Raw genomic sequence first — 260,870 nt, 5'->3', positions numbered from 1 at the left:
GTTCCTGAGGGTTCTCCCGGCTTTCAGGAAGCCTCTGAGCTGCTTTACACTCTTCCCACTGTTGGGAATGTCCTTCTCCTTTATTTCTCAACCTGAAGACGTCTGGTTGTGTCTTCAGCTTGGCTCTGGTCTCCATGCATGAGGCATACATTGTGCCTCTCCTCGGAGGGGCTGCTGAACTCTGAGCCTCTCAGCAGGCTCATCCACCTGTCCCTCCACAGGGCCTGTTCATCAGCTACTGTGTGCAGACTGACCTTCAGAATCTGCCTTCATCATGGGCTTTGGAGCTGCAATTTGAAGGAGTAGCTGGCCTGGCCCCCAAACTCCTATTTTCTCTGGGTGTGAGCCAGAGCCGCTTTGGCCCTATGAACTTGTAGGGCATCAGCATGGAAAGCTCCCTGAGAGGCGAACCTATTGGATCTCACTGAAGGTAGGAAACTGAGATCATGTCGTGGGTCCATGGCAAGGTGTGTCTAGAATCCAGTCCTCCCGACTGTGTGACACATACATCATGCTCACAGCAGATGTTTGCTTCTGTCAAGGGCCAAATGTTGGTGGTCCTTTTATCATACCGGGTGAACATCTTTCTCCCACATTCTCCCCCAATCTTCCCACCAGGTAATGAACGTAAGTCAACTTTTCCTTAGTGTTTTGGGCACCTGGCATTGATGTCAATAAACCCATGGGACACGCTGCGCACAGCTGGGTCTGGAGGGAACCCCAATTCTTGTGAGCACCTCACTTGCATGAGATAGTTCCCTTTTATTCGTCCTGTGTTTATCCGTTCCAGAATGAAGAAGAGATTGAGTTCCTATGACACACCAGGCGCCGTGCTAGGCATTAGGGGAATGAATGAGGACATACGTGCTCCCAGACCCCTAAATTCAAACTATTCCTAGGGAGAAATCCTCTCCAGTTTCCATGCCTAGCCTCATCCTGCTTCTGTCTGTGGGCCCTTAGTGATAAGAAGCCTGTTTCTCCCATGGACATACCTTTCTTCTCCCCCCCGCCCCTTTTTTTCTCTTTCTGTCAAGCCATGCTAAGGGTCACAAAAATCCTTCCTGATATGGAGTCTTTGGGCGTTACTGGGCCTACACCATCCAGCAGGGTGCAGGCTGAGTGGCCCCTGTGGACACTTCCCTCTCACACAGAACAAACACAGGGTGCTGGATGCTGGGCCCAGCACAGGGATGAAGGGCCCTTTCTGCAGCAGGGAGAGTTCTGCCCTAGCCTTGGGTCCTCAGGTAGAAGGTCTTGCCTCTGCTTGACTGTGTCTAGAGACATTGTGGGGTCAGGGGAGCATGCTCTGCAAGCTCCCTCCAAGATGCTGCTGGGAAACCTGAGACTGGGCTCCTGGAGGGACACCTCTATTTAACTGAGTGTCAGTAGCAGTAGATGTTGTGCCAGGGGCGTGGATGGCAGAAAGGTGGCATTGTGTGCAGCCGCAGTAGTCGGGTCTTGCATAGCTTCCTCTTTGCACGGTTACACATACTATAATCTATCCCCTAAAGTCACTAGCAAACATGGGCGGCCATTGGCTCTCTGTTGCAATATACACACAGCTACATCATGTCCCCACATATGGCTCCCAACTACAAGTGTATGCACAAACAACTGTTTGAGCCCCACGTACTCACAGATGCGCCTGTGTGAATACGTGCTGCACATCGGCTCATGTGTGTCCCTGTATGGTCATTCATGTGAAGGTGTGCACATGTGTGGCAGGCACTCTCACTTTCTTGTGCACTAGCTCTCTCTCTCTCTCACACATACACACACACACTCACACACGCAGACACCAGTAGTGCAGACATTCGGACTTGTGGCCAGGGCTTCAGAGGACCAAGCAGGATGACTAGGATGAGTGGAGACCAAGCAGGGGCCCTGGAATTGCCAGGAGAGAAGGAGCAGCCCTTGGGGTGGGGAGCATACTTTGGGTTGAACCAGGAGGAGAAAGAAACATCAGAGCAGGGATATGGTTACGGAATCAGCTCAATGTCTTGTCTGCTTTCTAGCCTGAGTGCTGAGTTGCTGGGTTTCCCTGCTCTGCTGTCTCTCCTTCAGCTGGGGGATGGGGGCCTATAGGAAGAGGGGCCAAGAAGGGATGTGGCTGGCTGCTGGGGAACTCTGGTTCCTAGAGCAGGGCTAGGAAGCTTTGTCTGCAGAGACCACAGTGTCCTTTCTGCCTTCGCCTCACTCCTGGACATAGGCTACTTAAAAACCAATTCAGATGCCACCTCTCCCAGGAAGCCTTCTTTTATTTCTCCCAGGCCAGCTCGAACCCTCTCTCCTTTGTGCACCATGGCCCTGTGTTGGCATTTCCAAGGTGGTGCTCACCTCTCTCACTCACTCTTTGCCTCTTGCCTACCCTGCCAGCCCATAGGGATGCCACCTCCTTCCCCTCCTCACCCAGGTTCTGAAGGCCAAGTTGAAGTCCCCAGCCTGACCACAGCCAACTTCTTCCTGTCTTGCTGTGACTTCATGGGGCTAAGACAAATTGGGAGTGAGCAGCTGGGTGACAATCATGAACTGTTCCCAATCTGGAAGACAGCCTGGCAGAGCCTGGAGGGTCTTGCAGCTCATGGAGACCACCCTCTTTTTACATATGGAGACTGAGACCCAGAGAGGAGAAGGGGCTTGCCCAGCATCATCACATACTGAGTTGGGGGGGAAGCCAAGGCTCCAGTAATTCCTTGGGGCTCTTGACTCCCAGCCAAGGCCCCTTCCCCTGTGGGGAAGTCCACTTTTTTACTTACCTTGAGGCTCTTTCAGACCCATGTTTCCTGTTTCCCAGAAGATAATTCAGAGACCAGGAGCCTTCTTTAGCTGCAGCTCGGAGAACACAGTTGAAAGAAATGGGTACACAGGGAACCCTGGTGGGCAGGACACAGGGTTTCACACTGACCCAGCTTCCCAAACTAAGAACACATGCCTATATTTGTGCAGAATTCAGGGAAGTGTTTGCAACTTGATAGAATTAAGTGGAACTTTTAGAACTGGGTGGAATTAGGCAAAGTACTCAGAATTCAGTGGAGGTTCTCTAAAGGGTGTCAGGTTTGGTGGAATTAGGAAATGCTGACGTGCTCAAGGCTGCACAGGGTCCTCAGTAGCTTACTGTGGGCAGCCAGGGTCTCCCCGACCTGGGCAGCTCCCAGCTCCATCGTGACTGACAGCCTCCCAGGGAGCAGGCAGCCCGAATGGAGTAGACACCTTTCAAAGCTCCCTATGTGCCAAGGGACTGTGCAATCCCTAAGGCAATTTAGAGGGAGAAGGGGAAATGCGCCCAGCTTAGAAACTTTGGGGTGCTTCAGGGATGATGTCCCAAAGACCCAATTACACAGAGTCTAGTTGGAAATCTTAATTGGTGTGAAAAAGTTGGAGAAAGTGACTCAGGGTCAGGATCCACACTCATAGGTCAGCCTCCAGCCAGTGTGGCTTGTGCATGTGTACAGAATGAGTAAATGAGTGGATGGATGAATAATTGAATAAATGCATAAACACTTCTTGGTGAATAAATTTAAAAAAATTAATGAACGGGTGAGCACACAAATGGGAGGCAGAGGCACTTTCCCGAAGTTAGAGGTCCTGCCAACTTTCATAGGGATCTCAAGAAAATGCAAAATTTGGAAAGAGTATAACAGGGAGGGACTGGGTGAAGAGAGACAGAATTAAAGAATATCAGAGCATGGGAGTCTGCATCTACCATCCTGGCACACCCTCATTGGATGGATAGGAAAACTGCTCTAGGGAGGTGGAGCGGCTGGCTCAGGGTCCTGGGTTTGCTCTGTGACGCTGATGTGTCCGCTCCTGAATGCATCACCCTCGGTCAATGCCAAGCAGGTCTGCCCAGGTCAGGTAGTGACTGGGGGCCTCTCACTGCACCTGGCTCCTCCTCTCCACGCTCAGCACAAGTTCTGATGGTGGCTCCTTGAGGTTCCTTGCAGTTCTCAAAGTCCATGCTTCTGTGGGCTTGAGGGCCTCGTTATCAAATATGGTCATATCTATATCTAGATAGATATGCATATCTACACAGAAAGATTGATTTTGTAATCATATGTAAGTATGGCTTTTAAGCATGCCTTCTTGTTGCAGTCTTATTGACAATAAGTGATGAACAGTTGCATATATTTAAATCATATAATTTGATGAATTTTAACATAAGTGTACAGTCGTGAAACCATCAACACAATCAAGACTGAGAATTTATCTGTCATCCCCAAAGTTTCCTCATGCCCCGGTGTAATCCAGTCCTCCCTTCCCCAACCAGGCCACCTCGGATGTGTTTTCTGTGTTTTCCCTGAATTCCAGGGCTCAGGCCTAGGGAGATTACTCTGGCAGCAGGATGACAGATCGAGGACTCTGGGGGACATAAAATCTGTGTGCCCCAGTTACGTGGCTGTGTATTCTCTACTAGCTTCTAACTGCTAGGAGACCCTGAGGGAAGAGATTAAATCTGTATTCAAAGAATCTATTCTCTCAGAATCTAGCAGTTGATTCACTAACATGTCCTTTCTCTAAGATTTATAATTATCTTTATGTCATTTCCAATGAGGCCAAAACCTCAAATATACTTTCACTTTTATGAATCTGGATGGCCTTTCATATCAATAAATTTACAAATCAGAAAACTGTATTTCATCTTTGGTCCAGAAAGTAAGATCTTGAGTCCTTGGCACCAGCCAAGTTTGGAGACTCAATACGTGTGTGGAGGTCTTACCAAAAAGTTGTAGAAGATAGAACTTGTACATGTTTAAATAAAAATAAATTCTTAACAGCCCTGAAAAATCAGGGAGAGTGCTACCAGCAGACCAGAAACACTGAGAATTGCTGAGAAATGATAAGCAAATGAGATTGGATTGTTAGAAGAAACCACAGAAAACAAAGTAAGGAAGGGATTACTGCAATAAGGACAGTGGTTTTGGGGGTTCTCGGCTCACAGGCAGTGGTTACAAGGAGCAGGAGGAAGAGCCTGAGGGAACCCATCAGGATGACTGGTAAGGGACTGTATCAGCAAGCAGGCAGGTCCAGGTAGTGGGCACGGAAATACTTGCCCTCAAACTGAGTCAGTAATTGTCAATGCTTGAACCAGAGACACACAGAGAAGTCCTGGGAGGAATGGGGAGCCACCAAGCCCAACTGACATCCTCTCAGTAACTTCTTCAGCCCTTCAATCATCATTCCTGGAGGTGGTAAATGGAAACTGAGTTCATAGACAAGGCAATAGGGAATTGTAAATAAGAAGATGAGCCTACCAAAATTAACAAGTCAGGAAACCACAGATGTTGGTGGGGATGCGGAGAAAGGGGAACCCTCCTACACTGTTGGTGGGAATGCAAGCTGGTGCAACCCCTCTGGAAAACAGTGTGGAGGTTCCTCAAACAGTTGAAAATAGAGCTACCATACGATCCAGCAATTGCACTACTGGGTATTTACCACAAAGATACAAATGTAGGGATCCGAAGGGGTACGTGCACCCCAATGTTTATAGCAGCAATGTCCACAATAGCCAAACTGTGAAAGGAGCTGAGATGTCCATCAACAGATGAATGGATAAAGAAGATGTGGTATATATACACAATGGAATATTATGCAGCCATAAAAAGGAATGAGATCTTGCCATTTGCAACAACGTGGATGGAACTGGAGGGTGTTATGCTGAGTGAAATAAGTCAATCAGAGAAAGACATGTATCATATGACCTCACTGATATGAGGAATTCTTAATCTCAGGAAACAAACTGAGTGTTGCTGGAGTGGTGGGGGGTGGGAGGGATGGGGTGGCTGGGTGATAGACATTGGGTAGGGTATGTGCTATGGTGAGCGCTGTGAATTGTGCAGGACTGTTGAATCACAGATCTGTACTTTTGAAACAAATAATGCAACATATGTTAAGAAAAAAGAAAAAGAAGAAGATAGCAGGAGGGGAAGAATGAAGGGGAGTAAGTCGGAGGGGGAGACAAACCATGAGAGACGATGGACTCTGAAAAACAAACTGAGGGTTCTAGAGGGGAGGAGGGTGGGGGGATGGGTTAGCCTGGTGATGGGTATTAAAGAGTGCACAGTCTGCGTGGAGCACTGGGTGTTATGCACAAACAATGAATCATGGAACACTACACCAAAAACTAATGATGTATGGTGATTAACATAACAATAACAAATTTAAAAAAAGAAGACGAGCCTACCATGTGGCATTATACGGTATTTATCTTTTTTGTGACTGGCTTATTTCAATTAGCATAATGCCTTCAAGGTTCATCCATGTTGTTGCCATTGTATTCCATTGTAAGGATATACCACTTTTTGCTTATACATTCACCAGCTGATGGAAACTTGGGTTGCTCCCACGTTTTAGCTGCTGTGAACAATGCTGTTATACTAACGTTAACCCTACTTTCAATTTTTTGGGGGTATATACCCAAAGTGGAGTTGCTGGCTGGTATCGCATTTCTTTTTTAAATTTTTGAGGAACCTCCAAAATTTTGAGGAACCTCGACTATTTTCTATAATGGCAGTACTATTTTTTTTTTTTAAAGATTTTATTCATTTGAGAGAGAGAGAATGAGAGATAGCACGAGAGGGAAGAGGGTCAGAGGGAGAAGCAGACTCCCTGCTGAGCAGGGAGCCCGATATGGGACTCGATCCTGGGACTTCAGGATCATGACCTGAGCCAAAGGCAGTCGCTTAACCAACTGAGCCACCCAGGCGCCCCCGGCAGTACTATTATTTTACACTCCCATCAACAATATGCAAGAGTTCCAATTTCTCCACATGCTTGCCAACACTTGTTAATTTCCATTTTTTCCTTAATAGTAGCCATCATAATGGGTGCGAGGTGGTATCTCATTGTGGTTTTGGTTTACATTTCCCTAATGATTTGTGATATTGAGCATCTTTTCATGTGCTTATTGGCCATTCATATATCATCTTGTAGAAATGTCGGAACAAGTCCTATGCCCATTTTTATTTTTTAATTTTATTTATTTATTATTATTTTTTGAGGAATAGCTTTTTTTATTTTGTTCAGTTAGCCAACATATAGTACATCATTAGTTTTTGATATAGTGTTCAACGATTCATTAGTTGTGTATAACACCCAATGCTCATCACAACATGTGCCCTCCTTAATACCCATCACCCGGCTCCCCCAACCTCCCACCCCCCCTTCCTTCTGTAACCCTCAGTTTGTTTTCCAGAGTCCAGAGTCTCTCATGGTTTGTCTCTCTCTCTCTGATTTCTTCCCATTCAGTTTTCCCTTCCTTCCCCTATGGTCCTCCACGCTATCTCTTATGTTCCACATATGAGTGAAACCATATGATAATTGTCTTTCTCTGCTTGACTTATTTCACTTAGCATAATCCCCTCCAGTTCCATCCATGTCGATGCAAATGGTAGGTATTCATCCTTTCTGATGCCTATGCCCATTTTTAAATTAAATTGTTTGTTTTTTGTTGTTGTTGTTGAGTTTTAGAAGATCTCTAGAGATTCTAGATATTAATCCCTTATCAGTTATATGATTTGCAAGTATTTCCTCCCATTTTGTAGGCTGCCTTTATACTCTGTAGATAGTGTTTTTTCAGTACACAAAGTTTTAAAATTCTCATGGGGTCCACTTTGTCTAATGTTATTTTTGTTACCTATGTCCTTGGTGTCCTCTCTAAGAAATCATTGCCACATACAATGTCATGAAACTTCTGTCCTATGTTTTCTTTTAAGAGTTTTATTGTTTCAGGTCTTACATTTAGGTCTTTGATCCATTTTTAGTTAATTTTTGTATGTGGTTTTAGGTAAGGGTTTAACTTCATTCTTTTCATGTAGATACCCAGTTTTTCCAGTACTATTTGTTGAAAAGACTATCCTTTCCCCATTGAATGGTCTTGGCACCCTTGTCAATAGTCATTTGATCATATGTGTGGGGGTTTATTTCTGCACTCTCTATTTTATTCTATTCATCTATAGATCTCTTCTTTTACCAGTGCCATACTGTTTTGATTGCTGTAACTTTTTTTTTTAAGATTTTATTTATTTATTTGACAGAGAGACAGAGAGAGTGCACAAGTAGGCAGAGTGGCAGGCAGAGGGAGAGGGAGAAGCAGGCTCTCGCTGAGCAGGGAGCCCAATGCAGGGCTCAATCCTGGGACCTTGGGATCATGACCTGAGCCAAAGGCAGCCACTTAACCGACTGAGCCACCCAGGCACCCCGGATTGCTGTAGCTTTGTAGTGAGTTTTGGAATCAGGAAGTGTGTGTCTTCCAGTTTTGTTCTTTTTTTTTTCAGGATTGTTTTGGTTGCTTGCCATTCCTTGAGATTCCATTGAATTTTAGGATGAATTCTTCTATTTCTGTGAAACATGTCATTGGGATTTTCTTAGGGATTGCATTGAATCTGTAGGGCAGTTTGGGCAGTTTTTTTTTTTTTTAAAGATTTTATTATTTACTTGTCAGAGAGAGAGAACACAAGCAGGGGGAGTGGTAGGCAGAGCAGGCAGAACAGGCAGAGGGAGAAGCAGGCTCCTTGTGGGGCAAGGAGCCCAATGTGGGACTCGATCCCAGAACCCTTGGGATCATGACCTGAGCCAAAGGCAGACGCTTAAATGACTGAGCCACCCAGGCGTCCCTGGGTAGTTTTGATATTTAAAGTATGTTAAATTTTCCAATCCAGGAACATGGGAAGTGTTTCTATTTATTTATGTCTGTTTGAATTTCTTTCAGCAATTTTTGTAGATTTTATTGTACAAGTCTTTCACTTCCTTAGTTAATTCCTACGTATTCTTTTTTTTTTAAAAGATTTTATTTATTTATTTGAGAGAGAGAGAGAGAGAGAGAGAGAGAGCACATGAGGGGGGAGGGTCAGAGGGAGAAGCAGACTTCCTGCTGAGCAAGGAGCCTGATATGGGACTCGATCCTGGGACTCCAGGATCATGACCTGAGCCGAAGGCAGCTGCTTAACCAACTGAACCACCCAGGTGCCCCTAAGTATTTTATTCTTTATGATGCTATTGTAAATGGACTTGTTTTTGTGATTTCCTTTCAGATTGTTCATGTATAGAAATGCAACTGATTTTTGTGTGTTGACTTTTGTGTGTAGTATCCTGCTATGTTGCTGAGTTCATTTATAGTGCTAATGGCTTTTTTTGTGGAGTCTTTAGGGTTTCCTAAATATAAGATTATATCTGCCAATAGAGATAATTTAACTTCTTGCTTTCCAATTAAGATGCCTTTATTTCTGGGGCACCTGGGTGGCTCAGTAGTTAAGCGTCTGCCTTCGGCTCAGGTCATGATCCCAGGGTCCTGGGATCGAGCCCCACATTGGGCTCCCTGCTCTATGGGAAACATGCTTCTCTCTCTCCCGCTCCCCCTGCTTGTTTTCCCTCTCTTGCTGTGTCTCTTTATATCAAATAAATAAATAAAATCTTAAAAAAAAGATGCCTTTATTTCTTTTATTTCCTAATTGCTCTGGCTGGAACTTTCAGTACTATGCTGAAAGGGGGTCATCCTTGCCTTGTTTCTGATCTTAGAGGAAAGGCTTTCAGTCTTTCACAACTGAGTATGATGTTTGCTGTGGCTTTTTCATATATGAGTTTTATTATGTTGAAGTAGTTTCCTTCTGTTTTTATTTTGTTGAGAGTTTTTACAATGAAAGGGTGTTGAATTTTGTCAAATGCTTCTCCTATATCAAAGGAGATGATCATGTTTTTTTGTCTTTTATTTTGTTGATGTAGTGTATTACATTTATTGATTTTTTTTATGTTGAACTATCCTTGCATTCCAGGAATAAATCTGCCTTGTCACAGTATATAATCCTTTTAATGTGATGTTGAATTCAGTTTTTTAGAATTTTTATTGAGGATTTTTGCATCTATGTTCATCAGGATTATTGGCTTGTAGTTTTTGTTTTTTTCTCATGGCGGCTTTATTTGGATTTTGTATCAGGGTGATGCTAGCCTCATAAAATGAATTTGCAAGTGTTCCCTCTTGTTCTATTTTTTGGGAGAGTTTAAGGATTGGTTTTAATTCTTTGGGTGTTTGGTAAAATTCACCTGTGAAGCCACCTGGTCCTAGTCTGTCTTTGATGGGAGGTTTTTGGTTACTGATTCAATTTCTTTATTTGTTATTGGTCTGTTCAGGCTTTTTATTTTTTCTTGATTCAGTTTGGCTAGGTTGTGGGTTTCTAAGAATTTATCCATTTCTCCTAAGAATTTAGAAGAAATTTCTTCCTTCTAATTTATCCATTCTTCTAAGAATCTATCCATTTCTAGATTATGCAATTTGTTGGTGTGTAATTGTTTATAGTAATTCTTACATTCTTTTTAATTTCTTAATTAAAAAAAAAATCATTTGTTGTAGTGTCTGCTCTTTCTGATTCTATTTATTTGAGTCTTTGCTCTTTTTTCTATTAGTCTAGCTCAGGATTTGCCAATTGTATTTTTTTTTAAAACCTCTTGATTTTGTTGAGTTTTTTCAATTGTTTCTCTATTCCTTATTTGATTTATATCTGGTCTAATCTTTATTATTTTCTCTTTTTCTGCTAACCTTGGCTTTCTTTTTCTCAATTTTTAAGCTCATTAAATTTCAGACTTTATTTTTTCTAATAAAAATGCTTTTTTAACTTCACTCCACATATTTTTTTATTTTTATTTTTTTAGATTTTATTTATTTATTTGACAGAGAGAGAGAGAGCACAAGTAGGCAGAGTGGCAGGCAGAGGGAGAGGGAGAAGCAGGCTCTCCACTGAACAGGGAGCCGGACATGGGGCTACATCCCAGGACCCCAGGATCATGGCCATGAGCCGAAGGCAGCCGCTTAACCGACTGAGCCACCCAGGCACCCCTCATTCCACATATTTTAATATGTACTATTTCTAAATCTGTCTTGTTCTAAATAATTTGTAATTTCTACTATTATTCCTTTTAGTTATTATAGAAGTATATTTCTTAATTCCCAAACAAATGGAAGTTGTTGGATAAACCTTTAAAATTATCTCAGCTTGATTTCTAATTTAACTTCATTGTAGTCAGAGACTGTGGTCTGTATGATACCCATCTTTTAAATTTGTTGAGACTTGCTTTATGACCTATTTTCTGGCAATTTTTCATCAATAGTATCTGTGTGCTTGAAAACAATGTCTTCTCTGCTGAGGGCATTGATTCTATATATGTCCATTTTATCAAGCTTCACAGTTAACTTTGTTCAAATCTAAATTCTTACTGATTGTTTTGTCTGACCTCTCAATAATGTAAAGATATGTGTTAGAATCATTTTCTTTATTGTGAATTTGTCAGTTTTTCCTTATAGTTCTAGAAATTTTTGCTTTATATACTTTCATACTATGTTATTAGGAGCATACAGCACTATAATTGGTATATCCTGCTGGTGAAAAATGATCTTTTATGTTTATATATGGATCCTCTTTATCTCTAGAAAATTTTTTTGCCCTAAAATTTACTTTGTTTATCATTATACCAGCTTTCTTTTGCTAGTATTTGCTTGACATATATATCTTTTCTATCTTTCTGCTTTCAATTTCTCTATCACCTTTTTTAAAACTTTTGTAGTAAATAGCATATAGCTCAATTTTTTAAAAAACTGAGCAGGAAGGAAAAGGAATGAGGCCCAAGGAGGTCACTTCAAGTATCTAGTTGGCTGGAGACTCATGGTACCAGGAACTGAAACAGGGAGTCAGTCTCAAAATATCCCACTCCACCCCTATTCCTGACCCTAAATCCTCTCTCCTCCACAGGAATATCATTCCATGAGTCACTCCCCTCCCTTGGGGATTCCCATGGAATATAAGGCTCTATCTTCTTACATCTTTAAAATAAAACCTTCTTTGATATAATTTCCTCTTGTAGCTGCTGCCTCATCTCTCTTCTACCCTTCACTGACAAGTTTCCCGAGAAGTTATTCCTGCCTATTCTATCATTTAGTTGTTCATTCCAGATCCCTTAATTCTCCTTATCAAATGTGTCAGAAAGTCCTCTTAATGCCATCTCAACAATATATTTTAAGTCTGTGCCACCTGCTTTTCTCCCAGATACTGTTGTGATGCAGGCACTTACCATGTCTTGCCTGCACCTTGTTCTAGGAAGGGATTGCTGATCCTTTCACAGGCTAGCAGTGATACTCACCTATCAGATTCCTTACATCTTACCTGGTGCTCACCTAAGGCCTTCTGGGGATCTGTGGAGTTTGAGGACTTGTCCTTTAGCTGAAGTTATGTAGGACACCCATCCACACTCCTCATCTCCCATAGCTCCAGCCCCTGAGATCAGAGCAAAGGGATGGCTCGTTTTCACTGGTCACCACCTCCAGAAGTCGGTGTCCCTGTGGCATTTTGGAGCCTGATGCTGGAGAATGGTCCCTGAACTCTGGGTATAGGCTCCCAGATGGTTAATTAGGCTGGGCTAATTGAATGCTGCCTTTGGCAGTCTTCATAATCAGACAGGTTTCCTGCTGGGAGCCAAACCCTTGGGTGTCCTTAACTGTCCCAGGGTAGTTTTCCTACCTTTAAGGACATATAGAATTGGGTTATGTGATTCAGTACCCCAGGAACCTCCTTGTTCTTGCCTGCATGGGAATATTGGTGCTACCTCTGTGTGGGTTAGTGAACAGGCCTCAGAGTCCTTATCCAGCGGGTAGAAACAGGTGTGTCATTCTTCCTGTACTAGGTTCCTCAACAGGTACACTATTGCAGTTTTGGACAAGATAATTCTTAATTATGTAGGACTGTCTTTAATGTGGGATACTTACCTTCCCTGGCTCTTGCATGTGAAATGCTGGCCCCCAGTTCTGACCTCTTCAAACACCCCCACATATGTCTCAGTGTGGTCTAAAAAAGTTCGGCCCTCAGTCTAATCAGAAAGGCACCACATGGACACTCACAGGCAAGGAAGTCACTGAGGTTACCTAGATACTGAAATCTTATCATGTTTTCAGGTCTGTCTTGGCTTGTCTCCCAGACCTAGACCTTCAGCTGTCTGAGGCTGTGACTGAGCAGACACAGGACTTGGTCCAGAGCAGGTATGAATGAGCAAAGGAATAGGATCTGTGGTGACTGGATGCTGTAGGTGACACTGTTCAGTAGAAATGCTCTATAGGGTGTGCATGTAAGTTACATGTGTAGCCACTTTAAAAAAGTAAAAAGAAGCAGGTGAAATTAATTTAAATAATGTATTTTATTTAATCTAAAAACCAAAAAAATATCATTTCAACCTGGGTAAAAATTATTAATGAGATATTTCCCATTCTTTGTGTACAAGTTTTTGAAATCTGGAGTCTCTATTACATATACAGAACCCCTCAACTCAGATTAGCCACATTTCAAGTGCTCAATCGCCATGTGGCTAATGCTACCATATGGGACAGCACTAGAGAACTCTATTCTCTTACTTCCCTGCCCAACTATTGCTTATTTCCCCCTGCCTACAACATTGTGCGTGTGTGTGGGTGGTGGTGGTGGTGGGTGTGTATGTGAAAATTTTCAAACATATAGGAAGGCTGGAAAAATTGTAGTGTGAATAGCCACATACTTAAAATCTAATTTCGACAATTGTTAACCATTTGCTATTTGCATTATCACATATGAATTCATCTATACCGTCTTATTTTTTGATTATTTTCTACTTTAAGAAGACTTTTCTTGGGGCGCCTGGGTGGCTCAGTCATTAAGCATCTGCCTTCGGCTCAGGTCATGATCCCAGGGTCCTGGGATCAAGCCCCGAATTGGGCTCCTTGCTCAGCGGGGAGCCTGCTTCTCCCTCTGCCTCTCCCCCTGCTTGTGTTTCCTCTCTTGCTGTGTCTCTTTCTGCCAAATAAATAAATAAATAAAAATCTTTAAATAAAAAAAAATAAGAAGACTTTTCTCTTTGTTGGAGGATGGGTTGGAAAGACACTCAGGAAACTGTTATCTCTTTGAACATTGTTCTACAGTCTAATCAGAGTTTTTCAAATTTTCAGGGCAGAAGTCTTGAAAGACTCCTCTCTTTTTCTCTCCATTATCCTCCCATAATCTTTTTCCTCTCTGTGGATTCCCAGAGACACAGCTTCTCTTTCCAAGGGGGCGGTGGGGGCTCTTGCCTCATTCAGTTCCCTCTCTCAGTCTACCACTAGGTTAGAGGTAGGCTTTGGGGCCAGGAAGGCCCGGGCTCCATTCTGGCCCTGCCACTCCCTAGCTGTGCCTCATATGTAACACGAGGATAATGGAGTTGTGGGAGGTTTAAGTGAGATCAATTTGTGAAGTGTAATTATTCTAGCAATTATTAAAATAGTAGGTTGGGGAGAAAAGGGAGAGAAGTTTATTGCTTATGAATGACCCTCTCTTTTGTACTTTGCTGGGGCCTTGTGAACATTTAGGTCCCAGAATTTACCTGGTACATTGTAATCATTTCTATTTCTGTCTCCTATCCAAGGTAAAAAGCTCCTGGAGGGCAAAGACTGTGTCTTTCTTCTCCCTAGCCTTAGCACCAAATGCAGGGCCTGGTTAAATAAATATTAGTTAAATAAATGAATAGAGTTCTAAGTATCACAGTTATCTTTTAATGGTACTTTCAGAAAGTTATAGAAACTTGAAAAGTCAGAAAGGAAGGCAACTTAGACTGTACAGATTCAATCTGTCATCAGTCTTTCCCTCATTGTGCATAAGGGCAAAGTGAGGCTCAAGAAAATTTACTATGTTTACCTGAATATGTGTGGCTAAATGCCCATGGACACACCATCCAGGAGGGTTGGGGAAGAGCAGTCCTCTTGGATTAATCAGCTCCCTCACATTCCTGAGGACAGCCAATCTGTGGTATACTTCTTACATTTTTTGGCTTCTTTAAGCTGACACCAATTGAGTTTATGATTCTGGAGTCTGGCTGTTCTTACGTTTGGTGAATGAGGTGGATGGCTTGGCTGGGATTCAGGGCTATTCTATTTGGGTGGGCATGGTTTCTGAATATTTATTTATTTAATTAAGGGAGAGAGGGAGCGCGAGGGAGCGCTAGAGAGCATGGGGGGAGGGGCAACGGAAGAGGAAACTCAAGACAACTCCACGCAGAACCTGATACGGGTCAATACCCTGAGATCACGACTTGAGCGGAAACCAAGAGTTGGTCACTTAACTGATCGTACCACCCAGGTGACCCCTGAATATCTTTTCTAAAGCTGCTATAACTTTTGTTGCATTCATTAATATACAAATAAGGTGTTTGTTGTCAAATGTTAAAAATATAGATTGCCAAAATAAAATTCAATCACTGGTAACCCCACCACTCAGTGAGAAGCACTGTTAATATCACATGGTATAGCTCTCCAGCTCCCATCTGTGCATACGTTTAAGGTTACAACTAGAACATTCCCAGCCCTAACTGCCCTGTATGCCCAAATGAGGTCACATTTTTATGAATTCCCAGATTTTGTAGACTGTATTTTTTATCCACATGTCAGTGTCTACCCCCATCTTCCCGGTCTCGCCACTTATTTTTGGAATTCCCTAGGGCCTGCCTCATGGAGTTTATACTTCACGTCTCTTTCTTCTGTCTCTTTTCTCTTTTCCATCATCATCACTTGGGGCCAGAAGAGACTAGGCTTCCCCTGGCCCTGGCTATCATGGCCCCCTCTACCTTAGAGCTTCAAACCTCTGCTACTTGGCGGTCACAGGTGAAAGTGGGGAACTTTCTGCACTATGGGCATTATGGGGGAGCTCTGGGGGCTGGGTCCTCAGCTTGGTTCTTGATTCAGTGTGCTGAAAGGCAACTTCGAAAAACTGCTCTCAGGACAATGGCTTGACTTATAAGGAAGAGGCCTGCTCTGAATGTCAAAGATTGCATATTCATTCCTTCTCTTTGTATTCTTTCTATAATAATTCAAATCTTCCCCCAGACAGATGCTCTGGGCCCCCAAGGAAGAAGCTCACATATTTCCTTCCTGAGCAAAATGTTGTCTCCCCCACCCCTGCTAGCCCCCACCATTAGTATTCTTGCTTAATTTATTCCTAGAGATTTTATATTTTTGGCTGCCAATTTCAATATTTTTGCTCTGTTGTGTTTTTAAATTAATTATTACCATTATGTAGGAAAAGTCACTACTTTTTGTATTTTTTTAAAAATAATCTTCTTTATTGAACTCTTATTAGTGTGGATAGTTTTTAGCATAATCTCTTAAGCTTTCTAGATATGTAATTACATAATACATTATTTTTACCTTTTATGCTCTTTTTAAACTGTGCTAAGTTAAGTGAAAGTGGTAAGAGTGAGCATTCTCACTTATCCCTGGTTTTCATGGGAACATCTGTTTTCTTACCATCAGTCATGATGTTGGCTACTGGTTTGAAATATTTTTCTTTTTAATCACGTGAAGAGAGTACCCTTCTAATACTGCACTTCCGGTTTTTTTTTGGTTCATTTGTGTATTTATCAGGAATGAATAATGAATTTTATCAAATGCCTTTCTGCCCCTCATGGAGGTGATTATATGGTTTTATTCTTTTTACCTATGTATATAACTAATTACAACAATATATTTCTAAAAATATCAAACCACCTTCAGATTCCTAGAATAAGCTATATTTGTTTATGGAGCATTGGTCTTTCAATATTCTGCTAGGGATATAAATATGTTATTTATTTTTTAGAATTTTGATATCTGTTGTGTTTTTATGCGATAGTTGTCAGGGTTAGTATCAGGGTTATGCTAGTTTTAGAAAATAAATTTTGTAAATTAAAAAATAAAGGAAAGTTCCTACCTTTCTCTATTCTTTGAGATAGTTTGAACAGCTCCAGTTGTTTGTAGGATCATTTCTTAATCCTTTTACTTTTTTGGAGTAGACTATTTTTTTAGAGCAGTTTTAGTTTCGCAGCAAAATTGAGTGGAATGTACAGGGATTTCCCATGTACGTCCTGCCCCCGCTATCATCTGGCACCACGATGGTACATTTGTTATAATCCATGAACCTCCATTGATACATCAGAGTCAACCAAAGTACATAGTTTACATTAGGGTTAACTCTTGTGTTGTACACTGTAAAGGCTTTGACAAATGTATAATGACATGTATCCAACATGATAGTGTCCTGGGAAATAGTTTCACTGCCCTAAAAATCCTCTGTGCCCACCTGTTCATGCTTCTTTCGTCTCTGGCCCCTGGCAACCACTGATTCTTTTGTCTCCATAGTTTTGCCTTTTCCAGAATGTCATATGGTTGGAATCATACAGTATGTAGCTTTTTCAGATTGTATTCTTTCTCTTACTAAGATGCATTTAAGATTCCTCCATGTTTTTTAATGGCTTGATAGCTCATTTCTTCTCAGTGCTGAGTAATATTCCATTGTCTTAATGTACTTTGGTTTATTTATTCATTCACCTATGGAAGGGCATCTTGGTTGCTTCAAAGTTTTGGCAATTAAGAATAAAACTGCTGTAAACATCTATGTGCAGGTTTTGTGTGAACATAAGTTTTAAACTACTTGTGTTAATACCAAGAAGTGTGATTCCTGGATAATAGAGTAGAATGTGTTTAGTTTTGTAAGAAACTGCCAGACTGTTTCTATATAGCTGTACCATTTGAGTTCCTTTCTATATTTTTTTACATAATATTTTAATGTTAAAATTTCACCTGGATATACCTAGATGGTCTGCCCTGGCCTCTCTAGATAGTTTGCCTAGTACTCAGTGTGACTTTTCATCTAAACACTCAATTCTTCAGCTCAGGAAATTTACTTTATTTCTTTAATTATTATTTCTCCATGGGCTCTGCTCTCTACTTCTAGAATGTCTATTATATAAGCGTATTTGAGTTCCTGGGCATTTCCCCTCTCTCTCTCTATTCTTTTTTTCCTCCAGACGTGTGAGATAGGTTCTCGAAGTGGTCTTTCCTGATTTGATTTTTAATCTGAAAGTAAATTTCCTGCTTTGCATAATTTCCCCAAATTCATGTATGGATTGACTTTTGAATATTATTTAAATAGAATATAAATTTGGGGATTTTACTATTTTTCCATTTTTTAGATTCTAGTAACCCTGGTAATAAGGTACAATACTTGATATCTTTTTTCATATGTCTAGCAATTTTCTTCTATTTGTTCACTTTAAAGAGGGACCTAGATCTATGTTTGTTTGGTATTGTAATTGAAATGGTTGTAGGGGTGCCTGGGTGGCTTCATCGTTAAGCATCTGCCTTCCGCTCAGGTCATGATCCCAGGGTCCTGGGATTGAGCCCCGCATCAGGGAGCCTGCTTCTCCCTCTCGCACTGCCCCTGCTTGTGTTCCCTCTCTCGCTGTGTCTCTCTCTCTCTCTGTCAAATAAATAAATAAATAAATAAAAATCTTAAAAAAAAGAAATGGTTCTATAAAAATTATGTAGCTTAGTTTCAAGCATGTTGGCTTCAGACAGTGGAGAAAGAAGAGGAAAACCTGGTTGTTTATGGTTTAGTGGAGTGGGTGTAGGGTGGTGCTCTACTCGGCCATGATTAGAGCAGGAAGAACTCCTGAGAAGACGAGAGAAGTTTGCTGCTGTTCTGGGCAACTTCTTTTCAATATTTACTGAGGCAGCCTAAGGTTAGGCAAAGGACTATCTCCCTTCTCTAACTGGAATGAGCACCCAGGTTAGGAACCTGCTGATCATTATCCCTACTTTTCTGTGCAAAACAAAAGATGGGCTGAGTCTTGGCCTTTCCTCTGAGAGCAGACAGTTGTGTTCCTAAAGTGACTCAACTTGTTTCCTGCCTGTGCCCACCTCACCCTTATTCCTAGTCCTCGCTGTCTATCATAGGGCTTAGGGAGGCTCTGGGGGACATACCCTCCACTACCTCCCGGAGATGCCCTTCCTTAGTCAATGCATCCATCAATATGGTTTAATTTGCACTCTATCTTGTAGAAATCCCTTAAATTTTCTGGACCAGAATTTGTAACAGAGAGGGGTTAAGTGCATGGGTTCAAATTATGATCTATAAACGAAGATCTGGAGACTAGCTTTTGGCAGGTTAGAATACGAAACTGATTTTTACAGTTTCACCACTAGGTGGTGCCACCAATTACTGAAAACAATGGTTGGATCGTGGGACAACCAAGAACCACTTGTATCCGGAACAAGCACAATTTTGTGAGCTTGTATGGAAGTTGTATGCACTTGTGCGTATGTGCACGAGTGTGTGCACACACAATTCTCGGTGCATGAGTTTACCCACAGAGCAGTTTACAAGGGCCCACAGGCATGTTAAGTGCATGCATAGGTCTGTGCCCTGGAAAGTATGGGCATGAAGCTAAATGATAGGAACTCCAAAAGGCTGACCTATCAGCTGTGTGGTCTGAAACTCCAGTCCCTCAGCTAGGAAGGCAGCCTGTGGAGTGTGCAGAAGACCAAACCCTATGGGAGAAATACAGTCACAGTGCTACAGAACAGCTTTTCTGACACAACCACACATTCCTCTAAAGTCATCAGTCCTGCAAACCCTTCTGGACAGTCAGGACTACAAGAAGGTCTCAGTCACTTCTGCAGTCCCAGAGGACTGTGGTCTCTATACCTTCCCCCAGGTGCTCAAAGCATCTTATCAAATACCCACCCTGGGATCCTATCTTCTGTCCAGACGGGAAGTGACTCTGTACTTAAGAAAACAAATGTCACGTGTATGTGTGTGTGAGAGGGGTGGAGCGTTTAGTGTCCACATCTGTCTATCGATGTCCCTGTTATCTCTGTAGAAGGTCCCCAGCTGATCTCAGACTCTCACTCTGGATTGCCCCCCTCACTCCAGGAATAGTGCTGTCTTCATTACCTGCTGTACAGAATAGCCCACAAAGCTGGGAAAACTTAAGCAAGTTGCTTCCCTTCTCTGGCCTCAGTTTCTCTAACTCTTCAGTGACGGCTGGGTCTGGGTGATTCCAAGAGGTCCTTTGTGCTGACTGAAGCCCTGCATGTCTGCAGTTTGCAGGGTCCTGCCCCCATCCCGTGGCTGGTGTGGAGTGGGAGTCTCCTTAGAGAAGAAGGAGAAAGTTCTGTTTGCTTTTTTCCTCTTCTTTCCAGCAGACTTCCCTCCTTAACAGGCCCTGAGAGAAGGCAACTGGGTTCCCAGGGCCCCAGAGGCCATAGGAGGAAGTTCTCACTCCGGCATCATTAAAAGTTTAAGTGGCTTTCCCTCTGAGGGTGAAAGCCCCTGGATTCATTAGAGCTGCTGCCCCCTGAGTCCAATTTGGTTGAAGGGATCGTTTGGCGTTTTCATCCAGAGAAGGTTTTCACTAAGGGTTTGGGGCCTCCCTGAGAGAGCTCATCTCATTGAGGTCTGAGAGGAAAAGTCCCCAGAGGTCACTTCTTGCCCTGGCACTTTTCCAGAGGAGGAACCTGGCTGGGTCAGGGGAGGGGCTTGCCTAAGGACACATGGAGGCTGGCTGCTGAAAACATTCCTCCAGGGGGCAGGGCAATGAGCGGTACCAGGGAAGGGTAGGGAGGGAGGGTGGGGGGCCTCATTGTGGAGGGCCCCTGGGCATCTGCAGCTTATGGAGTGAGATGGAGAGCTGCATGTGCAGAGGAGCTTTGAGGATGGCCTGACAAGCCCACAGCAGAAAGGATTCCCCGGGGAGATAGTGGGTGCCTGGCCCTGAGGCATGTGAGCTGGATGGACAGTGCTTGTTTAGGATGCACAGAGCGGATTCGGGACTAGGAGGGGCAGGGGAGTCTGACTACTCAGGTTCTGCCTGCTTTGTAAGTTCTTCACCAGGAAGGAATAGCATGTCACTCCTGCTGTGCAGAAGGTGTGGGATGGGGCCAAAAGCCTGCCATTTATGGCCAGTTGAGACTGTTGAACGGGGAACCAGGAGGCTGGGACGGGGTCTGGCCTCTCTGAGCTCAGCAGCCTCCTTCCTGCCTCCTGAGCATGGGCTAACACCCAGACCGGGTGGGACCGAGGACCTAGAGACAGGGTTCAGCTTCCCTAATGATGAAAATCTGCCCGCAGTACCTCACTGAGCTCCTGAAGCACGAGACAATTCATTCCATAGGGCCTGTCCCTGTGCTGGAGGACTCGGGTGGCAGGACAGGGAGCCAGAGACTCAAATGCTGAGGTCTCTCTGGTCCACACTCCACTGCAATAATATTGATGGCAAATGTGTGTCAGGGACTAGTTTAAGTGCTTTATAAATCTTAACTCCTTGAATCCTTAGAAAACCCTATGTATGGGGGAAAGTACTCTTATTGGCCATTTTGCAGATGAGGAAATTGAGGCACAGAGAAGTTAAGTAACTTGTGCACAGTCACAGAGCTAGTGAGTTGTGTTGTTCCAGAATCCACATTATTATTGGCTAAGTTTTACTGTCTAAGAGTGGAGGGAGCTGAGGCCAGGGAGGGGAAGGGACCGGCCTGGTCACTTGGCCAGGTGGCAGAGATGGGGGGGGCTGGGCCTCTTGTCCCCAACCTCAGGGCTCTTCCTTCCACAGCCCTGGCTGTCCCCACCCAGCCTCCCCATGGACCTCCCCAGAGTTAACAGTCCCCTGGCCTGGCGCTTGGCAGGCAGCTCCAGCCCAAAGAGGCTGCGCCCACATTCCCTGGCTGCTCTCCAGCCCGCAGGAGCTGAGACAACAAGGTCCAGGGACTGTGAGGGCTGAGCAGAGGTGGCCGAAGGGGAGGAAGCAGCAAGGAGCCGCCGAGTGGGAGGACTGTCCAGCTCCCGGATGCTAGGCCTCGTGGGCTTGATCACTGGCGCTGCTGCGGCCGTTCTGCTGCTGCTGCTGCTGGCCGCCTGCCTGTGCCGTGGCCGGCAGTACCCCGGTGTGGAGAGGAACCGCCCGGCTGCGAGGACAGACCGGGTCCGGTGGGCCCAGCCTTGCTTCTTCCCGCGCCGGGGCCACCTGGGCCGCCCTCACTGTCTCCATCATCCTGGCCACGTGGCTCGCATGCACCATGCGGGCCTCCAGCACCACCACGGCCCCCGAGGCCGCCGCTGACACCTGTGAATGGCAGCCACTGCCTGCCCTTCCATCGCAGGGACTCGTGGACACCCGTGCTCCCGTGCAGAGGGGCGCCTCTGGGTGGTAAACGCTGGGTACTGTACCCGGTCCTGCTGGGCTGCTTCTGCATACTATGCCCCAGAGAACCGAGGGGCACCAGGTGTGGCCCTGCGCACATCGAAGGGTGACGGGGTGAGAGCAAGCGGGGCCCTTTGGGGATGGAGCCGCCTTGTGACTGTCACTCCCAGCGGACGCCGGTGCACGTGGACGCCCAGAAGACGTGCCGCGCTTCTGGAAGTGCTGTCTTCTGACGTACTGTATGTACTGTCCGCAGGCCCCTGGCCCGGGGGCTAGCTGGGAGGGGCCGGCAATGCCCTCGTATTTGGAGAAGGCAGTACGAGGCTGCAAGGTCCATTCACTTGTGCCTTGATGCAAGAAAATAAAAACCACTAAGAAGCTTTTGTGAAGAGGCTCTTGATTGTAACTCAGGTGGGAGAGGGAGCAACCAGGCGTGTGTCCGCACTGCCCTGGGACCTTCCTCTCGGACAAGGAGTGAATGTCTGGCACAGGCGCCCTCTGCCTGTGGGCTGGAGGGCACTGTGGCCGGCCCTGTGGTGCTCTGAGGGCAGTGGGGAGGGAACGCTCGGGACCCAGGCTTTGAGGGAGGATTTAGGGTTTGCACGCAGCCCTGCCCAGAGAGGGCTGTCCGTGTACCAGGGGGGCTCTGGGCCTCTGTGGGACAGTCCAGGGGCTCAGGGAGAAGAGGGATGAGGCCACGCAGGCTGGCCCCCAAGGCCTCTACCTCCAGCGCTTTTCCCAGCCCATCTCCAGGGCAGACTGAGCTCTGGGACCTGCAGAAGCCCCACTCTGTGGGCTGTGTTGAATTCAGTATTTCCTTGGTAACTGGGTCAGGGTTTCTTATCCAAGCCTTGAGTCTTCAGCTCCCCGTGCTCACGGGTGTCTGTGTATACCAGAGGGGTGGAGAGGTTCTTTAAACTGCAGGAGGTGGTGCTGGGTGGCCTTTGGAGAGTGCTTGCCTCCTCGGGATCTCAGTTTCCTCTTCCCTAAAATGGGATAGATAGCGGAGACTCCTTCTTGCCAAAGCCTGGAGACATGTTCCAAATATCCCATGAATAGCTGGCAGAATTCCACAGGGAGGAAGGAAATCTTGTTCTGAGGTCTTTAGCCTGTGCTTGGGTGGGAAATGGAGGGAGGAGATCCTTGGGGGCCAGGAGAGGTGGTGGTGGTAGTGGGGGCTGACTCGAGAATAAGCCAGAAAGTCAGGGGCCTGGTGACTCATTGGAACAGAACATCCTGTTTCTTTTCTATTTCCCAGTGGATTCTCCATGAGGCCTGGGGGGTGTGATGGGGAGGGTGAGGCGAATTCACACTGACAACCACACTAGATTTCTGGGCTGGGAAAGTAGGCCATGGGTCAGTATGTATTGCTGATTTTATCTCTGCTGTGTCCTTCAAATCCTCCTCCGGTCCCGCATCCCCATGTTTGCCCTAGCTTGTCCCCCCAGCCTGGATTCCTGCCCACCTCCAACCCTGCCCTTTCTGAAGCATCTCTGCGTGGCCTGAGGGATCTGCCGAAATGCCTCATCACCCTAGGGGGAAAGTCTCTGCCTCTCGGTTGGCTATTCAAGGCCCCCTGATCTGGTTCCTGCCCCTTGCCCCTTTTCTCCTGTCCATACTGCTTTGTCGTCATTGGCCCCAGAAAACACCTCATACCTTCCCCTCTCTGGGTCTTTGCTCAAGAAGAATTTTTTGCTCCCTCCTATAGGTTTCCAATTTGTTACAAGATTTATTTTTGTATTTATGTTGGAACACAATTACATTGTCTCCTTCCCCCGAGATTTATGGCAGGATTCAGGGACCCCTACCCTCCTAGGTCTGAGAACCTTTGAGGGCTCCCTGCCCCCAGTGCAAAACCAGCCAAAACAACAGATGCTCAGGAAAAATTCTCAGAACCTCATGCTCTCTGGAAAAGTAAATATGATTGGAATAACCCCTGCCAGAAATTTGGGGCTTGTGGGATACCAAGTATAGCAGTAGGGCCCCGAGAGGATTAGGCCTCTGAGTTCCTGGGGCCTTGCTGAGGGGGCTCGGGTTCCCACTCCGTCCCTGGTGTTGGGGATCTGAGAACTGGGAAACATTTAACAGATGGACGTGTGTGGCCTGCTGTCTTGGACGTCTCCTCTCCCTCATCTCTCTGCGGAGCCCCATGTCAAACTCGGATGGCCTGCCTGTCCTCGGTGTGGCCTGGAGTCTCTAGGAGAGCGCTATTCTCTCTGTTCTAGGATGTCTGCCACCATCTTTGCCTTTCCTAATGTAAGGAAAAGTGTGGGATGTGGTCTTTTTCTGATCAGTTGAGGATGGTGGATCTGGGAGGACACATACATATCTAAGTGATAGTTATCTTGGGGAGTCCCATGGCATCTGGTGTCCATGGGCAGGGGCTGTATATCACAGGATGACAATAATCACAAGAAGAAGAGAAGATACCCAGAAAAAACCCTTAGTACAAATGTCTCTGAGCTGTGGGCAAACAGGTATGGCTGTCTTGATCTTTTCAACTTGCGTGATCCCGCTGCTGCCACTTGTTACAGGACAGGGCTGTGGGGGGAATGGTCGAGGGCGAGGATCCTGGACTGAACGTGCACTGTGGCGAAGCCATCTGCACTTCGTCCATCTTTATCAGACATTGCTCCTTTTGCCCTGGGCTTGAGATGCTGTGTTGGCCATTCCATGTGGCAGACTGCCCATGTGATGTGAAACCCCGCGGGGCCTTCAGAGCAGACTGCACCTGTCCTCACAACATAAGCCAGGTCCCTCACATTGTGCCATGCAGCATCCATTCAGATACTGAATGCCTTTTGTGAGAATGGACCAGAAGGCCTATTTTACTGATGAATCAAGGAAGGGCCCCCAAATCTCAGAATCAGATAAGGAAACCGATACAAGGCAGAAGGTAAGAGGGCTGAGCAGTCGCCTTTGTTCCAGTTTAAAACTGCTGAAAATTGCACGTCTACCATAAGTGGCCTCCAACTCTATGCATCCACAGAGAACAGGCAAACCAGAAGTCAGAGAACAAATAACTCAGCTTGAAACCCGGTTCTTCTGGTGTCTTCTACCTCCTGAATTGGCTCATCATGTTTCCTTCGCTCTGCTCTGGTTGCCCCGGTTAATACTAGTAATTCGAGGTGTCCAGCTTCCTGCCATGGGCTCAGCTTGCCCGGAGCTGCTCATGCGGAGGAAGAGCCCTGAGCTCATGCTGGAAAAGGGAAGAGTGAGAATTTGACAGGCTTCATGTAGTCCAAATAGTCACTCATTCTGTGCTTAAGCAGCCTCCTAAAACTGGTACTAAAGAAAATTCACTGGGTCCTTGGAGAGCTTGCAAAGGACCCAGGCTGTGTGACCTCAGGCTGGCCCTTTGCCCTCTCTGGGCCTTTGCACTCCGATCAGTAAAACTGTGGAAAGAGGTGATTGCTCTGTGGCCCCGTGGTACCCGGGAAGAGCACTGAGCTAGGAGGGAAAGGAGGGAAGCCCCCCTACCCCTTCAGCCATTTGGTGCTCTTGTTATCACTATGACTAATTAGCAGTAGGCTACAGGCAGGTCATTTAACTTCTGACTATATGCATTTTGTCTGTAAAATGGAGACAATATCACTTCCCAGGGTTGCTGGAGCCATTATATGAGATAATGCCTGGCTGTGTCTGGTACCTGGGAGCATTGTTTCTCTCCACTCCATTCCTCATAGTTTGGGTAAAGCCTCCTTTCTGGAAGTGGGGTGGTGTCAGGGGGTGGAAGAGCCGCGACTGAGTGAGAGGATGCAGCCCTTCTGGCGGACTTACTCAGCGGCCTGGCCTGGCTCAGCCCTCACCCGGAGCGGCCAAGTGGAGAACCCGACTGCGCAGGGCTGGAACGGCGCGGGTGTGCGTGGGTGTGGGGTAAGTGCAGTCACCAAGGGGGCAGGCAGCTGTGCAGGTCCTGGGCCCACACTCACAATTGGAGGAAGGAATTCAGGAAGTGCTCACGGCTACTCAGACATCTCGGAGCCTTGTCCCAAGCAGGACAAAGGCTGCAGCACCCAGGGATGAGTGGGCCATGGCCTGGCCTGTGGGGTGGCCCCCATGTCAGGAGGCCACGGCACCGCGTACAGCCAGCGCTGTCACTTGGGGAAGCCCGGGGTAAGTTGTCATAGCACCTGAGCGTGGGCGGCAGGTGTGAGGGCTGGGGGGAGGCCATGCCAAAGAGGGCTTCTCGGGAACGGGAACCACACGGCAAAGGAGCCCCGTCGGAAGTCACTGAAGGGGTTCAGGTCCTGGTGGGAGCATACCCTGACTTCTCTAAACAGCACTCTCCCAGCCCCATGTAGAAAAGGAGGCCGAGTCAAAGGGACCGCAGCCCCTGCCGAAGGCCCCATGGCCCTCGTGGTGCCCCTGCAGTGCCCCCAGCCCGACCTTGCCCAGGGTGGAAGAGCCGCGACTGAGTGAGAGGATGCAGCCCTTCTGGCGGACTTACTCAGCGGCCTGGCCTGGCTCAGCCCTCACCCGGAGCGGCCAAGTGGAGAACCCGACTGCGCAGGGCTGGAACGGCGCGGGTGTGCGTGGGTGTGGGGTAAGTGCAGTCACCAAGGGGGCAGGCAGCCTTCCTGCCCACCTGCGTTCCTGCCCACCTGCGTTCCTGCCCCCTGCCGGCGGCCAGGAGCTCAGGAGGCAGCAGATAGGCTGACTCAAGGACTGGCCCAAGGTTCTTCCAGGGGAGGAGACCAGGCTCATCCTGGATCCCCAGGAGGGGGAGTATTTTGTCTTTTGTCCAAGCAGACAAACTCTCTCGAAGTGGGTAGGCGGCACCAGAGGGCCGGGTTGGCAAGGTTCCCTCTGAGCAAAGTCTTCTGCTCCCTCTTCCTCAGCCCCTCCGTGTCCGGGGAGTCTTGAGCTCACATCTTTCAGGACAGCTCTTCTTCCAGAAGCTGCCAGTGGAGTTGACCACGGCTCTTGGGATCCTGGCCAGAGGCTTAGAAAACAGTAACAGACAGCAGCTGAGGTCTGATGGCGCAATGCGGAGTGCCCGCCGGCCTGGTGGGGCCGTGACCCGGGGCCTCAGACCGGCATCTGCTAGGAGCCCACAAGGAGTGCGGCTGGAAGAGCAGGGCGCCTGCTACCCCCCAGAGCCCCCTGTTTCGGGTGGGGAGCTGAGGCTCTAAGACTCGGCCCTGGTTGCTCAGCAGGTCACCTGCCACACGGGGCCATGGAAACAGCAGTGATTGGCGTGGTGGTGGTGCTGTTTGTGGTCACCGTAGCCATCACCTGCCTCCTCTGCTGCTTCAGCTGTGACTCGAGGACCCAGGATCCTCAGGGGGGCCCTGGCCGCAGCTTCACAGTGGCCACGTTTCACCAGGAGGCTTCTCTCTTCACGGGGCCGGGTCATCATGCCCAGCCGCCGGTGGCGGGTGCCCGGGACTTCTGGACCTTCATGTGAGGCCTCACAGTCCCCAGGATTTGTTCTGCTGGTGGGTCAGACCCACTCACCCCCCAGTAAGCCTTCCCTGGTGTCCCACTCCTCCAAGGCTGTATTGGGCGAACTCCCCGTCCCAGCCCAGCCCAGATTGCTGTGCCCGCCAGCCTGGGAGATCTGCAGGGCTGGGACCATGTGGAATTCAGCTCCGAGCCCTGAGAGTTCAGCTGGACCCTGCCCACAGGCTGGGGCCTAGGAGAGGCCTGAAGAGTGAGTGACTGACTGGGTAAAGTCGGATGGAACTGAGGCCAGCTCTTCTGATTTACCGGGGACTGCAATATCACTGGAGCTGACTGGGCACAGAGCGCTAGTTCGCTCAGGTTACCCCAGCGTGCCCGTACAACTGGTTCTATTGCCACCAGAAGAAACAGTGCCCCCAAGTGGACATTTTTACATTTTTATCTGCCCCTTTGATCGAGTCGTTCGGTTCCTTGCAAGGGCACATTGCACAGAATCCAACCCTGAGACCTGTCCCCTGCCGGTTGCCTGAAATCAGACCTGCAATTCTGCAACCAAAGGGCTGCTTCCTTGGGAACAAGTGATTTATTTTATAATTGAAAATGTATATCCTTAGGGCGCCTGGGTGGCTCAGTTGGTTAAGCAACTGCCTTCGGCTCAGGTCATGATCCCGGGGTCCTGGGATCGAGCCCCGCATCAGGCTCCCTGCTCAGCTGGAAGCCTGCTTCTCCCTCTCCCACTCCCCCTGCTTGTGTTCCCTCTCATGCTCTCTCTCTCTCTGTCAATTAAATAAATAAAATCTTAAAAAAAAAGAAGAAAATGTATATCCTTATATAGGTCTCTCAAGAACCAGGGCTAAAAACTACAAAAGGAAACAGAAGAGGAAAAAAAAAGTCACAGAAAGTACAAGCTGTTTGATTAACAGGAAAGCCAGAAAGAAGACTTTGAAACATATTTTGAATGAGACTTTATTACTATATTCTTAGAGGTCACTTCTGTTCTTAGAGAATGTGAGTGACTTGCGTCACTTGGGAATGATAGAAAAATCATGAACTGAAAGATAATTCCAAATAAATTAAAATGTTATGTTACATCGAGAGCATGTAACAAAGCTCTTGTTTTTGTCACAAAAAAAGAGATGCTCAGTTTTTATTAATAGAAAATCTGTTTTTTTTTTTTGTACCAGGAAATAAATCCTGTGCCATATTTAGAATATAGTTTGAAGGGTGCAAACTTCTGGGTCTCCTGGCTCATATGTCTCCATTCAGCCCTGAATGGAGAGCCCTCTGCCTATTGAAGGGGGCAAAACTGACCCTTCCAGGGGTCTGGCCTCTACGGGTACCCAGACAGGCCATCTTAGCCACAGGAAGGACTCTCAGAGAGAGGCTTGTGGCTGCAGAGGTGCAGAGGGGGGAAGGGGCCAGAGAGAGTGTCAGGCTGGCAGAGAGGGATGGAGTAGGGGAGCATGGGGAAGGGAGAGGCATGGCCCAGGGACAGGAGTTCCTGGGAGCTTGTTGTGGTCACTCTGGACCCAAAAGCCCCCAAACGGGGCCTTCCTAGATGTACGTGGAAGGGAACGGTTGCAGGTTGCATTCTCCACAAATGAACACTGAGACAAAGTTCGGGGTGCAAGATGTTTATAGGGGTCAACATCTGTGAGGGGAATGAGGAGAAAGCAGGATTAGATGAGGAACAAATCAGATTATGATGCAGGCCCTTAATACCCGCCTCCTACCTTTGCTCAGTCTCTGAGTGCGGCCCACCCCTGTTCCCTGTCCCCCAAGGTCTGACCTCTGGCAAAGCAGCTCTGCAGCTGAGGCTGCCCCTGAAGTCCTTCCTTGAAGCGGTCCTGGGTGGTGCCTTTCTCAGAACTCAGCAGGGACCTGTTCTCAGGGGTGCCCAGACATCAGAGGTAGGGGAGCATGTCTAGACACAAAGAAATACCTGGGCATGGAAGCTCCAGATGGGCAGAGACAGAAGTGCAAGGTCTGGGAGGAGAGAGCAAAGTCAGCTCTGGTCCAGGTCAGGTGCCTTTCAGCCAAACCCAAGTATCAGGACCCCAGGCCTAGAGCCCTTTCCCTGTGCTGCGTGGTCACAACCTCCTTGGGTCCATGGAAGCAGAGTCTGCAGGCTGGAATCACATGACTCTGGAAACAAAGCGATGGCAAGGAGCCTGACCTCACACTGTAGGTGATGGGCAGTCTGTCAAGTTTCCTCATTTGTTCACTTGCTAATCCACCCACTTATCTGCCCATCCATCCATTCATTCATCCACTCACCCACCCATTCACCCGCTCATCCATCCATCCATCCATCCACCAGTTCACCCGCTCATCCATCCATCCATCCATCCATCCATCCATCCATCCATCCATCTATCCATCCATCTACTCACCGAGTCTTCCTTCCTTCCTTCCTCAGGCATTTGTTCATTCATTCTGTCACCTGTTCTCTTATTTAGTCATTCACTCCTCTATCAATACACACTGGCTGAGCACCAACTGTGTACCAGGCTATGCCCAAGGAACATGGGAGTCAACCAGACATGGTCCCAGCACTTGGTGAACTCCCAATTTAGTGACCTAGACATGGCTGCACATAACACACTCAGGTGCTCAGGGGAGGGAGAGCTGGGAGACCCAAGGAAACCTGGGAGGAGGTGGCCCTTGAGCTAGACCTGAAGAAAAGAGGGCACTTCAACAGGAAGAGTTTGAGAGAGGGTGTTCCAGAGGGAGCAGCACGGGTGGTGATTCAGAGAACATGTGGGGGCAGGGAGTAGGCAATTCAGTGAGAGGAGATGAGGCTGGACCACAGCCAGCTCCCGAGGGAAGCACTTCTTGCTTCCACATCTGGAATGCTTCCAGATGCTTCCACATCTGGCCAGCACGTTTCTGGGCAATAGATGATGAAGGCAACAAAGAGGCAGCCTTGCTTGTTGGGTCGGATAAGTAGTCTTTCCAAGCACACACACACACAACACACACCAGCATTGCAATCTGCTATTGCTACAAAGGAGCTCGAGAGGTCTTTGGAGACTCTGGACAAGGCCAGCCTCGAGTGGAGCTGGGCTCAAGGATGTGGGAGAAGCTGTCCCAGAGATCAGGGAGTTTGAGAAGGGAAGGTAGGCAAGGCCAGCACCCCGGAGCAGGCCGACAGAAGGAGGAGGCTGAGGAGGAGCAGCTGAAGAAGAGACAGGAAGGTGGGGAGCACATGGGACAGAGAAGCAGGGAGTAGGGTTGCTAGATTTAGCAAATAAAAATGCAGGACATCTAGTTATTTTAACTTCAGATAGACCAAAAAAAAAAAAAAGTATTTAGTATAAGTATGTCCCATGCACTCTTTGGGACAGACTTATACTAAAACATTATTTGTTGTCTATCTGAGAGTCTATTTTAACTGGTGCCCTATATTTTATCTGGCAACCTTGCAAGGGAGAAAGTGGCTCTCAGAGAGGACAAGTCAGCTGGTTGAAAGCATCAGGGGGGCTGGCGACGGTGAGCACAGAGCAGAGACCTTGGATTTTGCAACATGAGGGTTGACAATGACCTTGGTGAGAAGAGTTTGAGTGGAGTGAAGGGAGTGGCCCTACGGTGGTGTGTGTGGGGTGCATGCCTGTGTGGGGGTGTGTGTGTGAAAGGGCAGTTGAATCAGCGGGAACTGAGGAAGGGGAGGTTGCAGTTGAAGATAATTTGAAGGGAAGAAGAGCCATGTATTTTGACCAGAACAGCACCATGCTGAGGGAGAGAGAGGTGACTATTATTTTTAGGAATGGGAGGGAGGTTGAGCCTGTGTTGAGCAAGGAGGATTGGGGAGGAGACACTAACAGTACATTAGCAAGGAAGAGACCCACAGAGGGGTCCCCAGGATGGGCCTGGGAGTCAGAGCTCAGGAAGGGGGTCGGGGGGTCAGGCCCAGATTGTGGCATGCAGTGCAGCAATGCTGCTGGGAAGGATGTTCGGGGGTGCAGGTAAAGCCTGTGTGCTTGCCTGTTGGGGGGAGAAGAGAGAGGAGCATGTCACATTGGATGGTCCGTTTTCTCAGCGAAGCAGGAGCATCTGCTGGAAGCTGGGCGTGGGGTAGCTGGGATTAAGGAATTTTGGAGGGATGACCCAGAGAAGGGACGAGCAGCTCCTACAATTCTACTTTCCTTATGTATGTGGAGTGTGTGGGTGCAAGAGTATGCGTGGGGTCTGTGGCGTGAGGGTGGAGTGTGTGTGTGATGTGTGTGGTGTGAGTGCGTACGTGCGTGAGGTGTGTGTCGTGTGAGTGGTGTGGTGTGTGGTGGCCCAGATGCTCCTGCCCTGCGGCCCAGCGCGGCTCATTGCGTAAGAAGAGGGAGGGGCTCTGGAACAGGCCGGCCGCAAGCGCCTCTGCCTCGCCAGCAGAGCCAGGAGTGTTTATCTGGGGGCAGCAAGGGAAGGGGCTGCTCAAGGTCACCTAAGAGATCTGGGGCGGAGCCTCCCTTGAACCCGGTTTCCAAATCCAGCCTTCTCTCTGGTCCTCCTGCTGTTACCAGTTCCTATTCATTGGACTTCTCCTGTGCATGGAGCTCCATGCTTTCTACAGATCTTCTCCTCAGAGCTCACGGCCACCCCATCCCCTCTATTTTGTAGCTGAGGAACCTCGCTGCTCACTGTGAGGCACTTTGGACCAATTCCTTACAGCCCTGCTGTGGTAGGAACCCACAGGCGCAAAGCTCAACTGTCCTTTCATCCATAAATGGGGTCTGCCTCCCGCCACCTCTCAGCAGACCGTTTCCTATCTTCAGAATGAAGGGAAGGCCAGAGTACCTGGGATCTGATTTGCCCTGCGTTTCCCTGGACAGGAGCTTTGTGCCATGTCCTAAGGAGAGTGGGGGCCTGGCAAGGCACAATGACCCTTTTCTACTCCTTGGAACGAGTGTTTTTCTTTAAGGAAGGTACTTTTCCGGAAAACATGTTATTTCATGGCCTACTGACTCCAGAATCCAGCCTGTCCCAGAGAGAAACAACTCCCTGGTTGCAGAGCCAAGAATGTGGAGGAGAAGCAGGGCAGGGGTGAGCCCCTCCTGACAGCTGGGTTTAGAGGATCTTCCCGCTCTCAGACATCGTCTAGACAGAACAGGACAGAATCCTGTTCCTCAGCAGGTGCGAAGCTTCAGGGAGGCTGTGGTGGGCTGACTCAGGGCTGAGGTCCCGCTCTTGACAGATGTTTATCAGGGTGAGGCTTCATGGGCTGCTCATTAGGACTGGATATGGCAAAGACCCCTTTTTTCCTCAAAGTCAGAGATCCAGGGAAATCCACATGTGAACAAAGCTTCCCTGTTGCTGTCCCTGCATGAGCTTTACCACTGTAATCTCCTCTGACTGACCTCCCTGTCCTTACCCCACCACTGCCCGCCTGGCCCCAGGAAGAATCTTTCTCAGACATACATCTAAACTCCTTAGAAGTCTCCTATGTGGGCTCTGTTCTCAACTTCAGGCTCTTGGTATCTGCGCTAGGCATAATAATGGTCTCCCAAAGACGTCCACATCCTAATCCCCGGGGCCTGTGAATATGTCATATTATATCCAGAGGGGAATTACTCTTGCAGGTGGAATCACAGTCGAAAACCAAATGACCCCAAAATAAGGTTAGCCTGGATCATCCAGGTGGGCCCAGTACAATCAAAATGTTCTTAAATGTGGAAGAGGGAAGCAGAGAAAGACTTGGAGAGAGAAGGGGCCACCAGCCAAGGAATGTTGGCAGCCTCTAGAAGCTGGAGACGGAAAAGCCAGGAAACAGATTCTCCCCAAGAGCTTGCAGATAGGAACCCAGCCCTGCCTTCACCTTAACTCGAGCCCACTGAGTCCCAGTTTGGACTCTGACCTCCAGAACGGTTAAGACAATACATTTGTTATCTATAACAAATTTGTTATAATACATGTGTTGTTTTAAGTCACTGAGTTTATGGTTACAACAGCAAAGTATCCTTGGCTTAACCATCATTGCTCACCAAGACTTAGGCTAGAATTTGCTCCTCGAGCTAATCCCAGTCCTGGCTGAGTAGGTGGCATCTGAAGAGCTGAAGAAAGCTGTCGGGCTCAGGGGATTGCAGTACCCTACAGAGAGGGACGTGGAGGTAGAAATCACACTTTACAGATGCTGCTGGGAACAGGCTAAGAGTGGCACTGTGGGTGTTGGCAATGTGCTTCTCCAGCAATCTCAATACACAGAAATACCCGCACACGTGTGCAAACATCTATGTCCAGGGCTGTTCTTACAGGATTACTATTTTTTAGAGGATTGTTTTGAATAGCAAAAACGTTGTAAAGACCAAAGTATCCAATAATAGGTAAATGTATGTGTCCCTATTGGAATTATTAAGTAAATCCAAAATGGAATAATAACCACTACAAAAATGTACTGACTTGGAAACTGCCCACTGTAAATAGAGAAAAAACAGCAAGTTACAGAATGGTCCCATGAAACGGGGTGAGGGTGGGGGAGCAAATAAACAGTACCTCTCCCTAAGAAAACAAAGCAAAACCAAAAAACTCCTAAATTACTCATATGCGTATATGTATACATATACACCTGGAAAGTCTGGAAGGATATGATTACCACTGGGGGATAGGCTTGCAGGGAAGAGGAAACTTACTTTTGACTTTGTGTACTTCTGCATTGTTTGACTTTATTTTAACAAGCATGTGTTGCTTTTCAGTACACGTAATAATATTTTTTTTAAAGATGGTGCAAAGGTTAAGAAAAGCGAACTTTACTGCTACTGTTCAGAAAATAGCTGTTATTTGCAAAAAGCTCTCCGGGCTGAGGAATGCCAGAGCTCCACTTAGCAAGAACATTCCGGATGCAAATGAACAAAACTGATTCCTGTTTCTGGGTGAGCTCAGCTGGGGAATGCGGCAGCATGAATCCTTGTGGAAATGTGGAGTCATCCAGGCCCCCCTGGCCTTTTATAGATGTAATAGTTCTGAAGATCTGAAGTTCGGGCAGGGGAAATGACGTATTCCTCTACATTCTATAGCAGTTCCAGACTGAAATGCAACTTCCTGACTCCCATTTCGGTGAACTTGCAACTTGCACACAATTCATACTTCCCTTTCTATAACCCATCACTTTGTGTGAGGAGTACAATTTTCTGTGTTCCACTGCCTGATCCCAACTAGGTGTAGAATGATTCCACTTTATACTCAAGGTCTTGTTTATAGCTTGAAGCTCCCCCTCTTAAAAGGGACAGACATTGGCAGAGAGTCTAGAAAAGTGGCCAGGATGGGTGGTGTCTTGGGTTCCAGTCTGCTCTCCCCATTGGGCTCACAGTACAACAGTTGTATCAGGTGTGTGGACGTCCGTTATCTATCTGGCACCTAACCCTGTATGAGGCGTCCCGAGTTTGCAAAGCCCTTCTGAGCAACGTCTCAGCTGCCTCCCACAACAAGCCAGGGTCCCGGTAGGAGCAGCGTCAGTTGCAATTTACAAGTGAGGAAACCAAGACAGAGACACTTAAGTGCCGGGCCCCAAGTCACTCAGCAATTTGGTTGCAACACTGGGGACAGAATCCCAGCTCCTAAATCTGTCTCCTTCAGCCAGAGCTTCCTTTTATATCTTTTGTGTCCTCTGTTTCCAAGGTGAACTTTGATGCTAATGGTTGGCTGCTTTAAAAAGTTTGAAAATCAGTGATCCAGAGTAGTGTTTCCAAATTTCCAACTGATACTAATATCAACAGCCGGGAATGACAAGTTGGAATTTCTGGGAATTCTCAAGCTTCCTGACATTGTGAATCATTCCGCATCTTTCATAATACTTATTTACATGCTTTTAAATGAGAGACCATAATAATAAACTGAATAATTTTCTGATCATACGATACTAAAGATTTCAGCAAATAATACGGTTTTATATTATTATTAGCCTCATGAGCCAATATACTGTGACAAGGTTATTTAAAGAGCATGTAAAACTGATCTCTACCTGGTGCAGATTCTGGATATAGAAAATGATAAAAGGAAGGGAATGGTAACACAAAATAAATGCCAAATAAAAAAATCACTTAAAATGGAAAGAGAACAGTGCAAATATTTGATATTTAAAAGTTATGATTTACAAAATGAACTTAAAAAATGTGAATTAGTCCATCTGATAGTTTTGATATTTGCTTTGCAACAAGCATTCCAGATGTAGAACACTTTCTTTCATTTTGCACTAATGTTGGTTGAATTGAGAGTGTGTCCCAAACATCTTCAAGCTGGGCATTAGGGGGGTGCCTGGGTGGCTCAGTCGTTAAGCGTCTGCCTTCGGCTCAGGTCATGATCTCAGGGTCCTGGGATTGAGCCCCACGTCGGGCTCCCTGCTCCGCGGGAAGCCTGCTTCTCCCTCTCCCACTCCCCCTGCTTGTGTTCCCTCCCTGCTGTGTCTCTCTCTGTCAAATAAATAAATAAATCTTTAAAAAAAGTTGGGCATTAGGGTACATGTTGCTTCAGAGAAGTTCGTTTCTTTTTTTTTTTAAGATTTTATTTATTTATTTGAGAGAGAGAGAGAATGAGAGATAGAGAGCATGAGAGGGAAGAGGGTCAGAGGGAGAAGCAGACTCCCTGCCGAGCAGGGAGTCCGATGTGGGACTCGATCCCGGGACTCCAGGATCATGACCTGAGCCGAAGGCAGTCGCTTAACCAACTGAGCCACCCAGGCGCCCCGTTTCTTTTTTTTTTTTTTTTAAGACTTATTTATTTATTTTAGAGAGAGAGCCCGAGGGGGAGGGGCAGAGGGAGAGAGAAACCCAAGCAGATTCTGCACTGAGCATGGAGGCTGATGCGGGGCTCGATCCCATGACCCTGAGATCATGACCTGAGTCGAAATTGAGTAAGATGCTTAACCGACTGCACCACGCAGGCACCCTTCATTTCCTTTTTTAATTACAATTTTGTCTGCTTGCCTTAATCTTGATTTTGCTGTTGAATTCAATATTGTTCTTGCCAATTCAGATTTTCTTGCAGTCTCTGATTTCATGTTGGGGTGTTCTACAAAAACGATCACCTCGTACTCTTTTTGCATCTCTTTTACTGAATATTAACAAAGAACTGTAGCCTGTAGTGAATACTTGAACACCTGGAAATGCCAGCAATCATTATTGGGAAGTTTTCAAATAATATTAACATTCAGACCCACTGAGAAGTTTAGTAACACTACACAGAATCACTTGTTGAAATTGCCAATAGAAGGACTTATTTTGCCTCAAAATTGGTTATTTTTTCTAACACTACTCATAGGACTTGTATAAGTATCCTAATTTCCCTAGGTTTCTAGATTTCTCAACTTATTTAAGTTAGGATTTGGGCTTTGGAAAAACAGAACATTTCTGAGAAATGCCAGGAAGGAATTCTTGCATGGCAACACTAATCGAGAAGATTGGAGTTAAAAAATCCATTTGCTTGAATGATCACGATTTCACTGAATACGTTTTTGTGGGTCCTCATTTTGCCCACTGGTCATTGATCTTATTTTAGGGGATTTTAATTGTGGAGTCCTATACAATTTGATGTCAAGTTTAGTGATTTTCCAGAGAGGCTGGCCACCAGGGTTGGATCAGTAATCACTTGACCTTGTGTCTGATCCTGAGCACATGTCATACAAGTTGTTGTCAGCACAGCTAGTTGTCCCCCAATCTTAGTGTCCCCCTTCTTCCTTATTATCAGAAAAGTGACAACAACAACACAGCCTCCGCTGGATCTAGGAATGACCAATGGAAGTGGTGTGCAACTTCTGGGGAACGTCTTGAGGTAGAGAGAGCGTCGTGTACTTTGCCTTTCTGATTTCCCTCTGGCCAGAGAGTGGCTGTAATGGCTGGAGCTACCCAAGTCACATTAGACCATAAACTGAACTTGGAATGGAACAGCAAGGTAGAAGGGGCCTAGGTTTCTGATATTGTGGGGGCACCATACCTCACCCGCTTCTAGGCTTGTACACCAAAGGGAAATAAACCATCTTATCTAAACCGCTGTTGAGAATGAGCTTTCTATCACTCGCAGCTGGAACAAATGAAACAGCAGACTCACCCATTTGTTTCCTATGGAAAGCACAGCCCACTAGCAAGAGACTAAGAAAGGTCAGTAATGGAGGGCGGTCGATGAAAGACCTCAGCCTTACTCAGTGACTCAGGGGGTGTCTGCGAGGAGATTGGACCTAACCGTATGGATGACGGAATTTGTAATGTAAGAGACCGTGGCTCCCCCCGGGTGCTTGCTGTGGGTTTGTCAAGAGGTTGATATCTAAGAAAACTTCTGTACTGCTCTGAGCTGTAGGCCTGGGAAAAGAAGTTTTCAGACTTCTGATTCTTCACAGGATCTGTTCACAAATGTCTATGATCTTAACTTTGTAGCAACTGGAGCCCTGGAAGGCATAGAATGTACTTTATTGCCCTGCCGGCTGGGAGTGTAAGTACGGGCTGAAGAACTAGGGGGTTTAGACCAGGGATGAGATTAGGGGAGGTGGGGATCTGAGAGCCGCTTTCACACATCAGAATAAAGAAGGGTTTAGGTGTCTTCTGGGAGACTCCCAGGCCCAAACCAGGACCCTTGGGTAGAGGGTGCCGAATCTGCCCTAAGTTACAGGGAAGCCCGTCTCAGGGCTGGAAGGAGGTGGTCGAGGGGAGCGCCTCTCCTGGTGGAGAGGATTTAAGCAGAGGCCTTTGCAGGAAAGATTCATCAGCTGAGCAGAATTCCCAAATACCAGTCTCCACATTGGTACCTGTCTGTAAAGCTTTCCAGGTCTCATTTTCCTATTGAGGAAAGAAAAGATTGCATGGTACATTTTTTATAAAGCTAAATATTTGCAACTTGAAGTATATTTCCTTTATTCTGAGATTATGTTCTTTCTATTTTGGAGGGTGTTAAAATGTTTTTTTTTTTGTTGTTTTTAGATAGAAGGTGGTATTTGTTATTGTTATTTAACATCCTAAATCAACAAAATGAGATCTTGACAACCCCTTTTAAGTCTCCATAAAAAAACCCACAAAAATCCTTATATGTCTGTGAATCTGGAAATCTGGTAACCACTGGCAAGTTGGACCATAGTTTATGGTTATCTCTGACTTGACCTTTCAAGGAGATGTAGTTCACAAAAGTGGCCACTAGATGACACTCTTGTCTACTTCCATCAGCTGGATAATTTCATGGCGCAAATACAGAAATCAGAAATGGGATCCCCTTGCTTTAAGGTGGATTAACCTTCGCTGATGAAGTATTCACTTTTCCCACACATAACTACTTTGGGATAAACACTAATTTTTTATTAGCATTTGAAAACAAAACTAATTTTCAAGGTTCTTTTCTTAAAATTGAAGTGATTACTTTCCTAAATGCTCTCTTTAACTCCCCAGTATTCTCAGAAATTTAGTGTCCTTACAACAGACTTTCTCTTGGTCGAGAGCCTTTTGTGAGCATCTCAACCAGCTGCTGTCTTTATTCGTGTGGCAGTATGTTGTGTCCCTTTTTGCAGAGCACGCAGCATCTAGCACGATGCCACACTGATATAATGATAATAATCTTCGTTTGTCTAGTGGTTTGTGCTTTAGAGGCTTGCTCTTCCAAGTGGGAGCTCAAGTTGCAGAGAATGACCTTTCCTTTGTCCTTCTTTGTCATAAGCTCAAGTGAGTCTAATGCACATTCTTCATAGTGAAAACCTTCTACCTCATTCATTTATTCAACAAATATTTATTTGAGCACGTTAATGACTGTACTGTGCCTTGTGCTGGGCACTGTGTGTTAGCAATAACCACAGCGGAGGAAGTGCATTCCCCCATGGAGTGGACAGTCCAGTGGAGAGATAGTCGGTAAACAAACGAATGATGAGATTGTTTGTCAGGGGGTAGTGAGTGCTGTGGGGAAGAATAAAGGTGTAGGGGGATGGGAGGGCGTCCATCTTTGGCATGCAGAAAGATGCCCTTTATGCCGAGACCTGAGTGATGTGAAGGGCAACACAGGGTGATGATGTGGGCGAAGCACGTGCCAAGTCTCGTAGCAAAAAGGGACTGGGAAGTTTGTCAGCGAGAAAGGGGCTTGGAAAGATGTCAGCTGGAGGGGAGGCCGAAGGGTGGACAGGACACAGATTGTGTGGGAATTGGGATTTTATGCCCAAGGGCGACAGGACACCATTGGAGGGTTTTGAGCTGGGAAGGAACATGCTTTGAAACATCAGGAATGGCTTGCAGGGCAGCATGTGTACCAACAGAATGGGCTCAATTTCAATATATTTTGAAGGAGATGAATAGGATTCCCTGATGCATTGGATGTAGGGGATGAGGAAGGGAGTAAATGAAGATGATCCATAGGTTCTCGGCCTGAGTAATTGGGTAGGTGGTGGTGTCCCCATTTACTTAGATGGGAAAAATGGGGAAGGAAAAAATTGGAAGAAGGACACTGAGAAACTGAGAGTTCTATTTTGGGCTTATTTGATTTGAGGATTTATTATACATCCGAGTACAGATGTCAAATACGCAGGTGGTTATTCAAGTCTGGACTTGGGAGGACGGTTCGGGGCTGGCGAAGTTGCTATGAGATCCGTTCTTGTGGACCTCTGCTATTTGGCAGCTTAGGTAACAACAGGGTCTGTTCAACTTAGTCTAATGGCACTTAGAAATTTGGCATGATCTCGTAATATCTTTACTGCATTTCAAATGGAATATTTAGTAAATTCTATATCTACTGAAGCTGTCAGACACGAGACCAATATGTTTCAAAACATACAAAGCATATTTTGGAAAGTTAAAGATTACAGTTTTCTATTAAATTTACTTAATGAAGTTAGAAGTTACTTTGCTTCTGAATGACAGTTGTATCAACTTGAGAGAGCCTTCCTTGAGCTGCTGCTGACAGCATCATGGTCCAGACACCTGAAAAACCAGCAATCCTCTTCAGGGACTTAGTCCTGAGGAAGTAATCAAAGAAGTAGATCAAGTTTTCTCAACAAAGATGTTCATCTCATCCTTAGTTATAAGAAAAATATCGGAAAAATAATTGTCCATCAATTAGTGGCATAGTCAAGAACTGTGGCATCTTCATAAAATGGAAGATTATTCACACTAAAAGGATGTCAACAGAGGGTTTTTAGTAACACGGTAGGGATAGCCAAGGTATAAAATTAAGTGAATCCTAAGATTTAAATGTGCACATACAATATAATCTCAATCACATGGAAGTATTTATGTATAAAAATGAACAGAGGGAAATTATTTCCAAATTTTAGAGTGGTTAACCATAGGGGATGGAATTCCTTCTTATACTGCTTTGATTTTGTTCAAGCTTCCTACAATGGGCATGTGTTAATTTGTACTCTGAAAAAAAAATATCATCATTTGGATTGAAAACAATGAAAAAGAAATGGGAAAATGGAAAGAACTAGCATTGGCCTGGGAATCAGAAGATAAGAATTTGGGTCCAGAGTCCTGGCTTACCCTTTGAGCAGGGAAAAATTTATTTTTTCTTTGAGCCTTAGGTTTCTTACCTGTAAAACGTGACTAGGAACCCAGCTGTCTTCCTTTTGGAGTCGAAGTGAAGATTCAGCAATTATGTCAGTGCAGGGCTTGATCCCAGAAGCAATTCAAAGTTTGAGATGTGAAGTGGTTACACCAAGGCTCTAGGGACAATGTCCTGCCTTCCCCACTCTTGCAGAGTTAGTGGGAGAAGGTAACTGAAGAGGAAGGAAAGTCCACAGGCACAGTAACTCCTCTGAGCACCCTGTCCTGGCCCCAAGGAAGTGGGTCTTCCAGTGTTCACTGGATGTGGGACCAATCTTGACTCATTCATGCCTCAGAACTGTGGTGGTACGATAGGAGAGACCTCAGTGATCATCCGATAATAATGCTTATTTCATGGTTGCATTTATTGAAAATTTACAATGCGTCAGGCACTGTGATTGGTGCCTTTTACTAATTTTGTTCATCTGTTGCACCCAGGATAGATTTATTGTGCACACCTAACTCCATTTTTATGGCAGCGTTTCCCCACTCCTTACCCCTTTTGTAGGGCCCATCACATACCCACTCCTCTTTTGGCATGAGTGAGACTCACACCAAGCTGGGTGACAGGAATTTACCTTTTGTGACACAAGTTGAAGCAAAGAAAAAGACTGTGACTTTTGTGGCGTAATAATGTATACATGATATACTAAGGGACAACCTGGGCTGTGGTAAAAGCCTGAATGTCTCATGGGTGCTTGACCTTGAGGCTGTACTTCAGGGCTTTTCCCCTTCATCTCCTTCATGTTCATGCATTTTCAAATTGTCTCTGGCTCCATCCAAGAGAAAACAAGATGGTACCCAGTGATCAATAACCAGGGCCAAATGCAGGGGACGAGGGAAGGCTCCAGTGGGAGGGAGCAGGGAGGTTGAAGGACCACAGAGCTTGGGGGTTGGCAAAGGGGGTGGAAGTCTCCAGGGAAGAGGCTCCCAGGCAGACTGAGAGAGGGGTACCTACCTGGGCAGCAGCAAGGGTTGAGAACAAAGGTCGCCATGACCTTTGTGGCACAGAGGAGAGGAAACCTGAATGGGGCAGAGGATCTGTTCCTGATCTCTCCTCTACAGTGGATGCTGTGGACATGGCAACGGGTGATTTGAACCCAAGGAAAAGAACTGTATAAATCCTGAGCAATAACTACTTGACTAATCCTCAGACCGCTGCTTTTGTTCAGTTATGATCTTTGTTGCCTTGCCTTTCTGAAATTCAGGCATAATGAGGGGGTCACAGATGAAGAAACTGAGACTTAAAGAGGCAAAGCATAATGTGAGGATTGTTTAGATCCTTATTCAAAGAAACTAAGAAAAAAAGAAATGAAAGAAAAGATTAGGACATTAGGAGAGGGTTGGAAATTCCAAATTTGGAAAGGAGTAGATATGTAACTATATTAAGAAATTACTGATAAAATTTTACACATGGTAATGGTATTGCACGTTATGTTAAAATGTCATTACCTTTGAGAGATGGACTGTATTTTTTTACAGGTGTAATGATAACAGTGTCTGGAAAATAAAAAACTAGCTGAGCAATTCCTGTGACAGAATATCAGCAATAATCATTCCCTGGGGGAAGGGACATGATATTTTTAGTATATGTGCTGCCAAAGCCAGCACGGAAGGGACATCATAAAAGAGACACAGGGCAGGATTTTTAGCAGCAATCCAAAGTAAAACTTTCCCCCCTCTCTCTCTCTCTTTTTTTTAAGATTTTATTTATTTATTTGAGAGAGCGAGAGAGCAGGGAGAGAGAGAGAGCACAAGTTGTGGGGAGGGGTAGAGGGAGAAACAGACTCCCCGCTGAGCGGGGCTCGATCCCGGGACCCCGGCATCATGACCTGAGCCGAAGGCAGATGCTTAACCGACTGAGCCACCCAGGCGCCCAAAACTTTCCTCTCTTGTTGTTCTTATTTTTTATATTAAATTAGAGCTGCCAGATAAAACACAGTTTGCCCAGTAAAATTTCAATTTCAGATAATCAATGGAAACTCTTTTTAGTAAAAGTATATGTACTTATACTAAAAATATATACCTTTTAAATGTATGTATTTTATGTGTGTGTGTATATATATATATTTATGAAAATATTCATGGTTTATCTGAAATTTGAATTGAATTGGGCATCTGTATATTGATTTGCTAAATTTGGCACCTCCCCAGGAAGGCATGGGGACACCATTTGTGAAACAGGACTTTGGACTTGTAGGCCCCTTAGTTTTCTTTCTTGGAAGATGGTTGAATTTTCTTTTTTTAATTCAATCTCCTTGTTCCGTATGTCTACCTGATATTATAGCATTATATTTTAAATAATCTCTATATCCGGTGTGGGGCTTGAACTCACGACCCAGAGATCAAGAGTTGCATGTTCTACCGAATGAGTCAGTCAGATGTCCTTTTATGGCATTATATTTAAAAAAAATTGACCTGCTTTACATTAACACTAACAGAATATAAGAGTATTTATTTCTCTCTGTTCTCATCAACGTCAGATATCATCCATCTTTTAAGTTTTGCTAATCTTCAGGACAAAAAGTTTGAGAATTGCCAGTCTAGAACACTTTTTAAGTGAGACAAACTTTTCTTTTGTGATGCCTAGCACCAAGGTTTTGTTTAAAATAATTTTAAATATTGTTATACACTGTAAAACTTTGTACCATGAAATGTCATGACTTCTAACACATTAGCTGCTTTTTAAATTCCACCAGTGGATTTCCTAGCTTTTTCCAACAAAACTGAGCTTTTCTGTGCATACCCAAGTCAACGCTCAAGAATTTCAAATTAGCTTTAGCAAAAGCAAATATTTATATTCAAAAAGAAAATATTTGAACCCAGAACTCATTAAGATAAAAAATTTAATAAACTGAAGATGTCTTGTTTTTTGATGCCCCTAAAGGCCACATCTAGGTCAGATAACTTATATTGATTTCAACAGTATTCCCATTAGCTTCATGTAACCGTATTTGTGATTATTGCAATAAGGGATTAAAAAAAAAACTGGTCTCCTTAATCTATGTTTCCACAGAAAGCTGTTGAAAGAACACACATTTCTGCTCAGTTGTTTTTTTCCTTTGCTTAAAAAAATAAAAGTGCCAGGAATCCCACCCCACCGTGCTGCTGGGTAACAGTCAATCATTTATTATTCCTGGATCAAACATAAGCCATTCATGCCTATGAAAACATGTCGCAATGAATGGGATCTTGGTCTGTACTAAAAACAAAAAATGGCTAAAAAGAGACTTCAGTTTATTTTCAAATTCTATGGCTAAATTCCTGTAATTCCTCACCGGTAAAAACACTGGCAAGCCACTACATTTTACTTTGGATTGGATTTACTTCTTTGGTGTCTGCCCAGAGGTGCTATTGAGAGCTATTTGTGGCTAGCTTTTTAAGAGACCAGATGGGCCTCAAACGGAGTGAATACTGACACTGATGTACAATGCACAAGGAAAGGCTGCAGAGAGAGTCGAATATTTTAATTTCTTTTAAATAACTAAGCACAGCCCATTTTGACTTGAGAGTTTTAATATTCGGCAAACCAAAAAGGTTACTTCTCCAAAATGACCAAACTTATAGCTGAAACCTTTCCTTTTATTTTGTTATTAAAGCAGGAGTTATACATCTTATCAAAATTCTTATCTAATCAATTCAATCAACCTCAAAAATACGATCGCCGTCGATCCAGACATACTCAGTGGTCTTCCTTTCCTCAAGCCCCATCAGCCCTTCACCTAATTAAGCCTCTAGAAACTAATACATCCCCCCAAAGTAATCAATTCCCCCCCAAGGTGATTGAACCCCTTCTCCCAAGCATTCTTTGTCATCCAGTCAACCACTAACTATGGTCCAGCAATCACCCATGAAACAAATGTCATTCTGGCAGAGACCAACAATATTTCAAAGTTTATACATTCTGATTATTTTCATCTGGGGGAGGGGATAGACTCCTATATTGTATGGTACCATAGCAATAATTTTGAGAAAGACTGATGACCTGGGTCAAAGAACAGTTTTCCTCCGTCTTCTGTCATCTCGTTTCTGTTGATGCATCTTGTGCTTTTTGAAAGCATGGACCAGGAGACAGGTGCCTGACTTGGAAATACAAGGAATGTGAGATGGGAGGTCAGGAGTAGAAGTAGCCATTGTTCCTAGAGAAAACAATTTATGTGATTTTTACCTTAACAATTACATTAGGATTAGGTCATCCATAATATAAAATGATAATGGTTGCCATTACTCAGAGGAAAAGCAAGGGAGCAGAGGATGGCCTAACAAGAAGGTGGGCTTGTTCAAAAGTGGTTCTCTATACCAGTCTTATTTCAGTTATCCTGGGGAAATAGAGTTAGCTTAGCAGCATCATTATTATTCCCAAGGTATTTTCAGAGCTATCATACTCTTTCCATTGTTGATGATGCTCTAGACACATTTGGGTAAAATCGGGTGATTTTGGCATCCGAGGAAGGACTGGGACTGTTTGAGCTGGAGGGGAACTATCTAGAAGAACTATCTTCATATACCAGAAGAAAAGAGATTGGGTGCATCTCATGTAGAGGCACTAAACCCAATTAGGAGTGAAGGTAGAAGTTACTGGAGGATATAGTTTAGCATAATTTGAGGAGGAATTTACTAGGGCTGAACAAAAAAGCTAGATTCTGGAAGTATTGAATTATTTGTCACTGCAGGTGTCCCAGCAAATGCCGGTTGATTGGCGTCAGGGACATTGGAGAGGAACTGCATGCTAGCTGTACATAGGGTTGAAGAAGAAAACTCCTTGTAGCCTCTTCTAACAATAGTATTGCATGGCTCCACTAAGTATCTGAAGTTTGCTTAAATGGCCACTAGATGTCATTTGTGTGTTTGCAGTAGCAAGATTATCCCCTCCTGGTGCAAAGTAGAAATCAGCAACAGGACTAACATAAGGATGGGAAATTTTATTAACAAAATATGTATCCTTATGCAGCTCATTTTTTAAAAAAGATTTTGTTTATTTATTTGAGATAGAGAGAGTGAGAGCCCATGAGTGGCAGGGGCAGAGGGAAAGGGAGAAGCAGGCTCTCCACTGAGCAGGGAGCCGGACTCGGGGCTCAATCCTAGGACCATGGGATCATGACCTGAGCCAAAGGCAGACACTTAAATGACTGGGCCACCCAGGTGCCCCGCAACTCATTTAAAATAAATATAAGAAAATGTAAATATCATTTGAAGCAAAACCTTCCAACTTCCAAGATCTATTCTCAAAATTGGACTCACTTTCTAAATTCTCTTTTTAAATAAGTCTGCCATACTCAAAGAATTTCAAAGAACTTGCCATAAAAATGCTTCTATTCATCTGCTAACATCTCTGAGTCTCCCATTCACCTTGTGTGTCTATTATTCTGTGTAGGGACCATGTCTTACTCTGTTCCACACGGCACACAGCACTGTGCAGCTTTCATGATACGACCACAACTAGTATCTAATAGTTCCATTGTGCTTACTTACCATTTATCAAGTACTTATCTACGATAACTAATTCACGTAAAATCAAGTGGTTAGGTGTAACATATGAAGAAATAGACTGGAAAAGGTTAAGCAACCCACCCAAGGTCATAGGTAAGAAAATGCTGCCCAATTTTTATCCTGCTGAGCTCTGGAGGCTCAGGAAATGGACATCTCTTGGACACCTGCAGTGTACCGCAGCATATTAAAGACTTTGAGAAGTCCTGGAACAAAGAAACGCGTCAAATGTTAGCCCCCAAAGTCTTCAAAGTCTTCAAATATATTTAGCCTCTTTCTGTCTATCTGTACATCTATCTATATCTCTATCATCTTTCTTTCGTCCAGAATGTGAGTTATTATCTAACTGAATACTAACTTTTCTGGGGGGAATTGCTATAAGTGATGAAAATCAAATTCGAACTCTATACTCCTTCTTGCCATTAACTTACTAGAGTGTTTCATAATGTGAAGTGCACGGGGAAAAATAGCCTCAATGTTCTCATAGCTAAAAAGAAATTCAGTGTATCGGAATAGATTCTTCCCACCCAAAAGCTCTCTACGTGGAGAGAGCTTGTCTTTGTCTCTTCTTAGTAATTCAGGCAAACTGAGTCACATCACAAAAACAAAACAAAACAAAAAAACAGTCCAAAATGAAAATTCCCACTTCCTCCTTGTTCCTGTGACTCTCGTGGGGAATCCAAGAGGGATGGCAACAGTGCTGGGAGCGCCCTCTCCCCTCTGTGTACTGACTGTGTAGCTTAGACAGAGTACAGGCCATTCAGTTTGCTCTCGTGGTTCCTCTCTCCTCAGTTTTAGCATGTGCTCAGAATGTCTTTGTGTATTCAGTTAGAGATTTATTGTCTGGTGTCTGTCAAAACTCTCAGATATATGGCCAAAACTCAGTAGATATGCTCTGAAAAGATAAGCATTCTCTGAAAAAGGACTGAAGAGCAAGAGAGCATTCTGGATAACTAGACTTGTCTTTTGAATGCAGCTATAATGATGGAAAGTCTTTCTCGCGTAGGGTGAGAACCACAGAGGAGCCCTCCATCACTGGGTGAAGCATTTCTGAGCCGTCAAGTTCCTCACAGCAGCCTTCACATCCTTGTTCCTGAGGCTGTAGATGATGGGGTTGAGCATGGGAATCACCACCCCGTAGAAGAGGGGGATGAGCTTGACTGAAAGGTCTACTTTGTTGTCCCCCAGGAGATCCTTAGACTTGGGTTTCCTATACATGAAAAGTAAGGTCCCATAGAAGACGACTACCACAGTGAAGTGGGCAGAGCAGGTGGAGAAGGCCTTCTTCCTCCCCTCAGCCGAGGGGATCCTCAGGATGGTAGCGATGATGAAGACATAAGAGATAGAGATGAACAGAACTGGGACCCCCAGGAAGATCACATTGGTCACCCCCATGCTGATCACATTGATGGAGATGTCAGTACAGGCCAACTTCAAGACAGCCAGGATCTCACACGCAAGGTGGTTGATGACGTTGTTCCCACAGAAAGGCAGCTGAATTGTCAAGGATGTGTGTACCACAGAAGCAGTACCACCAATGGCCCAGGAGCTGACAGCCATGGGCACGTAGGCAGCCTTGCTCATGACCACAGGATATCTAAGGGGGTTACAGATGGCCACATAGCGATCAAATGCCATCATGCCCAGAAGCACACACTCTGTGGCTCCCATGGCAAAGGAGAGAAACATTTGCACAGCACAGGCAGAGAAGGAGATGGTTTTCCTGGGAGTGAGGAAGCCATCCAGGACTAGAGGGACTGAGGAGGTTGTGTAGCAGATGTCCAGGAAGGAGAGGTTCCCCAGGAAGAAGTACATGGGCGTGTGCAGGCGCGAGTCAGGGAGGGTCACCACGATGAGGAGCCCGTTGCCCAGCAGGATCACCAGGTACATCAGGAGGATGAGCACAAAGAACGTTTTCTCCAGCCTTGGGTGGGCTGAGAGTCCCAGGATAATGAACTCTGCCACAGGGGAGGACCAGTTGGCTTTTTGCATGTGCTATCCCTTCTGTCGTCAGCCAAGTACAAAAGTAGCACAGGAAGCTTTCTTGAGAAGAGTCTCAGGCATCTGGTACACCATCACTCCGTGCTACATGATAGGAGAGCATATGTGTATGAGAGATAAATGACTGAAAGAGACAGTAAGTAGGAGTGTGCTTAGCTCTTAGATGAGAGAAGGTGAGGCTGGAAGAGAGCTTACAAATATTGCAGCCAGCTGTTTGAGAGGGGTTTTCTCTCATTGCCCATAAAAGCAACTGAGGCCCAAAGAGGGGAAGTGACCTGTCCGAGTCTTCAGAGCAAGGTGTTGATAGAGATAGAACCTGAGCCCAGCAGAGCTAATCCCAGTCAAGGAGGGCTTTTCCTCTGTTTTATGATGAACATTGGAAAATGCTGTAAATTGTTTCATTTTGATGCAAATGCATTGAAATTTCATTTAATCTGGGCTTTCTTAGATTCTCAGAGAGGGGAATCCCCAAGCTGATCCAATTCTTACAACTACCAAAGTTTCAAGCTCCTTTAAACTGTGATTACATTTGGAAGGAACTTGTTGAAAAGCCTTAATCCACATCCAGACAGAATAAAGCCTAGGTAAAGATTCAACCATGTGAGGGATACTTCCTTAGTCTGCCCACCCTCAGCAACACAGACTTGACTGTTGTCAGAATTGGGATCTGCCTACTTTAATACATATTAAAGGCAATATGTGGGGGAGGTTCCCTCATGGGGAAGAACTTTATGAAGTCCACAGAAGGAGTAATTGGAGTGAGTGAACCCACACTATGGGATGACAGCCATGCAGCTTACTGACCAGTTAACTCAATTCTTAACAACCAGGCTGACCATAGTTATCAGATAGCAGGATACATGGCATTAACATCTAATCCCAGCTCATTAGAATATTGGTGAAGTCTTAGCCAGGGTGACTAGGGAATGTTTTCTCTTTGTTCTTTTGTGTTTATACTTTATTCTTGTGTAATATTCTGGCTCTCTGCCTCCATTATTGTGTTCCACACAAGCAGCTAGCTTACGGGAAGACTTGCATGCCTTTGTGTAGAGGATTTCCAGACTCTTAGCTACAATTGCCAGACTCTGTATTCAGAATCCTCATTTGTAATATTTCTATAGCTCTTTCTTATTCCAGTGGTGTGTGTACATACGTGAGTGTGTGTGTGTGTGTGTGTGTAGGATAGATGATGAGTGGGTAATATTGATGAGCATCTATTCTCTGCCATATTCTTTGAAACACCCCACGGAGAAGATATTATCATTCAAGTTGTATAAGTAAAAGTAACCAAATCTCAGAGGAGCCAAAGATTTGGTTCTTAAGACTGAATGACAGAGGTGGGGTTGGATCACAGCCTCCAAATCTGAGTTCTTTCCACCAAATAGCAGACTCACTCTCTCGCACAGATGTTTAAGAGAGTCTGTCTCTCCAGTACCAACTCTGTGTGTTCGCTGATCTGTCTCATTGTCCAGCATGCTCTTGCTTCAGTCATGGTAGGAGTTTATGTCAGATACATTGTCAGGCAGAGTAGCTTCCGCCCTACATTGAACCCAGACTTTGTCAGCCTTGGCACCAGTGACATTTGGGGCTGGAGAATTCTTTGTTGTTTGGAGCTGTCCTGTGCATGATAGGATGTTTAGCGTCATCCCTGACCTCTGCCCACCTGCTGCCAGTCGCACCTGCTCCTTGAGTTGTAACCACCAAAGATGTCTCCAGACGTTACCAAATGTTTCTGGGAGGAGAAGGGGGTACAAATTGTGCCAGCAAAGAAGCATTGATCTAAGCCAGGGGAGGCCTCTCCCATTATGCAACCAGGGGTTCCATTGTGTTTTCTGTGCAAGGCCATGACCCTTCCCCCGTCCCTCAATTCAGCACACGGGGGTGTTCCCCTTTGCTCAGTGCAGGCCCACGCTGGGTGCTTCACCAAGACATTCTGCCCCAACTTATCTCCCATTCTTCCCAGTGGCTCTCCCAGCCCCTCCCTTTTCCCAGAAAAGCCAAAGTAAACATGGCAGTGTCACAAGCAGGATTCAACAGTGACAAAGTTATGCTGTGGTTGGAGAGGCCAAGGAGAGTGGCTTCTGTTAGAGAAGCCATCCTTTCCACTCCCATGAGACAGAGCCGTGCACACAGAAGCTTCTTCCCATGAACAGTGTGTTATGGGCATGAGTGATACACAGGATTTGACCCACGTGAGAGCTGCAGCTGAGGAAGACCTTAGTGCCCGCCGTGGCAAAGTTGCTGAATGAAAGTTGGTTCAACTGGAATGAACTGAATGGCTAGGAAGATCTTGGGCACTGAGCCCAGAGCTGTGGGACCTGCCCCTGCCCATGACGTGGATATTCTGTATAGCTTGAGCAAGTCCCCAGGCCTCAGTTTCCTCATGTGCATCATGAAAAGGCAGAACAGGTGCTTCCCAGGGAATCTCAACTCTGTCGTGGACTGCCCAGCACTGTCCTCACTAGACAGGAGCAGTTGGGTGAAGGTGACAGCCCCCTCCTGTGTTGTGTGTGTGTGTGTGTGTGTGTGTGTGTGTGAGAGAGAGAGAGAGAGAGAGAGAGAGAGAGAGTGTGTGTGTGTGTGTGTGTGTGTGTGTGTGAAGGGGAGATCTGAATGCTTGGTTTCTCATCAAGATATGCCAGCCGGAAATAGTGCTGTGTCAGGCTTTGGAGGAGACTCGGGATGGAAGGAAACATGAGTTCTGACCACCTATAGCCTCAGGTGGACAGAAGTCAGCCTGTGAGAGCTATGTAAGAAGGGAAATTTTTACCTTTGTGGCTACATGCTGCAAGTGTGAAACCTCAGCTTGTCCCAGGGTTAGGGCCTTGCTTGTGGCCTGATCACTACTTATCCATGGAGCCAACAGGCAGCTGAGAAAAGGAATGTAGTCCAGAGCCCATGCATTGTCATATGGCCTCTCTGGAGAACAGCTTGTGTAGCAAAAGGAAATACTTGGAAAATGCACATAACTCAGCATTTCAACCTCTGGAAGAAAATTCTAAATGATCAATGAGAGTTGATGGTCAGTATCTCTCAATAAAAGCCTGCATCACAACAGTATTGGTGAATGAATATAGGAAACAAAATAACTGTCTATCAATAAATGCCTAATGGTGCCCTTTCATATAATGGAATATTAGACATTTAAATTACATTTATAATTTTTACACTAGCAGATCATTACACTTCAATGATAAAAGTGAGAACACAAAATTGTACACACTGTCTGATTTCAGTCAGGTAAACAATATATTTGGATAAGAGTGACTGAAAAGACATTTTAGGGAAATCAGTAGGGGAAGGGATTCCGCTTTGTGCCTCTTCAATATTATCAAATTTTCTAATACAATGGGCAGAATTTACTTTGTGTTCAGGGAAAAAAATTCTCATACAGTAATTCCCCTTACCAACATTTTGCTTTCCAAAATTTCAGTTCTGGCCCTGCCAGCACCCCAACTGTGGTTTGGAGCAGAAGTTGGCCTTTCTGACATATGGTCACAAGGTCAAGGGTAGCCTTATGTTGCATCTCAATGCCAAGATCACTTACCTCAGTTCAGCTCATCGTGTGACCATTTTATCATCTTGCATCGCCACAGGAAGAAGGGGAAGTCCAGTACAGTAAGATTCCTTGAGAGAGAGACCACATTCACATAACTTTATTATGTTATATTGTTATACTTGTTCAATTTTATTATTGGTTACTGTTAACCTTTCACTGTGTCAGATTTACAAATTATACTTTATCATAAGTACATGTGTATAGGAAGAAACAGGATACATAGAGTTCAGTACTATCTGTGGTTTCTGGCATCTACTGGGGGTCTTGGGAGGTATCCCCAGTGAATAAGGGAGGGTCTACATATTGTAGAAAGAAAGTGAGGAAAGCAGAAAGAACTAGCCACAGACGGGGAATCACAGACAGGGATGGGTCCCAGCTTGCCTGTCTGCTCACCCTCTGACCCTGAGGAAGGCTCAGTCTTCTGGGAAATCTCAGCAGGATGGGGGTGGGAATGGGGCTGCCTTCTTCCCAGGGCTCTGGGCTCCTCCCGGGAAGGATGGAACAGCAATGTCAGGGCAGGGGCTTGGTGACTGGTGAGCTGTGTAGAGCAGGAGGGACTGCCTGGGCTTAGCCTCAGCTGTTCCTCCCTGCTCCAGCATCAGCTCCTCACAGTCGGTTGCAGCTGGAAGGTGCTTGGAGCAGAGGCAGGATGAGGAGGAAAGTCCATCTTTGGAAAATGCTCTGCAAAAGTCATGGCCACCACCCCTGTCCCCACCACAGCCCAGCGCTCCCCACCTGCATCCTGCTTGCAGCCACTTCTCCGAGTCTCCTGATGCCAGACACAATTCTCAGCTCCTCACTGTGTCCTGGGCCAGACCCTGGATGCCAGAGAAAGACCCCGGACACTCCCCTGCTGGGCTCCCTTTACCTCTGAGACCCTCTTTCCTCTTCTTTCCCGTACATCCCTGTGGGAACTTTAGCCTCAGGTGGCGTCTCTCTCACATCCTTCCTCCTAGACGTGCAGGCTGACTGGGTGTCTCAGCTACAGAGTCTTCATGGAGAGGACCTGTCATCCTGGTCTGAGGCCCAGAAATCCCAAGGGTACATTTTCTCCAGCAGCTGTGAACTCCTACAGGGACCCTGTTAGTCCCAGAAGCAATTTAAAGTTTGGAATGTCAAATGTGCACAGGGTACAGGCCCTAGGCATACCTGGGGCCTCCAGGGACCATCTCCCTGTCCCAATTAGAGGTAACGGCTGGGACACGGTCAATTGGAGATGGAGAAGAGTGTATAGCAGATGCTGGCTTCCTCCTGAGCTTTCCCTGGGGTCCCAGAGAAGCCAGTGCTCGATTCAGGGCCAGACTACATTGTCCCCATGCTGAGTCCTAGACATCCAGAATGGGGAGGCAGGACAAATGTCTAATAACAGCAGCAGCAGAGTTGGCTACATTCAGTGAGGTGCTCCCATGTGCCAGTCACTGAGACAAACATTTCACAAGCCCTCATTTTAATATTTGCTCCACTTCCTCATGAGCACACGTTATTTCTTGTCATTTTGCTTCTCGGCATTCTGACTAGTGTGAAGTGATATCTCATTGTGGGTTTAATTTGCCTTTCCCTGATGAACAGTGATGTTGAGCATCGTTTCATGTTTCTGTTAACCACCTGCAGGTCATCTTTGGAGAAAAGTCTATTCAGGTCCTCTGCCCATTTTTATGTTTTTTTAAAAGATTTTATTTATTTATTTGAGAGGGAGACAATGAGAGAGAGAGCATTAGAAGGGGGAGGGTCAGAGGGAGAAGCAGACTCCGCCCGGAGCAGGGAGCCTGATGCAGGACTCCTTCCTGGTTTCCAGGATCATGACCTGAGTCAAAGGCAGTTGCTTAACCAACTGAGCCACCCTGGTGCCCCTCTGCCCATTTTTAATCAAATTATTTCTTTTCTTGGTGTTGAGTTATGCATTCTTAATATATTTTGGATAGTATCCAAATAGATTATCAAATATATTGTTTGCAAATATCTTCTCCCATTCAGTAGGTTGCCTTTTCATTTAGCTGATGGTTTCCTTCACTGTGCAAAAGCTTTTCAGTTCAAAGAAGTCCAGGAGTTGACTTTTGCCTTTGTTTTCCTTGTCTGAGGTCTTGGAGAACTTTTACCAGATTCGCCCCTGCGTGATGATATTAATATTTAATACGAATATATTAAAATTTTATCTTTACGCATATGAATATGCATGCTTATATTCAAATATGTAAATGTGTATGTTTATATTTCTTGGTATGTTTTCAAATATTTCATAACCTATTGCTAGAGTACAGAAATGCAACAGCTTTTTTTGTACAGTGATTTAGTGTTGAGGAACACTCTTTTAAATATTTAAAATATATCTCTAAGTCATTTTAGATTTTGTTTATAGTAGGCAATAATAACACCAGTAAATAATGACAACTTTAGTTGTCCTTCAAAATTGATAGACTTGTCTCTTTTCTTTCCCTTCTGCACTGGCTGGGACCTCCAGTTCAATGCTGAAAGGTTTTTGTTTTGTTTTGTTTTGTTTCATTTTATCATGAATGGGTATTGTTTTTTCAAACGCTTTTCCTCCTTCACTTGATGTGATCATGTGGTTTTTCTTAGTTAGCCTGTTAATAGGATAGATTGCATTGGCTGATCTTTGGCTATTGAACCAGCCTGTCATTCCTGAATGGAGGAGAGCCTCGTTGCTGCTAGAGAGCAGGAGTTTCAGCTCCCCACTAGGGCTCTGCTGATTCCCTCCTGGCTGGCAAGGGCAGGGGTACATTTTTACTACTGCCATGTCCTCCGCTGACATCATGGGAAGGGTGGCCTCCCTGCCACAGGCACAAGTCCTGACTCTCCTCTAGACCCTCTCTGATACCACCCAAGTGGGAAGGAGAAGGGGCACCCCGTTACACAAGGTAGGGGGTGAAAGTGCAGGCTTCCCACATGGTCTCCACCGACACCTGGAGTGGGGATTTGTTACTGTCTGGTGGAGATAAAAGTTCCACCTCTCTGTTCAGCCTCCTCTGATGCCACATTAGGTTTAGGATTTTTGCATCAGTGTTCATGGACAGTGTAGGCCTGAGAAGAGTTTCTTGGTTTTCTTTTATTTGAAAAAGAGCCTGGCATTTGAGCAAGACTGGTTTGCAGTTTCTTGTATCTCAACTGAGTATGATCTACCATGTAAGATAAATGTAGAATTGCAGGTGGAGAATGCAGTGGTCAGCAAGAGAGGGAGACCAGATAAAGATGCTTTTACTTTGGCTTTGTCATTGTCAGGATTCCCTAGGCTGCTAGATAGAGAACTTACTCCAACCAGCTTAATCCCACAATGAACTGTAATGTTCATGCAGCTGAGAAGTTCAAGGGTGGATTCAGTCCCAGGCCCAGCTGGATTTAGGGACTCAACATGTCATTAGGACCTTGGGTCCCTTCATCTGTTCTTTATCTCTATTTGTCTTTTCCTGGCTTCATTTTACACTCTGGTGCACAGACTTCCTCACATGGGAGGGAAGAGAGTTGTCAGCAGCCTGATTCAGGTTCTTCTATTGGAGTCTCCAGATGAGAATGAGCCCTGGCCAACACCTAGCCTGCAGCCTTGTGGAGGACTTGGTAGAACTCCTGACTTAGAGAAACTGCAAGATTATAAGTGTGTGCTGTCTGAAGCTAATAAGTTGGTAGGGATCTGGGACCTTTTCTCTGCTTGCTCCAATTACAAGTATCCTAGTTAGTTTGACTTAGATTATATGCCTTCCATTAGGCTGATTGCTGTGCCAAGAGTTGGTGTACTATGATTGGTAGCTACATTCAATGACATAAGAGTGAGAGGGAGCAGTTCCCCTCCCCAACCCCAAAACAGTAGGTGTACTGTGCAGGATATAGCTGACTTCTGTGATGGCATTCTTAGGGAGTCCAGCTGTGACTTTTGAGTGCTAATAGCAGACGTTGCAAATTGGCAACCTCTAGCCAAATCTGGCTATGGAACAAATTTTGTTTGGCCCTCATAATACTTATCTTGATATCATGAAAGAATCTACAGAGAACAGTCAGCTCAGCTCTGCAAGCACCAGAGGTAAACATGGAACCTGCAGCTGGGACAGTGCTCTGCATCCCCTCCCCCATTCCTACATCCCTTCCTTGTAGCAGCTGACTGGGGTCCAGGAAGGTTATCTGCTGGAAGAGGCAGCCAGCTCCTGCTTCACACCTGGTTCTTTCCCACAGTCCAGCATTTGAAATACTCTGACTTAACCTATTTGGGTGATTACATTCTTGACCTGTTGTCTGTGACCATCTGGGATGTTTGATTTGGTCATGTTAGTAAAAACTTTCATTGGAAACTGTAATCTCTGGAAGATGTTAGGGATCATCCTAACCTGAGATAAATGGTCACTAGTTGTAATGAGGTGGAAAGTAATCAGCACATAAGAAGAGCTCTGAAAGTCCCCATTTGTCAGTGGTCTGTTCTAGACCCTTGGTTACCACCGTAGCGTGGACTGAGTTGAAGGCTGGTTTTCTTTGCTTCTGAGACCTTTAGGTCAGGGAGCCTTCATGTTTGCCTCCAAACCCTTGGACCTTCCTTCCCAACTAATAGATGGGCCTGCTCTAAGGATGGGAAAGTGGGTGGAGCATGGCTCATCCCCAACCTGTTGGCAAGAGGGAGAAAGGCTTTGAATGAGGGCACCTGGATAGTTAAATGTCCCAAGGCTTACATTCAGGGCTTCTCCTTCTTCAAAAGGAAAATATCTTATTATTTTTCCTGTTACTATATGATCATTGTAAATATATGATATTCATATAGGCCTCTCATGCTTCTTAAATACTTTCCATAGGTATTGTAAAGTTTTTGTGACTGATGTGAATTATATACAACTACTCTACTGTAGTTTCTTACTACTTCTTGTAGTTTTGGCATTTGAGTAAAATTTTTTCTAGTTAAATGACATTTGTGAATAGTTTTCTTTTTTCCCCTTCTTTTCAGTATTTATGTTCTTTATTTTCTTCATCTCATCTACTTAGCTAGACTGCAAAATGATATAGACATTGAAAGCTGGTGACCTAATCCAAGTTGTAGGCATGCTGCTTGCTGGTGTTCTGATACTTTCTTTCATGTCAAGGGTAGTTTCCTCTATTGAAGTGTGCTACTTTTAAAAAAGGCAGAAACTACTCAGCCATCAGAAAGTATGAATACCCAGCTTTTACATCAACATGGATGGGATTGGAGGAGATGATGCTAAGTGAAATAAGTCAAGCAGAGAAAGTCAATTATCATATGATTTCACTTATTTGTGGAACATAAGGAATGGCATGGAGGACATTAGGAGAAGGAAGGGAAAAATGGAGGGGGGGAGTCGGAGGGAGAGATGAACCATGAGAGACTATGGACTCTGAGAAACAAACTGAGGGTTCTAGAGGGGAGGGGGTGGGGGGATGGGTTAGCCTGGTGATGGGTATTAAGGAGGGCACGTACTGCATGGAGCACTGGGTGTTATACGAAAACAATGAATCATGGATCACCACATCAAAAATTAATGATGTATTGTATGGTGACTAACATAATGTAATCAAATAAAATTTAAAAAAGAAATGAAAATATAAAATATAAAAAATAAATAAAAAGGCAGAAATCAATGTGAAATTTTATCAAGTGACTTGTCACCATCTGTTGATGAGACTACATTTTCTTCTTGAATCTATTAGTAATATGGTTTCAATAGATCTCCTAATCTTTCCTAATGTTAGAAACCGTGAAGCCCCTTAAAAAACTAGGTACTATGTATCATGTATTTAATATACAATGATTTAAATCTACTCAGGTTCAGTAAATGACTTTTTTCATTTGACCAACTTTCTTTGCTCATTCGTCATCCTCTTATTCTTTCAAAAGTCTTCATCCTAATACTTGTCTACTGGCATTTTGTCTTAAAATATCTACAAGCCTATATATATATTTTTTTATTATGTTATGTTAATCACCATACATTACATCATTAGTTTTTGATGTAGTGTTCCATGATTCACCGCCCGCGTATAACACTCAGTGCTCCATGAAGAATGTGCCCTCTTTAATACCCATCACCAGGCTAACCCATCCACTCACCCCCCCGCCTCCAGAACCCTCAGTTTGCTTTTCAGAGTCCACTGTCTGTCATGGTTCATCTCCCCCTCCGATTTCCCCCCCTTCCTTCTTCCCCTCCTGCTATCTTCTTCTTCTTCTTCTTCTTCTTCTTCTTCTTCTTCTTCTTCTTCTTCTTCTTCTTCTTCTTCTTCTTTCTTCTTTCTTCTTTCTTCTTTCTTCTTTCTTCTTTCTTCTTTCTTCTTTCTTCTTTCTTCTTCTTCTTCTTTCTTCTTTCTTCTTTCTTCTTTCTTCTTTCTTCTTCTTCTTCTTCTTCTTCTTCTTCTTCTTCTTCTTCTTCTTCTTCTTCTTCTTCTTCTTCTCCTTCTTCTTCTTCTTCTTCTTCTTCTTCTTCAACATATAATGTATTATTTGTTTCAGAGGTACAGGTCTGTGATTCATCAGTCTTGCACAATCCACAGCACTCACCATAGCACATACCCTCCCCAATGTCTATCACCCAGCCACTCCATCCTTCCCACACCCCACCACTCCAGCAACCCTCAGTTTGTTTCCTGAGATTAAGAATTCCTCATATCAGTAAGGTCATATGATACATGTCTTTCTCTGTTTGACTTATTTCGCTCAGCATAACACCCTCCAGTTCCATCCACGTCGTTGCAAATGGCAAGATTTCATTCCTTTTGATGGCTGCATAATATTCCATTGTATATATATATCACCCCTTCTTTATTCATTCATCTGTCGATGGACATCTTGGCTCTTTCCATAGTTTGGCTATTGTGGACATTGCTGCTATAAACATTGGGGTGCATGTACCCCTTCGGATCACTACATTTGTATCTTTGGGGTAAATACCCAGTAGTGCAATTCCTGGGTCGTAGGGTAGCTCTCCTTTCAACTTTTTGAGGAACCTCCATACTGTTTTCCAGAGTGGCTGCACCAGCTTGCATTCCCACCAACAGTGTAGGAGGGTTCCCCTTTCTCCGCATCCCCGCCAACATCTGTCGTTTCCTGACTTAATTTTAGCCATTCTGACTGGTGTGAGGTGATATCTCATTGAGGTTTTGATTTGGATTACCCTGATGCTGAGTGATGTTGAGCACTTTTTCATGTGTCTGTTTACAAGCCTATATATTTTTAAAGATTTTATTTAGAGAGAGAGAGAGAGAGAAAGGGAGGGAGAGAGAACAAGTGGTGCAGGGCTGAGGGAGAGGGAGAAGACTCCACATTGAGCAGTTGAGCTGGGAGCCTGATGCTTGGCACCTTCCCAGGACCATGGGATCATGACCTGAGCCTAAGGCAGCTGCTAACTGACTGAGCCACCCAGGTGCCCCTCAACAAACATATGAATACTTTTGTTATTTCAGTATCAGTGCAATGAATTATAAGATTCCCCTTCCAGCCACATCCTTCAAAGATGAGACCTTTAGTGTGTTGTAGCTATACTTCTTTTTCTAAATTTCTCAGCTTAATGAAGTCATCTAGAATTGTAACTGAAGTTACACCATTGCTTTGTTGTCACTGTTTGCCTTGATACATTTCCTAATAATTCCTTCATATATTTGTCTTTGCACATTTGGTATCAAGTGATCATTAGACTTTACTGGTCTTGAGCATTTGACCATTCTCCACTGTGTCTTACATACGATATCTGTCCCAGTCCTTCCATTGTTTATTTTTAACTATTTGTTGGGAGAACTTTATAAATAAAATTTCTTTTTGAGAAAGGGATTATAGGGGTATGTGCTGTCTGTGTTTGCACATGCCAACAATGTCTTTTCAACTCTCATATTTGTGCAATGGTCAGGGTAGTAAAATTCAGGACTCGCAGCCCCTATGGACTAGAGCTCTTTGTAGGTTAAAAATAAAACTTGAAGAGTTATTTTTCCTGGACACCAGTTAGTTCAGTAGGCATTCCAAGGATGGGCAACTATAAGGCTTGACCAATGGTATACATTTTTGTAGAAGTGCTTATAGAATGGGGCAGAAACATCCCATTAAATGCTTCCTGCTCACTTAAAGCCTTCTGTGTAATCAGATTTGCCTATACACCTTTGAGGAAATTGGCCCCTTATCTTATCCTCCCCAGGTGAGAGAAACTAGGGAATAGAGATCTGTCAGGACCCCTCCACCATCACTGGACGAGGTGTTTGGGAAGTACCAGTTTCCTCACAGCAGCCTTCATGGCCTTGTTCCTCAGGCTGTAGATGATGGGGTTGAGCACGGGGGTCACCACCCCATAGAAGAGGGAGGTGAGCTTGTCTGAAACATCCTGCTTGTCTGCCCCCAGGGGGTCCTTGGATTTCAGCTTCCCATACATGAGGATTGTTCCATAGAAGAAGACCATGACTGTGAATTGGGCAGAGCAGGCAGAGAAGGCCTTTTCCTCCCCTCAGCTGAGGGGATCTTCAGGATGGTAGCAATGATGAACACATAGGAGACAAAAATGTAGTCACCTGGAATGCCCAGGAAGATGACATTGGCCACTGCCATACTGATCACATTGATGAAGATGTCAGGGCAACTTCAGGACAGCCAGGATCTCACAGGTAAAGTGGCTGCTGACATTGTCCTCACAGGAGGGTAATCATGTCACTAAGATGTTGCACCATGGCAGTCATGCTTCCAGTTGCCCAGGAGCTGACAGCCATGGGCACATAGGCAGCCTTGCTCATGACCACAGGGTATCTAAAGGGGTTACAGATGGCCACATAGCGATCAAATGCCGACATGCCCAGAAGTACACACTCCGTGGCTCCCATGGAAAGGAGAGAAGCATCTGCTCGGCACAGGCTGAGAAGGGTATGGTTTTCTTGGGGCTTAGGAAGATGTCAAGAATCTGGGGGACTGAGCAGGTTGTTTAGCAGATGTCCAGGATTGAGGGGTTCCCCAGGAAAAAGTACATGGGCATGTGCCGGTAGACATAGTCACCAGGATGAGAACACCAGTGCCCAGCAGGAACACTACCTACATCGAGAGAATGAGCACAAAGAACATTTGGCATAGGAGGAAGTACTGGGTCTGCTGGCCGGAGGGGACTCAGTGACCAGAAGAACTCTCTTCATATAGCAGAAAGAAGGGATTGGGTGCATCTTCTGCTGAATTTGGCACTAAGCAGAATTTGGAGTGAAGGTAGATACTGGAAGGTAAAGTTAAGCATAATGCAGGGAAGAATTTGCTAGGGCTGAGTGAGAAATCTAGAATCTGAAGGATTGAATTCTTTGTCACTGAAGGTGTTCAAGGAAATGCACGTTGACTGGGGTGAGGGGCATTGGAGAGGAACTGCATGCATCCTGTACATAGGGTTGCACAAGAAAACCCCCTGAAACCTCTTCTAAGGATGGTATTGCATGGCTCCACTAAGTATCTGATGTTTGCTTAAATGGCCACTAGATGTCATTTGTGCATTTCAGTAGCAAGATTATCCCCTCCTGGTGCAAAGTAGAAATCAGGAACAGGACTAACATAAGGATGTGAAATTCTATTAACAAAATATGCATCCTTAGGCAATTCATTCCTTTTTTTAAAGATCTTATTTATTTATTTGACAGAGAGACACAGCGAGAGAGGGAACACAAGCAGGGGGAGTGGGAGAGGGGAAGCAGGCTTCCCGCTGAGCAGGGAGCCCGATGCGGGGCTCCATCCCAGGACCCTGGGATCATGACCTGAGCCTAAGGCAGACGCTTAATGACTGAGCCACCCAGGCACCCCAGGCAATTCATTCTTAATAAATAAAAGAAAATGTAAATATCACTTGAAGCAAAACCTTTCAACTTCCAAGATCTATTCTCAAAATTGGACTCACTTTCTAAATTCTCTTTTTAAATAAGTCTGCCATACTCAAAGAATTTCAAAGAACTTGCCATAAAAATGCTTCTATTCATCTGCTAACATCTCTGAGTCTCCCATTCACCTTGTGTGTCTATTATTCTATGTAGGGACCATGTCTTACTCTGTTCCACACGGCACACAGCACTGTGCAGCTTTCATGATACGACCACAACTAGTATCTAATAGTTCCATTGTGCTTACCATTTATCAAGTACTTATCTACAATAACTAATTCACGTAAAATCAAGTGGTTAGGTGTAACATATGAAGAAATAGACTGGAAAAGGTTAAGCAACCCACCCAAGGTCATAGGTAAGAAAATGCTGCCCAATTTTTATCCTGCTGAGCTCTGGAGGCTCAGGAAATGGACATCTCTTGGACACCTGCAGTGTACCGTAGCATATTAAAGACTTTGAGAAGTCCTGGAACAAAGAAACGCGTCAAATGTTAGCCCCCAAAGTCTTCAAAGTCTTCAAATATATTTAGCCTCTTTCTGTCTATCTGTACATCTATCTATATCTCTATCATCTTTCTTTCGTCCAGAATGTGAGTCATTATCTAACTGAATACTAACTTTTCTGGGGGGAATTGCTATAAGTGATGAAAATCAAATTCAAACTCTATACTCCTTCTTGCCATTAACTTACTAGAGTGTTTCATAATGTGAAGTGCACGGGGAAAAATAGCCTCAATGTTCTCATAGCTAAAAAGAAATTCAGTGTATCGGAATAGATTCTTCCCACCCAAAAGCTCTCTACGTGGAGAGAGCTTGTCTTTGTCTCTTCTTAGTAATTCAGGCAAACTGAGTCACATCACAAAAACAAAACAAAACAAAAAAACAGTCCAAAATGAAAATTCCCACTTCCTCCTTGTTCCTGTGACTCTCGTGGGGAATCCAAGAGGGATGGCAACAGTGCTGGGAGCGCCCTCTCCCCTCTGTGTACTGACTGTGTAGCTTAGACAGAGTACAGGCCATTCAGCTTGCTCTCGTGGTTCCTCTCTCCTCAGTTTTAGCATGTGCTCAGAATGTCTTTGTGTATTCAGTTAGAGATTTATTGTCTGGTGTCTGTCAAAACTCTCAGATATATGGCCAAAACTCAGTAGATACGCTCTGAAAAGATAAGCATTCTCTGAAAAAGGACTGAAGAGCAAGAGAGCATTCTGGATAACTAGACTTGTCTTTTGAATGCAGCTATAATGATGGAAAGTCTTTCTCGCGTAGGGTGAGAACCACAGAGGAGCCCTCCATCACTGGGTGAAGCATTTCTGAGCCGTCAAGTTCCTCACAGCAGCCTTCACATCCTTGTTCCTGAGGCTGTAGATGATGGGGTTGAGCATGGGAATCACCACCCCGTAGAAGAGGGGGATGAGCTTGACTGAAAGGTCTACTTTGTTGTCCCCCAGGAGATCCTTAGACTTGGGTTTCCTATACATGAAAAGTAAGGTCCCATAGAAGACGACCACCACAGTGAAGTGGGCAGAGCAGGTGGAGAAGGCCTTCTTCCTCCCCTCAGCCGAGGGGATCCTCAGGATGGTAGCGATGATGAAGACATAAGAGATAGAGATGAACAGAACTGGGACCCCCAGGAAGATCACATTGGTCACCCCCATGCTGATCACATTGATGGAGATGTCAGTACAGGCCAACTTCAAGACAGCCAGGATCTCACACGCAAGGTGGTTGATGACGTTGTTCCCACAGAAAGGCAGCTGAATTGTCAAGGATGTGTGTACCACAGAAGCAGTACCACCAATGGCCCAGGAGCTGACAGCCATGGGCACGTAGGCAGCCTTGCTCATGACCACAGGATATCTAAGGGGGTTACAGATGGCCACATAGCGATCAAATGCCATCATGCCCAGAAGCACACACTCTGTGGCTCCCATGGCAAAGGAGAGAAACATTTGCACAGCACAGGCAGAGAAGGAGATGGTTTTCCTGGGAGTGAGGAAGCCATCCAGGACTAGAGGGACTGAGGAGGTTGTGTAGCAGATGTCCAGGAAGGAGAGGTTCCCCAGGAAGAAGTACATGGGCGTGTGCAGGCGCGAGTCAGGGAGGGTCACCACGATGAGGAGCCCGTTGCCCAGCAGGATCACCAGGTACATCAGGAGGATGAGCACAAAGAACGTTTTCTCCAGCCTTGGGTGGGCTGAGAGTCCCAGGATAATGAACTCTGCCACAGGGGAGGACCAGTTGGCTTTTTGCATGTGCTATCCCTTCTGTCGTCAGCCAAGTACAAAAGTAGCACAGGAAGCTTTCTTGAGAAGAGTCTCAGGCATCTGGTACACCATCACTCCGTGCTACATGATAGGAGAGCATATGTGTATGAGAGATAAATGACTGAAAGAGACAGTAAGTAGGAGTGTGCTTAGCTCTTAGATGAGAGAAGGTGAGGCTGGAAGAGAGCTTACAAATATTGCAGCCAGCTGTTTGAGAGGGGTTTTCTCTCATTGCCCATAAAAGCAACTGAGGCCCAAAGAGGGGAAGTGACCTGTCCGAGTCTTCAGAGCAAGGTGTTGATAGAGATAGAACCTGAGCCCAGCAGAGCTAATCCCAGTCAAGGAGGGCTTTTCCTCTGTTTTATGATGAACATTGGAAAATGCTGTAAATTGTTTCATTTTGATGCAAATGCATTGAAATTTCATTTAATCTGGGCTTTCTTAGATTCTCAGAGAGGGGAATCCCCAAGCTGATCCAATTCTTACAACTACCAAAGTTTCAAGCTCCTTTAAACTGTGATTACATTTGGAAGGAACTTGTTGAAAAGCCTTAATCCACATCCAGACAGAATAAAGCCTAGGTAAAGATTCAACCATGTGAGGGATACTTCCTTAGTCTGCCCACCCTCAGCAACACAGACTTGACTGTTGTCAGAATTGGGATCTGCCTACTTTAATACATATTAAAGGCAATATGTGGGGGAGGTTCCCTCATGGGGAAGAACTTTATGAAGTCCACAGAAGGAGTAATTGGAGTGAGTGAACCCACACTATGGGATGACAGCCATGCAGCTTACTGACCAGTTAACTCAATTCTTAACAACCAGGCTGACCATAGTTATCAGATAGCAGGATACATGGCATTAACATCTAATCCCAGCTCATTAGAATATTGGTGAAGTCTTAGCCAGGGTGACTAGGGAATGTTTTCTCTTTGTTCTTTTGTGTTTATACTTTATTCTTGTGTAATATTCTGGCTCTCTGCCTCCATTATTGTGTTCCACACAAGCAGCTAGCTTACGGGAAGACTTGCATGCCTTTGTGTAGAGGATTTCCAGACTCTTAGCTACAATTGCCAGACTCTGTATTCAGAATCCTCATTTGTAATATTTCTATAGCTCTTTCTTATTCCAGTGGTGTGTGTACATACGTGAGTGTGTGTGTGTGTGTGTGTGTAGGATAGATGATGAGTGGGTAATATTGATGAGCATCTATTCTCTGCCATATTCTTTGAAACACCCCACGGAGAAGATATTATCATTCAAGTTGTATAAGTAAAAGTAACCAAATCTCAGAGGAGCCAAAGATTTGGTTCTTAAGACTGAATGACAGAGGTGGGGTTGGATCACAGCCTCCAAATCTGAGTTCTTTCCACCAAATAGCAGACTCACTCTCTCGCACAGATGTTTAAGAGAGTCTGTCTCTCCAGTACCAACTCTGTGTGTTCGCTGATCTGTCTCATTGTCCAGCATGCTCTTGCTTCAGTCATGGTAGGAGTTTATGTCAGATACATTGTCAGGCAGAGTAGCTTCCGCCCTACATTGAACCCAGACTTTGTCAGCCTTGGCACCAGTGACATTTGGGGCTGGAGAATTCTTTGTTGTTTGGAGCTGTCCTGTGCATGATAGGATGTTTAGCGTCATCCCTGACCTCTGCCCACCTGCTGCCAGTCGCACCTGCTCCTTGAGTTGTAACCACCAAAGATGTCTCCAGACGTTACCAAATGTTTCTGGGAGGAGAAGGGGGTACAAATTGTGCCAGCAAAGAAGCATTGATCTAAGCCAGGGGAGGCCTCTCCCATTATGCAACCAGGGGTTCCATTGTGTTTTCTGTGCAAGGCCATGACCCTTCCCCCGTCCCTCAATTCAGCACACGGGGGTGTTCCCCTTTGCTCAGTGCAGGCCCACGCTGGGTGCTTCACCAAGACATTCTGCCCCAACTTATCTCCCATTCTTCCCAGTGGCTCTCCCAGCCCCTCCCTTTTCCCAGAAAAGCCAAAGTAAACATGGCAGTGTCACAAGCAGGATTCAACAGTGACAAAGTTATGCTGTGGTTGGAGAGGCCAAGGAGAGTGGCTTCTGTTAGAGAAGCCATCCTTTCCACTCCCATGAGACAGAGCCGTGCACACAGAAGCTTCTTCCCATGAACAGTGTGTTATGGGCATGAGTGATACACAGGATTTGACCCACGTGAGAGCTGCAGCTGAGGAAGACCTTAGTGCCCGCCGTGGCAAAGTTGCTGAATGAAAGTTGGTTCAACTGGAATGAACTGAATGGCTAGGAAGATCTTGGGCACTGAGCCCAGAGCTGTGGGACCTGCCCCTGCCCATGACGTGGATATTCTGTATAGCTTGAGCAAGTCCCCAGGCCTCAGTTTCCTCATGTGCATCATGAAAAGGCAGAACAGGTGCTTCCCAGGGAATCTCAACTCTGTCGTGGACTGCCCAGCACTGTCCTCACTAGACAGGAGCAGTTGGGTGAAGGTGACAGCCCCCTCCTGTGTTGTGTGTGTGTGTGTGTGTGTGTGTGTGAGAGAGAGAGAGAGAGAGAGAGAGAGAGAGAGAGAGTGTGTGTGTGTGTGTGTGTGTGTGTGTGTGAAGGGGAGATCTGAATGCTTGGTTTCTCATCAAGATATGCCAGCCGGAAATAGTGCTGTGTCAGGCTTTGGAGGAGACTCGGGATGGAAGGAAACATGAGTTCTGACCACCTATAGCCTCAGGTGGACAGAAGTCAGCCTGTGAGAGCTATGTAAGAAGGGAAATTTTTACCTTTGTGGCTACATGCTGCAAGTGTGAAACCTCAGCTTGTCCCAGGGTTAGGGCCTTGCTTGTGGCCTGATCACTACTTATCCATGGAGCCAACAGGCAGCTGAGAAAAGGAATGTAGTCCAGAGCCCATGCATTGTCATATGGCCTCTCTGGAGAACAGCTTGTGTAGCAAAAGGAAATACTTGGAAAATGCACATAACTCAGCATTTCAACCTCTGGAAGAAAATTCTAAATGATCAATGAGAGTTGATGGTCAGTATCTCTCAATAAAAGCCTGCATCACAACAGTATTGGTGAATGAATATAGGAAACAAAATAACTGTCTATCAATAAATGCCTAATGGTGCCCTTTCATATAATGGAATATTAGACATTTAAATTACATTTATAATTTTTACACTAGCAGATCATTACACTTCAATGATAAAAGTGAGAACACAAAATTGTACACACTGTCTGATTTCAGTCAGGTAAACAATATATTTGGATAAGAGTGACTGAAAAGACATTTTAGGGAAATCAGTAGGGGAAGGGATTCCGCTTTGTGCCTCTTCAATATTATCAAATTTTCTAATACAATGGGCAGAATTTACTTTGTGTTCAGGGAAAAAAATTCTCATACAGTAATTCCCCTTACCAACATTTTGCTTTCCAAAATTTCAGTTCTGGCCCTGCCAGCACCCCAACTGTGGTTTGGAGCAGAAGTTGGCCTTTCTGACATATGGTCACAAGGTCAAGGGTAGCCTTATGTTGCATCTCAATGCCAAGATCACTTACCTCAGTTCAGCTCATCGTGTGACCATTTTATCATCTTGCATCGCCACAGGAAGAAGGGGAAGTCCAGTACAGTAAGATTCCTTGAGAGAGAGACCACATTCACATAACTTTATTATGTTATATTGTTATACTTGTTCAATTTTATTATTGGTTACTGTTAACCTTTCACTGTGTCAGATTTACAAATTATACTTTATCATAAGTACATGTGTATAGGAAGAAACAGGATACATAGAGTTCAGTACTATCTGTGGTTTCTGGCATCTACTGGGGGTCTTGGGAGGTATCCCCAGTGAATAAGGGAGGGTCTACATATTGTAGAAAGAAAGTGAGGAAAGCAGAAAGAACTAGCCACAGACGGGGAATCACAGACAGGGATGGGTCCCAGCTTGCCTGTCTGCTCACCCTCTGACCCTGAGGAAGGCTCAGTCTTCTGGGAAATCTCAGCAGGATGGGGGTGGGAATGGGGCTGCCTTCTTCCCAGGGCTCTGGGCTCCTCCCGGGAAGGATGGAACAGCAATGTCAGGGCAGGGGCTTGGTGACTGGTGAGCTGTGTAGAGCAGGAGGGACTGCCTGGGCTTAGCCTCAGCTGTTCCTCCCTGCTCCAGCATCAGCTCCTCACAGTCGGTTGCAGCTGGAAGGTGCTTGGAGCAGAGGCAGGATGAGGAGGAAAGTCCATCTTTGGAAAATGCTCTGCAAAAGTCATGGCCACCACCCCTGTCCCCACCACAGCCCAGCGCTCCCCACCTGCATCCTGCTTGCAGCCACTTCTCCGAGTCTCCTGATGCCAGACACAATTCTCAGCTCCTCACTGTGTCCTGGGCCAGACCCTGGATGCCAGAGAAAGACCCCGGACACTCCCCTGCTGGGCTCCCTTTACCTCTGAGACCCTCTTTCCTCTTCTTTCCCGTACATCCCTGTGGGAACTTTAGCCTCAGGTGGCGTCTCTCTCACATCCTTCCTCCTAGACGTGCAGGCTGACTGGGTGTCTCAGCTACAGAGTCTTCATGGAGAGGACCTGTCATCCTGGTCTGAGGCCCAGAAATCCCAAGGGTACATTTTCTCCAGCAGCTGTGAACTCCTACAGGGACCCTGTTAGTCCCAGAAGCAATTTAAAGTTTGGAATGTCAAATGTGCACAGGGTACAGGCCCTAGGCATACCTGGGGCCTCCAGGGACCATCTCCCTGTCCCAATTAGAGGTAACGGCTGGGACACGGTCAATTGGAGATGGAGAAGAGTGTATAGCAGATGCTGGCTTCCTCCTGAGCTTTCCCTGGGGTCCCAGAGAAGCCAGTGCTCGATTCAGGGCCAGACTACATTGTCCCCATGCTGAGTCCTAGACATCCAGAATGGGGAGGCAGGACAAATGTCTAATAACAGCAGCAGCAGAGTTGGCTACATTCAGTGAGGTGCTCCCATGTGCCAGTCACTGAGACAAACATTTCACAAGCCCTCATTTTAATATTTGCTCCACTTCCTCATGAGCACACGTTATTTCTTGTCATTTTGCTTCTCGGCATTCTGACTAGTGTGAAGTGATATCTCATTGTGGGTTTAATTTGCCTTTCCCTGATGAACAGTGATGTTGAGCATCGTTTCATGTTTCTGTTAACCACCTGCAGGTCATCTTTGGAGAAAAGTCTATTCAGGTCCTCTGCCCATTTTTATGTTTTTTTAAAAGATTTTATTTATTTATTTGAGAGGGAGACAATGAGAGAGAGAGCATTAGAAGGGGGAGGGTCAGAGGGAGAAGCAGACTCCGCCCGGAGCAGGGAGCCTGATGCAGGACTCCTTCCTGGTTTCCAGGATCATGACCTGAGTCAAAGGCAGTTGCTTAACCAACTGAGCCACCCTGGTGCCCCTCTGCCCATTTTTAATCAAATTATTTCTTTTCTTGGTGTTGAGTTATGCATTCTTAATATATTTTGGATAGTATCCAAATAGATTATCAAATATATTGTTTGCAAATATCTTCTCCCATTCAGTAGGTTGCCTTTTCATTTAGCTGATGGTTTCCTTCACTGTGCAAAAGCTTTTCAGTTCAAAGAAGTCCAGGAGTTGACTTTTGCCTTTGTTTTCCTTGTCTGAGGTCTTGGAGAACTTTTACCAGATTCGCCCCTGCGTGATTATATTAATATTTAATACGAATATATTAAAATTTTATCTTTACGCATATGAATATGCATGCTTATATTCAAATATGTAAATGTGTATGTTTATATTTCTTGGTATGTTTTCAAATATTTCATAACCTATTGCTAGAGTACAGAAATGCAACAGCTTTTTTTGTACAGTGATTTAGTGTTGAGGAACACTCTTAAATATTTAAAATATATCTCTAAGTCATTTTAGATTTTGTTTATAGTAGGCAATAATAACACCAGTAAATAATGACAACTTTAGTTGTCCTTCAAAATTGATAGACTTGTCTCTTTTCTTTCCCTTCTGCACTGGCTGGGACCTCCAGTTCAATGCTGAAAGGTTTTTGTTTTGTTTTGTTTTGTTTCATTTTATCATGAATGGGTATTGTTTTTTCAAACGCTTTTCCTCCTTCACTTGATGTGATCATGTGGTTTTTCTTAGTTAGCCTGTTAATAGGATAGATTGCATTGGCTGATCTTTGGCTATTGAACCAGCCTGTCATTCCTGAATGGAGGAGAGCCTCGTTGCTGCTAGAGAGCAGGAGTTTCAGCTCCCCACTAGGGCTCTGCTGATTCCCTCCTGGCTGGCAAGGGCAGGGGTACATTTTTACTACTGCCATGTCCTCCGCTGACATCATGGGAAGGGTGGCCTCCCTGCCACAGGCACAAGTCCTGACTCTCCTCTAGACCCTCTCTGATACCACCCAAGTGGGAAGGAGAAGGGGCACCCCGTTACACAAGGTAGGGGGTGAAAGTGCAGGCTTCCCACATGGTCTCCACCGACACCTGGAGTGGGGATTTGTTACTGTCTGGTGGAGATAAAAGTTCCACCTCTCTGTTCAGCCTCCTCTGATGCCACATTAGGTTTAGGATTTTTGCATCAGTGTTCATGGACAGTGTAGGCCTGAGAAGAGTTTCTTGGTTTTCTTTTATTTGAAAAAGAGCCTGGCATTTGAGCAAGACTGGTTTGCAGTTTCTTGTATCTCAACTGAGTATGATCTACCATGTAAGATAAATGTAGAATTGCAGGTGGAGAATGCAGTGGTCAGCAAGAGAGGGAGACCAGATAAAGATGCTTTTACTTTGGCTTTGTCATTGTCAGGATTCCCTAGGCTGCTAGATAGAGAACTTACTCCAACCAGCTTAATCCCACAATGAACTGTAATGTTCATGCAGCTGAGAAGTTCAAGGGTGGATTCAGTCCCAGGCCCAGCTGGATTTAGGGACTCAACATGTCATTAGGACCTTGGGTCCCTTCATCTGTTCTTTATCTCTATTTGTCTTTTCCTGGCTTCATTTTACACTCTGGTGCACAGACTTCCTCACATGGGAGGGAAGAGAGTTGTCAGCAGCCTGATTCAGGTTCTTCTATTGGAGTCTCCAGATGAGAATGAGCCCTGGCCAACACCTAGCCTGCAGCCTTGTGGAGGACTTGGTAGAACTCCTGACTTAGAGAAACTGCAAGATTATAAGTGTGTGCTGTCTGAAGCTAATAAGTTGGTAGGGATCTGGGACCTTTTCTCTGCTTGCTCCAATTACAAGTATCCTAGTTAGTTTGACTTAGATTATATGCCTTCCATTAGGCTGATTGCTGTGCCAAGAGTTGGTGTACTATGATTGGTAGCTACATTCAATGACATAAGAGTGAGAGGGAGCAGTTCCCCTCCCCAACCCCAAAACAGTAGGTGTACTGTGCAGGATATAGCTGACTTCTGTGATGGCATTCTTAGGGAGTCCAGCTGTGACTTTTGAGTGCTAATAGCAGACGTTGCAAATTGGCAACCTCTAGCCAAATCTGGCTATGGAACAAATTTTGTTTGGCCCTCATAATACTTATCTTGATATCATGAAAGAATCTACAGAGAACAGTCAGCTCAGCTCTGCAAGCACCAGAGGTAAACATGGAACCTGCAGCTGGGACAGTGCTCTGCATCCCCTCCCCCATTCCTACATCCCTTCCTTGTAGCAGCTGACTGGGGTCCAGGAAGGTTATCTGCTGGAAGAGGCAGCCAGCTCCTGCTTCACACCTGGTTCTTTCCCACAGTCCAGCATTTGAAATACTCTGACTTAACCTATTTGGGTGATTACATTCTTGACCTGTTGTCTGTGACCATCTGGGATGTTTGATTTGGTCATGTTAGTAAAAACTTTCATTGGAAACTGTAATCTCTGGAAGATGTTAGGGATCATCCTAACCTGAGATAAATGGTCACTAGTTGTAATGAGGTGGAAAGTAATCAGCACATAAGAAGAGCTCTGAAAGTCCCCATTTGTCAGTGGTCTGTTCTAGACCCTTGGTTACCACCGTAGCGTGGACTGAGTTGAAGGCTGGTTTTCTTTGCTTCTGAGACCTTTAGGTCAGGGAGCCTTCATGTTTGCCTCCAAACCCTTGGACCTTCCTTCCCAACTAATAGATGGGCCTGCTCTAAGGATGGGAAAGTGGGTGGAGCATGGCTCATCCCCAACCTGTTGGCAAGAGGGAGAAAGGCTTTGAATGAGGGCACCTGGATAGTTAAATGTCCCAAGGCTTACATTCAGGGCTTCTCCTTCTTCAAAAGGAAAATATCTTATTATTTTTCCTGTTACTATATGATCATTGTAAATATATGATATTCATATAGGCCTCTCATGCTTCTTAAATACTTTCCATAGGTATTGTAAAGTTTTTGTGACTGATGTGAATTATATACAACTACTCTACTGTAGTTTCTTACTACTTCTTGTAGTTTTGGCATTTGAGTAAAATTTTTTCTAGTTAAATGACATTTGTGAATAGTTTTCTTTTTTCCCCTTCTTTTCAGTATTTATGTTCTTTATTTTCTTCATCTCATCTACTTAGCTAGACTGCAAAATGATATAGACATTGAAAGCTGGTGACCTAATCCAAGTTGTAGGCATGCTGCTTGCTGGTGTTCTGATACTTTCTTTCATGTCAAGGGTAGTTTCCTCTATTGAAGTGTGCTACTTTTAAAAAAGGCAGAAACTACTCAGCCATCAGAAAGTATGAATACCCAGCTTTTACATCAACATGGATGGGATTGGAGGAGATGATGCTAAGTGAAATAAGTCAAGCAGAGAAAGTCAATTATCATATGATTTCACTTATTTGTGGAACATAAGGAATGGCATGGAGGACATTAGGAGAAGGAAGGGAAAAATGGAGGGGGGGAGTCGGAGGGAGAGATGAACCATGAGAGACTATGGACTCTGAGAAACAAACTGAGGGTTCTAGAGGGGAGGGGGTGGGGGGATGGGTTAGCCTGGTGATGGGTATTAAGGAGGGCACGTACTGCATGGAGCACTGGGTGTTATACGAAAACAATGAATCATGGATCACCACATCAAAAATTAATGATGTATTGTATGGTGACTAACATAATGTAATCAAATAAAATTTAAAAAAGAAATGAAAATATAAAATATAAAAAATAAATAAAAAGGCAGAAATCAATGTGAAATTTTATCAAGTGACTTGTCACCATCTGTTGATGAGACTACATTTTCTTCTTGAATCTATTAGTAATATGGTTTCAATAGATCTCCTAATCTTTCCTAATGTTAGAAACCGTGAAGCCCCTTAAAAAACTAGGTACTATGTATCATGTATTTAATATACAATGATTTAAATCTACTCAGGTTCAGTAAATGACTTTTTTCATTTGACCAACTTTCTTTGCTCATTCGTCATCCTCTTATTCTTTCAAAAGTCTTCATCCTAATACTTGTCTACTGGCATTTTGTCTTAAAATATCTACAAGCCTATATATATATTTTTTTATTATGTTATGTTAATCACCATACATTACATCATTAGTTTTTGATGTAGTGTTCCATGATTCACCGCCCGCGTATAACACTCAGTGCTCCATGAAGAATGTGCCCTCTTTAATACCCATCACCAGGCTAACCCATCCACTCACCCCCCCGCCTCCAGAACCCTCAGTTTGCTTTTCAGAGTCCACTGTCTGTCATGGTTCATCTCCCCCTCCGATTTCCCCCCCTTCCTTCTTCCCCTCCTGCTATCTTCTTCTTCTTCTTCTTCTTCTTCTTCTTCTTCTTCTTCTTCTTCTTCTTCTTCTTCTTCTTCTTCTTCTTCTTCTTCTTCTTTCTTCTTTCTTCTTTCTTCTTTCTTCTTTCTTCTTTCTTCTTTCTTCTTTCTTCTTTCTTCTTCTTTCTTCTTTCTTCTTTCTTCTTTCTTCTTTCTTCTTCTTCTTCTTCTTCTTCTTCTTCTTCTTCTTCTTCTTCTTCTTCTTCTTCTTCTTCTTCTTCTCCTTCTTCTTCTTCTTCTTCTTCTTCAACATATAATGTATTATTTGTTTCAGAGGTACAGGTCTGTGATTCATCAGTCTTGCACAATCCACAGCACTCACCATAGCACATACCCTCCCCAATGTCTATCACCCAGCCACTCCATCCTTCCCACACCCCACCACTCCAGCAACCCTCAGTTTGTTTCCTGAGATTAAGAATTCCTCATATCAGTAAGGTCATATGATACATGTCTTTCTCTGTTTGACTTATTTCGCTCAGCATAACACCCTCCAGTTCCATCCACGTCGTTGCAAATGGCAAGATTTCATTCCTTTTGATGGCTGCATAATATTCCATTGTATATATATATCACCCCTTCTTTATTCATTCATCTGTCGATGGACATCTTGGCTCTTTCCATAGTTTGGCTATTGTGGACATTGCTGCTATAAACATTGGGGTGCATGTACCCCTTCGGATCACTACATTTGTATCTTTGGGGTAAATACCCAGTAGTGCAATTCCTGGGTCGTAGGGTAGCTCTCCTTTCAACTTTTTGAGGAACCTCCATACTGTTTTCCAGAGTGGCTGCACCAGCTTGCATTCCCACCAACAGTGTAGGAGGGTTCCCCTTTCTCCGCATCCCCGCCAACATCTGTCGTTTCCTGACTTAATTTTAGCCATTCTGACTGGTGTGAGGTGATATCTCATTGAGGTTTTGATTTGGATTACCCTGATGCTGAGTGATGTTGAGCACTTTTTCATGTGTCTGTTTACAAGCCTATATATTTTTAAAGATTTTATTTAGAGAGAGAGAGAGAGAGAAAGGGAGGGAGAGAGAACAAGTGGTGCAGGGCTGAGGGAGAGGGAGAAGACTCCACATTGAGCAGTTGAGCTGGGAGCCTGATGCTTGGCACCTTCCCAGGACCATGGGATCATGACCTGAGCCTAAGGCAGCTGCTAACTGACTGAGCCACCCAGGTGCCCCTCAACAAACATATGAATACTTTTGTTATTTCAGTATCAGTGCAATGAATTATAAGATTCCCCTTCCAGCCACATCCTTCAAAGATGAGACCTTTAGTGTGTTGTAGCTATACTTCTTTTTCTAAATTTCTCAGCTTAATGAAGTCATCTAGAATTGTAACTGAAGTTACACCATTGCTTTGTTGTCACTGTTTGCCTTGATACATTTCCTAATAATTCCTTCATATATTTGTCTTTGCACATTTGGTATCAAGTGATCATTAGACTTTACTGGTCTTGAGCATTTGACCATTCTCCACTGTGTCTTACATACGATATCTGTCCCAGTCCTTCCATTGTTTATTTTTAACTATTTGTTGGGAGAACTTTATAAATAAAATTTCTTTTTGAGAAAGGGATTATAGGGGTATGTGCTGTCTGTGTTTGCACATGCCAACAATGTCTTTTCAACTCTCATATTTGTGCAATGGTCAGGGTAGTAAAATTCAGGACTCGCAGCCCCTATGGACTAGAGCTCTTTGTAGGTTAAAAATAAAACTTGAAGAGTTATTTTTCCTGGACACCAGTTAGTTCAGTAGGCATTCCAAGGATGGGCAACTATAAGGCTTGACCAATGGTATACATTTTTGTAGAAGTGCTTATAGAATGGGGCAGAAACATCCCATTAAATGCTTCCTGCTCACTTAAAGCCTTCTGTGTAATCAGATTTGCCTATACACCTTTGAGGAAATTGGCCCCTTATCTTATCCTCCCCAGGTGAGAGAAACTAGGGAATAGAGATCTGTCAGGACCCCTCCACCATCACTGGACGAGGTGTTTGGGAAGTACCAGTTTCCTCACAGCAGCCTTCATGGCCTTGTTCCTCAGGCTGTAGATGATGGGGTTGAGCACGGGGGTCACCACCCCATAGAAGAGGGAGGTGAGCTTGTCTGAAACATCCTGCTTGTCTGCCCCCAGGGGGTCCTTGGATTTCAGCTTCCCATACATGAGGATTGTTCCATAGAAGAAGACCATGACTGTGAATTGGGCAGAGCAGGCAGAGAAGGCCTTTTCCTCCCCTCAGCTGAGGGGATCTTCAGGATGGTAGCAATGATGAACACATAGGAGACAAAAATGTAGTCACCTGAAATGCCCAGGAAGATGACATTGGCCACTGCCATACTGATCACATTGATGAAGATGTCAGGGCAACTTCAGGACAGCCAGGATCTCACAGGTAAAGTGGCTGCTGACATTGTCCTCACAGGAGGGTAATCATGTCACTAAGATGTTGCACCATGGCAGTCATGCTTCCAGTTGCCCAGGAGCTGACAGCCATGGGCACATAGGCAGCCTTGCTCATGACCACAGGGAATCTAAAGGGGTTACAGATGGCCACATAGCGATCAAATGCCGACATGCCCAGAAGTACACACTCCGTGGCTCCCATGGAAAGGAGAGAAGCATCTGCTCGGCACAGGCTGAGAAGGGTATGGTTTTCTTGGGGCTTAGGAAGATGTCAAGAATCTGGGGGACTGAGCAGGTTGTTTAGCAGATGTCCAGGATTGAGGGGTTCCCCAGGAAAAAGTACATGGGCATGTGCCGGTAGACATAGTCACCAGGATGAGAACACCAGTGCCCAGCAGGAACACTACCTACATCGAGAGAATGAGCACAAAGAACATTTGGCATAGGAGGAAGTACTGGGTCTGCTGGCCGGAGGGGACTCAGTGACCAGAAGAACTCTCTTCATATAGCAGAAAGAAGGGATTGGGTGCATCTTCTCCTGAATTTGGCACTAAGCAGAATTTGGAGTGAAGGTAGATACTGGAAGGTAAAGTTAAGCATAATGCAGGGAAGAATTTGCTAGGGCTGAGTGAGAAATCTAGAATCTGAAGGATTGAATTCTTTGTCACTGAAGGTGTTCAAGGAAATGCACGTTGACTGGGGTGAGGGGCATTGGAGAGGAACTGCATGCATCCTGTACATAGGGTTGCACAAGAAAACCCCCTGAAACCTCTTCTAAGGATGGTATTGCATGGCTCCACTAAGTATCTGATGTTTGCTTAAATGGCCACTAGATGTCATTTGTGCATTTCAGTAGCAAGATTATCCCCTCCTGGTGCAAAGTAGAAATCAGGAACAGGACTAACATAAGGATGTGAAATTCTATTAACAAAATATGCATCCTTAGGCAATTCATTCCTTTTTTTAAAGATCTTATTTATTTATTTGACAGAGAGACACAGCGAGAGAGGGAACACAAGCAGGGGGAGTGGGAGAGGGGAAGCAGGCTTCCCGCTGAGCAGGGAGCCCGATGCGGGGCTCCATCCCAGGACCCTGGGATCATGACCTGAGCCTAAGGCAGACGCTTAATGACTGAGCCACCCAGGCACCCCAGGCAATTCATTCTTAATAAATAAAAGAAAATGTAAATATCACTTGAAGCAAAACCTTTCAACTTCCAAGATCTATTCTCAAAATTGGACTCACTTTCTAAATTCTCTTTTTAAATAAGTCTGCCATACTCAAAGAATTTCAAAGAACTTGCCATAAAAATGCTTCTATTCATCTGCTAACATCTCTGAGTCTCCCATTCACCTTGTGTGTCTATTATTCTATGTAGGGACCATGTCTTACTCTGTTCCACACGGCACACAGCACTGTGCAGCTTTCATGATACGACCACAACTAGTATCTAATAGTTCCATTGTGCTTACCATTTATCAAGTACTTATCTACAATAACTAATTCACGTAAAATCAAGTGGTTAGGTGTAACATATGAAGAAATAGACTGGAAAAGGTTAAGCAACCCACCCAAGGTCATAGGTAAGAAAATGCTGCCCAATTTTTATCCTGCTGAGCTCTGGAGGCTCAGGAAATGGACATCTCTTGGACACCTGCAGTGTACCGTAGCATATTAAAGACTTTGAGAAGTCCTGGAACAAAGAAACGCGTCAAATGTTAGCCCCCAAAGTCTTCAAAGTCTTCAAATATATTTAGCCTCTTTCTGTCTATCTGTACATCTATCTATATCTCTATCATCTTTCTTTCGTCCAGAATGTGAGTCATTATCTAACTGAATACTAACTTTTCTGGGGGGAATTGCTATAAGTGATGAAAATCAAATTCAAACTCTATACTCCTTCTTGCCATTAACTTACTAGAGTGTTTCATAATGTGAAGTGCACGGGGAAAAATAGCCTCAATGTTCTCATAGCTAAAAAGAAATTCAGTGTATCGGAATAGATTCTTCCCACCCAAAAGCTCTCTACGTGGAGAGAGCTTGTCTTTGTCTCTTCTTAGTAATTCAGGCAAACTGAGTCACATCACAAAAACAAAACAAAACAAAAAAAACAGTCCAAAATGAAAATTCCCACTTCCTCCTTGTTCCTGTGACTCTCGTGGGGAATCCAAGAGGGATGGCAACAGTGCTGGGAGCGCCCTCTCCCCTCTGTGTACTGACTGTGTAGCTTAGACAGAGTACAGGCCATTCAGCTTGCTCTCGTGGTTCCTCTCTCCTCAGTTTTAGCATGTGCTCAGAATGTCTTTGTGTATTCAGTTAGAGATTTATTGTCTGGTGTCTGTCAAAACTCTCAGATATATGGCCAAAACTCAGTAGATACGCTCTGAAAAGATAAGCATTCTCTGAAAAAGGACTGAAGAGCAAGAGAGCATTCTGGATAACTAGACTTGTCTTTTGAATGCAGCTATAATGATGGAAAGTCTTTCTCGCGTAGGGTGAGAACCACAGAGGAGCCCTCCATCACTGGGTGAAGCATTTCTGAGCCGTCAAGTTCCTCACAGCAGCCTTCACATCCTTGTTCCTGAGGCTGTAGATGATGGGGTTGAGCATGGGAATCACCACCCCGTAGAAGAGGGGGATGAGCTTGACTGAAAGGTCTACTTTGTTGTCCCCCAGGAGATCCTTAGACTTGGGTTTCCTATACATGAAAAGTAAGGTCCCATAGAAGACGACCACCACAGTGAAGTGGGCAGAGCAGGTGGAGAAGGCCTTCTTCCTCCCCTCAGCCGAGGGGATCCTCAGGATGGTAGCGATGATGAAGACATAAGAGATAGAGATGAACAGAACTGGGACCCCCAGGAAGATCACATTGGTCACCCCCATGCTGATCACATTGATGGAGATGTCAGTACAGGCCAACTTCAAGACAGCCAGGATCTCACACGCAAGGTGGTTGATGACGTTGTTCCCACAGAAAGGCAGCTGAATTGTCAAGGATGTGTGTACCACAGAAGCAGTACCACCAATGGCCCAGGAGCTGACAGCCATGGGCACGTAGGCAGCCTTGCTCATGACCACAGGATATCTAAGGGGGTTACAGATGGCCACATAGCGATCAAATGCCATCATGCCCAGAAGCACACACTCTGTGGCTCCCATGGCAAAGGAGAGAAACATTTGCACAGCACAGGCAGAGAAGGAGATGGTTTTCCTGGGAGTGAGGAAGCCATCCAGGACTAGAGGGACTGAGGAGGTTGTGTAGCAGATGTCCAGGAAGGAGAGGTTCCCCAGGAAGAAGTACATGGGCGTGTGCAGGCGCGAGTCAGGGAGGGTCACCACGATGAGGAGCCCGTTGCCCAGCAGGATCACCAGGTACATCAGGAGGATGAGCACAAAGAACGTTTTCTCCAGCCTTGGGTGGGCTGAGAGTCCCAGGATAATGAACTCTGCCACAGGGGAGGACCAGTTGGCTTTTTGCATGTGCTATCCCTTCTGTCGTCAGCCAAGTACAAAAGTAGCACAGGAAGCTTTCTTGAGAAGAGTCTCAGGCATCTGGTACACCATCACTCCGTGCTACATGATAGGAGAGCATATGTGTATGAGAGATAAATGACTGAAAGAGACAGTAAGTAGGAGTGTGCTTAGCTCTTAGATGAGAGAAGGTGAGGCTGGAAGAGAGCTTACAAATATTGCAGCCAGCTGTTTGAGAGGGGTTTTCTCTCATTGCCCATAAAAGCAACTGAGGCCCAAAGAGGGGAAGTGACCTGTCCGAGTCTTCAGAGCAAGGTGTTGATAGAGATAGAACCTGAGCCCAGCAGAGCTAATCCCAGTCAAGGAGGGCTTTTCCTCTGTTTTATGATGAACATTGGAAAATGCTGTAAATTGTTTCATTTTGATGCAAATGCATTGAAATTTCATTTAATCTGGGCTTTCTTAGATTCTCAGAGAGGGGAATCCCCAAGCTGATCCAATTCTTACAACTACCAAAGTTTCAAGCTCCTTTAAACTGTGATTACATTTGGAAGGAACTTGTTGAAAAGCCTTAATCCACATCCAGACAGAATAAAGCCTAGGTAAAGATTCAACCATGTGAGGGATACTTCCTTAGTCTGCCCACCCTCAGCAACACAGACTTGACTGTTGTCAGAATTGGGATCTGCCTACTTTAAGACATATTAAAGGCAATATGTGGGGGAGGTTCCCTCATGGGGAAGAACTTTATGAAGTCCACAGAAGGAGTAATTGGAGTGAGTGAACCCACACTATGGGATGACAGCCATGCAGCTTTACTGACCAGTTAACTCAATTCTTAACAACCAGGCTGACCATAGTTATCAGATAGCAGGATACATGGCATTAACATCTAATCCCAGCTCATTAGAATATTGGTGAAGTCTTAGCCAGGGTGACTAGGGAATGTTTTCTCTTTGTTCTTTTGTGTTTATACTTTATTCTTGTGTAATATTCTGGCTCTCTGCCTCCATTATTGTGTTCCACACAAGCAGCTAGCTTACAGGAAGACTTGCATGCCTTTGTGTAGAGGATTTCCAGACTCTTAGCTACAATTGCCAGACTCTGTATTCAGAATCCTCATTTGTAATATTTCTATAGCTCTTTCTTATTCCAGTGGTGTGTGTACATACGTGAGTGTGTGTGTGTGTGTGTGTGTGTAGGATAGATGATGAGTGGGTAATATTGATGAGCATCTATTCTCTGCCATATTCTTTGAAACACCCCACGGAGAAGATATTATCATTCAAGTTGTATAAGTAAAAGTAACCAAATCTCAGAGGAGCCAAAGATTTGGTTCTTAAGACTGAATGACAGAGGTGGGGTTGGATCACAGCCTCCAAATCTGAGTTCTTTCCACCAAATAGCAGACTCACTCTCTCGCACAGATGTTTAAGAGAGTCTGTCTCTCCAGTACCAACTCTGTGTGTTCGCTGATCTGTCTCATTGTCCAGCATGCTCTTGCTTCAGTCATGGTAGGAGTTTATGTCAGATACATTGTCAGGCAGAGTAGCTTCCGCCCTACATTGAACCCAGACTTTGTCAGCCTTGGCACCAGTGACATTTGGGGCTGGAGAATTCTTTGTTGTTTGGAGCTGTCCTGTGCATGATAGGATGTTTAGCGTCATCCCTGACCTCTGCCCACCTGGTGCCAGTCGCACCTGCTCCTTGAGTTGTAACCACCAAAAATGTCTCCAGACGTTACCAAATGTTTCTGGGAGGAGAAGGGGGTACAAATTGTGCCAGCAAAGAAGCATTGATCTGAGCTAGGGGAGGCCTCTCCCATTATGCAACCAGGGGTTCCATTGTGTTTTCTGTGCAAGGCCATGACCCTTCCCCCGTCCCTCAATTCAGCACATGGGGGTGTTCCCCTTTGCTCAGTGCAGGCCCACGCTGGGTGCTTCACCAAGACATTCTGCCCCAACTTATCTCCCATTCTTCCCAGTGGCTCTCCCAGCCCCTCCCTTTTCCCAGAAAAGCCAAAGTAAACATGGCAGTGTCACAAGCAGGATTCAACAGTGACAAAGTTATGCTGTAGTTGGAGAGGCCAAGGAGAGTGGCTTCTGTTAGAGAAGCCATCCTTTCCACTCCCATGAGACAGAGCCGTGCACACAGAAGCTTCTTCCCATGAACAGTGTGCTGTGGGCATGAGTGATACACAGGATTTGACCCACGTGAGAGCTGCAGCTGAGGAAGACCTTAGTGCCCGCCGTGGCAAAGTTGCTGAATGAAAGTTGGTTCAACTGGAATGAACTGAATGGCTAGGAAGATCTTGGGCACTGAGCCCAGAGCTGTGGGACCTGCCCCTGCCCATGACGTGGATATTCTGTATAGCTTGAGCAAGTCCCCAGGCCTCAGTTTCCTCATGTGCATCATGAAAAGGCAGAACAGGTGCTTCCCAGGGAATCTCAACTCTGTCGTGGACTGCCCAGCACTGTCCTCACTAGACAGGAGCAGTTGGGTGAAGGTGACAGCCCCCTCCTGTGTTGTGTGTGTGTGTGTGTGTGTGTGTGAGAGAGAGAGAGAGAGAGAGAGAGAGAGTGTGTGTGTGTGTGTGTGTGTGTGTGTGTGAAGGGGAGATCTGAATGCTTGGTTTCTCATCAAGATATGCCAGCCGGAAATAGTGCTGTGTCAGGCTTTGGAGGAGACTCGGGATGGAAGAAAACATGAGTTCTGACCACCTATAGCCTCAGGTGGACAGAAGTCAGCCTGTGAGAGCTATGTAAGAAGGGAAATTTTTACCTTTGTGGCTACATGCTGCAAGTGTGAAACCTCAGCTTGTCCCAGGGTTAGGGCCTTGCTTGTGGCCTGATCACTACTTATCCATGGAGCCAACAGGCAGCTGAGAAAAGGAATGTAGTCCAGAGCCCATGCATTGTCATATGGCCTCTCTGGAGAACAGCTTGTGTAGCAAAAGGAAATACTTGGAAAATGCACATAACTCAGCATTTCAACCTCTGGAAGAAAATTCTAAATGATCAATGAGAGTTGATGGTCAGTATCTCTCAATAAAAGCCTGCATCACAACAGTATTGGTGAATGAATATAGGAAACAAAATAACTGTCTACCAATAAATGCCTAATGGTGCCCTTTCATATAATGGAATATTAGACATTTAAATTACATTTATGATTTTTACACTAGCAGATCATTACACTTCAATGATAAAAGTGAGAATACAAAATTGTACACACTGTCTGATTTCAGTCAGGTAAACAATATATTTGGATAAGAGTGACTGAAAAGACATTTTAGGGAAATCAGTAGGGGAAGGGATTCCGCTTTGTGCCTCTTCAATATTATCAAATTTTCTAATACAATGGGCAGAATTTACTTTGTGTTCAGGGAAAAAATTCTCATACAGTAATTCCCCTTACCAACATTTTGCTTTCCAAAATTTCAGTTCTGGCCCTGCCAGCACCCCAACTGTGGTTTGGAGCAGAAGTTGGCCTTTCTGACATATGGTCACAAGGTCAAGGGTAGCCTTATGTTGCATCTCAATGCCAAGATCACTTACCTCAGTTCAGCTCATCGTGTGACCATTTTATCATCTTGCATCGCCATAGGAAGAAGGGGAAGTCCAGTACAGTAAGATTCCTTGAGAGAGAGACCACATTCACATAACTTTATTATGTTATATTGTTATACTTGTTCAATTTTATTATTGGTTACTGTTAACCTTTCACTGTGTCAGATTTACAAATTATACTTTATCATAGGTACATGTGTATAGGAAGAAACAGGATACATAGAGTTCAGTACTATCTGTGGTTTCTGGCATCTACTGGGGGTCTTGGGAGGTATCCCCAGTGAATAAGGGAGGGTCTACATATTGTAGAAAGAAAGTGAGGAAAGCAGAAAGAACTAGCCACAGACGGGGAATCACAGACAGGGATGGGTCCCAGCTTGCCTGTCTGCTCACCCTCTGACCCTGAGGAAGGCTCAGTCTTCTGGGAAATCTCAGCAGGATGGGGGTGGGAATGGGGCTGCCTTCTTCCCAGGGCTCTGGGCTCCTCCCGGGAAGGATGGAACAGCAATGTCAGGGCAGGGGCTTGGTGACTGGTGAGCTGTGTAGAGCAGGAGGGACTGCCTGGGCTTAGCCTCAGCTGTTCCTCCCTGCTCCAGCATCAGCTGCTCACAGTCGGTTGCAGCTGGAAGGTGCTTGGAGCAGAGGCAGGATGAGGAGGAAAGTCCATCTTTGGAAAATGCTCTGCAAAAGTCATGGCCACCACCCCTGTCCCCACCACAGCCCAGCGCTCCCCACCTGCATCCTGCTTGCAGCCACTTCTCCGAGTCTCCTGATGTCAGACACAATTCTCAGCTCCTCACTGTGTCCTGGGCCAGACCCTGGATGCCAGAGAAAGACCCCGGACACTCCCCTGCTGGACTCCCTTTACCTCTGAGACCCTCTTTCTTCTTCTTTCCCGTACATCCCTGTGGGAACTTTAGCCTCAGGTGGCGTCTCTCTCACATCCTTCCTCCTAGACGTGCAGGCTGACTGGGTGTCTCAGCTACAGAGTCTTCATGGAGAGGACCTGTCATCCTGGTCTGAGGCCCAGAAATCCCAAGGGTACATTTTCTCCAGCAGCTGTGAACTCCTACAGGGACCCTGTTAGTCCCAGAAGCAATTTAAAGTTTGGAATGTCAAATGTGCACAGGGTACAGGCCCTAGGCATACCTGGGGCCTCCAGGGACCATCTCCCTGTCCCAATTAGAGGTAACGGCTGGGACACGGTCAATTGGAGATGGAGAAGAGTGTATAGCAGATGCTGGCTTCCTCCTGAGCTTTCCCTGGGGTCCCAGAGAAGCCAGTGCTCGATTCAGAGCCAGACTACATTGTCCCCATGCTGAGTCCTAGACATCCAGAATGGGGAGGCAGGACAAATGTCTAATAACAGCAGCAGCAGAGTTGGCTACATTCAGTGAGGTGCTCCCATGTGCCAGTCACTGAGACAAACATTTCACAAGCCCTCATGTTAATATTTGCTCCACATCCTCATGAGCACACGTTATTTCTTGTCATTTTGCTTCTCGGCATTCTGACTAGTGTGAAGTGATATCTCATTGTGGGTTTAATTTGCCTTTCCCTGATGAACAGTGATGTTGAGCATCGTTTCATGTTTCTGTTAACCACCTGCAGGTCATCTTTGGAGAAAAGTCTATTCAGGTCCTCTGCCCATTTTTATGTTTTTTTAAAAGATTTTATTTATTTATTTGAGAGGGAGACAATGAGAGAGAGAGCATTAGAAGGGGGAGGGTCAGAGGGAGAAGCAGACTCCGCCCTGAGCAGGGAGCCTGATGCAGGACTCCTTCCTGGATTCCAGGATCATGACCTGAGTCAAAGGCAGTTGCTTAACCAACTGAGCCACCCTGGTGCCCCTCTGCCCATTTTTAATCAAATTATTTCTTTTCTTGGTGTTGAGTTATGCATTCTTAATATATTTTGGATAGTATCCAAATAGATTATCAAATATATTGTTTGCAAATATCTTCTCCCATTCAGTAGGTTGCCTTTTCATTTAGCTGATGGTTTCCTTCACTGTGCAAAAGCTTTTCAGTTCAAAGAAGTCCAGGAGTTGACTTTTGCCTTTGTTTTCCTTGTCTGAGGTCTTGGAGAACTTTTACCAGATTCGCCCCTGCATGATGATATTAATATTTAATACGAATATATTAAAATTTTATCTTTACGCATATGAATATGCATGCTTATATTCAAATATGTAAATGTTTATGTTTATATTTCTTGGTATGTTTTCAAATATTTCATAACCTATTGCTAGAGTACAGAAATGCAATAGCTTTTTTTGTACAGTGATTTAGTGTTGAGGAACACTCTTTTAAATATTTAAAATATATCTCTAAGACATTTTAGATTTTGTTTATAGTAGGCAATAGTAACACCAGTAAATAATGACAACTTTAGTTGTCCTTCAAAACTGATAGACTTGTCTCTTTTCTTTCCCTTCTGCACTGGCTGGGACCTCCAGTTCAATGCTGAAAGGTTTTTGTTTTGTTTTGTTTTGTTTCATTTTATCATGAATGGGTATTGTTTTTTCAAACGCTTTTCCTCCTTCACTTGATGTGATCATGTGGTTTTTCTTAGTTAGCCTGTTATTTTGATAGATTGCATTGGCTGATCTTTGGCTATTGAACCAGCCTGTCATTCCTGAATGGAGGAGAGCCTCGTTGCTGCTAGAGAGCAGGAGTTTCAGCTCCCCACTAGGGCTCTGCTGATTCCCTCCTGGCTGGCAAGGGCAGGGGTACATTTTTACTACTGCCATGTCCTCCGCTGACATCATGGGAAGGGTGGCCTCCCTGCCACAGGCACAAGTCCTGACTCTCCTCTAGACCCTCTCTGATACCACCCAAGTGGGAAGGAGAAGGGGCACCCCGTTACACAAGGTAGGGGGTGAAAGTGCAGGCTTCCCACATGGTCTCCACCGACACCTGGAGTGGGGATTTGTTACTGTCTGGTGGAGATAAAAGTTCCACCTCTCTGTTCAGCCTCCTCTGATGCCACATTAGGTTTAGGATTTTTGCATCAGTGTTCATGGACAGTGTAGGCCTGAGAAGAGTTTCTTGGTTTTCTTTTATTTGAAAAAGAGCCTGGCATTTGAGCAAGACTGGTTTGCAGTTTCTTGTATCTCAACTGAGTATGATCTACCATGTAAGATAAATGTAGAATTGCAGGTGGAGAATGCAGTGGTCAGCAAGAGAGGGAGACCAGATAAAGATGCTTTTACTTTGGCTTTGTCATTGTCAGGATTCCCTAGGCTGCTAGATAGAGAACTTACTCCAACCAGCTTAATCCCACAATGAACTGTAATGTTCATGCAGCTGAGAAGTTCAAGGGTAGATTCAGTCCCAGGCCCAGCTGGATTTAGGGACTCAACATGTCATTAGGACCTTGGGTCCCTTCATCTGTTCTTTATCTCTATTTGTCTTTTCCTGGCTTCATTTTACACTCTGGTGCACAGACTTCCTCACATGGGAGGGAAGAGAGTTGTCAGCAGCCTGATTCAGGTTCTTCTATTGGAGTCTCCAGATGAGAATGAGCCCTGGCCAACACCTAGCCTGCAGCCTTGTGGAGGACTTGGTAGAACTCCTGACTTAGAGAAACTGCAAGATTATAAGTGTGTGCTGTCTGAAGCTAATAAGTTGGTAGGGATCTGGGACCTTTTCTCTGCTTGCTCCAATTACAAGTATCCTAGTTAGTTTGACTTAGATTATATGCCTTCCATTAGGCTGATTGCTGTGCCAAGAGTTGGTGTACTATGATTGGTAGCTACATTCAATGACATAAGAGTGAGAGGGAGCAGTTCCCCTCCCCAACCCCAAAACAGTAGGTGTACTGTGCAGGATATAGCTGACTTCTGTGATGGCATTCTTAGGGAGTCCAGCTGTGACTTTTGAGTGCTAATAGCAGACGTTGCAAATTGGCAACCTCTAGCCAAATCTGGCTATGGAACAAATTTTGTTTGGCCCTCATAATACTTATCTTGATATCATGAAAGAATCTACAGAGAACAGTCAGCTCAGCTCTGCAAGCACCAGAGGTAAACATGGAACCTGCAGCTGGGACAGTGCTCTGCGTCCCCTCCCCCATTCCTACATCCCTTCCTTGTAGCAGCTGACTGGGGTCCAGGAAGGTTATCTGCTGGAAGAGGCAGTCAGCTCCTGCTTCACACCTGGTTCTTTCCCACAGTCCAGCATCTGAAATACTCTGATTTAACCTATTTGGGTGATTGCATTCTTGACCTGTCTGTGACCATCTGGGATGTTTGATTTGGTCATGTTAGTTAAAAATTGCATTGGAGACTGTAATCTCTGGAAGATGTTAGGGATCATCCTAACCTGAGATAAAGGTTAAACTGAGTCACTAGTTGTAATGAGGTGGAAAGTAATCAGCACATAAGCAGAGCTCAGGAAGCCCCCATTTGTCAGTGGTCTATTCTAGACTCTTTGGTTACCTCCAAAAGCGTGGACTGAGTTGAAGTTTTGTTTTCTTTGCTTCTGAGACCTTTAGATCAGGGAGCCTTCATGTTTGCCTCCAAGCCCTGGGTTTGGACCTTCCTTCCCAACTAAGAGGATGGGCCTGCTCTAAGGTTGGGAAAGTGGGTGGAGCATGGCTCATCCCAATCTATTGGCAAGAGGAAGAAAGGCTTTGAATGAGGGCATCTGGAGGATAGTTAAATGTCCCGAGGCTTACTTTCAAGGTTTTTCCTTCTTCAAATGAAAATATCTTATTATTTCTCCTGTTACTATATGATCATTGTAAATATATGATATTCATATAGGTCTCTCATATTTCTTAAGTATTTTTCCATAGGTATTGTAAAGTTTTTGTGACTGATGTGAATTGTATACAACTACTCTACTGTACTTTCTTACTACTTCTTATAGTTTTGGCATTTGAGTAAAATTTTTTCTAGTTAAATGACATTTGTGAATAGTTTTCTTTTTTTCCCTTCTTTTCAGTATTTATGTTCTTTATTTTCTTCATCTCATCTACTTAGCTAGACTGCAAAATGATATAGACATTGAAAGCTGGTGACCTAATCCAAGTTGTAGGCATGCTGCTTGCTGGTGTTCTGATACTTTCTTTCATGTCAAGGGTAGTTTCCTCTATTGAAGTGTGCTACTTTTAAAAAGGCAGAAATCAATGTTAAATTTTATCAAGTGACTTGTCACCATCTGTTGATGAGATCACTTTTTCTTCTTGAATCTATTAGTAAAATGGTTTCAATAGATCTCCTAATCCTTCCTAATGTTCGAAACCTTGACGCTTGTTAAAAAACTGGGTACTGTGTATCATGTATTTAATATGCAATGATTTAAATCTACTCAGGTTCAGCAAATGACGTTTTTCATTTGATCAACTTTCTTTGCTCATTCATCATCCTCTTATTCTTTCAAATCTTCATCCTAATACTTGTCTACTGGTATTTTGTCTTAAATTTCCACAAGCATGTATTTTTTTAAAGATTTTATTTATCTGAGAGAGAGTGAGAGGGAGAGAGAGAGAGAGAGAGAGAGAGAGAGAGAGAGAGAGAGAGAGAGAGAACAAGCAGGGGAGGGGGCTGATGGGGAGGGAGAAGCAGACTTCAAGGTGAGCTGTTGAGCAGGGGGCCCGACACTTGGCTCCATCCCAGGACCAGGGGATTATGACCTGAGCCAAGGCAACCATTAACTGACTGAGCCCCCCAGGTGCCCCTCAACAAGCATATTAATACTTTTGTTATTTCAGTATCAATGCATTATACTCATGTATTATATTCACAAGATTCCCCTTCCTGCCACATCCTTGGTAAGACGAGACCTTCAATGGGATCTAACTATACTTCTTTTTCTAAATTTCTCAGCTTAATGAAGCCGTCTAGAATTGTAACTGGAGTTACACACTTGCTTTGTTGTCACTGTTTACCTCGATGCATTTCCTAATAATTCCTTCATGTATTTGTCTTTGCACATTTGATATCAAGCATTCATTAGACTTTACTGGTCCTTGGACATCTGACCATTCTCCACTGTGTCTTACATACGATATCGGTCCCAGTCCTTCCATTGTTTATTTTTAACTATTTGTTGGGAGAACTTTATAAATAAAATTTCTTTTTGAGAAAGGGATTATAGGGGTATGTGCTGTCTGTGTTTGCATGTGCCAACAATGTCTTTTCAACTCTCATATTAGTGCAATGATCAGGATGTGTAGCATTTGGACTCGCAGCCCCTTTCCCTCAGAACTCTGTCACGCTTGTTCTGCTGGCACCTACATTTAGGGAGGCAGAGCAGCAGGCCAACAGCAGCCAGATTCTTGTGCCTTGTTGGGAAATATGCTTTTATGCTGTGGAAATGTCTATAGAATTATTTTGGCATATATGAGAATTACAACTTATCCTTGGATCGACTGTACATGGGTATGTCTTTTGCTACAATTCTTACCTGGTGACTGATGAGCATTTATGGATAAAATATGCAGAATTTCTGTTCAGTGAAATGTTTTTCTCCTCCTTTATTATTTGTCTTTCATCTGTTCTGTTTTCTCCTCCTGAATTACATAATGGATCCCCCTGGTCTACCTTTTATGTCGCTCACCTGTTCTCAAATAACCGAATTCTCTCTCTCTCTCTCTTTTTCCCCTCTAAGCCTAGGAGAGAAACTTAAGTTCTTTTTAATTTAAAAATTCATTTTTAAGCATTGTTTTATCTACTTTTAAATACTTTCTACTGGATTTTATTTGATCAACAATGTTGATTTTTTTCCTCTAAGACAAGTTTTTAGCTCCGAGTTACCTTTTCCCCTAGCTTCTCTTTGATAGACTGCTTTTGCTTTATCGATTCAATAGCCTCCAGAATTCCACAGAGAATACCACTGAGGCTTTTCTTTACTGTCTCATCATCTTCCTGCAATAACTCTTTTTCAGGAAAGCCTGTTTGTTTGGAGGGTTAGTTTATTTCCTCCCTGTTGGGTTAAAAGTTCATGTCAGCTCTCAGAGGCTTTCTATTCCACTCATTCTTTTAACTGGACTTCTAGATTGCTAACTACCGGGAGCTGACTTGGAATTCCTCACCAGTCGTGGGGGTGATTCTTGGATGTCTGCTGGTGAACATCACCTTCTTCTCCCTCTGACTGCCATGTAGGGTTGGGTATTCTTAGGTAAATAAGCGACTGATGTCACCACTTGGAGGCATGCTTGGTCAAGCCAGGTCAGGAAGTTAAAAAATTCATTTGATTCTTTTTTTTTTTTTATGTTATGTTAATCACCATACATTACATCATTAGTTTTTGATGTAGTGTTCCAAAATTCATTTGATTCTCCTAAATACATCTCAGTTTCCACATCACTCTGATGACCTATGGGAGGCCTCAGCTATCCAGGGACAGAAGCCAGGGGTGAAAAACATCTTCAAAAAGGGGAAAGAAAAAAGGCCTGAGTCTTTGACCCTTGCATCAGTTTTGCCACAACCTACTCACTCTCCTCTCTGCTCCAAAGGTGTGAATGATTTTCTGGTGGGGACCATGATTGAGGACAGGAAATGAGGTTAATTATGGAGACATAGGAAGAGAACAATTCAAGAAACAGTTTTAGGAATGAATGTGAAAATAAGGAGAAAGAAACAATGAGCGTAAAGATAAAATATTACTATTATTTAATATGGAGTAGGGCATGTTGAAAGGTAACATGAATCAAGGACCCATCCAATTATGTTCAAAGAAAGAGGCCAAGGAGCAATTGAATTACAGATCTATAGACTAGAGCTTTTTGTAAGTTAAAAATAAAACTTGAAGAGTAATTTTTCTTGGACGTCAATTAGTTTAGTAGGTATCCCAAAGATGGGCAACTATAAGGCTTGACCAATGATATACATTTTTGTAGAAGTGCTTATAGAATGGGGCAGAAACATCCCATTAAATGCTTCCTACTCACATAAAGCCTTCTGTGTAATCAGATTTGCCTGTGCACCTCTCATGAAATTGTCCCCTTATCTTATCGTCTCAGACCCTCAGGTGAGAGAAACTAGGGAGTAGAGATCTATCAGGACCGCTTCACCATCACTGGGCAAAGTGTTTGTGAAATGCCAGGTTCTTCACAGCAGCCTTCACATCCTTGTTCCTGAGGCTATAGATGATGGGGTTGAGCATGGGGGTCACAACCCCATAGAAGAGGGAGGTGAGCTTGTCTGAAACATCCTGCTTGTCTGCTCCCAGGGGGTCCTTGGATTTCGGCTTCCCATACATGAAGAGGATTGTTCCATAGAAGATGACCACGACTGTGAAGTGGGCAGAGCAAGTGGAGAAGGCCTTTTTCCTCCCCTCAGCTGAGGGGATCTTCAGGATGGTAGCAATGATGAACACATAGGAGACAAAAATGAACAGAACTGGAACGCCCAGGAAGATGACATTGGCCACTGCCATACTGATCACATTGATGGAGATGTCAGCACAGGCCAACTTCAGGACAGCGAGGATCTCACAGGTGAAGTGGTTGATGACATTGTCCCCACAGAAGGGCAGTCGCATTGCTAAGGATGTTTGCACCATGGCAGTCATGCTTCCAGCTGCCCAGGAGGTGAGAGCCATGGGCACATAGGCAGCCTTGTTCATGACCATAGGGTACCTAAGGGGGTTACAGATGGCCACATAGCGATCAAATGCCATCATGCCCAGAAGCACACACTCTGTGGCTCCCATAGCAAAGGAGAGAAACATCTGCATGGCACAGGCAGAGAAAGGTATGGTTTTCTTTGGGGTTAGGAAGCTGTCGAGAATGAGGGGGACTGAGGAGGTTGTGTAGCAGATGTCCAGGAAGGAGAGGTTCCCCAGGAAGAAGTACATGGGCGTGTGCAGGCGGGAGTCAAGGAGGGTCACCACGATGAGGAGCCCGTTGCCCAGCAGGATCACCAGGTACATCAGGAGGATGAGCACAAAGAACATTTTCTCCAGCCTTGGGTGGGCTGAGAGTCCCAGGAGGATGAACCCCACCACAGGAGAAGTCCAATTGGACCTGTCCATGGTATATCTCCCCTGTCACCTGCAGGAACTCAGAAAGTCAATTTCACGATGCTCTGATACCTAAAGTGGCCAGAAAGCCATTGAGGATACTTTCTTTGCTAAGCAGCTGGAGAACAGCCCTGGCAATCTGGGGGGCTCTTTACATTGCTCTAATTAGATGCAGAGAAATTGGTCAAAATCTACTTTGCGATATTTGGCCAACCATAGAGGCATTTGACATTTCACAAAATTGTATTTACTTTTCCTAATCACATTTAAGATTAACATCACACATTTACCTCAGCTTATATCATGCGTGGCTGATTCATTTTAATCAATTTTGTGAGAATTGTTATACTCCATTTGTATGAATATTTTTTCTTTTTTTTTTTAAAGATTTTATTCATTTATTTGAGAGAGAGAGAGTGTGTGTGTGGGTGTGGGTGTAAGAGAGCACAAGTGGTGGAGAGGGAGAAGCAGGCTGCCTATCGAGCAGGGAGCCTGATGCGGGGCTCGATCCCAGGACCCTGGGATCATGACCTGAGCCAAAGGCAGACGCTTAATGACTGAGCCACCCAGGAGCCCCTGAATTTTTTTCTTTGGGGACATAAGACTGGTGGAAATAACTGATCTTCATTCTCAGTTCCTGATCATTCCCCTCTCCAAGTAATTTTGCATATGACTTCCCTCCTCTTTTAGAGTTCTCTCCTACTGTCCATAGACCCTTGGGATATTCATTAATTCATTCCTTCACTCACCTTCCAAACTCCTTGGAGCACTTACCAAAAGAACTGATTTTCACCAATCATTCAATGTATGGGGTTATCAAGTCCCTTTTCCTCTCTGGGCTCTGTTTCCCTAATACTCATTTTGGAATGGATTATATTTAGAAATATTCTATCCAGGGACTAGATGATCTCATGAATTTCTCATTCTTGGACTTTCTGTCCTACCACTGAGAAGTCCTTCTCTCTTTCCTTCCAGTTCACCCCATGCCACTAGTCACAAGGAATGGAACAAGGAACTGGGCTGGGCCCACAGAATTTACATATTCTTTTACAAGTTCTGTCTTACCTTTTCTGTAAATAGAGCAATGAAGAAAACCACTTGTCTGAGGTCCGGGAATAGTCCAGAGGCTGAAATTAGTCAATCTGATCTGTAAGTAGCAGCCAGAGGAATTAGCCCCTAAAATGGATGAGAGCTGAGTTTTCTGGTCTTTGTTCTATGTTTGGGTAAAATCCACAAAGGACCATGCATTGTGTATGAAGCCAGTTAAATTCCACCCAGCTATTGGGATTATCCTAGTCCCTGAAGTGATTTGAAGTTTTGAAAGGGAAGTGACGAAGTTTAGAAAATTTAGACATCTGGGATTATGTCCCCAAGATCCAATTATTTTGGAGTCCTTCCAGTAATACTTTGTTCCCCCTCCCCTCCCTTTATACCCATCCTGTTGAGCTACTGGAAAGATTAGGAGGAAGGGTCATTCTGGTCCTGCCAGAATTAACATAAACCCCAAGTCAATGAGAACTCTCAGTAGAGTCCATGATAGGTCTAGGAGAGTGTGCAACTCACTGCACAGGACAAATCCTTATAGCTCAGTATCCCTGGCATTTCCAAATTCAGGATGTTGGGGTTGGAAAGAGGCAAGTGACCTGGAAAGTTCCTTCTTGTCTGTGTCCCACCATATAGATTGTGAGCTCCTACCATAGACCAGGCCTTTATAAGGCATTGGGAGATTCATAAATGAATCTGGTTCTAGCTCTTGCCATGAGAGTTCCACAGGCATAGCAGCTGTGGGCTTGAAAAAAGCCAGTTGATTGCAGAAGTGATGTCCTGTTGTTTGAAGTCTTTCTTATGCTCATTTGTTTTATCCTTTCCAGAGAATAAACTTTTTGTTGGGATGGCTAAGAGACAGGTGGCCAATGTCATGGGTTGAGCGAGGGGGTGTGGGGGACTCTGTTTCTTATACATTTTTTGCCTAATCCCCCTTGTTTTAGCAGCACCCCTTCACCCCTGGACCTAGAAGGACCTGGCACAGTGGCTGCTCAGTGCTGGAGATCTGGTTATAGCACAGCACTCTCCCCATTTGTGGCTCAGGATTTGGCTCTGTCAGATCTGCCTTAGAAACGACCACTAGTCCATCTACTTCCCAGCCTTCAAAACATTATCACTCTGATGCCCTCCTTCTTCTTAACCTTGTGGTTTGTCACTTAAAAGCAAATGAAACAAAACAAAAAAGCTGTAGTTTTTGTGTGTTTCAGGAGGGAGAAAAATTAGGTGCATGGGTTCAGTCCTCCTGTATGCCTCAGTCCTGATTCTGTGCAGTTTCTAACATCCTCTGTTATTTTCTTATGTGCATTAGTAATTGTTTCTTGTCTGTTTCCATCTGCTAGAATGCAAGTTTCATAGAGGCAAGGACTTTTTTCTACATTGTTTATAAATGTATCCTAAGTATAAAAACTGGACCTGGTTGCACTCAATGAAGAGTTGCTGAATAAATTAATAAACGAATTTGTGACCTACCCTTGTTTTCTTCTTTCTCCATGGTAGCTCTTCTTTTTATATTTTTACTTTTATCCCATCTTTTTAAATTTTTATTTTGTAAACAATTTATAATGTATATAACATATTGGTACAGTAGAACATTTATGCATTTTATAAATAACTAACCAGATGGTATAAACTGTAAGGATGCATGGCTTTAAAACCTAGGGGACCATTGACCAGATACATAGCTTCTGGCTATGGTTCCAGCCTTTCAGATATGTAACAAACCTCTCTTTTCTAAGTGGCTCTTAATTACTGGAAACATCTATCTTGAGCAGAACAAGCTCGCAGAACTCAGGACTTTTGGCCCTATTCAAAGATAATCTGCCATCTTACTTGTCTGCACCATGTACCTTTCTCGGTTGGAGGCCATCCATGGTGAACAGGGGTGGGTGACTGCCCCTGTTTTGGAAAGTCATCTCTGAGCTTTGAGATGCCTTGAGGGTCTGGTTTGGAGTCTCTGTCTCTCTCTCCCCACCTTGGGTTTCTCCTGCAACTCTTCCACAGCCTGTCACCCCTCAGTACTCCACTCATGGGCTTGGGTCTCCTGTGGAAAGCTCAGGAACAAGTGGGAGGGCCCACACCATTGCCTCAGCTGTTATGATTTGCCCCAATACTGCCAGGTACACAGGCATTGGGACACATATCACAGTGACAACCTGACTCACTTCTGCTCTTTACAGGAGCTGTGCCCACATTAGCTCTTAACATCTTATTATGTTGGTATATCTTTGTTGCTGGGTGGACTGGGGTTACCTTGGGTTCCACGGCCTTGACACAGCCCATCCAAAAGATATTGCTGGGGGCTTAGTCTTATGAGAAAGAATTCAAGGACAGACACAACACAGGAGATGAGCAGCACAAACCGGAGAGTTTATTAACTATTATTACTCACTCTCTAGACGTGAGAGCGGGTGAGCTCAAGGGAGTGCTGCACCCACCGGGGTTTGGATTTCTATCTTTAATAGACAGTGGTTAACAAAGGGGTGGAATATTCATTACTCTAAGGTGGAAATTTTCTTCAAAACAGGTGGTCTCCTCCAGGAATGTGGGTCATGTGCCTTTTCTTCCTTAGTTGGTCAGGGATTTTCTGTCATGGCACCCTTAGGGAGGAGACTTTGTTAGCCATCTTGGGCCTGTCTGGGTTAATCTGGTTTCCTGTGTTTTTGTTTTGGAGTGCTGCCAGGATAGACCCCTGACTTTAGCTGTGACTTCCTCTTTGCTAGCTTCCAGGCATCCTGTCAGAACCTCACTAACTGCCTCTAACAACTTTAAGCCCTCTCCATACTTTTCTGCAATGAGATTGTGCATGGGAAGAAATAACCTTAATCAGTAGGTTAAGTAAAAATTCTGTAGAAATTGTAGGTATGAATTTTATATATTTATAAATATTTTATTTTTACATATATTTCCTCTTTCCACTGAAAGGCCTAGAAACTATGATAAACTCATTAGCACCCTTGGCACCCAGATTGTGGTTTTTTTCTTTTTTTAAAGATTTTATTTATTTATTTGACAGAGAGAGACAGTGAGAGAGGGAACACAAGCAGGCGGAGTGGGAGAGGGAGAAGCAGGCTCCCTGCTGAGCAGGGAGCCCGATGCGGCGGGGCTCAATCCCAGGACCCTGGGATCATGACCTGAGCTGAAGGCAGACGCTTAACGACTGAGCCACCCAGGCGCCCCCAGATTGTGGTTTCTAAATACCAGTCCCCACTAAAGGAAACAAGACCTCCTTGGAGAAAATGATTATTTCCATATCTGGAAAGGAACTGCAAATGTTGAGCCTATATCTTGACATACTATAAAGCAAGGAAGCCATTAAAGATACTCGGGTCTTATTAGAAGATCTCAGGTGCCATGAGCTCATAACCACACTAGAACTTACTAAAACCTCTCAAATATCTAGACCTAATCATCAATTTATAGGAAATACAGGGATACACACTATAGAACTGTAATCAGTAGATTGTAGTAATGTGATATTGTAACAGATAAGAGGTATATATTTGTTCATTCAGATGACCAAAATATATTTCTCACGTATATTTGGTCTTTGTCAAAGATTCCTGGTTCAGGAATCTGCTCCCAAAGCCCTTGGAATTTCCTGAACAAGAGCAATGGGAGCACCTCTGTTATAATGTCTGGTCTCTTGTCCTCAGTTCCTGAGAAACACTTCAGAGCTATAAAGGTGAAATGGTGTCTTATTATTCATGACAAGCCCATCTCAACCATACCAGGGTTTATGTTAATGAGGTGACTTTTAGAACATAAATAAGAATGGAAGCTGTTTGCCAGGGGGACCAACCTTGAATAGAATTTTGGAACTTTCATTCCCACCACTTCCATCCCCATCCCTAGTTTCCAGGGCAGGGAAAGGAACTGGAGATCAAAACAACCACTAATGGCCAATGATTTAGTCAATTGTGCCTATGTAGTGAATCTTCCAAAGAGACCAAAAAGGTCAGGGTTCAGAGAACCTCCGGGTTGGTGAACAGTGAACATAGGGGAGAGTGGAGAGGGCATGGAAGCTCTGCACCCTCACCAATACCTTGCCCTATGCATCTCTTCCATCTGACTATTCTTGAATTATATCTTTTTATAATAAACCAGTGGTCTAGTAAGTAAAATGTGTCTCTGAGTTCTGGAAGCTGCTCTAGCAAATTAAGAGGAAATTAAGGAGTTGGGGGAGGGGGACAGACGGGGAATAGGAGAGGGGAAAGGGAACTGCAGAAAGAATACACTAATCATAATGTATAGTCTTATTTGGATTTTGACTCAAATAAACAAATTGAAATAATTACAGCATTTATAAGACATTTGGGGAAATAGGAAATGCTGGATAATTGATGATTTTAAGGAATTAGTGTGAGTTTTAGGTATGAAAATGGTAATTTATTTATATTTTACAAGAGTACTAATTATGTTAAGAGGTAAATACAGAAATATTTAAGGATGATATGCTATGAATATCTGGGATTTGTTTCAAAATAATTCAGGAGAGGGAGAAATAATCCTTGGAGTTATAGGTGAACAAGATTGGTCATGAATGGCTCATTGTTGGATCTGGGACATGAATACCTAAGGATTCATTTTATTATCTTCTTTACTTTTCTGTAGATTTAAATTTTTCCAGAAAACGAAAGAGAAATTCTCCATGTCTTGGGTCATGTATTGTATGGTTCTCATTTGATTTATCATTTCTCTGCAGACCAGTTTTCTCTTTCTTGCAAGGCACATGGCCAATTAGTCCTGCATTTATGTGGTCTCTCAGCTCAAGAGCCCTATGCCAACTAACAAGGGTCTCTATATCCACATTCATATTCCTTGGAGAGAAAATATAATTAGCTCTGTTTTGGTCAATAGTCCAATCATCTGTGCCCAGGGGAAGGGGCACTACTGTCCTCTTATCAGGTACTAAGGAGGAAACAGCTTGCCTCTGGCAGAACTTTCTAGTTAGTTTTCTACAGGGTCCAGATATGCCAAGGTTAGAGTCCCCTTGGGGTCATTAAGCAGGACATGTTGTGACCTAATCCCCCAGGTGAATTGCCTTTACCGTCTACCTATCCCAGGGTGTCATACAGATCCCATTATTTTCTTTGTGGTTCATGGCAAAAAATGGGAATGGAAAACACTGAACTAAGGCGGTGGTAGGCAGATTTCAGAGACGTTAACTACAGTATAAAACAAACTTCAAGATAAGTTGATAAATAGAGGACCTGGCACCTAACCCAGGTCTGGTTTCAAAGCTTCTGATGCTAACACAACTATTGTACATGATTTTTGTGAGGATTGCCAGTGTCCACGGATTCTGAAAAGAGAATATATGCATTATATGAGCAATGGAGCTTGCATGATGTCACAGTTTGAGTTTGCCAGGAAGCAGACTCTGGTATGGAGATTGCAGGGCATAATATTTATTAGGGAGTGCTCTTGGGATCAACACTGGTGGGAGGGAGGATGAGAAAGCAGGATTGGGCAGAGGGAGGAGTTGCCCCGTGATGTAGTCTCAACAAAGGCCGCAGTCAACCCCATGGGGAGCTCTAGCAGTAGGATCACCCTTCAGAAGTATCCTGTGTAGGGGCAAGATGTTCATATCTCTTCATCAGTGAATCACTGGATATGGGCTGCCCTAAGGAAGGGGGCATGATCTTGGGGGAGTCAGCTCTCTTCAGCTAAGGGCACTCTTTAGCTGATTCCTGAAGGAGAGTGACATCTGAAGGCTTTCTGAGGGTGGCACTTTCATCAGCTGAAGGAGTCCTGTAGAGAGTCCAGTAGAAAGATCTGGGTGGAAACTAGTTATGGTTCTCTGAGTCAAAACTAGTAAAATGAAGTTCGTTGAAAAGGAATTTTGCTCTGCAAGTATGTTTCATTTCTAAGTCAATTCTTGACTTACAAAGGATGGAATTGATCCCGAATTGATGTCATCCTCCCTGTAGTGAGCTAAGAAGGACATAGATGGGCTCTGTGCTCAACAGGGAAAGGCAAATTCACACCAGAGTGGGACAGATAATACTGGGTTTGAAATGGTGAGAAAGGACTAGCCAGAGAGACTGTTTAAGGGCCCACACAGGTATGGACCAGCAACCACGCTTCTGCCCAGTATGGACAGGAGAGTGCTGTAGGGCTGAAGGGGGTGGCTGGCCACATCTCAGATAGGACAAGCCCAGGACACCCAAGCAAGGCAAGCAGGGAGCATTTGTTTTCATCAGGAAATTTTGATTCTCAGGAAAAAAATAGGCATCCAGATACCTCAAGGAAAAAGAGACATTCAGAGTTCACTCCCTCACAGAATCTTTGTCCCTTTTTGTGTCTCTAGTGACTGAGATCCTCACACATTACACCTCTGGACCCCTTCTCAGGTGCTTGGTGAACTGGTTCTGCCTTTCAGTTTTATCATTCCACTTCTCCTCAGTCAGCCACCTTGCCGCATCTTCTGCTGGTCCCGTGGTGCTCCTGCTCTACTCTCCCCCATAGGTCCATCCTCTAACTCTCCAGACTATCGGGCCAGACTGTGTACTTAAATATGTAAGACTTACCGAGGGCAGGAAAATGAAGCTTAAAACCAGATACCAGCTATGAGTGCTCCTGGGCTAAGATCTTCCACATGCGTTTGTAGGATCCGGCTTACTTGCCCTCAAAGGAAATACTCTACATGATTCCAAGTCCTCGGAGTCTCAGGGGAAGGAAAGAGCCAACTTAATTCTCATCTCCTGTCTCAGCCCTGCTGCTAAGAAAAACAACATTGAAAGATGTGCCATTTCATCTCCAATGCAGACAATTTTTTGTACTGTTTTGTCATGAAGTTTTGCCCCACACTGTCTTCCATGCCTTCTTTGCACAGAAGGATCTTAGATCTTTATGTAACTCAAAAGAACACTAAGCTGTTTTTCCCAAAACAATGAAGCGACTGCTTACAAGGGTGAATTCAGATGTGCCCAGAAGGGAACCAGAAAATCACTACTTGTTTTTTTTACCAGCACCCATTCCATCCCCTCAAGTCTCACCCCATCAGGTTTTAGATTTCATCATTTTTAGAACTTGGGTCCAGTAATAGCTAAAGTTCTCCATTAGGTATGTAATTCTATTTTCTGGTAATCACTCTTCACATATCTCTTCTTTGGGGACACATTCTTCTGAGATTCCTGGGTGCGAGAGCCAAGAGCACAGAACTATAGGGACATTTGTCCTCCAGAGATCACTGGGTAAAGCATTTCTGACTCACCAGGGTCTTCACAGCAGCCTTCACATCCTTGTTCCTGAGGCTGTAGATGATGGGGTTGAGCATGGGGGTCACCACCCCATAGAAGAGGGAGGTGAGCTTGTCTGAAACATCCTGTTTGTCTGCCCCCAGGGGGTCCTTGGATTTGGGCTTCCCATACATGAAGAGGATGGTCCCATAGAAGACGACCACCACCACAAGGTGGGCAGAGCAGGTGGAGAAAGCCTTTTTCCTCCCCTCAGCAGAGGGGATCCTCAGGATGGTGGCAAGGATGAAGATGTAGGAGACAAAGATGAACAGAACTGGGACCCCCAGAAAAATCACATTTGTCACTCCCATACTGATCACATTGATGGAGATGTCAGCACAGGCCAACTTCAGGACAGCCAGGATCTCACAGGTGAAGTGGTTAATGATGTTGTTCCCACAGAAGGGAAGCCTCATTGCAAGGGATGTTTGAACCATGGAAGCAGCACTTCCAGCTGCCCAGGAGCTGACAGCCATGAGCACGTAGGCAGCCTTGCTCATGACCACAGGATACCTAAGGGGGTTACAGATGGCCACATAGCGATCAAATGCCATCATGCCCAGAAGCACACACTCTGTGGCTCCCATGGCAAAGGAGAGAAACATCTGCACGGCACAGGCAGAGAAGGAGATGGTTTTCCTGGGGGTCAGGAAGCTGTCGAGAATGAGGGGGACTGAGGAGGTTGTGTAGCAGATGTCCAGGAAGGAGAGGTTCCCCAGGAAGTAGTACATGGGCGTGTGCAGACGGGAGACAGACACAGTCACCAGGATGAGGAGCCCATTGCCCAGCAGGATCACTATATACATCAGGAGGATGAGCACAAAGAACGTTTTCTCTAGCTTTGGGTGGGCTGAGAGGCCCAGGAGAATGAACTCTGTCACAGAGATGGTCTGGTTGGCACTTTCCATGGTATGTCTCCTCTTTCAACAGAGGAAAACACTCAGAGATCCAAACTCAATATTCTTTGCCTTGCTTAGGTCCAGGGCATCTGGTCTGGAGTTCCAACTAGGCTGAGTGGTTAGAAAATAGTCTTGAAAGCCCACAGTCTCTATTTCTTCCAAGAAAAAGAAGCAATAAAATCAGAAATTACTTTGGGCCATAGGACATCAAATTCACAATATGTAAAATGGTGATTCTGATTAAATTTAATGCATTTGATCAGAGAGAAGACATATAACACATTCTTTTTCTTTTTTCTTTTTTTAGATTTTTATTTATTTATTTGACAGAGAGAAACACAGCGAGAGAGGGAACACAAGCAAGGGGAGTGGGAGAGGGGTAGGCGGGCTTCCCGCAGAGCGGGGAGCCCGATGTGGGGCTTGATCCCAGGACCCTGGGATCATGACCTGAGCTGAAGGCAGACACTTGATCACTGAGCCACCCGGGCGCCCCATAACACATTCATTTTTATGGTTCTATGTCCATATGGCATTTCATCTCATTCAACTTCAATCAGGAAAGTGACTTTAAGTCTGCTTCATGTTCTCCAACTTTGTGCCAGTTACTAGTGAAATGATTAGTTGTGACCACATACTTTCTTTCTTCTCTCTAGATCATTTTCACAGAAAACATACTCCTGTTGTTCCCAGGATTTCCTTTCTCATAGGCCCCACCTGCTCCAGGGCTTTCCATCCATCTGTATTTCCATCCATCCACCCACCCACCCATCCATCCACCCACCCATCCATCCATCCGTTAATGTCTGAACATCCTTCCACTAAAATATTTGTTGATCAACTAGTATGTGGGTATGACAGTTCTTATGAGAAGCAGGGGTGCCCCATAGTCCAGACTTAAGTATGCTTACAACTTAGCAGGAAAGGGAAGCAGAAGGATTCTGGAGAGGCTAGAGTATCTGAAAGGGTATCTAGGGTATTGGTGGGAATAGAGTTATGGAAGGCTCCTTTAGTGATACAGAATCCAGCTGGGTTTTCAAGGACAAAAAGAGACTGGACATGCAGAGATGGAAAGGGAAGTTGTGTGTGTTTGGTTGGGGGGTGGTCTCCAAAATAACTTCATGCTCTGGAAATGCTGGTGTGTCCCAGATAGTATTAATCTGATATTCCATGAAGATAGAGGACTGGATCTAAAAATGCATAGTGGATCACCGCTTCTGGAAGTCTAGTTCTCTCAGATAACTAAAGCAGTCCTTTTTTTCTTATTCTACTGGGTCACCCTTCCTCTGGATGAGCATCCTTATAGGAATCACTGGAATGAGTAGTCTTTGAGCCTTTTGACTCAGCTCCTAGATATGTCACCCAGACTAATATTCTGTCACCGATTATGGTCCCCAAGTAATCTAGTCCAATCCTCTCTCCCACTCTAGATCATTTTCTGCACTGCACTGATGCATGGCTTTCAGTTTCGTTTGACATATTTTCATAACGAAGAGCATGACGAAGAGCTCACTATATTCCCCCACAGCATACTGCATTATTTGCAGGCTCTAGAGTATTAGAAAATGTTTCTTCATATTGAATCAAGCAGGAAACTTCCTAAGAGTTCCCTATTCATATGATGGTAGTCAGCTTCCTTCTGGAACTGCAGTGAATCTGTGGAAAGTCATCGGGTCTGTAAAGCAGTGATTTGGACTGTATTCTTCTTAACCTTCTAATCTGCTATGTAGGCTTCAGTACTTCCTTTCCTCTCTTACATCCTCAGTTTACCCTATTCTGTATTGGGATTATAAGAGATCAAGGATGTTCAAACTATTTAGGAAAGAGAATTATTATTTTTTTAGGAAGGAGAAATTCTGTTTTCTTAAATTTAGAACCCTCAAATATAAAGCAGAGCTGCTCTTGTTGAAGTGGGGAAGGAGGGCTGGGAAAGTCTGAGCTACTCAGCCAGTGAGGCTCCTTCAAGGCATTGCAAGCAATTTAAATGGTGCCCTCTGGAGCCTAACTCTGGAACAACTCCAGCCTTTCCATGGCTATTATGTGAATGATGCTCCCTGGAGTTATACAAGAAGGGGCTCTGAAACCATGGGCCCATCTCATTTCTGAGGGTACCTCTAAAGTTAGATGAGTCCATTAAATGAGACTGAAAAGTTTCATAGGTTTCTTGCCATCTAGGTTTTTCTAATCCAGGAAGAAGGGGTTTGTGTTGCCCTCGGTCTTTGTGAGACCACTGAAATTGCTTCATCTCTTCCTTTTTCAAGCCCCAACCCCTTTGAAAAATCAAGTCAAAGGCTGGAAATGTTACTGTGCTAACAAAAGGTTGAGGATTACTCTGATAAGAACTCTCACTTACCTTTATTAGGAACCTACTGAGAAAGGTTCCCTACAGTTTGGGAATAGTGCATGGGCCAAAAATAGCAACACTAGTTTGAAAGGCCCAGGCTGAGATGTCCACCTCTGATTTGAAGAGGGGTGAGAACAAGTTCTTCCCATCTGTCTTGATTGTGTATTGTGGGCAAAATCTCCAAAGGAACAACCAGTACATGCAGAAGGCAATTTGAAATCAGTGTAGTAATTGGGACTGTTGTGTTCCCTGAAGTGATTAAAAGTTTGGAAATGGAATCATACAAAGTAAGAAAACTTTTTATACTTCTGGGACAATGTCCCCAGGATCTAATCATGCTGAAAACACTCTAAGAAGACTTCTTTTTCTCTTTCCTTCATTCCTGCTAGAACTTTCCACTCTTAGGCCACTGAAGGACATCAAGGGAAACATCTCCATGTCCTGCTTAAATTTCTACAAACTTCAAATTGCTTAAAATTCTTGAAAAGAGCAGCCAGAGAGATATGAATTATTTACAAACATTCTGTGTTCATGGCATTATGGGACCAGCAGCTGTGGGCACAGTGCTTCTAAGCCAATGCTCAAGGCATGACTATGGACACTTGGAGGGACCTTCCACCTAGAACCCTGAGGAGACTTCAAGGAGCAGGAGATTTCTGGCCAGGACTTGAACAATGGGGGAGAAGTTACACACGAAGAGATAGGAAAGAGGTGGGGGAAAGGGAAAACTGTCTTCGAGACAGAGCTTGGCAGGTCTTGGGCTTGAGTATTTCTTCCATAGCCTCAACAAGTCATTTGTTTGAAAAGCATTGTGGAACAGGAGGTATAGAACAAAGTCCAGGGGAGATATTCTACGCTGGTGGAATCTGGAATATGGTTGCAGTCTCTAGGATTCCCCTTGCTGATTCTTGCCTACTGTTACTTATGACCTTGTGTAATTCCCTTGCCTTTAGTGGCTTGCTTCTGACCAAAAGGCTACACTGCCTTTCTGGGTTTGATGACGCAAACTGTCATATTGGAGAGGCCTGTGTGGCAAGGAACTGAGGGAAGTCTCTGACCAACAGAGAACTAAGGTCCTCAGACCAACTACCAAATCAACTACCCTCAAGTTACATGGCCAACAACTGTGTAAATGAACTTGGAAATAAAGCTCGTCTCTCATCCCCAGTGAAACCTCCAGAAGAGATCCCAGCCCTAGTCAACATCTTGATTGCAGTCTTGTGAAAGACCCTGAAGCAGAAGACCCTGCTAATCTGTGCTCAGATTTTTGACCTACGGAAACTACGAAACAATACTCATATGCTCTTCTAAGCTACTATGTTTTGAAGTAATTTGTTTTGCAACAATAAATAACTGATTCATAGAGTATGGTTATGAGCTGTGAGGAAGAAGCTAGGAAAAGAAAGAGGTGACATGTTTGGGAAAAAGTTGTTGAGTGAATGGGACCCTTCTACTTTCCCAAAAGTCTGTCTCACTGCCAGAGGACGTTGGTGATCAGAAGGATTGTCCTCATTCTAGACCACAGCCTGCTTATCTCCCTGCAGCTCTACCTGGGTCCTTGCTTAGCTCTTGGGTGACACACAGGACATGGTTGCTTCCTCTTGTGAATCAGCCTTTAAAAAACAAGACAATAAGTCATTGTAGACATGCTCAGTTACACTGAAGATGTGAGCCTGAACTAAGCACAACATTCCTTCCACAATAATTTCACAAGTAACTAACAGTAACTAAACAGTAACTCAATAAATATATAATGAAATCCTGACTAAGACCCATCCTGGGAAACCAGCCCCTAGCATCAGACCACATGGCAGAAGTAATCTTGGGCCTTCGAATGACCGGCCTTTGAGAGGGACTTTTCACTATGATTTAGAGCAAAGAAATGGTAACAAATACATATACAAGCTCCCAACAGAATACACCTTCCTCTTGTGTTGAGTCTACTAGGAAGTCCATTAGACAAATTTGTGCCTTGCCCATAGCAGTCATTATAGCAAGTCCATACATTTAGGCAGACTGATAGAAAGTTGTTTGCTTTTTTTTTTTTTTTGATAAAATTTACTTACAGTGAAATGTATACACCTTAAGCGGATTCATCCAGTGAGTTTTGACAGATGTGCACACCCATGCAACCCAAATCCGGTCAAGTTAGAGAATATTTCCAACACTGCAGTGAGCTTCTTATGCCCTTTCCTAGTCGGTCTCCCATACTACCCTGCCCAGAGCAATCTCCATTGTTCTGATATTTTTCACCTTTTTAGAAACATCATATTAATAGAAACATGCAGTAAGTATTCTTTTGTCTAAGTCTTTATTCAGAATGATGTTTTTGAGATTCATCCATGTTGTTAAATGATTTAGCGGTTTGTCCTTTTTTATAACTAATATTCCATTATAGGACCATCCCAGTTTGTTTATCCATTCTCCTTGTTGATGAACATCTGGGCTGTTTCCAGGTTGGGCTGTTATACATAAAGTCATTATTAACATTCTCATATAATGGGGTGCCCTGGGTGACTCAGTCATTTAAGCATCTAACTCTTGATCTCAGCTCAGATCTTGATCTCAGGGTTGTAAGTTTGAGCCCCACACTGGGCTCCACACTGGGAGTGGAGCCGCTTAAAAAAACAAACAAAAAAACCTTCTCATACGAGTCTTTTTTTTTAAATTTAAATTCAAGTGAGTTAACGCATAGTGTAGTATTGGTTTCAGGAGTAGAATTTAGAGATTCATCACTTATGTATAATACTCAGTGTTCATCCCAACAAGTGCCCTCTTTATTTTATTATTTTTTTATTATATTCAGTTAGCCAACATATAGTACATCATTAGTTTTTGATATAGTGTTCAGTGATTCATTAGGTGCACATAACACCCAGTGCTCATCACAACACATGCCCTCCTTAATACCCATCACCCGGCTCCCCCGACCCCCCACCCCCCCTCCCTTCTGTAACCCTCAGTTTGTTTCCTGGAGTCCAGAGTCTCTCATGGTTTGTCTCTCTCTCTGATTTCTTCCCATTCAGTTTTCCCTTCCTTCCCCTATGGTCCTCCACGCTATCTCTTATGTTCCACATATAAGTGAAACCATATGATAATTGTCTTTCTCTGCTTGACTTATTTCACTTAGCATAATCCCCTCCAGTTCCATCCATGTCGATGCAAATGGTAGGTGTTCATCCTTTCTGATGGCTGAGTAATATTCCATTGTATATATGGACCACATCTTCTTTATCCATTCATCTATTGAAGGACATCAAGGCTCTTTCCACAGTGTGGCTATTGTGGACACTGCTGCTATGAAAATTGGGGTGCATGTACCCCTTCCTTTCACTACCTCTGTATCTTTGGGATAAATACCTAGTAGTGCAATTGCTGGGTCATTGGGTAGCTCTATGTTTAACATATTAACGAACCTCCATACTATTTTCCAGAGTGACAAGTGCCCTCTTTAATACCCATCACCCATTTAGCCCATCCCCCCACCCACCTCCAGCAACCCTCAATTTGTTCTCTTAACTGTAGAGTCTCTTATGGTTTACCTCTCTCTCTGTTTTTATCTTATTTTATTTTTCCTTCCCTTCCCCTAAGTTCATCTGTTTTGTTTCTTAAATTCCACTTATGAATGAAATCATATATTTGTCTTTCTCTGACTATTTCACTTAGCATAATGCACTCTAGTTCCATCCATGTTGTTGCAAATGGCAAGATTTCATTCTTTTTGATGGCTGAGTAATATTCCATTATTTATAATTATATATTATCCATTATATATATACATTATATCCATACATATATACATATATTTCCATTATATATCCATTTTATATATTTATTTATTTACATATTTTATACACACACACACACACACACACACACACACCACATCTTCTTTATCAATTCATCAGTTGATGGACATTTGGGCCCTTTCCATAGTTTGGCTGTTGTTGATAGTGCTACTATAAACATTGGGGGGCATGTGCCCCTTTAAATCAGCACTTTTGTATCCTTTTATACAAGTCTTTTTGTAGACATGTATTTCAACTTCTTTTAGCTAAATACCTGAGAATGTGATTGCTGGGTCATAACATAGGTATACACATAGTTTTATAAGAAACAGACAGATCCTTTGCCAAAGCACACCATTTTACATTCCTGTCAATAATGCACAAGAGTTCTCATTGGGGGCACCTGGGTGGCTCAGTCGTTAAGTGTCTGCCTTTGGCTCAGGTCATGATCCCAGGGTCCTGGGATCAAGCCCCGCGTCGGGCTCTCTGCTCCACGGGAAGCCTGCTTCTCCCTCTCCCACTCCCCCTGCTTGTGTTCCTTCTCTCGCTATGCCTCTCTCTGTCAAATAAAATAAATAAATAATCTTAGAAAAAAAAACAGTTCTCATTGCATCACATTCTTGTCAGTGGTATTTAGCCTACCTGATAGATGTGTAGTGGTCTCATTATGTTTTTTATTTGAATTTTCCTGATAACTAATGATATCAAGTACTTCTTCATGTGCCCATTGGTCATTCATAAATCTTTGTCAATTATCTGTTCAAGTATTTTGTCCATTAATTTTTTCCATTTTTTTATTAGTTTCAGAGGTAGAATTTAGTGATTCATCAGTTGCATATAATACCCAGTGCTCATTACATCAAGTGCCCTCCGTAATGCCCTTCACCCAATTATCACTTCCCCTCACCCACGTCCCCTCCAGCAACCCTCAGTTTGTTTCCTAGAATTCAGCATCTCTTATGGTTTGCCTCCCTCTCAATTTTCATCTTATTTTCTTTTTCCTTCCCTTCCCCTATGTTCATCTATTTTGTTTCTTAAATTTCACATATGAGTGAAATCATATGGTATTTTTCTTTCTCTGACTGATTTATTTCACTTAGCATAATACCCCCTAGTCCTATCCACATCATTGCAAATGGCTAGACTTCATTCTTTTTGATAGCTGAGTAATATTCCGTTATATATATATATACCACATCTTCCATTCATCTGTTGATGGACATCTGGGCTCTTCCCATATTTTGGCTATTGTGGACATTGCTGCTGTAAACACTAGGGTGCATGTGCCCCTTTGAATCACTATGTTTGTATCCTTTGGATAAATTCCTAGTAGTGCAATTACTGGGTCATAGGGTAGTTCTATTCTTAACTTTTCGAGGAAGCTCCATACTGTTTTCCACAGTGGCTATGCCAGCTTGCATTCCCACCAACAATGTAAGAGTGTTCCCCTTTCTCTGCATCCTTGCCAGCATCTGTTGTTTCCTGAGTTGTTAATTTTAGCCATTCTGACTGGTGTGAGGTGGTATCTCATTGTGGTTTTGATCTGTATTTCCCTGATGCTGAGTGAGGTTGAGCAGTTTTTCATGTGTCTGTTGGCCATTTGTATGTCTTGTTTGAAGAAATGTCTGTTTATGTCATCATCTCATTTCTTGACTGGATTTTTTGTTTTTTGGGTCTTGAGTTTGATAAATTCTTTATAGATTTCGGATACTATCCCTTTATCTGATAAGACATTTGCAAATACCTTCTCCCATTCCTAGGTTGCCTTTTAGTTTTGTTGACTGTTTCCTTTGCTGTGCAAAAGCTTTTTAATTTGACGAAGTCCCAATAGTTCATTTTTGCTTTTGTTTCCCTTGCCTTTGGAGATGTCTCTAGCAAGAAGTTGCTGCAGCCGAGGTCAAAGAGGTTGCTGCCTGTGTTCTCCTCTAGGATTTTGATGGATTCTTGTCTCACAGTTAGGTCTCTCATCCATTTTGAGTTTATTTTTGTTGCCCAGGCTGATAGTCTCTGTATTTTAATTAGCATGTTTAATCTATTTCTATTTAATGTAATCATTGATTAGTTAGGTTTAGATTTACTATTTTCTTATTGTTTTCCATTTATCTCATCTATTTTTTTTGTTCCTCTGTTCTTCCTTTCCTGCACTCTCTTGGTTTAATTGAATAGTTCTTAGAACTAATTCCATTTTAATTTATCTATTGGCTTTTTGCCTGTATCTCTTTGCCTTATTTTTCTAGTGATTGCTCTAGAGATTACTATATACATCTGAATCTTTTAGCTGTCTCAAAATTATTACTCAAACAAGAATATATAAATCAGGAAAACAATTTAATAAATCAATCTCAGTGACAGACTACTTCTGCCAGAATATTCTAGGTACTTGCTGTTCAAAGTGTAGTCTAAGACCAGTAGTGACATCACTTGAGATCGTGTTAGAACTGCAGAATCTCTAGTCCCACTCCAGATTTACTGAACTATAATCTGCATTTTGACAAAATCCCCACATGACTCATACGCACATTAAAGTTTAGGAAGCACTGTCCTCAGTAATTAACTGACATCCTGTAGTAATACAGTGCAAATATTAGACATATGAGGATCCCTATTTGATGATGTCCATCACTTCTTGTAATCCACCATACCATGATCGTCTTCAGTCAACTTGCATAGTTTTGTTTGCTCCTATTGTGAGTACTATCCCCAACTGGCCACAACCACACAACCAATCTTCTGTTGTACTATCAGTTGCTTGGCTTTCTGCATTATTCTTAAACCTGATGCTTCCCTAGACCCTCTAAATGGAAAATATACAATGCTTTTGCTCCATGCAATGCCACATTTATTTTATTTTATTTTTCTGTGAAATTTTGTCTTTTATCTCCACAGCTGTGTTGTGCTTACAATGGAATAACTTCTGGACTGAAATGATAGCTCTCTTGAAAGCAGGACAACCTGATTCTGAATCTCTGAAATATGACCCTACTGTTGGATAGATAGTAGTGATAGGTTGAGTTTCCCAAGTAATAGACTCTGAGGAATTCAACATATGAATTTTAGCGGGGCACAGACATTTAGTACATAGCAGCCCTCATTGTGTAAAAGCAGCCCTATCTCCTCCTGATGACTAGGATCAGTTATACATAATTAGGATAGTAACTCCTTCCTTTGCCTCCTGGTCTCTTGGCATAAGAAGTTCAACATGTCTGAGGCATAGCCACAGCTTTAAGTTTAGTAGATATAACAAAATAGAAAGTCCTTACAGAAATAAGTCCTTACATTTATGGTCAATTGCCTCTCAACAAAGGTGCCAAGGCAATCCAATGGCGGGGGTGGGTGGGGAGATAGTCTTTTCAGCAAATTGTCTGAAACAATTGAATATTCATATGTAAAAAATAAATAAGACACTTATTTCACACCATACAAAAAGTTAAATCTAAATGGATCACAGACCTAAATGTAAAACTTAAAACTATACAACTTCTAGAAGAAAACATGAGTGAAAATCTTTGTGACCTTGGGTTAAGTAAAGATTTCTTAAATAAGACATGAAAATTTATTTTTAAAAATTGATTTTTGTACTACAAAATTAAAAACTTTTGTTTTTTAAATGACACCATAAAAATGAAAAGACAAAAAAGATTGAAAATATTTGCAAATTATATATATGATAAAGGACTTATGTCCAGGTTACATAAAAAACTCATACATATGACTAGAGGTGCCTGGGTGGCTCAGCTGGTTAAATGCCCAATCCTGATTTCAGCTCAGGTCATGATCTCAGGGTCCTGGGATTGAGCCCCGTGTCAGGCTCCATGCTAAGTGGGGAGTCTGCTTGAGGATTCTCTCTCTCCCTCTCCCTCTCCCCCTCCCCCCACCCATGCTCTCTCTCTTTCCCAAACAAATCTTTAAAAAAAATAAAACTCCTACATATGACTCAATAATAAAAAGACAAACAGCACAGTTTAAAATATCTTCACCAAAAAGGTGTGAATGACTAATAAGCACACGAAAAGATGCTCAGCATTAGCAGCCATCAGGGAAATGCAAATTAAAACTACACTGAGATACTACTACGCATCCACTACAAGAGCTACATTGAAGAGACTTTTAACACCAAGTGTTGGTAAGGATGTAGAGAAACTGGAGATGTCATACAGTGTTTGTGGAAATTTAAAATGATACAGCCACTTTGGAAAATAGTTTAGCAGTTTCTTAGAGTTAAACACATTTATACCATATGACCCACGATTCCAAACAAAGTTGTGTTACTTGAATGTTCACAGTAGCATTGTTCAAGATAGCCTAAAACTGGAAAAATCCAAACGTCCATCAATGAATAGATAAACATGATGTGGTAGATCCATATACTTGTTTGTAACAAAAAGGAGAGTACTGAGGCATCTTATAACTGGATGAGTCTCAAAAACATGCTAAATGAAAGATGCCAGACACAAAAGTCTACATATTGTATGGTTCCACTTATCTAAATTTCTAGAGAAGGCAAATCTTTCTAGAAATGGGTTGATTAGTCGGTACCTGGGGCTGGAGTTGGGGATTGACTGCAGATGGGCATGAGGGAACTTTGTGAAATGATATAAATGTTCTAAAATTGGTTTGTAGTGATAATTGCACAACTGTATAGATTTATCAGAAAAATCATTGAACTGTACCTTACAATAAGTGAATGTTATGGATATAAATTATAGCTCTATTAAGTGCTACAAATGTTTAATGAGGCTCTTTCTGTGTCCCCTGGCGGAAGCAACCCTCCTTTAGGAACTAGGATCCATAGACCAGTAAAGCCTAGAGTTACAGTGACTGAAAGCACAAATTCTCCCAGTAGGTAACTGGAGGTGATGGAACCAGGGCTATTCTTGCTACCATCCTTGATTCCTGGACCATGTATTTTGCCTGTTAGGAACACAGTACCATAAAACAGTCACTGATTTAGGGTTCATACTGCGTTCTGGAGGGTGGTCCCCCATTCTTGAAGGGCATTTTCTTTAAGCTGGTGCCTTAGCTGTGCTTTCAAAAGGCCATGACGTCACTCTCTTGGGCTAGCTACTTCTGGATGGTGCAGTATATGGAAGGATCAGTGGATCCCATAATCATGATCTCACAGCTATATGAACTTTGCTAAGTGAGTCTTGGCCCAAAGAGATATTATGCAAGATCCCTAGTCATTAAATCAAATCCTCTGAGTTTTCAGATGGTGAAAACCCCACTCTCTACCAGAGAATGGAACCATAGATCCAAGGAAATTCACAGGTGGGCGTCACCTGAAATTTAGTACTCCCACTTCATTGTGTGGAAGAATATACTGGAAATTCTTCAAGAGCAGAGAATACACTCTTGGTCTCTCAGCTCTATGTGGGAGGGCAGGGATTTGAACCCAGACCATGTTCCAAATTTACAGGTGATAGGATCCATAGAGGGAAAAGCCACTGTAGCAGAAAGGGAGTAATTGATTACAAGAAGCATTAGCATTACATATTGAGCTAACAGCAGTTGTTTTAAAACTGAGTTCTGTAAGATTTCTGCTATGCATTATAGCCTGGCACTCTTTTTGCACAAGGCACACTATAGAGAATATCTACTTTATACAAGTTGGTAATTATATTTGATATAACTTTTGTTCTCTCCTTCAAAGAAAGTAACTTAATCTAGATTCATGAAAAATAGAATCTAATATAAAGATAGAGGAGTGTCTTTTAGAAGCAAAAGTGCAGGAATATGGGCCAGGCCTAGGGAAAATTGGAAACCAAGAACTGGGGACATGTGAGGATACCCTCATCATCTTTGCTCTTTGGCTGTTTTTTCTTTTCTCTTTGCAGACTTGGTTTCTCTTTACCGCTCCAGTACACATGGGCAAACGCAATTACCCCAAAACTCCCAAGTTTGTCTGTTATTGATCCAGGGACTCACTCCCTGGCTATTAACAACAATCCCCAAAACCTTGCAGAAAGAATCTGATTGGTTTAGGCAGGGTCAGTGTCACACAGCACAGACGTGAGTACCTTACCTATGTGGTTAAGGAAGAGGGGTGACTGGGAAAAATGCCCAAAGAAACGTGATTGTTGGCTCATAAACTAGAAAGCCAAACAAAAATGTGCTATGATAATAAATTAGAATTGATTCGGTTAAGTGTGGAATTGAATTCTGTCTTCAAATGTCATAAGGCTTCCACAGAGGAGTTATTTAATATAGTTCAATAATAATAATAATAATAATGTTCACTTATCAATTTGGAAGATATTCTTTGCTAGCCATTGTGCATTTTATGTGTGTGTGTGTGTGTGTGTGTGTATGCTTTATTTTAATTTAATCCTCACAACAACTCCATGGGGTTGGCTTAATTATCTCCATTTTGCAAATTAGAAAACTCAGAGTCTACAAGATTAAGCAGCTTTTTTATTTTTAATGTACCTGAACTTACACAGGCAGAGGCACCTCCACATCAGTCAGGCTCCAAAGTCCATGCTCTTAACCACAAGGGTATTTGCAAGTAGATTTTTAGCAATTGGTGCCAGTGTCAAGTCCAAATCCTGAAGAGAGAGAGGAAAATGAGTTTGACCATTAGGGTCTGGCTGGTTGCAAACATGAATTCCAGCGAATAGATGTGCTTTATGTACAGTAAAAGAAGATGGAGTTTCCCAAAATTGTTTCTAGGATATTAAGCAGGAAATAATTAAACAGGAAACACTTTGGGCCTTGCAGAGTGAAATGTCTTGGTGTTGGTGATTTTCCCAAATGGTAGGTTGCTTTTCAGTTTGGACACCAATTAAGAAGTGACTCTTCCTCACTGCCACCCTCCCTTTCTATTGCACAGTAGAGCAGAAAACAACATAATGGCACATACAAACTGCAGCTGGTCTGTACATGAACAAGGAAAGTATGTTTTTCTTTCAAAGTTTTAATTTTTACTTATTTTTTCATAATAAAAATAAAATTTAATAGTCACTTATCCTCGTTTCTAGGTGATTTAGCACAACCCCCTTTTCATTAGAAAGACTTGATGTTCCATTGTCAGTCATTCAGGAAAGCCCCATACTGATGTGCATTGTTTGGGCACTTTTGTGATGAAACTGCTGTGTAGGACCATTGAACAAGTCTATGCTTATGAAGTAGCCATTTCCTAGGGGATCTGTGTGCACAGAACCACAAGATAGGCTGCTTCCTCCTACTCTCACTGGGCAAAGTATTTCTGACTCACCAGGGTCTTCACAGCAGTCTTCACAGCCTTGTTCCTGAGGCTGTAGATGATGGGGTTGAGCATGGGGGTCAGCACTCCGTAGAAGAGGGAGGTGAGCTTGTCTGAAACGTCCTGCTTGTCTGCCGCCAGGGGGTCCTTAGATTTGGGCTTCCCATACATGACAAGAATAGTCCCGTAGAAGATGACCACTACAGTAAGGTGGGCAGAGCAGGTGGAGAAGGCCTTCTTCCTCCCCTCAGCTGAGGGGATCTTCAGGATGGCGGTGAGGATGAAGATGTAGGAGACAAAGATGGACAGAACTGGGGCCCCCAGGAAGATCACATTGGCCACCCCCATGCTGATCACATTGATGGAGATGTCAGCACAGGCCAACTTCAGGACAGCCAGGATCTCACAGGTGAAGTGGTTGATGACATTGTCCCCACAGAAGGGTAATTGTACTGCAAGAGAGATCTGCACCAGGGAGTTAACTCCACCAGCCGCCCAGGAGCTGACAGCCATGGGCACGCAGGCAGCCTTGCTCATGACCACAGGATATCTAAGGGGGTTACAGATGGCCACATAGCGATCAAATGCCATCATGCCCAGAAGCACACACTCTGTGGCTCCCATAGCAAAGGAGAGAAACATCTGCACGGCACAACCTGTGAAGGAGATGGTTTTCCTGGGAGTGAGGAAGCCATCCAGGACTAGAGGGACTGAGGAGGTTGTGTAGCAGATGTCCAGGAAGGAGAGGTTCCCCAGGAAGAAGTACATGGGCGTGTGCAGGCGGGAGTCAAGGAGGGTCACCAGGATGAGGAGCCCGTTGCCCAGCAGGATCACCAGGTACATCAGGAGGATGAGCACAAAGAACGTTTTCTCTAGTTTTGGATGGGCAGAGAGGCCAAGCAAAACAAATCCTGTCATGGCAGATTGGTTGGATGCTTCCATTTCAAACACTCTCCTTTATCCCTAAAAATACTGAAGGCAGAAATACATGTTGGTTTTTTGATGGCTTGCTTGAGTCAATACGTGGGGATCACAATATGATGTCCCTAAAATTGTAAATAAACTTAACCTGTGGGATTCAACTAAAAGACCAAGTTATCTAAAGTTAGCCTGTGTATCAGTCAAAAGCATGAAATGCAGAACCTGAAAATCTAAAGAAACTTTATAAAATAAAAGACATTTCTGTCTAGTCAATGATATTAATATACCTAAGGCAAAAATTTTATGTCTGCCTATGCTGTGTGTCTTCCGCATTTTACAGGGAAGCAGGGGCCTCTGAGTAACTCAGTCTCTGTCATATAACTGGGACCTCAGGCTAGCACAGCTCAGTGACACTGCCCATTGATGTCATGTGGCCCATTCCTATGGATCTAGTTCCTCCTTGCCCAGCAAGTTTCTATTATAATTGGACAGAGAGTCTTATAGGAAGAGAATGTACTGGTGTGAAAACATAAAGTTACTTATATCTTTAATAGTTTTATTTCTTATACAGTATCTGGTTTACACTTCAGTATTTTGTGAGTTTAGTGAGTGTAAATCAGTTTATCTGATCTTGGCTCTCTTCTCTGAAAAATCTGACCAAATTGAATTTCTGGAGCCTACCACATGGAGCTCCCACCAAAGTCTCCGGAAACCTGATCTGCAGCGCAGGCCTTATGTGTTGCATCCTGTAACCACAGCTGATCTGTCTGCACCTCTGCTTCTCTGGAACTCAGGCCCAAGGAATAAAATCATACCTGATGGTCAGGACCCATTCATAATTCACATCCTCGGGGTAGGTTGAGTGGGGCCTTGAGTCACATGCCATCCAGTGCCACTTAGATGCTTTGCAGACCTTGTCACATGTAAATCTACTCAGCTTTCCAGAACATCCAACGCCACACTGTAGATCATCACAATTTTACCGCCAACTATATTAGCGGTCATCAGGGCCCTGTAGCAGGAGGCCCAAAATAGCATGACTGACAGTTAAAAATACAGATTGCTGAGTCCTACATTTGTAGATGATCATAGAGATTAGTTTTTTGTTTGCTTGGTTGTTAAAGAAATGCTCCTCCTCATGTACTTCTGATCCACACCAGTCTTGGGAATCATTGACCTCTTAGTTTAAAGGTGGAGGAACTGAAGTCTGGAGAGAGGTTTGTGAATGGCATGTGGCCCCGAAGAAGGGGTACTTTTTTCTAATTGGTAATGATACAATGCTAAAAGACCTTCTCTAGAGATATGTGGAATTAAGGGATAGAAATCATTTTTAGAGAAAGGCTCCCTTAATACCAGGGAGTACAGAATTTGAGTCTTGGCTGAATCTTCAGATATTAAAGCAGTCCAGTCCCCTTCTCTAACCCACCTGTTACAGTGATCCTCTCTTCAGGAAGTGATTTCTCTGCCTCTGCTTCAACATTTGAACAACTTGAGGGCTCACAGCCTCCAATATTGTCAGGAAGCTGGGCTGTTGATATCTGCCCTTTTCCTAACTTCTCCCTTCCTCCGCTGGCCCTAAGGACTGTCTGGGCTCGTGCAAACAGACCTGCTCCCTGGCCACAGCTGTAGCCTTCAGAGCTTTGGAAATAGTTGTCTTGTCCCCCAGCCCAGTTCTGCCCCCACAGCCCGACCACCACCATGCACAACACTCTGCATCCCCCTCTCTCCTTCCCTCCCAACTGGTGAAGAGCTGGCCACAGACATCACCTGGCACTTACCCAGCATGGGGAGACATCTAGGCTGGGTCTGTGGCTCACAGGAAGGGAGGCCCCTGGAGTGGGGAGGCTGTGAGCAAGGAGAGCAAGTTGACAGGAGCAAGGAGAAATGACTGTCTCTGGTCTCACCTGCCCGTCTGGGTGCTACCAAGCCATAACCAAGCGGGCCCTACAGACCTTATCTCTCAGAGCTGCTCAAGCAACATATGAATACACCTTCTTAACATGGGCACATTGTTAACTATTGTCTGACTTCCTGGTGTCTCCAAATGACCCTGGGTATAGAGGGGTCCAAAATGCAGCCACAAGTCACAGCCCGTAGAAGCTACAGCTACTCACAGTGCCTTTGCCTCACCTTGGGGCTCAGTGAGACAAGGAGGCAAAAGCTGACTCTCAAGGCTGAGACTCAGCCAGGAGCCTCAGCCCAGAGGAGGCTGTACCCCCGGGTGGGCTGGCAAGCCATGCCTAGATACTGCGCCCAGCACCCTCTTCTCTCTGCTCCACACTTTCTCCAGAGGGCCCCTTAATTCCCCCCTCTCAGGAATTAAGGCTGGGTACTTTGGGGCCGGGCCTTATCCCAGAAGCAATTTAAAGTTTGGTGAGAGGCTCAGAATTTAAGACTTCACTCCCATAGACCCAATTAGACAATGTTGTGAAGTCTACCCAATGCCGCCCTCTCACTACAAGGAAATCTCAGCTTAGAACATCCTCTGGCCAGCTAATCAGAGTTCCCCTGGGTTTTGATCACAATAATGGGTCCAAGATGGCTCTGTCATTGCCCTCAGAGAACCTGGGAGGAAGAAGAGCTGGGCCTCAGTGATTCAAGTATTCCCAGGAACTTTGAGCCAGACAGATTCCCTGCCAGCCAGGCACCTCCTCCCCTCCACTCAGTGACCTGGCGTTCGTTCTCTCGCTCTCTGTCTCTCTCACCAACCTGCCCACCACTCTGAACAACTGCTATGAACATGTCATAGTTTGTGCCAAGTACCAAAGAGTAGAGTTGGGGGACATGATGTCCAGAAATGGGTCTTTGTCTTCAGAGAATGCCAGCACAGCAGAAATATCTAGAGAGCAGGCATCACTGAGAGGGCCACAAAGATGTCCAGGAGGCTGTGCACAGGAGGAATGTACAGAACTGGCCCCAGGATGAAAATAACAGGGACGGGGGAGATGGGGGCCCAGGGAGACATTCGGGAGGAAGAAATGATAGGATTTAGAGGTAGATCTGGGAGAGATGCTGGAGAGAGAAGAATCAACAGTGGCTAAAATCCCAGATCTTGGGAACCAGCCGGTGACATTCCAGCAAGCCTCACTCACTGGATATACACATGAGCCTATCTGGACTGGTAGGGATAGGGTGTCTGCAGCGTTCTTTCTGACATTTCAGTATACAGTTTTTGTACCTCTTTTGTGCCCAGCTCATTGGTTACTAGTAATAAAGATATGACTAAGAAGTAGTTTCTATGGTTGAGGAGGTTATAGCCTATTGGATTTGTTATATTTGAGATAATGGTGAGATGTTGATATTAATAAGAGTTGCCATTAATTTCTAACTATTTCCTAAATCTTGTCTTACCTAATGCTCCTCAAGATCCCTTGAGGTAAATATGAGGGATACTTGGAAGTGAGCAGGTGGAGGGACCCTCCATCATTGGGCTCCAGCCTTGGATTCATGATGTCTAACATCTTTGACCTCTGCCCTCAAACTGCTGGGAGCCTGTCCCTCCTTCACTCTTGGTTTCCTCAGGCCAAGGGACGTTTTGGGGTTCGTGGGGTCACAGCAGTGCAGGTGGGCCTTGTGGTTGGACAGGCACTGCAATGTCAATCTGAGGGGCTCCTGCTGGCCCCTCTGTGGCAAAGCTCTGTGTCCCCCACCTCTAGGGCTCTACCACATGGGAGACTCAACCACTCTGGTCTTACTCCGGCTGAGACTAATCGCCCCCTACTTTCTTCCCTGTGACTCGACTTCAGCTTACCTTGTCTCTGGCTTCTTCTCAGGCCTAACTGCCTGTGTTACTGTGGTTTCTCCTTCCTCCCCTTCCTTCCTTCCACCAGCTGCTGACTACATCCTGGTGTTTGAGTTCAAGCTCCTGAGAGACAGATCTAAGGGTTTGGTTAGTCATCATCTAGTATAGGCCACCAGAGAGCTCACACGTTAACTTCCCCTGGAACAAGAGTCCACTGATCTAGTCAGCTGAGTCCTATGGCCCGAGTGCTTCATGGTATAAAGCATGGAAATAATTTGAGGGGAAGGAGAACATGTGTATATCCAGTGAGTGAGGCTTGCTAGAATGAAGCAGCGAATCAGGCAAATATTGTTTAGATAATCCAGCATTCAGACTTCAGAAATTACACACTTGTGTCTCCACTGAGCGCTTGCCACATAAGTGGTTGGCCAATTTCAAGCAACCAATAAAGTCACTGAATGGGAGTTGGGAAGAAATGTACACAATGGTAAGTCAGCTCCAGCACATGATGGACTTTGGGTCATCTCCCCGGGGAAGTCTGACCCCTGCCTCCCTCTGGGCTCTCCCAAAACCTGGGCATTCTCTTTCTTCGCCTGCTGCCCTTCCTCCCTTGGTCATTTCTTTTCATGTTCCTCTCCTGCCACTAGAGGGCGCAATCCAGAAGGAGGAGACCCTAGTTCCTCTGCACATCTCCGCCTTAGGTGCAGTACCCACTCAGTGATTGTTGGCGGAATAAAGGAATGTACCCATTCTCTGGACCCACCCCTGTTCTTGGCCACATTCTATCAGTGACTTCCAAGAGGTTTCAGAGCACATGCACAGATGACAGGAAGCTGAAAAGACAGTGATTTAAATGAATGCTAGGTGAGGATTGGGGAAGAACGCAGCAGGTTGCTTCCAAGGGGCCTAATCCAATGAGTTGAAAATTTAGAGGGAATGTGTAAGTCTTCAACTCAGGGGGAACCTGGGTGGCTCAGTCAGTTAAGTGTCTGTCTTTGGCTCAGGTCATGGTCTCAGGGTCCTGGGACTGAGCCCCACATCAGGGGCTCTCTCCTCAGGGGGAGCCTGCTTCTCCCTCTGCCCCTCCTCACTGCTCACGTGCTCTCCCTCACTCTCTTTGTCTCTCTCTAATAAATAAATAAGATCTTAAAAAAAAAAAGTCTTCCATTCAGGGTCCTAAAACCACTGCATAAGCGCAGACTTAGGGTGATGGGGCTTGGCCACAGCACAGGAGAAAAGACTTGGGAGTCAGGCTGAGTGCTGGGATCACTGCCCAGCAGGCTGTTGGACTCTCTTAACAGGATTATGACGGTCAGAGGGAAGAAGGGAGACAGGGAAGAAGGAAGGAGGGTTGGGAGGGAGAAAGCAAGCAGGCAGCAAACTTCCTCCAGTGCCTTCAGCATAATTGGATCTTGGGGATGTTATCCCAGAAGGATACAAAGTTTCTAAACTGAGTACCACTCACTTTCCAAACTTTAAATGACTTCAGGGACTAAATTGGTCCCGAAGAACACACTAGAATTTAAATTATCTTCTAAAGGTGATGGCCAGTCCTTTGGAAATTGTGCCCTGAGCACAGGATAATGGTGAGACGTTGATATTAATAAGAGTAGCCATTAATTTATAACTGTTTCCTAAATCTTGCTTACCTAATGCTGGTGGAGGGTAGAGGACCGGCTGGACCCTTCACCTCCCTTGTCACATGTTCTGAGCTCTCACCCTGGCACTTCAGACCCAGTGTTGCTATTTCTGACATTTGGCCTCTTCCCAACCCTTAGGAAACAAATGGATCGCTTGTGTTCACGATGTTTCTGATCCAGGTAAGTCCAGATTTTGATCATATCAAAGTTTTCGTTAGCAAGTTACATTTCAGTCATCAGACTTGATTGTAATGGAGTAGAGGCTCAGGAAAGGGAGGAGCCCCTTCATTGGTATGGTGTCATTCTCACAGAGTCATATAGACCCAGCAAACTGCAAATGTCTCTGAGAGAGATCATCTGGCCTCAACCCACCTCGTACAGAAGGGACAGGGCTTGCCCAGGACCACACAGCTCATAGTCATTTGCATACATGCAGTTGTCCCTTCTTGATTAAAACCGGGAAGGGGGGTGGGAGGCTCTTTCTTTTTTTGTAGTTAAGAATCCAAAGTTCAGTAATAATAATGAGCCATGTTTCTGGATCTAGTGATGATGGCATAAAGGGAACATTTTCTTGGGAGAGGACTGGCCAACTCAGTTTAGTTAGAGGCCCTTCACAGTGAGCGTTGCACTTCAAAACCTGCCCCCCACCTTCAGGAGGCTGTGTGTAGTACTTCTTAGCCTCTCAGTAGCTACCTCCAGAGGCTGCAAATGCCTCAGTTGACTCAGCCTCAAATGCCGGACTTCTCTGAATTCCAGATTCCCAGAATCATGATCCTATGATTCTTTACTGTCTTATAACCTCACCAATGCTTTATGCAGACATTTTATGTCATTGTCTAGTTTTTTAAATTGCCATATGCAGGAGAGTTAGTCCAATTTAATTCTTCGTTCTTACTAGAAGCAGAAGTTAAATATTATTCCCTACTACATTTTTCCTAGAATCCTATAGAGATGACCAAATTGTCAGAGCTATTCTCCAGTTGCTCAGCAGGGTGGGGATTTTTGCCCTGTTGCCCAGGCCCTTTTGGAGTCAGAGTATGCTGAAATGGATTGCAGAGAGTTCCTGCAGGTGACAGAGCAGATGCACCATGGACAGGTCCAATCAGACCTCCCCTGTGGTGGGGTTCATTCTCCTGGGACTCTCAGCCCACCCAAGGCTGGAGAAAACGTTCTTTGTGCTCATCCTCCAGATGTACCTGGTGATCCTGCTGGGCAACGGGCTCCTCATCGTGGTGACCCTCCTTAACTCCCGCCTGCACACGCCCATGTACTTCTTCCTGGGGAACCTCTCCTTCCTGGACATCTGCTACACAACCTCCTCAGTCCCCCTCATTCTTGACAGCTTCCTGACCCCTAGAAAAACTATACCCTTTTCTGCCTGTGCCGTGCAGATGTTTCTCTCCTTTGCCATGGGAGCCACAGAGTGTGTGCTTCTGGGCATGATGGCATTCGATCGCTATGTGGCCATCTCTAACCCCCTTAGATATCCTGTGGTCATGAGCAAGGCTGTGTACATACCCCTGGCTGCTGGCTCCTGGGCAGCTGGTATCACCAACTCTGTAGTTCAGACATCCCAGGCTATGAGACTGCCCTTCTGTGGGGACAATGTCATCAATCACTTCACCTGTGAGATCCTGGCTGTCCTGAAGTTGGCCTGTGCTGACATCTCCATCAATGTGATCAGCATGGTCGTGGCTAATGTGATCTTCCTGGGGGCCCCAGTTCTGTTCATTTTTGTCTCCTATGTGTTCATCATTGCTGCCATCCTGAGGATGCCCTCAACTGAGGGGAGGAAGAAGGCCTTCTCCACCTGCTCTGCCCACCTCACAGTCGTGGTCGTCTTCTATGGGACCATCCTCTTCATGTATGGGAAGCCCAAATCCAAGGACCCCCTGGGAGAGGACAAGCAGGACCTTTCAGACAAGCTCACCTCCCTCTTCTATGGGGTGGTGACCCCCATGCTCAACCCCATCATCTACAGCCTCAGGAACAAGGATGTGAAGGCTGCTATGAAGAACCTGGTACGTCAATAACACCTAACTGAGTGACTATCAGTGATTTCCAGGCTGCCAGAATGCAAGACCTCCAAACTCCTCATTGTATTCATGGGGAAATGGTAGCCCAAAGTAGAGAAGGGAATTTTCTAAGGTCCATGCTGTAGACCACGGGACTAACACTAAAAAGTAAACTGTTTCTCTATCTATTCACCCACCCATTGTTCCATAGTTAATGGAAGCTTCTATGACCCTGGAAGGGAAGAGCCTTCACATTTCTAGAAATGTTGGCTAGTTGTTGGCTTTGTGCACAACCACAGTGACATTGTATCATAGCAATTTTATGCTGACGAAATCTTAGATTCTCTGCCACCAGAAGCTGGTACATGTCCATGAAGCCTCATCGGTGTGTGCAAAATTAAGAGACAAACACAGAATCAGGTTTTAGTAGAACTGGGCTCTTGGAATATACTGTGAGGCCCCATATAGAACTGCTAATCACTATACAAGCTTCAGGATTTTCCTAGAGGCCTGTGTTCAGTAAGAATAACATGAAAAATATCATCTATACCATCACAGCATGTTGGCCGATAGCACCATGGCAAGAATTCACCTTAAGTCTTAGCCCCAGGAAAAGAGGGCTCTTACCTTGAGTGTGGAACACTCTGAGGAAGCACAGAGAGATGTTTGTACTCTCCTCCCCATACTCCAGCTCCAATCATGCACTAATACAGTACTGCAGGGCTGGAAGGCAGCAACTCTCCATCTTTTGTTCCCCACACAAGCTACATGACTCAGCATCAAACACTCCCATGTGGGTGCCCAGACAATAAGGAAATCCAGAAAATATTTTGGGGAAATCAAAGGGTTATAATAATCCTCAGTTGCACAGCTATCACCAGCCGTTAGTAAGAGTTGGTTATGGCACAGGTGTGATGCGTGATGGGCTGGGGGGGGGGCTGCAGGTTTGGACTCTTGGATAGCAGCCACAACAGCTTGGAGGTTGGAGGTCATATTGGGTGAGAGACCTTTGCACAAAAGAGAGAATTCTACTCAACCTGGTTTAAGAATAATATGGATTTATCCAAAAGTAGGACCAACCTCAGGCAAAGTTAATCAGACTCTAGCTCCTTTGCCCTGAGATTCTCTTGACTCTTCACTCTTCCAAGTGTCAGGTTTGTTCTCAAGCTGACTCTTCTCACGGTCACAAGATGGCTGCCAGGGTCCCAGACCTGCAGTTTCCCCATTCACTTATGGAATAGAAACCACTGGTTCCTACAACCAGAGAACAAGTGTCCTGAGGTTTGCTCTGACTGGACCCATCAATGCAAACAGCAAACCAATCACAGTGGCAGGTGAGATAAGGGTATGCAGATTGACTTAGACCAGCAGGACCCTCCTCTGAAACAGAAGATGGGGTCAGTCTAACCTAAGTCCACAGCTGCTATCCAGAGGAAAATCTGGAGTTGGGAGTAAGAAAGTGGTAGAGGGGCAATGGACCCCGGAGGGGCAGCCAACAAATGTCTACCATTTTCTGGACCCTACATGAGGCTTCCTGCCTCTGGGAAATCCCTAGGAGGGTAAAGTGCCTCTTTTTTTTTTTTTAAGATCTTACTGTTTTTTATTAGAGAGAGTGCACGAGTGGGAGGAGGGGCAGAGGGAAAGGGAGAGGGGAAGCAGACTCCCCGCTGAGCTCAGAGCCCCAGGAGAAGCTGCATCTCACAACCCCTGAGATCACCACCTGAGCCCAAACCAAGAGTGGGACACTTAACCGACTGAGCCACCCCTGCGCCCCTAGAATGTCTCTTATTGAATACGGAGGCAGAATATTCCCAGCCTGGTCAGAGGCGGCTCAATGCCAGACTTAATTCGATTAAAGAAAACAAATACAAGAATATTCCTCATACATCTGAATTTTTGTCCTAGATTCAAACCTGTTCCTGGGTTGTTTGTATCATGTCTCAACTCTGCAACTGAGAAATCCTCTTGATGGTTTGCCTTCTGAGGTGAATCTTACTCCTCCTTGGCTTTGTAATTTTATAATTTTTCTACTTTTAGGTTTCCTTTGCCCCATTTTCTCACCTATTTTCAACTTTTTGGCCTTGGATGTCATCTTGGGTTATGTCAGTCCTTTGTGGGATCATGCCAGGCATATATTATGAGACCAACAAGTGAACAAAGCAACAAGCAAGCAAACGAATAAACAAACAAAGCCCAAATGAACTAATGACAAAACACGGCAGTGGGGCTGTTGGAGACGTAGCCCCTCCCAGCTCCTTCTCTGGACCTTGCTGTCTCTCCCTTGCTCTACCTAAGTTTGGGACTGGATGCCCGCGAGGTCCTTTCCAGGCTGACTTTCCAAGGTGGTGATTCTAACCCCAGGCCATAGGCATGAGACTAGGATGGTGAAATGAGACTTTGTAAAAGCCACCTTCCAGTATCACGGTCCCGAGGGCATCCTTGTCCTGTGCTGCTTCCTCAACTCCCAGTCCCCTGATGATACAGGAGATGGTGATTATAATTATTTCCACGTATGTACTTAGATTTGCCGGAATACAAGGCTCTATGAGCAGATCTCAGGTCCTTTGTCATGGATACCCCCAAAGGTATATCTGTGCTACCTGGTGATTGTACTTGAAAGATTCTGCTCACTCCCAGATTCTGGGTGGTGGTAGAGGTTCCTTTCATGTATGATTGCATATGAAATACCAAAACTACCTGCAAAGATTAGGACTTCTTGTGGGCTTTCTAGCAGGAGAGAGGAAAGAGTACACCAATCTCTACTGAACTTCTCTTTGGGCCTGGGCACAGTGAGCGGGGGTCAGAGCATCTCTCCTTGGAAAGCTGTAAAATGAGGATCCTACTCTTGTTGAATTGACCACAATGCGACCCTCCTCACCACCAGAGGTGAGCGGGGCTATGGGCAAATAGAGGAAAGTGGGTTACCCAGGAGAAGTTGGGCAAGGGGACACAGGGAGGGGGCTGGGGCTACCTGTTGCTGTCTCTGCATTTTCCTTTGTTTCATTGTGTTAACATCGTGCTTAGAGCAAGTCTTACTAATAGTGACTAAGAGGGGTGGAGTTGAGCTTTCTTATAGCACTTTGCTCCCCCACCCCATTTAAAAAATTTTCTTTAGAGTCTGGAAACACCAGTGTTCTGGCTCCATCAGCCTCAGCTCTACTAAAACTTGTGCTCATGAATTCTAGGTGATTTTCCTAGTCAACCCAAATGAATTCTTAGGGGGAAAAAAAGGAGAAAACATTTACTCGAGCCTACGCAAGTAAATCTTTGTTCTTCTAACTAAAAGAGCAAAACTAAACAGATTGAGATGAAAGTTCACTGAAGAATCACTGGCTCACGGCTGGTACTGGCCACAGACTCAGGAACCATTAAGATTCCCAGGGGGTCCTTTGAGGACCAGGGCTGGTTCTGTTTGCTCCCAATTAAGGCTGATGCTCAGTTCCCCTGGGAGTCAAGTCCAGGAACCTGAGTACTGTGGAAAGTCCATTAGTATTCCAGACTGAATGATTACAACAGCTGCTTCTTGCACTCCCCAAGAAAACAAGAGAGCAGTTCAAAGAGCAACTGGGTAAGGGGAGAATGGGGAGGGAGACATGCGGGCTGCTCCGGTCAGCACAGACTGGGGCTTGAGCCATCCTGCCACGTCCCTCCAGAAGTACTGTGAGCCCAGGCTGGGGAGCCAGAGACCTGCCTTCCAGTAGCTGTTTGCTACTGTTGAGTTTCTTTCCCTCTCTGAGCCTCAATTTCTTTGTCTGTGAAATGGGAGCATATCCCCCCATACCTGTCAATAAACAACGCATGGGAAGACACCTAGGGAGAGCCCAGAAGGGAGGGATTCATGGCTCACACCCCACAGCCTATCACTCATTGGTTAGGGGTCCCCTCTGGGTTCTCCTCCTCCACAGTTCATGAGCTATGGCTCCAAATTGCTAAGTGCCACTTGGGGCACAGATTTGAAGGAGCCTCTGGTGGCCCATCTGTGACCCTGGCCACCTGCGCCTGCTGCACACCCGCCACCTGGTGGCCATTTCCGCCAGCCTCGGAGATCCGTCCTTCTTGAATCTCAGTGTGCTCCAGTCACCTGGGGATGTTGTGGAAATGCCGATTTGGATTCAGTGAACCTGAGGTGGGACCCGAGACCCTGCGTCTCTGATGAGTTCCTAGGGGATGCCTATGTTGCTCTGCAGGCCACACTGAGCAGCAAGCGCTAGAAGACTTGGGAGCAGGACTGAGGGACCGAAGGAAGAGGCAGGGAAGCAACTCCCGCATGGAAGTCTCCTGCCATGTGCCAGGTCCGTTGGCGTCAGCCACCCGATCTGGCCTCTCCAGTTTCTAGGGCAGCAGTTTGCCCTGTGACCTCACTTCTCTGTGGATCTAAAGATTGTTGATTGATCAGTTTGTTCAGCCTCTTACTTGTCAGTAGAGTGTTGACTACCTAGCTTCTTACATATTAGACCAGAAACTAGCCATTCCCATTTCCAATAGCTCCAAAGTGCAGTCAAGCGCCAGTATAACATGTGGTCAGGGGCACCCAGGTGGCTCAGTCGGTTAAGCATCTGCCTTCGGCTCAGGTCATGGTCCAGGGTCCTGGGATCGAGCTCCGCGTCAGGCTCCCTGCTCCACAGGAAGCCTGCTTCTCCCTCTCCCTCTGCCTCTCCTCCCTGCTCATGCGCTCTCTCTTTCTCGCTCTCTCTCAAATAAGTAAATCTTTTTAAAAAATAAAAATGTGGTCAGGTGCAGAATAAGAGGTATAATTATAGCAGAGAAAGAAATACATATCAAATTTTGCAGAAAACACAATCATTATAGTTCCAAAAAGTAACCAGAAAACTATTAGCAGTAATATGAGTTCAGAAAAGTTAAGGAGATAGAAATAACTTCTCAAAAATCAATTGTATTCCTACATACCATCAACATACAAAAGGAGGGCGCCTGGGTGGCTCAGATGGTTAAGCGTCTGCCTTCGGCTCAGGTCATGATCCCAGGGTCCTGGGATCGAGTCCCGCATCGGGCTCCCTGCTCCTTGGGAGCCTGCTTCTCCCTCTGCCTCTCTCTCTCTCTCTCTCTGTCTCTCATGAATGAATAAGTAAAATCTTAAAAAAAAAACATACAAAAGGAAAAAAAACATGAATAATATGCTAGTTACAGTGGCAACAAGTAAGTGTTCAATAATTGGAAACAAACTTAATTGCAGGCATGACAGAGTTAAGAAAAAAAAATTATGAGTGTTTTGGGAGTACAGGGGAAGGCAGAGTGATTGACCCGGAGTCACTCTCGGGAGAAGCAAAGGAGAAGAACAATAAAAATGACCTTAATTTCTAGGGTAGAAGCTCTCAAACTGTATCAAACAGAAGACCCTCCTCTAATATGAGCTCTACCTCCAAATATTTCAATTTGCTTATGTCAGAGGTAAGGCCAATAGAAAAGCTGGGCTCACGGCTCAGAAACATAGTTATTTAGTGTTTTTAAATCCCTCCAAGACTCCACTGAGCTACATAAATTGCTGTGAAGAACAATTGAACAATACAAAGATCTTTTCAAGGGAACAATGTTAGATTCTTCCTACCAGATTTGAACTTCGTACAAGGTAGCAATTACTGAACTACATACCATTGCTTTTTAAAGTTTTGTAACATTAGTGGTATCAGACACCAGAAGATTCCAACTATAAGAATTAAATACACAGGGCGCCCGGGTGGCTCAGATGGTTAAGCATCTGCCTTCGGCTCAGGTCATGATCCCGGGGTCCTGGGATCAAGTCCCGCATCGGGCTCCCTGCTCCTTGGGAGCCTGCTTCTCCCTCTGCTTCTCTCTCTCTCTCTCTCCCTCTCTCTCTCCCTCTGTCTCTCATGAATTAAAAAAAAAAAGAATTAAATAGACATATGTCAGGTCGAAATTCAAAGCATGAAGAAAAAAATCACTTTTTAATAGTGGGCAGCCACAACTTTGAATTGAATGAAGGTTTGCCTGTGATCCACACGTTACACCGTACGTTGCCACACACTTCTGAAGGACTGGAATTCAACATAAAATACCATTGTGATGACAAAAAGCTAAAAAAGAACAGAATAACATATTTACTCCAGCTGTGGAAGGGGGTGTGATTCATTATTTTGGAAGAGAGTAGGTATCAGAATTAAAATGGAGAAGTTCAAACATACATTGTACAAAACTCCTGAATAATAAAGTCTGATCAAACAAGTATCAAACTACTGCCAAATGGGAGTTTGTCAGACTCCACAAGTATTTCTTTAAAGTGTATATATCCAAATAACTTTTAATAGGTAGTAAAACAATGGACACATGCAAACTTGCGATGTTTTGAGTTTTTTACACACTAGGGGCCCCTAGTGTGTAACGTTAGCAAGCGTGCCGTTGAGTTGACTTCCTTTTGCATAGGCCTCAGTATAAATCCCTTCCTGCCATCTCTGTGCATTTGTTTCATCTTCTTTAAACGTGTCCTTGATTAGAAAAAGTGTAGTTCTGCACCGATCTTTTCTTTAATCTAGGCTGATGCACATCCGCTCATGTATATATAATTGCACCAGGGAGTACACATAAGCACTGTTCTCAATTAAGTGTCGGGCAAGGGTCAGATTCATCTGCTTGGTGCATGTTCTCATCATGGTGTCATAGCTGATTGCACAATAACAAATGAGCATGTAACTGGTCACACAGTAATAATGCCACGTTATAAATAGTAATGGGATTAACCATAAATTTGGGCCGCTACTTCTCTGACTACATTTATGATAAGGAACTGAACAGCTATCCAATCTTATTAGTGAACCACTATTTTTTTCTGATTTTTAATGTCAAACTAGCATTTTTTAAATTAATGAACTTTTTCTTTTAGAGCAGTTTCAAGTTCACAGCAAAACTGGGCAGAAAGCCCCATTTCCGCACATGTACCATCTCCCTCATTATCGATGTCCCCTCCCCCCAGAGTGATTATCTTTGTTAGAACCAATGAACCTACACTGACCGTCATCACCCAGAGTCCATAATTTACATTAGGATTTACTCTTGGTGGTGTACAGTCTGTGGGTTTGGACAAATGTATAATGACTAAAGTTTTGTGCAAAATCCCTTCACTGCCCTAAAAAGCCTCCATGCTCTGTTTCTTCTCCCTCCCTCCCCACTAACCCCTGGGAACCCCTCGTCTTTTTACTTTTCCAGAATGTCATATAGTTGGAATCATACAGTACATAACCTTTTCATATTGGCTTCTTTCACTTAATAACATGCTTTTAAACTTCTTCCATGTCTTTTCATAGCTTGATAGCTCATTTCTTTGTAGTGCTGAACAATACTCCACAGTCTGGATATACCACAGCTTATTTATCCACTTACCTACTGAAGGGCATCTTGGTTGTTTCCAAGTTTTGGCAATTATGAAGAAAGCTGCTATAAATATCCATGTGTGGATTTTGGTGTGGACATAAATTTTCACAAATCGATACTGAAACAAAAATTTCTCAGTACTTCTTCTTTAGGGTACCATCTTGATTTAAATAAAAAGTAGTTTGAGATTGCAAGGTGAGCTATTTCAGAAACCATGACCCTTTGCAAACTACTCATCTGTACGAATGAGAATTTTCTCTACAGCAGGCAACCAAAACAATATACCAAAATAAATTGGAGGCTGAAACTGGTGCGAAGGCCGTTATCATCCGTAATTCCAGATTTCAAGTTTTTGTGTTCATCAAAATCTCATTATCTTTGAATTCTAGTTCATTATCTTTGAACCAAGTAATTGTTATAAATTTAAACTTATAAGAGAAATGTAGCAATAAAACACAGCTTTCCCCCTCCTTTTTTACATAGCAGGACTCTACAAGATTTTGTTGGAAAAAAGTTTCCACTGCTAAAAAGTAAAAGTAATATTTTTTATGTTTGAAAACTACTGAAATACACAAAGAGAGTAGAGAATGGGGCCAATTTCATTCTCACAGTCTCATGTTTTTATTTATTTTTATTTAGATTCTAGTTAATGAACATACAGGGCAATATTGGTTTCAGGTGTAGAATTTAGGGATTCAGATAGAATTTCGTGAGTCATCACTTACATATAACACCCAGTGCTCATAACAAGTGCCCCCCTTAATACCCATCACCCATCTTGCCCATCCCCCGCCGGCCTCCCTCCATTAACCCTCAGTTTGTTCTCTATTGTGAAGAGTCTCTTATGGTTTGTTTCCCTCTCTCCTTTTTTTCTTTTGCCCCCCTCCCATATGCTCATCCGTTTTCTTAAATTCCACATATGAGTGAAATCATACGGTATTTGCCTTTCTCTGATGGACTTATTCACTTAGCATAATACACTCTAGCTCCATCCATGTCGTTGCAAACAGCAAGATTTTTTTTTTCATGGCTGAGTAATATTCATTTATCCATTAATCAGTCAATGGACATTTGGGCTCTCTCCATCGTTTGGCAGGCTCATGTCTTTAGAGGACTCATCAGAGGCTGGCAGGTATTCTACAGCATCACGGATTAAGGGTCACAGTGCTGAATTGTATAATGTGCCGGTACTGGGTGGCTTGGGGTAGGGCTTCTCTTCCTCCCGTGAGATCTCAACACAGGGGCCGGTGGGGAGGGCAGATACACACAGATTCTGCTTTCGGGCACAGGGATCACCTTTGTTTTACGAAGCCATACTCCCAGTTCTTAAATCAGCAGTGAACATGATAACAGGTAGAAAATGTTTTCTCTGGCTGGACCATTGCTTCTAAGCTAGTTGTCTGTGCAAGTCCCTCTCCTGTTAAGCGACTAAAACTTAATTTCAGTCAATTCAGTGGGATCTCAGCTTCGTTGAGGCCTCTCCTCAGCCCCCTCCCTAGCTTTCAGAGGCCTATATAGAACCAAACCCACCAGCTGGGACTGGAAAGGAAGGCAGGACATCTGGTCCTCAGTTGTCATCATCAGTTCCTGTTGACACCTGCACTCTTGTGTGGTATCCGGTTGTAGAGATCATGCAAACAATAGCCACGGCCTCTGCAGGCTTTCAGTGCTCTCTCAACTCCTGCTTGCCCCTCTCAAATGGCATAGCAAATGCTCAGCTACTCTTCGGTGGCCCTGCAAGTGGAGACCAGGGAACAAGGCACACTTGCAGCCATTTCTCCTCTACACTCACATCACGTGAGTGCAGGGGAATTTTATGACATATGTCACTTCCCTGAACTCCAGGGGGGCAGGACTGTGTCTCTCAGAGTATTCTTCCAAGTCTGTTGTTCATATGCCCTCAGCCTTTGGGGCTAGATGCTGATATCTCAGAAGCTTTTACTCTGATGACCACCGTCTCTGCCTGGAATTTCAAAGGTCTATTTTTAAAACCAAAAAGTTAGGAATTGTCTTCTTTGTCTACTGTTCTACTCTAGTAATCATCTCTGAAGAAATGAATGCCTTACCCTCGTGTTTTAGGTCTAATGAAGGAATTATAAGAAATAAGAATATATTTTATATGTATGAGAAATATATTAATATTTTAAAAGTTGGCGTATTATATACATATGAAGACAGATATCATCAAGTCTTTTTTTTTAAGATTTATTTATTTATTTTGGGGGGAAGGGACAGAGGGAGAGAGAGAATCTCAACAGGCTCCCCCCATAAAATGAAATCATAAAAACAACACTCCACTCTTATTACAGAAGAATGTAGGAAAAGAGAAAAAATGGGAAAATGGAAAAAAGAACAAATGGAGCAAATAGAAAACAAATAGCAAGATGGTAGATTTAAACTCAGCCATATCAATAATTATATTAAATCTAAATGACCCTCTAGAGGGTATTATGCTAAGTGAAGTAAGTCAGCCAGAAAAAGATAAATACCATATGATTTCACTCACATGTGGAATTTAAGAAACAAAACAGATGAACATAGGGGAAGGGAAGGAAAAAGAAAATAAGATAAAAACAGAGAGCAAGGCAAACCATAAGAGACTCTTAACTATAGGAAACAAACTGAGGGTTGCTGGAGGGGAGGGCAGTAGGGGGATGGGGTGATGGACATTAAAGAGGGCACTTGTAATGAGCACTGGGTGTTCCATGCAACTGATGAATTACTAAACTCTACCCCTGAAACTAATAATACACTATATGTTAACTAAATTGAATTTAAATTAAAAATGTTTAAAAAATAAAATAAATTACCTGAATCCTCCAATTAAAAGACAGATATTGTCAGATTAAGTTAAAAAGAAAAAAAGCAACCAACCATATGATTTCTACAAGAAACCTACTTTAAATATAAAGAAACAGATGAATTAAACATGAAATGATGGTGAAATTATACCACACAAACAGGAATCAAAAGATTTTATGGGTTTTATTTATCGAAAATATAGAAAGATGTTTTGAGCTCAGGACAAAATTATTGGTAACATTTTTTCTAAGATTTTATTTATTTAACACAGAGAGAGAGAGAGAGAGAAAACACAAGAAAGGGGAGCGAGCCGCAGGCAGAGGGAGATCAGTGGGGGGCCCGATGCGGGGCTCGATCCCAGGACCCCGGGATCATGACCTGAGCCGAAGGCAGACGCTTAACTGACTAAACCACCCAGGTTCCCTATTGGTAACATTTTAAAAGTGCCATACTCATTCTGCATGGAGCACTGGGTGTTATGAACAAACAATGAATCATGGAACACTACACCAAAACAAATGATGTAATATATGGTGATAAACATAACAATAAAAAATTAAAATAAAATAAAATAAAAGTGCCATACTGATCTCTAAGTGTTAACCTTTCTTTAGAATGAAAGATAATTACAACAGCACCATGGAATAGAACTATGTAAGTCCCAAGTGAACCACATGCGTAATTTTAAGTTTTCTAACAGCCACACGAAAAAGAGTTAAAAGAATAGTGGTGGATATTCATAAATTTGTCAAAACCCATAGAATGTATAACACCAAGAATCACCCCTCATGTAAACTCTAGACTTGGGGTGACAATAATGAGTCAGTGTAGGTTCATTGATTGTAACAAATGTGCCACTCAGAGCAGGATGTTGATAGCAGAAGAGCCTGTGCCTATGTTGGTGTGGGGGGGTATATGGGAAATTTCTATACTTGCTGCTCAATTTTGCTGCGAACTGAAAATGCTCAAAAAAAAAAAAAAAAGAAAGAAAGAAAGAAAAGAAGAGAACAGAAAAGAAGAAGTCTGTTTAAAACAAAACAAAACAAAAAACCCAACAACAACACAAAAAACCCAAAATAGGTAAAAAGAAACAGGTGGAGGGCGCCTGGGTGGCTCAGTCGTTCCTGGGATCGGGCGGGCCCTGCTCCGCGGGAAGCCTGCTTCTCCCTCTCCCACTCCCCCTGCTTGTGTTCCCTCTCTTGCTGTGTCTCTCTCTGCCAAATAAATAATTAAAATTAAAAAAAGAGAGAGAGAGACGGGTGGAATTAATTTTAATAATATTTTACGTTCTTATTTTCATACTAAGTCTTTAAAATCTGGTGTCCGCACATTTCAATTTGGACTTGCCATCTCTCTAGTACTCAAGAGCCACATGTGGCTAGTGGCTACCATATTAGACAGTACAACTTGAGACTTGCCTCTTCTCTCCTGGGGAGGAGATGGGAAGTAAGGTGGGAAGTAAATCCAGCCAGTGAGTTCTGTGACCCAAGTTGAAGGTTGTCCATATCTCTCATTACAGTTCTAGAGTGTTTAACATCATTCACTGTCTGTCAAGCGCTGTGTTAGACATTTTAAATATAATATCTTCCTTCATCTTCTTAAGAAGTCCAAGATAAACTTTATGTAAAGGAAAAAACAGACTCAGAGAAGTTAAATGACTTTGCCCAAGGTCAGACAGTTAGTTAACACAATGAACTACTAATGTGATTAACAGCTAGTTAGTGCAATTTGGACTCCAGTGTATCTTAAGTCCATGCTCTTTACACTACATTACATTGCTGCTTTCTGTCTCGTGGGAAACCTAACTGCTTCTGGTGGTCTGATCAAAGGGAAACAAGAAATAAGCTATTAGCTTCACCAAAATACAGTAAGGTAATCCCAAAGTGGTTGTGCTGTTTCTTCAAGCGTATTGAACATGCCCGAGGCCAGTGTCAGATCACTTGCCCCCAGTGGGCAATCACCAATAGAGTTTCCAAATCGTATATGCTTCATAGGGTCCCCCCACAGGAAGGTTAATGTACCAGGGAGCTGGCCAGAAAATGGTTGGCCAAGAAGGGCCTCAATGTCCCTATTTCTTGACTTCCCCCAGGATATAGTGTCTAGTCAGCCGTCCTTTGGTGTGGAAGGATCTCAAGTAGCTTCCATTTGGTGGTTCATCATCACAACTCAGATTTCAGCCATTCTTCTAACATGTCCGTCTCAAATATAAATCTTGGTAGTAGAGAAATTGTCTCTACTACCAGGTCCCCTCAACCTCACTGCTATAACTATATTGATTTACTTGTCCAGAGCAACTTTACTGCCCTCTCTCATAAGAATTATCTGGAAATAAAGTCATTTCTGATTCTATAGCTAAGAGATCTCCAAGTATTCAGGCATTCTCTTTGTGCATGAGACTCCAGGTATCACCTCTAAAGTCAACAAAGCTGCAGCCAACCACTCGTGTTATTGGGGACTTAGGATCTTCAAACCGTAACTGAGCAGCCCTTTATCCTTTTCCTCCTTCTTCAGCTGTTCCTTCAGAGTCAATGATTTCTGTTGGGGCGGGTGGATAGTCTTTCCTTTAGGAATCGTTATAGGTTGAACTGTGTGTCCCTGCCTCCCCTCCAGATTTTTAAGTTGAAGTCCTAACCCCCAGTACCTCAGAATGTGACCTTATTTAGAAATAGGGATTATTTTAGATGTTATTAGTTAAGATGAGGTCATACTGGAATAGGGTGGGCCCCTAAATCAATATGACCAGTGTCCTTATAAAAAGGATAAATTTGTTCCTGAGATTAAGAATTCTTAATCTCAGGAACAAACTGAGGGTTGCTGGAGTGGTCGGGGGTGGGAGGGATGGGGTGGCTGGGTGATGGACATTGGGGAAGATATGTGCTACAGTGAGCGCTGTGAATTGTGTAAGACTGTTGAATCACAGATCTGAAACAAATAACGCAACATATTTTAAGAAAAAAGAAAAAGAAGAAGATAGCAGGAGAGGAAGAATGAAGGGGAGTAAGTCAGAGGGGGAGATGAACCATGAGAGACGATGGACTCTGAAAAACAAACTGAGGGTTCTAGAGGGGAGGAGGGTAGGGGGATGGGTTAACCTGGTGATGGGTATTAAAGAGGGCACATTCTGCATGGAGCACTGGGTGTTATGAACAAACAATGAATCATGGAACACTACACCAAAACAAATTATGTAATATATGGTGATTAACATAACAATAAAAAATTTTTAAAAAAGGATAAATTTGGACACAGACACACACACACAAGGAGAATTCCATGTGAAAATGAAGGCAGAGATCAAGGTGATGTGTCTACGAGCCCAGGAGTGCCAACGACTGCCAGTAACACAGCAGAAGCTAGGAGAGAGGTATGAATCAGATTCTCCCTCACAGCTCCCAAAAGGAACCAACACGGCCAACACTTTGATCTCAGACTTCTAGCTTCAAGAACTCTAAGACAATAAATTTCTGTTGCTTAAGCCACCCTGTTTGTAGTACTCTGTTATGGCAGCCTAGGAATCTAGTACAGGGACCCAATGGTCTAATGACCCACCTACATGGCTTATAACAATCGGTCTACCTATTGAATTATCTTGGGAGTGGTATCTGTTACCTGTATGACCCCAATTTTCCATATGGAAACCTCCTTACAGGCCTCTCTATGACATTTTCTAAGGTGCACAGAGCTAAGGAGTCCAACAATCCTGTTTTGCCTGGGACTAAGGAAGTGTCTAAGACATGAGACTTTCAGTTTTAAAATGAGGACAGTTCCAAGCAAAGCAAGATGTGTTGGCCACCTTACAAAGAGCCCACTTCCTGTTCAGGTCCTTCCAGGGCACAGTTGAACCCAGAGCAACCATCTTAGTCCCCTCAGCTGAGTGGGTTACCACAGGAACTGGGGAATTCTGTGCAGAAGAGATACATATTGTGACAGAGGGGTGAAAGCACCTCAGAGGTCCAGAACTAAAGGTAAGAGGTTCTGAAAGAATGGTGGCAGAGGTGCAGGGAGGGTGTGGAGATGAAGCTGGAAAAGGTGATTGGGTCCAATGGCTAAGAACCTCTGGCTCCATGTTAAATAATTGTATATCACTGTATCCTGTAAGAAGACAGGTGGCCTCTCAGACTTTGAAGCAAGAGAGTTGTCATCAGAGCAGATGTTTCAGAAAGATTATCATAATTTATCTATATTTTCCCTTTGTAAACTTAAAAGAGAGAATAGAGGGCGCCTGGGTGGCTCAGATGGTTAAGCGTCTGCCTTCGGCTCAGGTCATGATCCCAGGGTCCTGGGATCAAGTCCCGCGTTGGGCTTCCTGCTCCTTGGGAACCTGCTTCTCTCTCTGCCTCTCTCTCTCTCTCTCTTTCATGAATAAATAAATAAATAAAATCTTTTAAAAAAGAGAGAGAGAGAATAGATACAATGGGACCTAAAACACATATAAATTGCAATATATGGACTTTGGAACTTGAAAAACTGTAAAAGGAAATTATGAGATAATAGGGGAAATGTAACACTGGATATTTAATAATATTAAGGAATTTTAAATTTGTAGCTGTGGTTTTACTTTTTTTAAAAGGGAGGGGAGAGGAGGCCCCCTGGGGACCCAGTGGTTAAGTGTCTGCCTTCTGCTCAGGTCATGATCTCAGGGTCCTGAGAGCCCTTGCTCAGCGGAGAGTCTGCTTATCCCTCTGCCCCCCCCCCCATGCTCTCTCTCTCTCTCTCAAATAAATAAAATCTTTTTTTTAAGGTATTAATTCAGGAACGGAGAGAAGGAGAGAGACACTTTGATAACCAGTGGGCCCTCTCAAACATTCCCCACAATAGCTGTAGGGGTAAGGGGTGGAGTGGAGACCTACCTCCAAATTACTTCTTAAACAAAATCTAAACCTGACATTCAAGGCTCTCCATATCTAGATACACAACCATTCCAACACCCGCCTTTTCCTAATAGGAATAAGTACTTTTAAAAAAATTTTTATTTTATTATGTTATGTTAGTCCCCATAACAGTACATCAAAGACACATACAGGCTACATGTGCCAAAGAGCTTTGGTGGTGAAATTGTCCCTTGGTCCTGTTAGGAGACCGTGTCTTCGGCAGTGCCCCTCAGATTTTAGGGGAGGTCAAGTTGACCCGAGTGCTTTCTTTGCGTGTGAGGCAGCGTGTGGGCAGAAAGGATATTAAGAGGCTCATTGAGAGCAAAGAGAAGTGAAAGGAAGAGGTCCCTTTGGTTCAGCTTCGGACTATGCCCTAGTTCTCAGGCGAATTTTAGAGTGTGATCTTGGCAGGTCAGTCTCCTCTCTGAGCCTCAGTGAACCCAGCTGCAAAGCTCAGGAGGTGGTAAAGGTGTTGAAAGGGCCTTTCCAGCTCTGACACCTTCTGACCCCGCACTTGGGGAACCCTGTCTGCGGGACTCCTCAGGAGAAGCCCACGCACAGCTGGGTCTTAACAAAGAGCGGGGGTCTCGGGAATGTTCCCGCCCCCAGCAGGTTTTGGAAACTCCCAGAGGCCGAGGGGCGGGGCTTGAGAGCGCCGCAGCCAATCAATAAAGGTCCAGGCCGCCGGGGCGGGGCTTCCGCGAGCAGCGGCGGCTGCCAGGCTGGGTCCGAGCATCCCGCGGCTCCGGACCCCCGGCCCGGACATGGCGGCCGTCCCGGCCTCCCCGCGAGGCGCGCTGCTGCTTCTTCTGGCCGTGGCGGGGGTCGCGGAGGTGGCAGGGGGCCTGGCCCCTGGCAGTGCGGGTGAGTAACTGCTAGAGCAGCGGTTCGGGGCGGTCCAGGGAGGCCGCCTCAGCGCTCCAAGATGGCGCGAGGTAGGGGGCGGGGGTGCGCGCGACCCCCAGACCTGGCCCAAGTCCGGTGACCCAGGGTCCGGACGTCCCGGCAGGCGGGAGGGTGCTCCGAGACGGCACGAGCGAGGAGCCCTCTCCACCCTCGCTCTCTCCGCACCGAACGTCTGCTGCACTGGGGACGGTGACCCGGGTTCGAGGCCTTGCCCTGTCACCCACAGGACAGGGGCCCCCGTCTCGGCCCTCACCCCCACAGCGGACTCGAGTCTCTGCCAGAAGTGGTGAAATGCCTTTGCCCAGGACGGTCGCGAGGGTTGGATGGGATTTCCGAGGTGCAGCAGCCTTACCGCCGCCCTGGCCAGTTATTGTAACTTGACCTACGGTTCAGAAAGGCAGACCTCAGGCGGCGAGCATTGATGGGCCCCACAGCCTACCAGGTTCAAGTCTGAAGAGAATGGGCCCGAGCCTGCCAAGTCCAATTCTGCTGCCATCCGCGGTGGGTGCACGGTTTGTCCAAGGTAGCGCTGGGCTCTGGCGGGAGATAAATTAAAAATCAATAAACTCTGCTTTCTGGGGGCTCTTGGGCTTAAGGAGAGTTGTGTTCCTGCTCTTAAGGAATTAAACCAAGAATGGGTAAGAAATTGTTCAGTGCTTCCCACTTTCTGGGCTTTAGGAGTTGATGCCAACTCTTGTCCCCCGGAGAGCTCTGTAGGAGGTGGGGTACAGCAGGACACGGGCCGCTGGGATTCAAGGTAGAAGTGTCCAGAGGAGATGGAAGACTGGGTGCACAGAGGGAGAGAGATGACATCCATCTAGGGTGGGAGGAAAATTGAATGATCCCCCGATTGCACAAACATTAGAAGATGGTTGGGGGCGCCTGGGTGGCTCAGATGGTTACGCGTCTGCCTTCGGCTCGGGTCGTGATCCCAGGGTCCTGGGATCGAGTTCCGCATCCGGCTCCCTGCTCCTTGGGAGCCTGCTTCTCCTTCTGCCTCTCTCTCTGTCTCTCATGAATAAATAAATAAAATCTTTAAAAAAAAAAAAAAGGTGGTTGGGATTTATACAAGCAAAGCGGAGAAGTGCATTGCCTACAGGGAGAGACACCTAGAACAAGCAAAATCAATCCCAACAAGGTTTTAAGATAACTTAAAATGTTAAAGGTTTTGTTTGTTTTTTAAGACAAAGTATTTATTTTTTAAGATTTTATTTATTTATTTGAGAGAGAGAATGAGGTAGAGCATGAGAGAGGGTAGGGTCTGAGGGAGAAGCAGACTCCCTGCTGAGCAGGGAGCTCTATGCGGGACTCGATCCCAGGACTCCAGGATCATAACATAGGGCAGTTGCTTAACCAACTGAGCCACCCAGGCGTCCCGAGACAATAAAGTATTTAAAGAAGGGAGAGAATTGTGTCAGGTACCTGGGATTAGATAGTTAATTGTAACTGGGTTCTAAATTTGGCTGTCAATTAGACAACAAAGGAGAGAGAGAATGAGAATATGCTGTGTATACTTGGCTAAATCAGCTGACCTTTCTGGGCCCCATTTTTCTCATTAAGTTGATCTAAAGCACTTCCAAAGTTATGGTCCATGGAATACTAGTCCATTCTCATCCCACAACCACTTGATTCTGTGGAGTAATTAAGAATATTTGAACAAGTTACTTATCCTTAGTCTTTTTGTGCGTTAATATCCACATTTATTATATATAGTACCTTATGGATTTTATTGTGAGAATTAATTGAAGTAATACATGTATAGAATTTAGAATAGTGTATAGTAAGCACTGAAACGTTAACTATTAAATAAGCTTGGGAAACACTGCACATTGTATCTTTATAAATTCTCAAAACATGTTAGACTCACAATAAAGGGTACAAGGATTCTTTTTACGGTAATGAAAATGTTCTTAAGTAGTTGTGATGGTTGCACAACTCTGTGAATATTTTATTTTAAAAACAACTAAACTATACACTTTAAAAGGGTGCATTTAATGGTATGTGATTGTTAATGTATAAACCGAGGCATATTAAACATTTTAAGAGTTTACTTGAGCAAAAATTGATTTGAATCAAGTAGCATCAAACAGGAAGTGACAGGAGCTAGTGGAAAGATTTTGATAGAGAAGAGGTAGAAGCAAAGCAAGGAAATTACTTGATTGGCTGTAGCTTAAGTGGATGCCTTATTGGGAAAGCCTAGATGGCTGTTTGTGATTGGTTGTCCTTAGGTTTCAATTTCTTAACCTTGAGGCATTATAGGCTTAGGTTTTGGTTTGCTTAAGTAGGCTATCAGGGCATTAAAACCACCTCAGTCTAATGGCCTCCTTGCTTAATTTAACTTAGCTTAATTAATGATTTATATTTCAATAAAATTATTATAGAAAGAAAGAAGCTTGTTTGCTTATGAACTCTTTTTGTTCATGATACCTAAAGGACACTAGAAAATGCTGGGCCTAGATAATTTCTAAAGGCCCTTCCAGCTCTAAAAATCCATGACAACATATAGTTTGCGTTGTTTGATAAAAAGAAAAATTCCAAGTTTGATCTAAAAGTGAGATTTGTCCCTTGTTCTAAGTTCTAGGAAGCATTTATTGCCTGGTCCTTACATAAAGGACATTGAGTAATACAATGGACAAAAGCTTCCATTGTGATTTTGTAGAAAGTGTGGAAAAAGTTCTTCAATCCTAAATAAAAATTGAGAACAGAATATTAAATTTTATTTCAGTGAAGGTCTGGCTTTTATTGCTGATCAGACAGTCTTCTTTTTCCTCTCCAAGTCTGGGTATTCCTATATATCCTCTGGTATAAGGCTTTACTTAGAAGTCTTATCTGTTCTTAGAGATTTTTATTGCTATTACTGGGGGAGGTGAGGGAATGATATTACTAGCTCAGAGATTATTATCTCTTGTGAAGTTTGGGCACACCTTCTACATTGGTGTAATGCCACTCTTCCTATCCCAGTGTACTTTCCAGTCCTAGCACCGCCTCCCCACCCCCCACCCCCGCCATTTCTGATGTTCACTTTGAAGGATGGGATGGGACCCTATGCTGTGGTCTCAGGATCTGTGTGTCATGGTGTCTGATAGTAGCTCTGTTTCTATTTAAGATGTTTTGTAATGTTACAAAAAAGGAAAGATGAAACATTAAGGGCTAAATTTCAATAAGTTGACATTTAAGGAATTATGTAATAGCCTAGAATCCTGAAAAAGAATGTAATGAATTTTAAGTTAGAAAAAGCAAACGTCTATCGGGAGGAAAGTAATAAAAAGCAGATTCTCTTCCCAAAGACGTATCTTGGCCCACATTGTGGAAAGAGCTAGGATTGGTGATAGAGCAGATATGACAGTTTATTCTGGTATGCTGCTCAGAGTTCCTGTGTCATATCCACAGATTTAAGCAATCTCAATAACCATACTTTTCACTGTGTGCCTCTTCTAGAAGAAAATGGGACGATGTCAAGGAGGTGGTTTTTATACAATTTAAATGTGGTTTTTAAAGAGCAAAACATCCCACAGAGGTTTGTTTATTCAAAAAAAAGTATTGAGTGCTTGCTAGATGTCAGGCACTGTTCTAAGTACAGGATTGCTTCTCTCAAGGAGCTTACATTCTACCAGAGGAAAGATAGACAATAAACAGATAAATAAAATGATTTTTGATAGTGATAAGTATGCTGTGAAGGAAACCAGCTGATAACAGAATTGTGGGTGGGGAGGGGGGGTTCTTTACATAGTGATGACAAGAGAGGCCTCTTTGGGAAGATAAAGTTCAGAAACAAAATCTGAAGACTGCAGGTCTAAGACGGGAATAGGGACCAGAAAGTGCAGAGGCCCAAAGGCAAGAAGGAACCAGTATGGTTGTAACATAGTGAGCAGGAGAGTGGGCTAGGGCTAACAGTACTGCGCCTTGCAAAAAGCCACATGAGGATTATGAATTTTATTCCTTGTGCAGAAAGAAACCAATAGACTATTATGTAAGAGATGTAAGCTTTGATTTATATTTTAGATCACTCTGGCTGCTGAATGAAAAAAAGTGATTGTAGTGGAGTAGGAGTAACAGCAGGTCGACTGGAAGAAGCCCTCTGGAGTAGGCGAAGCAGGAGATAGAGTGGTGGTGGAGATAAAAGAGGAGAGATTCAGGATACCACTGATGGATCAGATGTGGGAAGTGAGGGAAGGAGAAATTAAAGATTACTTGTAGATTTTTACCTTGGGCAGTTTAGTAAAAAATGCCATTTACTGAAGTCTGGAAGATGGGGAGGAGCACAGATTGGAGGAAGGTTGGCAAGGTGAGCCAAGAAGAGCATCAAAAGTTCCATTTTTGTGTATGTTTAAGATGGGTATTAGTGATAACTGCTCTAGGTCCATTTCATACCTGTCAGTAATCCATTCAGCAAATATTTGTTAAGCTGTTAATAGTGCCAGATACTGTGATAGGTGCAAGGTATAAAGGGGTAAGCAAAAACAGACATGGTCTCTGCTTTCATGGGGTTTTTTATTTAGTAGGAAATTCAGACATTAAGTATCATATATATATCTTCATTGCTAACATTATGTGGTTGTATTAGTACATATCCATTTATATTCTAAATATGAAGAATATATCTGAGGAAAAATGTGATTTAGTTCAGTATATGGCACATAATACGATGGATGCTGTAAAGCACGCAAATAACATGAAAAAGATGTCAAGAAAAGTGAGTATAAAGAGAAACTATCTGATCATGGAATATACCACTGGGTGCCAGACATTTATACTTTTAGATTCCTTGTTTTATAGATGGGGGGCCTACAGTGTAGAATAGACAAAGCAAAAATACTGGCTGTTAGCCTCTTTGGGGAGGACCTTACAAGAGTCATTTGCTTTAGTTGTTTCAGAATGATGAATGTCTAGGTTATGGCTCTTTTGACCCCCTAAGGGAACAGAAACCAAGGTAGCTCAGGATTAGGGGGCTAGTATGTAACATCTAACAGGGAAGCACATAGAAATCCAAAGGTAGGAAATTCAGCAAAGCAGACTCAGGGACTGCTGTGGGAACCAGAAAGCTGCCAGGAGCCAAAATTACTGTTAGAGATAGTCTGTCTCTACCTTCCATAACTTCTCTGTGCATCTCTTGCATTTCCCACTCTCCACCAATCAGCTTCCTCTTTTTACTCATCATTTCTGGGCTACCATGAAACTTCAGCTTCCCTAGCCACAGCTCTTCTTGACCTTATGTTTCCAGGGTCCACCACCACCTAGCTGCACACTTCTGTGCCTGAATATATGATTGGGTCCAATTTATCTTTTGACTTAGGCCAAAACCTCATATGTTGCTAAATTATGGGTTGGTCACCAAATGAAATGTGGTACTGAAGTGTCCCAGTGGGAGAAATACAACTTTTTGTACTTTTTTTCTGATAAAAATCATTGTATAATTAGGAAATTATTACTTATTAACCAATGAATATCATTTTTTGAGCTGAGCAGTATGTTAAATGGATACAAGAAGTTTACAGTCAAACTGGGAATACCCTAAGTACACACATGAAGTGATTAGAGAAGATTTAATTGTTAAAGTTGCCAGTTCTGACTAGAATATCAGGGCCTTCAATAACCAAAAAATTAATAGGGCTTAGAGTTATTGGAGAAGAAATTCTTACTAAGAGTTGAGGTGGGATTTAAGCCTTGAAAGATATCCTGGATTTAGGTCAGCAGGGAAAGGGCACTAAACATTTCTGTCAGAAGGCTGTGTTCAAGGTAACTGTAGACTTTCCTTGTTAAAAAATAATAGAAGGTCAGGGAAGGTAAAGTTACAAGACTTGGAAACCCCCTTTATTAGAAGAGTGACATTATGAAGGGTCTATCTGGCAGTCATTTTGGTAATAGAATCAAATGAATATAATTGGCTGTTTTGGCACTGTAGTATAAGGCAAGCAATGGAGAAGGATATCTGTAATTTGCCAATGATTCAGAAAAAAAAAATACATCTGTCTAGATAGATAAATAAAGCAATATGATGAAATGTTAGCAATGTTGAACCCAGGTAGTGGGTATATGGGTAGTCACTTTACTGTTTTGTGGCTCTTCCTTAGCTGATGATATATTTTGTAATACAAACACAAACACCATGTATTTTTTTTTAAGATTTTATTTATTTATTTGACAGCGAGAGAGGGAACACAAGCAGGGGGAGTGGGAGAGGGAGAAGCAGGCTTCCCGCTGAGCAGGGAGCCCCATGTGGGGCTCCATCCCAGGACCCTGGGATCATGACCTGAGCCGAAGGCAAACGTGTAACGACTGAGCCACCCAGGGCCCCAACACCAAGTATTTTTAAAAGAATAAATGTAACAGTTGCAAGAATGAGGACTTTTAAGTTGAAGATGTAGTTGTCATTTAAATGTTTTAAAAGTGTCAATTTCCAGGCTGTTTTGAAAATAAAAATGTGATTAAAAGTAAGATCAATTTTTTATTATTAAGACATCTTTTTCATTTAGAATGACCTTTTCCAGTATCAGCTCAGATTTAGTTTTTTTCCTCCTCAACAGTGTGGGATATACATATTCTGTTTTAGTAAATCTTTAGGAAGACATTAATTAGGGGGAATCTTTATTTTCTTTAGAAAAGAAAGCAAGAATGGCTTTTCATTAACTAAATTGAATTTTAGCTTTTAGGAGGTTTCTGTGGCAAAATTCCTTTTAACTTCAAAAATCCTATAATTCTATGAATATTTTAGTTTTAGATTAGGGTATTTGTTTTCTTACGTGCTGGTTGGTCTTAGAAGTTGCATTTTTCCCTTGTGGCTGGAGCATGTGCTTCCTGCTTACTTGCCTATCTTTAGTACACATGTGGCCCAAACTGTTAGTCCTTGATGTTTCTAATTATTGGGTAATTCTGCTTGCATATTTCTAGGTTCCACTAATACCTTCTTAAAGCCAATATACATGGCTTTTAGCAATCTCTTTGGTTTTTATTAATTTTATAATTATAGACTCTTGGAATAGGGTGCAAAATATGACACTCATCCTTATGTCTTTAATGAAGATAACACCTGAGCTTTTTATTTTCATCATGTCAATATCAAGTTTTATTTTTAAATAATTTACGTTTATCTGTTCTATTCCATTTCTTGAGAGTAAGCAGTGTTTTAAACTATTTTTCTTGAAGAACAAGAAATTAGATTAGAATCAAATTATAAAAACAAAACATTTCTAGAATTAATTGTCTTCTGTAAAAACATTAGGCCTTGGAGAGTTTTTTGCACTCTAATTGTTAAATGACCCAATTAATTCATTTTAATAGCTCTAAAAAAGACAAAGACCTTTAGTTGCCACATTAATTGCATTTGAATCCCTTCTCCCCATTCTTAATGAAGTCATATGAATTGATGTCTATTTGTAGACTTTTATTTCTTGAAAAATATGTGTTAAAGATTCTAAAAAGTTTTGTTGTTTCAAAGGAAGAAAAATGTACACCAATATAATAATGGCTAAGGTTAAGGATAGGGTATGGAAAATTTGATGGAACATACATAGGTCCCCTAGCCTGTTCATGGAGTGTGGCAGCCCTCTCAAGGGAGGAAATGTACTATTAGAGAGGAATGCTCCATTAGGAGGGGGAAGGGAGTTATTACCAGAAGACTCTGGGCTGCCCTCTGTAATCACGTATTGTCAGAGTTATCAGAAGGCTTTTGGAAAGACTAGAAGGAAGTCAAAATGTCAACATAGGTTCCGGCAAGACAGTGGGAGTATAGATCATTTTTCTTCTTATTTTCCAAACTTTTGGGTTTCTTAATGAAAAAAAGAATTATTTTAAAAGTCTAACTTCAGGGGTCACTACATTGTAAATTTGACCTTAACTATTAAATAGGAAAAAATGGGCTTTTATATTTATACTTTTAATAAAACTTTCTATTGTTATTGGACTTTTAATTATAACACATTTTGTTTCTGTTCTAAATAGACCTTTGCTCCAAGAAACTGTTTTTCAAAAATCCCTAGGCCCAAATCAGACTCTTGTCTGCCTGATTGTTTACTTTTTGCTAAGCTTGTACTTATTGGGACCATATGTTATCCTGAGTTATCTTTGCTCATGATCAGCCAGATTTTTTGCCCTCAAATGACCTTTGTGTTAGAGGATAGTAGAAAGTGGCAACTTCTTCAGCACTTCAAAAGAGCACATCAATTATTACACAAGAGAGCCTTTTTTTGGTTTTGTTTTGTTTTTCTTTTTCCTATCTGCCCTTCTCATTCTAATGAGTAATGAGACTGGGGACATAACTCGAATCTTAGAAGATGGGGGGGAGCATGATGTGGCACGGCAGAGGAGAAGGGATTCTGAGAAAGCCTCATGAGTGATTGCCCCACTTATACCCTGTTTTATGGAGAAGAATTTCCAGTTTTGAATGTAGAAGGCTTGTTGGTGAGATCTAAAGAGCTCTTCGTTTATTCATCTATTCATTCATTTTCCCCCAATACAAATCCTACCTTCAATCAAAAAAGCTCTGCCTTCACCTAATTTGTGTACTGAAATTATATAGATTGCATTTGAAGAGATTATGTTGCAAATTTTTTATATTTTAAACCATTGTATCAGATCCAGCTGCCTGAAATGTAATATTTTCATCTTGTCTCTTGACAGCCTCCGATCAACCCAGCTGTATCTTTTTTCCAGTCAGGTACACTCTAGAATAATAACATCTCCCTGCTGTTTATTTCTATAGCCCATTCATGCGTTTCTCGGCCTGTAATGCCACTTGGCAATGTTTTTCCTTTTCTCTAATTTGATGTTTCCCAAACTGGCATTCTGAAATGTTAGTAAGTGGCATGAGAAAAGTGTTCTCTGCTCTGAGAAGTCTGTCTACTTAGATCTCTTTTTGGGAGATTAGTAATGTATAAACATATTAAAGGCTTTGTGAAGTCCTGCAATAAGGAATTCTCTTTAACTTTTTTTAATCCTTCATTTCCCAGTTCATTTAAACATGAAATGTTTTTTCCTGAGGGGTAGATATTAACAACTTGTGAATAGAATACAAGTTTGAGAAACGCCTTTATAGTTGCCTACTTTCTCTGTTCTCCAAAGTGACTGCTCCACACTTCTACAGTTTCACCTCAAGTCCCCAACTGCATCTCAGCCCTTTTTGTTTTCAGACCTAATCTGTGTTTCACTGAGAAAATGGAGGCCATCAACTTCCCTCATAATTTATTAGTGTCCTTATATCCTTTCCTCTTGTCTAGACTTCGTTTTACCATCAGACTGTAACCTGATAAAGTCAGAGAACATAACATTTATTCACTGTTGCATCGCTTGCATCCCTTGCCCCAAACTCGATGCCTTTTCTTTCTTTCTTTCTTTTTTAAGATTTTATTTATTTGAGAGCACGAGGAAGGGCAGAGGGAGAAGGAGAAGCAGACTCCCCACCGAGCAGGGAGCCCGATGCGGGACTCAATCCCAGGACCCCAGGATCATGACCTGAGCCGAAGGCAGATACTTAACTGACTGAGCCACCCAGGCGCCCCTCAGTGCCTTTTCTTAAACCCGTATCCCTTTCCAGCAGTCACCTCATTTCTCCAATATTCTGTTTCAACCACAACTGTGTGGTATGGAAGTTCAGTTCTGGCACTAACCACCCAGAGTTAGAACAGACTCCACAAGTTAAAGGGCATGGTCCTCAACAAGACAGCACTTACCCCAGACACCAGCCACACTTAGGCAGTCCCCAGGCCGCCCACACTTTTGAACAACTGGCTATAAATCCAGGCTTCTCACGACCACCTCAAAATCAGTAATTCACTAGAATGATGCATAGAGCTCAGGGAAGCCCTCTAGTTATGATTACAGTTTTATTATAAAGGATACAAATCAGGACCAGCCAAATGAAGAGACACACAGGGTGAGGTCTGGGAGGAAATGCAGAGCTTTTGTGTCTTCTCCTCACGGAATCAATGTGTATCAATCACCCTCCTGGCACATCAGTGTCTTCACCAACTAGGAAAGGTCCACTGAGCTTCGGTATCTAGTGTTCATTGGGAATTCATCACATAGACATGATTGATTTGATTATTGGCCATATGGGTTGAACTTGATCTTCATCCCTCTGTCTTGCTAGAGGTTGGACTGCTATCATGGAGCTCAAAGTCCCAACCTTCTAACCTTCTAATCAAAGGGCTGGTCTGTCTGGCATGCCAGTCCCCATCCTGAAGCTATCTGGGAGGTTGGAGGCGGGGTGTCACTTCATTAGCATAACAAAGATACACCTCTTACTCTAGAAATTCCAAGGATTAGAGTCTTCCTCCCAGGAATCAGGGACAAAGGCCAACTGCAAATGGAGGATTTTTCCTTCCCTTGATCCTGCATCCTTCCTTCCGTAACCACTGCTCTTTTTTTCCCCTCCCATTTTTTTTTTCTAAGATTTATTTATTTGAGAGAGAGAGAGCAGGGGAGGGGCAGAGTGGGGGAGAGGGGGAGAGAGACAGAGAGAGAGAATCCCAAGAAGACCCCCTGCTGAGCATGGAGTCCTGCTCAGGGACTGAATCCCTGAGATCATTACCTGAGCAGAAATCAAGAGTTGGACCCTTAACTGACTGCACCACCCGGGTGCCCCTTCCCTCCCATTTCTGCCAGACTTACTGAGAGCCAATGTTTGTTGTTTATACTTCCTCACCTCTGGTTTACTCCTTAATATCATCTACTTCTAGCTCCACAGAAAGTACCCTGTGAAGGTTACCAAGTGGCCTCCTATTTAGTAAATCCATTTCCTTTTTTTGAGTCTTCAATCTAACCTGTATGTTTTGGTACATGCCACTAAGTATTCCCTCTTCTGTAATGCTACTCTCTCGAGGCTGACCTACCTATCTGACTGTTTCATCTCAGTGTCTTTTGTTTCTTCCCATGTCTCAGATTTGGTGTTCTTTAGAATTTGATGCTGTGATGACTTCTTACTAGAAACTCTCCCTAGGCAATGTCTTTTGTTTCCATATATCTCCTTTATGCTGATGACTTTCAACTTGGATCTTTCAGCTTGGCTTTACCTGCAATCCAGGCTTAGATTTCTGACTTTACTGCTATTCCATCTGGATGTCCTATAGGAACCTTAAATTTAACATGTCCAAAACAAAATTCATTGCCTTTTTATCACTTAGTCATACATTATAGGTACAATAATAGAATATAGCCTATAGGGTAATTATAAGGATTGAATGAGATAATGCTTAAAGAAAACTTAGTAAAATTCTGGTACATAGAAAGTACACATGACAGTCTCCACTATTGAGGGCAGGGACCATGTGCTCAGACAACACTGTCCTCAGTTTGTAAAAGTTTGTTGAGTTAAAATGAATAATAATAATCTGTTGAATAAATATTTTGTATAGCCATCTGATTTAGTTTAATCATCTTGTTTATATAACAGTGGGTAACATCTGGTGTTTATTTTTGCTCCTAGGTGCACTGTGTTGTAATCATTCAAAGGATAACCAGATGTGCCATGATGTATGTGAACAGGTAAGCTTACATAATAATTGTTGAGGTTATGTAACTGTTTATTAAGTATAATTGTTTTGGACAAATCTGGACAGCACCTTAACCAAATCATCACAGTTCACATCACCAATAATGAAACAAATTAATATGTGTCTGCTGACATAATGCACTGAAAAGAAGCACAGCATTGTAAGTAGCATTCCTGTCAAAAATACATAACCTGAATCATGAGGAAAAAATAGGGCAAACCAAGATTGAGGGATATTCCTCAAACAACAGCCTGTATTCTTCAAAGTTGTCAGGGTTAAGAAACTTGCAGATTAAAGGGAACTACAGAGATATGACAACTAAATGCAATATACAATCTTGGATTGGATCCTGGAATTAAAAAAGGTTGCTATAAAGGACATTATTGGAAGAAAGTGGTGAAATTTGAATATGAACTATAATAATCAGTGCTATGATCCTAAATTTGGTGATTGTATTGTGGTGACATAGGACAGTGTCCTTGTTCTTGGGAGATACATGCTGGGATTTGGAATGAATGATCATGTCTGTAATGAATTCTAAAATGTTTCATCAAAATAACAATAATATCTCTATATGTAGAGAGAATTAAATGTTGCAAAATTTTAATAATGAGTAACTAGATGAAGACTGTGTGAGTGTTCTTGAAACTTCTGTAGGTTTGAATTTTTCTGATTGAGCCTTTTAAGTCAAGTTCCACCGAGACACAATACCTGTTTATATAAAGTCTTAACCTTCTTTCCTCATCCTGGTTGTGCAGTTCTGGCCTTGGCACTTGAGAACAAATGGCCTCAAGTATCTTTTGAAGAGTTTTCAGTAATGTGGATTTTTGTCACTTCCTAAAATTTAGAGAGCTACCTAATTGGAATTAAAACTTCTCTCAAACAATATTATGAATTTATTTATTTATTTTTAAAGATTGTATTTATTTATTTGAGAGAGAGAGAGAGCCTATGTGTGCACAAGCGGAGGTGGGGTGGAGTGGGGGGGAGCAGGGCGGGGAGGAGGGGCAGAAGGGGAGGGATGAGCAGACGTCTTGCTGAGTGTGAGTGTGATGCTAGGTTAGGGGCTGGATCCCACAACCCTGAGATCACAACCTGAGCCAAAACCAAGAGTTAGCCGCTTGACCAACTGAACCACCCAGGCGTCTCTCAAACAATATTATGAATTTAGAAAGATTTTGCAAGATACTCTTTAATTATAAAACAAAACAGTGACTCAGCTCATCTAAGTACATGAATTCATGTCAAAACACTATGGCAAACTAAGTTTTCTGCAAATTTATTGTAAGAACAACAGCTTTTAAAAGCAAAAATGGCTCCTAGATGGTGTCATCATAAGGGAGCTGAAGCACTGCTTTCCTGACTTTGCTTATTTGATGAATAAATCTGGTCATTTACCCTGTAGGGTTTCTCACAATCTGAATTATGCTATTTGCAACTCCATGGTATCATTTAATATATTCCCCTTTCCTCTATATTTCTTAGTAATTGGTAGGTAGATTTAGAGTGGAGCTATCCAATAGCGCTTTCTGCAGTGATGAAAATATTCTGTATCTGTGTGATCCAGTATGGTAGCCACTAGCTACATGTGCCAAGTGAACATTTGAAATGTGTTTAGAGAGGTTAAGGAGAAAGAGAAAGAGTTTGAGGAACTGAATTTTAAATTTTATTTAATCTTAATTGATTTAAGTTTAAATTTAGATAGCCACACATGGCTAACAGTAACCTAATGAGACAGGTCGAGAGGCTTGATCAGATTCAGGTTAGGTTTTGCTTTATTTTCGTTTTGTTTGTTCAGCAGGTCTTACTCATAACATTATTGTGTCTGTCTCTTTTATGGCTATAATTAACATTATAGTCATTATTGATAATTACCTAAATGTATTAATTCTAGTGGTTGCAAAATGGTGATATTCTAGCTCTCGTCACTTATTAACAATAGTTGGTAGTTTGGGAGAAAAAATGGCTACTAAAACTAACTGGAGATAAATCCTTTTTCGTTGTCCTTAGCATTCATGGATTTCACAGTCTTGACTATTTGCAGGTAACCATGAAGTTCTATCTCATATATAATGGCTTATAATTTACTGAGACATCAAATTGTAATTGCATTAATTAAAATTCTATTTGGAAGAGAGCCAGTTAGCCTGGTGAATGAACTTGTCAGCTCCTCAGCATCTTTATTAAAAATGGCTTTGTCTCTATTGGTATTTTATGGAAGCTTATGCCATAATGCTATCCACAGATTTGTTCTTCACTAATATCAAGGGTATGACATAATCTGTTTTACATTGTTGTCAGTTGACTAAAAGTAGTTTGTAGAACAGTTTAGAATAAACTTATCTTTTTTTCTTTTCTGTTTTCTTTCTTTTTCTCCTTTGTCCTCTAACAGATTTGGTAGCGTGTTTTTTTTTTCCATTTTTGGTCATTAGAAAAGGGTCTAGACTTGCATATGTGGACTTTGTTGGTTATTTGCCAAACTAACAAACCGTTTAAGAGATGTTACCTCAGCTTAATTTAGATCTTTCCAAAGGTTTTCCATTTATAAAAGGAAGTTGGAAAATATTCTAGGCGACTGATAAGTATAGAAGACAACAAATTTTACCTCTTCTTATTTCTAATTCTAAATGCCACAAAAACTTTTTTTTTTTTTTGCCAGATATTCTCCTCAAAAAGTGAGTCCCGACTAAAGCATCTGTTACAGCGAGCCCCAGATTATTGCCCTGAAACAATGGTAGGTCTTGTTTAACTTAACTATGGAAGCTTTTGTCTAAATGAAGCCATCTACTAATGAGCTAACTTCTAGATTCAGGAAAATGTTCAAAATGATTTGAGTTTGTGATCAAATTAAAATGTTAGATTTAACTAGGTATTTTAAAAAGATCACACAAATTGCTGGTAGAATATTATCTTTGATCTTTTATTGTTTATCCCATGATATAGGTATAAAAATAATATTAAATATAAATGTATTACAGTCTTTAAATTTCATTATAACCGTTTAGCTGGAATTTGGAATTTTATTCATTATTTTGATAATTTTATGAAAACCATAATAACTGTAATCTTACATTTATTTTGAATTTGAAAAGTTAAATTTGGGGTAAGGGGAAATGTGTGATTTCTCATTATTCCTATCTTCCCATTTTTTGGTGTACTATAGATATATGGCTTGCCTCTCTGAATCATGTAACTTAAAATGTCTCCAGTGCTTGGGCCATCCTCAGTGTTTGGGACACTGGTGGGCCAGGCTACGGAATATGAGCTTACATGAGACCGACTTTTTAGATGTGGTGGCTTGCTTTATGTGAGGGAGGAAAAGTTAAACAATTCTGACTGACACATTTGCCTTTACTTGCTCTACAGACACTTCTTTGTGCTTAGAAACAGTGATTCCAGTAAGCATCCTGAGTACCCAGACTCATTGTTAGTGCTCTCAGATGGGAAGATGGGAAGAGAGCAAGCAATATTTTTGCACTCAGTTTTATTTTTTCTTCCCTGAATAGCTGCTTGATACTCATGTGGTCTTAGAACACTGACTATATAGAGACAAACATAATCAAATTAGCTGTATATAATTTCTATATAAATTGTCATATTTTGGAACTGGTTATATAAAAGCCTTTTGGTGATTCCAATTTTAGGTTGAAATTTGGAGTTGTATGAATTCATCTTTGCCAGGTAAGCAAAGAAGTGTAACATTTAGCATTTTATCTTTAAAAACTTACTTTGTGATTGTAAAATCTGTGTCATAGTCCTGTAACTTAATGTATCCCCTTGAGTTCCTATCTTCTCTTTCTTGTAGGCACCCAGATTTTCAAATGTATAGTTTATTCTCATTCACTCAATCATTAACTGTACTCTTGTCTCTACTTCTTCCATTCTAGTGAAACTGGTCTTTGAAAGAGCACCAGGATCTCATGGTACCTAAATCTTATGGCCTTTTCTCAGTACTTATTCCCTTTGACTGCCCTGCAGCACCTGATATTGTGAACCTTACCTCCTTATGACTCCACCTTAGCCTCATGCATGACCTTATCCTCTCGTACCTTCCCTCTTTGCCACCCCCTCCCCCCAAGAAGGACCTTGGTTATTCCTGTGCATGGTCCTCTTTTCTCTCTCCACACTTACTCTGGTAATCGCTTTCCTTCCCAGAACTGTTAACTAGTCAGCACTGGGAAGATAGCCTTCAAATCTAAGTTGTCACTCACGATTTCTAGACACGTCACCAGGATGGTTCTCTGCATCCTGGTGACAACTGAAGTATGAATTTAACCAAACTCATTGGGTGCCTGGGTGGCTCAGTTGTTAAGCGTCTGCCTTTGGCTCAGGTCATGGTCCCAGGGTCCTGGGATTGAGCCCCGCATCAGGCTCCCTGCTCAGCGGGAAGCCTGCTTCTCCCTCTCCCACTCTCCTTACTTGTATTCCGTCTCTCGCTGTCTCTCTCTCTCTGTCAAATAAATAAAATCTTTTTTAAAAAAATAAATAAAACCAAACTCATAAGTGCCTGTCTTGTGAATGACACTAGACCAGAATCCCTCAAGTTATCTTTGATTGCTTTTTCTTTTTAGCTCCATCGACTCTCTCCTTGTAAAATCTTGGAGCTGTTCTCTCTACTCCTAGTTCAGGCCATTATTATTATTCTCTGGGAATAGAATATTGTAACAACCTTGTAGCTGGTCTTTCAACATATCACAGCTGTCCTCCCCAGCTCCTTAAAAACAAAAACAAAAACAAAAAAAACAAAAAAACCCTTCAGGGGGGATATCCACTTCCATTAGAATAAAGCCCAAACTCCCTAACCTGGCATTCATAGTCTTCCAGGATTAAAGCTTCCAGTCCTGGTTAAAAAAAGGAAGTATAAGTATAAAGGAAGTATATTTTATGTATTTCTGAACTCTAAAGGCTTTCACACTGTTTGAAGTTTGTATTTCAAACAAATTGGTCTATTTTCCTTCTTGGAATTACCCATATCCTTGCTTATTCTCCCAATTATCCCTCTACCTAATGTCCTGGAATTATTTATATATAATTTATATCTTTGTTAGAGGTATCTCCATATGTGATCTCCATAATGGGATAAATCATATATTTTATCTATTTCATAACCCACATAATACCTAATGGAGTGCTTTGTACATAATACTGTAAACCCTTGTTGGACAGTAATAGTTTCTAGGAGGCCACTAGGTGTATGGAAACAGCAATATACTGTATTATAGTATAGAAGTTCACAAAATTTATGACCTACATTGATTCCATTCAAAATAATTTAGAAAACGTGAGTGATTCTGAATAGTAAGCAGCAGAGATTTAGAGGAAACTATACTAGACAAAGGGTTAGATGGAAGTCTATTACCCTTTGTACCATTAAAACATGTAGGAATACAGAAGCTTATGATATGCAGTATTTCTAGCCAGTTTTAACAGTTGGGGTGGTTTATAATTTTGAGAGCTTTGTCTGCAGGCCATTTGTTTACTTTTTTTTTTTAGCAGAATGCTTCTATTTGTTATATTAAGTCCTAGTTTCATTTGGAGAACTATGTTACCTATTGCATTAAATTCTTGACACTTTTTTCAAATGTAAATAATGATAATTTAGATGTGATTTTGCAGATGTATGTATTACATGGAAGCAGCTTAAAGTATTTCTGAAAAGAGATCAGGAGGAATGTGCTATATGCCTATGAGCGTATGTCCTTCCTCTTTTTATAATTGTTACTTGTGGCTCCTAATATTATCCTAGGAGTCATTCATTGACATTTATACTTGCAAAAATGAATGTAAAAAAATTCATTAGGACACTTTTTATAATTGCATCACCTTTTGATATTACCGTAATTTGGCTGGAGAAATAGCTGCTGTCTATAAATTGAAACAGAATAGTCATTTTGCCCCATAATTAAGTGTACTCATCAAAGTCAGTTCTTGCCCACAGGAAATGTTCCTTTCTGCCCTGTCTGTTCACTAAGTATCAGTTTCTAAACAGTATCATGGGTTTAATGCTATTCTAGGTATTTAATATTTTAAATGTAATAATCCTTGTACCCTTTTTTGTTTGTTTGCATGTTAAGTTAAATTGGAATCTTTGCCTCTGATTCACAGTCTAAAAGTGAGGAAGGCCTCTCCTTGCTTTCCCTAACCTGCGTGTCTTCTAGAGGTGCTGTCTACCCAAGAGTGAGAATGATCTAAAGAGAGTTTGGGGGGGCAGAGAAAAGAAAGAAAAAACAAAGCACCTGATAATTATGTTGTGCGGGCTCTGAGAAGACTGACAGCACTGGGAGTAAGGGTGAGAGGAAGGCCTTAATAATTTTGAGGCCCTGTTATCTGAGCTAGTTTTCCTGTGGACACCTGCTTTGACTTTTAGTGAGATCCATGAACCAATTTGGCATGCCATTTGTGTTTGTTACTGCTTATGACCAAAACATTTGAACATTTTGTTTTTTAAGGTGTGTTTAAGAAGTCTGATGGCTGGGTTGGCTTAGGCTGCTGTGAACTGGCTATTACCTTGGAGTGTCGACAGGCATGCAAGCAGGTAATACTTCAGCATGGAGTACAGTTTGAGTATTAGCTGTGTGTATGTTTTAGACTTTGCCCACCTCATACATTTGGAGAGATGGCCCATAAAAGCTGCAAATTTAGCATTTCTTGCATAGACCAATTCCTTTTAGACTTGCTGCTTTCTCGGTACGGCTGCTGCATGTAAGACCTTCAGCCTTTTCTTATTCTCCTCTCTGACATGCAAGAGAGAGGAAAGAATATTATAGGAACTGAAGCCTTTTGTACTCTGCCTGTGGTCATACTTAGTCAATGCTGAGTGATTCCAAATGGTTGTATAAATTTAGAGTATGCTTGGATGAGAGCAGATGACACAGTTGGCTTATTTAGCTTTCATCTTTCCCTCTCTCTTTCATCATGGGTTTACCCTGAGCATGTTCTTATACCCTTCCCTGCTCCTAAGGTGAGCATGACTCCAACAGTGAACTATGACTTCTCTTTGATTGGATAGATCTCCAGTCCAATTCAAGTTAGGCCCCTGAGTTCTTCCTCACTCTGTGTATTTTCATAATGGTCCCAGAGTGCTGTGGGAAGACTGGCCTCCTAGCTGCTCATACTCCCAACTGGTGAGAGTAGACTTAACTGGGAAATTTAGTTAGACTGGAAACCAGAGCTGGAAAGCCTTTTCTTATTTTCTTCTTTTAATGACTGGTCTCTGGACCAGAGTACATGAGACATGGTGGCATCTTTACTTTCATACAGACCACTGTACTATTTAGTCTGAGCAAAACTCTTTGAGTAGCATACAGCCTAGCAATCTACTGTTTTTCTTCAGTCATTGAGATGAAGCTGAGTTGCAGAGGATTTGAACTGTAATGGGTCTAGGGGGACATAAAGAGAATTACATAAAAATAACTTTTGTTAATTGCCTAGCATAGCCTCTTCCCTCTTTAGTTGCCCACTCCATTACATGTGGATCTTTTCTGAGGAGATTGACTCATAAATCAGTATGAGAATTTAGAATATAAAGGGTTAAAGAAAAAGCAAAATATAAATGCCTTGGCAGAGCTTCACAAGAAAATTTGCTACAGAGTGGAATTCAACTAACAAAAAAGTTCTCTGATTTATATTTCTTTCAAAGTCATCTAGTTTCTGAAATAACAACAGGACCTGTTATTATGTGAGATTAAAGCCATAAAAGAGTGAAGTTTTAGCATATTGAGTAGGTTTCTGGGGCTGTTTGTTTTAAAGAACTTGCGTGAAATTTGTTTGTTGTATTTTAGGGACTTTTAAGTATTGGAGCTTAAGATTTTCCTTGATGAGGGCGCCTGGGTGGCTCAGTTGGTTAAGCAACTGCCTTCGGCTCAGGTCATGATCCTGGAGTTCCGGGATCGGGACCCACGTCGGGCTCCCTGCTCAGCGGGGAGTCTGCTTCTCCCTCTGACCCTCCTCCCTCTCGTGCTATCTCTCATTCTCTCTCTCTCTCAAATAAATAAGTAAAATCTTTAAAAAAAAAAAAAAGAAAAAAAAAAGATTTTCCTTGATGAAATAAAGAATACCATACCAGCAAGTAACATATATTAATTTATGTTCTTTTTGTCCTGTGTTGAATAACATGTATAATAAACTAATGGAGAAATTTGTTATCTTTTAGGCATCTTCAAAAAATGATATCTCCAGAGTTTGCAGAAAAGAATATGAGGTATGCATTTTATTTAACAAATTTGGATAGACTATTCAGATATTATCAAAATTGATAAAACCACTTAAAATTTAAAAATGAATTCATTCTTACATTAAATTGCCTTTTACTTTGCAGAAAATATAGCCTTGACAAAATATAGCCTTGTCATTTACCTTGTTTAGAAATGTCACAACTTTAATTGACTTGTTGAAATTGAGCATTAATTTTAAAGAAATGCCCTGTTAGCTATACATGAATTAAGAAAGTAAAATCTTAAAGTTAAAAAAATTTTTTTAAGAAATGCCTGAATCACATATACAGAGGCTTTAACCTATAATGTATTCATAATAGCAACTGGTTGTACCCAGGGTCGTACAGTAGTTTTTCTTAGGTTCCATATCCTTTTTTGCCTCTTTTCCTGTACCTTGACCCATCCAGGTATCCCTCTTTATAAACTGTCTCTAATTGAAAGAAACAAAATCACACTGCCTGTGTGAGTAGCTTCAACCTTGCCTAGCTCTTGCATTTGGCGGAAAAATTACTAAATTACAAAGGCTGTATTAAATCTAAAGGACTCTTATTTCCCAATGGTGGTATTTCAAGCGCTGTCTCTAGATGAGGTAATTCCTAGGGCAGGGGTAGAGGAGGTATTTCATGTCATGCAAATATGTACAGAAGATTGTCCCTGATGTGAAAAAGCTCCTCATTGGACTACTTTCTTCAGTTTCTAGAACTCCATAGTTAAATGTGACATTATTGTTCTTCATAGTGTGAGACCGTGCAGTTAAAGGTACTTACAGGCATATTCCTCATTCATCATTTTTATCTAGAACATTGGGATTCCTTGCTTTTAATAGTCTGTATTCTCTTGGAAGAGATAGAACCGTTCTCTTAACAGCTTCTAGATGATAGTTCTGCCTTTTTTTCTTTTCTCAATGTCTATAATTATAGCTCTTGATTAATATTTTTAAAGTGGAAAAATCTTATTTATCTTTTGTCCCTTTGTACTGTTTGCTAAGTTATATCTGTTTCTCTGAAGACACATTTCCAAATTAACTGCAACTCTTCTCTGTTCTTAATAAAAGGAGCCTTGCTGCAAAGAAATAAAAGATCTTTTTTTTTTCTTATCTCTCTACCTTTGAAATAACTAGTTTTAGTTTCTCTTGAACAAAGTGGCTAACTGTGATAATTCCTTCTTTTCTCCCACATGATGTCTGACACTGTCCATCTCCTGTAGCCTGTCCTCCATTATTTTAGTGTGCTTCCTTCTCTTGTCTGGATTTCTGCATTGCCCTAGGAAGTCTGCCAGTATGTGTTGATGAAGGACGGGACAGGAAAGGTAAGAGAGATAAACACTGTCCTATGAGAGAAATACTAAGGATAGTTTACTTTTCCCAGTCTGTCCTCCTTTATTGGCCCAGAATTAAGCAACTATTTTCCAAAAATCTACATGCCAAGAGTGTTCTTTTACATATATATATAAAAATATATATGTAAAATACATATACGTAGTATGATATATATGAAAAATATACATATGTAATATAAATCTGTTAAAAACTGACTCTCTAAGTTATTTAAGATAATTCAAGGCTCAATCTGACTTCTCATGTATTATTTAGAAATAAAAGAGAGACAAGAGCACTTTAATGCTGAAGGAGGGTTCTGCATTATAAACCCCAAATAACATTCACTCTCATGATTGTTGAAGTGTAGTCCAAAGATGATGACTATTGGTTATAAAGTGAATGGGGTAAATATGGTGTAATACAACCTAGTTTAACTGGACTGGTTGTTTATCAACATAAGAATAATTTATAAAACTAGGCTTTTAGTATCCTTTCCTTAACACTGGAGCGATCCCTGGAGTGAACTTCCAAGACGTGTAAGCTGTTACTTTAGGCTTACAATTATAGGGGTTAGCATTTACCCTGCAGCATGGTTTTATGCAGTTTGATTAGATATTCAGTAAGTGAGTAATTTCATTTGGAGGAGCTAATGTTTATCTTTACTGGTAACCTGCTGCAGAATCCCTTTTGAGGGGATTTCCTGAGAAATTTACTTGTATGAATAAAGTTTAAAAATTTTGTTCCAACCAAGCTAAGATAAAGCAGTTAACTGTAAAACATTGTTATGTCTGATTTTATAGCATGTTTCCTTTTCTCATGCAAATCAACAATTATTTATTGAATGTAAGAGGCAGTTTTATATAATAGAAAGCATAAACTTTGGAGTTATAGCTAACTTAGAATTCTAGCTAAGACTATTTATAACTTAACTTCAAATACTGAAGAATTGTATCTGAGTGAAGAATTAAAATAAATACTGCACACACGAGGGCTCAGGGAAATCAGAAAGCAGAGTGAGCATGTTGGGATTTATCAGGGGAAACTTTATGAAGGAGAAAGGCCTGAAAGGACTAGCATACTTTGGTAAAAAGACTGTGGATCAAAAACATGTTAGCAAAAATGCACATGGCTTGTGCAGGGGACAGAAAGAAAATAGGCCTGTTTGGGGCTGAGAATCTGTGCTTAGTTGGATAGACAACGTGGGACCAGATCTTGGAAAGATGATGTTTTAGGGCTCAGCCCATCATTAAGTAGAAGGAGATGATGGAAATTCTGTAATAGGAGAGCAACATAACGACTCCATATTTTAGAAAACTAAAGCCTTAATTGTATGCATGCTAAGTTTTAGATCCCACAGACTCCTCTAACTTAGCTAAAAGCAGGTAAGGCCCCAAACTAGGATGATAACAATAGAACCAAGTATTAAGGAATAAATCAGAGATTTGAAGGCAGAATCCATCAAAAGGATTTGTTAATGGTGGATTGACTGTAGTAGATAATGTTCAGGAAAATATTAAAAAAATTATTAGCGAATTAGGAGGTAGAACTGAAGAAATTCTGTGGATAAGCAGCACAGAAGGACAGACTAAAAGGGAGTTTAAGAGATGTAGGAGATCAAGTGTTCAAACTGGAATGCTGGGAGAAGGAAAGGGAGTATGGGACAGAGGGACGGAGGTCTTTAATAAGACCCATTGGGGCGCCTGGACGGCTCAGACTGTTAAGCGTCTGCCATCGGCTCAGGTCATGGTCCCGGGGTCCTGGGATCGAGCCCCGCATCGGGCTCCCTGCTCGGCGGGGAGCCTGCTTCTCCCTCTCCCTCTGCCTGTCGCTCCCCCTGCTTGTACTCTCTCTCTCTGTCAAATAAAAAAATCTTTAAAAAAAAACAACCCATCAAATCTCCAGCAGGATTAAAAATATATATATATCCATACATTACTGACACACCTCATAGCCAAGATCTTAAAAGCAGTCCGGAAGAAAAGACCTTACCTTCAAAGGAGACTAACAGCTGATTTCTCAGTAGCAACAGAGGAAATCAGACAGTGGAATGATACCTAAACTGTTCTGAAAGAAAATAATTATCAACCTAGAATGACATATCCAGTAAAAATATTTTCTAAGGGAAAATTAAAGGTATTTTCAGACAACAAAAATGAAGAATTGCCATACTGGACCCTTAAAGGAAGTTGTAAAATATCTTTTTTGAGATGCAAAAGAAAATGAGAATGATGAAAATACAAAGTGACTAAGTTAAAACACACACACAGATTGTAGAAAACAGTAATAACATATTATTCAGTTGTTGTTTTTTAAAGATTTTATTTATTTTTTGACAGAGAGAGGGACAGTGAGAGGGAACACAAGCAGGAGGAGTGGGAGAGGGGGAAGCAGGCTTCCTGCAGAGCAGGGAGCCCGATGCGGGGCTCGATCCCAGGACCCAGGGATCATGACCCGAGCCGAAGGCAGACGCTTGACAACTGAGCCACCCAGGCACCCCTTTTATTCAGTTTTTGAACTAGAGAAAATACACAGCCACAATAGCATATATGTTGGGAAGGGAGTTTATTTTTTTATTTTTTTCTCCCCAGCCCCTCTGTTGGAAAGGGAGTTTAAAGAAATTGAGGGATATTAGTGTTAGGTGTTTTTTTTTTTTTTTTTTAAAGATTTTATTTATTTATTTATTTGAGAGAGAGAATGAGAGAGAGAGAGCATGAGAGGGGGGACGGTCGGGGGAGAAGCAGACTCCCCGCTGAGCAGGGAGCCCGATGTGGGACTCGATCCCGGGACTCCAGGATCATGACCTGAGCCGAAGGCAGTCGCTTAACCGACTGAGCCACCCAGGCACCCAGGGTTAGGTGTTTTTAAATGTAACAACCTATATCTCAGAGGTAGGTAGAAATACAGGACTAAAGAGGAGGAGAAAGATCATGCCCAAGTCAACCATGAAGTAACCCTTGAACCTTGAGAGTTAAAGAAAACTTGATGAAAGAGAAAGTGTCGAAAAAAGTGGAGAGCTGGATTTTGAAATTGCTTTTTTAGGGACCTAGAAGAGAAGGATACAGATACCGATTAGGAGGACCCTACCTGTGTTGAATAAGACTATTGGAATGAGATGTTCCAGGAAAAAGGGATCTAACTTCCTCTCAGTGGATATGTTCAAGCAAGGGCTTACTGGATTCACATATTGTGGAAGGGATTTCTGCAATGGATGGGAGATTTAGCTAATGATCTCCCAGCTCTGCAGTTCTCTCTTTCTGACCCGTACCTAAGAAAGAGTACTTCCTTCAGTACTGATGAGTATTTTTTCAGAATCACACTTTTTTTCTTTTTAAGATTTTATTTATTTTGACAGAGAGAGGCAGCGAGAGAGGGAACACAAGCAGGGGGAGTGGGAGAGGGAGAAGCAGGCTTCCTGCTGAGCACGGAGCCCGACATGGGGCTCGATCCCAGGACCCTGGGACCATGACCTGAGCTGAAGGCAGACGCTTAACAACTGAGCCACCCAGGCGCCCCATAGAATCACACTTTCGATTAGCGCCACCATTATCAACCAGTGGCTTGATAACTCTGACTGGGACATGTCCAGGTGTCATGGGCACGCTCAGTTCTAGGTTCTCCATGCATTTTTACAGGTGTGGTCCTTGGCCCCTGGAAGTATTGGTCAGGCCACATGGATTCATAGATGTGTGATACTAGAACCAGGGATGATAGTCAAAATATTCAACAGCTGGAATGACGTAGGCACCAACTGAACAGATGCTGTAAACCATCAGCAAGCAATATTAGCGCACACTGCCTCATTAAAGCCAAAGTACGAACTAAGTCGTATTTTCTGTGAGTTGTGAGACATCTAGTATCATTTTTTTTAAAGATTTTATTTATTTATTCATGAGAGACAGAGAGAGAGAGAGAGAAGCAGCCTCCCCACTGAGCAGGGAGCCCGATGTGGGACTCGATCCCAGGACTCTGGGATTATGACCTGAGCCGAAGGCAGACGCTTAACCATCTGAGCCACCCAGGCGCCCTCATTTTTTTTTTTAAAGATTTTATTTATTTGACAGAGAGAGACACAGCGAGAGAGGGAACACCAGCAGGGGGAGTGGGAGAGGGAGACGGAGGCTTCCCACAGAGCAGGGACCCTGATGCGGGACTCGATCCCAGGACCCTGGGATCATGACCCGAGCTGAAGGCAGAAGCTTAACCGACTGAGCCACCCAGGCGCCCTGTCTAGTATAATTTTTTTTACATAGTCTTTGTCTGCAAGTTGGCTGAAAATAGTATTTTCTTCTAGCCACCAAAATGGTGATTTTAAAAAAAATTGTTTATAGTTTCTTTCTTGAATGTCAGGATAAATATGTTATCATGTTATCATGTGAGGCTGATGAATTTCCAGAGACTTGGCAATGGCTGTAGAGTGATGACACAAATTTTAGTTTTGGGTTCATAAATCTATTTCATAACCTTTATGTCAGGCTTTCCTGCCATTCTTATAACGTAGTGATCATAAATATAAATACCTTTTCCATTTGCTGAGTGAGCCACTGAAATGCAGTGCTACAGATTTTCATCAGACTTTTACATTTTTATTTGTTTCTTCTTCCTTTCACAGATCCTTCTCTATGTTTTTCTTTATATTCTTTTTAGAAATACAATTTTCAATTCTCTCTTTCTTGGCTTTTTTTTCAGTCCAGTTATTTGATGTTACTTCATTAAGGAAGGTGAGAAACTATAAAGGAAAGGCAGTAGGAGGTATTTTTATGAGGACTCACTTTTTTTTTTTTTATCTTAAAGGCATTTAAGTTTTAAACTAAACAGTTGCTAAACAAAACTAAAATAATTTTCTGTTCTGGGGTTCTGGTTCTGTGAGAATGCTAAGATAAAATTAAGGCTCTGAGGATATTAAAAAGAGGCTCTAAGAACCACAAAAACAAAGGTGGTCGGCCTTGTGAATTTCAGACTCAGTTCTGTCAGCACCATCCTGTCAACACACAGCTCAGTGCATAAGACAAAGGTTGAGGTATGTGTTACTTTTTATTTTTCGAATAATCACATGTTCAAAATTCAAAACAGTGTACAATTAAAAGTCTCTTTTCAACCTCCTGTACTATAGCCACCCAGTTCCTAAAGTCATTTATGTGTATAAAAGCAAATATATATACATATTTGCTTTTATATTTTTATATTTTATATTTAATATACTTATATATATTACATATATATTTATGTGGTTCTCCCCCACCCCCTGTAACACAAATTATCATATCCCTGGATGCCAGTGTTTGGTACATATTTACATATGTCTACATGGGCTGTACAGTGTATTCTCAGGAAATGTCACAATAAAATGTTCTGCTTTAAAGATTTCTATGTATTAATTTTATTTTGTTCCTTTTTCTCTCAAATTAACCTTGATTCTAGATTTACTGCCAGAAGCATAAAGGAAAGGGATGAAGAAGTAGCTGTAAAAATTTAGAGATAAGAAGGCAGGGATGTCAGGGCCAGCAGGATTATCTGGACAGCTAGAGGCCTCTGATGCCTCATGTGATTGGATCTGTTCTGCAGCATTCTAAGAATAGAGTAGACCATCTTGTACGTCAAGTGATAGGCTAAGTTGTAGTTAGTCAGCTTTGGGGAATTTAGCAAGAAGAATAATATGGTACTTTGCCCGAGCAAAGCCTTCAGGACCTAAATGTAAAGCTTCTTTAGTTAGTGCTAAGGAAACTCCAAGAATCGGCAGAATATGGTAGATAGAAGACTGTGAATGGGAGGCTTATACCTGATAAAATGCTATACTGAGACCCGCTATCAGAGTAGATGTGGGCCGTTACCTGCAGCTGATGAGCTCCAAAAAGAGCGAAACCTATTAGGTCCTGCAGTACTGGCTTAAGATATAAAACCTTGATTATATTCCATTTGTATGTGGTTTTGTTTTGTTATATTTTGTATTGGAAGGGAATAACTCCTATTCAGTCTCCTTGTGCTAGTGTATTTCCTCTTCTAGTCCTTTCTTCTCAGGAGTCACCTGAATGAGATCATTCCAAAGGGAAGTTGGATCAAGTTTGATTGAGTTGTGACCTGGTCTAATCTAAATGGCCAGGTTCGGGCGCCTGGGTGGCTCAGATGGTTAAGTGTCTGCCTTTGGCTCAGGTCATGATCCCAAGGTCCTGGGATCGAGTCCCGCATCGGGCTCCCTGCTCTTTGGGAGCCTGCTTCTCCCTCTGCTTCTCTCTCTCTCCCCTTCTGTCTCTCATGAATGAATAAATAAAATCTTAAAAAAAAAATTAAATAAATAAATAAATGGCCAGGTTCTTCCCCCTAGGCAATCTCATCTACTCCTGTAGTTTTAACTCTCCCAATATGATGACAACTACAAAATCTTCGGCTAACCTTTTTCTCTGAGGTCCTGAGTCACTACTGAATATTTGTACTTTTGCTGTTCAATGGGCATTTCAAATCAGCCGAACTGATTGTTACCTTCCCTACTTCCCCTTCCCTCTACCGCATTGCTACACAGTGTGTGCGTGCATGTTTGAGTGCATGTGCACACGCGTGCGCATGCACACACACATGCACGCACACACATTTCCAAAACAAAAACTTACCATTTTTTATACATTTCTTGTTTGGTTGTCCCAGTGCAGTCCTCCCAGACACATAAACTAAAAGCCTAAGAGGTATTGTCTACTCTTCCTTTCTCACCACTTCCCACAAGTAAGTGACTATCAAGCCCTAAAGATTTGCCTCCAAAATCTATCTTCAGTCAATCTTCTTTCCAGATCTTCAGTTACTGCCTTACCTCAGGCCCCTGTACCGCTTTTCTGGACTACAGTAGCTGCCCAACTAGCCTTCCTATCTAATTTCTCCCCTTATTTACTCTCTCCACTTCTCATAGGGTGATCTCTTTAAAGACTAGATGTGGTCATGTCACTCCTTCCTTAAAACTCTTCAGTGGCTCACCTGTAGGATACAGTCCATGTTCCTCAGCCTGGTAAACTAAGCTTTTCTCCATCTAGCCAGTGACTGTCTTCTTTACACTTGAGCACTATGCTACTTGTAATTTCCCAGATTGACCATGTGTTTTGTTAGTTGTAGTTGTACAACCTGTTTGTTCTACCTAGAATTCCCTCTCCTGGAATCCATCCTCTTATCCCATCCAGTGGTATGCTGGAGCCAACTCCTACTAGCTAAGGAGAACTGTTAAATATTCAGGAATTTTGCCAGCCAGTTTTTAACTCAAAAACAGCCACGATAAGGGTATTTTCACCACAAACATCAGCAAATATTACAAATCAGGACTTTCCCTCCACCCCCACCCCTACAAAAGTTGGTCCTAGCACACCAGTACTCCTGTCCAACTGACAACCACCTTTGCCTAAATTCTGGCTTAGGTAGTTCTTTGAAACCTTTCCTGCCCAGCCCTCTACACACATAAAATTGCTACTTCTAAACACTTTACAGGCTTGATTATAGCATTTTTCAACTTATAGTGTAACTCTGTGTTTACGTGTCCCTTTTTAATATTAAACTCTTGAGTTCCTAGGGCAGAATGTACCTCTCAGTTGTCTTTGCATCTGTCATTCATTCACGTAACATTCACTGAACTGATAACACACCAAACTTGATATACTTAATGTGTCTCAGGCGCTGTTCTCAGGGTACAAAGGTGAAAGGATTTAGCCACTGTCTGTAAGAAGCTCATAGCTACTCCATGGGAAGAGAGAAATTCAAATAATTCATTACAATACAGTGAGACAAAGTCCATTGCTAGAAGTCTGTATAAGACACATTGGAGCCTGAAGGGAAACAAAACAAAACAACCCTGCCCAGTGTAATGGGAAAGTCTTCACAGAGCCGATAAGGCTTAAAGGATGAACAAAAATTTGTTGCCTATAAATGGGTGCTAAAAACAGTATTTTTATAGATAGAATTTTTCAGTAGAAATTTTTTCCATTCTGGACAGCTGAATTACACAAGGTTTTTTGTTTCAGAGTAAATAGCAGTTTTATGTGGAAACCTTGTGTAAATGTCTATGAATTAGGCATCCTCAGAATGAGTACAGAAAGCACTGAATACTGTATCTGTTATCACAATAATGTTGTATAGCAGACTATCCCCAAACTCCATAGCCTGAAACAATAACAGTTGATCATTTCTTACGAATCTAAGGGCCAGGTAGGCAGTTCTGATCTGGCCAACCTTAGCTGATTTTGGCTGGGCTTACTCATGCTTTTGCAGTCAGCTTGCAGGTCAGCCTGAGCCTAGCTTCTGTAGGATGCTATTGGCTAAGTCAGCTCGGCTCTCCTCCATGTGTCTCTTCTAGCCCTGTAGCTCAGACATGTTCCCGTGGTGGTGATAGGGGTGCAAGAGGGGAAGTGGAAAGATGCAAGTCTCTGTGCAGGCCTTTGCTTGCCTCAAGTTTGCTACTGTCCACTGGACCAAAGCAAATCACGTGGCTAAGTCCAGAGTTGATGTGAGAGAAATAGCGGGAAATTTGAAAAACTGGGGTCATTACTGCACTCATTCTACCAAAACACTGTGCTGAGCTCTGTCCTAGACCTTGTGTTACTCTACAGATGTTACTTGCCCTTCAATTTGCTTCCAGTTGGTTGGATGCACTGGTGATAGTGAGCAAACTTCTTTGAGCAGTCTAGACTTACTATTCTTATTTCCAGTTTTAGGTGTTTTTATCCAACTCTTGAAATGATATTTATTATTTGGGAGGCAGAAACTGAAGAATCATTTGTTTAGCAATATCCATATCATGATATTAAATCCTTTACATATTCTGGTCACTTAAACTTTTTGACTAAAAAGCCAGGGTGTCCACAACAAAGAAAAAAACATCTTGTAGAGTTTAAAAACATGTTTTTTTAAAAATAAAAACATGTTTGCTTTTTTTTTAAAGATTTTATTTATCCATTTGACAGAGGCACAGTGAGAGAGGGAGCACAAGCAGGGGGAGTGGGAGAGGGAGAAGCAGGCTTCCCACTGAGAAGGGAGCCCAATGCGGGGCTCCATCCCAGGACCCTGGGATCATGACCCGAGCCGAAGGCAGACGCTTAACGACTAAGCCACCCAGGTGCCCCAAAACATGTTTTTTTTAAAGGTCAATTATTTAGGTGCACCTGGCTGGCTCAGTTGGTAGAGCATGCGACTCTTGATCTGGGTTTGTGAGTTCAAGCCCTGCATTGGGCCTAGAGCTTACTTAAAATCAAATAAAGTAAAGTAAAATAGAGGTCAATTATTTAATACCTCCAACTTAGCATCTGATGAGCTAGATTCCTCATATGAGATGCAAAACTTCAAAGTGGGAGAAATTTCAGTCCATTTATGAAAAAGAAACATTTTATTTATCAAGGCCTTAAGAACAGAGCAGCTCCTTTACTTTTAACTAGTAGCCTTGGAAATAGGGAACATTAAATAACACTTCATAAAATGTGCTCTTTTGGGTCTTTGTCCAGAAGTGATTGAAATATCCAAAATGAACCCCCTTTTTTTAAATGAGGTTCATATGATCAGTGTGTGTTTAGTTTTCATCATCCTCATCATTGAGACAAGTGGGCAAATGGAGAATTGTTAGAAAGGAAGAAGGGAGTCCCAGAAATGGAAAAGTATGTGTGGCAGAGACAGAAAATAAATCCACAGAGCTAACTTCCGAACGAGTGGTTGGACCAGGAGAGTCTACCTTCCAGTTGCACCCCAATGGCTCTTCCCCCAAAGGAGGATCACCGTGGCTTGCAGGATCACTATGGTTCCCTGGACTTTGATTTTCCTTTGTGTTTTAGTTTTTCTGCCAGGCTTGCCCCCTGATAACCTGCTCCCAACACTAGGTGGAAGGGCTTGCTGCTGTTCTCTAAAGCCAGTAGGAGTAGGGCAGGGAATTGGAAGTAGCTACCTGAGGAAAGATTTCATGATCAAATATTTTTAAGAGAAATAATATGAACCTTAAATGATTGTTGTCCCCACAGTTTAATGTGCTGACTCTAAAAATAGGGGACTGTTAAAAAGAGATTACAATGTGGACATAAATTCAACCTGCATTGGCTGCATTCGGAAAAATAATCCAGTCTTCTTACAGTGTAGTGACATGAGAGAAAGTCTGGGTTCCAGCCCTGGCTCTGCCCTTTGTTTACTATGTACCTCTGTCTCTCCAGCTGGATAGTGAAGGCTTTTGGATTTGAAGATCTCTCGGGATTCTGTCAGTCCATCACACTGCTGTGTTCTTTGGGTCTCTGAGGTTGTGGTAGATCCTCATCTTGGTAACACTGTCATTTTTATCTATTCTAGAGTAAGATGAGCAGAGTGAGGGAGCTGTTGTATGGAGGCACAGAGCTTATAGTAATGGCAAAAGGTCAGAAGAGGCTCCATGTTAGTATAAAGCCTCAGTTACCTCTTTCGCCACCAGATGGTGACCAGACATTTGCGAGACTTAAGAATTAGCTTTAGCTAAGACTTAACAAATGTCTTAGGAAATGAAGAAATTATAAGTTAATGGTGTAACTGATTATGTGTATGTCTTAAACCCTGTCACACTAGTCAGCAATAATTTCAGCAGTGAAAAGGTAGAGTTACCTATAGTTTATACATTAGATATAGTTACCTAAGGTATAGTTTATGCCTACTTACAGTTACCTAAGGTTAAGAATCCTTTATCAAAGAGGGGGATCTGATCAGAGTTTGAAATCATGATGAGTATAAAGTAAGCAAGAGAGAACTGATGAATTCATCAAATGCTGGTATACTTGAATGAAGAACCATTCTTTAAAACCTTAAAATTAATAAAGATAAAAATAGAGATATAAAAATGGTGTTTATTAATACTAGAGGTACTGCTATATGGAAATATAAATATAAATGTTTTCAGTTCAATAAATTAAGGTAAACCTATCCACAAAAGGTCTATCAGTGAACCTTAAGAGGAAATCAGAAGTGCTTAAGGATCATTTCTGAACTGTGGATGTGACATCAAGTTGTGCCCTCCTACCATAGGAGTTGACAGACTTTTTCTGTAAAGGGTCAGATAGCAAATATTTTAGGCTTGCAGTTTATATGGCCTCTGTCTACTCAACTCTACCATTGTAGTATGAGGTTGCCATATGCAGTATGTAAACAAATGGGTGTGACTGTTCCAATTAAACTTTATTTACAAAAATAGGCAGCAGGCAAGGTTTGGCCATGTGCCATAGTTTGCCACCCCACCTGTAGGCGAAGGCTAGAGTTCTAAGCATTTCTCCTTTTTAGGCCTCCATCTCTGGCTTTGGTCAAATAAGGGGTTGAATTAGAGGATCTCTGACATTTTTCAGGTTTTGTGTCCTTTAGTATCTCTCCCTGAAGCTAAGTGATCCACCAGGCCAACTCAGAATGATTTTTCTTTTATTTGTAAGGTCAAGTTTCCTAAAATCCAACTTGAACAAACCTGTAAGTCTCTAGAACAGGGTTTCTGAACCTTGGCACTATTGATATTTTGGTCTGTTGTTTGTTGCTTTTGTGAAGATGCTGCCATGTGCATCTAGGATGTTTAGCAGCATCTCTGGCCTCCTCTACCCATTAGATGCCAGTAGCACACACACTCCTCCCCCACACCAAATGTCCCCTGGGAGGCAAATCACCCCCAGCTGAGAACCACTGCTCTGGAGACTTTGTATGAGTAACTGGAAGAGTATCAAAACTGGAAATCAGGCCATTTGACCCAGGATGGCCACAGAGATAATAAACGCCTTCCTTCAGGTACAAGGTCAAAAAAGCCAAGCCCAAAAGAACAATCAGTTTATTAGAAAAAGAAAGACAATGAGAATCAAAGGGGGCTGGAAATTTGGTAGTAGATTGCTTTTTAAAATTTTTTTTTTTTTTTTTGAGAGGGTGAGAAAGGGAGCGGGGTGGGTGGGCAGGCAAGAGGAGGGACAGAGAGAGGTAGAGAGAAAATCCTAAGCAGGCTCCACACCTGGTCCCACACACTCCAACTCAGGGCTCGATCTTCTGACCCTGAGATCATGACCTGAACCAAAATCCAGAGTTGGATGCTTAACTGACTGAGCCACCCAGGTGCCCCAGTAGATTGCATTTTAATATTGATTTAGATCATTTTGTGGAAAATGTTCCTAAAACCACTGAACCAAAATAGATGACTATCTATAACAGGTAGGTTAAAAGTCAAACAAAGAAACATGGATGAAGAGGGATCTAGAAGAGATCATTAACACCAAAAATGTTTAGTTTTCACTCCTCATATCACTTGATGAGATCTCTAACAGAAAGAATTCATACTGTATGAATTCATTAGCCCTTATCTATCAAGTCTGGGTTTTTTGTTTTGGTTTGCTTTAAATGGATAAATCAAGTATGGTTTATTTCTACAGTAGAATATTATTTACTGGAGAAAATGAATGCAGTATAGCTTCACACAACTACATAGATGGATCCTTGAAGGTAGATTTTAAATGTCAATAAAGCTGGTCTTTTAAAAGTCTAGATCACATAGCTGGCTTGTGATTTAGCTACAATTAAAAGCTAAAGTCATCTCTGTTCAACTAAAAGAACACTTGATTTCCATCTTCCTTTTACTTATGCCCATATTATTTCTTTTAGGAATTCATTCTTTTCCAATTGTAAGGGATATTAATCATAGCTGACAAGGCCTGAATATCTAGATGGCTTTGAACAAGAAATTTTTCTGGTTTTGTCTTATTTTGCCTCTTGTTTTCCTTACAGTGACTTTAACACAGTGTGATATTTATGAACAGTGATTTAAGAACTCGAAATTCTAATTCTAGTCTCAGGCTCTGCTTTTGACTTGCTCTATGACCTGGGGCAGACTCCCCCCTGCTGAGGAAACAGTTTGTTCATCTTTAAAATGGTAGAGATCCCCCAACTTCCCAGGGTAATTATATAAGAATCATCTTTTTATTTTTATTTTAATTCCAGTATAGTCAACATACAGTGTTATATTAGTTTCAGGAATACAATATAGTGATTTAACAATTACATAAGAATTATCTTTGAAGCCTTGTTTAATATGTAGATTTCTGTGGTTCATTCCCCCATTCTGATTCTGTAGTGTAGGGTAAGGCCTAGGAAGCCCGGGTGATTCTGGTACATGGCCATGTTTGAGAACAATTAGAGATGATCTCTAAGGACCTTTCAACTCTAAAATGCAGTGGTTACATGAAATCTCTATTTCCCTAAATGCCTTTTATTATATTATCTTCTGGGAGCTCTTTTATATACTGCAAGGAATAATTGAGATTAATACATTGTAGGTTACTCCACATACACACACAGGGACAGCTTTGGTTTGCTATAATGTGATCATCTTATGGCTCAGGATGAGAATCTTGACCCCCAATAATTGTGTTAGAAGATGGTTTCCCTTTTTAACAGGGTGCTATCTCAGCTTCTTTGTCTTCATCCTTGGATTTAGAGAAGAATTAAACAGTCTTGATATTCTGATTTCCATGTAACCATAAAGTAGAATAAAATTAGAAATTCTGCATGGTGGTTAACTTGTTTGTTTTTTCTTTAATTTACAGAATGCTCTTTTCAGTTGCATTAGCAGAAATGAAAGTAAGTATATTGTCAATGGTTATATGAGCAGTCCAAAGAGCAGAACTCAGTTTACAGATTACAATTTAGCTGTTATAAGCATTGCCAAGACCTGGCATTATGACATGGGCTGTTAGTAAGCTGCCTGAAGGCCCAGCAGGATTCTGATAGGCTCTTTCCTCAGTGGTTTTCAGGCTATTCATGAATTATGACAGTTTCTATGTCTTAACTGCAGATTTACAAAGCAGATACTACTGTTAGATGGGAAGATCATGCCCTACTTGAATAAATAGGATTACTCACAGAAATTAAGCATTCCCAGGTGATACAGTGTAGCACTTGCCAAGGACTGCCTCTCAATTCATTCCTCGGACATTTACTGCCTACTTGCTCTGTGGAGACAGACACAGGATATAGGATAGATAGTGTCACTGATAAAAGTGCTGTGGGAATTCAGAGGAAGGAGGGATCACATCCTGCAGGGGTGCTTAGAGTGGCTTCGTGGAGTTGGTAGCTGAGCTGAGCCTTGAAGTATGGACAAGAAATGAACAGTGGAGATTGGAGGAAGGACATCCCAGGTGAAGGGAGTAGTGAGCAGTTACAGCTAAGAAAACACAGCTGAGGAACAGAAGAGTTGTTTGGATTAGCTTGGCAGTTCACTGTATCAAAGTATGATAAGAAACATTAACTGGCTATATTTTATCTTCTAACCCTCTCTAATTAGGGCTTAATTCACAATTTCCTAGCTGTTCTCATAGTAATCTCTGTCCTCCCACACTGGTGAGGAAGCCAGCCTAATGGAGGAATCAGAAGATGGGCATCCTTGGCTTTTTCTCACTTGTCTCTTCTGTCCCCAACCCGCCCCTCAGTTTATCCTAAGGTTAATGGTGATAAATGTAGCCATAAATTATTCTTTGTGTTGAAATTGAACAGTTCAGCAATGAACACAGTAAGTAGTAACTGTAAATTAACAACAGGTGGCACAGTAAGTGTGAAACAGTTTCCTGGTGCAGGAAACAGGCCTATCCTGTATCAGTTCAATCCTAGCTTAATTTGTGTATAATTTTATCCTTGTCCTTATTTCTGGAAGTTGCCTGAATTCTCTGCTCATTCCCTAGTCAGTGGAATTCACTAGAAACCTGATTCTGATTCCTCCATAACCTCTAATAATTATCAGAGATTTCCTACCTGCCTTTCTCTTACCTGTTTCCTGCCATACCTCCACCTGGGTTCCCTTCAGACTCCCACAGACCCTCTAACCTCTCCTATGTGGATCTCTTGCTCTTCCCCAGTATAAATCCCACATCTGCACCCCCCAAGCCACTCATCTAGCTCCCCCCAGATACCTGAGATGGTCTCCCTTGATTTCTAAAAATACACAAATCAAAAAAGGTATTTCAAATGTGGGTTTTACTTTTCAGTGTTAAAGCAGGTCATATCAGTTGTGAGGTAAAGACCATTTCAAATTAGACATGAGAATAGAACTTATGAGATTTTTTCTTTTTTTTTGAGATTTTTTTTCACGATATACAGTTATATAACTGTCAAATTTATGAAATGAGCCTGGTAGCTTAGTTTTTACTAGTCCTGTTTTATAAATGTGAAGCATTTGGGGTTTGGTTTTATTTTGATTTTGTTTGCCTTGCTTTGTTTGCAAATCTTCACAAATCTAACATAGAAAGGTGTTCCAGTGGTTCTCAGCATGGGCAGTATTGGCATTTTGGGAGACCGTTCTGGTTGTGTGTCTGCCCTGTACGTTGCAGAGCAGTTAACAACCCCGACCCCATGCACTAAATGCCGGCAGTAGTCCCCAAGTCATTGTGAAAACCAGAAACATTTCCACATGCCTCCAGAATCTCCCAGAGGGGTGGTCCTGCTCCTGCTGAGAACCACTATGCTAGATAGACTATACATTGACAAATAAGGACTCTCTTACACCACTGAGCACCTGGATGTCCTCATGGCTATTTCTATAGTAGTGCTGATTTAAAGTACTTGTCTTCTGTGCCATGGTTTTATATCTCAAATTCAAAAAGGTACATATTGTTTTATCAATATTGTGACGATTTATTGTTAGCAAATGGCTATTTCCATTTCAGCATCATTTCCTTTTTTCCCCCATAGTGGGCTCAGTTTGTTGCAGTTATGCAGGCCATCACACAAACTGCCGAGAATACTGTCAAGCCATCTTTCGAACAGACTCTTCTCCTGGTCCATCTCAGATCAAAGCAGTGGAAAATTATTGTGCCTCTATTAGTCCACAATTAATACACTGTGTGAACAATTATACCCAATCTTATCCAATGAGGAACCCAACAGATAGTAAGTAAAATAGACATAATTCCTCTCGTTTCAATCTTTGGTAAAATCATTTGTAAAAAGGAAGTAAATTCTTGCCTGGGTGGGTCAGTTGGTTAAGTGTCCGACTCTTGATCTCAACTCAGGTCTTGATCACAGAGTCGTGAGTTAAAGCACCTCATTGGGCTCCATGCTGGGTGTGGTGCCTACTTAAAAAAAGGAAGTAAATTCTTGTAGATATCTGCAGTCTCAGTTGTTTGGAAAACACCAGACTTCCTTTGGTGTTTAGATTTGACAGGCTGGATATTATTATCACAGCTGAAAGGTGCCAAGAAAGGTAGAGCTGTCAGGGGTATGAGGAAGCAGGCACTCTTTGTTCTGGGGATGGGAGAATTCATTGGTATGGATATTTTGAAAGGAAGTTGGGTTATGACCATGAGAATTTCAAATGATCATACCTTTTAATCTAGCAATTCCATTTCTCAGACTTTGTCCTTCAAGAAGACTCATAAATATACATGCACATGTAAAGGATATTTACTGCAACACTGATAGTAATGGAGAAAAATTAGAAATAACCCAAATACCCATCAATAGGGAATTGATTAAAGTTGATGAAATAAATTATATATCTATATAATAACAATACTTTATAACCAACATAAAGAAAAAAAGTATGTTTATATAGAAAGGAGTCCAAGATATAGTAAGCAAAAAAGTCAAGTTGCAGAACTAACTGTATAGTATATTACATTCTTAGTTGTATACCTATTCCATTTTATATGTTTTTATAATGAACAATTATTTTATAATAAAAGCCCTATCACAAAAATGAGAAGAGATCCTGATACTTATGAAAATCAGGGCCTCCTAGTGAACCTGCACCTTATGGGGTCTTCGAAGTCTCAGCTTTGTACATCCTATAATCTGTTTTCTTCATTTAGAGGTGAACAAACTTTAAACAATTAACTAATTAACAAAACTGACAAAAGAGTTATAAGCTAATGCCAATGTTTTGATTTACACTGGGCTACTGAAAGACTTGTTTTTGTAAACTCAGAGGCAGTGATATGTGCCATTTGTCCAGCATCTAAAGCAGAACTCTTATGCTTATAACATTCTGTGGAGTGGCTGTATGATGAAAATCAGAGGATGAAGCATTTGCCACAAGTAACCTTTATTCCTTTTTTTATTTTAAACATTTTATTTATTTATTTGTCAGAGAGAGAGCGAGCGCACAAGCTGGGGGAGTGGCAGGCAGAGGGAGAAACAGGCTCCCTGCTGAGCAAGGAGCCTGATGCAGGACTTGATCCCAGTACCCTGGAATCATGACCCCAGCCAAAGGCAGACACTTAATCACTGAGCCACCCAGGCATCCCTATTCATTTTTTTAAAGATTTATTTATTTTAGAGAGAGAGTGCATGTGCATGGGGCGGAGGGGCAGAGGGAGAGGGAAAGAGAGAATCTTAAGCAGACTTCCCACTGAGTGTGGAGCCCCATGCAGGCTCGATCTCACAACCCTGAGATCACTACCTGAGCCAAAACCAAGAGTCTGATGCTTAACCGATGACACCACCCAGTCACCTCAAACTTCATTCATTTTAAAGGCAGAAGCAACCTGATATCTTGTCAGAGTATGCTATTATGTTACTTAAATTACAACTTAGAGGGGTGCCTGGGTGGCTCAGTAAGTTAAGCGTCTGCCTTCAGCTCAGGTCATGATCCCAGGGTCCTGGGATCCAGTCCCGCAGCAGGCACCCTGCTCAGCAGGGAGTCTGCTTCTCCCTCTCCTTCTGACCCTCCCCCCTGCTTGTGCTCTTGCTCGAGTGCGTGCTCTTTTTCTCTCTCTAAAATGAATAAACAAAAAATCTTATACAACTTAGATTAGTTAACTTGCACAGATATATGAAAGCTTTATATCCCCAAATGTGATGGACTATGGTTTTTGTGGGTTTTGCTATTGAAATTAGTCATCTCTGTCATTCTGTCAAGAACACAATCCCTTTTAGGCAGTTTCTAGCATGAAATAATTCCAGTTTGATCTGTAATACCTTTTCCAGGAACATAAGATACTTCGCATATAAGGACTTCTTAGGTGTAGGACGAGATGACCTTTCATTTATGTAGTATTGGTGCTGAAGATCCCATGTTTGGAGATAGTGGTAAATTCTGGTAATAGTTACCTTGTCCACTTTAGCTCTTCAGTTATTTGCTACACTGCAAAGTAATGGAGAGAGAATTTGGTAGGGTCTGTGTACTACAGATACTGACATATGACTGAGTAGTAGTATTTCCAGTATACCACCATGTTCTTTTGTTCTGAGCAGTGCATGACATAAAATCAGCTAATTAAGTCACATATATTCTGAAAATGTAGGTTTATATTGCTGTGACAGAGCTGAAGACCATGCTTGCCAAAATGCCTGCAAGAGAATTCTGATGTCTAAGAAAACAGAAATGGAGATTGTTGATGGCCTCATTGAGGGTTGTAAGACCCAGCCTTTGCCTCAGGATCCTCTTTGGCAGTGTTTTCTTGAAAGCTCACAGTCTGTTCACCCTGGCGTCACTCTACACCCTCCTCCCTCTACGGGCCTTGATGGAGCTAAATTGCATTGTTGTTCTAAAGCAAACACTTCAACATGTAGGTCAGTATCTCATTTTCCTTTATTAAAACCAGTAGAAAATAGCGTTTTAATTAGTGATTTTAAGCCTAGCAAATGTACGTTATATTTTTGTATTGTGTAGACTTAAGAGTTTAGAAGATGTAAAATCTTTCTTTCATCCAGCAAATATTTATTAAGCGTCATGTGTACATAAGACATTGTTTTTGAACATTGCTAAAAGAACTGTGTTTTGGAGTATAGAGGATTAACATTGGCAGGGCAATAAATATTTAAAGATGATGCAACATGGATTCTACCCTCAAGGCTATCATTAAGTAAGCTTACAGTTTAGAAGATGTTTTGATGTGACATCTAAGGGATATTCTCTTTGTTAAATTATGAAACTTTGAACAGTAACTGACCTTTTGTATATATTGGTGAATGATCTGGGTTGGCACTTAAACCCAAAGTTAGATAACAGTGTATTGGCATTCATTTGGATGATACACTTAGGGAAAAATTATACAAATATAAGATGGAAGAAACAATCTAAGAGACAAGAATAAATGGAGATAACTAAAGTCATGGCAGAACACAGGTGAAATAGAAGTTTTCTTTATTGGGGCACCTGGGTGGCTCAGTTGGTTGAGCGACTGCCTTCGGCTCAGGTCATGATCCTGGAGTTCGGGGATCGAGTCCCGCATCGGGCTCTCCGCTCAGCAGGGAGTCTGCTTCTCCCTCTGACCCTCTTCCCTCTCGTGCTCTCTGTCTCTCATTCTCTCTCTCAAATAAATAAATAAAATCTTTAAAAAAAAAAAAGACAAAATTTATCTTTAAAAAAAAAAGTTTGCTTTATTAGGGATATTTTAGGTGAAAATGGACCACATATTACTAGAACATCCTGAAATATCACCTACCAGGAGTGAAACAGTTTTTCCTGTGGTTTCTAAATTGAATGGACCTTTAGCAAAAATTGTGCCCAGAATAACTCACCAAACTTTACCAAAGATATAAAAAAACTGGAAGATATCTGAAGAAAATTAATAGAAGAGCTTAAAGAGAAGTTAAGTTGGTCCTATAATTAAGGAAATTTAATTGCTGATAGGAATTAAATGTATTTATGGGAGGGATGCTGAGTAATTCTTTGAATGTCCTTAAAAGTATTTATGCCCTAAAGTCATTGGAGATTGGAAACACTTTGCCCTACCTTAACTTGATGTAACGTTTTATGGTTTATTTCCATCTTATGATTGGTGTTGGTTTGTATAATTCCTGCTTATATATAGAAAGCTAATTCTGAGATGTTATTGAACAGTCTGTTCAAGGTCATAGAGAAAGTTAAGGACTAGAGAAAGGACTGGTTTCTAGCTCAAAGTACCTAATTTAACTCATTCGCAGCTTCCTCCTCTCTATGATGTATAAGCTCCATGGAGAGCAGGGACCTTGTCTCTCTTATTTACTGTTATATATCCAGTGCCTTGAACAGGGTCTAACACAAAATAGGCACTCAGTAAACATCAGTAGAGTGAATGAGCAAAATTATAAAAGTAAAAACATCCTTCTCATAGGGTTGAATATGAAAGTCAAATAAAATGCAAGAATGGAGAATTTTTACTTGTGACTTTGCATATTTTGGTAGTGTATTTTATATTACATGTATTATGTTTTTTCCATTTTTATTTTATAAATTTTAAAAATTAAACTAATGTGAAGGCACTTTGGAAATGGTACTGATATTATTTTAGTCATATGCAAGTTGCTTTGTAATCATCAAGTACTACAAATGAGATTGTCATATATTAACTACAATAGTATATAGAAGCCTTGGAATTCATCAGCTTTTACATGTAGACTACCTTGGCCTATCTTAAGGAATATAAGTGGCTTTGGGATAATTTTTCAGAGAAAAACTAGTGAACCCTAAGTCTGTAAAGCTGCTTAAATCTGAGGACCATGTCACATTTTCACCTCCTGTGGTTGAAATATAAATATAGGAGAATCTATCTTTGTGGAGGCAAAACCATATGCCTTACCTTACTTTACATAAAGGTAAAAGAGAGATCAGAAATATAGAGGAAATAACTGTGCCAAGAATAAGGATGTACAAGTACCGAAATTAAACATTACATTTAGCACTGAGCTTTGTAGCAATCATGTGGAAATGGAAAGAGATGGATGATAAAAGAAGGCTAACATTTTCATGGAAGAGTTCACTGTTTATGGCTCTAAATTCTAGGAGATAAATTTTAGTTTTTTGGTTTTTGTAATTTTTTTCTTATTTATATTCTAGAATATAGTTCATAGAATTTGAGTTTTATGCGAATCAAATTATTCATTTGGCTCATCTGCATTTCTGCATTTGTGCCTTTATTTCAGAGAACTGTGCACTAAACTTTACAGCATGAGCTGGGGCAATACACAGAGTTGGCAAGAGTTTGATCGTTTTTGTGAATATAATCCAGTGGAAGTGTCCATGCTGACCTGTTTAGCAGATGTTCGGGAACCTTGCCAATTGGGCTGTAGAAATCTTACTTACTGTACTAATTTTAACAACAGGTAAGAGCAAACTATTGTACATGGAATGGAAGTATTTTATCATTATCTTGTTTTTAAATAAGTGAAAAGACCACTTTACTCTGATGCCAAGTTAAAAGGAAGTAGTATTTTTTTTATGATTTCATCTTTAAATGCTATAACTCATCTGGTAAATCACCTCTGGGAAAGGAAGCGCTATAACAAAGTCCCTTCTAGACTAGAGATACTTAAAGCATCTAGAATTCAAAGAATCTTTTCTGCCTTCAGCCTACCATTCTTCCCCTCTTCCTTCTATTACACAACCAGTGGAAACAGTTCATTGCAGAATAAATCACTGTGAACAATTTGGCCGTCCAAATGCTCTCTTTTGAACAGTTTACTTCGAAGTTTACTTCAACCAGTCTGAAGGTCCCACTCAGCAAGTTTGCTATTTCATACAAAAATATTGTCTTACTATTTGTATTTTCTTGAAGTATCAAGTACGGTTAAAAAAACAAGGGCCCAAAACTGAATGGCTGAACAAACAGTGAAGAGAACAAAAAGGCATCCAGAAGCTTAGAGAACACCATATCAGAGAAGGCACAGAGAGAGTTTCTAAGCAAGAGGGGGCCAGTTTTGTGAGCTACAGCCTGGAGATCAAGGGGGCAAAGAGGGAAAGAATCATTCAGTTGGGGGCGCCTGGGTGGCTCAGTTGGTTAAGCGACTGCCTTCGGCTCAGGTCATGATCCTGGAGTCCCGGGATTGAGTCCCACCTTGGGCTCCCTGCTCAGCGGGGAGTCTGCTTCTCCCTCTGACCTTCCCCCCTCTCATGCTCTCTCTCTCTCTCTCATTCTCTCTCTCAAATAAATAAATAAATAAAATCTTTAAAAAAAAAAGAATCATTAGGTTGGGTCAGACAGAAGTTCAAACGAACATAATCCTATTCTTTTAAAAGTATTCAGAATATTTTTTAAAAAGGTATTCAGAATATTATTTCAAGTAAGAAAATTGAGATATCTTTACAGCTGATAATAGAGTGTTAGCCAGTAAGGACATGGTTTAGAGATTGAGTAAATTTGAAATCTATGAAATGTTTGAAGTTAAACTTGGACTCATAGTCTGGCTTCTGGGGATAGTGGAGTAGTTTGTATCAAACTAATACTTCTGCAAGTACCAATTATGAACTCTGTACAAAATATTTAAAAAGTATTGTTTTGAAGGTGTTAGAGAGTGACCAAAAGCAGGAGGGGCTGTATCTCATGAAACATAGAAACCACACTGCACGAGGGCCGCATTTATCCAGTTTTTCCTTCATGGGCACCCTCAGCCCCCTTGCATGGCATAAAGAATTCAAGCAAAAAGCAGCAGTCTTGGGCTGAGGAGTTAGGGATCATAGTTTAGGGCTGCCAGAGTGGCTAGATGCAGGAGTAGAAAACCCGAGAAAGGTGGGAACCACAAAAGGAGATGCCCCCAAATCTGCAAACAAACTCCCGGTAAATCCTTAAATTTAACAAAGTGACAGTATACAAGGTTAACATTGAAAAGCCGATTGTATTTCTGTATGTTAGCAACAAACAATGGGAAAATGAAATTTATTTTAAAAATACAAATTTACACAATTGCATCAAAAAACATGAGATACTTAGGGTAAATTTAACAAAAGAGGTGCAAGAACACATTGAGAACCAGAAAACTTTGCAGAGAGAAATTAAAGACAGTGAATAAACAGAAAGAGGTACTGTGTTCATGGATTAGAAGACTCAATATTGTTAAGATGTTAATTCTCCTGGGGCGCCTGGGTGGCTCAGTCGGTTAAGCATCTGCCTTTGGCTCAGGTCATGATCCTGGGGTCCTGGGATCAAGCCCCGCATCGGGCTCCCTGCTCCGCGGGAAGCCTGCTTCTCCTTCTCCCACTCCCCCTGCTTGTGTTCCCTCTCTCGCTGTGTCTCTCTCTGTCAAATAAATAAATAAAATCTTTAAAAAAAAAAAAAAAGATGTTAATTCTCCTGAGACTGATCTCTAGATTCAATGCAATCCCAATCAAAATCCCAACAGGCTTTTTAAAACAGAAATTGCCAGACTAACTCTGAAATTCAAATGAAAATACAAAGGACCTAGAATAGCTAAAAGAATTTTTTTTAAAAATAACAAATTTGGAGAACTTACAGTACCTGATTTCAAGACTTGTTATAAAGCAACACAAATTAGGGGCGCCTGGGGTGGCTCAGTCAGTTAAGCGTCATGATCCCAGGGTGCTGTGATTGAGCCCCAGGTTGGGCTGTGTGCTCAGCCTGGAGTCTGCTTGATATTCTCTCTCCCTCTCCGCCTCCTGCCTCTTCTCTCTCTCAACAAATAAATAAATAAAATAAAATTAATTTAAGATGGGTCATAGAGCAAAACATAAAAGCTGAAAATATAAAGCTTCTAGAAGAAAACTTAGGAGAATATCTTGACAAACCTGGTGTAGACAACGATTTTGTAGACAGGAGACAAAATGCACTAATTTTTTTTTTAAAGATTTATTTATTTATTTGAAAGAGAGAATGAGAGAGAGAGAGAGAGCACATGAGATGGGGGAGGGTCAGAGGGAGAAGCAGACTCCCCGCGGAGCAGGGAGCCCGATGCAGGACTCGATCCTGGGACTCCAGGATCATGACCTGAGCCAAAGGCAGTCGCTTAACCAACTGAGCCACCCAGGCGCCCAAAATGCACTAATTATAAAAGAAAAAAAAATAATGAGTTAGGGTTCAACAGTAAACACTTATTCACCGAAAGACACCACATAAGATTTGAAAAGGCAGGCCACAGTTTGAGAGAAAATATTCAGTATATCACATGTGCGCATTTACAGTCACACATACATTTGACAAAGGACTTGTAACCAAAATATATAAATAACTCCAGTAACATCATAATAAAAAGTCAAACAACCCTTGGGGCACTTGGGTGGCTCAGTCGGTTAAGCATCTGCCTTCAGCTCAGGTCGTGATCCCAAGGTCCTGGGGTCGAGTCCTGAGTCAGGCTCCTAGCTGAGCAGGAAACCTGCTTCTCCCTCTCCCTCTGCCTGCTTGTACTCTCTCTTTCTCTGTCAAATAAATAAAATCTTAAAAAAAAAGTCAAACAACCCAATTTAAAAAAAAGTAGGCAAAAAACTTTCAAGGGTCTTTCACCAAAGACATCAAAATAGCCACCATGCATTCAAAGCTGATATCCTTTGATGCATTATATGTACTTTCTTTAAGAAAATCAGATTTTCCTACTGCATTAGTACATCAGGATCTTACCTATTACTTCTCTCTAGAAAATAATTGCCTCTTGATTCTTTCTGACCTTTTTTCTTTTCAGGCCAACAGAACTTTTCAGGAGTTGTAATGCTCAGTCAGATCAAGGAGCCATGAATGACATGAAGCTGTGGGAGAAAGGAAGCATAAAGATGCCGTTTATAAACATACCTGTTCTTGACATTAAGAAGTGCCAGCCAGAAATGTGGAAAGCGGTAGCTTGTTCACTGCAGATTAAACCTTGTCATAGTAAATCCCGGGGAAGTATTATTTGCAAGTAAGTTTCTTTCCTCGTAATGACTCTCTAGTCTTGGTTTAGATCATGATCCGAACCACAGAGTTTTCTCTCCCACCACTTCTCTTTGCCCATCCTCCCTACATGTCAAATGCTTTCTCGGTTTTTCCTCTGCTTGAGATACGATTCCATCTCCACTTGCCCACTGACTGACTTTCTTAGCCTCTCTCAAATGCCAGTCATTCCCATGGAATCTTCAAATAAAGGTCTACAGAAGTTTGTAGGAAGGATAAATTACTATTATAGCCGGAAAGATCTGTGAACTTCTCTTACGGAATTTAGTTCCAGAAACATTTGTCAAGTACCTTCAATACTCAACTCTATTTTTATATTTTAATTTGTGTACTTACATTCTGTTAGCCTTTGTTCTCCTTGAGGAGTTTATTCCTTGTAACTTCTTTTTCTTGTCTCCTCTTTCCTCTTTTTCTTCTCTTCAGGGATTAGCGTAGTCCTGACACATAGTAGGTGTTCTGTGCATGTGAGGGAGTTCGTGAATATAGTTATTAGGGCCTATTTCTAGTGAGCGTTTTGTGAATGGTTTGTTTAGGAGATCTAGGATAAAGTAAAGGTGAAAGCTGCTGTCCTGGGTGAAACCAAAAGCATTAGCCATGTAGTAATCTATGCCAGCTGATCTTCAAGCATCTATTTTTCCAAAAACTTTCTAAAAACCAAGTCAATATCCAGCCCCTAAGTTGGTATGTGTCTTGGTGCCGCTGGACACTTGATGACTGATTGCAGATTATTTCAACCTTAAACAGGGTCCAGATCTATTCTCTGGCATGACTTGGCCATGACTTGAGTAAGGGGAAAGATGAGGGGTAAGTTGGGTGACAAGAGGCAACCAGTGGGAAATTTATAGACTCATAGCACAAAAATTTATAGAAAAGGAATCAAATCCCTTTTGAAAACTGAGAAAATTTTAAAGTAGTATACTTTCCAGTTGTTATGGGCCAAACACCTTAATGTTGATAACTAAAAAGATATTTAAAAAGAGAAGGGGACAGAAGGAGGAAGAAGCAAGTAAGCATAAGGTCCTGAAAGAAAAGATGTATGATTTTGCAAAGAGGAAATCAGACTAGCCTAGTTTAATTTCCTTTCAAAGACTGGGACAAGCCACACTGATGGTAGTAACAGTATGAGTATAAAATTTGAGCAAGGCCTTTGATCTCAGATAAGAGAAAGGGATGCTTTGCTAGTATAATACATTACTTACTACTATGCAACCTGAGGTCTTCTATGACTCCTGTTTTCTTTTGCCATTACTCTGACCTAACCAGTTGTAAAATATTGTTATGAAAACTCACCTTCTGGAAGCCTTCAGAAACAGGGTTGATATTGACTAGAAAACATGAGGAGCTTCCTTGAACTCTAAATTTTTATTTTTCTCTTTAAGATCAGATTGTGTGGAGATTCTCAAGAAATGTGGGGACCAGCACAAATTCCCTGAAGACCACACAGCTGAAAGTATTTGTGAGCTTCTGTCACCTACAGATGACCTAGAGAATTGTATACCTTTGGATACATACCTAAGTAAGTACTTTGTTTTTTTAGATTTCAAATATTTCTCCCTTTCATCTCTGCCCTTCATGTTTGCTTTGGATGAACATCTATCTCTTGAGAATGTGTGGTTTAATTATACTATCTCAATTGCAGACTCTTATCTTATTCGCTTGGTCTTTTTGGCCCTGGAAAGAATTGTCATCTTAAAATATATAGGCCCAAGTGACTATCTTATCAGTCTGAGGAAGTGATGAACTATCGTCAATCAGGAATTCTAAGCAGTGAATCTGGGACAAGCATCTTAGATAATAGCTCCATATCATTGCTGTCCCCTTGCCATGATTTGACCAGGAAGTGGAATTTCCCCAGGGAATCTTCAGCTTTTTGTCCTGAGAATATTAGTGTACCTGAGCCAGGCATTGGCTTAGACTGACCCACCAAATAGGCAGTAAGGAATGACGGTCTGGGTTAGTACATGAAAATGGAACTTTTGTCTCTGCCACAGTATTCCTGCCAAGAGCTAGAAGAATAAGTTGGTGTCTCATTGAGGGATCCTGGAGCTGAGTTTCTCAGCAGGAGGTGACCCTGTGTGGTGGAAACCAGAGAGAGGACGAGTAGAACTCATACACACCGAGTATGTAGTTAGGGTAGCGCAAGTGTCTGTGCTGCCACCAGGGGGCGTTAGTGCCCCGAGCTGGCTGGAAAGGCAGACTGAATTCACCTCCTACTTGCTTTGTTTTCCTGTGTCAGATAGGACTAAGTTCTACTGCAAATAACAGAAGAACAAGGAAAAGTAAAGGAAAGCCCAGAAATAAACAGTCCAGGGCTATTATAGTGGTTCTACCATCCAGAGTCCAGGCTCCTTTTGCTTTCTGCACTGTCCTTAGTGCTTGGCTTCCATCTCAAGGTTACTTGAGGTACTTTATTATCACAACATGCCTCCTAGAATTCTAGCCGCCATATTCTAGTGTAAGGGAAAACCACCCGAACTGTAAGGGAAATGGAGAAAGATGATCTTTTTAACTGTGGGCCCATTGTCACACTATTATTAGTAAGCAGGAAGAGAAGAGTGGATGCTAGATTTGCAGCTAGTGATATCAACCACATTTTCTTAAGGCCAACAAACTGTGTCCCTCAGCCTTTATGACCAGTATAGTGAAAAAAAAGAGCATTAGACTAGAGTATAGGCCTCTGTGACTTTGGACAGATCACCTTTTTGCAGCCTCAGCTTCCCTGTTTATAAAGGATTGGGCTGGATGAGATGAACTCCAAGAATACTTATACCTTTATTAGCCCTACAGTCTGAGTCTGGCCTAAACTCAAGTAAGCAAAGCTAATGTAGTCACAAGCCTAGACTCTATTAGAGCAGTGAAATATATGTGTAGAAGGAAAAAAAGTTAAATGTTTTTGTTTGAATTTTAATACTCTCTTTAAATATCACATATACTTTATATTAAGTGAGACTCTTCCATGGTCATTATTTCACAAGTTGACAAATATAATCATGGTACAGGACCCATCTTACCTTAGTGAATTATTATAGTTTATGGTAAAATGTGCCAAGTTATTCCTCTCAGCCATAAGCACGTGTTTGACCACCCTACCATCCCTTTATACTACTTACTACTTATCATTAGGTGACTTTTTTATTTATACACACAGAGACACATATGCACATGCATACCCCCGGTCTATTTATTGTCTATTTCCCAAATAAAATGTAACTTCTACATTAGGGATTTGTCAGTTTTGTTCACTACTGTATCTCCAGTGCTCAGAACCTTGTCTAGCGTATCGTAGGTACCCAGTAAATAAACAAGTGAATGAATGTATGTATGTGTATGCTAAATTCACAAATGATCAGAGCATCTGTGTGTTTTAATAGTTTACTAGAATCAGGCCTTACTTTCTAGTCATGAGCTCTCCATTTATTCTAGCCATAATTAATTCAGATAATTTACAGATCTCTCTTACCTTTTTGGGTTGGTTAAACTGATCTGTGTTTGGTTTTTCAGGGCCAAGTACTTTGGGTAACATTGTAGAAGAAGTCACTCATCCCTGTAACCCAAATCCTTGCCCTGCTAATGAGCTCTGTGAGGTAAACCGGAAGGGGTGTCCATCTGGAGATCCCTGCCTTCCATTCTCTTGTGTGCAAGGTAAGAGGTAGATGGGTGTGGGTGTGGGGTGAGGGGTATGGATTTGTGTTTCTGTATAGGGATTATCTTTGGAGTGAGCTCACAATGGACTTTATTTTCTAAGTTATGTTTTTCTGTAACATTTGAGGTTTTCCCAATAAACCTGTGTTAGTTATATAGGCAGGAGAAAACAAAGACAAATGTAATTTTAATTATCATTTAGATTGTAAACTGATTCTCATGAAGAGTTACAGGGTTCTTGACAACAAAAGGAAAGAAAACCTTGAGCCTGTTTTTTATACATTCTCTTCCATGTTGTGATGTTTAAGAAAGTGTACTGCACATTGTTCATGTTTTTTTCTTTTCTTTCCTTTAGTTATATGGAGAAAAGGCATACTCAGTGGGATGTGCAATTATCTCCATGAGCTTAATGTTTTATTGGGATGCATATGATTTTAAGACTGATTTTTTTTAATTTTTTTAATTTTTATTTTCTTTTAAGATTTTATTTATTTATTTATTTGACAGAGGGAGACACAGTGAGAGAGGGAACACAAGCAGGGGGAGTGGGAGAGGGAGAAGCAGGCTTCCTGCCGAGCAGGGAGTCCGATGCGGGGCTTGATCCCAGGACCCTGGGATCATGACCTGAGCCGGAGGCAGATGCTTAATGACTGAGCCACCCAGGCGTCCCTGGTTTTTTTTTTTTTTTTTTTTAATGCAGGAGGCCTCTTGAATAAGAAATGTTTATCCCAGTGAATTTTGATAGTCTTTATCTCTTCTGTTGTACAGTGTGGCAACATTTTGCTTCTTTTTATCTACTTCCCAATTGAAAATGTTTCTTTGTCATGTTAAAATCACCATGTAAAAATATCTATGAAGTAAAAAGGAATAGAAGATTAAATTAAATAAGCATGATGTCTCAAAGGATCATCTATAATATTTGTATAATACCAGAATATATCAACTATAGAGTCAATATAAATCTTGTTAAAATTGGAAATGAATGGGTTTTCCTTAAGCCCAATCAAGTATTCAACTTTTCTTTGAATTTACAATATGCTTGTATTCCATCACTAAAAGTTTTCCTGATCAAGAGTATTCTAAAAAACATTGGGCACGTGGGTGGCTGTCGTTAAAAGTCTGCCTTCGGCTCAGGTCATGATCCCAGTGTCCCGGGATCGAGCCCCACATCAGGCTCCCTGCTCAGTGGGAAGCCTGCTTCTCCCTCTCCCACTCCCCCTGCTTGTGTTCCCTCTCTCACTGTGTCTCTCTCTGTCAAAAAAATAAATAAAATCTTTTAAAAATAAATAAAAAATATTGTCGGTTTCCATAGTCCATTTTTTAAATATCTGTGATTTTTTAATATCCTTGATAAGCCCAAAGCAATAAAAAAATATATCTTATAGCATTTTTTACTGAACTATAGCTAACTTTGGGGTATAGGTCTATAATCACCACTATCTCACAGAACATGGAATTTTTCATTTGAGAGGATATGTTTTGGTCAGTGAACCAAATCAGTTCGTTAGCTGAGTGAAAGTTCTATCACATAATTTTTAGGAGCCACAGAATACCTATGAGACTTATGTAAAATATATCTAATGTCATAAAACAATGTCATAGAACAATACCATCTCCCTCAGCTTATTTTTGTTTCTACAGGTTGCAAATTGGGAGAAGCCTCTGATTTCATCGTCCGTCAAGGGACACTAATCCAGGTGCCATCATCTGCTGGGGAAGTTGGTTGTTACAAAATTTGCTCATGTGGACAAAGTGGACTCTTGGAAAACTGTATGGAGATGCACTGTATAGATCTTCAGAAGTCCTGCATTGTTGGAGGAAAAAGAAAAAGTGAGTCTTGAGCTGTATTTATTTGCTTTTTGTTTTTAATATGAGATTAGTTATCTTAACTTTGTAGGAAGAACATTGGATAGATTACCACCGAAGAGTAAAGTCTACAAATCAGATCCTCCAGGGCAGTATTTCCTAAACTGTACTCTACAGGACACTAGTACTTCTAAGGAACCCTCTTAGGAGCCTCCTTAAGAAGGGACTAATAGCTAATAACAATTAATTAATACTTACTGAATTTTTAATTGTGTGCCAAGCACTATGCTAAGTCTTGGCCTGTATTATCTCATGTGAGCCTCCCAGTTGTTCTTTGAATTCAGTATTGTTGTGAGGAAGCTGATGCTCAGACAGGTTACCCAGCTAGTAAGTGACCAAAACAGAATTCAGTCCCAGGCCTGTCTGACTCCAAAGCCCTTGCCCTCCACAGGCAAGGACACAGGTATGCTCCTTCCCATCCCTTCCTCCACTGTCTCTTTACCAGAAGTAAAAGACAGAGTTTGACATCGTGGAAAGTGAACTGGAGGATGGGAACTACACTGTTGACTAGGCCTTGGGATAGAGCACATGAAGACCTGCCACCCTTTGATGCCCTCTCTATAAGTCTCAGGGTCTTGCTTTCTCACTGCATCCTTAGCCGCGTTTTGCTTATAGCCCTAATGACCATTCATGTCAATATACGACCTCAAAAACTGTGGGGAAAAAAACTACTTTTGAGAATGTACTCCCTGACAGCTCTTCACTCTGCTACCCTCACCCCTACATTACCCCATACGTATCGACCAGGGTAGTTCTGCTTTCATATGCCTCTTGGTTTACTCTTCTGTGTGAGATCTTATTTGAAAGAAGGGTGTTTTTGGCGAGAAAGAGCCTGCAAGTGTCTGCCCTAGACCAACAAATCAGGTATTCATTTTTTTTAAAGATTTTATTTATTGGGCGCCTGGGTGGCTCAGTTGGTTAGGCAACTGCCTTCGGCTCAGGTCATGATCCTGGAGTCCTGGGATCGAGTCCCGCATCGGGCTCCCTGCTCGGCGGGGAGTCTGCTTCTCCCTCTGACCATCTTCCCTCTCGTGCTCTCTGTGTCTCATTCTCTCTCTCTCAAATAAATAAAATCTTAAAAAAAATAATAAAAAAATAAAACCAAACAATTAAAAAAAAAGATTTTATTTATTTATTTGAAAGAGAATGGGAGCACGAGCAGCAGGGAGGGGCAGAGGTAGAGGGAGAAGCAGACTCTCCACTGAGCAGGGAGCCAACTTGGGACTCCATCCCAGGACCCTGGGATCATGACCTGAGCCCGAAGGCAGATGCTTAACTGACTGAGCCACCCAGGCCCCCCTAGGTATTCATTTTTTAATCCATATTCTACTTAGCCAAAATGTAATATAGGTACCTTGTATCACACAGTATCTGAGGATAAACAAATTCATTCCTTCCATAGACTTCCACTGATTAAATGCCTACTCTTTACAGAAGAACATACTAGCGCTTTGTGGGGCTAAAACTGGGATGAGGGATTGAGATCATGCTGTACGTGATCAGATGGGGGAGAATTAGAGCTAAAAAAGGAACAGACCAAGTGCTCTTCAAGGACCTAGTCATTCCTGCCAGGGCATCAGGGGAGTCTTCAATTCAAAGATGGCATCAGGGCTGATCTGAAGAGATGACTGAAGTTCCAGAGGAGGAGAGGAGCATGTGAGGCAAGAGGGGCAGCCAGAAACATTCTCAGAGATTAGGGAGCAGTCTGGTGAGACTAGCATGATGGCAGTTTGGAGAGAAATGGTGGGAGGTAAGTATGAAAATATAAATATTACAGATTTAATTTCTCAGTTTGTATATTCAGAAGTCATCTTTCAAGAATTTCTATTTTAAAACGTTTTATTTATTTTTTTAAAGATTTTATTTATTCATGAGAGACAGAGGGAAAGAGAGAGGGAGAGAAGCAGAGGGAGAAACAGCCTCCCAAGGAGCAGGGAGCCCGATGCGGGACTCGATCCAGTACCCTGGGATCATGACCTGAGCTGAAGGCAGATGCTTAACCATCTGAGCCACCCAGGCGCCCTATTTTAAAACGTTTTAAACGATTCAATTTTTAATGTATGATTTACTTATAAATGCATGAAATGGATCAACATTTTATTTCTCCTTTTCTTAGGTCACGGGACATCCTTTAATATTGACTGCAATATCTGTTCTTGTTTTGCTGGCAATTTGGTGTGTTCTACTCGCCTGTGCCTCAGTGAACACAGTTCAGAAGATGATCGTCGCACCTTCACAGGTAACCGTGGCCACCCAGAACCTTTCCTTAGCGGCCATCATCCCTTTGTGCCCATTTCCCTTCAAGACAGCTTCACTGGTCTTGCCATAACTGCAAATGTACACAGTAAAATAAACACATAATCTGAGAACAGGGTACTCGCCCTCTCTGGATCTGTTTCTTCCTCTGAATTGAAGGCATTAAACTAAATGGTTTCCTAGGACCCTTCCAGCACTAATAATCTGAAATTCCATGGGTTTTTAAAAAGATCAGGGCCAAGTGATGGGGACAGTTTTGGTTAAATGGAACTTTTCTATCTGCTAAAATACCGCATCCACCCCTACCGTTATGTTATAAAATGTATTTTCTAAGTTTGTTTGTGTTACAATGTTTTTCTCATCACCTTCTTCCCTGACCTGCCTTAGTTCATTAGGTAGAGACCCCTATAAGTAAGCTAGAGGTAGAAGAAGTAAAGAATGCTCCTTCCAATCTAGTGTTTAAAATCTAGAAGGTAGATATTTAAAGTCTGGCTTGGGGGATTTCTGGGATGTCAAAGGGTAATACCAAAAACAAGATAAAGACAAAGGTTGTAAACTAATCACGTAGGTTCCTTCCACTCTTCATCGCCTTAGGGAAGGGGAAGAATAAGAAGGTAACTTGGGAAATTACTGTAATTTTGAGACTTGGGCATTTCTATGAACATCTCTGAGTTGCGTTTGGACTGGGACAATATCTGAGTCCCAAGAAATGTGGTATACTTTGTGGCCAGTAAAATCTCCTTAGAGTCTGCTGGCTAAACAGTCATTACCTTAATCTATCCCAGGACATGAGGGGCTACACACCACAGGGAAAAAGGGTCCTTCTAGTTGTAAAGTTCATCTTCCAAGTACATTTAGGTGTAACTAAGTAAGTAAATAAGTAAATTAAATAAATAAGTAGTTTTCCACAAAAATCTTTAATTTACTCTTCATCCCCAATGGTTTTATGGTTTCTCTAAGCAGAACGAATTGCTCTCATCAAAGCAGAGCAGATAGAGGATAATAATAAGGATAACAACAACAACGATGGCAGTAAAGCATCAAGGTTGGTACTCAGGGTAGATAGAGGGTGGGGCGGGGTTAATCCTGTCTTCACTTGCCCAGCAGCCCTCTCTGCACTTCTGATTCCTGATTTCCTTTTTATTTCCAGTGGGCTGGAGGTACAAGGTCGGTAAATCCCTAATCTATTCTCTTCCCGCCCCTCTCCATGTGTCATACTAACTCCCGGGGAAAGACGAATCAACTTTGTGCTGCAGCCACAGGAAATGGAGTAAATTTAGGAGGCTACCTTTCTCCTCTTTACCCAGCACCAAGGGTATTTCAGATCTGGAGCAAAGCAGATCCCAGTAGATAGCAATAGACCGTGCTGTTGCTTCTCAAGAAAAGAGCATCGCATCTCATTGGCCTTTTTGCTTCCCGGAGCATAACCCAGCAGCATAAAGCATGGGAATGTCAAGAAAATAGTGTTCTTGATTGATTGCTTATAAACATTTTTAAGTCTCAAAATTACAGTAATTTCACAAGTTACTTTCTCATTCTTTTGTTATTACCCTTTAACATTCCAGAAATCCCCCAAGCCAGACTTAAGACATCTGAATTCTAGATTTATACACTAGATTGGGTGGAGCATTCTTTACTTTTCCTACCTATAGCTTTGTTTATATGGGTCTCCACCCCTGGGATCAAGGTCTGAAGGCCTCAATTAGCTGGCAATAAATGGAACAAAGGAAAGCCATTATGCAGACAAACAGCTTTTCAGAGCCTTGCCACCTTTAAAAGCACTATCAGAGATTGGAGGGATGCTTTTTCCTGACTTGATTCACAATTCTATTTTCCCTTGGGAGCTCCATGTTAATTAGGAAATATGATGGGCAGGGGAATGTACAAGTACCCATAACTGGGTGTGTGTCCTCTCCACAGGTCTGCCCTGTAACTGTGCAGATCAGTTCGTCCCCGTGTGTGGGCAGAATGGACGCACTTACCCCAGTGCCTGCCTTGCTCGCTGTGTGGGCCTCCAAGACCATCAGTTTGAGTTTGGATCATGCATCTCAAAGGATCCATGCAATCCTAATCCCTGCCCAAAAAACCAAAGGTAAATTAAATAGCTCCTTATCTTTTTCTTTTTTAAAAAAAAGTTTTTATTTTAATCACGTGCTCACCACCTGCTTCACCCATCCTCCCACCCACCTCTCCTCCAGTAACCATCAGTTTGTTCTCTGTAGTTGAGAGTCTATTTTTTGGTTTGTCTCTCTTTTTTGCCCCGTGTTTGTTTCTTAAATTCCACATCTGAGTAAAATCATATGATATTTGTCTTTCTCCGACTTATTTCACTTAGCATTATACTCTCTAGCTCAATCTATGTTGTTGGAAATGGAAAGATTTTATTGTTTTTTATGGCTGAATAATATTCCATTGTGTATATATGTACACCACATCTTCTTTATCCATTTGTCAATTGATGGACACTGGGCTGCTTCCATATCTTGGCTATTGTAAATAATGCTGCTATAAACATAGAGGTGCATGTATCCCTTTGAATGAGTGTTTTTGTATTTTTTGAGTAAACACCCAGTAGTACAATTGCTGGATCATAGGGTAGTTCTATTTTTAACTTTCTGAGGAAGCTCCATACTGTTTTCCACAGTGGCTGCACCAGTTTGCATTCCCACCAACAGTGCAAGAGGGTTCCTTTTTCTCTACATCCTCTACAACACTGGTTGTTTCTTGTGTTGATTTTAGCCATTCTGACAGGTGTGAGGTGATATCCCATTGTAATTTTGATTTGCATTTCCCTGATGATGAGTAATGAGCATCTTTTCATGTGTGTATTGGCCATCTGTAGGTCTTCTTTGGAGAAATGTCTGTTCATGTCTTCTATTTTTTAACTGGATTATTTGTTTTTTGGGTGTTGAGTTTTATAAGTTCTTTATGTATTTTGGATACTAACCCTTTATCAGATATGCCATTTGCAAATATCTTCTCCCATTCTGTAGGTTGCGTTTTAGTTTTGTTGATTGTTTCCTTTGCTGTGCAGAAGGTTTTTATTTTGATGTAGTCCAAATAATTTGTTTTTGCTTTTATTTCCCTTGCCTCAGGGGACCCATCTAGAAAAAGGTGGCTACAGCCGATGTCAGAGAAATTACTGCCTGTGTTCTCTTCTAGGATTTTTATGGTTTCAGGTCTTACATTTAGGTCTTTAATCCATTTCTAATTTATTTTTCTGTATTGTGTGAAAATGTGGTCCAGTTTCTTTCTCCTGCATGTTGCTGTCCAATTTTCACAACACCATTTGTTGAAGAGACTCTTTTTCCCATTGGATATTCTTTCCTGTGTTGTCAAAGATTAATTGACCATATAATTGTGCATTTACTTCTAGATTTTCTATTTATCGATCTATGTGTCTATTTTTGTGCCAGTACTATATTGTTTTGATTACTAACTTGAAGTCTAGAATTGTGATGCTTCTAGGTCTGCTTTGCTTTTCAAGATTGTTTTGGCTATTCAGAGTCTTTTGTGGTTCCATAAACATTTTAGGATTATTTGTTCTAGTTCTGTGGAAAATGCTACTGGTATTTTGATAGGGATTACATTAAATGTGTAGATTGCTTTGGTTAATATAGACATTTTAACAGTATTTGTTCTGCCAATCCATGAGCAGGGAATGTCTTTCCATTTCTTTGTGTCATCTTCAATTTCTTTCATCAGTGTTTTATAGTTTTCAGAGTACGGGTCTTTTACCTCTTTGGTTAGGTTTATTCCTAGACATTTTATTATTTTTGGTGTAATTGTAAGTGGGATTGTTTTCTTAATTTCTCTTTCTGCTACTTCATTATTGGTGTATAGAAATGCAACAGATTTCTGTAAATTGATTTTGTATCCTGGAACTTTATTGATTTTGTGTATCAGTTCTAGCAGTTTGTTGGCGGAGTCTTTCTGGTCTTCTATGTATAGTGTCATGTGATCTGCAAATAGTGAAAGTTTTTCTTCCTTCTGATTTAGATGCCTTTTATTTCCTTTTGTTGTCTGATTGTTGTGGCTAGGACTTCAGTACAATGTTGAATAAAAGTGATGAGAACAGTCATCCTTGTCTTTTTCCTGACCTTAGGGGAAAGGCTCTCAGTTTTTCCCCATTGAGGAGGATGTTGCTTTTATATGTTTTTCATATATGGCCATTACTATGTTGAGTTATGTTCCCTCTAAACCTTTGTTGAGGGTTTTTCTCATGAGTGGATGTTGTACTTTGTCAAATGCTTTTTCTGCATCTATTGAAATGGCCATATGGTTCTTATCCTTTCTGAGTGATGTGATGCATCATTTGATTGATTTACGAATAGTGAACCACCCTTGCAACTCAGGAATAAATCCCACTTAATCGTGGTGTATGAGTTTTTTAATGTATTGTTGGATTCGGTTTGCAAGTATTTTGTTGAGGGTTTTGCATCTATGTTCATCACAGACATTGGCCTGTAGTTCTCTTTTTGTGGTTTCTTTATCTGATTTTGGCATTAGGGTAGTGCTGGCCTCATAGAATGAATTTAGAAGATTTTTTTCCTTCCTTCTCTATTTTTTGAGATAGTTTGAGAAGAATAGGTATTAACTCCTCATTAAATGTTTGGTAGAATTCGCCTATGAAGCCATCTGGTCCTGAACTGTTCTTTGTTGGGAGTTTTAAATTACTGATTCAATTTCTTTGCTGGTAATCAGTCTGTTCAAATTTTCTATTTCTTCCTGTTTCAGTTTTGGTAGGTATATGTTTTTAAGAATCTATCCATTTCTGGGTTCTCCAATTTATTGGCATATCGTTTTTCATAATATTCTCATAATGGTTTGTATTTTTGTGGTGTTTATTGTTATTCCTCCTCTCTCACTTGTGATTTTATTTATTTGGGTCCCCTTTCTTTCTTGGTAAGTCTAGCTAGAGGTTTTTCAATATTATTGATCTTTTTTTAACTAGCTCCTGGTTTCATTGCTCTGTTGTATTGGTTTTTGTTTTTTTGTTTATTTTAGTTTTTATATAACTTATTTCTGCTCTGATCCTTATTTCCTTCCTTCTGCTGGTTTAGGTGTAAGATTAGGTTGTTTATCTGAGATTTTTCCTGCTTCTTGAGGTAAGCTTGTATTGCTATAAATTTCCCTCTTAGAACCGCTTTTGCTGTGTCCCAAAGGGTTTGGACCACTGTGTTTTCATTTACATTTGTTTCCATGTACTTTTTTATTTCTTCTTTTATTTCCTGATTGACCCATTTTTAGTAGTGCACATGAACCCCCATGCATTTGTGGTCTTTCCAGATTTTTTCTTGTGGTTAACTTCTAGTTTCATAGCATTGGGTCAGAAAAGACGTATGGTAAAACTTCAGTCTTTTTAAATTTGTTGAGGCTTGTTTTGTGGCCTGAGATGTGATCTATTCTGGAGAATGTTCCATCTGCACTTGAAAAGAATGTATTGTGCTTTTTTATGATGGAATGTTCTCAGTGTATTTGTTAAATTCATCTGGTCCAGTGTGTCATCAAAGCCATTGTTTCCTTGTTGATTTTCTGATTAGATGATCTGTCTATTGATTTCAGTGGGGTGTTTAAGTCCCCTACTTTGTATGATTATCAATTAGTTCCTTTATGTTTGTTATTAACTATTGTATGTATTTATATATGTATTAACTATTATATGTATAATTACAACTGTTTTATCTTCTTATTGGATTGTACCCTTTATTATTATATAGTGTCCTTCTTTGTCTCTTGTTACAGTCTTTGTTTTAAAGTCTATTTTGTCTGATATAAGTATTGTTACTCTGGCTTTTGACATCCATTTGCATGATAAATGTTTCTCTATCCCCTCACTTTGAATCTGCAGGTGTCTTTAGGTCTAAAATGAGTCTCTTATAGGCAGCATATAGATGGGTTGTTTTCTTATCCATTCTGTCAGCCTATGTCCTTTGATTGGAGCATTTAATTCATTTACATGCAAAGTAATTATTGATAGATATGTACTTATTGCCATTTATTGTGGTGCTTTCTGAAGATTTCCCTGATCTTTCTTGTCTTTCTCTCATTAGCTGGTTTTCTTTAATGATGTATTTGGATTTCTTTCTCTTTATTCTTTATTAGTGGTATCTGAATTGTGGTTACCATTAGGTTTGTATCTAACATTGTCACCATACAGCAGTCTATATTAAGTTGATGGTCATTTAAGTTTGAACTCATTCTTTACTCCTCTCCTCCCCACATTTTAGGTATGTGGTGTCATATATTACATCATTTTATTTTGTGAGTTCTTTGATTTTTTTACAGAAATACTCATTTTTTACTCCTTTTGTTTTTCCTGCCTTCATACTGTAATTTTTGGTCTTTACACTCAAAGAATACTCTTTAATATTTCTTGTATGGCTGGTTTAGTGGTCATGAACTCCTTTAGTTTTTGTTTGTCTGGGAAGCTCTACCTCTCCTTCTATTCTGAATGATAGCCTTGCTGGATAGAGTATTCTTGACTGCAAGTTTTTTTCCATTCAGCACTTTGAATATATTATGCCACTCCTTTCTGGCTTGGCAAGTTTCTACTGAAAAATCCAGTGATAGCCTTATGATGTTTCTTTCATATGTAACTGTCTTCTTTTGTCTTGTGGCTTTTAGTATTTTTTTCTTTATCACTGTGTTTTGCCATTTTAATTACAGTATGTCTTAGTGTGGATCTGCTTTTATTGATTTTGTTGGGGGTTCTCTGTGCCTCCTGGATCTAGATATCTGTTTCCTTCCCCAGATTAGAGAAATTTTCAGCTGTTATTTCTTCAAATAAATTCTCTGATCCCTTTTTCTCTCTTCTTCCTCTGGGACTCCTATAACATGAATGTAATTATGTTTGATGGAGTCACTGAGTTCCCTAAGTCTTTTCTCATTTTGTGTAATTCTCTTTTCTCTCTTTTGTTAAGGTTGATTACTTTCCATTACTCTGTCTTCTAGGTCATTAATTCATTCCTCTGCTTCTTCCAGCCTGCTGTTCATTCCATCAAGTGGGTTTTTCATTTCGTTTATTGAGCCCTTTATCTCTATGTTATTCCTTATCTCTGTGTTAAGTGTCTCACTAATGTCCTCCACTCTTTTCTCAAGTCCAGTGAGTATCCATCTGATCATTGCTTTAAATTATCCATCAGCATGTTATTTATGTCTGTTTTGCTTAGATCTCTGGCTGTGGACTTGTCCTATTCTTTCGTTTAGGACACATTTCTCTGTCTTCTCATTTTGTCTTAAGTCTCTGTGTGTTAGGAAAGTCAACTGCTTCCCCTGTTCTCTAATAAAAGCCTCGTTTCAAATGTTTAATAACTATTTGTTTTTCTATGTTGAGAGTAATGGCTTTATGAAGAAGTCCTGTAGTGCCCTGCAGTATAGTGTCCCCTGTTCCCTAGGGCCCGGTGCTCCTGGGAGTGTCTCCAGTGTGTGCTGCGTGTGCTCTGCTGTTGTGTCCTGACCACTTTGTCCTTCAGGCCAGTCATCCGCAGAGGCTCTCTACCTGTCGTGGGCAGTGTTTGATCCTGGCCTGAATGTGGGGCATTTTAACTAGGTGTGCTTGGGTCTGTTTGTGAAATGAGACTTGTCACCACTGCTACTAGAACCTAGGCTCTGCAAAACTCCCACATGGGGAGATGCAGTGTGAGCAGAGGTTTGGGCTAGTCTTCTGGAGGTGGGACCCTGCCACACTGGGACTCAGTCAGTTGTTACTGGAAGGGGCAGTTCTACCAGAACATGATGGGGTCGGGCTTGGTTTAAGCAAGTGAAGTAGCGAGTGTTGGTGCTGCACTGGTTCCTGAAGGTGGCCCTGTGCCTATGCTGAGAGGCGGGGGAGGGAAATGGTGCCTGCCAGCTCCTTTTTTCCCTGGAGGTGTCTCTGTGAATGCTGTCTCTCTGGGACACATTCTGAGATGAGTGAATAACCTCCCTACTGTGTGCCCCAGGTGCTCTTCAGATTGCTGTTTCCACACTGTATGTCTCTGAGCTGTTGGCCCTGCCTTTTCTTCAAGAGCAGCCCCAATGTCCTCTGAGCTCTCCCAGAGCCAAGCACACTGACCTTTAAAACTCCAGGCTTTAAGTCCCACTGGTTCCAAGAAGTCATGAAATTCAGGCCCTCTTGCTTTCCAAGCCAATTGTTATGGGGATTTGTTTTTCCCCATGCACTCCCCTGTGTGCTGGTTTGTCTCTCACCTTTCTCTGCAACTGTGACTGCCCCCCCACCACAGGGGCCATGATCCATTTCTCTTCTGAGCCATGTCTCTGCACTTCCTACCTTCTTCTTTACTTCTAGTTGTGGAGTTTGTTCTGCTAGTCTTCAGATCAATTTCCAGAGTATTTAGGATGGTTTGATAGTTATCTAGTGTATTTGTGAGATGAGGTGAGCCTAGGGTCTTCCTACTCTACTGCCATCTTCTCCAATCACTCCTCATCTTTTTCAACTGAAGACCACCACTTACTAAGCATCTATTGTCTACCAGACACTGAAATACAAAAATGAATTAAGAAGACCTCTGCCCTGAAGAGTTTGCAGTCTACAGGGAAAGAGCCATGTAAAGCTCCTTGATAACATGCTATGATTGGAGGCCCAGAAGTGGAGTTGAGGCAGCCTGGGAAAGCCTCTGGAGGATGTGATACTCAGCTAAGAAGACGAGGAGGAGATTGCCAGCAAGATTGACGGTGGAGGGTGGTGTTGGTGAAGGCAGAGAGAACAACAGGAGCAAAGATCTTGACTGCTAGAGATGAGGAAATAGCATGGTGTCTCGCAGGAGCTATAGCAGTTCTGTAAGACCAAAACAGAAAGTGTGAGGCACAAATGGTAGCAGACAAGATGAGAGAAATGGATGTATTCTTATTATAGGTATTTATGCCTGATAGTAATGGAAATTTTTTTCTACTTATCTACCTCCATTTTAGGGATTGGACATGAGAAATCTCTGGAAATGCAACTTCAGTTTTATGTGACATTATTTGTTTAGAGGTTCCTTCCTCTGCAGTTTCCTCATGAGCTCAGAGTACAGTGGATCTACCGTAATGATGGGTTTCTGTATATGGTAGCCACAGGGCAGGAGTCCTGCTGACTCTCTTAGATTTAGGCTTCTAGAACAGGGAGTTTTCACTAGCTGCCTCAGAGACCTGAACAGGACACATCCTTTTCTTGTAAAGGATATTGTGGAGAATAAGCAATTGCTTCTCCATCCTGAAAAACCTGATGCAGTATGGAGCAAGGGGAAGATTCTCACACATACTAAAAGAAATGACAAAGAGAATTGGTCACCCATTCTCACACATACTAAAAGAAATGGCAAAGAGAATTGGTCACCCATCTGGCAAAGCTTATACCATGAAAACTAAGCCCAAAAAGTTCCTATGGAAAGAAGACAGGATCCTGGGCATAAGAAATAAGCTGATAGAATGATATAGTTGTGTTGGGATGTGACTTCAGGGTTGTTTTGTTATTTGTTCATTTATTTTCTCTATTAGCTAACCCTTCTGAATAAGGTTGTTTTGCTCTTGTAATAAAACAATAAAATCTCAAAGTGGGAAGGTCATGCTGGGTATAATACAAAACCAATATAAAAAGAAAAGATTGAAAATTGCAGCTACAAGAAAATGAAAATTTTCTGCTTGGTAAGAAATGACAAACTGGAAAGAATATCACAGAGAAAGGGCTGATGTCCTTACAATATAAGGAGTCCCTACAAATCAACATGAAAAAATCAACAACCTAGTATCTGCTGGCCAGACAGAAGATATAGAGTACTATGATTCTGTAGGAGCTGGGAGTCACTAGATGGAGGGATCTTAGGTTTCTGAATCACTATGTGGAAATCCACCTGCTGAACACACAAATGGATTGTATTTGAACTTATATTAAAGTCCTGATACTTTGGGGTTTGTATACACTAGCTAGAGGTACTCTAATAAAAGCCTTTCAAATGTTTAATAACTTTGTTTTTCTATGTTTGTATCTTTGGTTCATTTTTCTATTAGGTTTTTTTATTTTTGCCCATTTTTATATTAGGTTGTTGATGAGGGTTGCTCTTGAGAAGCTTTCATAGGCCAGGTTTAAAAGTAACATTCACCTCTACTTCCAGCCACACTCCCGTCAGAACTCAATCATTTGGCCACAACTATTGCCAGGGAGCCTGGGAAATATAATCTAGATGTGTGCCCAGGAAGAAAATTAAATGAATTTGATGCACATCCAGCCAGTGTACCACAATGTTTCACCTTTCTCATATTAAGAGAAATGTAAATTAAATTAAAACTGCAACTGTAGGGGCACCTGGGTGGCTCAGTCGTTAAGCGTCTGCCTTCGGCCCAGGTCATGATCCCAGGGTCCTGGGATCAAGCCCTGCATCGGGCTCCCTGCTCTGCGGGAGGCCTGCTTCTCCCTCTCCCACTCCCCTTGCTTGTGTTCCCTCTCTCGCTATGTCTCTCTCTTGCTGTCAAATAGATAAATAAAAAATCTTAAAAAAAAAAAAACTACAACTATATACCATTTTCTTTCTACCAGATTGGCAAAGATAAAAATTTTGGTAACATAATGTAAGGAATCCACTCCCATACAAGAAGGGGGTTGAAGGGAAGGTTGGTACATCCTCTATGGAGGGCAATTTGTCCAAGCCTATCAAAATTTTACATGCACATACTCATGACTCAGCATATATAAATGTTTATACTTACATAAAAGATCTCGGGAAAACTAAACAAGAAATTGACAATAGCAGCTGTCTTGAGGGGCATGCGACGGCTGGGATGGAAGAGTAGGCGGTGACTTATTTTGCACTGTATACGATTTCCTATCTTTCCAATTTCACCATGGGCTTGTGTTATCTGTTCAAAAAAATAATTGTTTAAAAAATAGGAAGTTGTGTCCATTCATCAAATACCTACTGATGTACCAGCCATCTTTCTAAACACTAGGACACAGCACTAAGCAAGACAGAGTCCCTGCCCTGATCATGTTTAACTTAGCCCCTGGATTCTCAACTTTCCAATTGATCTTATTTCTCTATACTCAAATTGATAAAAGTTTTTCCTTCCAAAATTACCGAATGTCTCCTGATATTCTTGGTTCTCATCCCTTCCATGTTAATAGATAATGAAGTTCTAAATATTCTTTTCCATTGTTTTTTTCAAATGTCTTAAATTTCCAAAAAAACCCATAACTACACGCATTCTAATTTTAAATCCTGTCAGAAAAGGCGACTGTAGGTAGTAGTAGTAGTGATGGTGGTGGTGGTCATTTCAGAGCAGGAGGCTTATCCCTAAAGAGAGTAGAGCTCATTTCCTTTGAAATTAAAATAATGCTATTTGCTATATTCTTCTCCTTTTATTTTACAGACTAACATTTATGTATCCTGTTATTTCAAATGCCCAGTGAAAGCTCCACATTTTAATAGGTCTCCATATAGAAAGTTATAAATGCCCAATGTAGAAATGAAAGAGCAGAAAAGTCTAAAGAAGAGCTATCATCCCCAAACCATCGGAGGAAGTTCAGGAACTGAGAATGAGGCAAGGTCCTGATGTTACTAGGAAAACCCAGTTTCGGGGGGTGGCACGCTCTCCGTGATTCACGACCAGTCAGTGGCAGGTCCTCAGCCTGCAAGCACAGGAGCCTGAGTTTTTCAGCTTATACTGTGAAGCCTTCTTTTAAGACAGACTCGTATAACCCAAGCTGGAAATAAGCCCCAGAAAATGCTTCATTTATTATTGACTAAAAGGCCTCTAACGTTGGACCCCAACCCACCCAATGGGCCTCATGTCCTGCCACTTCTATCCCTGTGACCTTGGCTCCTGCCCTCAGGGTCACCTCCCCTTTGCCCCAGCACTGTAGTCGCACCACACCTTTGCTCTTGCTGCTCCTTCAGGCTGGCAGGCCTGGGCAGCCCCTCTAGTCCCCCAGGTGGCGGCCAGGACACCACCTACTCCTGTTGCTTTCTCCAGGCTCCTGAACCAGAATGACTCACTCCCAAGGGCATTTCGAGTGTAACTTGCTCGCTCACTTCGTATGCATGCTTGACTCTCCCACTCTACATAAAGTCCTGGGGATAGGGACTGTTTCGGATTTCTCTCTCGCTTTTTTCTCAACCTCTTGTGCCTCGTCACTGCCTTACTGGCCCCATCATTTCCCCTCCCAGCATTGGCTGATGGTTCCGCATTTGTGTTTTTCAGATGCATACCCAAACCACAAGTCTGCCTGACAACTTTTGATAAATTTGGATGTAGCCAATATGAGTGTTTGCCAAGACAGCTCACCTGTGACCAGGTTCGCGATCCTGTTTGTGACACAAACCACATGGAACACAGCAATCTCTGCACTTTGTACCAGAGGGGGCAAAGCCTCTTATACAAAGGCCCTTGCCAGGTACAGTTGTTTGGCTGACAAACCCAAGCATAAAATTAGTTTATGATCTTTTACAGATGAAGCAGCAGTAAGACCACTTAGGGGCCTTCTGTGAATCCTATCAAATCTAGAGAGTTAAAATGAGCCCTCCCAAGACTGGTTTTTTCTCCTAACTCTGGAGGGCCCTCTTGCTTGTGTTGGTACCTTTGGCATCTAGTGGACAAGCAAGAACAGAGTGGCCTCCTGCCACCCACCATTAGGAAAAGAATGTAAAGTTATACACTCCTGGGATGCATCAGTACCGGTTTCACTTCCCCTTCTGTGGCCGTCATTAGCAAATGGCCCAGGAGAATGCGAGTTAAAGCCACCAAGAAGAGTCCTTTCCCACTCTTTCCACCAAAGTCCCACTCGTAGAAGAGTGAGTGAAAATTTCTCGAAGACTTAATGTCTTTTTACATCAGTTTATCTCTCAGCCTTTTACGGTTCATGTCAAAAAAAATACCCTCAAGGACAACCCCACACGCACCACTGCAGCGCCCCCGCCCCTGCCGCCCCCAGCCAGCTAACACCTGACATGATTGCTTCTCATTTCCTGGTCTTCACTGGCAGGAGAATGCCTTCAGCGTGTCTCCCGAGGTCTGTTTTCCCTCAGAGCTTGTGTTCCAAGTGCACTGATACCGTCTACTCTGAGTTCCCAGTCTTCTCTTCCTATTTCTTCCCTCTTACTGGCTACGAGTTTTGTCTTACTTACCCTAACCTACCTCATGGGTCCTGAGTCTCCACGCCACTGACCTCTCTACTCTTTCCTCTACTTATGCCTACCCAGCATGAAATGATAAGGCTTCTGAATTTGCATGGAGATTGATCTTATTTTCATCAAACAGGTAGGTAGTTCTGGAATGATAGAAGTCTGGGGTGGAAGGGGGCAATATCTCCTCTCAGTTCCCCTGGAATGAGCACCCACGTCCCAGAGAGGCTCAGCAAAGTAATAGTTTCAGTTCATCTTGGGACAGCCCTATTGACCCCACCCCCAATCCAAAGTTTAGCTGACCTTAGGAGCTTAATTAAGAGGGTCCAGGAATTTATACCTGTGTCTTTTTTCCTTTCTATTCTGTACTCTTGGTTAGAAAAAATGTACCATAGAGGTTTATAGGCTAAATGTGCTTTGTTTGTCATCAGCCTTTCTGCAGAGCCACAGAGCCCATCTGTGGGCACAATGGGGAGACGTACAGTAGTGTGTGTGCTGCTTACTCAGATCGCGTAGCAGTTGATTACCACGGGCCCTGCCAGGCTGTTGGGGCCCTCTCAGAGTACAGTTTTGTCGCTGAGTGTGCTGCAGTGAAGTGTCCTTCACTCTCTGTGACTGAGTGCAAACCGATCATCCCGCCAGGTAGGCTGGCAGTATTTGGGATGGGATTGGGAAGACTTCCTTATCTACCTCCAGGGAGTGAGTCACTCAGAAAGAGAGTTGACTCATTCACTTAGATTTTTCAAAAAGTCTTGGCTTGGGGCACCTGGGTGGCTCCGTCAGGTAAGCATCCAACTCTTGATTTTGGCTCAGGTCATAATCTTGGGGTCGTGAGACTGAGCCCTGCGTCAGGCTCCGTGCCCAGCAGGAGTCTACTTGAGATTCTCTTTCTCCTTCTCCTTCTGCCCTTCCCCTGCTCATGATCTCTCTTTCTCTCTTTCTAAATAAATAAGTAAAATCTTAAGAAAAAAACTTTTGGCTCTACCTGATGCTGATTAGTTGCATTACTCTGGTTCCACCTTAAAAAGCTCTAGATTACCTTAGACATCATCTTGTCGATTGGATTTATTTTTTTTTTAAAGATTTTATTTATTTATTTGACAGAGACACAGTGAGAGAAGGAACACAAGCAGGGAGAGTGGCAGAGGGAGAAGCAGGCTTCCCGCCGAGCAAGGAGCCCGATGTGGGGCTCGATCCCAGGACCCTGGGATCATGACCTGAGCCGAAGGCAGATGCTTAACCACCTGAGCCAGGCAGGCACCCCAGTAGTAACAGTTTTCTTAAAACTACTTACCTTAGAGTGCTGTACTTTTCAGTTAAACAGAGGTAGCAGAAAAGACTTTATCCCACTTCTGCACAGAACAGGTTATCTGGAGTCTGACAAGTTCATTCCTCCATCCCTGGATTCATAAAATGTTTCTCCAGCTTCTACTGGAGCTGGAGACTCTTCTAGGCACTGGGGCACAGCAGTGAGCAAAACAAAGCCTCTTTCTTCCTGGAGACCATGTTCTCATATTTTGTTACCATTTTTTAACAGCTTAAATATAATTTTTATAATTAAATTTTAATCAGACACTCACAGGATCCCTAAAACATCTGTTCCCTTGTTTTGCAGACAGGAAATCAAAGGCCCAGGAAAGCACTTGCCTAGGATCACAGTGAGTTTTGAGGCAGGGCAGGGTCCAGGCCCCACATCTCTTGAAAGGCGCTCTCTTCTCTGCTATCTTAGACCATCACACGTCACCCTGAGAAAGTGGTAAAGGATGAAAGCAGGGGTGGAGGAAGTATTTGGGTAAACGTATAGATAATAAGATCCCAGTTGGTCAGGGAACATACCTAAAAGTACCGTCATCAGGGAAGACAGCTACAACTCTCCTAACACAAAATGAAGGGTTGGTTATTTCACCGACTATTTTGAATTCTCATTTTCTAATTCTGAACACACATAAAATGGTTTCTGTTATACAGGTGCTTGTTGCCCATTATGTGCTGGAATGTTAAGAGTTTTATTTGACAAAGAAAAACTGGATACTATTGCAAAGGTAAATTGCTTTATGTGCCAGGTACTGTTGAAACCTCATTGATAAACCTCTCAGTAATCCTATAGAGTAGAATGTGTTGTCCCATTTATAGAGGAAGAAAGTAATTCACAGAAAAGCATAACTAGTGGAACTAGGATTTGAGCACAGGCTGTCTGGCCCCCAATCCTGTGTTCCTTTCCTCTACACCCTGGCTGTTTGGTAACCTTGCTGTGCACAACACAGCCTGAGCCTGCCTTAGAAAAGGTCCTCTGCTTGCAGAGTATGTAGAGTTAGAGCTCGAGGCAGAACCAAGCAGCCAGAGACTGGTAGTTGCCCAGATGGTTTCAAGGCGGCCTGCCCTCACAGTCCCCATTCCTCCATGGGGGGTGCTTCCAGAACCTGCCACCTTCCCATGGCCGCTTTGCTCCTTTCCCTTTGATGTACCATCACTTCTGCTCCACTTCTGTGGACACAGGGTTCCAGAAATGTAGCAGCCAACACCTGCCACTACCTAGAAAAGTATCCCCGTTTGGATTCAAATACCTGTATTTTTATAGGAAGACTTTAATCATTTTCCTGTGGCTCCCAACTGAGAACAGTCCCTTAAAAGGGAGTGGGGGGCTTTGGGTGAGTGTTTATCGTGGCTACAAAGCTCAGCAGTAAGACAAAAGCCCTTTGGAAAGGACTCTGGAGATTTAGAATTCAGCCAGCAGGGCCCCTTTTGGGGCCCCACACTTAGGGTTCCAATAGGCAAGGTAGCAAGGCAACCTAGGCAGTAATAAGGAATTCCTCTTTTATTCAGGTAATGGAATTTTTTTTCTCTTCCCAGGTAACAAACAAAAAGCCAATAACAGTTCTGGAAATACTTCAGAAAATCCGCATGCATGTATCTGTCCCGCAGTGTGACGTATTTGGATACTTCAGCATTGAATCCGAAATTGTAATCCTGATCATTCCTGTTGATCATTATCCAAAAGCTTTGCAGGTGGGGTTCAGCACGCATTGTGCAGGCTTCTTGTTTGGAGGACTTAGGAGGGGGTAGGAAATGGGGGCATTTGGAAAGCTAGGGCAGGAGGGAGAAAAGCAAGGCAGTCTCAGAAGAACAGAGCTGTACCAGGTGAGCATTTTCCAGGTGACTGAGGTGGGGCACATATCTGACAGCAGAATGTGAAGGAGTGGGAGAGTGGAGAGGCTGAGAGGTTGCGCAGTATGCAGACATGGAAGGCATCTGCTTACATACAGATGAGGCAGTTGAGGCCCAGGGAGGGAAGGGGCTGATACAGGTCATGCAGTGACACAGCCGGAGTAGATACCTGTCCCCTGCTCCCAGTGGGGAGGAGAAGCCCACCAGGACTGGTCTTATGGACCCCATTTTTCTTCCTCATACTCTAGAGGTGAGTCTCACTCCTGTGGGCCCAAGTGTCAGTATCAAAACAGTGGGGGCTCAAGTCAAGGGTGAATACAAGCAGTTTGTACACTGCCACAGTCAGGAAGCTGAGGAAAGCCTCTTGCTCTCCTCTGGGATGGGGAAGGAAGCACTGAAAGTCCATTGTGTCTAACCGTGGGAAGGTAATGTCTAAATGTGGCTAGGGCAGTGGCATTGTGCATCATTTCTGATTTAATTTCCATCGATGCTGTTACTATTGGTGTAATAAAGTAAGACTATACTAAAATGTGACTTTGGCTAAAAAAGGACAGAGAAAGCACATTCTCTGTTAGAATATATGTGGATTGTGTCTGACTTGCCCATTTCACGGATCCTGTGGTTGTAGACTTTAAAAATCTGATTCTCCTCTCCCAGATTGAGGCCTGCAATAAAGAAGCACAGAAGATCGAATCCCTCATCAACTCCGACAGCCCCACGCTGGCGTCCCACGTCCCTCTGTCTGCCCTCATCATTTCCCAGGTACAGGTCTCGAGCAGTGTGCCATCAGCCGGCATCGAGGCCAGAGCCCCCTGCCCCTCCTGCCTCGTCCTCCTCAGCCTGGGCCCTGCCTTGCACATGGTCTGGACACATAACTGACCGCCCGTGAAAAGTGCAAAATGTTGTGAAAGACATGCAGGACTCCTGGTTTGTAGTTGAATAGTGGCCAAGGAGAAGCACTTGTCACCTCTGTTCACCACACAGTATTTTTTTTAATCTGCCAATATTAGGGTTTTTGTTTTGTTCTTACAAATGTTAAAATATGTTCTTCCAAATACTAATGAAAAGAGGACGTCTTCTTTTGGTGGATCACTGCCTTACAGTTTATCCTTTGCTCATTAGATGGGTTCCCCCCCACACACTGTAAAACAAATTTGATATCATTGGTAAGTGAGATGATCACTTTTTAGCAAGGAACTCACTTTACTATAAGCTTCATACCCAGAAATTTCTTTTCAGAGTTCCTTTAAGTATTAAGGTGCCCCTAGTGTGTGTGTGTTTGTTTACAGATAATTACCTACTCTGTCTAGAAGCTAGGGGTCACCGTGAAGAGCCTGCTATTAGAGTGTGAAATAAAGATAATGCATCTTTGAAATTATCATATAAATTATCAGGCAAATTTAATTTACAGAAATTTAATTCCAGAACCCATCTATTGTGTTCAGCAAAGCCAGCTAAGGAAATGGCATTTACGAGATACATTGTAAGCAATAGGCTCAGTGGTTACTAATGTGTGTATGACTTTTGCGAAGGAGAGAAGTTATATCACATCAAAACATATTGCATTATGCATTTTTATATTAACCAGATGTATATTCTTCGGTATTCATCCGAGTTAAACTTAGAGTTTTTAAATATCAATCTTTAAACCAATTGCTGCTACTTATATACTTGCCAAAAAGTGAAATAATTAGTAGTTCATGTAAATAATACATGATATTTCTATTTTATTATGAAGAAGGTAAATAGCCATATTTGTAAAATGACAATCATGTGTGTTAACCCAGTACTTTCCGTTCATGAAGACACATTGCTTTTTGTGATATGCACAGTGTGGGTAAGTGTTCTGACTTTCTTTTTTGATATAGAATTATAAAGAATTGTGGTTTATATATTTAAAAATGTCAGTCTAAGTATTAAAGTGTTTGCATGTTGTCTAAGCAATTGAATACTTTGAATGTGTTTCACAGTTTGAAATAAGCTATTCAATGTAATGCTTCTTGTTTGTATGCACCTAAACTTAGATGTTACATGAAGTACTTTTTTCAGTATTATATGTACCCTTTGAAATATATAGGGATATGCTCATTATACCAAAATATTGTTTAAAAGTGGGCACTTAAAGCTTTCAGAATATCTCAGTGCTGATGTAGCATGTTTGTTGCAATTGCTTTTTCTATATAAATGTCTTCAATGCAATATACTGGAAAGCTTTTCTATTTTAATAAAAATAATTTTATATGATTATGTGTACTTCCAAGCAGTGTGGACATTTAAAATGAAACCACTGACCACTCTTGGGTAAGCTATGTCCTTTGTTCTAGAAGAAGAAATTATGGGAGTTTTATTATTCCCAGCCAAGGGCCCCAGGAGAACGGGGCAGCTGGGACGGAGCTGGTCAGAGCAGACCGAGGCTTGACCAGAGGGCACGCTGTGGCAGGAAGTCAAGGACAAGGACCCCAGCTTTAGGCCCTCCAAGACCCAGCACCAGTCGAGGCAGTCCTCCTCCCCACTGCCCTGGGCCCAGTGTTGCCGCTCCACGGCACATCCTGAGACAGACAACTCTGGGCTGTGGAGACAGAGGGCCTATTGATTGGAGCCTGAGAGGATCTATCAGTCATGAGGCTAAGGCCCCAAACCTCCATGGCTGACAACAGAGGCTCACATTTTACTTCCATCACGTGTTTACTGTGGGTCAGCTGCACTTCTGCTTTACACCATCTTCACTCCAGGACCCCTTCCAGTGTCCTCACAGAGTGGGAGGAAAGAGGCTGGAGCTCTGAGGGAGCTACTCGGAGCTTGCTCTTGGGCTGCTGGTCCTAGCAGGGTCGACAGCACAGGTGCCGCTAAGGCCCAGGCTGACAGTGGACACCTGCCGGGTTCCTGGATAGGCCGCTGAGGTCACCGCTTCCGCCACCACGGATTCACATCCAGCTGTGGCAGATTCCTGTGCAGGAACTAGGAGACCCATTGGTGCTTTACCTGGAGGCATGGCTGACTGACTCAATCTTCAGCCCAGACACCAAGTCGTAATTCTGAAAATGGAGTGGATGAGCCAGGTCCTGCCAACAGAGGACATAGTTCACTCTGGAGACTTAGCTGAAATCACCATCTTCGGTCAGCCCTGTGTACAAAATCAGGTGGAGAGCATCCCCCTGAGCCTGGCATGGTGGCACCAGGAACATCGTGCCCGAGATACGCATGTGCACAGAGGAAAGACCATGTGAGGACAAAGCAAGATGGAAGCCATCTGCAAGCTAAGGAGAGAGGCCTCAGAAGAAACCAACCCTGCTGACACCTTGATCGTGGACTTCCAGCCTTCAGATCTTTGAGAAAATAAATATCTATTGTTTAAACCAAAAAACAAAACAACCACCAAAGGAGGAGGAGAAGAGACAAGAACCACAGCTGTCCCTTAGGTCTCTGCTTAGAAGTGACTCTGTTATTTCTGCTTACATCTTACTGGCCCAAGCAACTCACATGGCCACTCCTGAGTTCAAAAGGTAGGGAGGTATAATCTTCTGGGGTGGGTGTGTGTGTTGGGGGGAGGCAGCAAGGATGGAGCTGGGGGAGGGACCATGAGTATTTGGGACAATAATAAAGTCCACCATGGAAGTTATTTCTCATCAGGATAGCCAGGATGGACAAAAATTTTTTATTAGAAAATTAGTAGAAGTTTCATAGTCTGGGAAGGAACTAGAGAAATGAGAGAGGACTATGACTGTACAGACTACAGTTAGATTACCTACTCCTGTTTTGTACAGGCAAACCATAACTAACCGCTGTGCCACTCAGATCTTAGTTGACAGACCTTCTTACCAGAAACAAATGTCCCAAAGCTTGTATTGAAGATGTCCTAGGGACTGTGACTGATGCCGATAGTGACACCATGCCAAGCTCACCAACTCACTGAGAAGTGAGCTGACGCTGGAGGAGGATGTGGGATTGAAGTTTTAAAATAACCCGGGAAGAGGCCTGAGAAATGGAATGAGGCTGTTTGGATAACTGGAGGTAATACTGATGATATGGAGGCAGACAATGTTGATACGGAGTTCTACTACCTAGCTGCAGACAGGGGTCCACCTAGCACAGCTGAAGGCAGTTCCTAGAAAAGTAAAACTGTTTTCATGTTTACACCCTAACAAGCGGAGCCTGCGAAAGACTGGTTTTTATCTTGAGGCAAATGCTGTTGGTAGCCTTTGCCTCTTTACTTGCCTTCCTGGACTTTGACTCGGCTTGGGCAGCAGAGTGTAGAGACCCCGACCAGCCAGCTATAGTCGTGCATAAGTGAACCCACTTAGTTTAAACTTGTGTTGTTCAAGGTCAACTGTATTTGCTTCATAGAGAGGCTGTGAGAATTGCATGAGATAAACAGGCTGAGGCTAAACCCTGAGAATGGAGGCCAGGCCCAGGGGAAGCCTGGCACCTGGCCTGGCTGTTAATGTCTCCTCAGCAGAGTCCAGGATGTTCACAGGACAGAAGGAGAGGAAGCACCGCCTCATAACGAGATCAGGGGATGATCTCAAATCAAAGGTCTCTCATGCACACCAGAGCTATCCAGGTTAGTCAGAAGAACCGAGAGGGCAAGGGCAGAGGCTCTGGATGCCATTCAAGGCCAGCACATCTCATCTGCTCAATACCTCCCCTTCCTAACTTGTCAGCTCCACTCTTCTGTTACTGGGACCCACCTTTCTCATACTGTGCCTTTTACCAAGAATGCATCTCCTAAAGTCATCTGGCAAAGCCTTCCTTCTGTCTCCTCCTTTCTCTCCTCCTCCTAACTAGACAGTCTAGTGTGCCTTGGGAGGAGTTAGGAGGAGGAGAGAAAGGAGAAGACAGAAGGCTTCTTGGAGAGGGTTTGATTTGAGCTGGGCCAGAAACAGGAAGGCTTTGCCAGATGACTTTAGGAGATGCATTCTTGGTAAAAGGTACAGTATGAGAAAGGTACAGAAGCAGGAGAGTCCGCGTGTAATATTATTTTTTAAAGATTATTTATTTATTTGTCAGAGAGCGAGAGAGCACACAAGCAAGGGGAGCGGGAGGCAGAGGGAGAAGCAGGCTCCCCACTGAGCAAGGAGCTTGATGTGGGGCTCGATCCCAGGACCCTGGGATCATGACCTGAACCGAAGGCAGGCCTTAACCAAATGAGCCACCCAGGTATCCCAAACTGTAATATTATTAACACCATTTATAGTTGATGCAACTAAGCCTGAGATTAAAGAATTTCTCCAAGGTCACATGGCTAGTAAGTAGCAAAGCAGGGACATTTTGAACCCAGGCCTAACTTAAAGCTTATGCTCATATTTATTATACTGTGTATTTCCCTTTAAGTACAGCTTTGGCCCATCCCATATATTTTCTAACAACAGTAATGAAGAGAGTATAATAGGATAAAATAAGGAGATTTTCTGCCAAGGTTTTTAATTTCTAGTTGCCATGGCTTTCTACCCATTGAGCTACTACAGTGAATTTTTTGTTCTAAAAACCTCTGCAGAACAAGAGCCAAAGCCTGAAGGGCTTAAAGCATAGTTTGAATCTTAAACTATGGGAAGACTTTATAACGATGTAAGAGCTTAGACTGAGAAGGGCTGAGTCATGGGATGCAGCACATTCTGGGGAAACAGATTTTAGGACAAAAACAAAATGCCTTTTCTGAAAAGGGAGATCTGGTCGACATTTGCTGGGTTTAGGCTGCTCAGCTTGTGGAGAAGTCTCTGTTTGAGTGTAAAAGATCTTGTACCCAACTATGGAGGCTGCAAGGGGGTAGACATTCATTTCTCTATTGGAAATCTGAAAGCTTGGATGCAGGCATGTGACCCTGGCTCCACCAGATGCTCTTGCCCAGGAACCTGAGTCTGGAGAAGGTGACCCAGAAATGTGGAGAGAGTCAGGAAAGATTCTGGATTGCTTGAGTATTAATCCCCAAGAGACTACAGTAATTGTGACTGAGTTACCTTCAGTGTTCAAGTGTGCGTTTTCTGCCATCAGTAGAATTTGGATTTGATCTAGACAGGGAAAGAATTCCCTTTTTACATATCTAAATTGTGATTGGGAAATGTTAAGTGCACAGTGTAAACAGTGACACTTAAAGACTGCTAAGTGTCATCTCATTTAATTGGAAAAAAAACCCTCTAAGATAGGTATTACTATCTTTATATCAACACCTGGATCAGAATCACAGTCAGCGGGGAGCAGAGCCAGAACTTGGATGAGAGCCACATGACTTCATGTCCATGCCCCACACTCTTAAACATTACAGTTAGTATTCTTTTTTTTAAAAAAAGATTTTGTTTATTTATTTGACACAGTGAGAGAGGGAAGGAACACAAGCAGGGTGGAGTGGGAGAGGGAGAAGCAGAGTTCTTGCTGAGCAGGGAGCCCGATGTGGGGCTCGATCCCAGGACCCTGGGATCATGACCTGAGCCGAAGGCAGATGCTTACTGACTGAGCCACCCAGGCACCCCTACAGTTAGTATTCTAATTCTCATTCATCTCTGAACATCTGCTTTGATTTTGCCTTTCAGTGCACTAGGAGGGATTTTTAAAAAATGTATAAATGGTTCAAAATTTTTCAATTAGCCTTCTGTTACTAAGTTTTAGTTTTATTACATTGTGCTCAGAAAATTTAAATGGTTCTACTTTCAGGAATTTATCGTGGTTTACTTTAAGGACTACTATTGGGGTCAACTTTTGTATTTGTTCCCTAGAAATTTGAAAATAAAGTTATCAAGTTTAAGTGGTCTTAACACAAATTAAAAGGCAGATATTGTCAGACTGGATAAAAAGAAAGATCCGGCTACATCTTGTCAACTACAGCTGTCCATTTTTAATGTAATGAAACAGTTTGATTAGACGTTAAAGGGTGAAGTAGTGGTAAACATTTCTATAGTGCTTATTCTGTGTCGAGAACGGTTCTGGGGTGTCTGGGTGGCACAGTCGGTTGAGCATCCGACTCTTGGGTTTTGGCACAGGTCATCATCTCAGGGCCCTGATCTCAGGGTCATGAGATCGAGCCCTGTTGGGCTCCACGCTCAGTATGGAGTCCGCTTAAGTGTCTCTCTCCCTCTGTCCCCTACCCCTGACTCTTGTGCATGTGCTCTCTCTCTCTCTCTCTCAAATAAATAAATAAATCTTTAAAAAAAAAAAAGAACTAAGCACTTTACATTTACTAGCTCATTTATCTTCACAATCATTGTATGAGGGAGGTACTATTACTATTACCATTTTACAGAGGAGAAAACTAAGGTAACTTATCCAAGGTCACACATTGTTCACATGAAGTTTATATTTTTATATTTACAGAGCATTCAGTTACAGGTGGCTTAGTGTGAACAATGTTGCAATAAAGCAAGGGTTATACATTTTTTGCATATGTGTACACATTTCATCTTACGTATTTCTATACTACTTGATATACATAACCTTCAAATACATCAAAATTAAGTTTTTTAATTTATTATTTTTTTAGGATTTTATTCATTTATTTGAGAGAGAGAGAGAGCACAAGCAGAGGAGAGGGTCAGAGGGAGAGGGAAAAGCAGGCTGCTGAGTGGGGAGCCTGACACGAGGCTTGATCCCAGGACCCTGGGATCATGACTTGAGGGGAAGGCAGACATTTAACCAACTGAGCCACCCAGGCGCCCCTCAAAATCAAGTTTTATGCCAATAAGCTATAATTCTATGAAACATAAAGGCCAAATGGCATTCTGGTATGGGAAACAGTAGTATCCTATGTTGCTGAAACAAGGAAAAAAAGTTAAAGGGTGGAAACTAGATGAATCTACTAATACTAATTAAAAGAAAGCTTTAATGACTACATTAATATAAGACAAAGTAAATTTCACAGGAAGGAATATTACCAGAGATAGAGCCCTCTCAAATGATGAGTTAATTTATCAAAATGATACAAGAATTTTCAATGTTTATGCTCCAAATAAAAAGTTTCAAAGTACATGAAGCACCCAAAGCAATCTACACATTCAATGCAATCCCTACAGAATACCATCAGCATTTTCCACAGAGCCAGAACAAATAATCCTAAAATTTGTATGGAACCACAAAAGACCGTGAATAGCCAAAGTAATGTTGAAAAGAAAATCAAAGCTGGAGGCATCACAATTCTGGACTTCAAGCTATATTACAAAGCTATAGTCATCAGGACAGTATGGTATTGGCACAAAAACAGGCACATAGATCAATGGAACAGAACAGAGAACTCAGAAATGAACCCTCAACTCTATGGTCAACTAATCCTCGACAAAGCAGGAAAGAATATCCAATGGGAAAAGGACAGTCTCTTCAATAAACGGTGCCGGGAAAATTGGACAGCCACATGCAGAAGAATGAAACTGGACCACTTTCTTACACCATACACAAAAATAAACTCAAAATGGATGAAAGACCTAAATGTGGTACAGGAATCCATCAAAATCCTAGAGGAGAACACAGACAGCAACGTCTTTGACCTTGGCCACAGCAACTTCTTGCTAGACATGTCTCTAAAGGCAAGGGAAGCAAGGGCAAAAATGAACTATTGGGACTTCATTAGGATAAAAAGCTTTTGCACAGCAACGGAAACAGTCAACAAAACTAAAAGGCAACCTACAGGGGCACCTGGGTGGCTCAGTCGTTAAGCGTCTGCCTTCAGCTCAGGTCATGATCCCAGGGTCCTGGGATCGAGCCCCGCATCGGGCTCCCTGCTCCTTGGGAAGCCTGCTTCTCCCTCTCCCACTCCCTCTGCTTGTGTTCCCTCTCTCACTGTGTCTCTCTCTGCCAAATAAATAAATAAAATCTTTTTAAAAAAATAAAAATAAAAGGCAACCTACAGAATGGGAGAAAAAATGTCTTATCAGATAAAGGGCTAGTATCCAAAACCTATGAGTTCTTTTATAGAACAAAAAATCCAGTCAAGAAATGGATACAAAACCCAAAAAATCCAGTCAAGAAATGGGACGATGAACAGAGTTCTCCAAAGAAGACATGCAAATGGCCAACAGACACATGAAAAACTGCTCAACATCAGTTGGCATAAGGGAAATACAAATCAAAACCACAATGAGATACCACCTCACACTAGTCAGAATGGTTAAAATTAACAACTCAAGAAACAACAAATGTTGCAAGGATGCAGAGAAAGGGGAACCCTCCTACACTGTTGGCAGGAATGCAAACTGGTGCAGCCACTCCAGAAAACAGGCTGGAGGTTTCTCAAAAAGTTAAAAATAGAACTACCCTACAGCCCAGCAATTGCACTACTAGGTATTTATCCAGAGGATATAAACATAGTGATTCGAAGGGGCACATACACCCCAATGTTTCTAGCAGCAATGCCCACAATTGCCCAAATATGGAAAGAGCCCAGATGTCCACTGACAGATAAATGGATAAAGATATAGTATATATACAATGGAATATTACTCAGCCATCAAAAAGAATGAAATCTTGGCATTTGCAATGACGTGGATGGAACTAGAGAGTATTATGCTAAGTGAAATAAGTCAGTCAGAGAAAGACAAACACCATATGATTTCACTCATATGTGGAATTTAAGAAACAAAACAGCTGAACATAGGGGAAGGGAAGGAAAAAGAAAATAAGATGAAAACAGAGAGAGAGAGGAAAACCATAAGAGACTCTTAACTCTAGGAAACAAACTGAGGGTTGCTGGAGGGGAGACGGGTAGGGGGAATGGGGTAATTAGGTGATGAGCATTAAGGAGGGCACTTGATGTAATGAGCACTAGGTGTTACATGCAACTGATAAATCACTAAATTCTACCCCTGAAATTAATAATACAGTATATGTTAACTAAATTGAATTTAAATTTAAAAATTACAAAAAAACACAAAGTACATGAAGCAGAACTTATTCAAATATCAGGAGAAATAGACAAATCCACAATTATATCTGAAGATTTCAGCATCCCTCTCTCAATATTTGATAGAATAAGTAGACAGAAAATCAATAAGGATATAAAAGACTTGAACAACATTATCAGTCAACTTCATCTAATTGAAATTTATGGAACATTCTACCCAGTAACAACAGAACACAGTCTTTTCAAGTGTACACAGAATGTTTACCAAGATAAAGCCACATTCTGGGCCATAAAATAATTCTCAGTAAATGTAAGAAAAGATTGAAGTAATACAAAGTATATTCTCGGTCCACACAGAATTAAAGTGGGAATCAATAACAGAAAAATAATCTGGAATTTCCCAAATATTTGGAAAGTAAATAACATTTTAAAATAACCTATAAGTCATGAGAGAATAAATCACAAGGGATATTAGAAATGATTTTGAACTAAATAAAAACAAAAGCACAACATATCAAATTTAGTGACATGCAGCTAAAAACAGTCTTAGAGGGAAATTTATAGCACTTAATGCTTATATTAGAAAGGAAGAATGTCTTACAATCAATGACCTGATTTCCCCTTTAAGAAACTGGAAAAATAAGAGTAAGTTAAACCCCATGTAAACAGAAAAAAAGTAATATAAAAATCAATGAAATAGTAAATGGGAAAATAATAGAGAAAATCAATGAAACAAAAAGCTGGTTTTTTTTTTGAGATCAATAGTACAATTGATTCTCATGATTTGCAGCAGTTATGTTCTATAAAATTGCAGGGGACACGGCATTGGAGAATACTGACCCATTGCTGCTAGGGAAAATACCGGGTTAGGTTCTTGTGAGCCTCTGGCCACAACATTTTTGTCGGTGGATCAGTAATAGCTTTACTTCATGTGTGTCTTTGTTTAAAGATACCTTATTTAATTTATGCTGTTGATTCATGAACATGGAACTCATGGCCAACAGCATTTGAAGTCATGCCTGAACAAAGTTTATCTAACACATAAATTTTCTCCATAAGGCACAACACAGCCCTCTTGCATTTAGGGGCACTAAACAACACTTCAGCACTTCACTTGGGGACCATTTTAAACAGCAGAATCACCAACAGAAAACACAAAAATGCCCCAAACCTGGGACTACATAGACTCTGGGAAGGACATTTGTTTACGAGTGAGAGCTATCTCATGGCGTCTCCTTGTTCAACCTCAGCTGGGAACTTGTGTGTTGGGCAATTCAAATTTTTCAATGTCTGCACATGTTTTCCAGTGACTGAAAGCATTGCAAGTATTGATTTGAGGGTTACAAATAAATCTTAGCAAGTAGGTGAATTCATAAACACAGAATCCACAAATAATACGGATCAACTATGTTGATAAACCTTTAGAAGGCACAGTATCAGAAATGATAAAGGGTCACCATTAGACATCATTCTTTTAAAGGATAACAATATTAGCAACCTCATGCATATAAATTCCACCATTTAGGTGAATGAAATACACAAATTTCTTAAAAGATTCAAGTTACCAAAGCTCACTCAAGAAGAAAAGGACAATCTGAAGAATTCCATATCTATCAATAAAGCGGAATTTGTAATTGAAAACCTTCCCTCGCCCAAAAAAGAATAAAAACACCTCCTTGACTAGACGGCTTCACCGATGATTTGTAGGCAATATTTAAGAAAGAAATAATACTAATTCTATACAAACTCTTCCAGAAAATAGTATAGAGAACCCTTTCCAACTTCTTTTATAAGGCCAGTGTTGATCCCCAAATCTGAAAGATATTATAAGAAGAAAAGACTAAATACAGAGCAAACACCCCACAAAACACAGAGAGATTAAAGAAGATATAAATAAAGATACACCATGGTGATGGGCCAGCAACTCGATTTCATTAAGAGGTCAGTTCCCCCCAAGATTATCTATGTATTCATGACAATTCCAATCAAAACCCCAGCAGGTTGTTTGTTTTACAGTAATTGATGAGCCAATTCTAAAATTTATATGGAAATGCAGAGGACTTAAAATGAACAAAACCAAAAAATAAAATAAAGTAAAATGAACAGAACAACTTTGAAAAGAGAATAAGAGGATTTACATTACTTGATGTCAAGATTTATTATAGGGGCTCAGTCATTTAAGCATCCAATTCTTGATGTTGGTTCAGGTCTCAATCTCACAGTTGTGAGTTCAAACCCCACATTGGGCTCCACACTGGGCATGGAGCCTACTTAAAAAAAAAAAAAAGATTTATTATAAAGCTACAGCAATTGAGACAGGGTGGTATTAGTGTAAAAATATGTGTATAAATATGCATATAGATCAATGGAACAGAATAGGGAGCCCACATATAGTTAACTCAAGAAATGATACTGGAGCAATTGGGCATTCATATGCCAGATAAGGAAAGAGAGAGTTATAATCCTGACTTTATACTACACACCATAATCAGAATGAATCTAAGTGCTAAAACTAAATGTGAGAGCTAAAACTTTAAAACTTCTAGAAGAGGGGCACCTGGGTGCCATAGTCAGTCCAACATCCGACTCTTGGTTCTGGCCCAGGTCATGATCTTGGGGTGGTGAGACCGAACCCCACTTCTGGTTCCGGCTCAGGGTGGAGTCTGCTTGAGATTCTCTCTCTCTCTTTCCCTCTGCCCCCCTCCCAGTTTGCTATAAATAAATAAATTCTTTAAAAAAACAAGACTTCTAGAAGAAAACAAATATTTCATGATCTTGGAGTAAGGAGTTCTTAAATAGGACATAAAATGAAAAAGAAGTGGTAACTTGGGTCAAACCCTCCCTGTGTCTGAACTTTGTTGCCATTTCTCTCATCTCTGCTGCCTGGGCACCGGTTGGGACCAGCTGGGCAGTGGCTCCCTCCAACCAGCCCTCAGCCCTTGGAAGGGGCAACTTTGGCACTGCCCTAACCCCACTCAGCACACTGTCCCTTCCACAAGCTAAGGCCACCTCTAGAGCCCACAGCATCCCACCCCGCACAGACTCCAAAGATGCCATTAAACTTTGGATTTTGTCCTCCCCACCCCCTCCAAGCCCACCCTCATCTCTGTATGGGGGTGAAATGGGAGTGAAACTCAGTGGTCCTTCTCAGCAGCTAGAGTGGCTCCATTGTGCTCAGCTGTCTCCACTCAGGGCCTTGAAGTTTTCCTTACAATGGAGACAGCCTTCTAGAGATCCTAGAGGTGATATGGAACAGGGTGTATTTGGTCATTTCAATGGGGATTTGTTGGCAAAATGGGAGAGGGCGTTGAACACAATGGGTTGGATCTTCATCTAGCACCAAAATTCCCTTTGATTCAGGGTGGGCCACTCTTTCTAACACTCTACCACAGTTTGAAAGTCTGACATAGGGGGAGGAAGTAGAAAGTACCATTGCCCTACTGGACATTTGAAGCCCATGATATTGCAAATTCTCCCCTTCCGATCAAGTCAGTTCACTTCAGTGCCCATTTATTGAAAGGGCCTACCTAAATTTAGCTTCCTTTACTTAGGAGTTACTCAGGGGAGTGACGCAGGTGACCCGGGGTGTGTCTTCCTGCAAGTGCTCTGTTGTCACACAGGTGTGGGGCCATGACTGAGACCAAGTCTCCCCATTGCCAGGTGTGTACTGACCACAGCCCTCAACGTCAAGAAAGGTCAGAGCCTCTGGAAGTTAAAGGGACCCAAAGGCCGTGAGGGGTAGGTGGGACTCGAATGGGCAGAGATGAGCCAGCACCCAGGCTGAGGAAACGGACCCAGCAAAGGCGAAGAGGGAAGTCTCTGAGCGTGTTTGGGGAATGTCAAGAAGTCTAGTTTAACTGGAGCATGGGATGAAGTTAGGGAGTTGAGACAGGTCTGGAGCCAGACTTCAGGGGTGGGGGATTTGGCTTGGTTTAATAGCCAATGAGGGACAGGCCCACAGGTCAGAGCAAGGCTGCCGTAGCCTCCCTGGGAGGGACACGCAGGGTTGGCGAGGTTAGGAGGGTGAGCCGGACTCCAACCCTGATTCGCACCGGAGGGTATGTCCTGTGAAGAAGAGATGCCCCTGGAGTCCAGTGTCACTGGGGAGCAGAAGGCGGTGCACTCGGAGCCTGAGGTGTTTGTGGGGGTCAGGCCGAAGTGGAGAGAGCCCCGACCCCTGGTGATGCGGGCTGGAACTGCCTCTCTCGTGCCGCGACAGTAAGCACTACGGTCCTCGCAGCGCCTTAGCGGCTTCCCTATGCACCCCCATTCCGTCCCGAGAGGGGCAGTTCGGGGCTGAGATCCGGGAGGTCCCGGACTCCCAGTCCACACCGGGAGAGCCCTGGACAGTCGAGGGGGTCCCTTCGCTTGGCGAGTTCTCCCGATTGGGAGGCGCGCGGAGAGCGGAGCGCGCGGCACTTCCTCCCGGCAGCCGGCGGGGTGGCCCCCGGCGCCTCCGCCGGCAGCTGCCGCTGCCTTATAAGGCGGGGGCCGGGCCGCGCCGGGGGAGGGGCTGCGGCCGCCCGGCCTCCTTCTCCGGGGTCCAGCTGCGCGGGGCCGGTAAGAGAGCGCAGCGCAGCGGCGGCGGGAGCCGGGGAGCGCGCCGAGGGGGCCATGGGCAAGTCAGGTGAGCCCGCGGGCCGGCCGGGCGAGTGCGGGGAAGGCTCGCGAGCCTCGGCTCCGAGACCCCCGCCTTCACCCTCCCCCGCGGCGGGCTGGTGGCCGGGGGAGCGGGGCGGCCGCCGCTACGCGGGGTCAGGGCGCAGGCTGAGCTGCGAGACCCCGGCTGCGGACTGGAGAGGCGTACGAGGCGAAGCGCCCGGAGGCTCCGCGCCGGCAGTTTCCCGGGCAGCCAGGAAGCCGGGGTGGCCGTCGGGCCACCGGGAGAGAAGGAGAGAAGGCGAGACCGAGGGAGGGTCCCCCTGTCTGCGAGCCAGAGATTGCGTCAGGGAGGGTGTCCAGGCGCTGATGGGATTAGCGCTCAGCGTCCGGCCAAGGCGTGGCTTTTGCTTTGTTTCTAGAGCAGAGTTACAATTGGAAAAAGCCTCCAAACTATGACAGCATCTCTTGCTACAAAACAGCTCTCCCCAACCAACCTTCCTAAGGACGGCTCTGAGCATCCTTTTCTTCTGTCGTTGTCCCTCCTCCCCTGAGTGTCCTCTTTGTGCCAGGCTCTGTCTGGCTCCACTCGGGTACAAAGTCGCGCTTCCCCTTTATCTCTGACCTGTCGCTGCCTATCCTCACCACTGTGGCTGTCCGGGTGAACTTTCTAAAATGCAGATTTGTCCCGTCACTTTCTAACACCTTTCATCCCATTGTCGGCAGGTGAAAGAGTAGGTACTCTTCCGTGGGGCGTGGGGCCCCCTGGGAGTTGATCGTCACCTCTTTCCTCCCCCTGCACGCATCTATTAGGAGGCTGGCACGCTTGTCCCTTCCCCTGGGTTCCCTCTCCCAGCGCTCGCCACCACCTCTCTGCCTCTCCCACTTTGCTGAGGTTGCAAATCCTCTCCATCCTTCTAGGCTCAACTTGGCCTGGGCTCCCTGCCCTGATTTCCCCCCCCACCCCCACCCCCCAGGGCCGGCCCCCTCTGTGTCTTCTTTGTTGCAGCCCTCCCAGCAATCAGCTTGGGACACTACCCCAGCCATGGACCTGTTTTCCACAGACTCCTCACTGCTGGGGGCCAGGGGCTGAGTCTATCCCAGCATAGTTCCTGCCTCACAGGGCGCTCTCAATGAACAGCTGTCCAACAGACTTCAGAAGTCCTGCTCCATGGGAATTTGGGGCTTTCATCCTTGGCTGGGTGAGGCTGGGTCCCTCCTTGAATCTCTTCTCAAGATCCAGACTCATGAGGTACTGGTGTCGAGAGTAAGTGGCTTTCCCTGGCCTTCATCCTGACCTGCTGTGACAGGTCTGGCTTTCAGCCCTGGCTCTGCTAATCACTTGCTGTGTGATCTTGAACAAGGCTCTTTCCTTCTCTGTGCCTCATTTTCCCCATCTGTACAGTGAGGGTGGCCCATATGCTCTCCAGTATGGAGAGGTGACATAAGGAGTTGTCATGTAGTTCAAGAACAGGGTGATAGGCGGTAATGAGGCAAGAGCATGGCAGATGTGAAAAAGCATTTTGAGAAATCAATTCCTTTCTCGGTACCGTAAGAGAAAATCCACAAATTCTCTAAAGCTACATTTGTGTCAGTTGTTTCTGGCTTCTTCCCTAAGAAACAGTTTTCCGGAACTTCTAATATTCAGCCGTATGCCCATTCTTCTATCTGTTCATCCATCCTCCCTCCCTCCCCTCTTGGTTCCTTTCCTCTTTCCCGCTCTTCCCCCATCTATTTCTTAGCTGTGTGCCAAGCTGCAGACCCCCTGCTGTGGCGGGCGCGGCCTCTGTCCTCAGCACCGTTCATTTGGATCGGGAAACGAATCCTAAAGCTGATTGAGGTGGGGGTGGATAGGCTCCAGTAAGAAGTGGGAAATGATTCAAGCCACAAGGCGGGTACAGGTGGAGAGTGGCAGATCAGGGGAGGGAGAAATCTCTGCAGAGGGGATCATCGAACCTCGCGGAGGATCTTTACCCATGGGACCTTGGGTGCCGCTGAAAGACATTGCTCTGAAAGCCCGGGTTGTGCCGGGGTGGAGGGCGGCTAAGACGGGGAGAGTGGAGGTGAGGGTCAGGGGAGACTCTTGCCCTTACCCAGGAGAGAGATGACAGAGGCATCTAAGGACTGCAGAGGACGAGGAGATGGATATTTGAGATGGTAGCCAGAAGCAGCCCTGGGGACCGTCTTACTGTGAACATGAGGGAAGGGCCAGCAGGGTGAGTCTAGGTGCAGGCTGGTGGTGACACTCAGAGGACCAGCGGTGCACAGTCAGGCTGCTCTCAGAGGTGGAGGGCAGTGGTAGAGGACAGGAAGAGCTGGTTCAGGCAGGCATCCCCGCCCCCCTCCCCTGCTTTCCCACCCCACCACACATACCCGGGGACCTTCCAGAATGCTGGTCCAGGCCTATCTCCCTCATAGGCACATGCATTTCACTTGGCTCTCCCAAAAACAGCCCCCAGGACAGTGTCTGGCTCCCCTAAAGGTACCCAAGAGAAAGTGACTTTTCTAGGTGACCCAGGCCACATGGGCCTTCAACACAGGCCCAACCTTGAGGTTCCAGGCCACCAGCCAGAGGTTATCTGTGCCTGCGGTGGCCATAGCACTCACAGATACTTATCCACGCAGGGGCTTTATGTGGTTCCAGAAAGACCAGGGTAAGGAGTCAGCCCCTGCCTCTTCCGATCCTCAGTTTTCTCATCACTGCATAGAGGCCAATCTTTTTTTAATTTTTAACCTCAGATAGGGGTGCCTGGGTGGCTCAGTCGTTAAGTGTCTGCCTTCGGCTCAGGTCATGATCCCGGGGTCCTGGGATCGAGCCCCGCATCGGGCTCCCTGCTCAGCGGGAAGCCTGCTTCTCCCTCTCCCACTGCCCCGGCTTGTGTTCCTTCTCTCTCTCTGTCAAATAAATAAGTAAAATCTTTAAAAAAAAAATTTTTTTTAACCTCAGATATACGTCAGAGCTTCCTGGGGTTGTAGGCATTGCTGAAGATGTATCACACAACTGACACAGCTTAAATTCCAGAAGACACCTGGCCCAGTGCTTCGAGGTTCCCAGGACCTGCTCCTAGCCCTGGTCTCCCTGCTGGGCTTCATTCTGCAGTAGGTGTGATGAGGGCAGAGAAGAAAAGCACTGGCCTCAGGCTCTGTAGAAGCCTCTGGTCCCTAATAATAGTGATTACCAATTATTAAGCTCCTAGTGCATGCCAGACTTGGAGCTAGGTATTTTATACATGTTACCAACATTTGTTAACAACACTACAGGGCAGGTATTATCAATTTTGTGGGTTTATAGAGGTTGACTACCTTGCCCAAGTTCACACATTGACCAGTAAGTGGACAAATCGGGATTTGAACCCGGGTTTCTGCCTTCCCAGCCGCTTGCTTTTCCCTCTGCCACATGGACCACTTGCCGCCTGCTCCCCACCTGCTTCTCACCCTGGATTCCAGCCCCATAGGGACCTTTACACAGCCTGTGGTTACCTCTAAGAATCTTAGTGTCCCACTACCCACATGTCCCAGCACCAGAGGACAGCAGAGCAGAAGGCCTTTTAGGGACTGACAGCCCAGGAATTTCCTACCAAGCAGGGGCTCTCACACCTCTGCTAGGGAAGGCTGTGTGGACCAGATCATTCCAGCAGTTCCATTTTCATGTGTTGATTTTATTGAAAAAAAAAGGGGGGGTGGGGGGAGGAAGTGATTCAAAGAAAGGGTTTCCTGCTTTGAAGCTACTTTGAAATCCACAGATGTCATCCATCCTTCCTTCACACAGGTGGGCAAGCAGCGGGCCGAGAGGCAGGGACTTGCCCGGTGCCTGTGGCAGGCCCGAGGGGCCGCAAGCCCGGCCGAGAACGCCCAGCCACTCTGCAGGCCAAAGCTAGCTCTCCTGGGCTCCTTCAGTCCTGCAAGGACTATTGTCTGCCCACGAAGGGGCTGCCTGGGGCCAGCGCTCCGGGACATCCTTGTTCCCAAGTGGGCAATTGGACAACTCTTCATTGTCCATCATTTTTGCCCTTAGGGAGAGGAAGACGTATGTGAACTGAAAGTGTGCAAGATACGAGGGAGGGGAGAAGGTGAAGGGAGGGACATTCTTAGATCTGGCTGTAATGTGGACTCATTGTGTGACCTCAGGCAATTCACATAGCCAACCGAAAACCACAGTTTACTCTGTAATGAGAAGGCTCCCATTCTAGTGTCTTCTCGAGGCCCGTGTGGGGGCTCCATTCATTTGTTCATGTATTCATTCACCCTGCATGTGTCTGAGACCAATTTAAATACCAGCAGGCCTGCTCGCTTTAAAAAATCTAGGTTTGGTTTTGTTTTAAGATTTTATTTATTTATTTGAGAGAGAGCAAGCGAGAGCATGCACAAACCTGGGGGAGGGGCAGAGGGAGAAGTAGAAGCAGACTCCCCGCTGAGCAGCAGCCCAACATGGAGCTCCATCCTGGGACCCTGGGATCATGACCTGAGGCTCAACCAACTGAGCCACCCAGGAGCCCCTAAAGTCTAGGCTTTGACAGGGCAGTTTCTCCCAAGGCCAGAGGCCAAAGGGTCTCTGCCCAAAAGTGACGATAATAATCATGGTTGACATTTAGGATCTCTTCACTGTGTTCTGGAACTATTCTAAAGAATTTTTTTTAAAGATTTTATTTATTTATTTGACAGAGAGAGACACAGCGAGAGAGGGAACACAAGCAGGGGGAGTGGGAGAGGGAGAAGCAGGCTTCCCGCCGAGCAGGGAGCCCGATGCGGGGCTCGATCCCAGGACCCTGGGATCATGACCTGAGCTGAAGGCAGATGCTTAACAACTGAGCCACCCAGGCGTCCCTCTAAAGCATTTTCATAAGTTAATTCATTTAACTCTCACAACAACTCTGTGAGGTAAGAAACTGTTCTCCCCATTTTATGTATGGGAGAAAGGCACAGAGTGATTAAGCAACTTGTCCAAGATCACACAGCTATTAAAAGGCAGAGCTGGGATTTGCCTCTTGAATTTCCTGGAACCCAGGCAGGAAGAGCAGAAGCTACCCAGGCTACCCGTCTGGAGCTCACTCCTTTTTTTTTTTTTTTAAATCAACTCATAATTTTTCTTCCTGATAAATTAGCAAAACCGGCTTTACCCCAAAGATGGGACCAGGTCTCTTTTCAGCCTTTTGCCAAGGGGACAGGAGGAGCCTGTCCACAATTTCCACCCTGATTCCTGATGGGCCTCTTTGGTGGGGATTTTGGAGAGGGCAGAGACATGAGTCATGCTGGGCCCAGGGAGGCCTCAGAAGAGGACCAACGCTGAGGGAGGAGTCTGTCCCAGCCAACAGCCAGAGGGAGGAGGGGCAGGACCTGAGTTTTTATCTGGCAGTTAGAAGCCTGGGCCCCAGAGGACCTTCAAGAGCCCCCATCTTAGTTCAGCGCCCCTCCTGTGGTGGAGACAGCCCCGCCCCGACTCTGTCCCCCAGCCACAGGGAGCCAGGCCGAGACAGCTCCTCCCACCTTCCAGGGGCTCTGACCTTAAGCCCCACAACTGTCCCCGGCAGCCCCTGGTTTTCCTCTGGGGCCCCTCAGACAGGTCTGTCCATAAAGGGCTTGGCACAGAGGAGGCTTTTGAGAAAGTTCTTTTCTCCTCTTCCTTCCTCTTCCTCAGACTGGCAGGCCCAACCGTACTGGGCTTGATCCTCCTCCTGGATCTGGTGACCCCGCTGTCTCTTCTGTGTGCTTTCCTCTGGGCCCTGGGCCTTGGGGGTAGTACGGGGTTAAGGACAGGGTTTCCCTCTTTGTGGGTCTACTACCCCTGGACCATTTGTGGGACCTTGGGCAGGTTACTTCTCTTCTGGAGCCTCCGTTTCCTTATAAAAAAAAAAAAAAAAGGTACAGTAGTGGGGGCTCGTACAAAAGGTGGCAACAAGCAACTAAGACCATGTGCAGGCCTGGCCCCTAGAAATGGTTGGTCAGCAGAAGAAAGGACCTCTTTCATTCTGGGCTGGCACCCTGAACCTGTCGTTTTCTGAGCTTTAGTTTGCCCTCCTACAAAATAAGGATATCATTCCTACCCTCGCCCCTTGTGGGGTGGCTGTGAGGGCTCTCCCTGCCTACTGTGGGGATGGGTGGGTTTTCTTTGACTTTTAAGCTTTATGTTTATCTGTGTTCTAGAGTTTTTCTACAGAATAAAGTGTGCCTTTTGCTGGGTGTGTTCACAAGTGATCTCTTGCCCCCCCACCCCCACTCCGGAGGCTGAGGCCCTGCTCTGAGGAGCCACCTGGGCAGGGACTGGCCTCAGAAGTGTGGCTGGGGGTAGGGAGAGAAGGCTCCCTTATCAAAAAGTCTTCCTGACCCCTTCCTAGAAACCCTGGCCCAGCACACTGGCCCCACTGGCAACAGTAACCAGCATTGGCTTCTGGGCACCAAGCTTAGATTGGGCACAGGAACTTTCACTTTTGTTTCTTTTTACTTCCCACATTCTGGGAGTGCAGTGACCTAGTTTTTAGCAGCCTTATACGTCCCTCTCTGCCAAAAAGACTGCAGGACCCATAAAGCTACTGGGTCCAGTGCGACCTGAGCCCGGCACTCAGAGCTGCCTTTAAACTGGCTTCACCTTAGCTACCCACCTCCTCCCTGGATCTCCCCCTCCTCCCCATAGCCCCAGATCCACCAGCTCTCCGGTCTGCCCTGGCTCTTTCTGTGCCCGCTTTGCCTCCTCCCTGCCTCCTCCAGGGAGCCTTCCCCGGTACACTGGTGGTCCCCATTGCCTGCACCACTCAGTCCCATGCACCTCCTGTGGTGTCCCATTGTGGCCTGCCGGCGACATGGGAGCGGGCAGGGACATTAGTGTGGGCCTCGCCAAGCCTGTCCCTCAGATGGGGACCCGCTGCCACCTTGACCATGTGCACCCACACCTGGCCCTGCACAGACACATACGCTTGTGATCACTCCATCTCCTTAGAGAAGCTCTGAACTCCTTGGAAGCCTGAGGGTAGCCATTCACTTGTCTCCTCTCACCCCACCCTGATGGGACCTTATGGGATCTCAGGATTGAGGGGACTTGAAGGTCATCCGATTGGCCTCCAAGGCCTGAATCCTTTTGAGAGGAGTCACTTGTTTGTACTCCCCCAGTGCTGGAGAGCTCATTACCTCGTGAGGTCACTCTTTCATTTTTTGGAAAGCTTTGATTGAAAGTTCTTTCTTAGGCTGAGCTAAAATCTATCGTCCTGCCCTTTCTACCCACTGGCCCTGACTTTGCCCTCTGGAGCTCCAGAATTCATCAGAGGTCTCCTCTGTGTCTTCCAAAGTCTGAGCTCCAGGATGAACAGACCCAGTACTTGCCACCATTCCTTATAAGACCCATTTCCAGCCCCTTCTCCACCTGGTCATCACCTGTGGACGCACTTCAGATGGTTGCCGCCTCTCAGACAAGGTGGGGGCCAGGCTGGGCGAGGCACTCCGGCTGGGCACTGGCTCCTACAGGACAAGCAGTGCCTTTGCCCAGGAGCTGGTGGGGTTCTAGCCGCCAAGCCACCCTGCTGACTCCTTTGAGTTTCATCAACAAGAACCCCTCTGGTTCCTACTAGTCGCTATGGCTTCCACCTGAGATATTCTGTTTTGTTTTGTTTTGTTTTTTAATATTTTATTTATTTATCTGACACAGAGAGAGAGTGAGAGCACAAGCCGGGAGACAGAGGGAGAGGGAGAAGCAGGTTCCTCACTGAGCAGGGAACCCGACCTGGGACTCGATCCCAGGACCCTGGGATCATGACCCAAGCCAAAGGCGGCCGCTTAACCAACTGAGCCACTCAGGCGCCCCTGAGATATTCTTTAAGAACCTCTGTGACTCCGTTATCCCAAATACCACGTTAACATATTCAACCCAAAATCTTTTTTATTACTGTGGTAAAAAAACACGGGACATAAAATTTACCATCATAACCATTGCAGGGTATGCAGTTCAGTAGTGTATTTACATTCACATTGCTCTACCACACATCTGCTGAACTCTTCCATCCTGAAAATCTGAAACTGCCCAGTAAACAGTACCTTCCCTCTTCCTCCTCCCTCCCATAAACATGAAATCTTTATCTTTCACACAAACAAGGGTTTGGCCCCTCTCTTGACCACAGAGACCCAAAGAGTTCAGGTTGCAGCTCCGCCTCTGTCTTGGTGACAAGATGGTAGACAGCAGCTACCATCACCCCTTCCTTCACGGTGTCCCCCATGTCTGCCTGTCAGCCACAACCTCCCAGATCCTGCTGTTCAGCCCCGCCTCCCCCTGCCCACACTGCTGTGACCAGACCTCACTGAACTGCCCCGCTGGGCCCCAGAGGCCTAACTCTTAAGGTGATTGGAACCCCCTTGGGCCGGCTCAACTGCCCCCCACCACGGGCATGGCCTGCAGTTACCTCCCTTCTCAAGGGCCGCATTTAGCCCTGAGGGTAGGCCCTGCCCTAGGTCTTTCTCTTCCTGCATCTCCTCAGAGACCCAGTGGGATTTGATTCGAAGCCCCAGGAGACCTGGGGAATCTGGCTGAGGGAGGGGGAAGACTCCCTACGGGGTCATCTCAGCCTCTGGGGTGAATGAAAAGAGCAGAGGAGAGGAAAGGCAGCTGGTGAATGACCCGGGGCGGGGGAGGAGTGGCGCTTTGTTCACCCTCCACGGTGCACCCTTACTGCCCACGGCCAAGCCTCAGGGGCAGGCCCCTGCCAGATGAGACTAGCTTGGTGTAAGGGCCGCCGTGGCTCTTCCTCATAAGCCACCCGATCCCAGAGTCCTACGGCTGGTGCTCAGTGCCCGCCCAGTCAGCCTCACTGGCTCCTGTCTGGGCAACTTTCTGATCCCCCCCGCCCATGGTAGGTTACTTTTCTCCAAGTTCCTCTTGACCTATGCTCACCTGCACCTTGGCCCTCTCACTCTGCCGGTGTCTGTCTCCAAGGCCGTCTCCCTTCTGTGTGTGAGCTCCCCGAGGGCAGGACAAGGTGGCTGTGTCTCCGGAGCTCTCGCACAATCCAGGAGCCAGAGTGGAGGCGGCGCTCAGAGAGCAGATGAACTGATGGGTGGGGGATGGGTGGCTGGCTGCTGCTGAAAGGATGACGAACCAAGAGAGGGACGGATGAGTGGTGGGGACACGGGTGAAGGGTGTGGGATGGAGGGGGTTCCATTCCCACCCACCACGGAGGGGTGGCTTCCGTCCACCGCTGACCTTGCCTCCACCTCTTATTCTCTCCCTAACTCCAGCCTCCTTGAGCTTGTTCGTTGGAGGTCATGACCCAGCTGGGCACAGGCTCAACCTCTTCCCTCACTGCATCCCTGGGCCCAGCTGCCCCCCGCCCCCCACCACATTCTTTTCCGCCCTGTCCCCCCCACTCCACTGCCCCAGTGCTGCCCTCCCCTGGCCCCCTTCTTTATCTGTCCCAGTCTTCTGGTCTCCCCAGCACAACGCAGGCACCCTCACCACAGCCAGGCCTGTTCTCCCTGGGCTCCCACCTCCAGCCCTTCCCAGCCCCCACCACACCCCATAGGTCCAGTCTGAGTTACCCGGGCTCCACACGTTTTTTCCCCAGCCGTTCCGGTCTCCCTGTCCCGCCCCCGATCCCCTGCACCTTCTGTGCACCTGCGGCCCAGCCTCCGCTCAGCAGCCAGCAGAGTCTTTCAGAAACACACATCTCCTCATCTCAGCCCCTTGTGCCCATTCAGCCCCTCCCCATTGCCCTGGACAAAGCCCCAAATCCCTCACGTGGTCCACAGGGCCCCACGTGATCCATGAGGTGCAGATGTGCAGAGACGGGGAGGCTGACATCAGGGGTGTGGAGCAGGGTGTCACGGTTGCTTGGCTGGCCGGGGTGCCAAAAGGGGCGCGGCAGCCCGTCCATGTGGCCTGAGGGTTGAGCTGAGCATCACTCTGAAGCTGGCCATCATACTTTCTTGGTGGGTCTTTTCTCTGCACTGAGACCTTCTCCATTTTGAAATTATTGCAGCTTCCAAGCAGTTTAATAATGAGGTCCTGAAAGCCCACAATGAGTACCGGCAGCAGCATGGCGTCCCCCCACTGAAGCTCTGCAAGAAGCTCAACCGGGAGGCTCAGCAGTGAGTCCCCCAGGGCCCCGGGGTGACTCCGGCCCTTCATGGCGCTGTTGCCGCTGTCACGGAGGGGCAGTGGGGTGGCCAGAAGGACATGGGTTTGGGGGGCAGATACAGCCAGGCTTGAATAACCCTTGTACCATTTACCTAGGCAGGTCCTTTTCCCCCGAGCCTCGGTTTGCTCCTCTGTAAAATGGGGCTGTTGTGGACGCAGAAGAGAGGCTGGCCTGATGCTCCTGATTTGCACAGCTAGCCTGGGGCAGGGAAGGAAGCTCAGCCACACTAGGTTAGGACTCACCCTCTGGGGCTTCCCTGGGCTGGCCCGCTCTGAGGAGGCACATGGACTCTGGCAGGTATTCAGAGGCCCTGGCCAGCACAAGGATCCTCAAGCACAGCCCGGAGTCCAGTCGTGGCCAGTGTGGAGAGAACCTGGCATGGGCCTCCTATGATCAGACAGGTAGGTTGCTTTCTCAGCCTTCCTCTCCTCCGCCTGAGCTGGGCCTGGGACCTCCAGTATTCAGGCCCCAGCACCCTCCTCCACGTAGCCTTGGTGCCACAGGCCCAGAAAGGGAAAGGGGCCCCAGAACTCTCTGTGTGTGCTCCCAGGTCTGCCTGCAGCTCACCACAGTGTCTCAGATGGCTGGCTCAGGGCCAGGCCTGTGCTGGGTGCCAGGGACACACAGATGAGTCAGACTGCCCGACCCTCCCCTTCGGAAGAGCTCCCAGCTGAGGAATGGGGGCGGGGGAGGCAAATCATTTCTGTGCCCTTTCCGTGCAGAGTTTCAGCCTGACCCTGTGGGCTCTCAAGTATCCCCAGACACAGTTTTACATTCTTCACATTTTGCTTTCTTTTTTAAAGTGTTGGTGTATTCACTTTTATCCTCAGAAAAATGCAGTTGAGCTTTTTTCATGTTAGAAAAAAAAAAAAATGAGAAAGACAATCCCTCCATCCAAGGTCGCAGCCTGGAATGGTGATCCTGCCACACTGACCAAACATTCTTGAGCTTCCTGGCTCTGACAGGGCTGCTGTGGCTTTTTAGGAAAAAGTGCTGGAGAGAGCTACTTTGCCCTCTGAAGCCTTCTCCAGACCCCAGCAGGAGCATGCCTGCCCGCCCCCCACCCCACACCCAGGGCCTGACATTCCTGGGAGTTCCCTGGGGAGGCCTGCAATCCTCTCGGTTTCCCCAGAGCAGCGGGCCTCCGGGAGAGGTGTGCGCATGCTCCTGAGGAAGGCGGGAGCCTGCAGCCTGCAGCCTGCAGCCTCCTTTCCAAGCCAGGCCATGGGCCCTGATGGGAAGAAGGCTCCCTGAACGGACAGGAGGAGCAGGCAGTGGAGGTGATTGGTCCCAGCCTTGCGTTGGCCCCCTGTGGAGCCCTGAGCAAGTCGCTACCCTCTGTGGCCCCGGTTTTCCCATCTCTGTCTCCGCAGGCTGTCTTTATCCCCACCCTGGCTACACATTGGGATCTTTTGCAGCGCTTTTAGAAAACACCAATGCCTGGGTCTCTCCTCCAGAGACACTGACGCAGTCTGTGGTGGGCCCCGCGTGTCAGCCACGTTTCAGTGCTCCCCCCGTGAGGCCGGTGTGTAGCCTCTGTTCTCTGAGGCCTTGCTTCTCAAAGTGTGGTCCGTGGGGAAGCAGCAGCATCTGGGAACTTGTGAGAAATGCAGACTCAGAGCCTGCACAGACAACTTTGACCTAGGAAGTCAGAATCTGCATTTTAACAAGCACCCCAGCTGATCCATACGTATATCAAAGTTAGGAGTGAGACTTACTGCTGTGGGATGGAGGCTCCTTGCTGTGGCCTTGACATCAACAGTTCCCAGGGAAATGCTGTGGGTTTTCGCCTACCAGCACCGGCTGAACCAGCAGATGCTTAGAATGAGGACCCACCAGCCCAATTGCCTTTCCTCCTGTGGATATTTCAGGAGACACACCTGGGGTGGGGTGAGGACAGAGTGTCCCGAAAACTCAGAGCATCATTAGAAGCCCTTGGAGGACATGGCATTCAACCCTCGTACAGAGGCCCAGAGAGAGGGAGGCCTTGCCCAGGATTATACAGTAAGTTAGTGGCATGGCAGGTCCCCCAACGCCAGGCCAAGGCTCTTCCCAATCCCCAGCAAGGCCCCCTTTTCAGCCTGGATACACTCATGGGCAGGAGTCCCTGTTTCAGCTCATTGGTGCTTTATCAGACGTCTAACTGTGGGGTGGGTGGTATGGGGTTAAGGGGAGAGGATGGAAGGAGTAGCGAGTGGGTTGATTTTGCTGCTGAGTTTGAAACATGTCTTTTCCATACAGGAAAGGAGGTGGCTGATCGATGGTACAGTGAAATCAATAACTACAACTTCCAGCAGCCTGGCTTCACCTCTGGGACTGGTGAGTGAGGGGGTCACCCCAGTGGCCTGGGCCTGGGCAGGGTTGCCATTGGGCATGTGAGTTTGGAAAGGCACTAACCCTCTGAAGATTGATCCTTTCCCTCCTGTTTTACCTCTTCCACATTTCTCTGGCTCAGCTTCTCCCAAAGGGCAATACTCTCTTTCCCCATCACTTTTCCCAACACACACACACACACACACACCCCTCCGTCCGAGAACACGTGAGCCTCGGATTCCTGCCCCGCCAGCTCCAAGTTCTCCACGTGACTAGAGTGTGCCATAAGGAGGCTGTGGATTTTAAAAAGTTCCTGAGTGCTCCTCCCAGAAGTGGTCCTATAACCGGTCATCCTAGTGCCAGTCTTGCTCCCCTCCAATCCAGCCTGCTCCCAGCAACCAGAATATTCCAAAGCCCTCTCTTCAGGAAAAGGGCCACACTGCTCACTCTCCCCTTCTAGTCTTAACGCCCCCCCAATACCCTGCATCCCTCCTACATGCTCCCCACACCTCCCACCTCCCAGGCATCCCCTCCCCCCTCCCCCTTCACCTTTTTTCTCCAGTTTGCGGTTCAGATGAGCTTGGAGTGCAGACAGCCTAGAGCTGCTCTCAGCTCCAGCACTATTAGTTGTGTGAACTTGGATTGACTCTCTGTCCTTCCCTGTCCCAGAGGGAGAGGGAGGGGCAAGGCAGTAGCCTCTAGGGCACATTGAGAGCTGGTGTGTGGATGCTGGTGTGTGGATGCAGGCAAGAGCTGCAGGCCTCGGCAGCCCTGGGACCATCCAGCTGTTCTGTGAGGCCTCCAGGGTGAGCAGTAAACATTTGGCTGACTGAAGCCCCAGGCAGCCGCTCTGAGTTCTGGGCTCCCTCCTGCCCCTCAGCCGACTTCTCTCACCTGGCACCTGCCTATCTTTCCTCAGAACCGACTCAGATCTACTTGCGGCCCAGGATGGGTTAGAAGGGGCTGAGAGTTTCTCTGACCAGAAGGCGCCAGGAAAACTGAAAAGGGGGTTCCCTGCCCACCCCCTACCCTACCCTACCCCATCCCCCCCCTGGGTGGAGCCCCTATGGCCTCTCACCCTCTGGAAGATTCTTCCGAAGCAGGAAGTGACATGCTCTCGGGGCTAGTCACTGTTTCCTGTGGTTTGCTGCTCACCCCTCTTGGGCAGGGGTTCTTGCAACAGTGTGGGCAGGACTGTGGGGCAGAGGTGGTGGCATCTGCTGGGGCATTTCTCCTCCCAGCTCTCCAGGCCGGGGCCAAGGAAGCTGCTCTCAGCGGCCTAAGTATGAATCGATGGTTCTGTGGCAGTTAAATTCGAGAAGTGAGGGAGGGAACCGGAACAGCCTCCGCCCGGTGATTAAGGTTCTGTGAAGACACAGAACCTGTCTTCTTTTCATAAAGTTCAGTGTCCAGAAGGCATTTTATTTCACAGCCTCTGGATTTGCTTTTCCCATGAGCAAGGCTCCCGAGCAACCGGACACATGTCAGGGCAAGTTACTAGCATTGCTCATGTGTGCCTGCCACTTGGCCGTTGTAAAGTGTCCGCATTCCCGGCCACATAAGCCTCACAACACCGGTTGTAGGTGGGGCTTTACTCTACCCATTTTGCAGAGGAGGAAACTGAAGCCCAGAAAGAGGAAGAGACATCTTTTAGATCTCCTATCCTCAATCCGATGCTTTTTCCATGGCTCCTGCTCCAAGGTGGGAATCTTGCAAGTGTCAGAGCTGGGATGGGACTTGCCGTGATCACTGACCACCTGTCCAACCCATTGCCCCACATCTCCCACCCCTAAAGAGGAAAACCCCAGAGCAACTAGCCCCTAGGCTGTCCCAGGTGCTAGTGGGCAATGCTTGTGGACAGGCAGAGCCTGAGCTTAAGACAGGAGGACAGCTTTGAGTGGTGTTAGAATCAGAGCTTGCAAGACCCTTCCCATGCCTCAGGCTCCCCCAGAGCTGCTTCTTGCCGCACCATTGTGTAGGGATTCCCTGACCCGAGTCGGTGTTGTAGGGAAAGAGCCTTTGAAATATCCTGTAATCTATCCCCACCCACTCACCCTGAGTCCACATCTTGTGATGAAGGACACAGTTCTCTGCTGCGTGGTGAGCGGAGAGAAACTGTTACTTTGTTACATTCTTTTTTAAAATTAATTTATTTATTTGAGAGAGAGAGCAGGAAAGGGAGGAGGGTCAGAGGGAGATGCAGACTCCCTGCTGAGCAGGGGGCCCAATTCGGGACTGATCCTGGGACTCTAGGATCATGACCTGAGCCGAAGGCAGTCGCTTAAACAACTGAGCCACCCAGGCGCCCCCTTTGTGACATAATGAGTAGGTTGGTTTGTTCATTTATTCTGAGTAAATAATACTTTTACATGATATGAAATCTGCAAACTGTGTAAGGTAAAAAGTCCTTCCATTCCTGGTCTCTAGCACTTTCCCTTCCAACCAGTGATACCCATTTCTTGTGTGTCATCCTAGAGTTGGTCTGATCTTATACCAGCATTAGGTAAATATGGTCTCTTTTCCCCTTTATTTATACCCTGGTATATGATCTGTTTTGCACTTGCTTTCTTCACCCAGCAGATTGTTAGAGATTGTTCCGTGTTAATACAAAAAGAGCTTTGTCATTCTTTCTTACTGTTGCACATTATCATTATTGTCTTGCAAGGATATACTGTAACTTATTTAATGTGTTTTTTCAAATGTATATTCTAGGAAGTTTGGGTCGACTGCAGGAAAGGAGGATGTGATCGCTTTAGGGGAAGAAAAAGGTTTTGTGTGACTTAGTGATTTAGTTAGAAACCACTGTGTATCTGATGGTTGCTAAAGAAGTCGTGTCCTTTAACTTGTTTCTAAATACCCATACTTAATTATCTCTGGACAGAAACCTCCCCGGCCAGTGGGAAAATCACTTAGCCTCAGCTGTTTGGAAAAGGCTTCCACAGGCATGCGAGCTGCTGACGGGCACCTTGTGTCTGTGATCATTTTCTTGGTAACCAGTGGATAAATGGCCGTTCTTCCTTGTCTGGGCAACAGAGAGAGTGGGTGGTCAATAGCCAAAGTGGCCGGTTCTCTTGAGAGAAAAGGCTCGCATGGAAAAGGGCTTGAGCCTTAATGAAAAGACAGCCTGTGGAAGCGGCGACACCTTGCAAAGCTGCTGGAAAGCCTGGAGCTGTGACTGAAAAAGTAGGAGGACCAAGGGGGAATAGGCAAGTAGTGTTTCTCTTCTATTTTGAGGTGAAAGTCAAGAGTTTAGTGGGCAGTGGTTAATACAAGTTTAAGGATAAGTGGAAAAGATGTCTAATTATACGTGGGGTTTGTTTTCCTTTAGTTCTTGCTTTGATTTTATCACAGCAGTTCTACTGATTACTGTTTATGGTTTGTTATTCTCATAAACAATTTGGTAACCTAAAATCTTTTATGGATATAGACAACAAAATAAAATAAAGTATTACCTAAATTTAAAAATTATAAAAATGGAGTTCATCTGTAGGGCAAAATACACACAATCTTTTTTTAAAGATTTTATTTATTGTGAGAGAGAGCGTGCGCGCACGTACACACACACACACACACACACACACACACACGCACGCGCGCGCAGGGGGGAGGGGCAGAGGGAGAGGGAGAAGCTGACTCCCAGCTGAGCAGGGAGCCCGATGCGGGGCTCGATCCCAGGACCCTGGGATCATGACCTGAGCCGAAGGCAGACGCTTAACCACTGAGCCACCCAGGTGCCTGCCTGCCTTCCTTCCTTTCTTCATTTTCTGCTAAAACATATTTACCATAAAATTAACCGTTTTTAGGGACGAGTCCCGCATCAGTCTCCCTGCTCTACGGGGAGCCTGCTTCTCCCTCTGCCTCTCTCTCTGTCTCTCGTGAATAGATAAATAAAATCTTTAAAAAAATTAATCATTTTAAGAACACAGTTCAGTGAGATTAAGTACATTCCCATTGTTGTACAACCACTTCCCTATCCATCTCCAGAACTTGTCAGCCATCTCAAATTGAACCCATTAAACAATAACCCCCATCCATCCCTCTCTGCCTCCCCACCCCTAAGCTCTGGTGACCACTATTCTACTTTCTGTCTCTATGAGTTTGGTGATTCTAGGTATCTAATATAAGTGGAGTCATATAATATTTGTCCTTTTGTGTCTGGTTTATTTCCCTTAGCGTAATGTCCTCAAGGTTCATCCTCAAGGTAGAATATATCAGAATTTCATCCTTTTTAAGGCTGAATAATATTGTATGTTTATATATAACATATTGTTTCTCCATTCATCCATTGGTGGACATTTGGGTTTTTTTCCCTTTTGGCTATTGTAAATAATGCTGCTAAAACATTGGTGTGCAAATATCTGAGTCCCTGCTTTCGGTTCTTTTGGGCTTATACCTCGAAGTGGAATTACTGGATCAGATGGTAATTCTATATTTCATTTTTTAAGGAACCACCATACTGTCTTCCTCAGTGGCTGCACCATTTCACATTCCCACCAGCAGTGCACAAGGGTTCCAATTTCTGCACAGCCTCACCAACGCTTGTTATTTTCTTCTTAAAAAAAAAAAAATCCACCCAAATGGGTATAAAATGGTTACCCTCTTTCTTTCTTACCCTATGGGATACTTAGCCACTTCTGATTCGGTTTTCCTCCTTCCCTCTGTCTCTTCCATTCTTCATGTGGTGTTTGTTGAGCATCTCCTATGTGCCAAGCTCAGTGCTAGGCACTGGGGACATTGTGCTCAGTAAGACAGGTGCAGGGGCGCCCGGGTGGCTCAGTCGATTAAACGTCTGCCTTCAGCTCCGGTCATGATCCCGGGGTCCTGATATCGAGCCCTGCAACCAGGCTGTCTGCTCAGCAGGGTGTCTGCTTCTCCCTCTCCCTCTGTGCTTTCTCTCTTGCTCTCACTTTCTCTCAAGTAAATAAATAAAATCTTAAAAAAATAAAATAAGACAGGTGTGGTCCCCACCCCTCAAGGAGGAAACATAATCTCTTCAGTGTTGTTTGAGCAAATGAATGCCATTCTGTGCTACAGAAGTCAATATTGACCTGTCAAAGGATCTCTGTAAGTCCTTAACAGTAAAGGTGGGAAGGACCAGCTTCCACCCTCTACTCCTTGGAGACGGAAGAATTTATGGTCATTGAGCAAAGAGTACATTACAGCAACTCTTTGACCCCCAAGTGGAAGGGGAGTTGGAAGCTAAGCTATATTAAAGGTTTGAAAGAAGCAGTGAGTGAGGGGCGGGCAGCCTCAGCAGTGGGACACTGATGCTGAGAAGCTCAGCAAACCACAGAAATGTGTGGAGGGTCAGGCAGTAGCTTGAGAAGGAACTGGACTGTTTGGCTCAGAGCAGAGGGAATTGAAGGAGGCTCTAACTTGTCAATGTCTCAAAGAGCACAAAATGTAGAAGGCCTGCACTTGCAGTGAGGGTAGAACCCAAGTCCAAGGTGGTTCTTCCGTATACCTTTTCGTTCATTCCCTCATTCATTCCACTCATTCATGCAACAAAGTCTTATTTTACACTTTTCCTGTGCCAGGCTGTGCCAGGGTACTGAGTATAATTTGGTGAGGAAAACAGTTTGGTTCCTGCCCCTGTGAGTCTCTTAGCCTAGTGAAGGAGCCAAGCAAAATGAACAAGAAATCAAACGCACATAACCGTGCAAATGGTAAGAATGCTCTGAGGGGTAAAACAGGGTATGATAAGATGATCTTGGGAGGGAGGTGTTCAGGAAATAAGTGATTGTGAAAGACTTCTCTGCACAGGTGACATTCAGCCTGAGGCCTAAGGGTTAGGAAGATGTTGGTCATCAGGAGTGCATTCCACACAGTGGCCAATGTGTGCAAGGGTTCCATGGTGGGAAATAACCGGACATGTTCAAGGAATGGAAAAGAGGCCATTGGGCCAGAGCATTCCCTTTCATCTGAGGTGCAACTGGAAGCAATTGAAGGATTTTTAAGTGGGAAAGGAAACAGATATGACTTATGTCTAAAAATGATTACTCTGGCTCCTTTAGAGAAAGTGAATTGAAGGAGGCACAGGTGGACGCTGGCGAACCGATCGAGGGCCATTACAGTGGTCCAAGTGAGAAAGTTTGTGGTTGGAACCCACGTTTGGGGAGTGGATGGACTCAAGATCTATTTTGGAGTTAGAGTCTCGAGGATTGAATGATGCCTTGTTGAGGGGGAAATGAGGGAGAAGGAGGAATACAGACCAAGCCTTAGGGTTGTGTGCATAGAGGGAACATTAATGGAAATGAAAGGTAGGAAGAGCAGTGACTCTGGGGGAACCAAAATCAAGAGTGAGGTTTGGACAGGTTACATGCCTGGTTGCCATCCAAGTGGAAATGTCAAGTAAGTAGTTGTATATGGAGCACAGAGGAGAGATCTGAGCTAGGAAAATAAATTTGGGAGCCAGGGAAAGATGAAATTGCCTAAAGAGTACAGCAAGTGAAGAAAAGCAAGCCCAGGACTGAGCTTTGGGAAGGGCAGGCCCCTCCAACATTTACCAGCGAAATGGAAGAGGAGGAAAAGGCAGTAAGATGGGAATGCCAAGAGAGGGCAGCATCATGGAAACCAAAAGAGGGGGTACTTCGAAAAGGGGAGGAGTCAACTCTATTAAATGTTCCTGAGATGTCAAGTAAGAGAGAGACAAAAAGTGATCTTTGGGGAGAAACATGGAGATCATGGGTGACCTTGAAGAATACAGTCGGCGGGGCGGGGTGGGAGGCAGGTGCCGGTGGGGTGGCATCCTAACTGTTGGGGTCACTCGGCTTCGTTGTGATCTCTGGGAAACCATGAAACCTTTGGGCATCGGGAAACGGTGAGGTGAGGAGGGTCTTGTGTGGCTGATCGAGAGGAACTGATGCCTCAGAAACTCAGGCAGGCAGAATGTTGTATGTTTCCTGCCTCTGACTGGTGTATGTGAAGTTCAAGCTTCCCAAGCCTGACAAGATGGCGCAGGGGTTCGAGGATCCTTAGAAACATCCTCCTCCAGATTCTGCTAACTAACCCGTTTCCCTCTCCCCCTGCCTCTGCCCCTCCAGGACACTTCACAGCCATGGTGTGGAAGAATACAAAGAAGATGGGCGTGGGGAAGGCATCTGCAAGTGACGGGTCTTCCTTCGTGGTGGCCCGATACTTCCCAGCGGGGAATGTCGTCAACCAGGGCTTCTTCGAAGAAAATGTCCTGCCTCCAAAGAAGTAATTCATTAAATGTAATGGGAATGTGGCAGACTTAACATGGATACGAAGTGCCTAGAACAACAAAAACTCAGCTGTGTGTCTGTCCCTGTGGGTGTATGTGCTTGTGTGTGTGATGCATGTGAGTGTCTCTTGCACACGCACTTGGATATACAGTTCTGTATGAACTTATTCTTATCAAAAGGAATGAGCCTATGAAGCCTTTACCCTGATGGTTCCCTAGACCACAATTATTTGGACGTAGGGGGGAAAGAATCAATTTTAAAACTTTCTTTTTTTTTTTAAGCAAACTTCTTTTGTACATTTCTTATAATACCCATCCCGGGTCTTTTTCTATTCTAAACGTTCGTGATGCTTCGAGGTGAAGTTCATTTTATGTGATCTTCATGCATTGTAATCTACTTTTGGTAGATATTTAAGATGATTAAACTCTCATCTAAATGGAACATAAAACAGCTTTAAACACGTAAATATAAAGCAGCTTCCATTGGAAACATGGGACAGGCAGGAACTGCATTTCACAAAATGATCGGGATTTCTCAGTTGTAAGACATGATGTCATCTGCATGCCTCCTGGAATTCTCTAATGGGAATGCCAAAGAACAAATGGAGAGAAAAGTTGCACTTCCTTGCATTTTCTATCTTTAAATAGCAAAGTACCACTACTACCACCGCCCTTGCCCCCCTCCCACCTTTTTTCTTAAAATCCTCTGGCATCTCAGAGTTCGGTATGTGCCCCCTGGTTTCTGGGGCCTGGGTCTGAAAGTCACCCTTCCCCCCCTTGGCTAGGTGGCCCAGGGCCTGTTCTGGGAGGAAGCCCCTCACACTGCCCGGGCTCTTGGCCAAGCGTCCGACCGATGAAGTCAGTGAGCGTGGGGGTGAGTGTGAGCTCACCAGGGCCCCCAGAGGAAGCCCTCCAGCCTCTGCCCTGCCCTCGCACACAGGGCGGGAGCCCTGGCCTGTTCCGGCAGCCGTGGCTGCAGCTGTGCCCTGCTCCCTCCTGGAGTGTGTGACAGGCCCAAGTGTTCCAGGGAGATAGCCCATGTGGGGGCTTAGACTCGCCAGTTTGGCTCTTTGTTTTGCCTCACACCCTACAAAGTTCCCCTGAATAACGATTTCACATGGTCCACGTGGGAGGAACCGACCCAGATGCCAAGCTGGGTGTCCTGAAAGCATGGCTTCTCCAAGCGTTAAGACGGCCGGGGTGGGAGTTAGGAGGCTGCCGCCTTAGGGACGTCAGAGCAGGCCAGTCAGGGAACATGCTTCCCGAAGGTCTGCACTGCACTGTGAACACAGCCTCGTGCTGTGCCCTCCACTTCACCCGGGGATAGTGACTGAGACAACAATAAAATTTTCTTTTTTTGTGTAACATCTTCCATGTCATTCATGCCCGATTCTTAATCGGTGACTAAGGTAATCATCTTAGTTCCTGTCTTAGGTAACTGAGGCTTCCCAGTACCTCCAACCTCTCCCCCGTACCTTGCGCCCCTTTGGCAGCTACGTTTTGATCCGTGTGACCTACCCTCACAGGGCTGACTGGACTGAAGTGGACATGTGATCCAAGGGCAGCCAATCCCTGGGCTGGCCACGGACCAGGAATTTGAGCTAAGAAATGAGCAGAGAATTTGCCAGTGGAACTAAAAAAAATTAGGATGCCATGAGTCTGAGTTAGGGCCGTGGCCAGCCAAAACTATATGCAAGCCAACTTGCCAGTTGCAAATAAGTGGCAGTGAGAAAGCCAGTGTTAGAGGAAAAAAAGAGCTGGCGCTCCTGAGCTTTCTAGCTCCGGGCCCAATCCGTGCACCATTAAAACATACCCCTCGTCTGCAGGGCTTCCCAGCAAAAGGATCTGTCAACTGATGTTCCCCAGAAGGTTGGACTGGGAGGGTCCCCTCCCCGAGGGAGTCTTCTTAAGCCAAAAATGCTGAGCTGGGCCGGGAGCGGAGGGTGGGTGGAATAAAAAGACCGGGCTGAGGGCGCCTGGGTGGCTCAGTTGGTTAAGCGACTGCCTTCGGCTCAGGTCACGATCCTGGAGTCCCGGGATCGAGTCCCGCATCGGGCTCCCTGCTCGGCGGGGAGTCTGCTTCTCCCTCTGACCCTCTGACCCTCTTCCCTCTCGTGCTCTCTCTCTCTCATTCTCTCTCTCTCTCAAATAAATAAAATAAAATCTTAAAAAAAAAAAAAAAGACTGGGCTGAGGCCACACCTGGGCAGCCACCATGAGCAACAGGGACTGAATGACCAGTCAGTGGACTTCCTGGTGGCTCCTAGGGAGACCTTGCACGCAATACACATACACAACCAGGGGGTGGACACTGGCATGCAGCCAAGCTCTTGAGGCTGGCATCTGTTTCCTCAGTTGGCTGGAGAAAGATAAAAGCTGACCAGAAGAGCTTTCTAGGCTGAAGAAAAGCCAGGCAACAAAGCTGGCTGAGCAGGTGGGCACTAATTTTACTTCTTCAATGGATTTCTTAAAGACAGCAACTCCCACAGTTCAATTAGAGCAGAGGACAAGCCAGATTGCCAGCTCTCCTTTGTAGCCAGAGAACCGAGGAAGGAGTCAGGGACCCCAGCTCCAAGCTCTAGCCCCGTGCTCTCAGAGTTATGCGCCCTTCCGCACTCTGGGCTGCAGTCTGTCCAGCTGTACAAAGCCCTGGCACATGGAGTTAAGTCTACTGGACCTTCTCAGGCCCATGACACCCCCTATGCCCAACTTTCTCAACTGGAGAGACCTTCCTGCCCTTGTGGTCTGGCTCTTGAAAAAAAAGCAAAGGGGCCCAGCCACCTACTCCACCAAAGTGCCCCAGGTCGTGGGAGCCAAGGGGCAGATGCAACAACAGGCCTGACTCCACCCATGCTCTACTCTTGGTTGGAATGCCCCAGGAGGTGAGGTCGGCCAGCCTCTCGCCAGGGCAGGCCTAGATGCCAATAGGAATGAAAAGGTGTCTGGTATCAACACCAAGAGGTCTCACCTGTGCCTAAATTGCTGCCACCCCTCGCGAGATCAGGGCTGGCGAAGCCTTTAGAGCTCAGTTAATCTCACATGGAGAAAACAGAGAAGAACCCACCCAGACCACACAGCTAGTCTGGGGGAGAGGCTGAAATCTAAGCGTTTTCATGGGGGAAAACAGAAGGTCTTAGCTTTGTGCAGATATCCATCAAGAGACTGAGGGCCTCTATACCATTCGGGAATCAAGGTGAACAGATTCAGCATTAAAATGTAAGTACTTTGGGGCGCAGGGTGGCTCAGTCGTTAGGGGTCTGCCTTCGGCTCAGGTCATGATCCCAGGGTCCGGGAATCAAGCCCCACATCGGGCTCCCTGCTCAGCGGGAGGCCTGCTTCTGCCTCTCCCACTCCCCCTGCTTGTGTTCCCTCTCTCGCTGTGTCTCCCTCTGTCAAATAAATAAATAAAATCTTTTAAAAAAACAAAAACAAAAAACGTTAAGTACTTTTGAATCGTTTTCAAGTTGCCAAATCCCCAAAGAAAAAGCCAGGTCGGCAATGGAAGAATGAGGTAGAGACGCTGAATGATCACCTGACTAAGCGAGGGAAGGAAAGGGCAGGCGCGCTCCCATTCCCCAAGCGCCAGGCGCCACTCTTCCTTGTAGGGGCGCTAAGGACGACCTAAGGGTCAGGGGTGGCGCTTGGGGCCCAGGTCCTCTCGGTACCATGTGGCCATCGCCGCAAAGGCCTTCGAGTTGAGCCCCTTGCCGGGAGCCCCCCAAGGCTGGTCCGGGGTGGGGCCCCTGGGCTCTCCCACTCTCGGCAGAAGCCGTCCGCCCTCCGTGGGGGCTCCGGCTGACCCTTAGCCCTTCCTCGGCACGGGCACTCCGGGAACCCCACGCCCGCCCGGGGGCGGCGGAGTCTGCGGGCACCCCACCCGGCAGGGGGCCCAGGGGTGACGCCCCGAGTCAGAGACGGCTTGTCTGCCGGGCTCCGCACCCCACCTGTAAAGCGGGCGCAGGCGGCTTTGTGGTGAACGTGGGAGGCCCTGCCACGGGCATTCCAGTCGCCGCAGGCGGCCGGGCGCGAGGGAGCCCCGCGGCCAGGGGGCCGGGGAGGTTGGGAGGGGGGCGCTGCTGCCGGGGCCTGCGAGCCCGAGGTGGCCCTCCAGCTCCACCGCGTGGCCGGGCGAGGCTCGCGGAGCCCGCCCAAACGGGGCGCGGGATTCCGGAGGGATTCCAGACTCCCCCCCACCCCCAACCAAACACCAACCAGACGGCGACAGGTATTTACGTACAAAGGGAGCAGCCAAGGACACCGGCGCTGGGTGAACTAAGATGATTATCAATAAAGTAACGGCAGCTAACATTTACTGAACGTTTGCTACAAGCCAAACATTGTTACTTAACGCGCTCTAATCATTTTCTCATTTAATAATCTTCAAAGCGGGTACTATTACTCCCATGTCACAGATGAGGAAACTGAGGTTTAGAGAGTCTGAGCCACTTGTCCAAGTCGACGTTTGATGGAGAGAGCTGACCCACCACAGCCCCCAAAGTTGCATGACCACAGACATGAAAATGTGGACAGAAGGTCCCGGTTTGCTGTGGAACTGAAATCATCAGGGCTTCAGAGGCCCTCCCATCCCGCCGTGTGTGGCTAACTCCTCTATCCCTACTCCAGCCAGTGGTCTCTACCTCTCCCTCTATTTTAAAGAATGGTGTCGATGGCTACAAAATTCAGAAGGCAAGGGACAGAGCCTGAAATTCTTCTCTGATGGCCAGGAGCCTTGGCAGAGAAAGGTACCTAGAGGCCTGAGAAACAGAGACTGAGGAGAGTTAGGTAGTTAGGAGCTTCCTGGAAAGATGAAGAGTACTGAGTTATAGAAGGCTTGGCTTCCAGGCCCTGGTCTGATTCCAACCTGCTGTGTGATCTTGGGCAAGTTCCTTCTCTTCTCTGGGCCTGTTTCCCTCCTGTACATGGAAGGATCCTTCTAGATCCAAAAATCTCTTATCTTCCCCCACCTTCCCCTTTTCCCTTCCCATACCTCCCCCACCCAGACTGGCTCAGACATTCCAAAAATAGCCTTGAACTGAGTTTTAAAAGCCCCAGGTAAGAGCCCCGCAACCCGTCTCTGAGATTCTCCTGAGCTCTGGGCCCAGGGCTTTAAATCTGGCAGGGTATCTAGCCTTGGCAGGTTGGAGCCATCAGAGGCGAGAAAGGTCCTGTGCCTCTGAGAAAGGCCTCAGGGGCTGGCATTGTGATGACCTCATCCATTCTATGACATCACCCTCTCTCCCAGCCCCCCTCCTCCCTGATCAACTGCTCTGCAAACAACCATCACTCTGAATCCCAAAGGCCTGAGAACGTCTGTTCTCCAGTACCTGCTGCTGATCTTCTGCCTCAGCCAGCAAGAAGCACCATGAAATTGGAATTCACGGAGAAAAACTACAACAGCTTTGTGCTGCAGAACCTGAACAAACAGAGGAAACGCAAAGAGTACTGGGACATGGCCCTGACTGTGGACCACCATGTTTTCTTTGCACATCGCAACGTGCTGGCTGCTGTCTCCCCACTGGTGAAGAGCCTCATCTCCAGCAATGACATGAAGACCACCGATGAGCTCTTTATCACCATTGACCCCAACTACCTGAGTCCGGCCACGGTAGATCAGCTCCTGGACTACTTCTACAGTGGCAAGGTGGTGATCTCAGAGCAGAACGTGGAGGAGCTCCTTCGCGGGGCCCAGTATTTCAACACACCACGCCTTCGAATCCACTGTAACGACTTCCTGATTAAGTCCATCCGCCGTGCGAACTGCTTGCGCTACCTCTTCTTGGCTGAGTTGTTTGAGCTCAAAGAAGTATCAGACTTGGCCTACTCTGGCATTCGTGACAACTTCCACTACTGGGCCAGTCCTGAGGGCTGTATGCACTTCATGCGCTGTCCACCTGTCATCTTTGGCCGCCTGCTCCGAGATGAAAACTTGCATGTGCTCAACGAGGACCAGGCTCTCAGTGCACTCATCAATTGGGTGTACTTCAGGAAGGATGAGCGGGAGAAGTATTTCAAGAAGTTCTTCAACTACATCAATCTTAATGCCGTCTCCAACAAGACACTGATGTTTGCCAGCAACAAGTTGATGGGCATGGAGAACAGCTCAGCCCATGCAACCCTGATTGAGAGTGTCCTCATGGACCGTAAGCAGGAGAGGCCATCCAGCTTGTTGAGCTACCAGCGGAAAGGGGCCCTGCTTGATTCGGTGGTCATCCTGGGTGGCCAAAAGGCCCATGGCAAGTTCAATGATGGAGTGTTTGCCTACATCATCCAGGAGAACCTGTGGCTGAAGCTGTCAGAGATGCCCTATCGGGCGGCAGCACTTAGTGCCACCTCTGCTGGTCGCTACATCTACATCTCTGGTGGTACTACTGAGCAGATTTCCGGGCTGAAGACGGCTTGGCGGTATGACATGGATGACAACTCCTGGACCAAGTTGCCAGACCTGCCGATCGGGCTTGTCTTCCACACCATGGTGACCTGCGGGGGGACAGTGTACTCAGTGGGTGGAAGCATTGCTCCAAGGCGGTATGTCTCCAACATCTATCGCTATGATGAGCGCAAGGAGGCCTGGTGCCTGGCAGGGAAGATGAGCATCCCTATGGATGGCACAGCCGTGATCACCAAGGGTGACCGGAACCTGTACATTGTCACAGGGCGGTGCTTGGTGAAAGGCTATATTTCCCGGGTTGGAGTGGTGGACTGCTTTGACACCAACACTGGGGATGTGGTCCAGTGTATCACCTTCCCCATTGAGTTCAACCACCGGCCCCTGCTCTCTTTCCATCAGGACAACATCCTCTGTGTGCACAGCCACCGGCAGAGTGTGGAAATCAACCTGCAGAAGATAAAGGCCAACAAGACGACCACCTCGGTGCCTCTCTTGCCCAACAACTGCCCCTTAGATGTGTCCCATGCTATATGCTCCATTGGAGAGAGCAGAGTGTTCGTATGTGGGGGTGTCACCGCAGCCAGCGACGTCCAGACGAAGGACTACACCATCAACCCAAACGCCTACTTGTTGGACCAAAAGACAGGCGAGTGGAAGACCCTGGCCCCCCCACCAGAGGCACTGGACTGTCCTGCCTGCTGTCTAGCCAAGCTACCTTGCAAGATTCTTCAAAGGATTTAAACAACTTTTTAAGTGGGAGAATAAGTAAATGCATTATTATTAACAATTTAATGAGAGAGTGGAAGATGGCCTGTTGGTTCCTTCTTAGTGTTCCAGTCTGTTTGGCCCTGAAAGTGGAGATCCTGGGCTGGGGCTGCTCCCAGTGGGTGGAAATTCAGGACGACTCTGTCATTGGAGGGATCCAAGCTGAGGCTGGAATGGAATCCCTGGTGGGTGGGACTGAAGCATCTCCTGGGCACTGGCCAAGGTGGTGTCTGGAAAGCCCCCATTCTATCCCCTATAGTTCTCTCGCCAGCATCTGCTAGACAGACAGATAAAGTGTTTGCTTAGAGTTATGAAGCCTCAGGCTCCTCCAACACTCACTGCCCTCGAGTCTGTCCGGGAAGACAGGGGAGGGCCCATGCCAGGTTTGGGACAGGAAACTCACGGGCTGGGCTGGGGGGGTGGGGGTGGAGAAAATGGTGCGGGAAAGGCTCAGGGAGGGGGATAGCGGGAACAGAGGAGGCAGGGTTACGTGGCTGTTGTACCTGCCCATGCAGCTGTGGTGTGTTTGAGTCTTATTTGTGGGGAAGTTGGGGAGTTACTTACAACTGTTTTCAGTAAGCAAAGTACATCGGGAACTTTCTCGAGGAATACAGGGCCTGAGGGACTGGGAGTGAGAGATCAGTAAAGGGAGAAAAAAGAAATCTATGCAGTAGTCCCCCCTTATCTGCGGTTTTACTTCCTGTGGTCAGCTGTTGTCCAGAAGCAGACGATCTTGCTTCGGACGAATCCTCGGAAGGTCGGCCTTAGCCCTACACTACGTCACAGCGCCCCCGTCATTCCCCTCACCTCATCTCTTCACGTAGGCAGGTTAGCATCTCACATCGTTACAAGAAGGGGGAGTACAGCACAATAAGACGTTTTGAGAGAGCAGGAGAGGCCACATTCACATGACTTTATTACAGTAAATTGTTAAATTTGTTCTATTATTCATTATTGTTGTTATTCTCTCACTGTGCCTAATTTGTAAATTAAACTTTATCATAGGTGTGTGTGTGTATATAGGAAAAAACATAGTATATAGAGGGTTTGGCACTATCTGCAGTTGCAGGCAGCTGCCAGGGGTCTTGGAACGGATCCCCTGCAGATAAGGGGGGACTACTGTATCTCTGTTGGGGAGAACCTTGGGGATGAGAGAGAGACCGGATGGTGTAGTAGCTGGGAGCATGGCCACTGGGGCTTAAAACCCGTTCCACCACCTGCTGGGTAATCCTGGCCAAACTACTTCAGGTCTCTGTGCCTTTGTTTCCTTATCTGCAAAAGAGGGAGAGTAAGAGTGCTTACCTCCTAGGGTGCTGCAAAGCCTAAATGAGTTAATACGTGCAGAATACCTAGGACGGTTCCTGGCGTTATTACGGTGCCACAGGAGAATATTTTTTTTTAAAGGAAAAAGAAAAGGAAAGAGGAGTGTGGCAAGGGTCCGGGTTCTTGAGCCTTTATATCAAGTAAGATCCCCTAAAAGGCTCTTAGAGACTCCCTCCCTCAAAGCCTTGGTGAGCTTTCCTCAATTCTAACTATCTCTGTTTCCCTTTCACCCAGTGGTGTACTAATCTATAATCCTCCACAACTGAGAGGAAATTACCAAGTCCTTGAGAAACATATTCGATCCTCATTTATCCACTCGTTCATGAATTTACTTATTCATCTATTCATCAACTCGCACACGCACACGCACACCATTCCCTGAGGCCTCTCTGTGCAGACAAAGACAATCCATGTCCCAGCAAGGGACTATCTAGAGCAGTTCTGTGCAATAGACATGTAACGCAAGCCACATATGTAATTTAAAGTTTTCTAGAAGCTTCATTACAAAAGTAATAATAAACAGGTGAAGTTACTTTTAATAATATTTTATTTAACCCAATAGATCCAAATATTATTTAAATAAATAATCAGTGTAAACATTTATTAATGAGATATTTACGTTATTTTTTTCATATTAAGTCTTTGGAATCGTGTGTATATTTTACACTTAGAGCACAAATGGATTTGGACTAACCAAATACATAAGGCCCCGGGAGGCTAGGGGCTACTGTATTAGATGGTGCAGGACAGTTTAGATAGCTTCATGGCTCAAACCTGCTCCATCCCCTTCTTTCTCCCTCTTAGTCCTGTTCGACCGGCTCAGCACCATCTTCTTGACCTCTCTGCTGGGTGGCCACTTGCTTCTAAGCCCACCTTCTGCCCAAGTCTTACTTTGCTCCCTGAACGTGAGGACCTTGCACTTCACAGCTGACCCTCTCTTTTCTGGAACTTCCCCCACCTTTCTCACTTCCTCGACGCAGGACAGCCCCCAGCTCCGCGGGCCTCACTGCCCTTCTCCAGCTGGAAGCACGGAAGGGTCCTACAGATCCAAGCCACTCAGCCCGGCTTCCCCCACCCCGAGCCCACAGGCTTGTCTGACTCCGGATGCCATTCTCCACAGCTGATTCTCTAGCCCTCTCTGGTGTCCTGAGGCCCCACTCTTCTCCTCCCCTCCTTCTCAACGGCTTACCTCTCATTCTGCCACCAGACCTCCAGAGAAAGAGAGGTCACATGATCTGAGCTCCACGAACAGTCCCACATCCCCCCAAACTCTCCCGAGCTTCTGCTGCTTCCCTGCCACTCAGAGGAAGCAGTGTCCTGCCACGATTCAACGCCGATCCCCCTCCCCTCGCTCTCCATTTTGTCACCTCACAGCTTCTCGGGACCCCTCAGTTCCTTCTCTCTATACATCCCCTTCCTGATCTTTTCTCTTTATTCCATAAATATTCTCAAGTTTCTCTTTTTCTGGAAACAAACCCTCTTCAGCTCTGAGGCCCACCTCTTGCCATCTGCCCATCTTTTTCCTCAGCTGAGCGTCCTAAACGTCTCTGCTCTCTGGCTCCATCTCTCATTTCCAGATCAATCTCTAAGTGGCTCAGGCTGTCTTCTGTTCCTACCATGCTGCCAAACTGTCTCCTCACCACATTGTCTTCTTTGTCCCTTTCTCCATCGATTCTTTCCCTGGCAGTACTGGGCAGCACCGACCTCTCCTACCTGTAGCAGAATCACTAGGATGCTTGCTCAAAAGGGAGGTCTCTGGCATACCTAAGCCCTCCCCACATTAAAATCAGACCATAAGGCTGAACCATTCAAGGCTTACCACCCTGAGGAGGCTGGCAGAGCCAAATGCCGGACTCGGAGTCAAAATCTTGGCTTTAGCTCCAAGAGAAGCTTTAGCAATTCATAGCAGGGAATGTGGTCTTGAAAGACAAGGCTTTTGAACTACAACTCAGGTCTTCAAACTCAGGAACATGAAGTCTTTCCAAGGGAAATTCAGCATGCACAGTTTTTAGGGAATCGGCTTCCGGATCTTCAACTTTTTTCCTAAAATCAGTCTACTTGAGAATACACCTGTGGTGATTTCCTTCTAGTTCTCTTTTCCCACCTTCCCTTTCAAAATTATTCTCCGAACACCTTACACACACACACACACACACACACACACACGCACAGCAACCTTTACCCATTCCACATCTTCCTAGGATGCACTGCTTCAGGATGCCACACAAGGGTGTAAACAGATGTCAGTGAAGCCTCCTTTCATCAAGACACCAACAGCCAAAGAAGAGTTTGTTGTATTTTTCTGTCTTACTTTTACACTATTTCTGTTAAGGTGTGAAGTCTGGTGTTAAAAACTGGGGTACTTTGGTCCAAGTTAGGTTGTTCAGAAATATTAAATAGCATGATGGAATGATGACATATTTTGAAAAGCTTTATTATAGAGATAAAATTCACCTACCATACAATTCAACCAAAGTGTACAATTCATTAGCTCTTAGTATATTCACAGAGTTGTACGATAATTATCACAATCAATTTTATAACCTTCTCATTACCCCAAAAAGAAACCTTGAACTTCTTAGTTGTCGCTCTCTAACTCCCTTATCTTCCCAGCCCTAGGCAACTGCTAGTCTACTTTCTGTCTCTATGGATTAGCCCATCCAAGATATTTCATAAAAATGGAATCATTCAATATGTGACTTCTTACCTGGCTTCTTTCACTTAGCATAATATTTGCAAGGTTCACCTATGTCATGGCATATGCCGGTACTTCATTCCTTTTTATGGCTGAATAATATTCTACCGTATGGATATACCACATATTATTAATTCATTTATCAGTTAATTGATGGACATCTAGGTCGTTTCCACTTCCTAGCTGGTATGAATAATGCTCTATGAACATTCATGTACCAGTTTTTGTGTTCACATGTGTCTTCATTTCTGTTGGGTATACACCTCAGAGTAGAATTGTTGGATCCTGTTTAAGTATTTCAGAAACTGCCAGACTGTTTTCAAAGCAGATGCATCATTTTACATTCCCACCTGCAATGTATGGCAGTTTCAACTTCTCCATGTCCTTGTCAACACTTCTTACTGTCTGTCTTTCCAAATACAGTCATCCTACTGAGAGCAAAGTGGTATCTCATTGTGGTTTTGACTGACATTTCCCTGATGGCTAATGATGCCGGAGCATCTTCCCATGGGCTTATTTTATGAGAGCTGTTTAATAACCTTGCCTCTTCCACTCTGAGCTGTTGTCAGAGAAAGCATTCTTCCTGAGGAAGGGTTCTGTGAGGACAAAACAAAGACAGTGTGGCCCAGAAATATCAACAGTCATAGTGTATGATTTCATTCTGGCCACAGAATCATGGCAAGTCTATGCTTTCCTACCTACCCATTTATTTTCGAATTAGAATATTGAAGATTTGTTAAAAGTATTTTAGAAAATACCTAGGACAAAGTATGCTTTGCATTTTCACCTTTCTCATTAGTGAGAAGGAGCTCCGTTATCCCACATCTAGTTGCCTATTTTATACCATTTAAAGGATGACATAAAACATTCCACATTTACTTCCAAAAGATCAGTGTTACATCTTTACAGCTTTGAACAAAAGTGAATATATCACATGTAAGTTAGAATGCTTATTGAGAAAAGTAAATATATCCCATGTAAGTTAGACTGCTTATTGAGAAATTTCTTGTGTCATATAAGAAATATGACATGCTAAATAAACCCTTTTTATTGTGAATACAACACACAAAAGCAATGATACATAACTATGTAGTTTAACAAATTATTGTAAATATTGTAAGTAACCATGTAACTACTATTGAGCACAAGAAATAGAGCATTGTCAAGACCTCAAAAGCTCTCTGGCCGCTTTCCTGATTATAAGCTCTTCTCTCCCCTGTGACCTTTATGATAATATGTTCCTGACTTTTCTCTATAGTTTTATTACCTAAATAGGCATTTCTCATGTATAGATAAGTTCAACCTGTTTTTGGACTTCACAAGAAAATTGTACAGTATGAATTATCTTGTGCCTGGCTTCTTTTGCTCAAAGATATGTTTTATAATTTATCCATGTTGTTGTATGTAGGTTTAGTTCCATCCATTTCACATCTGTATACTATTCTGTCATATGAACATGTCATTTTCCCTATCCATTCTCCTGTTAATGGACATCTGGGTTGTTTGCAGTTTGGGCGATTACAAGCAATGCTGTTCTTGTGAGTGTACTCGGTGTACATGTACCAAGTTTGTCTAGGGCATATACCTAGTAGTGGGATTGCTCTCTTATTTGTAAGATAATTTGCAAATTATTTTTGCAAAGTGATTGTTAATTAACATTGTCATTTGCAGTATATGAGAACTTCTGTTGTTTTACACGCTTGCCAATACTTGGTATTCTCAGGCTTTTAAATTATAGCCAATTAGATATTAAGTGGTATCTCAATGTGGTTTTTTTTTTTTAAGATTTTATTTATTTGGGGGTACCTGGGTGGCTCAGTCGTTAAGCATCTGCCTTCGGCTCAGGTCATGATCCCAGGGTCCTGGGATCGAGCCCCACGTCAGGCTCCCTACTCAGCGGGAAGCCTGCTTCTCCCTCTCCCCCTCCCCCTGCTTGTGTTCCCTCTCTGGCTATGTCTCTCTCTCTGTCGAACAAATAAATAAGATCTTTAAAAAAAAAAAAAGATCTTTTTATTTGTCAGAGAGAGAGCGCAAGCACAAGCAGGGGGAGTGGCAGGCAGAGAGAGAAGCAGGCTCCCTGCCCAAGCAAGGAGCCTGATGCCAGACTCGGTCATGACCTGAGCCGAAGGTAGATGCTTAACTGACTGAGCCATCCAGGCGTCCCTCAATGTGGGTTTTTTTTTTTTTTTTTAAGATTTATTTATTTTAGAGGGAGGGAGAACTGGGGGAGGGGCAGAGGGACAGAATCTTCAAGCAGACTCCCCACTGAGTGTGGAACCTGACACAGGGCTCAGTCCCATGACTCATGAGATCATGACCTGAGCCAAAATCACGAGTGGGCGCTTAACTGACATCCACCCAGGTGTCCCTGGAATTCTTAATGCATTCTGGATATGAGCCCTTTATCAGTTACATATGTGGTAAATATCTTCTTCCCCTCTGTGGCTTGTCTTTTCACTCTTCATGGTATATTTTAATTGTAATTAGTCCTATTTGTTTTTTCCTTTTTGGTTACTGCTCTTTGATAATTGGAGAAAATATTCTCTACCTTGGGGTCACAAGGTTCCCATGTGGGAATATAACTGTCCAATCAATTTTCCACTTCTCTGCAGTGCGACCTTTGTTGTCAATCACATGTCCCTATAGAGAAATGTGTTTATGAGCTCTCCTAGTTCTTATTTTTCTGATCTTATACCAACACCACAGGCAGCAGTTACTGACATTACCAAAGCTTTATCACATCCTACACAGTTTAGATTAGTAGAATTAGACCATCAAGATCCACAGAAAACCTGTTGGGATTTTGGTTGTGATTGTGCTAAATTTATAGATCAGTTTAGAGAAATCTGATATATTTACAATATCAATTTTGTAAAACTCATGAACGTGGTGTATCTCTCCACTTTAGAGAGTCTTCTTTAATTTCTCACAAAGTTTTATACTTCACTTTGTAGAGGTCTCACATACTTTTGTTAGATTTATTTCTAGGTACTTGACATTTAAAAATTTGTACACACATGTAAGTATACCTTATAATATCCTTTTAAAAATTCATTTCCTCTTTTTATAGTTGGTATTTAGAAATATAGCTGGTTTTTATATATTGATTTGTATTTAGCAAATTGTAGGACATCTTTACATATTCTGGATGTGAGCCTTTTATCTGTTGTACTTGTGGTAAATATTTTCTCTCCACTAATATGAATCATGTAATATGAATACGTAAAAAGCAAAACTACAAAACTTTTAGAGGAAAACATAGGAGAAAATATTTGTACCCTGGAGTTAAGCAAAGATTTCTTAGATATGACATCCAAAGCATGATCCATTTTAAAAATTGATAAATTGGACCTCATCAAAATGAAAAACTTTTGGGCACCTGGGTGGCTCGGTCAGCTAAGCGTCTGCCTTCAGCTCAGGTCATGATCCCAGGGTCCTGGGATCGAGTCCCCTGATCCTTGCTCAGCTGGGAGGCTGCTTCTCCCTCTCCCTCTGCTTGTGCGCTGCTCCCCCTGCTTGTGTGCTCTCGCTCGCTCTCTCCCTCTGTCAAATAGGTAAATAAAATCTTTTAAAAACTGAAAAACTTTTGCTCTGGGAAATATACTATTAAGAGCATGAAAAGACAAGCCACATATTGAAGGAAATATTTGCAAATCACCTATCTGGCAAAGGACTTGTATCCAGAATATGTAAATAATTTTTAAATAATTTATTTTAGATATTTCTGTACTTTCCAAATACACAATTATATTACATATAATGACTTTCTATTTCTTTAAGGAAATTTCCTCTATTCCAAGTTCACTAAGAGTTTTTATTGTGATAGTTAATGTTATTGAATATTTTTTTCTGCATCTAGTGAAATGAGCACAGGTTTTCATCTTTAATCTATTAATTAGGACAAGTCACTTTTATTAATTTGTCAATGCAAAACCATTCAAGCTTGGCTATGACATATAACATAGTTTTATATAAAATACTGTATATTTTTATATAATTACTAGACTTAGTAACTATAGAATTCCTTCTATGTATTGCTGGATTTCATTTGCCATATAGTCACTCATTTTTATTTTACTTGTAAAATTATCATAGGAAGCTATCATAAATGGTATTTTAAAATTTTTAGTTTCTAACCACACATTGCTAGTATAGAGAAATATGATTGATTTTTGTGTGCTCACCATATGTCTTGCAACTTGGCTAAACTCACTTATTAATTTTAGGAGTGTTTTGGGTAGATTTCTTGAAATTTTCTAGTAGACAGTCATGTCATCTGCAAATAGGGACAACTTTATTCCTTCCTCTGCAATCTGTATGCCTTTTTTTAAATTCAGTTTTTAATTTTAATTCCAGTATAGTTAACATACAGAGTTATACTAGTTTCAGGTATACAATATTGTGATTTAACAATTCTATACATTACTCAGCGCTCATCATGATAAGTGTACTTTTAATCCCCTTCACCTATTTTACCCACCCTCCCTGCCCACCTCCGCTCCAATATGCCTTCTTTTTCTTTTTCTTATCTTACTATATTGGCTAGGACTTCCAATGCAATATTGAACAGGAGTGGTGAAGGAATATTCTTTTTTTTTTTAAGTTTTTTTTTATTTATTCGTTCGAGACACAGAGATACAGAGAGAGAGAATATAGCAAGGGGAGAAGCAGAGGGAAGGGGAGAAGCAGGCCCCCCGCTGAGCAGGGAGCCCCACGTGGGGCTCGATCCCAGGACCCTGGGATCATGACCTGAGCCGAAGGCAGACGCTTAACCATCTGAGCCACCCAGGCATCCCGGTGAAGGAATATTCTTGACTTGTCACTAATCTGAGGGGAAGAACCTTCAGTTTTCACCATTAATATGTCAAATTTATCATTAATATGATAGGTTTTTCATAGATGAGTCTTTATAATAAGTAGGTATTGAATTTTGTCAAAATTTTTTTCTGTGTAAATTACATGATTTTTCTTCATTAGACTGTGAATGTGGTGGATTACATTGATTTGTTTTTCAAATATCGAACCAGTTTTGCATCCTGGGATAAACTCCATTTTGTCATGATATACTGTTCTTTTTAATATGTTGATGGATTCAATTTGCTAATACAGATCTTTCTCAACTTACAGTGGGGTTATGTCCTGATAAACCCATTTTAAGTTGACAATATCCAAGTCAAAAATGCATTTAATACACCGAACCTACCAAACATTATAGCTTAGCCTGGCCTACCTTAAACATGCTCACTTACCTTAGCCTGCAGTTGGAAAAAATCATCTAACACAAAGCCTATTTTATAATGAAGTGTTGAATATCTCATGTAATTTATTGGCTACTGAAAGTGAAAATCAGATTGGTTGTATGGGTACGAATGGTTCTAAGTGTATCGGTTGTTTATTTTTGTGATCTGGAGCTACCGCCACTAAGGAGTATTGTACCACGTATCACTAGCCTGGGAAAAGATCAAAATACAAAATTCAAACAGTTTCTACTGAATGAGTATTGCTTTTGCACCATCATAAAGTTGAAAAATCACGCATTGAACCATCATTAAGTTGGGGACTGTATTCTGTTGGGGGATTTTTGCATCTATGTTCTTAGGGGATATTGATCCATAGTTTTCTTTTTTTGGACTCCCTTTGCCTAGTTTTAGTACCAGAGTAATGCTTGCTTCATAAAATTAGTTGGGAAGTGTTCCCTTCTCTCTCTCTCTCTCTTTTTTCAGGAGATACTGCTTAGAATTGGTGGTTACTCCCTTAAATATTTGGTAGAACTGGCTGACAATACTATCTAGTCCTGGAGTTTTGTTTTGCTTTGTTGTTGTCGTTGTTGGTTTTTCATTTTGTTCTGTTCTGCTTTGTTGCTGTTGTTTTTTTGTTTTTGTTTTGTTTTGTTTTTGTTTTTTTTTGCATTGGGGAGAGGTTTTTAACTATAAATTCGATTTTTTAGTCATAGGGCTATTCAGATTACCATTTCATCTTTGATGAGTTTTGGTAGTTTGTGGCTTTCAGGAATTTGTCCATTTCACTTACATTGCCAAATTTATGTACCCAGAGTGTTCATAATATTCTCTTATTATCCTTTTCATGTTGCAGAGTACTTCATGATGCCAGTAATTTGTGTCTTCTCTTCTTTTCAGTCTTGCTAGAGATTTATTTTATTGATTTTTTTCCAAGAACCAGCTTTTGATTTCATTAATTTTCTCTATTTCTCTGTTTTCAACTTTATTGATTTATGCTCTTTATTGTTTCTTCTGCTTGCTTTGGGTTTAATTTACTTTATTTCTAGTCTCTTAAAGTGGAAGCTTATTTACTTGAGACCTTTCTTTTCTAATACTAGCATTTACTACTATAAATTTTACTCTAAAAACTACTTTAAGTACATCCCACAAACTTTATATTTGTATTTTCATTCATTCAGTTAAAAATATTTTTCTAATTTCCCTAGAGACTTGACTCATGGATTATTTAGAAGTGTTTTGTTTAATTTCCAAAGTTTTAGAATTTTCTTTATATCTTTCTGTTCATCATATCTACTTTAATTCCATTATGGTCAGAGAGCATACACTATTTTTTCCCAGTTCTTTTAATATTTGTTGAGGTTTGTTTTATGACCCCAGATATGGTTTGCCTTGATGAATGTCCCATGTACACTTGGAAAAAAATATATATCTAGTTATTGTTGAATAGAGTGTCCTATAAATGTCAATTAGATACAGTTGGTTGATGGTGTTGTTCAGTTCTTCTATATCCTTGTTGATTTTCTTTCTACTAGTTCTACAGATTTTTCTGAGTGTTGAAGTCCCCAACTATAATTGTGTATTTGTTTCTCCTTTTCATCCTGTCAGTTTTTGCATCATGTATTTTGAAGTAATTGTTGTTACTTACATACACAACTAGGATTTTAATGTTTTCTTGGTGAATTGACCCTTTTATAATTAGGTAATATACACCTTCATCCCCTGTTATTTTCCTTGCTTTGAGTCTACTTTTCTGATATTAGTGTTTGCATGGTTTATAATTTTCCATCCTTTTACTTTTAATCTACCTATATCATCCTGAAGTTTCTTATAGACAGACTATAATTGGTTCATATCTTGCTATTCTAACAAACTCTGATTTTTGTATTGGTGTGTTTAAAACAGTTAC

General features: G+C 43.6%; 12 protein-coding genes and 2 pseudogenes across 21 annotated transcripts; 6 read left to right on the top strand and 8 right to left on the bottom strand.

The window, feature by feature from the left end:
* Positions 1-21,458: 21,458 nt before the first annotated feature.
* On the top strand, positions 21,459-22,360 carry HRCT1 (histidine rich carboxyl terminus 1). Its single transcript, XM_027616788.2, has one exon. It carries the CDS (start codon positions 21,631-21,633, stop codon positions 21,901-21,903), a length of 273 nt encoding a protein of 90 aa, XP_027472589.1. The 5' UTR covers positions 21,459-21,630; the 3' UTR covers positions 21,904-22,360.
* A 3,335-nt stretch (positions 22,361-25,695) lies between these two features.
* Positions 25,696-28,088, top strand: SPAAR (small regulatory polypeptide of amino acid response). Of its 6 annotated transcripts, none has more exons than XM_027616782.2 (3): positions 25,696-25,860; positions 26,279-26,530; positions 26,826-27,164. In XM_027616782.2, exons 1-3 carry the CDS (start codon positions 25,741-25,743, stop codon positions 27,117-27,119), a joined length of 666 nt encoding a protein of 221 aa, XP_027472583.2. In that variant the 5' UTR covers positions 25,696-25,740; the 3' UTR covers positions 27,120-27,164. The 6 variants fall into 6 exon arrangements, with proteins under 6 accessions (XP_027472583.2, XP_027472584.1, XP_027472586.1 ...); XM_027616783.2 differs by lacking the exon at positions 25,696-25,860 and adding an exon at positions 25,874-26,100 and having other exon boundaries at positions 26,268-26,530; XM_027616785.2 differs by lacking the exon at positions 25,696-25,860 and adding an exon at positions 25,875-26,100 and having other exon boundaries at positions 26,359-26,530.
* Positions 28,089-47,393: 19,305 nt separating this feature from the next.
* On the bottom strand, positions 47,394-48,353 carry LOC118356204 (olfactory receptor 2S2-like). The gene has a single exon (XM_035723656.1). It carries the CDS (start codon positions 48,351-48,353, stop codon positions 47,394-47,396), a length of 960 nt encoding a protein of 319 aa, XP_035579549.1.
* Positions 48,354-60,086: 11,733 nt separating this feature from the next.
* LOC118356175 lies at positions 60,087-60,949 on the bottom strand (annotated as a pseudogene).
* A 2,082-nt stretch (positions 60,950-63,031) lies between these two features.
* On the bottom strand, positions 63,032-63,991 carry LOC118356203 (olfactory receptor 2S2-like). Its single transcript, XM_035723655.1, has one exon. The coding sequence runs from the start codon at positions 63,989-63,991 to the stop codon at positions 63,032-63,034; it is 960 nt and encodes a 319-aa protein (XP_035579548.1).
* Positions 63,992-75,728: 11,737 nt separating this feature from the next.
* LOC113933916 lies at positions 75,729-76,591 on the bottom strand (annotated as a pseudogene).
* Positions 76,592-78,674: 2,083 nt separating this feature from the next.
* LOC113933892 (olfactory receptor 2S2-like) lies at positions 78,675-79,634 on the bottom strand. Its single transcript, XM_027614265.1, has one exon. It carries the CDS (start codon positions 79,632-79,634, stop codon positions 78,675-78,677), a length of 960 nt encoding a protein of 319 aa, XP_027470066.1.
* An 11,584-nt stretch (positions 79,635-91,218) lies between these two features.
* On the bottom strand, positions 91,219-92,178 carry LOC113934663 (olfactory receptor 13C7-like). The gene has a single exon (XM_027616084.1). The coding sequence runs from the start codon at positions 92,176-92,178 to the stop codon at positions 91,219-91,221; it is 960 nt and encodes a 319-aa protein (XP_027471885.1).
* Positions 92,179-100,399: 8,221 nt separating this feature from the next.
* On the bottom strand, positions 100,400-101,359 carry LOC113934657 (olfactory receptor 13C7). The gene has a single exon (XM_027616078.1). The coding sequence runs from the start codon at positions 101,357-101,359 to the stop codon at positions 100,400-100,402; it is 960 nt and encodes a 319-aa protein (XP_027471879.1).
* A 13,306-nt stretch (positions 101,360-114,665) lies between these two features.
* Positions 114,666-115,622, bottom strand: LOC113934662 (olfactory receptor 13C7-like). Its single transcript, XM_027616082.1, has one exon. The coding sequence runs from the start codon at positions 115,620-115,622 to the stop codon at positions 114,666-114,668; it is 957 nt and encodes a 318-aa protein (XP_027471883.1).
* A 6,449-nt stretch (positions 115,623-122,071) lies between these two features.
* Positions 122,072-123,016, top strand: LOC113934665 (olfactory receptor 13C7-like). The gene has a single exon (XM_027616088.1). The coding sequence runs from the start codon at positions 122,072-122,074 to the stop codon at positions 123,014-123,016; it is 945 nt and encodes a 314-aa protein (XP_027471889.1).
* Positions 123,017-138,725: 15,709 nt separating this feature from the next.
* Positions 138,726-210,714, top strand: RECK (reversion inducing cysteine rich protein with kazal motifs). Of its 4 annotated transcripts, XM_027615539.1 has the most exons (22): positions 138,751-138,879; positions 150,341-150,399; positions 152,418-152,451; positions 153,067-153,141; positions 154,052-154,088; positions 156,857-156,942; positions 158,560-158,607; positions 173,465-173,498; positions 175,602-175,799; positions 178,154-178,421; positions 180,756-180,935; positions 184,239-184,451; positions 185,863-185,999; positions 187,985-188,125; positions 189,767-189,955; positions 192,108-192,230; positions 194,168-194,339; positions 204,425-204,617; positions 205,776-205,986; positions 207,313-207,386; positions 208,195-208,350; positions 209,167-210,714. In XM_027615539.1, the coding sequence occupies exons 2-22, from the start codon at positions 150,383-150,385 to the stop codon at positions 209,386-209,388; spliced, it is 2,808 nt and encodes a 935-aa protein (XP_027471340.1). In that variant the 5' UTR covers positions 138,751-138,879; positions 150,341-150,382; the 3' UTR covers positions 209,389-210,714. The 4 variants fall into 4 exon arrangements, with proteins under 4 accessions (XP_027471339.1, XP_027471343.1, XP_027471340.1 ...); XM_027615538.1 differs by lacking the exon at positions 152,418-152,451 and having other exon boundaries at positions 138,726-138,879; XM_027615542.1 differs by lacking the exons at positions 152,418-152,451; positions 205,776-205,986; positions 209,167-210,714 and having other exon boundaries at positions 138,726-138,879; positions 208,195-208,327.
* Positions 210,715-222,825: 12,111 nt separating this feature from the next.
* GLIPR2 (GLI pathogenesis related 2) lies at positions 222,826-242,588 on the top strand. Of its 2 annotated transcripts, XM_027615543.1 has the most exons (5): positions 222,826-222,953; positions 232,879-232,987; positions 233,335-233,438; positions 235,279-235,356; positions 242,394-242,588. In XM_027615543.1, the coding sequence occupies exons 1-5, from the start codon at positions 222,941-222,943 to the stop codon at positions 242,552-242,554; spliced, it is 465 nt and encodes a 154-aa protein (XP_027471344.1). In that variant the 5' UTR covers positions 222,826-222,940; the 3' UTR covers positions 242,555-242,588. The 2 variants fall into 2 exon arrangements, with proteins under 2 accessions (XP_027471344.1, XP_027471345.1); XM_027615544.1 differs by lacking the exons at positions 233,335-233,438; positions 235,279-235,356.
* A 5,206-nt stretch (positions 242,589-247,794) lies between these two features.
* On the top strand, positions 247,795-249,765 carry CCIN (calicin). The gene has a single exon (XM_027615675.1). It carries the CDS (start codon positions 247,916-247,918, stop codon positions 249,680-249,682), a length of 1,767 nt encoding a protein of 588 aa, XP_027471476.1. The 5' UTR covers positions 247,795-247,915; the 3' UTR covers positions 249,683-249,765.
* Positions 249,766-260,870: the final 11,105 nt, after the last annotated feature.

The sequence above is a fragment of the Zalophus californianus genome, chromosome 13 (assembly GCF_009762305.2).
Source record: "Zalophus californianus isolate mZalCal1 chromosome 13, mZalCal1.pri.v2, whole genome shotgun sequence".
NCBI lineage: Eukaryota > Metazoa > Chordata > Mammalia > Carnivora > Otariidae > Zalophus > Zalophus californianus.
Note: the sequence above shows the minus strand (reverse complement) of the source record. Positions and strands in the feature narration are given on the sequence as shown.

Bases quoted from the DNA above. Each gene is read 5' to 3' on its own strand.
- HRCT1 (XM_027616788.2), top strand. From the start codon at position 21,631: ATGCTAGGCCTCGTGGGCTTGATCACTGGCGCTGCTGCGGCCGTTCTG.
- SPAAR (XM_027616782.2), top strand. From the start codon at position 25,741: ATGCAGCCCTTCTGGCGGACTTACTCAGCGGCCTGGCCTGGCTCAGCC. The intron at 25,861-26,278 runs GTAAGTGCAGTC...GCACTCTCCCAG, and splicing joins CGGGTGTGCGTGGGTGTGGG to CCCCATGTAGAAAAGGAGGC. The intron at 26,531-26,825 runs GTAAGTGCAGTC...CCTCTTCCTCAG, and splicing joins CGGGTGTGCGTGGGTGTGGG to CCCCTCCGTGTCCGGGGAGT.
- LOC118356204 (XM_035723656.1), bottom strand. From the start codon at position 48,353: ATGCAAAAAGCCAACTGGTCCTCCCCTGTGGCAGAGTTCATTATCCTG.
- LOC118356203 (XM_035723655.1), bottom strand. From the start codon at position 63,991: ATGCAAAAAGCCAACTGGTCCTCCCCTGTGGCAGAGTTCATTATCCTG.
- LOC113933892 (XM_027614265.1), bottom strand. From the start codon at position 79,634: ATGCAAAAAGCCAACTGGTCCTCCCCTGTGGCAGAGTTCATTATCCTG.
- LOC113934663 (XM_027616084.1), bottom strand. From the start codon at position 92,178: ATGGACAGGTCCAATTGGACTTCTCCTGTGGTGGGGTTCATCCTCCTG.
- LOC113934657 (XM_027616078.1), bottom strand. From the start codon at position 101,359: ATGGAAAGTGCCAACCAGACCATCTCTGTGACAGAGTTCATTCTCCTG.
- LOC113934662 (XM_027616082.1), bottom strand. From the start codon at position 115,622: ATGGAAGCATCCAACCAATCTGCCATGACAGGATTTGTTTTGCTTGGC.
- LOC113934665 (XM_027616088.1), top strand. From the start codon at position 122,072: ATGGACAGGTCCAATCAGACCTCCCCTGTGGTGGGGTTCATTCTCCTG.
- RECK (XM_027615538.1), top strand. From the start codon at position 138,780: ATGGCGGCCGTCCCGGCCTCCCCGCGAGGCGCGCTGCTGCTTCTTCTG. The intron at 138,880-150,340 runs GTGAGTAACTGC...TTTTGCTCCTAG, and splicing joins CCTGGCCCCTGGCAGTGCGG to GTGCACTGTGTTGTAATCAT. The intron at 173,499-175,601 runs GTAAGTATATTG...TTTCCCCCATAG, and splicing joins TTGCATTAGCAGAAATGAAA to TGGGCTCAGTTTGTTGCAGT.
- GLIPR2 (XM_027615543.1), top strand. The intron at 232,988-233,334 runs GTGAGTCCCCCA...GGACTCTGGCAG, and splicing joins CTCAACCGGGAGGCTCAGCA to GTATTCAGAGGCCCTGGCCA. The intron at 235,357-242,393 runs GTGAGTGAGGGG...CTGCCCCTCCAG, and splicing joins TGGCTTCACCTCTGGGACTG to GACACTTCACAGCCATGGTG.
- CCIN (XM_027615675.1), top strand. From the start codon at position 247,916: ATGAAATTGGAATTCACGGAGAAAAACTACAACAGCTTTGTGCTGCAG.